This window comes from Chlorocebus sabaeus, chromosome 12 (genome assembly GCF_047675955.1).
Source record: "Chlorocebus sabaeus isolate Y175 chromosome 12, mChlSab1.0.hap1, whole genome shotgun sequence".
In the NCBI taxonomy this organism is placed as follows: domain Eukaryota; kingdom Metazoa; phylum Chordata; class Mammalia; order Primates; family Cercopithecidae; genus Chlorocebus; species Chlorocebus sabaeus.
The window spans coordinates 83,098,057-83,351,593 of NC_132915.1; the positions used below are offsets into that span (position 1 = coordinate 83,098,057).

At 43.7% G+C, this 253,537-nt stretch overlaps 9 protein-coding genes across 28 annotated transcripts; 4 read left to right on the top strand and 5 right to left on the bottom strand.

Moving 5' to 3' along the window:
• Positions 1–25,002: 25,002 nt before the first annotated feature.
• Positions 25,003–38,412, top strand: SLC31A2 (solute carrier family 31 member 2). 4 transcript variants are annotated; one of them, XM_007968382.3, is made up of 5 exons: positions 25,010–25,116; positions 32,073–32,139; positions 35,811–36,000; positions 37,035–37,206; positions 37,620–37,922. In XM_007968382.3, the coding sequence occupies exons 1-4, from the start codon at positions 25,111–25,113 to the stop codon at positions 37,201–37,203; spliced, it is 432 nt and encodes a 143-aa protein (XP_007966573.1). In that variant the 5' UTR covers positions 25,010–25,110; the 3' UTR covers positions 37,204–37,206; positions 37,620–37,922. The 4 variants fall into 4 exon arrangements, with proteins under 4 accessions (XP_007966572.1, XP_007966573.1, XP_007966575.1 ...); XM_007968381.3 differs by having other exon boundaries at positions 25,003–25,116; positions 37,035–38,412; XM_007968384.3 differs by lacking the exon at positions 32,073–32,139 and having other exon boundaries at positions 25,027–25,116; positions 37,035–38,412.
• Positions 38,413–41,171: 2,759 nt separating this feature from the next.
• On the bottom strand, positions 41,172–95,701 carry FKBP15 (FKBP prolyl isomerase family member 15). 2 transcript variants are annotated; one of them, XM_007968378.3, is made up of 28 exons: positions 95,543–95,701; positions 85,293–85,408; positions 82,352–82,436; positions 81,663–81,732; positions 78,133–78,207; positions 77,704–77,802; positions 74,683–74,832; positions 73,746–73,814; positions 71,833–71,979; positions 69,245–69,387; positions 68,709–68,766; positions 65,711–65,818; positions 63,749–63,851; positions 63,153–63,259; positions 61,614–61,728; positions 60,059–60,168; positions 59,656–59,763; positions 59,113–59,207; positions 58,143–58,245; positions 53,969–54,140; positions 51,884–52,020; positions 50,113–50,268; positions 49,136–49,288; positions 47,262–47,387; positions 46,224–46,331; positions 44,929–45,650; positions 44,116–44,212; positions 41,172–41,806 (listed from the first exon to the last, which is right to left on the bottom strand). In XM_007968378.3, the coding sequence occupies exons 1-28, from the start codon at positions 95,593–95,595 to the stop codon at positions 41,729–41,731; spliced, it is 3,663 nt and encodes a 1,220-aa protein (XP_007966569.3). In that variant the 5' UTR covers positions 95,596–95,701; the 3' UTR covers positions 41,172–41,728. The 2 variants fall into 2 exon arrangements, with proteins under 2 accessions (XP_007966569.3, XP_037839700.2); XM_037983772.2 differs by lacking the exons at positions 78,133–78,207; positions 81,663–81,732; positions 82,352–82,436; positions 85,293–85,408; positions 95,543–95,701 and adding an exon at positions 78,022–78,093.
• Positions 95,702–95,895: 194 nt separating this feature from the next.
• On the top strand, positions 95,896–136,229 carry SLC31A1 (solute carrier family 31 member 1). The gene is made up of 5 exons (XM_007968369.3): positions 95,896–96,030; positions 129,127–129,290; positions 130,092–130,164; positions 131,675–131,843; positions 133,278–136,229. The coding sequence occupies exons 2-5, from the start codon at positions 129,162–129,164 to the stop codon at positions 133,477–133,479; spliced, it is 573 nt and encodes a 190-aa protein (XP_007966560.1). The 5' UTR covers positions 95,896–96,030; positions 129,127–129,161; the 3' UTR covers positions 133,480–136,229.
• A 3,484-nt stretch (positions 136,230–139,713) lies between these two features.
• On the bottom strand, positions 139,714–146,594 carry CDC26 (cell division cycle 26). 11 transcript variants are annotated; one of them, XM_007968377.3, is made up of 4 exons: positions 146,351–146,594; positions 144,314–144,425; positions 143,426–143,547; positions 139,714–140,146 (listed from the first exon to the last, which is right to left on the bottom strand). In XM_007968377.3, the coding sequence occupies exons 3-4, from the start codon at positions 143,504–143,506 to the stop codon at positions 139,970–139,972; spliced, it is 258 nt and encodes an 85-aa protein (XP_007966568.1). In that variant the 5' UTR covers positions 143,507–143,547; positions 144,314–144,425; positions 146,351–146,594; the 3' UTR covers positions 139,714–139,969. The 11 variants fall into 11 exon arrangements, with proteins under 11 accessions (XP_007966568.1, XP_007966567.1, XP_037839747.1 ...); XM_007968376.3 differs by having other exon boundaries at positions 146,355–146,574; XM_037983819.2 differs by having other exon boundaries at positions 144,314–144,397; positions 146,355–146,555.
• A 21-nt stretch (positions 146,595–146,615) lies between these two features.
• Positions 146,616–164,614, top strand: PRPF4 (pre-mRNA splicing tri-snRNP complex factor PRPF4). Its single transcript, XM_037983777.2, has 14 exons — positions 146,616–146,741; positions 147,512–147,689; positions 150,200–150,386; positions 154,138–154,225; positions 154,618–154,697; positions 154,870–154,963; positions 155,681–155,775; positions 157,898–157,956; positions 158,401–158,524; positions 159,869–159,958; positions 162,167–162,289; positions 162,401–162,508; positions 162,599–162,717; positions 163,233–164,614. The coding sequence occupies exons 1-14, from the start codon at positions 146,715–146,717 to the stop codon at positions 163,424–163,426; spliced, it is 1,566 nt and encodes a 521-aa protein (XP_037839705.1). The 5' UTR covers positions 146,616–146,714; the 3' UTR covers positions 163,427–164,614.
• A 2,550-nt stretch (positions 164,615–167,164) lies between these two features.
• RNF183 (ring finger protein 183) lies at positions 167,165–176,915 on the bottom strand. 3 transcript variants are annotated; one of them, XM_073021859.1, is made up of 2 exons: positions 174,852–176,915; positions 167,165–170,022 (listed from the first exon to the last, which is right to left on the bottom strand). In XM_073021859.1, the coding sequence occupies exons 1-2, from the start codon at positions 174,965–174,967 to the stop codon at positions 169,407–169,409; spliced, it is 732 nt and encodes a 243-aa protein (XP_072877960.1). In that variant the 5' UTR covers positions 174,968–176,915; the 3' UTR covers positions 167,165–169,406. The 3 variants fall into 3 exon arrangements, 2 of the variants coding, with proteins under 2 accessions (XP_072877960.1, XP_072877961.1); XM_073021860.1 differs by lacking the exon at positions 174,852–176,915 and adding an exon at positions 170,745–171,297; XR_012094863.1 differs by lacking the exon at positions 167,165–170,022 and adding an exon at positions 172,276–174,018 and having other exon boundaries at positions 174,852–174,950.
• A 5,565-nt stretch (positions 176,916–182,480) lies between these two features.
• On the bottom strand, positions 182,481–209,053 carry WDR31 (WD repeat domain 31). Of its 4 annotated transcripts, XM_037983837.2 has the most exons (12): positions 208,965–209,045; positions 206,674–206,873; positions 204,731–204,884; positions 200,651–200,794; positions 199,753–199,885; positions 197,660–197,734; positions 191,799–191,943; positions 191,599–191,699; positions 190,302–190,369; positions 189,148–189,289; positions 187,317–187,479; positions 182,481–185,757 (listed from the first exon to the last, which is right to left on the bottom strand). In XM_037983837.2, the coding sequence occupies exons 4-12, from the start codon at positions 200,764–200,766 to the stop codon at positions 185,597–185,599; spliced, it is 1,104 nt and encodes a 367-aa protein (XP_037839765.1). In that variant the 5' UTR covers positions 200,767–200,794; positions 204,731–204,884; positions 206,674–206,873; positions 208,965–209,045; the 3' UTR covers positions 182,481–185,596. The 4 variants fall into 4 exon arrangements, with proteins under 4 accessions (XP_037839765.1, XP_007966556.1, XP_007966553.1 ...); XM_007968365.3 differs by lacking the exon at positions 206,674–206,873 and having other exon boundaries at positions 199,753–199,882; positions 208,965–209,053; XM_007968362.3 differs by lacking the exon at positions 206,674–206,873 and having other exon boundaries at positions 208,965–209,053.
• Positions 209,054–218,905: 9,852 nt separating this feature from the next.
• Positions 218,906–241,765, top strand: BSPRY (B-box and SPRY domain containing). Its single transcript, XM_007968358.3, has 6 exons — positions 218,906–219,154; positions 223,959–224,057; positions 231,049–231,279; positions 232,915–232,940; positions 238,776–238,900; positions 240,131–241,765. Exons 1-6 carry the CDS (start codon positions 218,948–218,950, stop codon positions 240,655–240,657), a joined length of 1,215 nt encoding a protein of 404 aa, XP_007966549.2. The 5' UTR covers positions 218,906–218,947; the 3' UTR covers positions 240,658–241,765.
• A 2,203-nt stretch (positions 241,766–243,968) lies between these two features.
• HDHD3 (haloacid dehalogenase like hydrolase domain containing 3) lies at positions 243,969–247,914 on the bottom strand. Its single transcript, XM_007968357.3, has 2 exons — positions 247,828–247,914; positions 243,969–245,076 (listed from the first exon to the last, which is right to left on the bottom strand). The coding sequence occupies exon 2, from the start codon at positions 244,899–244,901 to the stop codon at positions 244,146–244,148; it is 756 nt and encodes a 251-aa protein (XP_007966548.1). The 5' UTR covers positions 244,902–245,076; positions 247,828–247,914; the 3' UTR covers positions 243,969–244,145.
• Positions 247,915–253,537: the final 5,623 nt, after the last annotated feature.

Genomic DNA, 253,537 nt, shown 5'->3' on the forward strand with positions numbered 1-253,537 from the left:
AATCGCTTGAACCCGGGAGGCGAATGTTGCAGTGAACCTAGATAGCACCATTGCACTCCAGCCTGGGCAACAAGAGCAAAACTCAAAAAAAGGAAGGAAGGAAGGAAGGAAGGAAGGAAGGAAGGAAGGAAGGAAGGAAGGAAGGAAGGAAGGAAGGGCGGGAATGGTGGCTCATGCCTGTAATCCCAACACGTTGGGAGGCCGAGGCAGGTGGATCACAAGGTCAGGAGATCGAGACCATCCTGGCTAACACGGTGAAACCCTGTCTCTACTAAAAAAAAAATACAAAAAATTAGCTGGGCATGGTGGCGGGTGCCTGTAGTCCCAGCTACTCAGGAGGCTGAGGCAGGAGAATGGCGTGAACCCGGGAGGCAGAGCTTGCAGTGAGCCTAGATCATGCCACTGCACTCCAGCCTGGGCAACAGAGTGAGACTCCGTCTAAGAAAGAGAGAAAGAGAGAGAGAGGGAGGGAAGGAAGGAAGGAAGGAAGGAAGGAAGGAAGGAAGGAAGGAAGGAAGGAAGGAAGGATATAAATAAATATTTATATAATCCTGGAGTGGAGAGGCATTTCTATATGGGACATCTAAGCTAGAAGGTGAATAAGTAAGAAAGATGAATAGCAGCCGGGTTCAGTGGCTCACACTTGTAATCCCAGCACTTTGGGAGGCTGAGGCGTGTAGATCACCTGAGCCCAAGAGTTCGAGACCAGCCTGAGCAACATGGCAAAACCCCGTTTCTACAAAAAATTAGCTGGGCCTGGTAGCACACACCTGTAATTCCAGCTACTTGGGAGACTAAGGCACAAGAATCGTTTGAGCCTGGGAGGCGGAGGTTGCAGTGAGCCGAGATTAAGCCACTGCATTCCAGCCTGGGTAACAGGAAAGGTGAAGGGCTGTCCAAGACTCCAGAGTGAACAGGGCTCCGGGCCACAGTTGGCCCTTAGGTTGTCTTTCTGTAGCCTAAAAATAGGTGCTTCCTCAGGACAGACGGCTTGTGTGGGTGGCACACCTGAGCACCACTTTACACAGGGGCTAAGGATCTGACATAAGTGAGATCAGCTGCCCTACAAACAAGAGAGCCTGTTCTTTGTCAACTGATGCTTGTCGTGCCTTGAAGAGCAGTATCCAACCCCAAAGATCAACCAGACTCTCTCCAAAGCTTGACCTTCCTGTCTTACAGAGATACTCAGGGACTAATTCTGCCCTTTATTGTTTTTTGTCTCTAAGGATTTTCTTTTCTAATCTTAAAAATGGGAAATTCAATAACCTAAATCTGTTACGTTGTTCAGTAGCTTTCACGTTTTCATTTTAATTTGTCATTCTGACGGTGGTGTGAACAATGTAGAAAATCATACTAGGAGTCAGTAATCTTTGTTTTCCACATTTGCCAAAATCATCCCTTGGGTTGTGTTTTTTTAAGACTAAAAGAAAAGGGTTCAGTATCAGGAATTAGAGAACTGTTCTTGCAGACCTGCCTATAAAGGATTTGATCATGGAAGCCTGTCTGTATTATTGATTCAGTAGCTCCTCCAAATATATCTATTCACAACATTTATTAAGTCCTTCATGTGTGTCAGATGCCACATTAGTAACTGGGGACACATGGCCTGTCCTTAGGGAGGTCTACAGTTTAGCACAGGAAGGTGTAGAAACAAGTGCCATAAAGGATTATAGATGCTGTGGTGGTGTGAAGTGTGTGTGTTTAAGGTGTGGGGCAGAGGAGAAAGTGGCCAATTCTAATGAGGATAAGGAATTTCTAGAAGTTCTTCATAGAGGATATGATGCTTAAACTTTGCCTGGCAGAGGCATTGGGGAAAGAGCAGACATTGAAGCCAATATTCTTTTTCCAACCTTGAAGCCCAGAATCTTCTAGCTGTGTAACACTGGGCTGGGGAACCTTTAAGCCTGCTTCCAGATCTGTAACATTAGAATAATAATAGTAATCTCATACTGTAGGGGTGAAGCTTACATTGGTTAGCTCTGAAAGCACATCATCAGCATGAGGAAACTGCCATTAATGGAAGCAATCACTTTCTGGTTCTTATAAAAGAGCCCGTTGTAAAGGGGCAAATGAGGAAGATTCACACTAGCTGCCTCAGACAGGGATCTCCACATGGAAACATTAAAGAGCAGACAGTTTCTGGTGGAGTGGGTGAGTAGGGGAAAGGATATTCAAATCCAAACTGCCTGTGCTTAAAGGAACTCTAGTTCAAAGTGTCTGAAAAGCCAGTGTCCTTGGAGCTGTCCTTGGTTCTGATCTCACCAAGGCTTAACTCTTGTTATCTTGGGAAAGCCCGCTTGGCTCTCTGCCATGTCACTTTGCAGGGATCTGAACTGTTGCCTCCAGCCAGCAACCTGATGGATTTTTCCATGTTCTCCAGCCGCCTGAGAGGAGTGCCGGGCTCCCCTTCTGAACTTCTGCCGTGGAAACACATCACTCCCACAAATGCATAGGAAATGTTTAGCTCTTGCTAGAGCAGTGGTTCTCAACCAGGGCCAATTTTGTCCCCCAGGGAACATTTGGCAATGTCTGGAGATACTTTTAGTTGTCACAGTTCAGAGGTAGGGGGCATTTGCTGGTGGCTCCTAGAAGTTAGAGGCCAGGGATGCTGCTGAACATTCTGCAATACACAGGATAGTTCCCCACAACAAAGAATTATCTGGCCAATCGGGCCCAAAAACATCAGTAGTACCAAAACAGAAACCATGTTTTAGAGTTGAGGCAGTTGGTGTGGTAATTAGAACTTTGCTGGACATAGGTCTGGCTCACTGATCTGGATTTACCATTATAACTTTGGCTAAGTCATAAGTCACTAAACTGTTCTAAGCCTTTTCTCTCTTTCTTTCTTTCTTTTTTCTTTCTTTCTTTCTTTCTGTCTGTCTTTCTTTCTTTCTCTCTTTCTCTCTTTCTCTCTTTCTTTCTTTCTTTCTTTCTTTCTTTCTTTCTTTCTTTCTTTCTTTCTTTCTTTCTTTCCTCTTTCTTTCTTTTTTGAGACAGAGTCTCACTCTGTCACCCAGGCTGGAGTGCAGTGGTGCAATCTCAGCTCACTGCAGCCTCTGCCTCCTGGGTTCAAGCAATTCTCCTGCCTCAGCATCCTGAGTAGCTGGGACTGCTAAGCCTTATTTTCTATGTGTGAATGTTTAGGCTCCTGAACTAGATGACCTCAATGCCCCCTATCTGTTCTAACTCAACATATCTTCAGTCCATAAATATTTGGTGAGTAACACGCTCCTAGCAATTAACATTCTCTGAGACTATTAATATAAAATATAATGGAATGTATAAAATAAAGGAACAGAATGGGTAAAAGTTGTAAGAGCTGATATGATAAAAGGTTACTACTCGGCCAAGCATGGTGGCTCACACCTGTAATCCCAGCACTTTGGGAGGCCGAGGTAGGCAGATCACCTGAGGCTAGGAGTTCAAGACCAGCCTGACCAAATGGAGAAATCCCGTCTCTACTAAAAATACAAAATTAGCGCCATTGCATTCCAGCCTAGGCAACAAGAGTGAAACTTCATCTCAAAAAAAAAGGTTCCCACTCAAATATATACCAAATTTATATATAATATGCATGTTAGACAAAACACAGATTGTAGATCTTCAAGTGGTGAGAAGAATGACACTTTCACCAGCAGTTAAAGAAATATAAAATAAAATATGCCACTTTTCCTAATCTTCTGAAAGAAGCATTGGGACTGTGAGGAAACAAATGCACTTAGATATTCTTGTCTCTGAACTAACTCGTAATCTGGCACCATAAAACAGTAGCAACAAATGTAGTTCTTCAGCTCAATCAAATTATTCCATTATAAAAAGTATACCTGAAGTTCATCTTTACATCTATAAAATTCATGGGAACCTAATATTTTTAAGTAAAGACATACTAGATTACCCCCCAACACACACACACACACACACACACACACGCACGCACACTTTATCCAGTAAACAGTGGGTAACAGACACACACGCACACATTTTAGCCACTAAACAGTGGATAAAGTCACTAGATTTAAAGAGTTAATTTTCAGAATTAGGAATAATCCTTTGTATTATGTCTTCCTCTTAAATATCTTAAATACCAGCTTTAGAGTTCATGGGAGCCAGGCAGGCACACAGGTTCCAAAAGGAAAGGAGCCATCCTGGATTGTGGGTCCACCCTTCAGAAGAGGAAGGTGAGAAGTTCCTGGTGCAACTTTCCAAGTGGAGATCCCTGTCTGAGGCAGCCAGTGTGGATCTTCCTCATTTTCCCCTCACAAGAGGCTCTTTTACAAGAAGAACCAGATAGAGGTTGCTTCCAGGAATGGCAGTTTCAGGTTGGTGATGCACTTTAAATATAGAGATCCCTACCACGCTGGTTCCAAGTGACTTGACAAGGACAGGCCAACCTAGCTGTGCCAAGGACAGAGAACACATCTCAGGAACCTCTCTTAAAGCCATCTTTTCATGACCTTCCATTGCATCTCCCCTGAGTGTGAGGAAACAGACATCTTTATTCTGCTTATGGGTCAGGAATGAAGAAGTAGCTGCCACCACCACCACCATCACACACAGGAAAAGGTACAACGAAAGGAGTGAATCTAGGAAGTATTCCTCTGCTCCCTAAAGTCTCACTTGAGCCTACAGCATTTTCAGAGGACTCTTCAAAAGAGAATTCAAAGACAGTCAGATGTAAGCAGTGACTGAAATAAAGGCAATGAGATGAGAGGTGGAAAGGAGATCAAATGTAAAAGAGAGCAGAAACTTGAGTGGACGGTGGCACAGAGCAAGACCAAAGGGCAGCAGCTGTCCCCACCCTGGGCACAAGAGGTTGGTTGCATGTGCATATGGTACTGGATCAATACTGCATATTGCAAACACTGCAGGTATGGGCATGTGTGCACATGGTCAATTACATTTGCATGTATACGTATACATTAAGATGTCTTTATGAACACAAACGTGTATGTGTATTAAATGCCTGTGTATATATGAACATGTGGACAAAAGTATGCATATGTCCATACCTGAAGTGTCACATACTGAATGTTATATGGAGAGCATTTTGGTAATTTTAGGCCTCCTAGCATCCAGGGGACAACGTGCTCCTCAAAGCAAACCCACTGGTATGTGAGGGGACCCTGTTCATATCTTTGGTCATAAGCCAACTGGCTGTTGGTTGGAAGACCCCTAAGAAATCCTCAAGAGAGTTGTTCCCTGATTGATGTGGAGAGGGAGATGGCTGCCTGGGGTGGAGGCCATCACTGCCTCTATTAATCCAGGGACCAGCAGCATCAGTACCCAGCAGACTAGGCAGGGCACTCCGCACACACAATGACCAGGCCCCTAGGTTGTACCAGAGTGTTACAAGCTACAGTGGTGGTCTTTCCCTTTTGTAAGACCTCCATGACTTTGCTCTAGTAGTTTTCCTTCCTGGAATGTCTGCTCAATGTTTGGGGCCTAGCTCCAGTGACAATGTTGCATTCAGGAAGCCTTCTCCACCTCCTCTTCTCCCAAGTTTAAATGTATCACTACCTTCCCAATGCACTGTTTCTATCTTGGCGCACTGTAATGTAGTCATGTGAATACCTGCCTCTCATGAGTATGAGAAGCATGATTTGTCTATCTTTGCATTTGCACCATCTGGTCTAGTACCAAGCATTTAATATGTCTCAGTGTACTGTTGATCTGAAATGGCTCCTCAGCTTTGGGCATTCATGCCCCTGTATTTGAGGTATGAGTACACACATCCTTCCTCTGATTAAGGCAAGTAACATTTAATCCCTTCTGGGGTCTCATAGTGTAGTGAAAAATACAGAAATTTAAAACATCATTTTAATAAGCTGGTGACAGGGTACAGATGCGGAAGTTGCACGTTTGGGCCTCAGCATGACAGTGCGGGTGCAGTTGCTCATTATGCAGTCCTTACCTGGTGCCTGGGGCAGGGAAAGTGGCCTGACAACTGGGAAGGGACAGAGAAGCCCTGCCAGCCAGCAAGGTCAGGTGGCTTCCCCATGAGCTGCTGAAACCTGCCCAGGGCTTGGGGCTTCATTCCTTTGCCAGGATGAAACACCTGGATAGGGACACAACCGTTCTCATGGAACCAGGCAGGTCGTTCATGTTCCCCGCCCAGCTCCAGCATCCAGCCCAGTGCCTGAGGGAGGAAATGCCCTTCCTAGCCAAACCTGGTTTCAGCTTCCAACCATGATGGGAATTGTGTTCTCTGGCTTGAGAAATACGTAATGGAGACAGACAGCGTGGAGGTTATGACCCCATCTGCCGCAGCCTGGCCAGAGGAGACAATACGAGGATGATCCACCTTCGGAGGATGCCCTTGTCTTTACCAGCAACCGTGTGACCTTGGACCAGCCATTTCTCCTCTAGACTTTCTTCTCAAGGCTGTGAATCCACAAAGACAGGGACTGTAAATGCCTCATTCACCACTGAATTCTAATCACGTAGTACTGTGCTTGGCACATAGGTACGCTCCATAGAGATTTTTAAAGTATGTGAATGTATCTCATCTGCTCTAGAATACTGTTTTAGAAATAAAGGACTCTTTTACTCATAAAACGAAGTGGCTTCAGCTAAAATCATGATCTTATTTTGTCTTTTTTTCTCCACTGGGGATATTCTTGCACCTCAGAGGTTACTCACACATTCCTCAAATGACACGGAAAGTAGAGGGGTGGCGTGGAAGTTGAGATCAAGGGTCATTCTTCCAACTGTTGGGCTTACTCAAGTAGTTTAGGGAAGACACTTCAGAGGGGTGGTTTGGTGGGAGGGGAAATTCTGTGGTCTGGGAGCCAGGAAGCTTGTTCTGTTTCCAGGTGGCAAAAGTAGCTATGTGAGCTGAGACAGGCCCAGGCACAGGACACAGGCTCCGTGGCCCTTCTCACCCCTCCCTTCCCAGGTGCCCATCCAGAGCACGCATGTGAGGACATCTCTGTCTCAGGGACACAAGCAGCCCCTCTCCATGTGCATGGGAGATAATTGCTTAATATTAATGAAAAATTGCCACTGCCATACTGGGCACTTCAGGCCGCAGTTCAGTGTCTCTTTTAACTCAGGAGTGTTCCAGACACCTTAGCAGCAAGACCCTGTGCAGGCCAGTCCCTCCTTAGTATCTCTTCTGTAAGAGAAGAGTTGGTTCAGCTTCACAATCAGGACAAGGAGGGCCAGCTGCAGCCCAGGGCGGGAGGACGAGCCCAGGTCTCAGAATTGGAGTTGAAAGATTGTTAACACATGTCAGAAGATCTGGAAATTGGTCATTAGAAATTGTGCAACCTAGAAAATCTGTTTAGCCTCTGTGCACTATCACCTTTGGGATGCTCAGTGAGACAATGCAGATGAAAAGTAGATTCCTAAACTGGGCACAGGAGTGCATGCTGTAATCCCAGCTATTCAGGAGGCTGAAGCAGGAGGATCGCTGGAGCCCAGGAGTTCGAGACCAAGCTGGGCAACACAGCAAGACCCTGTTTCAAAAAAAAAAAAAAGCATGTTCAACCGGACAACTGTTTCAACCAGACAACTGTTGAAATTTAAATATTTTCAACAGTTGAAATTCAACTGAAATTCAAACAGTTGAATTTCAACTGTTGAAATTTAAATATTTATACCCTATCTTTCACAAAGCCCATTTTTCTGAGAAGAAAAAGGAAACTGGTAGAACTTCATTATTCCTTGAAGAATTGTCAAGATGGTATTTCTACAACCCTCTGAGATCATTTCTCTCCTTTGCTCAGAAATATTTAACGCAGGAATTGCTGCCATTTTCTTTTTTGTAAATCTGATTAAAATTATGGATGCTTTCAAGAGAGAGAAGAGCCCCTGCACTGACACACATAAATTTTTGCATATAACTTCTGTGGCTGTTTTACACCTGGAAGTCTACGAATCCGGGTTGCAACAATCCAGAAAAGGAATGCATGAACTCTGAAGCATCTCAGAAGCTAAGATTATGATCCTTGATTACACTGCCTAAGCCAGTCTAGAAAGTGCCAGTAGCCTTCCCTGTCTCTCAACTTCTGGTTCATCTCCAGGGAATGTTCAGTTCAGACCTACCAAAGTTGACAGTCCAGGCAAAAGTCTGCCTTTGAATAGCTCTTCCTTCACCCTCGCTGCTCCTGAGACACTCTCAGCTGCCCTCAACGCATGGCACTGGTGTGGGAATAGGTACAATTGTGAAGCAGTCAGAGGCAGGTGGAGAGGCCTTCTGGTGTTGAATCAGGGCTGGCGTCCAGCTCTGCTCTGCCACCAGTGCTCCTGTGTCCTTGGCAGGTCAGGTCCCTTGATCCCAGGCCAGCACTCCTCCCTCCCTGTGCTGTACCACTGCCATGGGCTCATCTGCAGAGCCACGCCTGGAAAGTCATGCTCGAGGAAACAGGCTGCCTCCTAGGAGAGATCTAAGCTTGAATAAAGGCTTCCACCACATCCAAGAACCTCAGAGAAGGGCAACAGTGCAGGTATGGAGCTCACACTGTGCTTTCTTTCATAGAGCATGACAGATGTTCTGTATTGTCCCTAAAAAGGGATACAAATGGAAAATGACCCCCCTCAGCCTTCCAAAAGTTTGAAGCCAAGGTATTGTCCCCACTGTGGTGTCCTGTTGGAGATTTAGATCTCACATTGGGTCAGTGTCTGAAGGGTAAGAAGCTTCAACTGGACACAGTGGCCCACACCTGTAATACCAACACTTTGGGAGGCCAAGGTAAGAGGACTGCTTGAGCCCAGGAGTTGGAAGTTACAGTGAGCTATGATTGTATCGCCATACTCCAGCTTGAGTGACAGAGGGAGACTTTGTCTCAATAAATAAATAAATAAATAAATAAATAAATAAATAAGAAGAAGAAGCTTGGAAGTATTACTGATAGACCAGAATACCTGAAGTCAGTGAGCCAGAGCTGTAGCCCCAGCTCTTCCTTTGCCCTCTAAGTGTCCTCCGGGAAGGCACTCTCTTTTTGGCATCAGTTTTCTCTAGTATCAAATAGAAAGTATTTAACGCAATGATCCCCAAGGCTTTCTCATATTAAAATGTCTCATAATCTCTGTTATTTATTCACTCCTTACCAAGCAAATGGGGGAACCTCTAAGGCAGTGCCTGATTTCTGCTTATCACAGGTACCCTTCATTTTTTATGGGCTCAGGTCCCTTGGGGAGAAAACAGAGACATACACTTAACATCTCAGCACAATTCCTTCCCTACTGGGCACTGTCACAATGGCATTTTGGGAAAGAGCAGCCAGGTGGTGATGGTTCTCCCATTTTATAGATGAGGAAAGGGTTTCAGAGAGGCTGTATGACTCACTCAAAGTCAGATATGGACTCACGGGATGTCAGTGCTAGAAAAGATGTCAGAGATTAAAAGAAGATAATCCTCGCTGTCATTTTATTGATAAGGAAACTGAGGCCCAGGTAGAGACAATGGTGGAAGCCTCAGGTTCTAAGACTCCTAGTCCCGAGTTCTTCCCATAAAACTGCTTCCATTTCATCATCTGTAAGCTGAGGCTAATCATAGCGCCCAACTCATAGTGTAGTTGTGAGCCCTTAGCACTTAGAGATAAACTCTCAATCAATAACAGCCATTATAGGATGCTGCCTGCACTACCTTCTATATCCATTTAAGGTTTATCCATGACATCTTTGGCTAGAACTACCCCAAATAGACTTTTCATAAAATATTCAACTTTTTGTCACCTGCAGTGGGGAACTGAGAATAGGTTGGGTAAACAAAGATGAGTGAGGGCTGAGAGAGTTGAGGGCCTATCGTTTGGGAGGTGGGAAGGTATCTGTGCTATTTGGAAAGATTCTTGTACAGATGTAGAAGAATCCAGAGCCCAACAGTCCCCCATTGCAGAGATGAACACAATGGAGAGGGACATCCGGGTCCAGCATGCAGCTCACAAAGAGTTATTGTCACTGTGTCTGACCTTGTTCAACATCCCTGAAACAAGGGCAGCTGAGTTCTCATGACAATCAGTGCCAGTCATCAGAGCACAAAACAAGCTCTGTATGAGTTCCTGCCTCTCTTCACATGATGCTATCTCATTTTGCATGGCACTTTACAGTTTATCCAGAGTGAGACTTAGGCAGACTTTATCTTACCTCATCCCTACAGAATCCCTGTGCAGGGGACAGAGAATATCTGTCATCATCTCACAAGATTTCGTCTCCATTTTACAAGCTAGAAACTGAATGCAGAGATGGTTGAACAACTTTATATAAGGTCACACAGCTAGGATACAACTTAGCCAAGACCCAAACTATTACTTTTGATTCCTTATAGTCCTGTCCAAGTTTTCCAAAGGACTATACTGACCAAGTGATTTTAGTGTCTTCCATTGCTCGACTCAAATAATAAATACTCTGAGAAGTTTTATACAGTTCTGTGTAAAGGTCATAGTCTTTGTTCTGTTTTTCTGTGCCTACTGTGAGCTATCGTGAAACTACAACAGAGCCCTGAATATACTGCCTCATGTGCTGGAATGGAGCCCTTCAATATAATTAAAGGATCACAAGCATTTGTGCTCCAGGAAATCTCCAGGCCCTATGGTGATGACTTGCCATTTTAAGTAACCACATTTTTAAATAAAGCAGTATTTCTAAGAATTACAAAGGACCTCTGAGTGTCAGAGAAAATAGCCTGACACAGCAATTCCACTCCTAGGTATTTACTGAATAAAAATGAAAGCATATATCCACAGAATCACTTGTACGTGAGAGTTTATTGTTGCTGGAAACAACCCAAATATACACTGACAGCAAAAATGTATCCACACAGCAGAACCCTACTCAGCAATAAAAAAGACTGAACCTCATAGCTCAGTCTAATCTCAGAGACACTGGGTTTATCAAAAGGAGCCAAACACAAATGAGTACATACTGTTTGATTCTATCTAGATGACCTTCCATAACAGACAAAACTAAAAACTATAGTGATAAAAATCAGAACAATGGTTGTAGAGGGGAGGAGGGGTTGTGTGAATAATTGACTAGAAAGAGGCACAAGGTAATTTTCTAAGGTGATGGAAAAGTTTATATCTTGTTTGGGATGATAGTTTTATAGATGTATACATTTGTCAATGCTCACCAAAGTGTATGTTATAACTTGTTTAGTATTATTAAATATTTAATAATTATTTATTTATTTAGTATTGTTATTTAGTATTAAATAATAATATTTAATACTAAACTTGTTTAGTATTATTAAAAATTATACCTCATTTTTAAAAGTCCAAATTGAGGAAAGAGCAAGAGTTACTTTAGGAAAATGTTTTCCTTATAACTCTATTCACTCACACACTTTGTTCTGCATATGATTCCAAAGGTTAGTGATATATATTAGAGAGAGATATATATGTATGTATGTATTTAGTTTACATCTCCATTTTATAATGTACAAGACATTTTACAGTATACAATATACAATATTTATACACAATTGTGTATAAATAAACTCATATATTTAGTTTACATCTCCATTTTACAAGCTAGAAACTGAGATGCAGAGATGGTTGAACAACTATTCAAGACAAGACAGTTTTGTTTTGTCTGTTCTGGAAGGTCATCTAGATAGAATCATACAGTATGTACTCAATGTCTTTGAGATTAGACTGAGCTATGAGGTTTGGTCTTTTTTATTGCTGAGTAGGGTTCCACTGTGTAGATACAGTTTTCCTGTCAACGTGTATTTGGGTTGTTTCCAGCAACAATGAACTCTCATGTACAAGTGATTCTGTGAACACATGCTTTCATTTTATAGAAATATATACCTAACTAATACATATCACTAACCTGTGGAACCATATGCAGAACAACTAATATTATATATCTCTAACAAATATTATGTATATATAACGTGGTCACTTTGAGGAAGACTTTCAGAATGATCCTTGGCTTTTTGATATGTAGTCAACCTAACATGTTTTTTCTTTTTCCTTTTTTTCATTTTAGAGACTGGGTCTTTCTCTGTCACACAGGCTTCAGTGCAGTGATACAATCATAGCTCACTCCAACCTCTGTCTCCTGGGCTAAAGTGATCCTCCCACCTCAGCCTCCTGAAGAACTAGAGCTACAGCATGCACCAGCATGCCCAGCTAATATTTTAGTTTTTTGTACAGATGGGAGTATCTCCCTATGTTGCCCAGGCTGGTCTTAAGCTCTGGCCTCAAGTGATCCTCCCACCTTGGCCTGCCAAAGCACTGGGATTACAGGTGTGAGCCATCACACCCATCCTGGAATAGCCCATAATGACATATAGGAAGTCAGGATCACTAAGGTAAGAATGAGGAAAAAACGCCATAAGGATGTTCAGAAAAAATATCCACAAGACAGTGCAGTGTCCTACTGAGGGTGAGGGAAACTGAACCCTGAAATGGGATTCACAGGTGAGGGGTTGGGGGGCAGGCAAATGCAGGGAACAGTTTCTTCCACTTAACAACATCTAATCCTCTTTTTAGCACCTCGATATGCCTCCTAAGAAAGGTCCTGTGGCTCATCCCTAAGAAAGAGCCTCCAGAATCAGAGTGTTTGGGCTCTGCCCTTCACCAACTGTGTGCCCTACAGCAAACTACTTGGCCTCTCTAAAAAGACAGGGATCATGATGGCACCTATATCATTGGTTATTGTGCTGATTATTAAAAAATAATCCACGTGAAGTAGGTAGCATAGAATTAGATACACAGCAATTGTGCAATAACAGTTAGATAACAATTATTGTTGTCCCTAATATACATGGAAAGCTCAAGCAGGCCCTGGAAATTCAGAAGAAAACTCCATATTCTAGTAGCAGAGACAGACAAGTTGACAGCTTATTACAAGTATCATGTGCTAATGATGTGGACAAATGAGATTTAGCGATTCTGTGCTATAGGTTATGTTTATTCCTACGGGGGTCCCCCAGAGGTGGAAAATGACTTTCCTATCTTCAGCACAGTCTGGAGTCAGGTCTCCTGAGTCTCAGCCCAGGGGGACATCCGCTACACTTTATCCCTTTGAAGGAAAAGGCTCTTTTGAATTCTCTAGAGTTCTGTTTATCACTCTCTGGAAACAGCTATCTGTCAGTTACTGGAGAAACAGGTTAGGTGACCTCTTTACATGGTCCTTATGCTCAACCTATTTATACAGAAGCAACTCTAGGCTGCTTTCTGGAAGCTGACAGCTCTACCTTCCCCTCTGCAAAGTAGGCAGGGGCCTTACAGATGGAGATAGTCTGTAAAGGAGCTGTCTCCAGGCATGAAGAAATGGGAACAGACTATTCAAGAGCTGACATGAGAGTGTAAACCCAGACAGACTGGCTCCAGGTCTAGACAGACACATCCAGGCTCTGGCTGCAAGCAGTGCTGGTCCTGGAGTTGCCAAATAAGGGAATAGGGATGTGGATTTCCATTAACCAAGCATCTTTCACACCCCAGATTTGCCTCCTAGGGGCTTTCTCATGGCCAGCAGTGAGCATCCACCCATTTCTCCTTCCCCTCCCCCTTTTTTCTTTTTTTTCTTTCTTTTTTTGTAGAGATGAGATCTCACCATGTTGCCCAGGCTGGTCTCGAACTCCTGTACTCAAGCAATTCTCCTGTCTCAGCCTCCCAAAGTGCTGGGATTACAGATGTGAGCCACTGCACCTGGCCTTTTCTTCTTCTTCTTCTTTTTTTTTTTTTTTTTTTTTTTTTTTGAGAGAGTCTCAGTGTATCACCCAGGCTGGAGTGCAGCAGTATAATCTCGGCTCACTGCAACCTTTGCCTCCTGGGGTGAAGCAATTCTCTGCCTCAGCCTCCCGAGTAGCTGGGATTACAGGCGCCCACCACCATGCCCGGCCTTTTTTTGTATTTTTAGTAGAGACGGAGTTTCACCATCTTGGCTAGGCTGGTCATGAACTCCCAACCTAGTGATCCACCCGCCTCAGCCTGCCAACGTGCTGGGATTACAGGCCTGAGCCACTGCACCCGGCCTGGCCTTTTCTTCTTTCTTTGAAGTGCCACACTCTCAGACCCTCACGTTCACTCACACATCATTCCAGCACTTACCCACATTCTCAGCTCATACATCCACTCATATAAACAGAGGCTTAGTACTCACTCTGACTCCCAGGCACGGAATCATAAATCAACCAAACACACATGCACACACTCCCACACAGTTACACGCACACTCATTCTCACATACTGTAACATCTGCACACACACTCTGCACACACATTCACATCCCATGCACGCACAGGTGACACCTCATCCGCAATGCTTTGCTGACCCCTCTCCACCAATCACTTACGATATCTCCAAAGGAGCCATTTAGGCATGTTTGGGAGAGATGCCTGGACCACTGAGTTTTCCCCAAAAAAGTCTCCCTGACCTGTCAACTTCCAGGTGGTTGGTTCTCTGTTCTGCAAAACCCGACCCCAAACAGTGCAAGGTGTTTGCTGAGTGAACGAAGTATCAACTGCTTGGTCATCCTATTCTTCAGATTTGCCTCTGAGTCACTGTGGTAGTAGTGTGACATCTATGTGTCAACAACGTACTGCCAAATTTACACACCTTCTTTGTTTGGCTAAATTAAATATTTCTCAATACTAATTGCTTTAAAAAGAAGAGCTTCTATATGGGGAGTCTCAACCAAAAAGAAAAAGATCAAATGGCACTAATTATCCAGCCCCTCCACCCCGATCCCTAATTGGTGGCTGCAGAGTTGAGATCCGGGAATGTTGCCTCTTAGAATGCAGGTTGCTCAAAACAGACATGATACAAATAGGTTCCTCCCGGGCCACTGATTAGCTACTGGAGTCCCATCCTCCCCATCCAGAGAGAACAGAAGGGACAGGGCTGTGTCTCAAAGTTATTGTCCTGGTGACTACACATAATACTAGCCACCAGCCTCAGACTGTGACCAGAGCTAAGATTCATCCAAGTGCCTCCCTGACGCCTCCCCACCACCAGAAAAACACCTTTTGTTATCAGAGCAGAACCGGCTTCTCCCTACCTGTCTCCCCCAAGGCAATGTGTCAGAACCAGGCAGTTTGCATCTGCTAGGCATTCTTCCTCCTCAGACTCAGGCACAGTGGGTGGGGAGTCTACCTACAGTGGCCTCAGCTATTGGTTGAACTATATATGAAAATGTCTTTTTTTTTTTTCAGGTTAAAAACGGTCAAATGTCAGCCATTTCATCTGGTCAAATGAATACTTTATCCTATTCCGAGAGATAAGTAAGAACATTTTCCCAGTTGGTTCCTTCCTCCAGCACCAAATGATCATTTGATTCGTGATACCTCGGGAGACATAAGATACATAGGAGATCAACAAGGGCGTATCAACAGGATGCTCCTGTTTGAACTGTTTTAGCGTTCCTAGGGGTGAAAATCCATTTATTTCTTTAAGAGGAGGAAAAGCTGCTGTAGAGAAACTTTACCATACACAAGCTGAAACCTGCTTTGCCCAATCTCCCTAAGATTAGGAAATGGCATACAGTCTGGATCAGGTAGAGATTTTTGGGGGTACATTCAGAACTCTGAATGCAGCAGGAAGCCTACACAGGGACAGAGAGAGGGGATCCATTCCTATCTTCTTTTCATGAGACTGAAAGGAAGTACAGGGCCAAGCTTCTGGATAAGCACTCACTTTTTTAAAACATTGTGTTTATAGATCCCTGTTCACTGCAGCAGCATTGTTTACAATAGCCAAAAGGTGAAAGCAACCCAAGTGTCCATCAGTGGATGAATGAATGAACCAAATGTGATATATACTTACAATGAAACATTATTCAGCCTTAAAAAGGAAGAAAATTCTGATACACACCACAATATGGATAAACTTTAAGGACAGTATGTTAAGTGAAATAAGTCAGTCACAGAAGGACAAATACTATGCGATTCCACTTAAGAGGTATTGAGAGACATTCAAATCATATACAAAGTAGAATGGTGGTTGTCAGGGGGCAGGAGGGGAAGGGAATAGGGAGTTGTTTAATGTGCATAGAATTTCAGCTTTGCAAGATGAAAAGCATCTTGGATATGGGTTACACAATATATAATTAATGAATATAATTAACAATACTGAACTGTACACTTAAAATGGTTAAGAGAGCAAATTTTATGTTGTGTGTGTGTGTTTGTTGTTGTTGTTGTTTTTGTTTTGTCTTGTTTTTGAGCTGGAGTCTTGCTCTGTTGCTCAGACTGGAGGGCAGTGGTGTGATCTCAGCTCACTGCAGCCTCTGCCTCCCAGGTTCAAGCGATTCTTCTGCCTCAACCTCCCAAGTAGCTGGAATTACAGGTGCCCATTACCACGCCCAGCTAATTTCTGTATTTTTAGTAGAGATGGGGTTTCACTATGTTGACCAGGCTGGTCTCAAACTCCTGACCTCAAGCGATCTGCCTGCCTCAGCTTCTCAAAGTGCTGGGATTACAGGCGTGAGCCAACATGTCCGGCCTATGTTATGTGTATTTTGCTACAAGTTTGCTTAAAAAGTATTTGTAAATCTGCTGTCATCAGCTGGATGGGACATGGACAGCTGTTTTTCAAACGTGTTTACCCTGCAAATGTGAGGCAGTCTGAGCATTGGCCTTCCGAGCTCAGTGCAGCATTGCTGGAGACACCAGACCCCTCAGTCTTCCTGAAGGAGGCAGGCATCCAGGGCCTGGGAGTCCCGGGCAGCTGGAGTGGACAACCTTGCAGCAGCTATGAAAGGAATCGGTCAAGACAACTGAGGCAAAGAGCCTACACCTGTGAATTCTCAGGGGTGTGGCCCCCTTCAGCCCTGGCATCAACAGTGAAGGGATCCACACAGCATTTACCTTCCTTGCGAAACTAAAACAAACCATTGTTTTCTTTCTCAGCTGTCCAGAGGCCTGCTGTTTGCTCTGGTTTGGCTCAAAGCCCTTTCAGACAGTCAGGAAAGTTATAAATGTGGATGCCCCCTACGATAGGCTAAACAATGGCCGTAAAAATTATCCAGGTCCTGACGCCCAGAACCTGTGAATGTTATCTGGCAAAAGAGACTTCGCACACGTGATTAAATTAAGGATGTTGAAATGGGGAGATAATCCTGGATTATCTGGTGGGTCCTAAATGTAATCATAAGGATCCTTAAAAGAGGGAGGCAGCCAGGCATGGTGGCTCATATCTGTAATCCCAGCACTTTGGGAGGCCGAGGTGGGAGGATCATGAGGTCAGGAGTTCAAGACCAGCCTGGCTAACATGGTGAAACCCCATCTCTACTAAAATTACAAAATTTAGCCAAATGTGGTGGTGGGCACCCATAATCCAAGCTACTTGGGTGGTTGGGGCAGCAGAATCACTTGAACCAGGAGGCAGAGGTTGCAGTGAGCTGAGATGGTACCACTGCAACTCCAGCTTGGGCGATAGCACAAGACTGTCTGAAAAAAAAAAAAAAAAAGTTGGGGGAGTGGGAGGTAGAAGGAGACTGGACACAGAAGAGAGAAGACAATATGAAATTTGAAGATGCCACACTGCTGCTGGCTTTGAAGATGAAGGAAGGCCTCCCACCAGTCAAGAAATGCAGCTCTAGAAGCTGGAAAGGAGAAGCACAGGAAGATAAGTTCTCCCACAGAGCTTCTGGAGGGAGTGCAACCCTGACGATACCTTGATTTCATCCCAGTGAAACTGATTTCATCCCTCTGATCTCCAGAATGGAAAGAGAATAAACACGTGTTGTTTTAAACCACTACACTTGTGGTCATCGGTCATAGCAGCCATAAGAAACTAATAGACCCCTACTTCCCACTCAGGTGGGCTGGCTGGTCCATGTTCTCTCACCCCAACAGGCTTCAGAACCACCAGAGGAGGATGGATGGGGAGTCCAGACTCCCAGGCACAGAGGCAGTTGGATGTTCCCTGCCTTCTTCAGAGCTCTCTCCTGGAACTTGGATGCAGTGTGGGAAGTTCCCCAGCAGGGAAAAGGAGCACCAGCCTAGTCCTGGCTCCCTGGGAATGAGGAATCATGGAACAGGAACCCTGGGGAGTACCCTCCGAGTTCTCAGCCACCCAGGATGAGCAGAGTCATGTTCAGGAGCAAAGAAAAACATCAGGATCCCAGTGGTGGCAGAGCCAGGTAGAAAGGTCTCATGCAGTGAGGAACGCGGGCTCTGATCATTCATAGGAAGAGCAAAATGGCCCAGAACCAACACTCCCAGCCTTTGAAAGGGGCAAAGTGTCCAGGTTTGAAGACCACATACGACTCCTCCATGCACATGTCCTGACCCCGCCCTGTGAATCCTCACTGGGACAGGCCGGGGAAGGGCCTGGGATGCCCATACCACAACTCTGTCACAGCTGCCCGTTTGTAAGCACCCACTGTGTGCCCCATGCTAAAATGACTGCCCCCATGGGCTGTTCTGAATAACTTTATTGCTTTTCTTCTCTGATATTTGTGGATCGTTTCCTCACTTATTTCAGTTTTTGTTTTCTTCTCTTGACTGTCTCTGTGAGCTCCCTCAAATACTGTGTGGAGGCAGGATACATTAATAAATCAACAAATGGTCAATCTATTTATTTATTTATCTGTTTTTTGAGACAGAGTCTTACTCTGTTGCCCAGGCTGGAGTGCAATGGCGAGACCTCAGCTCATTGCAACCTCCACCTCCTGGGTTGAAGTGATTCTCCTGCCTTAGCCTCCCAAGTAGCTGGGATTACAGGCATGTGCTAATTTTTGTATTTTTAGTAGTGACGGAGTTTCACCACGTTGGCCAGGCTGGTCTCGAACTACTGACCTCAAGTGATCTACCTGCCTCGGCCTCCCAAAGTGTTGGAATTACAGGCGTGAGCCACCGAGCTCAGCCTAAATGGTCCATTTATTTAAAAACCCTTCAGAAGAAGAAAATGTTAACATTCCTCACCCCTGGCCTCATCTCCACTGAATGAACTCAAGGGATGACAAAGAAATAAACTGGATTATATGTGTTCTGGTTTTCTACTACTGCTTAACAGATTACCTCTCAATTTAGTTTCAAGTAGCCATCTTATTTTGGTCAAGATATCATGGGATAGGAATTTGGGAAGGACTTGGCAGGACAGTTCTTGCTTGGAGTCTCTCATGAAATTTCACTGAGACATTAGCCAAGGCTGCACTCAACTAAATGCTCGGCTGGGCTGGATGTCGAAGATGGCATCACTCACAGGGCTGGCAGTTAATGCTGGCTGGTGGCTGGGAGATCAGTCAGGCTCTCAGCTGGAACACCTACCTGTAGCTTCATATGGCTTGGGCTTCCTCACAACATGGTGGCCTCAGAGAATTGAAAGTTTTTATACTTGGCAGCTCAGAACTCTGAAAGTGAGAGACCTAACGTACAAGGTAAAAACTGCATTGCCTTTCAGAAAATAACTTTATCAAGATATGATTTACATACTATAAAATTCTCCCTTTTAAAGTATATCATTTTAGTATAGTCACAGAGTTGTGCAAATATCACCACTATCTACTTTCAGAATATATTTCTTTATCACTCAAAAGAGAACCACGTATCCATTACTAGTCACTCCCCATTTCTCTATTCCTCCAGCCCCTGGAAACCAATGGTTTCTTTTTTTCTGTCTCTATAGATTTGCCTATTCTGGATATTTCGTATACATGCAATCATGTAACATGTGGCCTTTTGTTACTGACTTCTTTCACTTAACATATGCTTTCCCCAAACCAGCCACAGTGCTCATGAGAAACAAAATCATCACATCTCAGAGGCTGGTTCTGTTTCTGCCATTTCCCTGCTCTGAAGCAGCGAAGCACAGACCAGCTGCCTACCCGGCTTCATTCATTCAGGTAACAAATATTCATGGATAGTCGCCTACATGACATGTAGTATTTTAGGGACGGAGGATGCCTTCCTGAACAAAAACACAGAAATCCCTGTTCTTGTTGAGCTTCCACTTGAGTAGAGAGAAAGGAATGATGAATTAACATATTAAATCGTATGCTACAGGGTGATAAGTACAATAAGGTTCATCAATGTTGTAGCGTGTATCAGTACTTCATTCCTTTATTCCTTCTTTCATTTCTTCAGGCACCTGAATGGTGCACAATTTTTGAAAATTGTGGTGAAATACATAAAATGTATCATCTTAACAATTTTTAGGTGTCTGGTTTAGTAGTGTTAAGCACACACTGTTCTGCAACACATCTCTGGAACGCTTTTTTTTTTTTTTTTAAACTAAGGTTGGCCCAGAGAGAACAGAAACCACAGAAATGGGAGAAATGTCAAAGAATTTGTAGTTTTCAAACTCTCACACAAATGAAGCATGGGCTCTCAAGACCCTGTTTGGGATTATCCTAAAAAGTATCTCAGGTACATTTGGGGAAAATGTCTGGACCTTTCTGAGGCCAGCGGCCACCCCTTTTCTCACCATAGTCGAGGTCTCATCTTGCATCCTAGTCTGAGGCTGGTCTAGACATCCAAGTATGAGGCTGCCGCAGCAGCTCACAGCCTTCTGAACTGGGAGCAACATGGGAGGCCTGGAGCTGCCACTGACTCATGGTAGACCCTGGGCAATTCCACTCTCTTTCCAGTGTGGTCACCTGTGCCTTCCTGGCCCCAACAATGCTGCAAGGATCCAGGGAGACAATAAGAGCCTTTGCAAACAGAAGGGGGAATTGTCAATGTGGACTCAGCTCCACGCTGATACAAGAGAATTGGGCCCATCTAAATGCCCTAGGTGAGCAGTGAAAGCTATTTATGGCCCAGAAAGTGACAAGGGAGAGGGCTGAAGTGCAAAATGCCTGCCAAGATCTTGTCTCCCACCTGCCCCTCTTCTGTTTAAGTTTTCCTTAGACCTCACAACTCAAGACTGGGGCTTGCTGCAGAAACCCTCCTTTCTTTTTTTAAACCCCTTCTAAATGGATTGTTTGTTTATTTACATGGTGAGTTGTCTCTCTCCCTGGGTCTGAGCTCAAGAGGCAGCGCTGTGCTATCTTTGTCCTGGGCTGCAAGGCCTCAGGGTGCCTTTGTTGCTCTTTCCCCATGGACACAGTCCACTCTGTCTGCACAGCCCCAGCTGGCTCCTGGGGTGTCCTCCTCTAGTGACCCTACTCAAAGCTGGTGCAGGCCCATTGCTCTAGGACCCTCAGTTATCTCTCCCTTCTTTAGGTTCAGGCATTTGAGGTAGGGGTTGTGGGAGAGGCTGCTCTTCCTCCTGCTTCTCCATAAATTATTTTCTCTTTTCTCCCACAAACCAACCCCAAACAGCCACAATGCTCGTGGGAAACAAAACCATCACATTTCAGAGGCTGTTTCTGTTTCTGCTGGTTCCCCCCTCTAAAGCAGTGAAGCACAGAATGGCTGCCTACCTGGTTTCATTCAATCGTCCAACAAATATCCATCAATGGTCTCCTACATGACATGCAGTATTTTAGAGACTGAGGATGCCTTCCTGAACCAAAACACAGAAATCCCTGTTCTAGTTGAGCCTCCATGTGAGTGGAGGGAAAGGAATGATGAATGAATGTATTACATCATATGCTACAGGGTGATAAGTGCGATAGGAGGAAGATAAAGCAGAGAAACCGGAACAAGGCATACAAGGGAAATTGTGGTTTTAAATAGGGTGGGGGCTAGGTGCTCCTGACTCATGCCTGTAATCCCAGCACTTTGGGAGGCTGAGGTGGAAGGAGTTTGAGACCAGCCTGGGTAATACAGCAAGGCCTTGTCTATAAAAAAAATTGTTGGCCGGACGTGGTGGCTCAGGCCTGTAATCCCAGCACTTTGGGAGGCTGAGGCAGGCGATCACGAGGTCAGGAGATCAAAACCATCCTGGCTAGCATGGTGAAACCCTGTCTCTACTGAAAAAAAAAAAAATACAAAAAATTAGCCAGGCATAGTGGCAGGCATCTGTAGTCCCAGCTACTCGGGAGGCTGAGGCAGGAGAATGGCGTGAACCCGGGAGGTGGAGCTTAAAGTGAGCTGAGATCGCGCCACTGCACTCCAGCCTGGGCGACAGAGCGAGACTCCGTCTCAAAAAAAAAAAAAATTGTTAAAAATTAGCTGGGCATGCTGTAGTACCAGCTACTCCGGAGGCTAAGGCAGGAGGATCACTTGAGGCCAGGAGTCCAGACTGCAGTGAGCTATCATTGCAACAATGCACTTCAGCCTGAGTGACAGAGCAAGATCCTGTCTCTAAAATAAATAAATAAATCAGGTGGTCAGAGTGGCCTAAGAAAGTGACATTTGGGAAAGAAAAAAGACAAAAATGTAGTGAGAAAACATACATATTAAAAACCCATTGGTAGTTCCTTCTTATCCCGGAATAAATTTCTGACTTTAAACACGGCCTCCGGGTTGTTGGTGGCCTGGCTCCTGCTTCCTCCAGCCTTACCAGCACAAGATCCGGTAAACACTCGCCCACATGACACGCACACCCACTGTCTCCACACAGGCCAACCTTGAATGTGCACGCTCCCCCTGTGTCACACATATGAGATCCACAATACTGCTCATGGCATAAATATAAAATAATAGAGGTATTGTTGGAGAGAAGATGGAAGGCTAGCTGATGGAGTTACAGGGAAAATATGCAAAGGTCCTGGCCATAATGTGTTCAACTCCACCCTCAGGCTCACTTGTAACTGCAGATCAGCATGTGGAGGGCAGTTGCAGGTCATCCATTCCACCCCTCACTTTACGGATGGGGACATCGGGGTCCCAGAGATGGGTCGTGGCATCCTTGGGGATCACGCAGCCTTACCTGCACATAAAGACCCAACATTCTGCAGGAATTACATGTTGTGCATGTGGTCTTTTCGTGAGCCTCAAGTTCCTCTATTGAACCTCAGAAGGAGAAATGACCGGTTGGATTTCCGCTCTACCAACTGACTACAAAGGAGCCCAGGCTAAAGGGCCTCTCGATAATCTCTGTGACGCCCAAGGCAACGCCATCTTTCCTGATGGAGGATTCTGTCTCGGGGGTCTAGGTGTGCGCTGGAAAGACAACGACAGACTCTTGCTCCGTGAAAGGAAGGGAGTCATGGCCTGTCAAAACACAGAGTCCGGAAAGAATCTCTTGCCACGGACCCAGGCTTGGGTGGCTGTGTTGTGATCTTACGATCTAGGATTCCATGATTTGCAACAAGCTCTCTGCCTGGAGGACAGGGAAGCGGTGTCTCTGGTGGTACAGAAAGAAATGGGGCATTTTAGGACTTCCGGGCTAAGTGTTGTAACCAAAACATCCATGAGGAAGTTATAAGTAAGTGTAAAGGTCATCAGATTGTGACAAAGTCAACAAAAACAGTCAAATGAATAAAGCTGTGTTGCAGATTCTTCAATGCAGGTGTGGGGAGTGGGGTGCACCGGAGCCCACTTATGTGAAGGTCAGATCATCTTACTCCTGTTTCCCATGTAAGGCCCAGAAAGGTAAAAAGCTACACCCAAAGCTCTCCCCAGCTCTTGGAACCCAGATGCTTCAGAGATACCCTTAGCCCTTCTTCCCAGTGCTTCCCCATGTTCCAGTAAACGACAACAGCAGCAGCTCTCCCTCCCCAGCCCCATCGCAGTGTCATGGCCCATGTTCTCTCCCTGAAGCTGTTCTAATCCCTGTCTGCTCCCAGCCCCCATTCGCTTTCAGACTGAGGATCTTAAAAGCTGTGTGGATCATGAGGTCAGGAGACCATCCTGGCTAACACGGAGAAATCCCGTCTCTACTAAAAAAATACAAAAAAATTAGCCGGGCGTGGTGGTGGTCGCCTGTAGTCCCAGCTATTTGGGAGGCTGAGGCAGGAGAATGGCGTGAACCCAGGAGGTGGAGCTTACAGTGAGCCGAGATTACTGCAGCCTGGGCAACAGAGCGAGACTCTGTCTCAAAAAAAAAAAAAGCTGTCTGGGCCTAGTGAGGTGACTCACGCCTGTAATCTCAGCTCTCTGGGAGGCCAAGACAGGCAGATCATGAGGTCGGGTGTTCAAGACCAGCCTGATCAATATGGTGAAACCCTGTCTCTACTAAAAATACAAAAATTAGCCAGGCATGGTGGCACGCACCTGTAGTCCCAGCTACTCAGGAGGCTGAGGCAGGAGAATCGCTTGAACCCGGGGGGTGGAGGTTGCAGTAAGCCAAGATTGCACCACTGCACTCCAGCCTGGGTGACAGAGGGAGACTCTGTCAAAAAAAAAAAAAAAAAAATGCTGTGTGACCCTGAGAATTCTACCATTTACTGAACAAGCTCCCACTGCCAGGTTACATGCTGAGAATTTAACATGTATGTTTTCATTTAATCCCTATGACACAGATTTTATTATTATTTTCATTTTATTTACCAGAAAACTGAGGTTCAGAAATGTAAGCTATTTGCCTATGGTCTCAAAGTCAATAGTTGATGGATATGGATGTGAACTGAGGTCATCTCCAGGCTCAAGGTCTCTGCTAACACTGTCCTTAGCAAGGTTTCTCTGAAGAGCCTCTTTACTCATAGGCTGATCGGCAAAGGTTTCCTAAATATGGTTAAGAATCCATAACCATTAAAAATCCCTCACCCTACAAGAAACCCCAACAAAAAACTGGAGCAGTGAAACTAACAAGCAATACACAGAAATGGAAGTACCGATAAGAAAAATAGTTTACCACCCTAGTAATCAAAGGAAAACAAAATTACATGTGTGTATTCCTTTTGGTTTATCAGATTGGAAAACATTTTTTAAAAAAAGAAAAAAGTAATTATCTTGTAATGACTGCATTAAAAATCTAGGGCATAATTGACTTAATTTACTCCAAATTTGTTGCTACTGTGTTCACAGCACGGACTTTTCCATTTTCAACTCAACGTACGTTACGCTTGGGGTAGTTTATTACAATGAACAATAAGCATTCTCATAATCGCCAAGATAAGCTAAGTGCAAAACAGGAAGGGCGGAGACAGAAGGCAGCAGGTGGCCCCACTCGCTCGCGACTCCGGGAACGCCAAGCCTCTGCCCTTAGGAACGTGGGGCGCGGCACGTGGGTCCCGGCCAGGGGTCGCGCCTGAGGCCGCCGACGTGGGGCGCGCGTGGGGACCACAACTCCCAGGCGCCCGCGCGCCGCCTCGCGCGGACAATGTGATCCGTGCGGCGCGGGTCGCGATCACGGCGGTGGCTGCGGCAGCGGCTGAACTGACTCGGAGCGAGGAGACCCGAGCGAGCAGACGCGGCCCTAACGCCGGCCCCGCGCGCTCACCATGGCGGTAAGTTCCGGGCGCTAGAGAGAGGAGGGGACGCGGGTGGGCGGCTGGGGCGGGGTCTCCTGGAGCTGCCCTCTGGGCACCCCGAATCCTCGCTGTCGCTGGCCCAGGGCTGGTGAGGGGTGTGTTGGCAGCATTGCCAACAGCCGGAACAGGGTTAGGGGGACGCGGCAGGTACAGGTTGCCGTGGCTTTGTGGTTTTCCTCTCTATTTGTCCCTCCTGCTGGGAGGCAGTCCGGCTAGGCGAGCAGTTACCGAGGGCCCGCGGTGGCGCGGCTTGAGAGTGGGGTCGCGGTGGCTGAAGACAGCTGGGTCCGGGGTCCCCAGTCCCGGACCTCTGGCCGGCGCCCCGGGGTGGAGGGCAGCGCCTTGGGAGATTCCAGGTAGGCTTCCACGAAAGGGAAAGCCCTGGCGCATTTCAGCCCGCAGCCCGGCGCGCACACCGAGCGCACATCCCTGGCCCTGCTCTTAAGTTTGTAGCCTGATTCTTTGGGGGAATAAAACAGACCCAGCTCCTTTCCAGCTTCCCTACACTTTCAGTCAGAAAACAGCATTTCGGACAAGCTGTGTTTCTTGGTAGGGTTCACCGGGGCTGGAGAGAACGACAGCTTGCAAGACTCGTTCGTCTTTGAAGAAGTCATATCATTTTCTTCATCCCATGAAGAATGTCATAGAATTTAAGATACAGGAAGCCCAGCCTGGGCAACATAGCTAGACCCCGTCTCTACAAAAATTAGCCACAAGTGGTGGCAGGCGCCTGTAAGCCTAGCTACTCGGGAGGCTGAGGCAGGAGGATGAGGATAATTGCTTGAGTCCCGAAGTTCCAGGCTATAGTGAGCCATGACCTTCAGCCTGGGCAACAGAACAAGACGTTCCCAAACAAACAAACAAACAACACACAAACAAAAAACAAAAAAGATATAGGAAGTCTATATAGGCCGTTTAGTCAAATGATCAACTGTCCTTTAAAAAGGGAAATAGATGGAAAGCACTTGCAAAAGTTCCCCAGCCAGTCAGCCTAGCACTGGGACCTTCATCTCCTTCCCAACCCTTGTTTACCAAAAAGGAAGCTTTTCTCAAAGTGTAAGTAACCTCAAATGAAAAAATAAAGAAGAAAACAAGTTCCAGGGATTGCTCCCTCCTTCACCACAGCCCCACCCTGAAAAAAGCACAAATCAGTTAAACTGTCAGAGGCCAAGATTCATCCCAAGGAGGAAAACAAGATTGGGGCCCTGCCCCCTGCCTATCTGACCACAAAGTCCTTTAATTGAAAACTAGCCCAGATCGCTTCTCTCAAGTCAGGGTGTGCTGATTTCCATCTTTTCCTCTAGCAAAAAGGCAAAAGTAGAAAGGGTTGAATGACAGGTGAGCCTTTGTCCCTCCGGGGCTTCGGACTCTGTGGGTACTTCCAGTTCTGAACCTACCATACAGTTTATCTTCGCAGCTGTCTCCTGCTTCTCTGACTTCAGAACCGTCCTAGCCAACTGCTCTCTGGCCAGGGCAGGTGTCTCTCAGACAGCTTAGTCCCTAGCACCCCCAGGGAGCCTCCACTGTGCCTCTCTTTCTGACCTACAACCTGTTGTAATTACTTGCTCACTTAAAGGTCCCCCATCATAGACAGGTAGCTCCCTAAGGGCCAAAGACTTGTCCCATTCATCTCTGTATCGCAAGGGTCTGCACAGCCCTAGCACAACAAAAAGAAATCTTTCAAATTACTCTTACTGTTCCGTGGGGGTTCAGGTCTATGGCAAAACATGTCTGGGCTGTTTTGGGCTCCTAAGATAACTGGCCCAGGCCCAAGGATGATAGAAGGAAACCAGTTGTGGCAACTCCCTGACTGATTAATTAGCCACTAGGGACATTCCATTCATGCCATCTGCTTTACCAAATGGACTCAGAGAAGGGGTGATCCACGGGCGTCACCCCTACCTCCACCTGGCAGAGATGGTGCTAGAGGCTTCTGCTGAGGATGAGGCCATCTCCAGTGTAAATGGAGTTTCACAGTATTGTTCGTACCTGTTTGGTTTTATATATCAATCTTGTGTAAACATTTTGCTATGTCAACAAATGTTTTTTGAAAGCCTAACAGGAGAGATCTCCGAGCAGTAGGACTCAAAATGATTTTTTACTTTCTTTTCGGTACTGTGTCAGCTTTTTACATTGAGCTAGTGCCATTGGGTGGGTGGGTGGGGGCGGATGTAAAAGCTATTCTTATTTTTAAACTCTTCAACATTTTTTAAACTCTTCAACATGATTTTTATCATGTTGTGATGTGACCGCCTAGATTTCCATTTTGAGGCTCTCATATAATTTACTTGACCAGTCCCTGTTGGTTGACAGGAGACCATCACGGTTCCTGTGATTTCTCAAAGTGCGACCCCCACAAACACCTGTCCCAGAAACACCCAGAGTACTTGTTGTACACTAAGGTTTGAGAACCAGTATAGGCTTTCCAGAAAGATCTCTGGCTCTGGGCACCTGATTGCTGAGTGACCGTGGGGAGATAAGTGGGCCTTTCTGTGCCTTCCTTGTTAATTTAAAGAGGTTAATAATAGTAGGCACCTGCAGAGATGTCACAGGGAGTGAGGCATAAAAAATGGAAGGTGAACACGGTGCAGGCACATGCAGGCCCTCAGGAGACACGGAGCTGTGTGGCTGTTCTCTCCAATCAGATGCTTTCACATTTCTTTCTCTGTCCTGCAGCTCCACCATCTCCAGTGAGCCCAGTCCCTGGGTAGGCGCAGGCAGGGGTTGGTGACACAAGTCAGACCCCTTTTGGCACTGAAAGGCATGTTAGCTGTGTGTAGGGAGTAGAACAGCCAGGTTAGTCCCAGGTCTCTACCAAACCCAAAGCTGCAGTGTCCAAATCTGAGAGGAGATGCATAGATGTGGTGCCCCATCCAACCTGGAAACAGAGGCTCACTGTTTGTTTTGTTTTGTTTTGTTTTGTTTTTTTGTTTTTTGTTTTTTTTGAGACAGAGTCTTGTTCTATTACCCAGGCTGCAGTGCAGTGGCATGATCTTGGCTCACTGCAACCTCCACCTCCTGGGCTCAAGTGATCCTCCCACCTCAGCACCTCCCAAGTAGCTGGGACTACAGGCACATGCCACCATGCCCAACTAATTTTTGTATTTTTTGTAGAGACCGGGTTTTGCCATGTTGCCCAGGCTAGCACTTTTTTCTTTTACAAGGTTTCAGGAAAAGAGTAGATAGAGCTCAAGATGGGAGCCTGTGAAAGTGAGGCCAAACCAAAGGAAAGGGTTCCTAGAGTCCTATCCTCATCTTACAGACGAGGAGACTGGGGTCCACAGGGGGCTTTCTGTGTGTCTGCAGCTCAAGGCCATGCAACTGGTTCCTGGCAGAGCTGGGAGGCAGATCCAAGCAGTGCAACTTTAGAAACCATGTCCCTAACCACTAGCCTTGCTGCCTCTGTTCAAACTGCAACCAAGTGAACTGAGCCTCAGAATCTCCTCAAGGGGGCTGGTTAATATCTATGTCTTCCCTGCCTCCTGTGGCTCTCCCCCTGGACTCTGATTAGGGGCCTGAGGAGGCCCAGGAATCTGCACTTTTAATAAGGCCCTGGACTCTAAGCAGCTGCTGCTATCCCTCTACACTAAGCCACTTGCCAGTGTGTGTGGAGCTCATGACTGGCCTGTGGTTTCCCAGTGATTCACCCGGGACTGACTCTGCCTCTGCGGATATGGCTATAACAGCATCGTCATCCACACCTATGATCCACTCCAGTGTCCTCCCTCCCACCCTATCCTCTTTGCCTTTTCATCCTGTTGTACCACTGTTGTCCCTGGGCTCTGGTCTTACTCTCCCATCTCCAGACTGGTCCTTGTTTGTTTCCTTTATTTAAGGTGTACTCTTCACCTTTCTCGGGAAATACGGGCCAGCTACTGGCTGAACATCCTTGGGGGGCTAAGCATGACTATCGTAATCGCACAGAGGCTTTTTCTCATACATTCCTTCCCCTCCCCAATTTCTTCCCATATTTCGTTCCAAAGTGGCCATATCAGCTTCTTCTGCTGTTTGCATATCTTCCTGAAATGTTAAAACAACCGAAAGACAGCACAGCCCTCCTTTCTGTCTAGTATTGCACAAGAAAGTGGGCTGCGATGTAGCATCTGTTTTCCTCTTGCCAAATGAGGGCCTGGTAAGAAGACCCAGGATCCAGTCCTGATGCTGCCACCAACTCACAGTGTGACCCTGGGCATGTCACAACTGCCCCTTGGACTTCTGGTGCTGCCCTGAGAAGCTGCATTGAGAGCAGTTAGGAGCACAGAATCTGAAGCCAGCCCACCCAGGCAAAATTCTAGCTAGCAACTTGGCAAGCTACCTAACACCTCTCTGCCTCAGTATTCTCATCTATGAAATGGAGCTAAGAATAATCATCCCCTCCCCTTGAAATTAAGTGAGTTAAGACATACAACTTTTTAAAATTATACTTTAAGTTCTAGGGTACATGTGCACAACGTGCAGGTTTGTTACATATGTATACATGTGCCATGTTGGTGTGCTGCCTCCATTAACTCATCATTTACATTAGGTATATCTCCGAATGCTATCCCTCCCCCTTCCCTCCTCCCCACAATAGGCCCCGGTGTGTGATGTTCCCCTTTCTGTGTCCAAGTGATGTCATTGTTCAATTCCCACCTATGAAGACATATAACATTTTTAGAAGAGTGCCTGGCACAGAATAATTAGTAAGTGTCATTTCCTTCCCAAGTATGAAAAAAGACGGTTGCTCTAGATGAGTACTTCCTAGAGGATAGTCTATGAGATTCTCTCCCAGAGGACACTCAGCAAGAAAAAAGGGAGGAGAGAGTTACAGGCTTTCAGAGGTACAGGCCTCTGGCAGTACAGAAAGCTGTTAAACCTTTTGTCCAATTCCAGTCTCTCCCAAACTCCCTTGACCACAGAATCCATTTTCCCCAGTATCCTGTGCTTCTCCCATGGAACATTTCTGAGAAACACCCCTCCAGCTTTGACATGTATGGGGAAAAAAAGGCACTGGGGTTATTGAGCCCTTACTGTGTGTCACTTTGTGTGGATGGCTTTGCAGAGTTTTCCCCCAGCTCCCCTCGGAGGGAACTGAGACCAGAGAGAGGCTGTGGCTAACAAATCTGTTTTGTTCCAAATCCTAGACTCAGTCTACTATTATTTACTATCTCCTTTGGTCCTAAATATTGAGAGGGGGAGGATTGGAGACGACTAGAACATGCAAGGCCCGTGGTTTAGGGCTGTCATCTGCAAGCAGAAGTTTGTGGCTCTGGTTTCCGGGAGGCTACGGGACACCCACATGGCACAGCTTCCTGACAAAATGGCAGCTAATCAAATCTGCCTACCCTTCCACCTCCCACTGACATTTGCCTCTACCGGAACTCCTTTTCTGTAAGAACTGACGGCCTCCACAGCCTTCACAAGAACCCAGTCTCAGTGGGTTCATATCTTCCTCCCTTGAACACAAACTAAGAGTAATCACGCTTCTAAGGAAGTCGGGCAAATCCCTTTCTCTCTTTGTATTCATTTCCCTCATCTGGAAATGAGAGGCGATGGAGAGGGACTGAAGTTGGGCCAAATCAGCATTTTTCAAACTGAGTTTCAGCAGAGCTTAGATTTCTCTCCCCTCTTCATCCTGAGCCCTATGTTTTATATCACAGAATTACAAGAAAGATTTAAATTGGCTAGTGTTCCCTGGCAAAAAAAAGTTGAAAGCCATGGGACTAAAAACTCTGAGGATACTTATATCTAGTGCTGACATTCAAGGATTCTAATATTTGGCCATTGTCTTAGAAGGCAAAGGCTTCCACGAGCTGATTACAACTCAGCCAGGATCTCCTTAGCTGGGTAACACTGACTGGGTTTGCTGAACTGCTTGTGCTGGCTGAGAAGGGCTTACCTGGGGACCAGAGGCTGCCTTCCCTTCTCTGAGAGGGTGAACTAACTGATAGATCTGTTGGGTCCTCATCTTTCCAAACAGTCATTAAGCCTGGTGTGGGCATCTAAATTTACCATCCAGCTCCCACCATACCCTCTTCTCTTGGAGACTGGGAGGAAGCACCGTGTCCTGGAATGTCCAGGGCTCTGGAATCCAGCTAGACTCAGGTTTGAATCCCAGCTCTGCCAACTTACTAGCTTTGGGACCACCAGCAAATTACTTCTCTAAGGCTAGTTTCCCTAGCTTTCCTTCCTATAAAATGGGCCTAACTGTCCCTGTCACACAGAGGACTTTGTGACAATGAAATGAGATGATGTAGAAAAAGCCCTTGATGCCACCCTGAACACAGCGTGGAGCAAGCACCCTTTGAAAAGGCATCTGACAGGCACTGCATGGTCACTGCTTTTACCTGCAGTCTTTCCTGTAAGGCTGTGAACTCACTAGGGTCAGATACATTAATCTGCCTCCAAAATGCCGGGCACACGAACTGGGCTCAGCAAATGTATAGTGAATGAGTGGACAGATGTGGAGTACAGTGAAGACAGCTGCCTCTGGGCCCCTTGACGATAAACACTGTGGGATCTGTCTAGACGCCGCAGGACAAAGAGGACTCTAGGTTCCCATCACACAGGAGCCTGTCCCGGAGCTGCAGCAGAATGGCTAGAGCCCCAGCGGGTAAGAAGAGGCAGTTGCACTTGGAAGGCATGGAGGGGACATCCCCACACAGTCTGAGGACACTGTCACCTCCCGAGCCAGTTGGTCCAGTGAGGATGGGCACTCCCACACCTCTATTCTCATATGGAGCAGGGCCAGCTCAATTATAGCTCTGCTGCTGACCCTCCTGGGCAAGTCTCAGCTCTTTATGGCCTCAGTTGGCCCTGATGACTTCTGATGGCCCTTTCGACACTTCCAAAGACTCCATTTTTCTGGACTCCCAGAGGAGGCGCTGGAGAGCATTAAGGACCATGACTTCCACTGCCCCACGCCCCATGATGCCGATTCCCTTCTCTTTCAGATGCATTTCATCTTCTCAGATACAGTGGTGCTTCTGTTTGATTTCTGGAGTGTCCACAGTCCTGCTGGTAAGAATTGGGGAGCTCAAACTTGTAGCGTGGAAAGCCTTGTAGCACTAGGCAAGGGAGAATCCGGGTTCTCTTGATTCTTGGTGGGCATTTAAGTGAGGCTGATTCCTCTGGCATAAATACTGAGCAGGGTTTGCAACCACTCCCTTTCAGATCGCAAAGGGCTCCATTATCTTACTGATCCTCACAAAGGCCGAGAGAGGCAGGGAGGCAGCTTTTCTCTCTGTTACAGGGGAAGAAACTAAAGCCCAGAGACAGGAAGAGAGACTCATGCAGGGTCACACAGTAAGTATGCATCAGAGCCACAATTAGATCAAGGCTTCCGGGTGCCACTTGGCACCTTCCTTATCCAGCGTTCATTGTTCTGCACCAGTTCAGAAGTCCACAGCAGCTGCTGGAGATGAGACACTAGTTTGAAAGGGAAGAATATTCCTTTGATTTGAAAAGGCAGAGTTTGTCACTAATTCATGAAAAAGTTATTTTTCAAGTTAAATAACTGCATCTTAAAAATAGACTGGAAACAGCCCAAATGCCCATTATTGCGGGTGCAGATTAAATGAAGTATGGTCATCCCTACAATGGGCTACTATTTCTTGTTATCTATTGCTAAATAAACAGTGGCTTAAAACAACTCATTTTATCATTCTCTCTCAAGGTGCTATGAGTTGACTGGACCCAGCTGAGTGGTCCTCACTGAAGGTCTCTCATGCAGTATAGTCAGACAGTGGCTGGAAGTAGGGTCATTTGGAAGAGTTCCTCACTCTCATGCCAAGTGGCTGATACTGGTTGTTAGCTAGGACCTCAGCTGGAGTTGTTGGCTGAACACCTACATGTGGCATCTCCTATGGCTTGGGCTTCCTCGTGGCAGAGTGGCTAGATTCCAAGATCGAGTGTCGCAAGAGAACAAGGTAGAAGTATGTGGTATTTTCAAGACCTAGCCTTGGAAATCAGATAGCATTACTTCTGCCTTCTTTGGCTGAAGCAGTCACGAAGGTCTTCCTAGGCTAAAGGAGAGGGAACAAACATGGACCCCACTGCTTGATGGCATGAATGTTGACATCATAAGAAGGGGATGTGGGGTTGGATATATTGGAGTGGCTGTCTTTGGAAAATATAATCTATCACAGATATGATGAAGCCACTGGGGAAAAGGTAAATCTATGTGAACTGAGGTAAAACTGGATGATAAAGTCAAATGCAAAGGAGTATGTGTAGATAGGATGCTGTCATTTGGACAAACAGAGGCTGATATATACATTGAGTAACAGAGGTTGCTCTGAGGAGGAGAATTGGGGTGAAGGGAGATTGGGCTGGGAAGAAAACTGATTTTTCTTTTTTTTTTAAATGGAGTCTCTGTCGCCCAGGCTGGCATGCAGTGGTCCGATCTTGGCTCACTGCAACCTCTACCTCCCAGGTTCAAGCAATTCTCTTGCCTCAGCCTCCCGAGTAGCTGGGACTACAGGCATGCACCACAATGCCCAGCTAATATTTTTGTATTTTCAGGAGGGACGGGGTTTCACCATGTTGGCCAGGCTGGTCTCAAACTCCTGACCTCAAGTGATCCACCCGCCTTGACCTCCCAAAGTGCTGGGATTACAGATATGAGCTACCACACCTGGCCTGAATTTTCACTGTACTCTTTTTTGCACTGTTTGAAGTTTCACCATGTACATGAAATTACCTATAATTTTATATTTTAAAAACCTGCATCTATCAGATGATTTCCTCCTGGGAGCCTTTGGGAAAAAAACCCAACTGTTTTTCCTTTTCTTACACTCAACACACTTCTGTGACCAGATGTGTAGGCTTTCCCTCAGTAACCAATTTTCTGATACCAGCTGGGTGTCCTACAACTCAGTTCAAATCTGACACTAACCAGAGTTAGTGCAGATCCCACAGGTTAAGGGCACAGTCCCACAAGGCTGCCCCCTGCTTCAGGCACCAATCGCAAGTCCCAGTTCTGGCCAACTGACTATACATCGGGGTTCCCATAACGCCTTCGTTGGGGTCAATTATTTGCTAGAATGGTTCACAACACTCAAGGAAACACTTAAAAAGAGTACAAATGGGCCAGATGCGGTGGCTTACGCCTGTAATCCCAGCACTTTGGGAGGCCAAGGCGAGTGGATCACCTGAGGTTAGGAGTTCAAGACCAGCCTGACCAACATGGTGAAATCCCGTCTCTACTAAAAATACAAAAAAATTAGCCAGGCGTGGTGGGGGGTGCCTGTAATCCCAGCTACTTGGGAGGCTGAGGCAAGAGAATTGTTTGAACCCAGGAGGCAGAGGTTGCAGTGAGCCAAGATTGCGCCACTGCCCTCCAGCCTGGGCAACACAGCGAGACTCCATCTCGAAAAAAATAAAAAGTACAGTGAATAGCTAGGAGGAAAAGATGCATGGAGCAAGGCATGTAGGAAGGGGTTCAGAGCCTCCAGGCCCTCCCTGGGCTTGCCACCTTCCAGGTACCCCCGTGTGTTCAGCAGCTGGAAGCTTTTCAAATCCTGTCCTTTTAAAGAAATTATTCATATGTAATAGTTGTACATGTTTTGGGGTACATGGGATATTTTGATACCTATATACAATATGCAATGATCAAATCAGGGTAACTGGGGTGTTTATCACCTCAAACATTTATCTTTGTGTTGGAAACATTACAATTCTATTTTGAGATATACAATAAATTATGGTTAACTATAATTTCCCTACTGTACTGTTGAATACAACAACTTATTCCTTCTAACTGCATTCTTTTGGGTTTCTATGGAGACTTCATATAGAGGCATGATCGACGACCTCAGTGGCCACTGGTGATCAATTCAACCTTCAGTCCCTCTCTCCTTCCAGAGGTAGGAAGTGGGCTGAAAGTGCCAACCTCCAAGCACAAGGTTGGCTCCCCTGGCAACCAGCCCCCATGCAGAGCCCATCCAGGAGCCTCAGCCATCAGTCATCTCATTAGCATATAAAAAGACACCACTTCAGAGTTTCCAAGGGCTCTAGAAGTCGTATGCCAGGAAACCAGGGCAGAAACAGGATATATATCTCTTATTATGTTGCAGAGTCCAGTAAAGTACGTTAGCTGGACCGCTTATTATCCCTCTTAGTGAAACAAAAGTAGTAATTAAGTTATATTTTACACAGCAGCTCTAATAAGCACTTGATATTTTCTGTAAAATAATTTATTGGGTTTTTCCCCTATTATAAAAGTAATATATATAAAAGAAACCTTAGAAAGTTAGGCAAGAATATAAAAAACCATCCGTATCCTACTTTGCTGAGATAACTATTACTCTTGTGCTGTTTATCTTTCCTTCCAGACGTTTTTTGCGTACTTACATATAAACAGGACCTTGCAGTACTCATCCCTTAACAAGAAGTCACAACAGATTTGTGCAGCCTGCCAGGGGAGTGGCTGGGGAGATGGTACATGGCTTCTTCAGTCTCAGCCCCTGGCTTTTTCAGGCGGCTTCTCTTCCTTTCCTCAAAGCCACACTCCAGTAGGCCAATCCTGCTAAGAAAGGTCTGGTGAAGACAGTGAAGAAGTTCAGAGCTCAGCAAGGGTGGGGAAGAAGATGCGAGAGGTGGATGGAGTGGATTCCATGAACAGGTGGAGGTGCTGGAAGGGAAACAGTGCTGGCCAGGCCAGGTATCCACAACTCTGCCTCCTTTGACAGGCATGGCCCTTTCGGTGTTGGTGCTCCTGCTCCTGGCTGTACTGTATGAAGGCATCAAGGTTGGCAAAGCCAAGCTGCTCCACCAGGTGCTGGTGAACCTGCCCACCTCTATCAGCCAGCAGACCATCGCAGAGACAGACGGAGACTCTGCAGGCTCAGATTCATCCCCTGTTGGCAGAACCTACCACAGGTACAGGCAGTGGGTATGGGAAAGGGGCAGAGGTCTCACATTCACCCTGAGAGACAGGCTGGCCTGGACAGCATTAGCCCCACTTCACAGAGGGTACAGCGAGGCCCAGGGAAGGACCAGGACTCAACAAGTGGTTATAAATAGCCAAGTCAACTAGAGCTTATGTCTCCTGATGCCCAGGCCAAAGCACTCTCTGTGAACAGCCACTTGAAAGGCTCAGAAGGCTTTCTTTAGGGAACTGTGATCTTCAGATGCAGGCCCCTATCTAGCAACTGGGGTGGCCACCCACCCTCCCCCAAAGCTCACCAGTTCCATGGGTCACTAGGCTCTCATATCCAGGAGGGGATCTGCAGCTGTCCTGAAGCAATGTATCCCACTTGGTGGGAGGAGGAAGACAAGCTCTCCTCTCCTCCCTTCCCACTCAAATCAGGCAACCATTTAGGGTCCCTGTTCTGCCCTCTGCCCAGCCCCAGCCTCACCTGTGCTTAATAAGCCTGCCCACTCCATCACTAGTCACCCTACATGGGTGTCTCAGATCTTCACAACTGTACTGCAAGGGAGGTATTCTCATTCCTGTTTTACTGATAAGGAATCTTGAGTTCAGAGAGGTTAAGACATCTGTCTAGGCCACTTTTAGTAAGTAGCAGGACTAGGAACTGATATGTCACCTAAGTCCATGCTTTTTCTTTCCATTGTCATACTGCCTCCCAAAGTAGATTCAGGGGGAAAATATGCCTTACTGATGATTTTCTCTTATTCCTTATCAGAAAGACAGATTATAGATACCTTCATTTTCCCCTTGTCTAGGATGCCAGGAAGCTCAGCACCAAATGTAGTGAAGATATGTCTCTTTAAAAAGAAATCTCTTGAGTTGTTTCGGGGGGGGGCAGAAAGAAATCTCTCCTGGGTTAAGCATATAAGTTATAAATAATCAGGTCACATAACTCAACAGCTTTCTACTCCCTGATATCAACTCCCAGCTTCCTCATTACCAGCTCATTACCAGGATTAACTTGCTTCTCCTTTTTATCTAGGTGGTATTTGTGTCACTTTGGCCAGTCTCTAATCCATGTCATCCAGGTGGTCATCGGCTACTTCATCATGCTGGCTGTAATGTCCTACAACACCTGGATTTTCCTTGGTGTGGTCCTGGGCTCTGCTGTGGGCTACTACCTAGCTTACCCACTTCTCAGCACAGCTTAGCTGGTGAGGAATGTGCAGGCACTGAGGCTGGAGGGACACAGGGACCCATCTTCCAGACACTATACTTCCAACTGCCCTTTCTTCTGATGGCTATTCCTCCACCTTATTCCCAGCCCCTGGAAACTCTGAGCTGAAGCCAGCACTTGCTCCCTGGAGTTTGGAGGCCATTGTATCAACCTTCCTTCTCAGCCAGCCTGCGTAGGGCCCAGGCCTGGTCTTGTGTCTTAAGATGGCTGCTGTGACCAAAGGGAGAATGGAGAGAACGGGGTGGCAGGGTTACTGAGCCCATGACAATGCATTTCTGTGACTCAAACCAGGAATTTCCAAAGATTTCAAGCCAGGGAGAAGGGTTCTTGGTGATGCAGGGCATGGAACCTGGACACCCTCAGCTCTCCTGCTTTGTGCCTTATCTACAGGAGCATCACCCATTGGACTTCCTGACCTCTTCTGTCTTTGAGGGACAGAGACCAAGCAAGATCTTTTTTCTCACCTTTCTGCCTTTGGAACACATGAAGATCATCTCTTCTATGGATCATGTTGACAAACTTTTTTTATTTTTCCCATTGAACTCCTAGTTGGCAATTTTGCACATTCATACAAAAAAAAATTTAATGAAATGATTTCATTTTATTCATGATGGATGGCAGCAACTGCTGAGACCTACTTCCCTTTCTTGGGAGGAGAATAAGTGACAGCTGATTAAAGACAGAGACACAGGACTGCTCTCAGGCTCCTGGTTTATTCTCTGATAGACTGAGCTCCTTCCACCAGAAGGCACTGCCTGCAGGAAGATCATCTGATGGCCGTGCGTGTCTGGGAAGCTCTTCATGGCCTTAATGCCCTTCTTTATCCTCATCTTTCCTCTATGCAAAACAAAAAACTGCATCTAATAATGTTCAATACTTAATGTTCTCTATTTATTACTTACTGCTTACTCGTAATGATCTGGTGGGGAAACATGATTCATTCACTTAAAATATTGATTAAGCCATGGCAGGTACTGACTGAAGATGCAATCCAACCAAAGCCATTACATTTTTTAAGTTAGATGGGACTCTCTGGATAGTTGAACCTCTTCACTTTATAAAAAAGGAAAGAGAAAAATCACTGCTGTATACTAAATACCTCACAGACTAGATGAAAAGATGGTTGTAAGCTTTGGGAATTAAAAACAAATACATTTTAGTAAATATATATTTTTAAATAGTCTATGACTGTTCTGTTCTCCTCATTCTAGCAGAAAGCACCTGAACCCTTATAACAACTGCAGAGGGTGAGTGGGGCTAATAGAGCTGGTAGTGATCTTTATAAGCCTGTCTGAGAACAGAGTCCATCCACCTGCTACAAAGACAACGCTGCTCAGGGAAACCCAGCCCTGAAATGCCGCACCCAGGTAGACACCCCAGAATGCCAACTGAGGCAAGTCATTCTTCATTCATATAACAAGTATTAATTGAGTACATGCTATAAGAAAAGTAACTGTCACACAGACTATAAACACCTGTGTTGGCACAATTATTTAGCATCTTCTCTACCTGTGGGCAGAAGCAAATATAATAGCCACTAGTTAATATACAGTAAGAAATAACTGCCCTAGAAAGTAGTGTGTCACACCTTTAGGATTGATCAGGGCATTCCCCCATGTTTGCAGGGAATTGGAAAGCTGCCTGGTGTCTCAATAAGTTTAAGATTTTGTAGAGCAGGTGTGTTCTCACTGATGGAGTGTCAACAGTCCATCTCGTAAGTCCTGACCAGCTAATGCCTGCCCGCGCCGTAGTACTGCAGAGATGGGCATCTCCATGGATAATTGGCAAACTCTTCAGTTTGACAGTCTCTTTAAATGTGGTTAGACACTTGCAGTTTTTATAGAATAGAGGACTTGATTTTCTTTTTTTTTCTTTTTAAGAATCTATGCTTTAGAGGCCGGGTGTGGTGGCTTACACCTGTAATCTCAACACTTTGGGAGGGCGAGGCAGGAGGATCACTTGAGGCCAGGAGTTCAAGACCAGCCTGGCCAACATGGTGAAACCCTATCTGTATTAGAAACACAAAAGTTAGCTAGGCGTGGTGGCAGGCACCTGCAAACCCAGCTAACTCAGGAGGCTGAGGCAGGAGAATCACTTGAACCTGGGAGGTGGAGGTTGCAGTGAACCGAGATCATGCCACTGCACTCCAGCCTGGGTGACAGAGCGAGACTCCATCTCAAAAAAAAAAAAAAAAAAAAATATATATATATATATATATATATATATATATATATATATGTATGTGCTTTAGAAACAGTGATTATATGCGTAGACCTAGTAGGCAGTCCATTGCTTCACTCTTCAGAGCCCAGTCACAAAAGGTGATGTTTTTCCTAAATTCCTAATTAAAAATTTTTTTAAATTTAACAAATATCTGGCCGGGTGCGGTGGCTCACGCCTGTAATCCCAGCACTTTGGAAGGCAGAGGTGGGCAGATCACGAGGTCAGGAGATCAAGACCAACCTGGCTAACACGGTGAAACCCCGTCTCTACTAAAAATACAAAAAATTAGCCGGGCATGGTGGTGGGCGCCTGTAGTCCCAGCTACTCGGGAGGCTGAGGCAGGAGAATGGCGTGAACCCGGGGGGGGGGGGCGGAGCTTGCAGTGAGCCGAGATGGCGCCACTGCACTCCAGTCTGGGTGACAGAGTAAGACTCTGACTCAAAAACAAACAAATATCTATATAGTGCTTATTCTTTGTTAGGCAGTCTTCTAAGCACTTTGCAAAAATTAACTCATTTAATCTTCATGACAAGGCAGAAACTATTTCTGTCCTCATCTTAGAAATGAGAAGCTCAGGCACAGAGAAGTTAAGTCAAGTCACTAGTTAATAAGTGGCAGAGCCGGGATTCAGAGCCAGGCAGCCTGACTCCAAGTCCATTTCTTCATCAAGTCAGATGAGGGGCCAAGGCTGAAAGGGTAAGTAACTTGGCTAACACCACACAGCACCCAGTGGAACAGGGATGTGAACGCAGATCATGCTCTTTCTATTTTGCCATTAATGGTGGAAATTCTGTTTCAGAAGATCTGAGGTGGAGCCCAGAAGCCTGTGTTTCTAAAAGCATCCCCGCCCCTTCCCCCAACCAGTGACAGTCAGGCAGGGAACGCTGCTGTGCTGGCCAAGAGCCCAGGCTCTGGAATCAGATGGCCAGGATTTGAATTCTTGTGCTGAGGCTTCCTAGCTATGTAACTTTGGGCAAATTACTTTACCTCTCTAAGTCTCAGTTTTCTCTATAAAATGGTGATAACACTGTCTTCTGCAGTGGTTGCTGGAGATAAGCCAGTCTGTATAAAGTGCCAAACAGCACTGCTTTTTGTTAAGCAACAAAGAAATAATTAGTTCTCACTGCCCCCAGGCCCGCACCTGGGAGACATCCAAAGCCTGCAAGGATGATGCCAGGCCAGATGAGGTGGAATTTTGAGTCCTATCTTGTAAACATTTAAAATCAAGAAACATTTTTATTAAAATTATTCTATTTTTTAAAAGACTGATTGCATGATCTTTGGAAGATCCTGGAATCAAGAAAATGACCACAAATATTTTCTCACTACTCTTCTCTGCATTAGTCCTGGTCCCATGAGTTCTAAGGGAATGGAAGCTGCTCTCAAAGTGAAGAATCCCTCAGGTGCCATGAACAACGGAAAGAAGGGACCCTCCCACCTTCTCTGCATGGCTTCCTAGCATGCAGGACTAAGCCTGCAGGAGCAAGAGAACCATCATGCCCCAGGGATGGGCGAGGACTACAGTGGTGACTTTCTTTGAAAGCCTAAAAGTTCCAGGGTTAGGTAACAAAGGGAGTAAATACGCCACAACGTTCTGTGCAGTGACGCAGATCTGTAAGACTCCTACCCTTAGATCTGTAAGACTCCTACCCTTAGATTCCTATAAAGGAGCACAGACAGCCGTTGGAACCAAACTCAATTTCTCTCCAAGGGCTTGAGTCAAGTTTCATTATAGACATTTATTTTAGTTTTATTTTCAAATAGTCATTGACCTCTTATATCAGATTTAAGGCAGAGAAGAAGATAAATGTCCCAGGACCATAGGCCAGGCTGTTAACTGCACCGGGATTTAGATGGTGTAATCTCCCTTGGTTCTACCAGGAAGACCTCAACCCAGGTGACTTGACTTGTTGCCGGGGCACAGTTGAGCACTGGATTCAGGTAGAGGAGGGCTCCCAGGTCAGTCTGAGAGTTAATGAAGAGATTTAAAAGTCTGGCAGAGGACAAGACTCTTACAGGTGACTGGCTGGAGGGGAATCTACCAGTCCTTCTTCCAACTTGCTGCTGAAAACCCAGTGTTTTTGAAGATGGTTATGATCCTCTTCACCAGGTCTGGCGGGGGTGGGGCTCAGACGGTGGCCGAGCCACCCAAACTATTGTTCCCAGAATGCTCACCTTGGCCTCACCCTGTGGCTCGCCTAGACCCAGGGCTGGCTGTGCGAAATCATGCTTAGGGAAGGGCTGCAGAGAAACCTTTGCACCAGTTTCCTGGGTCTTCATCCCAGCCAGTCAATGTCATCGTCATCATCATCATCTCCAAAAAGGGGTGTTGGGGGTGGGCGTCCCTTCATGCTCTGATAAAACAGGAAAGAGCAGTCAGTCCTCACTTGTCCCTGCACCACTCAACTTTCCACCTGTGAGTGGAAGCAATCCAACTTCTGTTCCCAGCTCTGGGTCAGAAAGGAGGTTGTACTGTCAGGGCCAACTCTGAGGCCAGCAAACCTAGGCTTTCAGATAAAGCTGAGACAAGCAGGCAGAGAAGGGAGGCAATCTTTTCAACAGAGACAAAAGACGAACTTTGTTTGGCTGATCTTGTCATTTATTTATGAAGCACATGTATTGACTTGACAGGTTTTCCTCTCATGCAGTAACTTACATATTTTGTGTGAAGAAAGAAGGGTCAAAGAGGAAACACTGGAGCAGGAGAAACAAACAGAAGCAAAGCAGCCCTGAGAGAGCGAGAGGAAGTGGGAAGTAGGGAGGTTGGGAAGAAGACAACCACATATGAAAAAACACTGTTGTTGTGGCCTAAGGTGGCCTGACTGGCTCTGGGTGTGATCTCATCATTTGAAAAAGAGTTGAATGTGGAGGCTTGGCCAACTGGAGAATCCTAAGAGGTGAAGAACATGGAGCCACAGCCCCCACACCTCTAGCCTGACTGGCACTACCCTCGCTCCTCCCAGCTAAGGTAGTGGGGTTGAAAGGGACTGATGGGCCATAAGAGACCCACTCTTTTCACAACTTGAGCTCCTGACCTTTCTCCTCTGGATTGGCAAGGGAACAGGACCTACCTGGCTAGAAGGGATTGATGCTAGAGACAGGCACAAACCGAATAGTCTCTACTAAGGCATTCTCTGCTCTGGTGAGCTACTGCCAACCAGGATCCATCTTCACAGGGCCAGGCAAAAGGGAAGGCAGTGTGATGTGTACACAAGTCTCTGGGCAATTCCCATGTCACTACCAATTAACCAGACCTCGTACTTCTCTCCGGACATCAATGAAGTGATCTCTAACTCTGACAGTATAGGATTTTCAAGTGTGGCTCACAGCTTCTGTTTTGTCCTGACTAAAGTTCTGGCTCTACATTTACTAGCTATATAAGCTTAGTTAAATTATTTAATCTTCCTGAGCCTCAGCCCTCTGATCTATAAAATGGGATAAAAGTACCTAACTCATTGGATTGGTAGAAGATTAAATGAGAACATTTGTGAAGTCGTTTTCAGAGTACCCAAGAAATACATGTTAACTTGACAGTATTGGTACTAATACCAATAATATACTCACTAATCAAAAGCTTCCAACTATATTTAGGGCAGTCACTTAGAATATACTCAGTTGGGTTTTCCCCCCTTTTTTCCTTTTGTTTTAGGGCAGAATTGTTATTCTGGATTCTCAAATGAAAATTTAACTCTTGGGAAGAAAGGCTAATGGAAGGAACTGGTACATTCCCCAAAGGAACACAGGCAAGAGGGAAGGGCTATGGTACATACAAGCTGGAGTCCAGATCTATCACAGCTCTCTGCTCAAGGTTTTGGCAAAAGGTAAAATCCACTCTGGCTGATACATGAGGGGACAAAATTTGCCCCATTCACTCTCATATTTCTGTCCTTTGGATGGACTGAGCCTGAAGCCCACCTGTGTTCTCCATATGCATTTCAGAGCCATCAGAATGGCCTAGGGACAGCCAGAACAGTTGTAACCGAGCACAGTAGGGAACTGCAGATGCGAGAAGCGGGGTTCTAATTCAGTCCCTATCAGTGCCCTCCTCTCCTGGCCTTCACTCTTGTTCTCTGTTCAATGAAGCTATGCTATTAATACTGAACCCATTTTGTGCCCAGGGATATTGTGACGACAAAACAAAGCAGGAGGAAAGCGGGCTAAGTGGAAAATGCTCAGGAACAGGCAGTCTTTACAGGAGCCTGGGGGTTAGTCCTAGCTTTGCCATTAACTCACTCTGTGGCTTTGGGTAAATCATCCTTTTGAGCCTCAGGCTCTTTATGAATAAGGATGCCAGGCAAGATGATCTTCAAAGTCCTTTCCAATTCTAAAATATAAATAATATCCCAGCAGATTTGGGGAAACCTAAGGCTTCAGCATTCCAATATGGGACTAAGCAGCTCAGCTTTCTTGCTCTCAGGGAACGAATTCCTGCATGGACAGAGACTATGATTCTTTCTCAAAAGTAAAGTGGTATGTGACTGTCCCCTAATCTGCTTACAGAGCTGCGCCCTCCCAGCCCAGCCCCAAGCCTGCTCCCACAGGGCCCTGCACACAGAGCCCAGGGAGTGGGCCACCAACAGGCTCCATTTCTCTTCCCAGAGCCAGTGGGGAAGAGCCCCCAGGTGGCTGTGTGAGGACTTGACAGTGCCTGGGATTTCCTTACCACCTCGTCTTCATCTTCCTCCTCAGGCTGTGCTTTGGGCCTCAGAGCTTTCAGAGCTGCCCCTTTACACAGTTCATCCTCTTCATCCCCAGAGAGACTGAAGGAGAATCAAGTCGTAGAAAATGTTACTGTTCCTGCTCCAGGCCACACTGCCCACCACCTACAAGGGTCACCGGCCCTTGGGTAAGGATTCAACAGTGTTGGTGACTGCCCAGGAATTCCTCCCACCTCTGCTGCCACCATCTCTTCCCACACCCTACAGTGGCCCCCTTCAGAACCTACAGTCAGAGTCATCTTTTCAATGTGACCTTCTCAGAATCCTTCCCTAGCCACCCTATCTAAAGTGGAACAACTCCTTTAGAACAGTGCCCTGTTTCTTTTTTAAAAGGACTTACTATACTTTTATAATATATAAGTATGTATTTGTTTGTTTTCTCCACTTGACTGTCACTCCTTAAACTCAAGAACCAAACCTGCCTTGCCTACCACCCTACCGCAGCGCCCGCCGCCCTACCGCAGCGCCCGCCGCCCTACCGCAGCGCCCGCCACCCTACCGCAGCGCCCGCCACACTATCGCAGCGCCCGCCACACTACCGCAGCGCCCGCCACACTATCGCAGTGCCAGCCACATTATCATAGTGCCTACCACAGAGCCTTCTACGTGGTAGGTGTTGCTGAATTAATACATCAACTAATGAATGAAGACATCAGTAAATTAGTCTCTGAGGGATGAGTTGCCAGCCCTGGAAAAAACAGAGACACTCCTCACCACAAATAGCCACCCTGTCCCTGAAGCAGTGCTGAGGAACATACCTGGAATGCTGGGAATGATGGCTGGGTCTGAGGGCTGCTCCTGCAACTGTGGAACCTGCCTCTGTGCTCAACAGCTCCTCGTGGGGACCGGTGGAGCTAGTGACATCATCTTTCTTGAGCTGTGGAGGCTGAGGCTCTCCTGGGCTTTCAGGCCCTAAGGCCAGTGGGTCCCCCTTCTCGGGGTCTGAAGTCAGGGACAGTCTTGTGGAGCTTTCTTGTAGTGGGCCATCTGGTGCTACTTCTCTGACACAGACCTTTCCTGGTGGGTTGTTGGGCTTAGCTGCCATTGGGCTGGGAGCAAGTGACTCCTCACACTCAGAGTCCATGGTTCCAGGGCCTGGGGGCTCAGGTGGAATTGAAGTCGGGGGCCCCAGAACTCTGTGGGATGGGATGCAAGACAGTTCAGGTGGAAGGGAACCATCTTTTATTTCTGAGAGTGCCTCTGCTTCTGAGTCCCCTTTCCTTCTGTGTACATCATCCTCAGAAGTGGTGAGGGCCTGAGGAGGCAACGGGACAGCTTCCTCGACCACTTGCTCTGAAGGCACCACGGGGGATTCTGGCCTCTCCCTATTCAGGGGTGCTTGAGGCTGCCCAGAACTGGCTGAAGCTGACTGCTCCTGGGAAGGTCTCCGTGGCTGCTCTTCTGCTTTTTCTTCTTCTTCTTCACTGCTGCTCTCTTCCTTCTCTTGCTCCTGTTGGTTTAACAGCTGAAGAGTCACCATCTGTTCAAAAGCCAAGGAGGAGATGATCACTGAAAGGAACACAGTAGCCACTACTAATTCTTATTAACACTACTGGTCATCTAGTTTAAATGACTTTGCTTCTTTTCTGTTAAAAGAGGCTGACTGTATCTGTCAAGTCACTCCAGGAATCCTAATTACTGAGGAACAGTCCTGAATAATTTTCTTTTTTTTTTCTTTGGAGACAGGGTCTTGCTCTGTTATCCAGGCTGAAGTGCAGTCGGGGGTAATCATGACTCACTATAGTCTTGAACTTCTGGGCTCAAGTGATCCTCCAGCCTCAGCCTCCCAAGTAGCTGGGACTACAGGCACACACCACCATACCTGGCTAATTTTTTAATTTTAGTAGAGACAAAGTCTCATTATGTTGCCCAACCTGGTCTCAAGTTCCTGGCCTCAAGCAGTCCTCCCACCTTTGCCTCCCAAAGTGCTGGGATTACAAGCATGAGCCACTGTGCCTTCCTTGAACAATTATTTTATTCATGATCCCTTAGCAAGTACTTAAGCAACAAAACGCCCATTCCGATGAAATAATCGACAGCTGGCTGGCTGTACCTTGATCGTATTCATGATGGTTCCCAGAATGGTCCTGCCATTGTAAGATTCCTCCAGCTCAAACTCTCTCCGTAAGGACTGGAACACCTGGTTCATGATCTTCTTGACCTGTGTGAACATCAAAACACATGCTGCCAAAATCAAGTCACTAAAGGATGCATTAAATCCCAGAGAGGTGTTTGGAAGGCCAAAATGAAGCCATCTTAGATCTCTACACGGATACCGCTGGTCATAAGCAGAGACACTGAAGGCTGTCACTGTGGAGAGGATGATATTAAATAATAAGCAGCATTCTGACAGAAGGGCTAGTCATGAGAGTTACCTATCAAGCGCAGGCAGGCTGTGGTCTGTGTGCCCAGGACTGCTTAAAGACCATTGCTTAATGTCCCCCTCCCACTGTGAGCACCACTAGGAGCTGCCATAGGCTCTAAGGGTCAGAGGCCAGTGGATGCTGGGCACACTCCCCAAGTCCCATTCTCTCCTGTGGTTAGAGGCCCTTCCTATACCTGTCAAAACCTCAGAAAGATAGGGTTCTTTTGGGTTTGCCACTTAATATATAAGTATGTATTTGTTTTCCCCACTAGACTGTAAGCTCCTTAAACTCAAGAAACCAAATCTGGGCCATGCACGGTAGCTCACGCCTGTAATCCCAGCACTCTGGGAGGCTGAGGCAGGCGAATCACAAGGTCAAGAGATTGAGACCATCCTGGCCAACATGGTGAAACCCTGTCTCTACTAAAAATATAAAAATTAGCTGGGTGTGGTGGCGCATGCCTGTAGTCCCAGCTACTCAGGAGGCTGCGGCAGGAGAATCGCTTGAACCTGGGAGGCAGAGGTTGCAGTGAGCCAAGATCGCGCCACTGCACTCTAGCCTGGTGAAAAAGCGAGACTCCATCTCAAACACAAGCAAACACCAAATCTGGTTCATTTTAAAGTCATCAGACAAATAAAACATCACTAAAGTTAGAAAAAGAGCTACTAACACAACATACTAGCCATGTTCTTTCTGAATGCTTCTCCTTTGAAATATCAGCTCACCTTCTCCGAAGGGTCAGATGCAGCAGCTTCAACCCCAGACATCTGGGACTTGTTCTTCTCCAGTTCCTTGACGTGCTGTTCATTTTGCTTGGTGAGAGCTGTGATTTGGGCCTGGAGGGCTAAACACTGCAAAACAAACAGACTGTGGCTGTGGCCTCAGGAACCTGGATTACCAGGTGAAGGTCAGAAAACCCAAGGGGAGGAGAACCACCCTAAACATCAAGTCTCCTTCTCTTTTTTTTTTTTTTTTGCATATAATAAAAAGACAATTTTATTTCAGATTCTTTTCTTATCATTATACTTTAAGTTCTAGAGTACATGTGCACAACGTGCAGCTTTGATACATAGGTATACATGTGCAATATTGGTTTGCTGCACCCATCAACTCATCATTTATATTAGGTCTATCTCCTAATGCTATCCCTCCCCCAGTCCCCCACCCTCCGACAGGCCCTGGTGTGTGATGTTTCCCGCCCTGTGTCCAAGTATTCTCATTGATCAATTCCCACCTATGAGTGAGAACATGCAGTATTTGGTTTTCTGTCCTTTTGATAGTTTGCTGGGAATGATGGTTTCCAGCTTCATCCATGTCCCTGCAAAGGACATGAACTCATCCTTTTTTATGGCTGCATAGTATTCCATGTGCCACATATTCTTAATCCGGTCTATCATTGATGGACATCTGGGTTGGTTCTAAGTCTTTGCTATTGTGAATAGTGCTGCAATAAACATATGTGTGCATGTGTCTTTATAGTAGCATGACTTATAATCCTTTGGGTATATAACCAGTAATGAGATGGCTGGGTCAAATGGTAATTCTAGTTCTAGATCCTTGAGGAATCACCACACTGTCTTCCATAATGGTTGAACTAATTTACGCTCCCACCAACAGTGTAAAAGCATTCCTATTTCTCCACATCCTCTCCAGCATCTCTAAACATCAAGTCTTAAGCTCACCTAGGTCTGTTGGTGTCCACTCCCTCAGCCCCCACCCAAGACCCTCTGCCTCAGAGAATTCTATCTCCTCATCACTCAATTTCAACTCAAAACTTCACTTTCTCTTTCCCAAGAAGGTCGCTTGCCTTGTTCTTAATCAGGTCAAAAATATAATGAAAAAAGAGCAGGAGGGTAGGTAATAACTCTAGTCATTTAGACATAAACATTCAGCATTAACAGGCAACCCATTTGTCTGCAAGATTGCCTCCAAGATCTCTGAGCCAAAAGTTTTCAATTGGACACTTTAGGGAAAGAAACTGACCTCGAATATGGACTTTCATACCATGACCCTAAGCCATGTCCCATCTCTTTCTTTTTCAGGCCTGATGATCCCACCACACCCCAGCCTCTAACTTATCTCAGTGCCTTTGCCCAAGATGTTCTGCCTCCTTTGGTGCCTTACCAAAGCTATTTGTCCTTCTTGGCTCTGCTCAAATGTCACCTCCTTTGGGAAACCTTCCCAGCTCTCCCGGGTACTTCCTCTTCTGGGCCCCACAGCACTTAACGCCTATCTTTGTTTCTTTGTCTTCCTTTCTTGACTGTGAGATACGTGAGGGACAGGTTCCTTGTATGCACTTTCTTTAACACAGTGGATGGAATACAACTGACTCTCAATAAATATTTATTTAATAAATGAAGGATCCAATAATAATGGAAAACATGTTCCAGAACACTGGTGCTGTTCTCTCTTTTTCCAGGTCACTGACCTATCACCCCAAATAAGTACGTAAAAGATAACTGACAAGCTAAACAAGTGTGGTTTTGTCTTCTAGCTATTAATAACTTTTAGGCTTTGAAGGATCAACAGGACTCAAACAGCCTGCTTGCCTCAAATTAACTGGGCTGCCTAAACTGTTTGGCTCAAGAAAAATATGTACCTTTTCCTGAAGTTGTACCAGCTTCTGCTGATAGGCGTCTCTCTGTGCGCACACCTCCTGGTACTGCTGCAGGTGCTCATCCTTGGCGGAGGCCAACAAGTGTTCACATTTTGCTTCCCACTGGGTCTGTAGCTCAGCCTGTACTAAAGACAGCTGCCAAGAGAAAGTAATGACCATACCATCCTTGGGGGCAGGGGAGTGAGATTCCATTGCACCTAGGGAAGCCCATGTTTCAAAAAGCAAAAGAATAAGCTAACAGCCCAGATTTAACTGGGAAACTGTTTAAAAGACTCTCATTACTTTTAAAGTAAATGCACTTCTTAAGATGTCATTGGTTGTCAGGACTCCAAAAGGTACTCCAAGCAGACAAAAGTGTGCCTATTTAGATAGGTTCCTGGAGGGCAGGGTCATGTGATCATTGCTTTTCAGGGTCTGAACCCTAAATTTTATAGGTTCAGCAACTTTTTTTCACCAAAATTCCCAGAGGTGGTCAAACCGAGGGCACCAATGAACTCTAATTAAACAAACATATGCATATAAATTTTAAACTTATAATGAGAAAGGTTGCTGTTGCACAGACTAGAGATCCAGCTGTGTCCTGCCACTATCCCTGGTTCCCTTCCTGATGACCTAAATAAATCCCTTCCTTTCAAGGATGATAATGTGCCTGAAGGATGGTGTCTGATGGTTGATGGCTTTGGCCTTATCATGTTTGGAGTTTTTTTGTAAGGAAAGTATTTTTCATTTTTACTTATGTAATTAAACATTAACTAAGCTTTAAAAAAAGAAAGAAGATTCTCCATTCAATTCCTGGCTCTCTGGCATATATCTGGATTACTTTATCTACCTTTCTCCAAAGTGAGAGTATTAGCTATGAGAAATGTCATCCTAAAAGGGTAAGGAAGAAACTAGAAGCTTTTCTCTCTGAGTCCTTCACACCTTCCCTCTATTTCCAAAGTGCTTCAGTTTCCCATTACCTGTTCTGCAGCTGCTTGGTCAGTGGACACTCGAGTCTTTTTCAAGAGCTGTCGAAGTTTGTCCAATTCTTCCTGGTATGACTTGCGAATTTCATCTATCTCCTCCTCGGCCTGAGAACGCTCTTGAGCTGACTTCTTTTTCCTTTCTGAGAGGTTCTTAGGAACAGGAGAACCATCATCAGCTCTAGCTTGTTAACGGAGAATCAAAAGGGATGATGGCGGTGGCAGTTAATTACCTTGTGGGAGCCTTCCTCCATTTCTGGAAACTTCATTTTTTAGTTTAATTTTCCCCTAAATATTTAACATTCTTAGCTACTGGGTGAGGAAAATGGTGACAGGAGAAGGAAGACAAGAAGAACTTTACCCCTCTATTAAGAGCTAGGGAACATCCTAACTTTAATGAGGGTACAGGAAATCAGACATTCTCATACCCTGATAGTAAGAAAATGAATGGATATACTCTCTTTGGATAGTAATCCTCTGAAAAGCCTTTAAAAACATACATATCCAGAAATTCCACAAATTGTAATTAAGGATTCAATAAGTCACAGTCATAAAGAGTGTGTTACAAGGATGGTCACTATAGTAGTATCTAAAGTAATGACAAACTGAAAACAGCCAAGAGGTTAGAAGGAATTGGTTAAAAATAAATAAATAAAATAGAAAAAAATCCTAGAAAAAAAAACGTAATTGCAGACCAAGATTTACCCTCTTAAAAGGCACTAGGCCAAAACAGTTTTACTAATGCGATTACTGAAGCCTCAGGAGCAGCTTATTCTTTTCATATTTCAACTATTCCAGAACATACAAAAAGATAGAAATGTCCTCACTTTGTTCACTTAGTCTTTCCTGATATTAGCATTTTAACCAACAAAATATACTACAAATAAAGTGAAAAGACAGCAAACTAGAAGAATATTTACAACATCTATGACTGGCAAAGGATTGATACCCTTAAAAGGGTTCACAAATCAAACTAATAATAGGATAAAGGACACTAAAAAGAGATACCTAAGAAATATAAATAGGTATTAAATATATGAAAGCTTTACTACTAATAAAAATACACATTAAAACAAGATAACATATTTCACCTGTCAGACTAATGAAGATTAGAAAAAGTGATATATGTAGAATGGGGAAGAATGTGACAGATGGGCTCACTCACATAGTGCTGAAAGTGTAAGCACTATTCTTTGAGGATAATCTGGTAATATTTATAAAAATTCAAATACGTAGCCTTCCCTTTGATCCCATGATTCTTACTCATGCAATCCATCTTATACGAATGCTGAAACAAATTTGCAAGAGCAGTTATATGAGAATGTCCATAGAAGCAATGTTTAAAATAATGAAAAAATAGAAACATAAATATCCATCCGAATAATGAAACAAATTATGGTACAGCCTCACAGTTGGCTACTATGCAGCAGTTAAATATGAGAAAGATCTTATGTAGTACAAGGCCATGATATTTTCCTAAAAAGCATGAAATGTGATGTAAAAAAATTTGTCAGTATACATACATGTATGTGTGTGTGAGTGTGAATGTATGTTTTCTACATACAGAAAACAATCTGGAAGGATCATATACTTTATAATTGTCACCTCTAATGTATAAGATTAGAGAGGGGAAAATTTTTTTTTAATTTTACACTTTTCTATATTATTTGTATTTGTTACAATAAGCACATACTATTGTAATTTGTAAAAGGAAAATTAAAATGTTTATTAAACAGCTAATTCTGGCCAACTGGGTTGTAGAGCTTACCTTTTCCAAGGACTCCTTCTCAGCTCTAAGGTCAGTCAGTTCCTCCTCCAGGGATGTCACCTTGAGTTCCAGTTGTTTCCGGCTCTGCTTTTCACTTTTGAATTTGGACTGTGCTTGCTCAGAGGTTTCTTGGAGCTCTGGGATAGAGGAGCAGAGAGACTTGGCTACAGAACCAGTGCTGTAGTGGGCTATGTGTTATCCCAGCAGTTCTTTTTTTAAATTATTTTTTGGAGACAGAGTCTTGCTCCATCACTCAGACTAGAGTGCAGTGGTATGATGGCTCACTATAGCCTCCATCTCCTGGGCTCAAGCAATCCTCCTACCTCAGCCTCCCAGAGTGCTAGGATTACAGGCGTGAACCCCTGTGCCTGGCCCCAGTGGCTCTTTCAAAGTTGCATGCTTTGATTTCCCAGTCCTACCACACAAGCAGCCTCTGTTCACTTCTTTCAACATCACCTCACTGACCAGCAATAAGATATGTCAAGCTGTCAGCTGACTCCTCCATCAACCCATATTTATCCCATAGAAAGTCATCTCTGTGTGTACATGTCACCTTCTCCACATACAAAATGGGAAAGAAATGTCCCCAGCAGTCAGAAATGACCTTTGAAACAGATCACTCCCACAATTCCATTTTGGCCACCATCTTAACACACTGGACCGATCACTGTTTAGTATTAGTCTGGGTTCTTTCTCACTGCTTGAGTAAGATAGTCTCAACTTTCTTGGTAGCTGGGGCACTCTACCAAGAGTTTGCTTTCAAAACATCCCTTCTCAAATAAAGCTCTTTGCAATAAATAAAATTTGTTTGGGAAACTTTTGAGACTCTTATGGCTCTTGAGGTAATTGTCATAAGGCACCACAAAAGCAGAAAGGAGACATCTGAACAACATTCAAATCTAAGACTGTCTAACATGTTTGCCTCATGTGGGCCCAGTCATGCTCTAAAAGGCAAGAGATGGCCTGGGAGCAGTGGCCCATGCCTGTTAATTCCAACACTTTGGAGGAACAGGGCGGAAGGATGGCTTGAGGTCAAGAGTTCACAACCAGCCTGGTCAATATAGTGAGACTCCTGTCTCTACAAAATATAAAAAATTTAAGAAAAAAATAAAAGGGAAGGGATGTATCTTCAAGGTAGCACCTTACCCATTGACATCATTGTTTTTTAGTTCTCTATTAGGCAAATGAACGTTGCTTCCACCCAACTCTGCTGTGGCTCCAGCTACCCTCTGCCCATTAGTCCCATCTCTGCCTTCCATATTTGTTTCTATACACCACGGTAGATTAATTAACCTGCTGGTCTTCACCAATCTTCTATCCAATCACCATGTCTTGCCAGGCACTGAACACTAATATGGAGGAGAGGACTTCACAAAGATAAGCAAAACACCACGCTTATCAAACTATGATAAGGGTTATAATAATGCACTAAGAGATAAAGGATTTTTTTTTAAAGGATCAAATGTTCTAGAGAAAACTAGGAAAGCTTCTGAAAGAGGCAGACTTTGAAGAGGACTGAAGGTGAATATTGGTAACGGTAGGCATGTCAAGTCCAGAGAATAGCATGGATAAAAAGCAAGACAAGAACTACAGGATGAGCTGAAGAGCAGCCAGCAGGCTTGCTGGTATGGTCAGGGCCAGATGAACTGAACAATATAATGGGAGACAAGCCAAGCAGGAGGGGCTTTGAGTATCAGGCTGAAGAGCTGCAATCCATCCTCTAGGAAAGAAGAAACCACACCAGGAAGCATCTCTTTTTTAAACTTCCACTGAATCATGAGTTAGAACAACACATTAACTCTTCCAGGTATTTGAAGCCAATCATAGGTACCAAAGATTTTGAAGCCAACACCTCCCCAAACAAAAGGGAACTGTGGCACTGATGAATTCCACATGAATAGTCAGTTCTTTTATTGTTCCTTCTGTAAAATAATCATGTAGATTTTATACTAGTCTCCTTTAATTTTTGGTGCAGTCCTTCAAAAACTTCATAAGCATTGTGCCAAAAAGATTGAGAGGAAGAAAACAGTTTAATTCCTTGAGTTTAAATGGCAACAATCCCAGCATCCCCAACCTAGCACATACCTGAGAGCTTTGCCTGCACTTTGGTGAGCTGGCCCCTGAGAAGATCCGTCTCCTTCAGGCTTTCTGTCAGTTGCATCTGCAGCTCTGTTTCCTTTTTTTGGTGAGCAGTCATTTTCAGCTGTAGATGAGAGACTTGTGCAGTGGCCGCTGCTAACTCCTCTGTCACCTTGGCCTGAATAATAACAAAGTATGATGTCACTTTAAACATAGGTGTTCTTCATGCAAGTAATGAACCAACCTCACATAACTCTATGTAGACTGAACTAGTAAACAGGGAGTTACGGCTGCCTTCAACTTGTATTAAACCAAATTCAAATTATGGGGGTGGACCATCTCTCCTATACGATTATATTACTACTATTATTACAACTCCTATACTATTATACCTATACAAGTTTACTTAAAAACTTTTTTTTTTTTAGAGATGGGGTCTCGTTCAGTCATCCAGGCTAGAGTGCAATGACATGATCATAGCTCACTGTAGCCTCAAACTCCTGGGCTCAAGCAATCCTCCCCCCTCAGCCTCTGGAGTAGCTGGGACTACAGGTGCAAGCTACTATGCCTGGCTCTATTACACCTTACATACATTTTTACAGTTGTCTATTTCCTTATTATCATTTGTCTCTTCTTATTGTGTTCACTGTACCCACTTGTTTTAAATATATTTATTCCTTGCCTTATTCCAAAGTCTTTATCAGTTTTATAGATTACATTTAAAATCTGATATTTTGACTCTCCTAAAAAACGAAAATAAAGGCCGGGCATGGTGGCTCGCGCCTATAATCCCAGCACTTTGGGAGGCCAAGACGGGCAGATCACAAGGTCAGGAGTTCAACACCAGCCTGGCAACGTGGTGAAACCCGGTCTCTACTAAAAATACAAAAATTAGCCAGGCGTGGTGGTGGGCGCCTGTAATCCCAGCTACTCCAGAGGCTGAGGCAGCAGAATCACGTGAACCCAGGAGGCAGAGGTTGCAGTGAGCTGAGATCACACTCCTGCCTGGGCAACAAAGCAAGACTCTGTCTCAGAAGAAAAATAAATAAATAAATAAGTAAAACAAGAACATAAAATTGTATATAAAATAAAAATAACATGCCGCTGCTCTGCCTATTGGGTAACCATTCTTTTATTCCTTTACTTAATAAACTTGCTTTCACTTTAAAAAATAAATAAAAATAAATAGGCTATAAATGAGTATCTGAGAGTATATGTAACCTTTAGACTAAGCTTTAAGATATTTATTTTTGCTATTCAGTAGCCTTAGGTTTTCACCTCCTAAACACAGATGACAATGAAATCTAGAACTTCTAGATATAGGAGTGGCCTTCATCTACTCACTGTCCTGCTTCAAATGGCCTAATGAAAACAAAACTAACTCAGAGCTCAGAGAGCTTTGCATCTATTCATAGCTCAGAGAGTTCACTAATAACAAAACATGCACCTCTCTCACAAGCACTTGCAGCAGCTAAAACACTGGAAGGGACAAATTCCAAAGGCACGCCAATGAAATGGAGGGTCACTCTCTTGCTAAAGGTTAAGCAGAGTGGAAAATCACCCAAAAGCTCTTTTTATCTCAGGTCTTTAGCTAGAAAGGCCTATCAGAAGCATAAAAATTAATACTATCCCCCAAATGCACATGTACACAGAAAATAAGGGAATGGATATCATTATTTTTGAGTGGAAGGATTTATATTTTATGTTTGCTTATCTGTATTTGTAAATTTTCCAGACTGAACAGATGCAACTTTTATGATCAGAAAAAAGTGTGTGTGTGTGTGTGTGTGTGCGCGCGCGCGCACATAGGTGTATTTATGATTTCTTTTTAAGGTTAGGGTATAATCAAGTGAGAAGGGAAAACACAAAAAAATCTACACAGTGGATGGGATGGCTCCCTGGTTCCTACTGTGGATCAAATTCTACTGCTGACATGGAGAGTGAGAAAAAGAAAGCAATGACAGGAAGAACCAAGAGTTCAGAAAAACAGTGAATAAAACTTGCAAGGTAAAAGCAGGAAAACAGTACTCAAGAGAGATAGTAATTTGACACAGGAAAAGAAATATAGCTGAATGGAAATGGGGTCCTATGCAGGTCTTTTACTCTTTCATTTCTGAGTCTTGGTTTGTCCCTCTAAAATAAAAAGGTTAAACTAAAAAGGCGACCTCTAAGAGCTCTTCCAGTTTTAGCCATTATTCCACAATTTTTTGTGGTACTATATCACAATGAAAAATAATTTCATTCACCAAATATTCATTGAGCCCTTAACCATACCTTTCTGAGCTGTGTCTGAAGGCAGAAAATTGCCTCCAGGGATGAAAGGACCTTGCCTATCTCCCTTTAAAAGGAGAGATCACAGGAAAACTGTTAAGTGAGAAGTGGATCAAAAGAAAAAGAGGGGAGAGTCAGAGCTCAAAAAGTTTCACTGAAATAAAGATGATCAATTAAAACATATAGTACTTGGCATCCCAGTCACATTTATCACGAGATTCCCTCAAAAATTTGTGTGAAGCATGGTATCTATAACACAGTGGGTGGTGGCAGATACTAGCTGTGATTACTATTGTTGTTATTACTTCTACTGTTTTGCTATTATAAACAAAGCATCTACTGGGCTCAGACATGGTATCAGACATCTCTGGGGTTTATCAACACGAAAACATTTGGGTAGATCACTGAGCTAATTCAGGGGCTGGCAAACTATGACCTATGAGCCAAACTGACCTATTACTTTTGTAAATACAGTTTTATTGGAACACATACACACACAAAACAGTGCTTCTCAACATGAGAATCACAAGCTGAACTTCTTAAAAATGCTGCCCCTCCAGAGATTATGACAAAAGAAATCACTGATAAGAGCAGTAATTCCTGCACCTGGAATCTATAGGATCTTTTTAAAAGTTCAGATTCAGACCCCAGCTAGATATACTAAATTAGAATCTCTGGAGGTTCGGGATTTAAGAATATCTGAGGCATTTAAGATTTAAGAAAGTCTGAGGCAGCCAGTGTTTGCGGTCCACTGATCTGGAATAAGTTACAGTAATCATTTTAGCCCTGAATATTAACAGTGAGGCCAAATAATATATTTAGATGCCCCGTATAGGCCTAAAGAAAAAACAAACAAGCAAACAAAAGGAGTAAAGGAAAGGAAGAGAAGAAATAAAAGTAAAGGAAGGAGAAATAGTAAAAAGTGCATTTAGTGGGTGGGGAGCGGTTAAGTGACTTCAGCACTACCTAATGATAACAATGTCACAGGCTGCTGATCTTCACCTAGGCATTACGAGTCAGTCACATAAATAAGAAATGGTATAAAGTAATGGGAACAGAACAGGGTCAGGATTGGACAGGGCTGTGCAGGATAAGGCACTGCTTATCTGAGAAAAAGAGGTCACACATTACTTGCCTGGATTCTATGGCTAAGAGAAGACAAAGATTAGCATAAGACATAGTAAGGAATCCTCATTACCAGAATATGAGAAAGTGAGTAAACTCCACAAGTTACAAGTGTGTTCAATCTAAGTTTTCATCAAGGAAAACACTAATATAAAATATAAACGATTTCTAAACCTCTGAGAAGAAAGACAGCAGATGAAAAAGTCAGGATCTCCTAGCTGATGAGTGGTAGCCCAAACAAGAAGGAATCCATTCAGGATAAAGAACGTCACTGGAGCAACGGGGGAAGCGAGTTTCAGAATCAGCAGATCCCAATCCAAGACCCACTAGTCTTCCTTACTGCTACTGCAGGAACAGGTCAAAATTCCTAGTTTTGAAAGGATTGAAGTCAAATAGTAGTACTTTAAAATGCTTTGGCAAACACAGATGAAGGAGCAAACAATCTGGAATTCCACTAAAAAGAACCTAAACATCTGTTACCTGGCATAATGGAAATTTTCTGTTGATTTTGTCAACAGAAGAAATTTAGTTTCTAATAAGCTGTGTAATTCTTACCTAATCAAATTACTAAGACCAGTGATTATTTTTGAGTCACCTTACTGCGAAGTATATTATAAAACAGAAATGTAGATGATGGATACATGAAAACCTGCTGGGAGATTTCTAGTTCTTTTTGCAGTGATGGCAAAAATTCTGTTGGAAAGTCGACTAGTGAGTACGTACACGGGACATTCCTTAGCTCCACCCATCCTGACCTGGACTTTTCTCTGCCCAGTTGCTTTACCTTCTCTTGTTCAGCATGCAATACTCTTGCCTGTGTGTTTTCTGTGGCTGTCTGAAGTGAGTTGTTCCTCTTCTCCATCATCAGGTTACTCTGCTCAACATACCTGTGAAAGAAATAGGGAAAAAGAAAACACTTATCAAGCACTGAGCACAACCCAATGCCCATTCTGTCCTCATAACATTGCTGCTCTATACCTTCATCAAAAGCTATCTGAAAGCATTTTCTTTTCCTTAGATCTGAAGTACTGAGATCTAAAGAAATCAGGTTGGAAGCAGGAATCTGGGCCAGCAGTGAACTACCCTGAATAATGGAGAGGACAAGAATGTGAGGTGATAATGGGAATAAGGAGGAAGAGACAGGAGTAAAGAGGCTATAAGAAAGAGGGAAGAAGAGAAAGCCACTCCCCCTCTCTGTCATGTGGGAGACAAGAGACAGTGGAGAAGAGAAATATGGGAGAATGATTTTTTTTAAGTGAAATGCTGTGTTGTGATGTGTTCCATTCACCCTCCCCACACATCCCTCCAAATCTTCAGAAGTATCTACAAAAAATACAAAATCCTTAGGTTTTATATGGGAATCAGTGAGGTTTTGTCTGAGTTCTGGTGGATAAAACCGAGTTAACCCACACAGAAGAGAGAAGAGTTGACACCAGAGTTCTGTAAGTAATAAATAGTACCAGTTTTAAAGATAAAGAAACTAGGGCCAGCAGGAATCAATAACATGCCCAGAGCCACAAAATGAATGAGGGTCAGAGCAGGAATCAAACACAGGTCTGCCCTACATCACAGCCTACTGAGCTCCTTCTACTGCAATGCCTCTCAGAAAACAGGCAATAATTCACATGACAGACAGGAAACAGAAATGGCAGAAATACATATGTACTGCCCCAAACAAATACGTGTACTTAAGCTGGGCATATACACAATAAACCCTTTTGTCCATCCTAGCCAGGCCCCGTACCTGTCATTACCTCTGATTTCGTTCAATTAGTTCACTAATCTTGTCATTCTGTTCCTCTATCCGATTGCTCTTTTCAAGGATTTCTTGCTTCAATCTTTCATTTTCCTAAATTCAAAATATATGATGTACAATTTAAGTGTCTTAAGAGAAAAGTGCCAGATAGAAGAGAATCAACTTGAACTGACAGGTGACATTGTTAACATACTTTGAGACAAAACACCAGAACTTATGTCTACATGTATGTTAAAACAACACATCAGATTATACCTGATGGATACAAATCACTAGATCCAATGGATTAAGTGAATAAATGGCTAAAAAAAAAAGGAGTGAAATTCTGAAGTATGGTCAAAAAAGCGATGTTTCCTTCAGAATATATAGTGATAAGTCACTTGGATGGAATTAAGCCATAATGGATTTTCTAGAATTGTCTAACCCAGTGTAGCATTTATCACAGGCTATTTCTGGGGTGGAGGTGTTAAAGGGTAGTATCTCTGGGAAGACAGCAGGGTAAGACCTTCAGCCTGAGTGGTCTGTTCTTAACCACCCTCACCTGAATGATTCGCTGTATGTTGCTCATAATCATGCTTGTTTCCATTGTAACTGACATGCTAGGAATAAGCATGGAATTGCCAGTACTATGTTTCTGTAACTCTTCAACCTACAAAAGGGATACCAGAAAGACCTTGTGAGAAATTATAAAATGAAGAAATACAATTTACCCAAGATTTGACCCCGTTGTTAAGGGGGTTAATGAGTTCCTGAGACAATCTCTAACTGTAAGTTAGAGTTTTCTGCAAGTAACTGGATCCCAACATAATTATAACTGTCCTTGTAAGTGATATAACCTCTAACTACTACCAATACAGGAAACCAAAGAAGAGTTTACCTATAGCTCTGGCTGCTCCCTGTTTACATCCCCACTTTCAACATGGCCCCAACCCTGCCTCAGTCACCTTAGTCATGAGATGATCCATTTTATCAGCCACTTTGCTGACTGCCATTCGAATTTCAGTGTTATGTTGCCGGGCTTCAGTCATGAGAAATGAAGCCATATCACCTGATCCTAAACAGATATAAGCCAAAAAGAAACTTATGAAACTGGAGCAGAGGAAACTGTATGAAGAAAAGCCAGTAGCTCTTCCAGTAGAGGAAAGAAAGAAATTAATACTTCCACACACTAGGAAAGGCTATAAGTGACTTCACCCTGTCAGGAGATATACGAGAGAGAGTAGAGGCAAAAGGGCTTCAAAGTAAACAATAACTAAGCTGTGTTCATGCAAAATGCATCAAGGGCTACATCTGGTCCAAAGGCACAAATATGCCCACTTTGCACTGCCATAGCACTGGCAGCTCAGATTGCTTTCCCGTTCATCCAACTGCATGCCAGGCATTGTACCAGGTACAAGGAATACAGCAGTAAACAAAACACAGCTTCCGCCCTTGGTGAGCTCTTAGTCTGGTTGGGAGACTGACATGTAAAAAAATCATTACAAGAGAGTGTATTAAGTGCAAAACAATGAACCATATACTAGGTATAAAAGTAGCACAAAGAAAAGCACAATTAACTCTTTGCTGACATGCATACATAGTTGTGTTTGTGGGAAGAGAGGAAAGAGGGACAGAGAATAGTCAGGCAAGGCTTCACAGAGGGAGATGACAGTTTTGATGGATGAAAAAGCATATCCCAGATGGAGAAGGACAGAGCTTCCAGATAAAGGCTACATCCAGGAAATCCTGACCAGTCCAGAACTACAAATTATGTTGCAGGACATACTGGCTTTTTCCTACCACTGTCCTAATACCAAAGCTGATTACTAAACAGAAGACAAACAGCAGAACAAGGCAGGATTCCATCATAGCAGTTTACACTTTATCTTGGTTTGGATTTTTTACATTAGATATTCATACTTGTACATGCATACAAAAATACCTGAGAAGTTACCCAAGTAACTGTTAACAAGTTTTCCAAGGCCAGGGGGTTTATGGATGGGAAGGACAGTAACTTTTCACTTTACACCGTTTTGTACTGCTTGACTTTTTTATAAAAGTCTCTTATTTTCATAATTTAAAAATTTTAACAGAGTAGCTTTCATTAGAGATACTAAACACCTATAGTATTCAACTTTCTCCCAATTTCCTCCAATGTTTTGCTCTTTTACTATTTTCTCTAAACTCTAGCTATTCTAACAGAGGAATTAAAAGGGCCAGGGGAGAATATCCAAGGAACAAAATACAGAATGCGGACGCAACGAAACACTGGGGAATGATGGAAATGTTCTAAAATAGGATTGTAGTGATGAATGACAACTCTGCAAATTTACTAAAAAACTTTTGAATTGTATATTTAAAATGAATGAATGTATGAAATACATATTATATCTCAACAAAGCTGTTAAAAAAGAGAAGAAACAATGAGTAGAGAGCTGTTGGAGTAAAAATGAAAGAGGAGCAAGAAGAGGGAAAGCACAGCAAGAGCGAAGATGAGAAACTGAGGGATTCACTTCCTACCTTGGAAATGGGGAGGCTGAGAAAGCGGTGCTGGGTACAAAGGCCGAACCGGCTGCAGCTGGGAGGTGACAGCAGATGCCTGGGGATAAGCGTAGCCTTGCATACCTGCATAGGGCTGAGAAACTGACGAGTTACCGCTACTTGATAAAACGTTCATGTCTTTCTTTTTTGTTCACATTTTTCTTTGGTGGAATAAAGTGGATGAACTGGGAGGAGACTCAAACTTACTGAAGCTAGAGATGGGTGAGATCTGGGTTTGGTAGTGAGTACGGACTACAGCAGGAGAGTTATCTATGTAACCCAGGGGAAACCAGTCACTAAAATCCTACCCAGAAACTAAAGAAAGCGTATCTTGGGTCACTACCCAGTCATCTGGTGAGATCATTTAACTAAGTAGGGATTCATTCCCCACTATCAAGTCTATTGTCTAAGAAGTTTTTAGATTAATAAACTCTGCTTAGCTTCCATTGAGTTCAAGGAAGAAGTGCTCACTGAGATTCCAAACCAAATCTGCCAATTTCCAAGGATGCCTCTCCGCTGCAAGATTCCGAAGCTAATCTGCAAGACCACGAGCTCTCACGTTCCTCTGAACCTCGGTCACCTCAATTGTAAGAGGAAGATAATAATATCACTTCATAGGGCTGTTGTATGTACTAAATGAAGTGAGATAGGTAATGTTCTGAAAAGCTGGTAAGTTACAGGCCTGACAGTAAGCACTCAATAAACAGCAGCTTTTATTTTAATGAGGATGGTTACTCTTCCTTGAAATAAGGAAGTCTAGCTCATTTCCAGGGATAGATATAACTACCCATTCACTTAAAAAAAATTCTTAGTCTACAGGATAGTAATTGTCCATGGAGGAGAGGAGGGATGGGGAGAAAGAGGGCAACAGTGGGACTTTTTCCAGTTTCGAGACTCCCCATCTTAATGAGGCATAGCCTAGCTACCATTACTCCCACACCTCCACTAAGCATCACCAAGGAGCGAGCCGCTGTAATCAGTGACAATATGTCTTATCCACTAAGTGTGTTGAGGCAGAAGAAAGGGTCTGCCCCTGGCAAACAGGCTGCTGCCATTGTCTTCTGTGGATAACAGGAAAAAAGCCTTCTTTAAGAAAAGTTTACTAGATAGCAAAGTCCAGTTACATTTTCCATGCGGTTCCACTTTTAAATCATATCATTCTGCTGAATTTACTGCAGAATGTTAGCCTGCCAACTTTTGGTAGAAAATACGGAAGAACGTGAATATACGCCCTTCAACTAGATATGTGTGGAAAGAAAAGGAAACAAACATTGATTGGACCTTTACTACGTTGTACTAGGGGCTCTACTTGTTCTTGCATTTAATCTTTATGACACTGGAACGTAGGTAATCCTTTGCCTGGTTTAGAGATGAGAAAGTGGTAACCAAGGAAGGGAAAAAAATTACGAACTATGACTTTGGGGAACTGCTACTGTATGAAATGTACACGAAAAAGAAAAGACTGACTAGAACCATGGCAAATTATAGGATATAATTAATACGGTTACAAAACGTTACCTGAAAGGATTGGGCATTTCCAGATACAGCTGAGTGGGAGTCGAGAGATGCAACTTGCATTAAGGCAGCAGAAGGTGCCTGGAGCCCAGAAACAGATGCCTGAGGTGCTAAGATGAAAGGAGACGTTTCCACTGTTATCCACCCTTGCTTCTTGGTGTGAGTCTGGACTAGCACCTTACATACCATCATGCTTTAGACTCAACTATTTTCCTTGCCTAGTCTCCCTACACTCAGCTCTACTGCAATCTCAGGAATGAGCCAGTGGAAGGAAACTGGGTGCTCTCATGTGCTTCTGACTCAGCCCTAGGATCCCATCCGACAGGAAGTACAGAACACACCCAGGGAGATGTCTCAATAGCTGAGTGCAGATATCCAAAACTGACAGTGCAACACAGCAGAAGTCACAACCAGCAGCCAGGTCCCTCTCTGGGTGTGAAAATGTCTTACCCAGGGACAAACTGACAAGTGTCACACTCTTTCATTTACACTTTAGTCCTCAGTACTGAAACAATGCAGCCTAACAGTTTAAGGAACAGTGATGATAATTTTTGTGCTGACCCAGTTCAAGGCCACAGAGCCTCAGAGAGGTTCCTTACCCTGTGAGGTCATCTGTGGTAACACTGGATGGGCTGGCTGAAGAGAGGGCTGGACGGACGGAGTCACCACGGGCTGCCCACCTCCTCGCAGAGCGTTCACATCCTGAAACAGGAATGACTGTTTGAGTTACTCTGTATGGGGTCCCTCATTGAAGACTGAGGCTGACTGTCTGCCCTAAACCTGCTTCCAACACAGGATTTCTGGGCAAAGAAGAGGAAGGAAAGGTAAGCAGAAGGCCATGAGTTGAGGGTGTGGGTTGTGGAGAAAAAGCACTCTGCTATGCAATAAAGTAAGAGTCCTTCTCCCTGTAAATCATATTGAATAAGTAAATATAGTTCATTTCCACAAATATTCTAAGAAGTTGATGTTCTATTGTCTGAAGCAGCTAAACTAACCACTCTTCAGAATATATCATTTTCCAAACCAGTACCTACCTTAAGACAAATATAATCTATTCCTACAAAAAAAGTGGTCTTTTGCAAGAAATAATCCAGCCTCTTCCCTTCTGACAAATCATCTCCATAGGCCTCAAGGTACTCAATGAAAATCGGATAGCGCAGGATTCACTGCACCTGATTAACATGCTATATTTAGATAATATAGTTTTAGGATGTTTTTTCCAACAATCTTTCGTTTCATAAAATCAAAGCTATAACTCTAAACAAAGTTATTCTACATCTTCCTGCTTCATATAAGAAACAGAAAATCTTGAGGCACAATATTGACTGTAATCTGCTATGCTATAGTTCAAGGACCAAAGTTTTAGACATTCTTTTACTTTAGAACTTCCCCTTGTCCCCTTATATTCTCTTCTAGAAAAACATCCCAGTTTTAGATTTCTGCAGCTCTTAACAAACCTAAATGTCTAACAACAGAGTGAAAGGAATATAATAAAACGATATAATAGAACACTGGGTTTCCTTTAAACCACTTTATTTACTTAAATCATTTATGTTAACGTAAATGTTTATGATATAACATTAAGTTTAAAAATCAGGTTACAAAGCAATATATAAAGATGAATGCCCTTTTTGTTCAATATGTTTCTTTTCTATAATTTTAAAGTATTCTAAAATGAATAAAAACATACAAAATTTTTAATAAAAATATTCTTATTTAAATTGCATTTCCAGACCACAAAAAAATTAATCCTATAACAGTAGGCCTCAGAAATCCTATCTTCAAGATGTTAAATCTACGTGGAGCTTTTCCAAGAATAAAACAAAAATGTAAAATATAAAGTATATTCCAGAAAAAATTTTTTCAAGACCATCACCCTTTCCTTGTTTTCTATCAAAGTAAAAGAATACTAAAAATCAATTTGGAACAACAAATTCCAAATGGATTAAATTTAGATCTAAGTATAAAATATTGATAAATATCTTTAAAAATATATGTGATATTTATAATCTGAAAGTGGGGAGGCTTTCTAAGCATGTTAAAAGCAAATAACAAGGGAAGAAAGTTGACAGATTTGAATTCAATAAAATTCTTGAACTTCTAAATAGAAAACAAACACAAAAATACCATATACAAAGTCAAAAGACATACTAGTTGGAACTTTAGTGATATGCAACATCAGTGAGAAGACCAACCTTTCCCAAAATAATCTAAACATTCGCTCAACACATATGAATAGAGCATCTGCTATGAACTGGGCATCATGCTGTCCAGAGAGTGATCTCTTGTAACAACAGAGATTCTAGTAAAGAAGGCTAAATTAACCACTGAAAACTGCCCGGTTCTTGTAAAAGATCTACAAAATTGCTTCCATCTCTCAGGGGAAGTAATAATCACAGTAGAAACACATGTACCAATACCAATCCGTATCATTTTGCATATTAGCCCTCTAAATAATGATTCTGACTTAGAGGCAGAAAACACAATCACTCCAACCAAATAAAAAGAAAGATGATGGCGATATCTCTACTATTCATTCTAATACAGCCAGGGGGACATACTTCGATTTCTGAATCATTGGAATCCAGCTGTGGTGGAAGGATGGGCAGCATGGGCTGGCCCATTTTAGCCATCCGAGAGATCAACTTGGCTTTGACTGCATCGGGATTCTACGAAGAGAGGAAAGTCACAAAAATCACTGTGATCAAGGCTTATCACCTTCAGGCAGCTCTATCCCTTTGGCTTTTGTATCAAATCCTTCAACAAATCCCCCTACCATATCTATTTAAAAACATAGCCTCTAGAAAATGAGAATCAAAGATTTCTTGCATAGAAGCATACATGGATCACAATTAATAGCAGTAAAAATAATTCCCTGTATCTTTGGAATGGACAAAGTAGTTTCACACGTATTGCCTCATTTCGATCAAGTCTCCCCAGCAGGCAAAATTAGTCTCATTTTACAGATGAAAAACTAACATAGAGATGTTAAGAGAAGAAGGCATTTTAGATGACAGTACCCTCACTCAAAAGCCTGAAGCAATTCAGTAGATAGATATTCAGAAGAGATCTGTGAAGAAAAGGAAACAGGAGCTCTTTGTTTTAACTTCAGGTTAATTTAACTATGACTTAGCATTAACTACACACTAGACCCTGTGCTAGAAGCTTCCATTAACTGGTCCAAAATTTCAGAATGGCAAGTAAGTACACCTGAAGGTGCACAACATGAGCTATTGGGTGTAGAAGGAAATGATCATAACCTCCATTTTTATTAAGATTACTTTTTTTTTTTTTGAGTTGGGGTCTCTATCACCCAGGTTGGAGTGCAGTGGCATGATCTCAGCTCACTGCAACTTCCATTTCCCAGATTTAAGAGGTCCTCCCACCCCGGCCTCCCAAGTAGCTGGGACCACAGGCACTAATTTTTTGTATTTTTGGTCGAGAAAGGGCTTCGCCATGTTGCCCAGGCTGCATTTTTAATATTTTTAAGCTACCAATGTAAGACATTGAGTTTGCTTACAGGGACTGATGGTACTTTATGTACATAATTTGTCAATAAACATATACTGGGAGTGTGTGTTTATTTTTTCTTAACTGATGATGTATCCAAAAAAAGTTGGATACATCAGGAAAGGACTAGTTATATAAACCATATGCACACAATGGAATATTGTGATCTACAGATTAAAATGAGGATGCTCTCTATACACCAACATGAAAAGATTTTGCATTTTTTATATAATATAGTTATATGGAAAAGGCAAGGTGCATAACATACCGAGTATGCTACTTTGTGTGTTTGAAAGGAGGGAGGAATAAAATATACATTCCTATTTGTGTGCACCTGCATAAAGAAACACTGAAATATATAAGAAACTAATAAAAGCAGTTACCTAAGGGGTGTGAGATGGAATAGGGTAGATAAGGACAGGAATAGAAGTGAGTCCTCACAATGTAGATCTTGTTATATTGTTTTGATAACTGTGCCATATAAATGTAATTACCTATTCAAAACAAAGATAAAAACTTAAATGGAAAAGAAAAAGAAAAAGAAAGGTGGTTAATTTCATGTTATGTAAATTTTGCCTCCATTAAAAAAACAAACTTGTTTAAAAAAAAAAAAGAAAAAAATAGTTGGAGGCCATTAGTCTGCTAGAAGTTACTATAGCTTAGAAATAGGTAACAAGAGTTGTTATGACTACAGAGTACAATGGAACCAATATTGGACCATTTTGGTGACTGTTCAAAGATCTGAGATAATAATTATTCTTCAATTTTCCTCTGATTCTTTGATTTAACCTTCTGGGTTTAGGAGATCACTTTGAAACAATTATTTGCTTAATAATTCTGTTGGATTGAATATAAACAAGTAAACTAGGGTTGGAGAGATGCTAGCACCAATTTCACTCCATACACCTATTCTGTTTCCCAGTGCAGTAGGTGAAGGCCACAGGGCTTTAGAATTTGAAGTGCCTCAGCCACTGTCTGGTCCACAGGCAGCAAACTCAGAAGCCTTCACAGACCAGGCAGGCCAGCAGCAAACTACTATATGCATCCTTCTTAAACGCATTCAAATCCAGATTTTACTAAAACAGCATGCTGGCACTTTCATCTTACAACTGGGGCAACACAGAGGCTCACTGTCCTGCTCAAAGTCAATCAGCTGGTGAATTAGTACAGAGCTCCTCTGTGAGAATGAAAGTATAAAGATATGTAATGTTAGCAACATTTATGATAATAACAAGAGCTAATGTTTACTGAGTGCTTACAATATGCCAGACACAATACTAAAAACTTCATAGGCATTATTTTATTTAAAAGTCATAAAAATCTATTTGAGATAGGCAACATCTCCATTTTACAGATGAGGATTTAAACATGAAGCTTAGAGAAGCTAAATTGTTCAAGGTCACAGAAAGCAAGTAGAAGAGAGTACCTAAGATTAACCACTAACACAATCCTCGGAATAAATAATATTTCTAAAATTGAAGAGCACCTTAACTGAGAGAGGCTCCTCCCCCAGTTGAACATCAGTCTCCTGATAATAATCATGGTGACCACTTATTAAAGACACACTGAACGAAGGCTCTGAGCTCAGCACTTTACAAATTATCTCTAATCCTCACAAAAACTGTAAAAAGGGGCTATGAGAATGAATTCTTTTTAACTAATGAAGAAGCTGAGGATCACAGAAGTTAGACAATTTTCTCAATGCTTATAAGAATCAAGATTTGAATCTCTATGCAGAAGATGAGGCTAACTTACACTGACTCCCAAGTAAGGGGAAATGAACAAAGTAACCATTGATTTAGCCTAGAAACATTTTAGCCTCTTAACTTTTTTTTTCTCTAACCTACCATATCCTAAGCACATAAAACCTCAGCACACTAGGGGTGAGGGAGAAAAACTCTTTTTTTTTTTAAGGAGAGACAAGGTCTCACTATGTTGCCTAGGCTGGTCTTGAACTCCTGCGCTGAAGTGATCCTCCTGCCTCAGCTTCGCAAAGTGTTAGGATTACAGGTGATAACCACCATGCCTGGCCAAGACTCTTATACTTACTGTATTTATTGCAAGTTGTTCACTGAGGGAGTTAGATTTGGTACGAAGAGCCGGCTCCCTGAAAGCAACCAGACCATATTCCAAGATTGAAAACAAAATCCAGAATCACAAGTCCAAACTATATTGGATAAGCAAATTATTTTTTTAAATGTGTGCCAATTTAATGACTGTAAAACAGAATTTTAACTCTTCTTTAGTTTGCATAATCTTTGAATGCTAGTAAAGTTGAACAACTTTCCATCCAAATGTTTATTATTTACATTTTTTCCATGAGTATATAATTTTGTATTTATGCCCTCTGCTTAGTTTTCTTCCAGAATTTTGTAAGTATTCTTCTGAGTTAGTGCTTTTGAGGCCTATGAATATTAAACTTTTGTCAGAAAAATCTGATGCAAGTATTTTCCCTATTTCCCTGATCCCATTTTTTCCAGTTATTTAAAATTATTTTAGTTTTTAACTATATCTCTATTTCTGAACCCCTCTAAGAATCATTTTTATGAGCCATAAAAGAGCTTGATACAATTGGAGTATCTTACCCTGATTTGAAAGGTATTGATGTGGGTGGTGACACAACAGGATCAGCAGAGAGGTTATCAGCACCAGGGATGGGAGACGGGGCTGCAGAATCCCGGGAACTAACACTGTGCCCATCAGAGCCAGAATCTCTGGCAAACTTCACCTAGAGAAAGAGTCATCGCAGGTGGAATAGGCGACAAATACCCTTCCCCTTTCACCCTCCTTTCATTTTACTTATTTTTCATTACACAAGCCATTACCTGTTCACTGCAGGCAAATCAGAAAATGTAGCTCAGCCAAAAAGACAAAGGTAGTAATCACCTGCAATCCAACTACCATTATATTATCTGTCTCTTTATACAGCTTTTACAAAAATGGGCCATGCTGTTTTGTAACCTGTTTTGCTCACTCACTGACATATTAACCTATTTCCATATCATTAAATATTAATTTGTAATATTATTTTTAACTACTGAAGAGTATATTTAACTTCAAGGGTCAGCCCTTCACTGCTATGATCTATAGCAAAAAGTCTCCAAAGGATTTTAGGAACTAAAGTCATAAATACATATTCTATTACAAAGTATATTTCACCAATTCCTCACTGTTAGACATTCAGCTTATTTCTATCAAACAATGCTTCCATGAATAGCTTTGTATCTGTATTTTTGTACATAATCTTAAATATTTCCAAACTATAAATTAGTTAAATTTTAGTTAAATATTTCCAAACTATAAATTAGTTAAAATTGTTGGATAAAAGGGATGCTCATTTTGAAAGCTTTTAACCCATTTATGCCAAGTGTTCCATTATTGGAACGTTAAGCTTGTGGGAGTAATTTATATCCTACTGCTCAAGGTCATCACCAAGGTCTGATTTTTCCCAAAAATTTTGCAACCTCCAGCATAAATGGGTTAATAGATACTATTAAATTTCCCTTCAGAAAGAGTGAACTAGTTTATACACCACAGTAGTGTATAAATCTTTCTGAACACTCTTGCCACGGGGTATCATTCTCTACCAGCCTTGTGAATTTGATATGCAGGTCAATTTGTCATTGTTTGATTATTGGTAAAACAGAAAATTTTTTGTTTCATGTGCCAGTCATGATAAACTCAAATTGGTTTGTTACCTATCACCAGCCATGATTTTTCAAACTCAAAGGAAAATTGACAGAGAATATAAAAGTTGTAAAAAAGAAAAAAGGCAGCAGGTCACATGTCATTGAAAGAGGGCTAGAGCAGCCCAGCAGGATGAAAGTGTCCAGTTAGGAACGGTTAGGAAAGCATCACTGAGAAGGGAAGCACATCCTCTCTCTGTGGCAGGTGTAACAGCCATAAAGAAGATGACCATAATATTCCCTATTTGTATTGTATTTTAGAGTTTACAGTAACAAACCCTATCACATTTGAATCTAACAAACAGTATAAAGCAAACAGGATCATTTGGGGGCAGGGAACAGGAAGTATTAAGTTGACTAAGCACAATTTATTGCATAGAAACTATATATATTCATGTTAAGTTTTTTACATGGTACAAAAGGTACAGTGACAAAAAGTAAAACTTTCTGAACTCCATTTCCACTCTACAGAAAAAAAAAATCACTTTTAATGATTTCTTTTAAAGCTTCCAGGAATTTTCTATGAATATATGAGCATATATGTGTGTATTATGTGTGTGTGTATACACATATATGTACATATGACTATGGATATGGATATGTATATGTGTATACACACACACACACGCACACACATACACACGCACATGAGACCATACTATCCACAATGTTCTGCAACTTGCTTCCTTAACAATAGATTTTTCATATTCTTTAAGAGCTACATAAAAGTCTATGAAAAAAAACATAATTTAACCAGTATCTTAATGATGGACATTTACGTTGTTGCCAGTTTTTGGCTACTACAATGTGGCAGAGGTAGTCAGTAAAACATACACACATGCAATCTTTGCATACTTATGTAAAGATATCAAGTTTGTAGCCATAGAATCACTAAGTAAAAAGTATATACATTGGGCAGGAGTCACTATTTTATAGACAAAATAAAAAGCTTAGTGTGAAGATGTGACTTTTTTTTTTTTTGAGACAGAGTCTCGCTCTGTCACCCAGGCTGGAGTGCAATGGCACGATCTCATCTCACTGCAATCTCCACCTCCCAGGTTCAAGCAATTCTCCTGCCTCAGCCTCCCAAGTAGCTGGGACTACAGGCGCCTGCCACCAAGCCCAGCTAATTTTTTGTATTTTTAGTAGAGATGGGGTTTCACCACGTTAGCCAGGATGGTCTCCATCTCCTGACCTCATGATCCGCCCACCTCGGCCTCCGAAAGTGCTGGGATTACAGGCATGAGATGTGACTTTCTTAAAGTCACAACCACTTCTAGACTCTGAATAGAGAGCCAGGAAGGACATAATACTTTGATCCTTAGATTTCAAAGCTGTTGCTCTTTCTGACTACTCCATTTCTACTTTTTCAAAGAAATCTACGTCTTCAGAACCTAGTTTTCAAATATCTTCATTTATTTATTCATTTAACTAGCAAAAAGACATGCAGAAGACTCATCAAACAAAACAAAGACAGTTTCACTCACCCGCCTAACCTCCACCTCGAACACCAGGATCGAGTCCGTTGCTTGAGTCCAGCCTATTACCCCTTCTGAGCCAACAGCACAGGCTGGAGGGACAATAAGCAACCGCTTTCCTCCTTTTTTCATGCCCAGCATTCCATCTTCCCAGCCCTTTAAAAATCAGATAGGAAAAGTTCATCAAACAAGAAGCTCCTCAGAAGACAAAGTGAAGTACAGGAGCAACAGGTTTCACTTATCCACACTTTTCAGGTTTACTCAGTGCCTCCAGAGGTCGGGTCTGACTACTGCCCCGTGTTGGTATAAGAATATCTAGAAGACACCCTCTAAACCTACTTGTAAAAGCAGGCATATCTGGGGTTGCATGAAATATATTTAGCTCAGATGATGAGAGAAAATGGGAGGAATAAAAGAAGAGTAGTTAAGAGTAAGAAAAGCTATCATTAAAAAAGCATGTTTTCAGCCGGGCACGGTGGCTCACAGCTGTAATCCCACCACTTTGAGAGGCCGGGATGGGTGGATCACCTGAGGTCAGGGGTTCGAGACCTGCCTGGCCAACATGGTGAAACCTCGTCTCTGCCAAAAATATAAAAAATTAGCCAGACATGGTGGTGCACACCTGTAGTCCCAGCTACTCAGGAGGCTGAGGCAGGAGAATCGCTTGAACCCAGGAGACAGAGGTTGCAGAGAGCTGAGATCATGCCACTGAACTCCAGCCTAGGTGATAAAGCAAGACTCCATTTCCCCCCATCAAAAAAGATTGTTTTCTAGGAAGTGTGGAAAGTGCTTTACATGCATGATCTTGTTTAAGCCCCTCCAAAAACTTCATAAGGTTGTCAGGATTGTCCCCATTTTACTTCAATAACTGAAGCTTGTGGAGGTTAAGTATGTAGCCCAAGATCACACAGTTAGTAAGTTGTTAAGCTAAGATTCAACATTAGATCTGTCTAGGTTCAGGGATCATGACTTAACTGCTATGATCTATGGGAAAAAGTCTCCATAGGATTCTGGGAAAAGCGGTCCTGAAAATGAACCTTTTTACCACACAGATGAATGAGTACAGCACAATGCATCATCACTACTATGTCCTGACACCATAATATACCACATGTGTAAAACCTTCTTTATTTTATAAAACACGTGCACAGTTAGTAAAGAAAAAATTCACAACTTGAACCCAAGTTCTCGAATTCGAATCCCAGTGTTCCTCCTGCTATTGTCACAGTTGCCTCCCACAGTGATTGGAAAGTGCTGATTCAAAGCAACCCAGACAGATGAGATTCAACCCTTTATGACAAGTTTCTAGAATAAACTGTCTCACCTTTTCCCCTACTAGGCTATAGGAAGGATGAAATAATATGCTCAGAGTCACAGAATAGAAAAGGTCAGGACTACAGAAAACGATTGTAACCATCTTCAATATAATGTCTTATAGATAAAAATATCCCAAATGCAATGTAACACATTTTCCCCTCGTATTCTTCATCCAGGCATTTCCAGATGTCAAAAAGATACCCTGATTAGAAATCCCACAGGCCGGGCGCGGTGGTTCACGCCTGTAATCCCAGCACTTTGGGAGGCCGAGGCGGGTGGATCACCTGAGGTCAGGAGTTCGAGACCAGCCTGACCAACATGCAGACACTCCATCTCCACTAAAAATACAAAATTAGCTGGGCGTGGTGGCGCATGCCTGTAATCCCAGCTACTCAGGAAGCCGAGGCAGGAGAATCGCTTGAACCCGGGAGGTGGAGGTTGCAAGGAGCTGAGATCACACCATCGCACTCCAGCCTGAACAACAAGAGTGAAACTCTGTCTCAAAAAAAAAAAAAAAAGAAAAGAAAAGAAATTCCACATAATTTAATCTAAGTTAAACCCACTGCAACTGATAAAACCATAAAAAAACACAGTGCAGCCTTTACCTTGATGACTTTTCCTGATCCTAATTTCAAGCGAAGCAACTTATCTTTGTTAGCAGTGGAGTCGAAAACCTGCAATTTGATTGAAGGAAATGAGGCCAGTCAATTTCAAAAATAATAATAACCATTATGGCATTCAACTAACTCCATACCAGCACAGTACTTCTGGAACAGGGACTGTCAAATACACTCAAGATAGTTTCTAAAGGACCTGAAATGTTGGATGACATCATAGCTAAAGGGTGTTATCATAATGAGTATCTCTAAAACAGTGATTTTCCAGGTTTAGAAAAAAAACACATTCCTACAACTATGCATTTAAGCATTTTTCATCCACAATATACTTTCAAATAAATCATCTCATTTTGATGCTGACACTAACCCTGCCGAGTAAGCAGAGCAAGATCACTAACCTCCATTCGCAAATGGAAAAAAATAAGAGTATAAATGACTTGATCAAGGTCAAATTAGTATATAACTGGATCTTGAATCCAGATTTTTCTAAACTCATAAAGGTCTTTCTCTCATATAATATATTGCTTTTAAGGACTTAACAATATTAAAACACAATAAGCTCAATGTATTTACAGTATCTACTATAAGAAAAACTGTAAGGAGGGTCTAAAAAGAAGTTTTAAGACTTAATCCCATAAGAATATATTCAAGTATAACACTGGTATAGGAGCATACACATGAACAACTAGCAAAACTAATAGTACTTGGGAAACTGGTTCCCACTTTCCCTAAGTTGAAGTGACAGAGTGGCACTGAGGATTTTTTACACATTCACATTTCATAATGTGCTCCCAAAGCAATTGCAGTGTCTAAAGTGGGGCTCCTATTTGACAACAGCAGCAGTTCACAGTAATAGTATCTTCCCTGGGAATAGCCCTCATGCTATGTAAGTTTACAAAAGAACTTGCAAGGTGCATTTTCTTACCTGGCCCAGCACATGATTCTGAAAGAGCCAGCCGGTATAGGCCACTTCCAGAGAATCTCCAACTTCTACAGCAGGGCCTTCTGCCACAGTGAGGTCCTGGGAGAGCACTGCATCCAGGTAAGAGGTACTGTTGCACTTAGCAATGCACACCTGCAAGACAAAATCGAAGCAGCATAAATGTAGTTTAAGCTCAGTAAGTACTTATTCCTTTATTGCTACTGCTCTTTCTCAAATAGCTTCATCCACTAACAAAACAGATTACATGTTTAGAAGTAAACCAAATGAAAGTTAGTTATCTTGCCAGGAATCAAAAGTGCCTAGGAGTATGGCTTTGTAGTCAGAATGTCTGAGTACAGATCCAGGTACTGCCACTTACTAACTTTGTGACCCTGGCCAAATAATCTCTATGTACCCAAGATGGAGATAATGCTTCACACATCTCATAGGATGGTTATGAAAATTAAATGAGCTAATATAAGTAGAGTACTTGACAAGGTATCTGGCAAATAACAGTAAGTACTTAATAAGCATTAGCTATTGATTACGATACTGATTTACTGTTTCAGTTTTTGGGAACCTAGGAAAGAAAGGGGAACTTCGAAAAAATGTCAAAAAGCACTTCTAAAGACTGCAGTAGAAAGGGCATTTACAAAATCATGTTGCAATCCCAGAATCCACATCGATGCCACCTACAGATTTGGCCATATTATCTTAGCATAAATCTTAGACAAAGGAGTCAGAGGCATCTTTGTGAATAATTATTCTATTTATGAATAATTATCCTTGGGCTTGTGTTTTAATATTATTAAGCCCTCAAAAGCAATATACTATGAAAGATCTTTAGACTATGAGTTTAGAAAAATGTGGATTCAAGACCCAATTTTATCAATGTTTTAATATAGTATCCATTAGAAACTTGCTGCTCATTTTCTTTTAAAGAGTTCCAGAGGCCAGGCGCGGTGGCTCACGCCTGTAATCCCAGCACTTTGGGAGGCCGAGGCGGGCGGATCACAAGCTCAAGAGATTGAGACCATCCTGGCCAACATGGTGAAATCCCATCTCTACTAAAAATACAAAATTTAGCCAGGAGTGGAGGTGTGCGCCTGTAGCCCCAGCTACTCGGGAGGCTGGGGCAGGAGAATCACTTGAACCGAGGAGGCAGAGGTTGTAGTGAGCTGAGATCACACCACCGCACTCCAGCCTGGCAACAGAGCAAGACTCCATCTCAAAAAAAAAAAAAAAAAAAAAAAAAAAAAAAATTCATTATTGCAATCAAATAAAAACAATGAGGCATCATTATTTTTACCAAGTGACGAAGACCAAAAGAAAAAAAGGATCATTCTAAATGCTGGCAAAGGTACAATGAGAAAATTGCTATAAATGTGAAATAGTACAATCTTTCTGAAAAAGCAGTGTGCCAAAGTGTATTAAGAACCTAAAAATAGGCTGGGTGCGGTGGCTCAAGCCTGTAATCCCAGCACTTTGGGAGGCCGAGACGGGTGGATCACGAGGTCAGGAGATCGAGACCATCCTGGCTAACACGGTGAAACCCCATCTCTACTAAAAAAATACAAAAACTAGCCGGGCGAGGTGGCGGGCGCCTGTAGTCCCAGCTACTCGGGAGGCTGAGGCAGGAGAATGGCATAAACCCAGGGGGCGGAGCTTGCAGTGAGCTGAGATCCGGCCACTGCACTCCAGCCTGGGCGACAGAGCGAGACTCCATCTCAAAATAAAAAAAAAATAAAAATAAAAACTAAAAATATCTGGACCTTTTGACTGAACCGAATCACTCACTTACTGAAACAAAGCTTATGGAAATATGTAGGGAGGAAAAAAGGACAGACTTCTATAAAAAATGCTCACCTCGGTTTCATTTATTGCAGAGATAGAAAACAATCTAAGTGCATAACATAAGGTAATGATTACATCAACTAAGAAACAAATGTTATGGGCTGAATGTTTGTGTCCCCTCCGAATACTTACACTGAAATCCTAATTCCCAGTGTGACAGTATTAGGAGGTGGGGCCTTTGGGGGGTAAGTAAGCCAGGAGGGTGGAGCCCTCATGAATGGGATTAGGGACCTTATTAAAGAGATACCAGAGAACCATCTCACCCTCTTTCTACTATGTAAGGATACAAGAAGAAGATAGTCTGCAACCCAGAAGAGGGTGTCACTAGAACCCAACTATGCTGGCACCCTGATCTCAGACTTTCAGCCTCAAGAACCATGAGAAATAAATTTCTGTTGCTTAATCATTCTATGGTAATTTGTTAACGGTAGCTTGAACTGACAACATGCATACTATGCAGCCTTCAAAAATGTTTCCAAATAGTTTTTCATGAGATAGGAAAAGATGAATTATACATTTTTAAATACAATAAGCAAGATAAAGAACTATTAAAGGATTATATCTACTTATGTATATCACGCATAGAAAAAAGGAAATAGTGGTTACTTTGAGTAGTAAGATTATGAGTGATTTTTTTTTTTAATGCTTTTCTAAATTTTCTACAATGAGTATGTAGTAACCTACTCTCTCTCTCTCTCTCTCTCTCTTTTCTTGTACAGATGGGGTTTCACTATGCTGCCCAGGCTGGTCTTGAACTTCTGGGCTCAAGCGATCCACCTGCCTTGGCCTCCCAAAATGCTGGGATTACAGGTGTGGCGTGAACCACCACACCCAGCCTAAAACATTCTTTGAAAACACTACTTTTTAAAGATAGTTTTATTTATTCCTTAAGATAATTTATGTAGTAGAAAAGTTTTTAATATAGTAAGATTACATTTAGCCTTTCTCTTTTAAAAAAGAGAAAGGCTAAATTGTCAAGCAGTTTCAGTAAGTATTCCTATTATTTTCCTGAAATCATACAATAGGCTGAAGTGGCAAATTTAGTGGGTTTTTTAATGCTAGTCACTAACAAAACACAGCAGATTATGGGGTTTCTATATGTTTCCCTAAAATTAAGGGAAATCCAAACAAGTATTCTGGCTTCTCACAGGGAGAATAAGATATTATCACCTGTTTATTGAACTCCACAGCAGCTTTTTCCGACTCAAACATGATGGACCAGTTCTGTCTTTGGTCATCATAAAAGGTGCTATAGTTATTGGGGCGAACCTGGAGAAAGGAGAAATGTATATAATGCATCCACAAGCAGTATTATACCAGATAAACATGACTGCCTAAGCTCACAGAGTAGGGTCATGACTCAGGTGGACCCAAAGAGAAGTATCAGAGATTTTTCTTCTTCCCTCTCACCCTCCACCATTCACCCTTTAGTCCACATTCCCAGAAGGAGCCAAGAGACCTTTCTGAAAGGTTCTGTTAGATACTTACAAGGACACCCAGGGATGAACAAGTGGATCTAATTTCTACTAGGTACAATCAGACCAATCTCTCCTGTAAACCTATCCCGAAGGAGCTAATGATTACATGATGAAGTCTTACCATTAGCTCAAAGTTCACATGAATCCTAGCAACCGTAACTGGCTGTTGCTGACTGATATAAAGAAGAATCCTATACTGTAGACAAGCAACGACAGAAAAAAAAGAGAACAGAAGTTAAAAGGCAACATAAAATCAGCAATATGTATCGGGGTTGTGCTTCATACAGCTATTAAACTCAAAATCTTTTCATCCTTTAAGGCCTCAACTGTAAATTTTATCTTCTCACTATCCACATTAATCTCTCATTTTGGCCTTGCTGTGTAACTGTAATTGGCAATGTCTTCGTTTTGTTAGTGTTTGGGGTGACTAAGAGAGAGTGGCTGATTGTGTAAAAGAAAATACAAATTGTTTTTAAATTGATGAAAAACATAAAATACATGTACATTATACATATATATGCCCATGTGACCATTAACTGATTTTTAAAATAGCAGAGCATTTCCCACACCACAGGAAGCTCCTTCATGCCCTTCTTAGTCAGTAATCCCCACCCTGAGGTAACCAATATTCTGACTTCTATCACTGATTAATTTTGTCTTTTCTTTTTTTTTTTCTTTTTGAGACAGTGTCTCTCTGTCGCCCAGGCTGGAGTACAGTGGAACAGTCTCTGTTCACTGCAACCTCCACCTCCCGGGTTCAAGCAATTCTCCTGCCTCAGCCTCCTGAGTAGCTGAGGCTACAGGTGCATACCACCATGCCCTGCTCATTTTGTATTTTTAGTAGAGACTGGGTTTCACCATGCTGGCCAGGCTGGTCTTGAACTCCTGACCTCAGGTGATCCACCTGTCTCAGCCTCCCAAAGTGCTGGGATTACACGTGTGAGCCACCGCACCCAATTTTGCTATTCTTAAATTTGTATAAATGGGATTATACAGAGTATACTCTTTTGCCTTGCTTCTTTCACTCACCGTATCTGTGAGAGTAAGCCTTGATACTTCACGTTGCAGTACTTTGTTCTCTTCTATTGTCATGTAGTATTATATTATGTGAATATACCATAAACTCTTCATTCATTCTCCTGTTTATGAACATTTGAGTTGTTTCCAGCTAGAGGCTATTATGAATGACACTTCTATGAACATCCTCCATGTCAAATTTTTTTTTTTTTTTTTGAGATGGAGTTTCACTCTTGTTGCCCAGGTTGGAGTGCAGTGGCATGATCTCGGCTCACCACAACCTCCACCTCCCGGGTTCAAGCAATTCTCCTGCCCCAGCCTCCCAAGTAGCTGGGATTACAGGCATGTGCCACCACACCTGGTTAATTTTTTTGTATTTTTAGTAGAGACAGGGTTTCTCCATGTTGGTCAGGCTGGTCTCGAACTCCCGACCTCAGGTGATCCACCTGCCTCAGCCTCCCAAAGTGCTGGGATTATAGGTGTGAGCCACTGCGCCCAGTCTCTCCATGTCTTTTGAAAGACAGACATTCATTTCCCTCAACTGAAAGAATGTCCTTTAATGTTCCTTGTAGTGCAAATCTACTACAATGAATTCTCTCACTTTTGTTTGGCTGAAAATTTATTTTGCCTTCATTTTCGAAGGACATTTTTGTTGCTACAGAATGCTGTAATAGGCAGGGTTTTGTTTTCCTTATAGCACTTTAAAGATGTAATTCTACTGTCTTTGGATTCCAATTATATAGACGTCAGACCATGTCCCACATCAATCTTTGCCCTAGTCTCTTTCTATTATTTCTTCTCTCTGTGCTTCAGTCTGAATATTTTCTATGGAACTGCCTTCGAAGTCACTAATTCTGTCTTCTGCTGTATTCTTACTCTGCTAAACCTATCCAATATGTTCTTAATTTCAGAAACTGTATTTTTCAAATCTAGAATGCCACGTGATTATTCTTATAGATTCTAATTTTTTAAAGTCTCCACCTTTTCATTCCGTTTGTACTTTTCCTCTATTTTCTTTAAGATATTATTCCTAGTTGTTTTAAGTGCTTTGTATGTTAACTTCAATGTCTAGATTATTTGTGAGTCTGCTCCTAGTTTATTTGTTCCCTTGATTATCAGTTACATTTTCCCACCTCTTCACATGTCAAGTAATTTTTGACTGTAGGCCTAACTTGTATATAAAACAACATAAGGGATAAAATCATAAAACTCTTGGAAGAAAACATAGAGGTAAATCTTCGTGACCTTGGTTTTGGTAATGGATTCTCTGATAAAACACTAAAAGTACATGTAACAAAAGAAAAAAATTAATAATATGGAGTTCACCAAAATTAAAAACTTTTGTACATCAAAGGACATTATCAAGAAAGTGAAAAGATAATCTATAAAATATCTGCAAATAAGGGTTTCATACTCAGAATATATTAAAAGACTACTACAACTCCACAACAAAAAAAAAATCCAATTTTTAAAATGGGCAAAGGGCTTGAATAGACATCTCTCCAAAGAAAATACATGAATGGTCAATAAGCAAATGAAAAGATACTCAACATTAGACATTGGGTAAAATGCACATTAAAACCACAATAAAGTACCATTCCACACCTACTAGAATGGCAAGAATTTAAAAATAATAATAATAACAAAATGCTGGCAAGGATGTGAACAAACTGAAACCCTCATACATTGCTTGTAGGAATGTAAAATGGTGCGGCTGCTGTGGAAAACAGTTTGGCAGTTTCTCAAAAAGCAATACATAAAATTACCATATGAGTCAGCAATTTCCACTCTTAGTATACAGCCAAAACAGGAACTTGACCATATACTTTTATGTCAGTCTTCCTGGTACATACTTTGTCTATTCCCAACAGACAAAAGGTATAAACAACCCAGCGTCCATCAACTGATGAATGAATAAACAAAATGTGGTATATACCTATAATGAAATATTATTCAGCCATGAAAAGGAATGAAATACTGACACATGCTAAAACATGGGTGAACCTTCAGGACATTATGCGAAATGAAATACATCAGTCACCAAAGACAAATACTGTTATGATTCCACTTATATGAGGTACCCAGAAAGGGCAAATTCATAAAAACAAGAAGTAGATTTGACCTTATGGGGAGTTGGGAAAAGGAAGAAGTAGAGTTGTTGCTTAATGGTTACAGTTTCTGTTTGGGAAATGTATAGTAGTGTTGGTTGCTCAACCAATATTATGAATGCAATTAATAGCACTGGATTATGCACCTAAAACAGTTAAATGGCAAATTTTATCTTATATATGCATATCTATGTGTATATATATATATATGTGTTCGTGTATGTGTCTGTGTACACACACACCCCACAATTAAACAACAAACAAATAAAAAATGCCCAAATTTGTAAGGTAGGATCATATCACAAAGGTCAAATTTAACAATTTTGAATGGTTGGATTTGTTTGAATGCACAATAGTAACCAAAATGTGATCATTTACTATATACCTGATATTATAAATTAACATTCAATACAAACAATCATCTTTATCTTCTGATAAACAAAACATTGGGCAAGTCAGATAAAAGCCAACTCATTGGTATTATTTGGGACATCTGAATATACATGAGATGTGGGAGCACTCTCACCTCTCTGGCTGTGTGGTTCCCCAGAACTGCAGCACCAAATTTGCCCTGCTTTACATATTGACCATTTGTGCTATAGAAGGAAGAGAAACAACAAGTATTAACACTTCCCTAAACTCTGCAGAACCAGCTTTCTTTTCTGCCACAGAGAAGTGGGAACAATAGTCATTCAGCCTCTAGACAGGCACACAGGTGAGCAGTTAGTTTTTTTTTTTTTTTGAGACAGAGTCTCGCTCTGTCGCCAGGCTGGAGTCCAGTGGCACGATCTCGGCTCACTGCAACCTCCACCTCCCAGGTTCAAGTGATTCTTCTGCCTCGGCCTCCCAAAGTGCTGGGATTATAGGCGAGCACCACCACACCCGGCCCAGCAGTTTATAATTTAAAGCTCGTATGCTACTTCCTTACTCTTTAAATATAAATATCTATCATTCTTGCTATCTCAGTGGAGAGGTTTTCTTTGAGTATTTGACAGTTGTTGAGGGTACAAGCACTTCCTAAAGAGAGTAGTCAAGATAATGGCTTTTCAAGTTTTACGGCAGAAATCTCCAATTCAGATGTTAAAAGTACTACTGAGATTTTGTCCGTGGAAGGGCTGAATAACCATTTTGCAACAAACAGTTTTTCGAGAAAAAGTAGCTTAACTGCACACCCTGCCAACAAACTTCAGAGAGCGTTCCTTCTCAGCGACTTACTATCGATATGCATGGACTGCTGTCGCAACCAGTATTGCTGGAGTGCTCATGGTGGCTGGTGCTGTTTTTGGTGTTGTCTGATTTCCTGAAGATGAACAAGAAAACAAAGTTGTCATTCACTTCTAAGTTTAAACTAATTTTTTTTTTTTTTTTTTTTTTTTTGAGATAGAGTGTCACTCTGTTGCCCAGGCAGGGGTGCAGTGGCGCGATCTCGGTTCACTGGAACCTCCACCTCCCAGGTTCAAGCAATTATCCTGCCTCAGCCTCATGAGTGGCTGGGATTCCAGGTGCGCACCACCACACCCAGCTAATCTTTGTATTTTTAGTAGAGATGAGGTTTCACCATGTTGGTCAGGCTGGTTTTGAACTCCTGACCTTGTGATCCATCTGCCTCAGCCTCCCAAAGTGCTAGGATTACAGGCATGAGCCACCACACCCAGCCTAAAACTAATTTTTAACCATTGAACTAGCTTCAAAATTGATCTTATTATAAAGATCACAGTTAGTGTTGTAATGCTTTTATTATTATTATCCTTAACTGATCCACAAAGCAGCCCTATGATCTAGTCTGGGGGTGAAGAAACTGAGCTTCTAATCACCCAAGTGCCTCACAATTATACTATTATAGTGCCTAGGTCTGAAACCCAGGTACTTGGGAGGCTGAGGCACGAGAATCGCTTGAAACACCGGAGGCAGAAGTTGCAATGAGCCAAGATCACGCCACTGCACTCCAGCCCGGGTGACAGAGCAAGACTGCATCTCAAAAAAAAAAAAAAAAAAAATTTTCCTTGAACAGAGAAGGTCTTCTGTATTGCTACTTTATTTGTAAATGCCTAAAGAAAACTCTATAGGCAATCTTGCCTCTATAGCTCCCACTAAAAGCATAACAAACTCATAGTTGCTGTCTTCTGATTTACACAATCAAGTTAGGCAGGTGCAGTGGCCAGGAGTTCAAGGCCATAGTGCACTGGGATGGCACCTGTGAATAGCTACTACATTCCAGCCTGGGCAGCAAAGCAAGACTCTGTTTCCAAAATTAAGTAAAATAAAAAATAAAAATAAAAAATCAAGTGTTTTCATTGGGTGGTGACTAAGGTTGTTTCTTTTTTTCCCATTAACTCAACCACTTCAACTCTGAAACACACTGCTGATGAAGAGTTGCACCATGGGAAATATAAAAGCACAGCCTACTAGAAATCTGGCCAGGTTATGACTTGGAAAACAAGAGAAGCACCTACAGCAAAACTGCCTAAAGTAATAGGTAATATTTAAAGCAGGGGTCAGCAAACATTTTCTGTAAAGGGCCTATAGGTTGTGGTATAATATGAAATATGTTTGTTCTTTGTCCTTGGTTCCTGACACAGTGCTCCCAAATCTCTTGTAATTTCCTGAGTGATAAGAGTGGTAGGAACATCTTTTGTATAATCCAATTTTAGCCAGCATGGTAAGGAAGGAAGGCCCCTTTGCTTTAACCTACACAACAAAAGTAACTTTGAAGTGACCAGTTGTTTTTTGTTCTCTTTCTGCTTTCTTCAGCCCTCTTCTGCCTATAAAGCCAACCTCCTCTGCTCAGCTCATCACAACATTCCATTTTATAGAATGAAGTGTTGCCCAATTCTAGAATCTCAAATAAAAGTCCACCAAGATCTTAAAACTACATGTGTTATAACTGTATCATTTGACAATGCTAATGAGTGGGGCCCTACAGGGGTGGAGCCTCAGGATGGAGCCTACAGCTAACCTGCCCAGATAAAGGAAGTGAAAAGTAGGTCTTCCTTCTTGCCAAAATCTGGACAGTGTCTACTTAAGAGTGCCTTGGGCAGAGTTTGGGAGAGCGGTGTTCACATGGGGCAGAAAGTCTTGCTTTCGAATCTCTCCATCAGTTCCCAAGAAAGCACACACCATCCAGCTACTAGAAATTAGGATCCCAGATCTTAGAGAAGCACCCACCACTGGGGGTGAGCTTAGCCAGACTGGTCAAGGATACACAACCTGGCATGTCCCTTTTGGAAGGTTGCTAACCCTTCCATCTAACCTGTTAAGACACAATCCTAGTGCCAGTTGTGATGGCTAATACTGAGTGTCAACTTGATTGAAGTACACAAAGTATTGATCCTGGGTGTGTCTGTGACGGTGTTGCCAAAGGAGATTAACATCTGAATCAGTGGACTGGGAGAGGCAGACTCACCCTCAATCTGGTTGGGCACCATCTAATTAACTGCCAGCATGGCTAGAATAAGTCAGGCAGAAGAAGGTGGAAGGGGCTGACTTGCTGAGTCTTCCGACTTTCATCTTTCTCCTGTGCTGGATGCTTTCTGCCCTTGAACATCAGGTTCTTTGGCTTTTGGACTCTTGGACTTACACTAGTAGTTGGCCAGAGGCTCTCAGGCCTGCAGCCACAGACTGAAGGCTGTACTGTCGGTTTCCCTACTTTTGGGGTTTTGGGACTCGGACTTATCCATTACTGGCTTCCTTGTTCTTCAACCTGCAGATGGCCTATCATGGGGCTTTACCTTGTGATCGTGTGAGTCAATTCTCAATTAAACTCCCTTTCATACATACATATTTCCTATTAGTTCTGTCCCTCCAGAGAACCCTAATACACTCTTGCTTTTGTTTTGTTTTTTGTTTTTGTTTTTTTGAGACGGAGTCTCGCTCTGTTGCCCAGGCTGGAGTACAGTGGCACGATCTCAGATCACTACAACCTCTGCCTCCTGGGTTCTAGAAATCCTCCTGCCTCAGCCCCCCTAGTAGCTGGGATTACAGGCACGCACCACTATGACTGGCTAATTTTTGTATTTTTTGTAGAGACGAGGTTTCGCCATGTTGACCAGGCTGGTCTTGAACTCCTGACCTCAAGTGATCCACCCACCTCGGCCTCCCAAAGTGCTGGGATTACAGGTGTGAGCCACCTTGCCCAAGCAATACACTCTTAACTTACCTGTTGCTGCAGTTCCCTGGCCTTTCTTAGGCTGTTTTGGGGCTGTGTACTGGAAAAATTCATTTCCATGGCCAGCTGCTGCCTGATCCAGACCAAAAAGGGAGGCCAATCTGGCACTGTCAATAGAAAATGAAAAATGAAATTTCACTGATATATCCCAAACCTGGAATTACTATAAAAGCTGCTCATCTCCAACCTTGAACAAATACTTCCTTGACGACATCCCACCATTCAATACTAGAAGCACTTCCAGCTAGGAAAGCTGATTAAAAAAAAGAACGAGAGAAAGAAAGGAAAGAAAGAAAGGAAAGAAAGAAAGGAAAGAAAGAAAGAAAAGAAAAGAAAAGAAAAGAAAAGAAAGAAAGAAAGAAAGAAAGAAAGAAAGAAAGAAAGAAAGAAAGAAAGAAAGAAAGAAAGAAAGAAAAATACTGGACACAGCAAAGTGTCTTTGAAATCAAGATTGTATATGTGATTTGAACACCATCAGTTGACCCTGCTCATCCCCAGGATCTTGGTCATTTCTTTTTTCTGGACCTCAGTTTTTCCACCTGTAAATTGAAGTGATTAGTTCAGATGCTCTCTATGATATCTTCAAACTGTAAATTCTTGCTTTTAGCAAATCACAGTTTCTAGTCACCCTTACTGATTACTCCCCCTCCTGCTTTTGCCAGTTTATTCAATTGAAACGAAGCTATGATACAAACTTACCCATCAAACATGGTCCCTGACATCCTTTCATCTAACAGAACTATTCTCTCATCATCCCACACAAGGAATCTTATGCTCCCACCATTCCACTGAAATTCATCTTGCTAAGATCACTAACAACTTTTTGTTTGTTTTTGTTTTTGTGTTTAGATGGAGTTTCACCCTGTTGCCTAGGCTGGAGTGCAGTGGTATGATCTCGGCTCACTGCAACCTCCGCTTCCCAGGTTCAAGCGATTCTCCTGCCTCAGCCTCCCAAGTAGCTGGGACTACAGGCATGTGCCACCACACCCGGCTAATTTTTGTACTTTTAGTAGAGATAGGGTTTCACCATGTTGGGCAGGCTGGTCTCGAACTCCTGACCTCAAGTGATCCACCCACCTTGGACTCCCAAAGTGCTAGGATTATAGGCACGAGCCACCAGGCCCGTCCGATCATCACAACTTCTTTGTTACTAAACCCAGTTTACCAGACCTTATCTTATTTGACCTCATACCACCTTTTTATACTGTTAATTAATTTGTTCTTGAAATTCTTCTCTTGACTTCTGCAGGGGTTGTGGAAGGAACAGGTCCAAATAAGATATCAATAAATACTAATGCAATCCTTGGCTTGTTTTGCCCCATTTCTCTGGCTTCTCTTTAACTCCTTGGGCTCTTCTTCTTCATTTGCCCAACCTTTAAATGTCCATGTCTCCAGGGCTTCATGCTTTCTCTGTCTTGGTAGGGTTTCATACTGTCTCTCTCTACTTATTTACCTTGGTATCAAATGCTATCCAAATGCTGATGATGCTCAGATCTGTATTCCCAGCCCAGAACTTGCTCCCAAGTGCAAAACAACATAGATATCCCACAGGCAATACAAATGTAACATGTCCAAACCAGAACTCACATCCTCCAATGCCCACTGCCCCAGCAAAACTTGTTCTTCCTTTTGTGCTCCAAGACCACTGCCAGTTTCAAGGATTCCAGAGAAGGACTCAATGGTCTCAGCATATAGTGGTACTCATGACTAAAATCTATTACAAAAGGATATACAGCAAAATCAGCAAAAGTAAAAAGTGCATGGGTTGGCTGGGCACAGTGGCTCATGCCTATAATCCCAGCACTTTGGGAGGCTGAGACAGGAGGATCACTTGAGGTCAGGAGTTTGAGACCAGCCTGACCAACATGGTGAAACCCCATCTTTACTAAAAATACAAAAATTAGCTGGGCATGGAGGTGCACACCTGTAATCCCAGCTACTCAGGAGGCTGATGCAGGAGAATCGCTTGAACCCGGGAGGTAGAGGTTGCAGTGAGCTGAGATTGCGCCACTGCGCTCCAGGCTAGGCAACAGAGCAAGACTCCGTCTCCAAAAAAAAAAAAAGAAAAAAAAAATTATCCAGTCTTGGGGGTAAACATTTGGAGTCCTAGCTACTTGAGAGGCTGAGGCAGGAGGCTCAATTGAGCCCAGGAGTTTGAGACTACACTGAGCTATGATCATGCCACTGCATCACAGCCTAGGTAACACAGCAAGACTCTGTCTTCCCTAAACCAAAAGAAAAGGATTACTAGATCATCATAAATGCCATGAGAATGAGACCAGTGGCGTTATAAGAAGAAGAAGAAAGATCTGAGCTAGTATATCCAGCATGCTTGCCATGTGATGCCCCATGCCATCTCAGGACCCTGCAGAGAGTTCCTACCAACAAGACCTTCACCACATACAGCCCCTCTGACCCTGAACTTCACAGCCTCCATAATTGTAAAAAAGAAATTCCTTTTCTTTATCGCACTTTAGGTATTTTGTTACAAGCAACAGAAAACAGACTAACATATCAGCCAAGAGCCAACCTTCTAAGCAGGGCTTTTTAGGAATAATAGTCTCAGGCTCGCTGTGTTAACTCTTTAAAACAATTTTTTTTTTAGAGACAGGGTCTCAATCTGTCACTAGGCTAGAGTGCAGCAGGGTGTCCATGGCTCACGGCAGCTTTTGCGTCCAGGGCTCAACCAATCCTCCGACCTCAGCCTTCCAAATAGCTGAGACTACAAGCATGCACCACCACACTCTGTGGATTCTCCCACCTCAGCCTCCCAAGTAGCTGGGACTACAGGCATGCACCAAGAAACCTGGCTAATTCTTGTATTTTTTGTACAGATAGGGTTTCACCATGTTGCCCAGGCTGCTCTTGAACTCCTGGGCTCAAGTGATCCACCCACCTTAGCCTCCCAAAGTTCTGGGATTACAGGTGTGAGCCATTGTGCTCAGCCATGAAACATATTTCTTAAATGGTAAGACCTGATCTGAATGGATGTTGTGTTAGCAGGCATGAAAACAACATTAATCTTATACATCTCCATCAGAACTTGTGAGTGACCAGGTACACTGTCAATGGGCAGTAATAATTTGAAAGAAGGCTTTTTTTTTTTTTTTCCTGAACAGTGAGTCTCAACAGTGCATTTAAAATATTCAGTAAAGTATGGTACAAACAGATGTGCTGTCATCCAGGCTTTGTTCCATTTACAGAGCACAGGCAGAGTAAATTCAGCATAATACCTAAGGGCCCTAGGATTTTTGGAATGGTAAATGAGCAATCGCTTCAACTTAAAGTCACCAGCTGCATTATCCCCTAATAAGAGTAAGCCTGTCCTTTGAAGTTTTGAAGCCAAGCACTGACTTCTCCTCTCTAGCCATGAAAGTCCTAGATCTTCTTCCAATAGAAAGCTGTTTTGTCTACACTGAAAATCTGTTGTTTGGTGTAGCCACCATCACCAGTTCTCTTTGCTAGAACTTCTAGATAACTTGCTGCAGCTGGAAATTACTTGCTGCTTCATTTAGCACTTTCATGCTATGAAGATGGCTTCTTTCCCTCAACCTTATGAACCTCTGCTCACTTCCAACTTTTCTTCTGCAGCATCCTCACCTCTCTCAGCCTTCACAGAATTGAAAAGAGTTATGGCCTTGCTCTGAATTAGGCTTTGGTTTAAGAAAATTTGTGACTGATTTGATGTTCTATCAGATCCCTCAAACTTTCTCCATGTCAGCAATAAGGCTGTTTTGCTTTCTCATCATTTGTGTGTTCACTGGAGCAAGCACTTTTAATTTCCTTTAGGAATGTTTCCTTTGCATTCACAATACGGCTAACTGGCACAAGAGGCCTAGTTTTTGACTTGTCTTTGTTTTTACACTCCTTCCTCACAAAGCTTGATCATTTCTACCTTTTTTAAAGAGAGAGGTGTGCAACTTTTCCTTTCACTTAAACACGTAAGGTGGTTGTAGGGTTATTCATTGGCCTAATGCCAATATTGCTGGGTCATGGAGTATAGGTAGGCCCAAGAAGAGGAAAAAAAGATAGAGAACTGCCAGTCAGTGGAGCAGTCAGAACATACACAACATTTATCAATTAAGTTCACTATTTTATGTGGGCGTGGTTTGTGACAACAACAATTACAATAACACCACAGATCACACCATAACAGATATAATGCCATTGAAAAAGTTTGCAATATTCGGAGGATATATGTGTGTGTGCGTGTATGTGTGTGTGTGTATATATATATATAATTATTATTATTTTTTTCTTTGAGATGCAGTCTCACTCTGTCGCCCAGGCTGGAGTGCAGTGGCACAATCTCGGCTCACTACAACCTCCGCCTCCTAGGTTCAAGAGATTCTCATGTCTCAGCGTCCCAAATTGCTAGGATTACAGGAGCGCACCACCATGCCCTGCTAATTTCTGTATTTTTTAGTAGAGACATGGTTTTGCTATGTTGGCCAGGCTGGTTGCAAACTCCTGGCCTCAAGTGATCCACCCACCTCAGCCTCCCAAAGTGCTGGGATTATAGGTGTGAGCCACTGCAACTGACCAAGAGAATATTTTTGAATATTAAGAGAATTACCAAAATGTGACACGGAGACACGAAGGGAGCAATTTTGCTGTTGGCAAAATTATGCCAACAAACTCGCTCAACACAGGGTTGTCCACGACCTTTATTTTGTAGGAAAAAAAAAAAAAAAAAAATCTGCAAGGCACAATAAAGCAAATCGAAAAAAAAAAAAAAAAAAGAGGTATGCCCAGGGTCTGGTATGTAATAGGTTCAATAAATGAATTCAAAGCTTAGTCTGACTCTTAGTGCCTCTTCTCCAAAGGCATCCTTAGTTTAGGTGAAGTAAACATGGAAACTTCCCAACAAGTTATTTTGGCTTTTCAGGTTTTTTCAAAACTAGTTTTATGTATAGAGAAATACACTAGCATTTTACAAAATAAATTTGATATGACTTGAAACTATTACCTTCTTTTCTCAAAGTAGTCTAGTGTAAGTTTGTTTCCTGGAAATAGGCCAGAAATGCCTACCGTAAAGGACTAAGAGGTTTAAACGAGATTGTAAATGCAGTGCTCGTGTGAGAGCAGCACTGGCCTAAAAAGACATCAAGGAATGCTTATGGAATTTAGAAGAGAGCAAGATTTTTCCTTTCAGGCAGGAAAATTTGGGCAAATTGCCTAAAGGAATAAGATTCTGGAAGAGCTGCGTTTCACTGTCTTTAACATAGTGAAAAATGTACAAAGCTTAGCACCTAGTTAAGATAACATATAAGAAAAGAATGTCCTTGTTAGCTACAGTAAGCCATTGGTATTGGGCTTGCTGTTTTAATTTTGCAGGTATCGCCTTTTTAAAAGGAAAGACAAGAATGTCATAAGTGAACTATGTTTCCATAGATGTTCTAAAGACCAGCCAACTGAAGACTACAAAGTCAATCCAAAAGCCAGGTCAACCTAATTAGTTTTCAGATTAATTCCAATTTCTTTTCTTCTTTTTTTTTTTTTTTTGAGATGGAATTTTGCTCTTGGCGTCCAGGCTAGAGTGCAATGGCAGGATCTCAGCTTACTGCAACCTCCACCACCAGGATTCAAGCGATTCTCCTGCCTCAGTCTCCTGATCACCGAGATTACGGGCACCCGCCACCATGCCTGGCTAATTTTTGTATTTTTAGTAGATATGGGGTTTCACCATGTTGGCCAGGCTGGTCTTGAACTCATGACCTCAGGTGATCCGCCCGCCTCAGCCTCCCAAAGTGCTGGGATTACAGGCGCAAGCCACCACGCCCAGCCCTTTTTTTTTTTTTTTTTTTTAATGAGACGGAGAGTAGCTTTGTCGCCCAGGCTGAGTGCACTAGCACAACCTTGGCTCACTGCAACCTCTGCCTCCCAGATTCAACCGATTCTCCTGCCTCAGCCTCCTGAGTAGCTGGGATTACAGGCACCCATCACCACACCCAGTTAACTTTTGTATTTTTGTAGAGATGGGGTTTCACTGTGTTGGCCAGGCTGGTCTCAATCTCCTGACCTCATGATCCGCCCACCTTGTCCTCCCAAAGTGCTGGGATTACAAGTTTGAACCACCACGCTTAGCCCCATTTTCTATTAATATTTTTAATGGACTCCACATCAACTTAGGAGATAAGTTACTTGTAAATTTTTAGCAAAGGCATGGTGGCTCACTCTCAGAGGCTGAGACAGGAGGACCGCTTGAGGCCAGGAGTTCAAGACCAGCCTTAGCAACATAGCAAGACCCCATATTTACAAAAAATTAAAAATTAGCCAGGCGTGGTGGCATGCGCCTGTAGTCCCAGCTACATGGGAGACTGAAGCAAGTGGATTGCTTGAGCCCAGGAGTTCGAAGCTGCAGTGAGCCATGACTGTACCACTGCACTCCAGCCTGGGCAACAGAGCAAAATCCTGTCTCAAAAAATAAATAAATCAACAAAAATGAATAAATTTTTAGATTTTGCCACTACTAAAGAACTCTCAAATGTACACACTCTCCCTTATGTTGGCAAGAATGAGTTTGCAAACTCTGGACTTCAGTCAATGTTTATAATTCATAGGAAAAGTCATTACAACATTAACTACATTAAAAAAAAAATGTTAGACAATGCATTTAGTCGCCAAGGACCTCACCTCACCTCAGTTTTATATTACTTTTCTTTCTCATCAAAAACAAAAACACATGCATTTATATTGTATCAATATATTTTAATAAATGGATTATTTTTGTTGGTAAAGTATTAATACTTTTTAAATAAACTGACATCAAACATCTATTGCAATAATAACAACAATAGCACATAGGCAGGTCTGGTGGAATCTGCCTACCTGATTTCAGATCCAGGCTCTATTACTTTCTAGCTGCATGATGTTGGGCAACTTACCTCTCTGAGCCTTTCTCATTTGTAAAATGGATATAATAGTTAATAGTACCTCATAGAGAAGAGTAAATACACTAATGTATATATACATTTCTCACTTGTAAACTGGGCATAGTAGGTAAAATTACTTCATAGAGTAGAAGGAAGGAATAAATACAATAATGTCTATGTATTCCTTAGAACAGTGTGTAGCATTGAGTAAGCACAGAGTATGTATTTATATACTTGTGAACACATCCTATTATCTCAAAATGTGGTTCAACTCAGATACCCCTGCAAGGGTGGAAGCATGCTTGATTGACATACAAGTTGACCTGCAACCATAAACTGATATTAGCATTAACATTAAAACTATAGAACTGGGAAAGGTCTCCAAGTTTATCTAGGTCAAACCTCATTATTGAATAGGTTGGGGTATGGAGAGACAAGGATGGAAGATAATCTGTCCAAAATCACATTCCTAACTGGGGATAGAATCAACATTAGAATCTAGGCTTTTTCCTATCTTTTACAGAACTTAAAATGCTTTCTGGGCCGGGCGCAGTGGCTCAAGCCTGTAATCCCAGCACTTTGGGAGGCCGAGACGGGCGGATCACGAGGTCAGGAGATCGAGACCATCCTGGCTAACACGGTGAAACCCTGTCTCTACTCAAAAGAATACAAAAAACTAGCCGGGCGAGGTGGCGGGTGCCTGTAGTCCCAGCTACTCGGGAGGCTGAGGCAGGAGAATGGTGTGAACCTGGGAGGCGGAGCTTGCAGTGAGCCCAGATCGTGCCACTGCACTCCAGCCTGGGCGACAGAGCGAGACTCCGTCTCAAAAAAAAATAAAAATAAAAATAAAAAAAATTTAAAAAAAATAAAATGCTTTCTGATGATCAGCTAATTTATCTTTTTACCCCTTTAGATCAGTGATTTACCATTACTATGCTAATCAGATCTGCCTACACATACCTTTATAATCTAAAACAAATATATACCTAACTGGCCCCTTAAAAAATGCTTTGTAATTATTATTCCTGGGTTGATTTTATTCTACTACTAAAATAAAAGTTTCTTAGGGACAGAAACTGTGCCTTATTCCTATCTGGATTAGCTGAAGCCAAGTACTATTACTTCATTACTATTACTTCCCACAACAGTGAGGAATGGGCTAAAACAAACTAACAAACAAAAGCAAGCCTCTTGATTACTACTTCTACATTAATAGCAAACTCTAAGAGGCCTAAAAGTTCAGAAGGCAGATTATCAGATACTTCCACTTCTATGAGGCTTGGATATCCTTAATGGAACCAAGCAAGTCAGGTGTTTAAATCAAGAGACTTGGAACTTAAGCAAGTATACTTATAGTAATATATGGCTATAAAAGAGGAAGTGAAAAGCAGCTGCAGTATTCACTGTCATATGTTCTACTTCCTTAGAGAAAACTAAAAAAGGAATAGCTAAATCAGAGAATGTTGGTGAAACTTTCTGTATTCTCAGTGTTAAATTTGATTTGGTTTTCCTGATAACCGTGGGGAACAAAAATAAACTGCAACTTTGCTTAGCATGTCTTTTATCATCAAATTAGCTGTTGTCTATGTCTAGGAGTACAGTCACATGCCTAGAATTCAAGTGTCCCAGATCCTTGAGAAGACTGCTCAGGAAAAAAGAATAGTTGAGCCACCAAGAATTTATCTCTGGCCAGGAATCTGGAAAAGAACACATGACTGTCATTACTTATCCCATCATTTTCAGTCAGCTTGGACTGATTGTTGCAAGAAAATTGGGAGCCCTAACATTACAGACTTCTCCCAAATACTTTCACATAGTGAAGGATGTGAATTTAAAGTATAACTTTCGAAATTTTCAAGTGGTCTAATATACGGCTATACACAAAACAGGTTTGTTGGAAGGAACATTAATTCAAAAGGCTGGCTACAAACAGAGTCAACAGCAGCAAGGAGTTTGGACTGTATGGAGATTTGTTAATGTTTTGGGTGGAACAGGGAAAAAAGGAACCAAAGCACAGCTTAACTCTAAAATAACTGAGAAACAGAAAGAACTCAAAGTGGAACTAAGTGAATGCAGGCCATCTAAAGAGGGGGGTACGAAGGGAAAAGAGTGGTGAGAGTAAAAAGACTTAAGGATAGGTAATATAGAGCTAGCCAGTGTAAATCAAAAGTTCCTATTTAAAGACAAAAGAAGGCCAGTGTCATTTTATGGTCACTCATCTATTAACTCATTTGTTTATGTATTGTCTATGACTACTCTCACCCTACAAGGCAGAACTGAGTATTTGTGGTTGCAACAGAAACCACATGGCCCAATAGATCTCTAAGCAACTTAAGGGGAGGCACAGCAGTTTAATGATTTTTGTAACCTCTTAGTATTTAGCAGATTAAGGAGCATATGTGGTGTATTTGTCATTTTTCCAGTACATTCTTCAGCATGCACAAAATTTGTTAAGCATATATTCAAAGATAAGCTCTGCAATGATCAGAGCTTGGTAGCTCACAAGTTTGGAGGAAGTCAAGCTGTCCACTGGCACAACACAATGGAAAAGACTAAACTGACCACTGAAAGAGACAAAACCCTGCCTCTCTTTAAAGATTTCTATCCCAGGCTGGTATATATTAATATAACGCTTGAAGAAACTGGAGAATGACGGAAGTCTGTTACGTTGGTTTTAAGCTTTAAACTTTACAAAGTGCAGTTTCGCAGCTATTATTCATTCAACAGCCATTTCCTGAGCACTCACTATGTGCTATGTACCATGCTGAGTGCTAGACGGAAATGAACAACATAAGCAGTCCTGTCCTGTGAGGACTCATAATCTAATAGGTTCGGGGTACAAGAATAGAGGCAAACACACCTAACTGTAGGAACAAGGAAGAGAAAGCAATTCATTCTGCCTGAGGCTGCAGGAAAAGGAAAAGCATCCAAAACGTGACATCCGAGCTGGACCTTGAAGAATGCTAGAGCTGACCCACCAGGGCCCGGTTCTAAAGTGTCATCACCTTCTCCACGGAGAAGGGAAAGTCTCTTATCAGCCCCAGCTGACTCCTACAAAAATTCTGAGGCAGTAAGTTTCATCAGCAATCATTCCCATTTCACAGGAGAAATTGTGACCCAGAATGCAAAAGGCAAACCCCAGGGTTATCTTCGCGCCAAGAGAGATGCCGGGTCCCGAACCTCAGATTGGCAGAGTCAGCACAGTTGGAAGCTCTGCCCAGATTCTGAGAGGTGTAGAGCACCGGAATGTGTCAAGAGTCTCCCCCCGGAAGTTGGGAAAAGGCCTGAGAACAGATCGACCCCCCTCCAACAATCCGCCGGTATTTCTCAGCCACGCCCTCCAGCGCATACTTCTCAGTCACTCACCCGCCGCTGGGCGATAGGAAATCGGTGTCGTCCTCGTCCCCCGCACCGAACATTGCGTTGGCTTTCACCAGGCTGCAATGAGGAAGCTGGGTATTTCCAGAGTCCCAGGGCTTGTCACCGCCGACGTCGTAAAATGCCGCGGCGGCGTGCTGCTTTCCGGCAGCGTGAACTCCCTCACGGTCTCTGGGCCGAAAGTAGTCTAGGCTCTGGAGAAGGTGGGGCAAAGGCAAATGAGAGGCTCGCGTGGGCACGCGCGCCGCGTGACGTCAGGCCTCTCCAGCCCGCAGGGGGTCGGAGCTTCACATTCTCGTGCAGGGATTGGTCGGTAATGCTAGGGGGCGGGAGGGGGCGGGAAATCCTCGGCCTAGGTGGCGGTCGTGGACACGTCGAGCCGGGTAGAGGTGGACGGGCCGTTCGAGGAGTCGTAAGGGGGTGACGGGTTAAGATTGAGAGAGAGAGGCGCCAGTGGCTGGACTCGACCTGGGAAGGTAAGGCTTCTCCCGGCCCCTCTCTAGCACCCCTGTGCATGGGTACCATCCTTTCCCCAGCGGGACAAGGACCCTTCTGGCCGCTCTCCTCAGCTCCGCGGAAGAAGAAAGAGCGCGGGACTGGAGGGTTAAAGACTTGGGCTTCGGCCCGGTCCCTGCAGTGGCATAGCCAGAGTGACCTTGGGCCGGGGTGCTCGGTGCCTCAGTTTCCCCGTGTATGCAACCGGCCATTTGTCCAGTGCTTCCATGTGCCGGCTGGTGCAGAAGATTTTAGAGCTCAGAGGTCATCGATTTCGATCCCGGCCTCCTCGTAATCTCAGAATTTACAGATAGGGAGACGAAGGAACTAAGCACCCGGGTGACTAGTCCGAGGTCACAAAGAGTAAAGGGCAGACTGAGACTGGATTCCTCGTCCTTTGATTCAGGACATAGTGAGCTAGTGCGTGAACAAGAACCTTACCAGCCCTTAAGCACTGTGTGCCCTTACAGAATGGCTATTGAAAGACTGTAGCATACACCTCGAGGAAAATTCCCTTTCTAGAGTCCACCTGTATTCTACGCAGGTGAGGTGCAGAAGAGCTAGGATATTCTGGCGGTGGGTGATGGAAAGGAGGATACTTTGGAGGCAGACACATCCCCAGCCCGACCTTGACGTGGGTTTCCCTGGGTCTTCCTGCGACAGTCCTCAATCAACATCAATTGTGAAGGACTCCTCTGACTCCAGTTTCCACCCTATCTGTATCTTACCTAAGTATTTTTTTGGTTAACCTGGTTTCATTCTCGAAACAATCCTGGGGTAGTCCTGGCTTAGACAAGGTGTGGCTCAGGAGATAGTGTCCCAGTGTAGCGTCCACAGACTCACTGGAGTTCTTGGGCTTCCCCTCACAGTCGGGTTGGTACTACAGGTGTCCCTTACCTGAATGTTTCAATCTGTCAGTATGAAATTGAAGCGAAGTTCTCCCTCCCAGAGAACTTTGCACCTCCTGGCAAAGATGTTAAAGCAGCGAAGCCTCACAGTTCGAATGATGCAACTGGAATCTAAGCACTAGAACCGGAAATGGAACTAGAATCTAAGGACTAGCATTAGAACTGTTGCAGTAGGTCTGTTTAGTGTGTGAACTTGGCCACCTCTTAGAGGTGTTGGGGGAATAACTGGATTAAGTACCATGGCACTTTTTAATCACTCTCCCCAATACTGGTCACTGTGATTGCAGCCCTGAAACATCTAAATGTTTAACAGAAAGAGCTTGCTAGCCCCTGGCCTACATTATCTATGCTATTTTTAACATAGAGTGAATACTTAAAGTCACTTGCAAAGCAGTCTCACTGCAGAATCTTTCTAGTTGTTTATGAAATGGCCTTCCAGCCTTTTCTTTAAAAAAAAAAAAATGGCCAAGGGAATATTTGAACTCTGATCTTGTATTCTTGGGTGGAGGTGTTTTTATCCTGGATGTTTAAGTAGCTTTTTAGGTACTCAGGAATCCTAAAATCAATAGCCTTGTTGGTGATTGGAACATCACGAACGTGCATACCCAGATTATCACTGTAGAAACACAACTGCTGATTCTTATTAGCAGTATGAGGAGGAGGAAGATGATGGTGAGTCTTCCTAGGCTTTGAAATGCAGGACTGGGTGCACCTAAAAAAAAGAAAAGAAAGCCACTATCTTCCTAAATTCGTGTATCTTCAGATTGGTAATATTGGACTAGGAATCAGGAAATCTGAATTCCTGTCCCAGCCCTTCTAACTCAACTCTGAGTTTGGTCCAGGCTCCCTAAACACTGTAAAACAAGTGGATTAGACCTGGACTTCTACTGAGTAATTCTTGGGGATACAAAAGCAAGTAAGGTACAACCTTGATCTCAAGTTTAAAGTAAGCATTTTTGTTTATTTGTTTTGCTTAAGTATACAACTTTTAGAATATTCATGAAATGTATTGTCAACCCCCTGAAGATTGGCCAGGAAGCAGCAATTTTTTTCCTCCACCCTCCACCCTCCTTCCTCCCTCAGGGAAGCAGCAATTTTAATAATTCTTTTCAAATTATCAGCAATTTTGCAACAGAGATGACAGTCTTTATATACGAGTATGCCCATACTAATCTGTACTGATGCATGCATTTGAAAATTAGTAGTTTAAAGTTATAACCAAGTTATATCAGGTATAATGACAGGAATATGAATTAAATGCAGGTTCTAGGGCATCTATAACATTCACTCAGTTACTGAAAGCAGACTTTTAGGGCCATTAGTTGGCTAACTGAAGAAGTACGTTAAAGCAGGGAATCACACAGATAATAGTTACATACATAACATTTTAACAAAGACATAAACATTCTTTTGCCATTCTTTTAACATAAGGCCTCAGCCTTTTCTTGGAATGTAGGACCCTGTTGCCTGTTTTTATAAGTAAAGCTTTATTAGAACGCAGCCTTGCTCATTTGTTTATGTATTGTCTATGACTACTCTCAGCCTACAAGGCAGAATTGAGTATTAGTGGTTGAGACAGAAACCACATGGCCTTCAACACCTAAAATGTTTACTTTTGGCCCTTTACAGAAAGAGCTTGCTAGCCCCTGGCCTACCTTTATCTATGGTATTTTTAACATAGAATAAATACTTAAAGTCACTTGCAAAGCAGTCTCACTGCAGAATCTTTCTAGGTGTTTATGAAATGCCCTTCCAGCCTTTTCTGTTGTCTCCCACACCTAACAGCAAGTTTATGTGTTATCTGTATGCTCACTTTTTTTTTTTTTTTTTTTGAGATGGAGTTTTGCTCTTGTTGCCCAGGCTGGAGTGCAATGGCACGATCTCGGCTCACCACAACCTCCACCTCCCGGGTTCAAGCGATTCTTCTGCCTCAGCCTCCTGAGTAGCTGGGATTACAGGCATGTGCCACCATGCCCAGCTAATTTTGTATTTTTAGTAGAGATGGGGTTTCTCCATGTTGGTCAGGCTGGTCTGGAACTCCCGATCTCAGGTGATCCACCCGCCTTGGCCTCCCAAAGTGCTGGGATTACAGGCGTGAGCCACCACACCTGGCCTTGTATGCTCACTTTTATCTAGTCTTTCCAAAGCATTCAATGTGGATTTTATAGAAATAACTACTAGAGAGGCTATGTCTTATAGTAGTTAAGTACTTGAGCTCTGGAGCCAAATTGCTTCGCCACTTACTAGTTATATAGGCCATAGGCAAGTTCCTCAGTTTCTGCCTTTGTAAAATAGGCATAATGGTAGTATCCATTTGTAGGTTTCTTGTGAAGATTATAGGAGTTAATTCATGTAAAGCATTTAGAACAGTGTCTGGCAAGTAGTAGGTACTCAGTGTTAATTGCTGCTGTCATTTTTCTCTTCTCATTTATACTTCATTGCTTTACATAGTATTTACATATTTTCAATAATACGCACAACTGGCATAAATTGGTTTCTGAATAAACACACTGTCACCATTGATAAGCACACTTCACAGAGGGGGAACCAGAAGTGTTGTTCCCATCACATTGGAGAATAGCCTAGTGGTGTGGTGTCAGTTAAATTGGATAAGAGAGTTCTTTGGGATAGTTTGCTAGGAGTATAAGGCAACAGTTCCCAAAAGAAAGTAATGGATTAAAATTGAAAAGGAATCCAGGACCATATTTGTCAAATACCTTGAAGGTCAAGGTAACAAGTTTGTACTTAGCTTGGTAGGAAGTGGAATTTGTTTTGTTCTAAATGGCATGATTGATGTAAAAAAGTTTAGATGGCTCAGGAGTGTATGAAGTAAAAAGTTAAATTTCCCCAGCTCCATTCCATGTCAGTAGCCACTTCATTTTTTAATGGCCCCTAGAACATGGGGTTGTTCTGAAGGCATGGTAAACACTACTTGGGGTACTGGTATTAATCTGTTAAAATTTTCAATTCAGCTTTCCTTTGGATTATAGTCTCAATTTTGAATTGAGAAAACTAAAGTTTCCATACTGAATGTGAATAAAATGAAATGACTGTTTTGAAAGTAGATATCATACTCATAAGAGTCTTTGATTCCTAAGTCTTTCTCTACCTCTTGTTTCCAACTTGGAAGTCTTGGTAGAGAAGGACTTAGGAATCAGAGGCTCATCTCTACTGTTAATTCATTTTTGCACTTCTCCCACCAGAAGTGCTACAAGAGAGAAACATGATATAATTATCACTAGAAAAGCAAAGCGTTCGACTGGGCATGGTGGCTCCTGCCTGTAATCTCAGTACAGGTGGATCGCTTGAGATCAGGAGTTCGAGACCAGCCTGGCCAACATGATGAAACCCCGTCTCTACTGAAAATACAAAAATTAGTCGGGCATGGTGGCGGCCACCTGTAGTCCCAGCTACTCAGGAGACTGAGGCACGAGAATCGCTTGAGCTCTGGAGAGGCGTAGGGTGCAGTGAGCCGAGGTCATGCCACTGCACTCCAACCTGGGCAACAGAGCGAGACTCCATCTGAAAAGAAAAAAAAAAAAAAGAAAAGCAAAGTATTTACAGAGACAAGTTGGTTTCAACTAGCAGTTGTCAGATAAGTTAGTAACAAGGTGTCACCCAAATAACTGCATTTTAAAGTTGACAGGGCAGGCCTGACTGGGGAAAAGGGAGGGAAGGGGTAGGGGGTTGCTGATGCCTGTCCTCCCGCATGCAGCTCTTAAAACAAAGCCATTTTAAAAACTTAAAAGTTTTTTGTAGTTTTGTGACTTAAGTATGACAAGTCATCAGAAGTCTGATACTTAATATATTACAATGAACAGTTTATGCCAAAAGAAATCTTATAGTAGGGCCTGGGAAGGAAATGCTTTTGAAGTTCCATTGCTTTGAGTAATATCATTTTATAATTTAGGTAACATCCCCAAGCAGAGGAGGGGCCCATCCTTAGGAATGCAAAGCCCTGCAGAGAAGGAAAGGGTTGAGAAGGGTCCACCCTACTTCTTTTCCTTTACACAATGGCCCTAGGCTTTTGTATACAACATGCTTTTGTAGGCTAAGGACATTATGAAATACAGCATGGTAAGATGGAAGCCTGAATCTCAAAAGTAAATATGAGAAGTGATTCGGAGGGAACATATAAAGAGAGCAAAATTAGAGTAACAGGTGACATATTTCCCTAGATAGAAGAGTTATCGTAGAACTATGATGAGTGTTTATATAATTTTGAAGCAGTTTAGAGCATCTAGAATGTAGTCATTTAATTTATGAAACGAAAGACAGAGAAATGCTGTAACTCGTACACCCGCATCCTCTCTCCTACCTTTTCTGATGGTTTTTTATGAGCTCTCACACAACCCATATGCATAATCTATACCTTAGTACATTTTACATGATTTTGAAATTATTTACATGTGTCCCTCTTTCACCAGAATGGGTTTCTTAAGGTTAGAGTTTCATCGTGGTACCTTCATTCAATAGGTGTGCAATAAATAGCGAAAGAATAGTCTGAGTTCCTCGGAGTTGCACAGCAAATGAGACCTAAGAACCAGATCTAGAACCTCTTTCAATTCCTAGCCCAGTACTTTTACTGCCACACCATACAGCCTCTATCTGAGATATTGAACAACTTTTTCGTTTTCATTTTCTTTTTTATTTTATTTTATTTTTTCTTGAAACAGGGTCTTGCTCTGTTGCCCAGGCTGGAGTGCAGTAGCACGATCTCAGCTCACTGCAACCTCTGTCTCTCAGGCTCAAGCAATCTTCCCATCTCAGCCTTCTGAGTAGCTGGGACTACAGGCATGCACTACCACGCCCAGCTAATTTTTTGTATTTTTGATAGAGTTGGGGCTTTGCCATGTTGCCCAGGCTGGTCTCAAACTCCTGAGCTTAAGCAGTCTGCCCGCCTTGGCCTCCTAGAGTGCTGGGATTACAGGCGTGAGCCACCATGCCCAGCCTCATTTTCATTCTCGTATTGCATTTTCATTAAATCAAGTTCCTGTTATCTTGTGTAACATATTTAATTGCATTTTCCTACTGAGTAAAATAAAGGGAACAGTTCAAATGTTTTCTAGTTTGTGTCTTACGCCATATTAATTCCCAATATTATTCATAGGCAAACCAACAACATTATTATCCAGACAGTTTAAATACTATATAATATAATTAAAGCAAAGTTTAGACAAGGAGGACCATTGTCTACCTTTCATTATAACAATAATGCAGTTAAAGCAATGCTTTGCCAATGTGTATTTGTCTGACTAGCTAGTTTTGTTTAAATCAAACTGTGAAACGCTGTATAGTTCAAAAGACATGAAAGTGAGCCTTATGTGTGACTTAGCTTCTTTTGGAGATTAATTTTGTCATCTAATGAGCAAGCAAGCTATTATAGTTCATATTTACTGTACCTTAAAATTGGAAAGTATTTAGCATATTTTATTTGACCCTTACAATACTATGAGATTGGCAGCGTAGGTATTTTAATATCTGTTTTGCAAATTTTGGTGATTTGCCTAATGTCATATGGCTAGTATATGGCAAATGTGGGTCCAGAGCTCAGAGCCTTTGATGCCTAGTGCTGCATGCTTTCTCCACTCTAAGATACTACCTAGAAAACACTGAAATCCTCACATAAATCATACTAAAGCACAGTTAGCAGACTGGAAGTGCGTCAGGACTACAAAAGGATCCTGTAAGAGGAGCATGAAAGGGTGCCTCTTGTGATTACATTATTCCAGGATGTGGCTTACCCAACAACAAAAAGTATCACAGAAATGGAGTAAAGTAGCTGGGAGATCCACTCCCCATTGGACTTAGGCCCTGCTATCATTACATAACTAGAAGACCTTTTCAGTTTGTTTGTTTGACATATCAAATTTGAGTTGTCCTATTAGAACCTGGCAAATAAAAGCTTTTCTAAAGGCCTTTGGAAGAATGTAGTTGTACACTTGATCTTCTTTGTACAGAAGGGTGGGAGCGGGCAAGAGAAATAGGAGCTTCTATGTTACGTGCCAGGAGAACAGGATATGTAAAGCTCAGAAACCCCTCCTGCTTAGCTGCTTCCCAGCAAGTCATCGGAGAAATGGGACTGGAGAAAGTGGTTAGTCTAGTGTTATGGAGCCTTCTAGTAGAAGCAGATGTTATGGATTCACCTAACTAAAGAGTATTAGTGTCATTATTTAATAACGTGGGCCTCAGTTTCCACATCTGTAAAATAGAGGAGTTGGATTTGATGATTTTTTTTTTTTTTTTTGAGTTGGAATTTTGCTCTTGTTGCCCAGGCTGAAGTGCAATAGTGTAATCTTGGCTCATTGCAACTTCTGCCTCCCGGGTTCAAGCAATTCTCCTGCCTCAACCTCCCTAGTAGCTGGGATTACAGGTATGCGTGACCACACCCGGCTAATTTTATATTTTTAGTAGAGACAGGGTTTCTCTATGTTGGTCAGGCTGGTCTTGAACTCCTGACCTCAGGTGATCTGCTTGCCTCGGCCTCCCAAAGTGCTGGGATTATAGGCGTGATCCACTGCGCCCGGCCAATAATTTAATTTTTTAAATAGGAAATATATTCACATGGTTTGTAATTCAAAAAGTACACAAGGATATTCAGTGAAAAGTATTTGATTTACTCCTACCCACCTCTGACCAGTTCCCCTTAGGGACCACGGTCCTATTTTGCCTCCCAGGCTCAACCAACAACTTTGTTGTTTCCCCCCAACTCCCCCGCAGATAGTATAGGTATATAAAAATAACATGTACATACTCTGTTCCCTTTTTAAGTTTTTTACAAATTACAGCGTACTGTATACTCTGGTTTTATTTCATTTCATAATATATCTTGGAGATCATTCTATATCAATATATAAGAGCGTTCTCATTCTTATTCTGCAAAGTATTCCATTGTATGAAAATAGGATAACTCATTTAATCAGTGACCTATCAGTGAACATTTAGGTTGTATTTTCAATATTTTGCTATTACAGACAATCCTGTTATAAGTAACTTTATACACATACATTTCGCATATGTGCCAGTTTATCTGTAGAATGAATATTTAGAAGTGGGATTACTGTGTTAAAGAGTGTGGGCATCAGACTGATGACTGTTCTAGTTTTGATCTTCTATGAGACTAACTGAAAAATGATTAGTGGAAAAGAAAAAGTATCATTTTCTTGGTAATATCTTAATTTTTTATCTCTTACTATTCAGAACTAAGTTTTAAGTAAGAACCAAGAATAGGTAACCTCACCAAAATTATGTTGAATTGCAGACTTCGCTAAAGTCACCTGCATCATGGTCTTGTATATTTTTCTAGTGCTTTTCAGTATGATACTATTGAAGCTAATTTGCAAGGTGAATATTATAAACTCAGAACAAGTTAGACTGTCTCCCAACTATCTTTACTAGTATTTACCAAGCAGAAGATTCAGAAGATTTGCCCTTTATTACAATTTATGTAGGGAATGAAAATGGAAAGATAAAACAAAGAGAGACTAACTAATATCTGTTTTTTACTGTCTTCCCAAATTTTTGGATGGTTATGAGGTGTGTGATAACTTTACAAAATGTATGATACCATAACAATTACTAATCTTTTGGGGATTTGTTTGTTCATTTGTTTGAGAGACAGAGTCTTGTTCTGTCACCCAGGCTGGAGTGCAGTGGCGCGATCTCAGCTCACTGCAGCCTTAACCTCCCAGGCTCAGGCAATCCTCCTGCCTTAGCCTACCAAAGTAGTACAAAAGTAGATCCTATGGCCTCAGCCTGTAGCTGAGACTACAGGCCTGCATCTCCACACCTGGCTACTTTTCTTGATTTTTTGTCGAGACAAGGTCTCACTATGTTGCCCAGGCTGGTCTTGAACTCCTGGACTCAAGAAATCCTTCCACCTCAGCCTCCCAAAGTTCTGGGATTATAGGCATGAGCCACTATACCCTGCCTGTTTTGTTTTTAATTAATAGATAATAATTGTACATATTTATGGGGTACAGTGTGATATTTTAATATGTATATAAATTACGTAATGATCAAACGATGGTATTTAGTATCACCTCAAAAATTTGGTATTTAGTATCACCTCAAAAATTTATCATTTCTTTATGGTAAAAACATTCAGAATTCCCTTTTCTAGATATTTTGAAATATCCACAATAACATTGTTTACTATAGTCACTAGTCTTTTGGGGAAGCTAGGGACCATAAAGCAGGTCAGAATTGTATCAGCCCCTCATACTTTCTTGACTATAACCTACTAACTTTTCTTTTCTCCCCATCTCACCTCCCTCATTCTCTTTCTAGGTACAATAAGCCATTTGTGAAATTTTCTCTGTTCATTAGCAAGTTTAAGCCAGAGCCTCCATCCTTTTCATCTCTGAATTCCCTGTAGCCTCTGGGACAGAGGCTACTTCATAATACTTGTTGAGTTGAATTGAGGTAGATGTCAAAGTGATCTGACCTCTACTTTGCTCCTCTCTCAAGTGCCATATCCTTCGCTTTCCCTGCTCAGCCTTGACACACCTGTCAAGCCATCCCTTTACATGCTTAATGTGGTTCAGGAAAGGACAAGAGACCAAGTAAATTATTTATTTTGAAGAGCAGTCTATGTCTGCCTATGTTTAAGTAAATACGCACACACACCTATCTTTCTGGCTCCCACTGCCGTTCTTTGTGTTGTACTTAAAAATTGGGGGCTGGATACGGTGGTTTACACCTGTAATCTGAGCATTTTGGGAGACTGAGGCAGAAGAATCACTTGAGGGCTGGGGTTCAAGACCAGCTTGGGCAACATAGGGAGACCCCCCTCTCTACAAAAAGTTTTAAAATTAGCTGGGCATAATGGTACGTACCTATGGTCCCAGCTACTCTGGAGGCTGAGGTGGGAGGATCTCTTGAGCCCAGGAGGTGTAGGCTGCAGTGAGCTGTAATCATGCTACTGCACTCCAGCTGGGGCAACAGAATATGACCTTGTCTCAAAAAAAAAAAAAAAAAATGGGGAAATTATTTATTTAGTTACATATTAGTGGTAGCTGTGGAGTTAGGCACACTTGGTAGGAACAGCATTGGAATTATATAATTCAAAATACACATGTATCTTTTTATTCACATGAATTTTATGTGTATGAAATCATCAAAGTGAATAGTCGATGAATATGAACTCTAGCTTATTGGACATTTAGAAGATAGAGTTTGATTAGTGTTGATTTTTTTGATTTTAGATTTTAAAAACTTGTCTGTGGGCCATATATTAAGTACTCATAGTATCTCTGTGGAAGAGTTGTGATAAACTCTGGGATAGGAGATAGTCAGGCCCACGTGTGGACTATAACTCCTGTAAAGTTATAGATAACAGAATTGTATCGTCTAGCATGCAGCACTTAGGCAGTCCTACCTTTCCAAATGTTTTCTTCAATGCCATATTCCCAGGGAAAATTGCTGCTGGGTAGTTGAAACTAGGTGCCTCACTGGACTTCTTCCTGTCTATTATTTGGGCAACTTGTAAAAGCTTACAAACTTTCTAGAAAGTAGCCCTGAAAACAGTTCCTTCGTTATGTTTTTAGCAATACCACAGAATACACGGCTCTATGTTATAGCTTAGAATTGCTACTACTCTTAAAAAATTAGAATGTAGAAAAGATAGACAAAAACCTAGTATAATGTATCATTATTTCCATTTCAAGATGGCGTTTTGACCTCATTTCTTTTCCTTCCCAAAAGCCTAGTAAAATTAACATAGAAATATGAAGAAGCATTATTTATAGTCAGAAAACAGGGAGGCAGAAGCCAGAAACTTTAAAACATTTGAAAGAAAATGTGATACAGATGGGAATCAAATTGAAAAAAATGACTGACCACCTGATTCAACATAGGTAAAAGCCACCTCTGTCGGTAAATTTAAATGGGTAGGATTCATTTGCACACCCCTGCAAACTCCCAAATCAGGAACAGCAGAGATAGCCAGGTGCAGTGGTTTATACCAGTAATCCCAGCACTTGGGAGGCCAAGGTGGGTAGATCACCTGAGGTCAAGAGTTCAAGACCAGCCTGGCCAACATGGTGAAACCCCATCTCTACTAAAAATTAAAAAAAAAAAAAAGAACTAGCTGGGAATGGTGGCGGGCACCTGTAATCCCAGCTACTTGGGAGGCTGAGGCAGGACAGTCACTTGAACCTGGGAGGCGGAGGTTGCAGTGAGCCGAAATCGCACCACTGCACTCCAGCCTAGGTGACAAGAGTAAAACTCCATCTCGGGAAAAAAAAAAAAAAAACAGCAGAGATTAGGAAGAAGGGTTAGCTATGGGGTAGTTGGTGGACAAATCAAGGATTTGGGGAATTGTACTTATACCAAATATACAGAGAACAGTAGATTCAGAAGTAAAAATTATGAGTATTTATCAAGAACTTCCTGTGTTTAGAGACTGTGCTTAAGTGTTTAAGTGTATACTGTCAAGAGGTAGTTGCTATAAACATCCTTAGTTTAGAGGAAACTGACTTACCCTCTTAACCACTGTGCTTTTGCCTCAGTGAACTCCTGCTAATAATTCTTTAAAACAATCCTATGAAATAGGCTACTTTTATTTTCCCAATTTTAGAGTTGAGGCACAAAAATGTTAAGTAATTTGCCAAAGGGCCCACAACTAGTAGGTACAGTTTTACTGGTTAGAGAATGGGAAGATCTCCTTGCATATTTAAATAGCTGCCATAATAAAGAAAGGGGAAATATCTTTTCTACCCACAGCTTCCTCCTTGTGTTTTTTTTGTTTTTGGTGGGCTATTCAGGATCTCAGATCAAATTCCAATCTCAGAAAGACAGTTGACAGACTCTGGAGAGGTCAGCTGGGAACAAATGTAAAAGTCTCAGCCAAACGGTGTACTTCCCGTTTGAGGTCTGTCTTTCTGGTAGTTCAATCCCTGTATTTCACAACTAGTCTACAAAAATAAAACTACAAAAATATGTAATTTCCCCTTCATCTGGGATTTAGAGATTTTACTTACCCAGTGCTTTAGAAAACCTCTCTCAGATTCCAAAGATGAGTGATTTGGTATTAAATTCAGTGTTAGCCCCCAAGGTTCTTTGATTATTAGGTGGTGGTCTGTGTAAATTTTATGTGAGACTGGGCTAACTCTGTGACCTTTTTGGAATTTCAAAATAAACAAATGCATTATTTTAGTTCCTGGTTGAATCTTAGCTTTCGTTTTTTAGTTACTGACACATAATAATTGCACATATTTATGGGCACAATAAATAATTGCATAATGTATAATGATCAAATCAGGGTATTTAGGATATCCATCACCTTCAATATGTATCATTTCTTTGTATTGGGAACATTTCAGATATTCTAATTATTTCACAATATACAATGTATTGTTGTTGACTGTAGTCACCCTTCTGTGCTATTATCAAACACTAGAACTTATTCCTTCTATCTAAGCAACTGTTTGTACTGTTAACTCATCTGTCTTTATCCCACCCTCACCCCACCTTGAGTACACACACATACACCCTTCCCAGCCTCTGGTGACTATTCTACTGTCTACCTCCATGGGATCAACTTTTTTGGCTCCCACATATGACTAAAAACATGCAATATTTGTCTGTTTGTTTAGCTTTTTTTTTTTTTTTTTTTTTTTTGAGACTGAGTCTTGCTCTGTTGCCCAGGCTGTAGTACAGTGGTATGATCTTGGGTCACTGCAACCTCCACCTCCCGGGATCCTGAGTAGCTGGGATTACAGGCACCCACCACTAAGCCCAGCTAATTTTTGTATTTTTAGTAGAGATGGGGTTTCACCATGTTGGCCAGGCTGGTCTCAAACTCCTGACCTCAAGTGATCCACCCACCTTGGCCTCCTCCCAAAGTGCTGGGATTACAGGCGTGAGCCACCACACCTGGCCATCTTTTTTTTTTTTTTTTTTTTTAAGCTCTCACTTGTTGAACATCTAGTTCTTAGATTCTGTGTACTATGTATCTATGTTGTACATCTCTATAATTCAGAACTGTGGTTCTTAGGCTTTAGCGTGCATAAGAATTGTCCATGGAACTTGATAAGCACCTAAATTTTGAGGCCCTACTCCCTGAGAGGTGATTCAGTGGTGTGGCATAGGGTCCATAATTTTTATTTTTACCCAAACTTCCCCGATGATTCTGATCCAGATGGTCCTTGGACCACACTTTGAGAAGCACTTGAGTTAGGAGGAAAGTAATTAACATTTATTATTTACTATATATGTTATTAACATGCCAATCTCTTCAATATGTATTTTTACATTTGATATTCATATTGTTGTGAGATTTTATCCCAGTTTTACGTGTACTTATTATCCTCACAAAGTTTTTGTAACTTATTAGGGGTTTTAAGGATGGCAGTGCCCCTTAGGATAAAAAATAAAGCATGATAAATAGACTACATTAACAGTAAAAAACTTCTGTTCATCAAAAGACACAATAAAAGAAATGAAAAGGGAAGCCACAGACTGGGAGAAGATATTTGCAATGTATGTGATGATAGAAGACTCATTCAGAATATGTAAAGAACCTTCACTAATCAATAAGAAAAAGACCTCACAGAAAAATATGCCACAAACTTGAACAAATACTTAACAAAAGAAAGGATATCCAAAAGCCAATACATGTATGAAAAAGTTTCCATGTCAATAGTCATTAGGAAGATGCAAATTAAAGTTCAATTTATACCCACCAGAATGGCTAAAATTAAGTAGACTGACTATAATAAGTGCTGAGAAGAATGTGACCAGTCTTGGAGAGGGGAAGTATTTGCAAATGTTCACAGCGGCGTTATTAAAAACCCTGAAAACAGTTTAGATGCCAGAGCCGAAATGGAAAGGTAAGTTGCATATTCATTCAAAGGAAACTGTAGAGCAATGAAAAATAACAAACTGCTGCTACACACAATATGGATGAACCTCACAAAACTTATGTCGAGCAAAGGACCCAGACACAGTAGTATATTCTATCTGCTTCCATTGATATAAATTTCAAAATCACAGAAGACTGTGTATGATTTTAGAAGTCAGGAGAGAAGTTCCCTCCGGAGAGGAGGAGGAAGCATGACTGGGAGAGGCAGGAGGGGAGCTCCTGGAGTACTGGCAATAGTTACTGTTCTGGGTAACAATTACATAAAATGTACTTATTTTATGGGGGAAAAAAGATGGCAATGTCCTGCAACAGTGAGCAGCCTGACTCCGAGAACAGTGTGGGCTCTTGCCCTTGCTGTTTCTGCTTTGGCAAGGTGCCTCTCAGAGGAGATGATTGTTTAAGATTGGTTCTGGAAAGTAATATGAACAGTATGTTCTGGAATGTGTTTAATCAGTGTTAAAGCCACTGAAATGTTAGAATGGCTAAAGTATGTCTATCATTATTCAGAGTGCATTTCATTGTTTTGTTTTGTTTTGTTTTGAGACAGTCTTGCTGTGTCGCCCAGGGTGGTGTGCAGTGGCATGATCTTGGCTCACTGCAACCTCTGCCTCCCAAGTTCAAGCAATTCTCAAGCCTCAGCTTCCTGAGTCGCTGGAATTACAGGTGCACGCCACCAAACCTGGCTAGTTTTTGTATTTTTAGTAGAGACAGGGTTTTGCCATGTTGGCCAGGCTGGTCTCAAACTCCTGGCCTCAAGTGATCTGCCCGTCTTGGCCTCCCAAAGTGCTGGGATTACAGATGTGAGCCACTGCGCCCAGCCCTATTATTCAGAGTGCGTTTCGAAAAGTGAAGTATGCATTTGTTTCTCACTGAAACTGTTCTTATACGCACCTAAACTTTTTAGACCAAAATAGGCTCTAAAGATGAATTAGTGTGTTCCTTGACTCAGGAAGCTGTGACCAGAAAGGCTAAGTTACCTAGTGTAATGGAAAACCAGGGCTAGAACAAAAATTTCTAGTCTTATATTTTTCAAATTGTAATCATTATAAAGATTAAGGTGGGCTCCAGCCCACCAATTCCCCTTGCCTGGGAATTATCCAGAACACTGTTGAGTCAGTGTTTGAGAGTGACAACCCTGTGACAACATTCAGCATATGAAAGTTCACACAAAGCCATGATAATCAGAGATTATCTGACATTTTAAAGGAGTAGAATAAATGGTGACATGTTTATGAATTATTCTCAAAAGTTCTGTTTCTGACCCTGAAAATACAAGTTGTAGAAAGGCATTTGGGGCTTTTGTGCATTACTCACAGAATGCCAAAATGTGGCCTAGAGCTTGGGGCTGTATGGAAGTCCATTTTCACCCCACTTAGAGCCACTTAGAGGTAGAGCAGCCAAGAATACTGCAGGTGACAGTTGTAGCACATACTGTATGCCAGCAGCATGGTATGAACCATTGCAGGACACAGCTGCCCTGGAGCGGGGGTAACGATAAGATTTAGCTGCTCCTGGACAACTTAATGGGCAAGGATTTCATAGACTTGTCAGAGCACTAGGATAGCTTGACATTGGTTTACCCTGAATGTAGAGAATATCCAGTTGTGCCTCAATAGGAATAGGTCTACATTTTTTTTTCCAAGCCTCTCTCAAAACTACAGCTGTTTCCTTGCCTCCATTTTTCTGAGTTGCTCTTAGAATGCAAAAAAAAAAAAAAAAAAAAGCTAACTTGGTGTTAAGAGACTAGGAACAGGAGATAGTTGGATAGACAGACCATGCTACAAGTAATAAAAAGAACACTGGGCTTGAGGTCAGAATCAGGCTTCTAATGACGACCACTAGACTAACTGCCCTGTGACCTTGGCTAGTCCTTTAACCTTTATACCTCAGTTTTCCATCTGAAAAATGAATAACTATTCTTGTTTAATCTAGGCCTATTCTTTTAAGTGGAGTTAAGTTTGGAAACATACTACAATGTTGTGACTCAGCAATTCTCAGAAAAAGTGTGCATGAGAACATGCCACAAAAGTAAATGAAGTTACTGTTGGACCCAGACTTAGAATCGATCAATCAACAAGTACTTATTGAATAGCCACCTAAAAGGTATATTAGACTGCATATAGCCTTTACCTAAACCTTATAGTGAATTCTGTAAACAAGATATGAATGCGTTAACCTCATTGTTGAGCTCTCACAGAGCATAATGATAATATTACCACAGAGTAATAATAAGGCTTTTACACATATGGCCTTTTCTCTCCTCTTTTTCCCCATTCATTATCTTATTTGAATCGTATAGTAACCCTGAAGGAGGATAAAATAGATGTTATCTCCATGTTTCCATGAGTTTCAGATGAGACATTGAAATTCAGAGTATGAAAATGCTTCTCAAGGGGATAGGACAAATTGAGAAATGTCTGGAGACATTTTTGGTTGTCAAAACTGGGGCAATGCTACTGGCATTGAGTCGGTAGAGGTCAGAGATACTGTTAAACACCCAGCGATACACAAGACAGCTCAGACAACAAAGAATTATCCAGTCCAAAATGTTGTTAATGCTGAGGTTGAAACCCTGAGATAGGTGTTTCCCCAAAAGAACTGAAAGTGATACAGTTGGAACCAGAATCCACATCTTTGACTCACTCTAGTGTGTTTTCACTATCTCTAAAGCAGGGCATTAAAATCTAGAGTTCACAGGCCGGGCATGGTGGCTCACACCTGTAATCCCAGCACTTTGGGAGGCCAAGGCAGGTGGATTACCTGAGGTCAGGAGCTCAAGACCAGCCTGGCCAACATGATGAAACCCTGTCTGTACTAAAAATACAAAAATTATCCAAGTATGGTGGCAGACGCCTGTAATCCCACCTACTTGGAAGGCTGAGGCACAAGAATCCCTTGAACCCAGGAGGCAGAGGTTGCAGAGATCGTGACGCTGCACTCAAGCCTGGGCAACAGAGTGTCACTCTGTCTCAAAGTTCTTTTTAAATTAAAAAATAAATAAAATCTGGAGTTCACAAGTCTTACATTAATCACTAATGTTTTGAAGAGGTATGAGTGACAAGTGGAGTTTGTTTAGATCACTGTTGAAGATGTATAGTATAGATTGTGTAGTCTGTTAAGCACTTACTGTGTGTCTCACAGTCTGCTGCCCCTGTCCCTCCCAGAGGCTAGTTCACCTTCATCATATTTATTATTATTTATTGAGCAAGTACCAAATTTGAGTCATTTTACCAATATGCTGTTGAAATCTGGACACGATCCCTGTAGCAATCTCTATGTGTAGTACCTGTTGCCAAACTAAAGACCCATGGGACTTTTATAGGAAATGTCACCAGGAGACTCAGCTAGCAATTAGTAGAGCCAGGATTTGAATACCTTCTGACTCCAGACTTTTTTTTTTTAACTCCTACCCCCAGATTCTTAACAATAGTCTGTAAGATCAAATCTCACTTGCAAAGGGTGGCATGTGACTTTTAGAAGCTCTTAAAATGCAGGAATTTAAAAATTTTAAATTCCTTACTAGTTCTTGTAGAATATTCTTAAGTTGTGCCCCTCAAATCATTTTATGCCCAGAAATTAGATGGTTCTTCTCGCCTTTCTAAAGTTTTAACAGATGACATTCTGGATCCTGGCAAATTAAACAGCTGTAGCCATAAGGATTTAATCTATAAAGATTTTTTTTCCTTCTGTAAATCTGCCTCAAAGAACTTAAACAGGAAATATGAGTCCCTGCATATTACCTTTAAATAGCTTCCAATTGCCCTGGAAATAAAACTTAGAATCCTTAAAATGACCTTTAAGATTTTTTTTGAGACACAGTCTCGCTCTGTCACCCAGTCTGGGGTGCAGTGGTGTGATCTTGGCCCCACTGCAACCTCTGCTTCCTGGGTTCAAGTGATTCTTCTGCCTCAGCCTCCCAAATCACTGGGACTACAGGCATGCGCCACCACACCCAACTAACTTTTGTATTTTTAGTAGAGATGGGGTTTCACCACGTTGGCCAGGCTGGTCTTGAACTCCTGACCTCAAGTGATTCACCCTCCTTGGCCTCCCAAAGTGCTGGGATTACAGGTGTGAGCCACCGCACCCAGACATTCTTAATTGAGTATTCCTTATGCTTCCCTCTTCAACCTCATTAGCCTGTCCTCCACTCACTCAGTATGTTCTGTTCATGTTGACCTTGATCCCTTATTTCTTCTCTTGACTCAGGAAGGCTCTTCTCTTTCCTTCTACTAAACTCCAATAATTACTTTATCAGTCTGTTTAAAGTCAGCTCCTTTAAGAAAGCGCCTCTCTTTCTCTTCCCACCTGTCCTCCATCTAAATTAGTTCTTTCACCGTTATTCTCTGCCACAGTTCATTGTTGTACTTCCTTCATACCACTTACACAAATGGTAATTATACCTTCCTATATACATTTATTTGCTTACATTTTTACTGAGAGAGACTTCTTCCTCTTGAGTAGCCCCACAAAGGCAATTACCTTGTCTTTTTGCATCAGACTCCTTATAGGTAGATATTGAAACCTACATGGATTTTGTAAGAATTAATAAATACTTTTTGAAGGAATGAGTATTTGGTGAGTATTCTTCCAGATGCTGTAAGGAAGTAGAAATTAGAAAGTTTCTTGCCCTCAAGAAGCTTGCTGTGTACATATGGCATTTTTTATCTTGTATTTTAAAAACTGTAAGTCAAAATTTCTGTAAGAGAAGATTGCTAGGGAAATTCAAAAAAGAGAGATTTCTTCAGAATTAAAGAAAAACCTCCTGGAATGAGCTAGGTTATAAATCAAAAGGATCAAGGGCCATGTTTTAGCTTTATCCTTAATTCTGGCACATTTTAGTGCATGATAAATGTTGGATAAATAATGGCAGGATTAGTACATATATAGAAAATGAGGGGGAAAAAATAAAAGGAATTCCAGGGAATTACAAAAGCCTGAAAACGCATACAAATGTCAAAGTGCTGGCCGGGCGCGGTGGCTCAAGCCTGTAATCCCAGCACTTTGGGAGGCCGAGACGGGTGGATCACAAGGTCAGGAGATCGAGACCATCCTGGCTAACATGGTGAAACCCCGTCTCTATTAAAAAATACAAAAAACTAGCCAGGCGAGGTGGCAGGCACCTGTAGTCCCAGCTACTCGGGAGGCTGAGGCAAGAGAATGGCATGAACCCAGGAGGCAGAGCTTGCAGTGAGCTGAGATCCGGCCACTGCACTCCAGCCTGGGCGACAGAGCGAGACTCCGTCTCAACATGGCACAAGTATACATATGTAACAAACCTGCACGTTATGCACATGTACCCTACAACTTAAAGTATAATAATAATAAATAAATTTAAAAAAAAAAAATTTGATACCTCATTAAAAAAACAAAAAACAAAAAACAAAAAAACCCAAATGTCAAAGTGCTGAATTTTATTGAGGGGCTGGCCACGGTGGCTCACACCTGTAAATCCTACCACTTTGGGAGCCCGAGGCGGGCGGATCACTTGAGGTCAGGAGTTTGAGACCAGCCTGGCCAACACGGTGAAACCCCATCTCTACTAAAAATACAAAAATTAGCTGGGCGTGGTGGTGCTTGCCTGTAATTCCAGCTACACTGGAGGCTGAGGCAGGAGAATTGCTTGAACCTAGGGAAGTGAGCCGAGATTGCGCCACTGTACTCCAGTCTGGGCGATAGAGCAAGACTCTGTCTCAAAAAAAAAAAAAAAAAATTATTGAGGAAAAGTGAGTAGGTCAGTTTCAGTGGAACATATGAATGTGAAGGAGAGTAGATTGAGATTAGTCTGGAAAGATAAGTCTGCAACAGATTTAAATGCCACATAGTGAGCTTAAAAATCAGTGTACTGATATCAAAAGTGGGGGTGAAGATACCTAGGTTTCTTTTTGCAGGCCAGAAATTAGTTCTTCAGAGTGCAGCCTTAGAAGCAAATTACAGCTTGAGAAGTACATGCAAATAGTATCTGCAGTACAAATACTGGTTTAGCTTGGAGTACCGGTTCATCAGCATCATCACTGTCAAATAGCAAGATTCAGATTCCTATGGGGCATCTTCTGTATTTGGCTTGGCTAGGAAGAGAATTTTGCTTCCTTATTATTTCTGGAAGGGAGCAACACACTTGCCTGACAAGTTCCCATAGGTGTTTGAACAGTTATTATAGAATTTGAGTGTTACTGAGGAGCACCATGCAATGACTGCTAAGGTCCTTCCAATTCTTAGTGGGATTCTGTGACCCACAAATTAAGAGACGGGACACTCAGGTTTCAGTTTCAGGTGATCCACATATAGGTGAAGAAATGGCTCATCCATCTCTTTCCAGATCGAATTGTTTAGAGCCAGACTTCTCTTCTTAGCTGACTCAAGAAAGAGTAGCATCCAAGAGGGGCTCATTAAGCATCTGCAGTTGATAAAGATGAGAAGGAATTTTAGAATACTTTCATTCAACTGTTTCTCCTACCATTTCTCAATACCATTCTATCAGTATGATGATGTGGGCATTGATTGAAAATATCATAAAAACATTTTAGAGTATTTTGAGACCTAGTTCCAGTTCGAATTATTAGGAAAGGCACAATATACTATGGATCTTCAGAGCTCTTAAAACTAGATGATCACAAGGTCAGGACATCGAGACCATCCTGGCTAACACAGTGAAACCCCATCTCTACTAAAAATACAAACCATTAGCCGGGCGTGGTGGTGGGTGTCTGTAGTGCCAGCTATTCGGGAGGTGGAGGCAGGAGAATGGCATGAACCCAGGAGACGAAGCTTGCAGTGAGTGGAGATTGCGCCACTGCACTCCAGCCTGGGCAACAGAGCAAGACTCCGTCTCAAAAAAAAAACAAAAACAGAAACAAAACTAGACCTTGGAGGATGGCATGAATTTGTTGCACTAGAGATTGTAAGGATGGGCACTTCAGACTTAAGAAACAATGCAGGCAAAGATTCCAGACAGAAAAGTGTGGGATGTTTCCTAGGAGCACTAGAAACTTTTGGCCATTGGACTTGTTTGGCTGGAATATAAAGTACATATAGGCAGAAACGGTAGGATTTGGTTTTTTTGGTTTTTTTGAGACAAAGTCTCACTCTTGCCCAGGCTGGAGTACAGTGGCATGATCATGGCACACTGCAGCCTTGACCTCCCAGGCTTAAAGCAATCCTCCCACTTCAGGGCCTCCCTCAGTAGCTGGCATTACAAGTGCATGACACCACACCTGGCTAATTTTTTGCTTTTTTGTAGAGATGGGGTCTCACTGTATTTCCCAGGCTGGTCTCAAACTCCTGGACTCAAGTGATCCTCCCACCTCGGCCTCCCAAAGCACTAGGATTGCAGGCATGAGCCACCATGCCCGGCCTAAAATCATTTTTAAGTTGATCTTATCTTACAGTTTGTTCCATTTCCCCGATGTCATTTTATATGGAACTTGTCAAGGCTTCATGCTTTAGAGATTTAATTCACATAAAAAGTTTTGGTTTAGCATTTCAGACCACTTAAAAGTCAATAGCAGCCAGTATAATCTCTTCCCTTCTTCTACTTTTAGAAACAGGGATGAGTTTTGTTTACAATCTCTGTCATATTTGTCACAAAACACATATTTTCCAAAAGTATCTATGAAGGTAAATTTGGCCAGAAAATGTAAATGTTCGGATCTCCCAAGAGCTTTGTATTTTATACTCTAGGCTTCTCAGCCTCCCAAGGGCTTTGTGTTTTTATACTCTAGGCTTTGTTTTTTTTTTTTTTTAAGTTTTAACTCTAGGTGAAACTTTATGGATTATATAATTCAGTATTCTTATAGTTAAGGAAAGTGAAGCTCTAAAATATAAAATAACCTACCCAATGTAGTGTATGTCACCTGTGTCCTCTCTCACATTTAAACCAGTTCTTACCTTTATATTTTGTTGTTTATATAGTAATTACATGGTCCATTCATGTTTACTCAGAAGACATAGGTGACCTAGGGATTGGACAATGGGCATTTTAAAAATTGAGTTTGACTTTAGCATGTTTTCTCTTGCAAATAATAGCCTTCAATGACTGTATAATTAATCACGTAATCACTTTCTCCAGGATCTGTCTTGCCTCAACAGGTTTCTCATCTCCTTTGCTGAGTTTGAACAGCTTAATAAGCTGGAGTGATATAGAAAGATGAAATTTGTGATAGAAGGGGATGACCTTCAACTGATATCTGGAGATAAAGTGTTTCTTTGTCTTATTCCTTCTTTTTAAGAGATGTGGGGGGAGTGGGGGTTGTCTCACTATGCTGCCCAGGCTAGATTCAAACTCCCAGGCTCCAGTGATCCTCTGAGTAGCTGGGACTGCAGACACGCACCACTGCCTCCAGCTTATTCCTGTCTTGTTCTGATTATAATTAAGTCACAGGTTTTTTGTTTTTGTTTTTTATCATTCCATAAGTACAGTCAAAGTAAGATTCCCAGGGCAGCTCCTGAGTTATCATCCTTTTTTGCTAAAATAGATATTTTTAGCCAAGAGCTTATGAGTAAAGAAGCTATTCCTACTGGCCAAGTGCAGTGGCTCACGCCTGTAATCCCAGTACTTTGGGAGGCCGAGGCAGGCGGATCACCTGAGGTCAGGAGTCCGAGACCAGCCTGGCCAACATGGTGAAACCTCATCTCTAATAAAAATACAAAAAATTAGCCAGGCGTGGTGGCAGGCACCTGTAATCCCAGCTACTCGGGAGGCTGAGGCAGGAGAATCGCTTGAACCCAGGAGGCGGAGCTTGCAATGAGCCGAGATCACACCAGTTACTCCAGCTTAGGTGACAAAAGCAAAACTCCGTCTCAAAAAAAAAAAAAAAGCTATTCCTACTACTTCACAGCTTGTTTTATTATTTTAAAAAGTTGTCAATCCATGCAGCATTTCTTGTTTGCCTAGATCGTTGGCCACTCATAAATGAAGGCACTTAAAGTTTTAAGTGTAATTATCTGAAGTAGTTTCCTCCTTTATGTCTCTGACAGTTGGTTATTTTTGATGCAGCTTATTAGTCTGATGTATGAGTAATTCATCCACATAAATTCTGCTATTACTTGAGTATGGCATAGTTTGGCTTTTCTACATGAAAAGTGCTTCAGGGAAGGTATATGGTGAAGGAAGAGAAAATATCTCCATCTGTCAGGGTCAGAAAAAAACAACATGAGAGAGAGAATAATATAAGGATTATTGAAATCTGCAGATAATCATTAAATTAATTCTTGGCCAATTCTATTAATATCCTTCTCAGCCCCAACATTGCTATGAAGAAAAGCAAGTGAGAATTTATTATAGATGATCCATTGGAGTTATTATCAACAAAGGCAAAAGGCAAAACAGTAGCTAGGTTTTATTGGAGAGGTTTTAAAAAGATAAAATGTAAGATATGTGTGTGGGTGTGTGAGGTAAAGGTAATTATAATGGTGGGTTTGGGATAATTGCTTTCCTAAGTACAGACTATCCTTGTAAGACTACAGTTGTAGCAAGTGCCGTATGAACTACTGTCACTTGACAGACTTAATCTGGGGAGAACAATATGTGTTTGAATGTATATAATTTTAAGGTATTATACATTTCTTTTTTTTCTTGTTGACCTGACCTGTTTTCTTACTACCTCCACTGATCGTTTTAATTACCATATTTAATACATTGGTATGGCACAACTTTAGGGGTCTTTAAGTTTTTGCCAGTTCTGGCCGAGACCCATAGTTTAATCAAGCCTACCTTTTATAAGAGGAATTGATCAAATTAAGTATACCTACGATCACTGCACCTCAAGAAAGACATAGGCAAGGGAAAGGCAGCTAGAATATCAAAAGGATTATATGGTTATCGTCATCCAATTATGGTCACATTTCTGTTGGTTAATTTGGGTTTGGTTTTGTTTGTTGTTGTTGTTTTGTTTGTTTTTTGTTTTTCTTTTTTTTTTTAGTAGAGACGGGTTTCACCCGTCTGTTGGCCAGGCTGGTCTCAAACTCCTGACCTCAAGTGATCTACCCACCTCAGCCTCCCAAAGTGCTGGGATTACAGGTGTGAGCCATCGCACCCGACCTCTGTCAGTTAGTTTGGAATAGGAATATGAAGCCAGGACCCAGGGAATGAGTAGGAAACATTACAGCCTTCAAAGCGAAGAGTCTTCTCCCTAAAAATTTATCAGATTGTATTTTCCCTCCCACTTACTGGGAGCTAGTATGTTTTTTCCAAGCAACTCCAGTATATTGACCTAGAATGCCACTAAGTTCTTTTTTTTTTTCTTTTTTTTTAAGACAAGGTATCATTCCTGTTGCCCAGGCTGGAGTGCATGGCGCAATCATGGCTCACTGCAGCCATGACCTCCCAGGATCAGGTCGATTCTCCCACCTGAGCCTCTTGAGTAGTTGGAACTACAGGCACACATCACCACACCTGTATTTTCAGTAGAGATGGGGTTTCTTCATGTTGCCCGGGCGGGTCTGAAACTCCTGAGCTGAAGCGATCTGTCTGCCCCGGCCTCCCAAAGTGTTGAGATTACAGATGTGAGCCACTGTACCCAGCTCAAAGTTCTGTTTATTGCTGTATTATATCAAGGTCTCCCCTTTGTTGTTCTACATCTCCTTTGCCACCACTCCTCCACAAAAGGTGTGTGGGATTTACTGAGCCATCAGGATAATTTTTTTTTTTTTTTTTTTTGAGACAGGGCCTCACCCTGTCGCCCACACTAGAGTGCAGTGGCGCAATCACCACTCACTGCAGCCGTGACTTCCCAGGCACAAGTGAACTCCCACACCCTCTCAAGCTGGGACCACAGGTGCACACCAGCATGCCCAGCTAATTTTTGTATTTTTAGTACAGACGAGGTTTCACCATGTTGCCCAGCCTGGTATCAAACTCCTGGGTTCAAGCGATCTACCTGCCTCAGCTTCCCAAAGTGCTGGGATTACATGTGTAAGCTACCATGCCCAGCCATTAAGATTTTTTTTTTTTTTTTTGAGATGGAATCTCGCCCTGTCACCCAGACTAGAGTGCAGTGGCATGATCTCAGCTCACTGCAACCTCCGCCTCCCGGGTTCAAGTGATTTTCCTGCCTCAGCCTCCTGAGTAGCTGGGACTACAGGCACGTGCCACCATGCCCGGCTAATTTTTTGTATTTTTAGTAGAAACAAGGTTTCACCATGTTAGCCAGGATGGTCTCGATCTCCTGACCTCATGATCTGCCCGCCTTGGCCTCCCAAAGTGCTGGGATTACAGGCGTGAGCCACCACACCCGGATGATAATTTTTATTTTTATTTTATTTTATTTTATTTATTGAGAAAGAATCTTGCTCTATCGCCCAGTCTGGAGGGCAGTGGCACAATCTCAGCTCACTGCAACCTCCACCTCCTGTGTTCAAGTGATTATCATGCCTCAGCCTCCTGAGTAGCTGGAACTAGAGACACACCACCATACCCAGCTAATTTTTAGTGGAGATGGTGTTTTGCCATGTTGGCCAGGCTGGTCTTAAACTCCTGGCCTCAAGTGATTTACCCGCCTCGGCCTCCCAAAGTGCTGAGATTAAAGGCATGAGCCACCGTACCTAACCAAGATAATTTTAAAATTCACCTATAGGAGCAATCAAAACAAAGCCAGAGTCATTTCTCAGAGTGTCTGCTAACCCCATACAGGTCATCAAAAGGCAGGATTCACCCAGTTAAACTGTTGCTTGATCATGTGGACGTAGTCCATAAGCATGCATCCCTGTTTATGGTCGTGTACTGTCTTTGACCTTGAATTTTCTGTATAAGTGCTTGCCAAAAACTTACAGTTACCAATTATAAGTAATGAATATAGAAAGCAGAAGATAAACTAGATAGATTTCTCTTTGTTTAATGTTTTTACAAATCTAAAAAGGAATATGACCCTAATCATTTTAAGAATAAAGACTTTCTTCCTTATCATGGAAACCAAGAAAGACAGGCAGTCTCCAAAAGAATTGTCCGGGGCTCCAGATTATATCTGTCTGAGCTAGAGAAAAGAGCCCATGTGGCAGATGTATGACTACTTCTGTGTAGTCTTTTTGTGCAATCTAATCTCCATAGTCCCTATGGATTATTATATCTTATTCTTATTGTGCAATAGAAATAAGGCCAATACTCAATGCTAAGACTCAGAATAGGCATCAGAATTTAGCCATCTTGCTAATTTCCGAACTCCTGACCATAAATTTGTATGTATTTTTGTTAAAGATACTAGATTTTACAGACTGTGTCTGTCTTGGAGGTGACAGGGCAGGTATAGGGAAAACTTTTTTGATAATCTTTGGAGGTTGACTATGAAAGACCCTTGACTATAAGGAGGTTTTGAAAGCTATTTGGAAAAATATCATACCATACTTATTAAATGGGGGAGAGAGGAAAGCAATAGAAGTGCTGAGCTCTTCAAGAGTCAATATAGCATGTGCTGTTTCCTATATTTAATAGCATTCAGAGCAACAGAAACAAGTTGGCACATAGCCAACTTCAGGTACCTAACTGAAGATAAATGTTCCCTAGAAACTGAATAGTTTAAAGCCTTCCTGAGAAAGAAGCTCCTTTTCTTAACTATTTTATGGGAACTAAATCCCACATAACCTCTTGCTTAATTTTTTAAAATAGTCAATTCCTAGACCATTTCTCATCTTCTTTAATAATCCAAGAAGATGGCCAGGCCATCTTTTATTTTATATTACTTGAACTCAGGAGGTGGAGGTTGCAGTGAGCTGAGATTGTGTCACTGCAGTCCAGCCTGGGTGACAGAGACTCCATCTCAAAAAAAAAAAAAAAAAAAGATCCAAGAAGATTTCTGTGCTAGAAGGAAGAGCTCTTATGAACTGTTCACATGAGTGTTCATAGCCACTGCATGGTCTCAGGAATCAGGACAGGCAGAAAGAGACTTGAAAGTAGTATTTTTTTTTTTTTTTTTTTTGAGACAGAGTTTTGCTCGTCGCCCAGGCTACAGAGCAATGGCGCAGTCTCAGTTCACTACAACACAGCCTCCCAGGTTCAAGTGATTCTCCTGCCTCAGCCTCCCAAGTAGCTGGGATTACAGGCACCCGCCACCATGCCCGGCTAATTTTTGTATTTTTAGTAGAGATGGGGTTTCACCATGTTGGCCAGGCTGGTCTCAAACTCCTGACCTCAAGTGATCCTCCTACCTCGGCCTCCCAAAGTGCTGGGATTATAGGCGTGAGCCACTGTGCCCAGTCTTGAAAGTAGTCTTGACTTGCATACTTTGTAGGAGAGAAGCTAACAGACAAGTCAAGGGTTGTCTTAATAAAGTCAAGTGGGGAGAGAAACCCAGCTAATATTTTGATTAATGCCTTCTCCCACGAAGTTCACTCATTGGATTTTCCCTACGCAAGGTCTTTTATCCCCTAGTATTCCACATAATGATAATAACTGCCATTTATCGGGCACTTTGGTAGATGCTTTATGTATGTTATCTCATATAATCCTCCCAAGAATCCTCCAACTTGTATAGGCTGGAGACCAGCTCCAGAACGGCTAAGTAACTTTCCCAGGACATACAATCAGATCACCTTCCTTTTCTTTTAAAATTTACCTTCACCTTCCAAATTCTTTTTCTAGATGTGTTCAGTTATGTAGTTAAATCCTGTCATTCCATTATTTTAATGCAAAGGTGACTCTCCAGTATTGAACTATTTTGAATTATGTTAAAGAAAACTAGTGTACCTCAATTGGCCAAAAAAAAAAAAAAAAAGTAAATGAAAGGGCAGTACAGTAATTCTAATCTTTCCTTGTTTTGGGGGTGGTGGTTGTTGTTGTTGTTGTTTGAGATGGAGTTTCGCTCTTATTGCCCAGGCTGGAGTGCAATGGCAGGATCTTCGCTCACTGCAACCTCCACCTCCTGTATTCAAGCAATTATCCTGTCTCAGCCTCCCAGGTAGCTGGGATTACAGGCATGCACCACCACGCCCAGCTAATTTTGTATTTTTAGTAGAGATGGGGTTTCACTATGTTGGTCAGGCTGGTCTCGAACTCCTGACCTCAGGTGATCCACCCTCCTCGGCCTCCCAAAGTGCTGAGATTACAGGCATGAGCCACCACACCTGGTCACAGTAATTCTAATCTTTCTACCCTAGTTATAAGCTCAACTTGGTAAATAAAATATTGTAGGTGGATTTTATCATAGATTAAAGGTTAGGAATCCTAAGGGTTTTTTTATTGTTTGTTTTTCAGTTCTGTCCCTGAGTTGTATATTCACGTTTTTTGTTAGTATTTTTAACAGTGGTGAGAGCTGGTAGGCATTTGGGTCATTAGGGATCCACCCTAATGAGTAAATTAATGTCCACTCTCAGGAGTGAGTGAGTTATTGCTTTCACAGGAATGGATTCGTTCCTGCAAGATTGGGTTGCTGTAAAGTGAGTCCATATCTCTTTGCACATGCCCACTTGCCTTTCTGCTTCTCTGCTAGAAGCCCCACAGATGCTGGCACCATGCTCTTGGACTGTCCAGTCCCGAGAATCACGAGGCAAATAAACCTCTTTTCTTTGTAAATTACCCAGCCTGAGGTATTGTGTTATAGCCATACAAAACAGATTTAGACAGTATTGTTCTTTACAAATAATTTGTAAATTTGGCCTGGCATGGTGGTTCATGCCTGTTATCCCAGCACTTTAGGAGGCCAAGGTGGGCAGATCATTTGAGGTCAGGAGTTCAACACCAGCCTTTCTAAAATGGTGAAACCCATCTCCACTAAAAATAAAAAATTAGCTGGGCATGGTGGCACATGCTTGTAATCCCAGCTACTAGGGAAGCTGAGGCTGGAGAATTGCTTGAACCTGAGAGGTGGAGGTTGCAGTGAGCCAAGATCACACCACTGCACTCCAGCCTGGGCGACAGAGACTCCATCTGAAAAAAAAAAAAAAAAAAAAAAAAAAATAGAGCAAAGATTCCTGTGACCCTGGATTTTAACTTATTTTTACATCAGTACCCATTTTTATTTTGGAAGAAGCTGAGCTTGAGTCATCTTAGATTAAAGCTACCAAAGGAAATAGGCTAAAAAGAACCAATGGTAGTTTACCTCCTATAAGTTGAATTTCTATTCTAGAGAGAATGGGTTAGATGTGTTTGATTGCTTTAGAAGATAAGTTATCCAAATACATACAGCACATCACTGAAAATTTAAGTGGGAAGAGAAAAAAATATAATCACTTTTATTTATTATGCTTTAATAATTAATTTGTAAGTTTTTCCTTTTTTGATGTCATTTAGCTTTGCATATTCCCATGGGATCTTTTCCTAAAATAAAGCTTTTAGTGAGCTTAAGGACTTATCAGGATTGGTTTGTGTTTGAGCCTACAGTGTATGTTTATATATTAATCTCCAACGGCTTTGTACCTTCCTATTCATACACCATTGGGTAAGCCTTGCATAGGATTCCATTACATTACATCCATGGTCTACTGACAATGAGAGCAAGTAGATTCTGCTCTTGTTCTATCTCCTAGTATATTTGGATGTGAAATATATCCTGCACAGATGACACTTCAAAACAGGTGCATACTTTGAAAGGTTTTCTAGAAATTTGTATATACCTTGTCCTGAGTCACTGATATGTCTGAAGAGATTTGGTAATGTGTCATCATTGAGTAGATTTCTCTAATTGATAATGAGGGGCCTGAATAATTAAGAATCTGTGGGTCTTCAAAATTAGTTCATGGTAATAATTAATGTTATGAAAGTTCATCAAGGAAATCATCAGGGTTACAACTTTTAGGTAGTTTGTGGTACTATAGTCTTTTTTGTTGTTGTTGTTGTTGTTTTGAGATGGAGTCTCAGTCTGTTGCCCGGGCTGGAGTGCAATGGCACAGTCTCGGCTCACTGCAACCTCTGCCTCCCAGATTCAAGTGATTCTCCTGCCTCAGCCTCCCAAGTAGCTGGGATTACAGGTGCCTGCCACTAGATCTGGCTAAGTTTTGTATTTTCAGTAGAGACGGGGTTTTTAGTCAGGCTGGTCTTGAACTCCTGACCTCAGGTGATCCGCTCACCTCGGCCTCCCAAAGTGCTGGGATTACAGGGGTGAGCCACTGCGCCTGGCCTAGTCTTGCTTTTTTAACAGTCCTTTACATATTATCCTATATCCCAAAATGAAAATTATGACTGTTCAGTTTCCCTTTGTAGCTTTTAGCCTTAAAGCTCCTTGAGGAAAGACTCCATGTTCATTTCTTTATTTCCTTTGGCCTTAAGAAGGCACTCTTGCAAATATTCATTGCCTCTTCCTGACCAGGATTCATATTGATAATATGGAATGAAATAATCCTTTATGGTTTTCTTATGCTATAATCATTTTTCAGACTCTTATTGGAAGAGAACAGTATTTGTGTCTTCTGCCTCTATCTTTTTATAAGGATGTGTTAATAGTCTTCCTGGCTAGCGAAAGTCTTTTCATTCTTACTGCATTTGTTTGGTTCAATATCATAATTTATGATCACTCAGATGCCAGTGATCTCTCCATCCTACCGTGATTACCTCTTTATCTGAAAACAGCTGCCCACCTGCCATTTGTCCCATCATTGACACTTTGAGCATGGTCTTTATTTTATTGTGCATTGTATTTTTTCGTGTTTACTCTAAAAATGTTGTAGACAAAGACCCTGTTATGTATGTTTTTATACCTCCAATCTAATCTCTTTATGGTAATGATATCAATAATACCAGATTGTTGAGCTCTGTAATTTTTTTTTTTTTTTAATGGAGTCTTGCTTTGCTGCCCAGGCTGGAGTGCAGTGGCATGATCTCTCTCACTGCAACCTCTGCCTCCCGGGTTTAAGCAGTTCTCTGCCTCAGCCTCCTGAGAAGCTGGGATTACAGGCACATGCCACCATGCCTGGCTAATTTTTTGTATTTTTAGTAGAGACAGGGTTTCACTGTCAAGCTCTATAATTATAAAATAATTTAGCGTCTGGCATGAAAGGGGATCTTTGATTATGCCTACCTGGTGCTTTGCCTTATCCTTCACTAGAAATAAGAACCTATTTCTTAAGCCAGCTGTCATAGAACCATGGGGTAGGAGTTAACAAGGAGAAAATAGATAAATAGATGGCTCCCTGAATCGATATAAATTTCCTACCCACAGTCTTTTTTTTTTTTTTTTTTTTGAGACAGTCTCCTTCTGTCACCTAGGCTGGAGTGCAGTGGTGCAACCTTGACTCACTGAAACCTCCACCTCCCAAGTTCAAGTGATTCTCATGCCTCAGCCACTCGAGTAACTGGGATTACAAGTGCACGCCACCACACCCGGCTAATGTGTTTGTTGCTTTTTTTTTTTTTTTTTTTTTTTTTTTTTTTAAAGTAGAGATGGGGTTTCATCATGTTGGCCAGGCTGGTCTCGAACTCCTGGCCTCAAGTCATCTGCCCGCCTCAGCCTTCCAAAGTGCTGGGATAACAGGCATGAGCCACCGCACCTGGCCAATTTCTTCTTTACCTCTCAGTAATTGTGTCTTATTTCTCAGCTTACTTCCTTCACAACATGAAATTGTGTTTATTGTTTCTCTCCCTATTAGGAACCTTGTTTGTCATATTCACTGTTGAATTATTAGCACTTAGGTCAGAGTTTGGTATGTAACAGGAGCTTGATAAATATTTATTGAGTGCATGAATAATGAAAAGCATGCTTGGTTTCATGAACACAAGTACCTACTTGGAATTTTTAAAACCACTTTTTCTTCCACAGACTGGAGTTGAGGGACACATAAAGAGAATCCGTCAACACCTTCCCTTCCACACACCCCAGCTTCCCACTCTCCCACTCCAACTCTAGCTATAGGAGTTATTGCTTCTGGGCCAGGCACAGTAGCTCAAGCCTATAATCCCAGCACTTTGGGAGGCCAAGGCAGGCAAATCACTTGAGCTTAAGAGTTCGAGACCAGCCTGGCCAACATGATGAAACCCCATCTCTACTGAAAATTTAAAAATCAGCCAGGTGTGGTGGCACACACCTATAATCCCAACTACTCAGGCCGCTGAGGCACGAGAATCGCTTGAATCCAGGAGGTGAAGGTTGCACTTTACTCTAGCCTGGGCAACAATGCAAAACTCTGTCTCAAAAATAAAAAAAGTAAATTTAAAGAAAAGGGAATTATTGCTCCTTGGTTTATGTCTTAGATGACTTTTGCAGCAATACAGTGATGCGGTAGTAAAGAAACAAGGCTGAATTTGCAGTTGTCTGGACTTAATTTAATATAGAGTATCCAATTTATACCTTGTTTTTCATGTTCTTCACTCTAATGTCCTGGTAGGATTGAAATTATATCTAAAGTCTGAGCACACTGCTTGCCTAGGGCCACAGTAGACCTTTCTTCAAATTTAAATTAGCTGAAGGCTGGTTGTCCTGTATGTGAAAATGTAATCAAAATATCCAGATTAGGCACAGGCCATCCAAATTAGGTGAATTATCTGAAGTCCTTGCTTTTCATCTGCTGACATTTATGATTAGAAAGCCTTAAAGCAGTTAAATTTCATTAACGGCGTTCATTTGTATCTTATTACAGATTGTCTGTTTCCTGCAATCCAAAGAAGCTGCTTTTCTTCTCCTTATCTAATATTTAAGTTTGAACATATATTAAGCAATACCTATTAAAGGAACTATACTGGCTGGGCACAGTGGCTTACATGGGTAATCCCAACACTTTGGGAGGCCAAGGCAAGAGGATTGCTTGAGCTCAAGAGTTTGAGACCTGCCTGGGCAACATGAGACCTCAACTGTACCATAAAACAAAAAATTAGCTAGGCATGGTGGTGGTGGTGGACTAAGCTAAGGCCTGTGATTCTACCTACTCAGGAGGCTGAGGTTGAGGCTGCAGTGAGTTGCACTCCAGCCTGGGTGACAGAGCAAGACCCTGTCTCAAAAAAAAAAAAAAAAAAACAAAGGAACAATTCTGCAGAATAAGGAAGGATTAGGCATCTATAGCCCTACATGTAAACCCTTTCTGCTACAGTCTCCAAAAGTGATATCTATTAGCATGAGTTCCTTCTCTCTCCATCTGTAGATTATGAAAAATAATTCTGAGTAAAGATGCTAGGAGAGCATTCATTTATTAGACAAATTCCATATAGACAAAGTATTTACCAAGAAACAAGCCCAGGAGCAGGGAACCTCCAGGTTGCCTGGTGAACCAGCCTAGGTCAGAAATGGAGCAGGTCAAAACTCCTGTATTGATCAGTAGTGGGATCATGCCTGTGAATAGCCATTGCATTCCAGCCTGGGCAACATGGCAAGATTCCATCTCTAAAAATTAAAAAAAAAGAAACAACATTCTTATATCCTTAAATTATTATATATAATTCTTTCTCTTAAAAGAATCTTCTGCTGACTCTCAACTTTTCCTGGAAAAAATGGATCATTCCCACCATATGGGGATGAGCTATATGGACTCCAACAGTACCATGCAACCTTCTCACCATCACCCAGCCACTTCAGCCTCACACTCCCATGATGGAGGAGACAGCCACATGATGATGATGGTGAGTGCCATAGGAGGGGCAATGCAGGCCCTTTCCCACCCACTTGGGTAATAGAAATAATGGAATTTTAGTGTTGGAAGCTTATTATCTTTAAAGGTCAGTTTACCAGTGAGGATAACTAAAGCAGACCCAAGCAAGTAATTTGCCCAAGATTACATGGCAGGCTACTTACAGAGTCACACCAGAACCAAGATTTTAGGCTTCTTTCTTTGGTAGTCCCTTCTAAAATCGACTCTTTTCTGAATTAAGTTCTGGTCTTTATGCCTTGTGTGGAAAAGAGAGAAAGACAAAAGTTGGCCAGGCGCAGTGGCTCATGCCTGTAATCCCAACACTTTGGGAGGTCGAGGCAGGTGGATCACGAGGTCAGGAGATCGAGACCATCCTGGCTAACACAGTTAAACCCTGTCTCTACTAGAAATACAAAAAATTAGCCAGGCATGGTGGCATGTGCCTGTATTCCCAGCTACTCGGGAGGCTGAGGCAGGAGAATCGCTTGAACCTGGGAGGTGGAGGTTTTAGTGAGCTGAGATCTCACAACTGCATTCCAGCCTGGGCGACAGAGAGAGAATCTGTCTCAAAAAAAAAAAAGAAAGAAAGATAAATGTTGATGGTGGGGGCCCAGTAGAGTACTCATGCTCGGTGCCTGTGGTAGTAACACTAAAATGAGGGCTTCCCACTCATGTGAGTGTCTCTTCTTACTATCCAGATCTTCTACTTTTAAATGTTCTAAGCTTCTTTGCCCCAAATTCTCACTTAGAATTTTCATTCATCTCTAACTGACTTGTTTTGGTTTTCTGGCAGCCTATGACCTTCTACTTTGGCTTTAAGAATGTGGAACTACTGTTTTCCGGTTTGGTGATCAATACAGCTGGAGGTAAGTAAGCCATCAGGTAGTGCTGGAAGGTGATAGTCACATGAGAGAGAGTGACAAATAATTTGGAAGTCCAGCACCTGTTTCTGTCCTAACTACTGAGTCAACATGGTAATGATGCATAACCATCTTGGTTCCTATTTTCTACCTAGAAGGCAGGAAACAGTACTTTTTTGGTCCTCTGGTAAACCTCTGTTAACTAACCTGTATGTTTTGGAGCTCTAAAAAATAATTTAGATACCAGATAGAAGTCTTTTGCAATCCATTTTCTTTCATTCTTTTCCAGAGTGGTTTTTTTTTTTTTTTTTTTTTTTTGAGATGGAGTTTCATTCTTGTCACCCAGGCTGGAGTGCAATGGCAGCTATCTTGGCTCACTGCAATCTCCGCCTCCCAAGTTCAAGCGATTTTCCTGCCTCAGCCTCCCAAGTAGCTAGAGTTACAGGCACCCACCACCATGCCCAGCTAATTTTTCTATTTTTAGTAGAAACGGGGTTTTGCCGTGTTTGCCAGGCTGGTCTCAAACTCCTGACCTCAGGTGATCCACCCACCTCGGCCTCCCAAAGTGCTGGGATTACAGGCATGAACCACCATGCCTGGCCTCAGAGTGTTTACTTATTTAATAAGTTATTAGTCCTGGACATAAGACTAAGTCAAGTTAAATACCACAAAATAGCTCTAAGTTTAAAACTATTGCTCTAATATAATACTTCAATTTTACGATAAAGTAAGTGCCACAAAGAGTGAAATGACTTGCCCTCAATCATAGAGTTAATATGTCAGAGCTAGGACAAGGACCCAGACCTTCCAGAGCTACCTAGACCAGTGTTCTTTTAGTTTACCAAACTATGGCCCACATCCTTCCTGATTCTTGGCATGGCCCATCTTAGTCACTCCTAGTTTTGAGGTAGATGATTACCCATCTCTTTGTGTCTATTATGTTGTATGGTATACTTTAAATTTAACTTGCGCAAACTCAGTAGTCAGTTGGACTGCCTTAGGTACCAGATGTCTCTTTGGAGCCATAAAATCAATTTGTTTTGGGAAGAAGGAGAGCATTTCGTTCAGGTAATGTGTTAAATTAGCAGTTTGAATACATTTATGTCATTACCAACACTTCACAGTGTGAAAGACTTAGAATTGAAATGCCTATTCAGGAAATGTAGTCAGCCACTTATAAAACTAAATTGTTTTATTCCCTGTTTACATATTCTACATTGTGTGTTTCAGTATAACAAACCTAATTTAATTGACATCAAGCAGTCTGACCAAAAGGTTATTGTTGTTCTGATTTTTTTTTCTTATCTTAATCAGAAAGTAAACATGTTCTTGGCAGAGGCAATAGTTTTCAGTTACACCATCTTAGCTGTTCTATCTGGGCAAGAGAAGAGGGAATAATATGTCTTCAAAAACTGAGAGTAGCATTTTTTCTGTGTGTCTTTCTAGCTGGACAGCACATTGGCTAATGATTTTGCACATGTTTGACAGTACCACCATATTTTCCTTCCATACTTAGAAATGGCTGGAGCTTTTGTGGCAGTGTTTTTACTAGCAATGTTCTATGAAGGACTCAAGATAGCCCGAGAGAGCCTGCTGCGTAAGTCACAAGTCAGCATTCGCTACAATTCCATGCCTGTCCCAGGACCAAATGGAACCATCCTTATGGAGACACATAAAACTGTTGGGTAAGAACTGAACAGATCCAGATGAAGTCCTAAAGAGCTTGATCAGTTAAGCAGCAAAACGCAGCTATGTGATCAGCAGCAGCCCTATTCTTGAGTTAGGAGTTCTGTATGACCCTGATCAAAACTATCCTTAGAGGTTTGGGTTTGTGGGTCATGAGCAGGCCAAAGGAGGAATGAGAGGAAGTCTTCTGCAAATATGAATGTTTGTTCTGAGTTGTAGGTATTGGCCACTTCAGAAGAAGGGAAGTGAAGAATCCATATTTTAAAATATTTACCAAAATAATAATGAACAAGTTAAGAAATTCAGGTCAAGATATAAAAGAATGGCAGATTGCAGTTGATTCTATAAAATTACACGTAGTCAGCTCTGTCCTCTTTTTGTTTACAATATAAGACTGTATTAATTTCTGTGTTCTGTCTAAGAAAGTATTTGGGTGATTATTGGTTTTTCCCATGGATTTGCAAATGTTTTTTGAGATTGTTTTAATAAAAATGTAAGTCTTAAAACCAAATTGGACCTTAAGAAATCCTATAGACCGACATCCTGCTTTCAAACAAGCAGTGTTATTTATTTCCATTGTACTGATGAGCTTACTGAGGCCCAGAAGGATTGTGACCTACCTAAGGTGGCACAGGGGATGAATAGCCAGGTCTCCTTATCCCTAATTAAGTAATTTCTTCTATACTACCCAACCCTCAATTCGATTTTTTTTTTTTTTTTTTTTTTTTTTTCTGGAGACAGGGTCTCCCTCTATTGCCCAGGCTGAAGTGCAGTGGCACGATCTTCACTCACTGCAACCTCTGTCTTCCAGACTCAGTGGCACGAACTTGCTCACTGCAACCTCCACCTCCTGGGTTCGAGTGATTCTCCAGCCTCAGCCTCCCAAGTAGCTGGAACTACAGGCATGAGCCACAACACCCAGCTAATTTTTTTTATTTTTTGTAGAGATAAGGTTTTGCCATGTTGCCCAGGCTGGTCTGAAACACCTGAGCTCAAGCAATCAGCCCACCTCAGCCTCCCAAAGTGCTGGGATTAAAGGCATTAGCCACCACCGCTAGCCTCTGTTTCCATGTTTGTAGAATGTAAACTTTACAAAGGTGGGAAGCCTAAAAACATTCGGGCAGATGAGCGTGAGAGGGTTTACGCTTCCCTTTCAGGATTTAAGGTGGAGATAAGTCTAGATTACTGCTCGTCCTTTTCTCCTTCTCCGGAAAAGGGTTCCTCCTCCAGCCATATCTGACCAATGTTTATAAGCCTGACAGCCCTGTGCTGTTTCATTTCCATGGACTAATCAAAGAACATTCAAGTACCCGTGAGTTGCCAGAGTGGCTGTTCAGTTCCAGCTGAGCTCATGGCAAGAACTCTTCCCTCTTTCTCCTGATCTGCAGAACTCCTAGGAGTCCCTGATTGTTGTGTCCCTGTTTACTCTCCAGGCAGCAGATGCTGAGCTTTCCTCACCTCCTGCAAACAGTGCTGCACATCATCCAGGTGGTCATAAGCTACTTCCTCATGCTTATCTTCATGACCTACAACGGGTACCTCTGCATTGCAGTAGCAGCAGGGGCCGGTACAGGATACTTCCTCTTCAGCTGGAAGAAGGCAGTGGTAGTGGACATCACAGAGCATTGCCATTGATGTCAAACTCTGGCGTGGCCTTATCGATTGCAGTGGGAAGCTGTTCAAGACTTGAAGACGTGATTTCCTGCTCCAATCATCCCTTCTTGCTCCTCTTTGTGCACGTACACACACACACACACACACACACAGACACACACACACACACCCTGCTCAACAGAGGTTTAGTTTACAGTCTCTGAGCTCAAGTAGTAACCTCCCAAATTGTTTTTTCTAATAAGCTGAGTTTCCCATTTCTTTTAAGGAGAAGCCACCCATGAAATGTCTTTTCCTTCTCCATCATCTTGGAGCCATGTTATATGTTCTTGTCTAATCCATGTAGCTTTTTGTTCAATGACTTGATCATCTGCTTCCTTTTTGAATTTTTAACAGATAGTAAGTAAATTTGGTAGTTTTTTCCCTGGGTCAGCGATGGAAAGGGGTTAACTTCAGCCAGGATTGATGGCAGCTGAGGGAAATTCTTGCCCAACTAAACCCAGAACTCAAACTTAACATTAGAAAATAAGGTCCAGAGCCGGACACAGTGGCCCACGCCTGTAATCCCAGTATGTTAGGGGGCCAAGGCAGGCTAGATCACCTGAGGACAGGAGTTTGAGACTAGCCTGGCCAACATGGTGAAACCCCGTCTCTACTAAAAATACAAAAATGAGCTGGGTGTGGTGGTGGGCGCCTGTAATCCCAGCTACTCAGAAGGCTGAGGCAGGAGAATCACTTGAACTTAGGAGGTGGAGGTTGCAGTGAGCCAAGATGGCACCATTGCATTCCAGCCTGGGCAACAAGAGTGAAACTCCATCTCAAAGAAAAAGAAAAGAAGGTCCAGTTTTTGGATTCAATGAGTGGGAAATACATTGTGCCTTTGTCCAGATGTGATGCATTATACCAAAATTTTAGTAGTGTGCAGAGGGGTGGTTTCAGACTAAATACAGGCTTAGAGCTTGCAGAGTGTGTATTCTTGGATGGCTGACTCATCAACCTGCATTCCCACTTAACACTTTGATTAGCATGAACTTGCCAATCAAAAAATGACAATCAGTTTTAGAAAATAGAAATAGATATTTTTAAATAAAACCATTCGCAGTTTACTTTGGCTTGATACCTTGGTTTGTCCCAGCTGAAGTGAAGCAAAAGAGTTTGAATTATTTTTCCCATTACTGTTTTCGCATGTCTGCCTCTAAAACAGTGATTTTCAAGCTTTAGCGTGCATCAGAATCACCTGTAGGGCTTGTTAAAACACTAATTGCTGGACCTCAACCCAAAAGCCCCCAGAGTGGCACTTCTGAGTTCCTGCTCATGTTACAAGGGACCACACTTTGAGAATCTCTGCTTTAAGCTAAGGAAATATTGCCTGGTGGGCTGGCTGCCTGATACTGGGCATGGAAATTTGAATTGCTGATTGGTAGATGGTGTGTCTGGACTTAACTCATGTAGTAAATACTGCTGATCAATACCTAATCATTCCACATTTATTGAGCTCCACCTGTGTGTGTGTATACCCAAGCATACATGTGTGAAGGGCTATGGCCAAAGTATTTTTACAAGCCTGTATGAAGTCACTAGTCCTTATTTTTAAAGGTCTGTGGTTTCTTGGAAGTAATTTGATTGTTGAGAGAGACCTTTGATCTGCAGTGTAAATCTACCAGTCATGGGCCAGAAGGGCAAAAGCCCAGCTTTCTCTTTGGAAAGACTCAGGGTGTGGTTTGCTGATGGCCAGATTTTCCTCAGGCTCCAACAACTGTGCTCATACCAAGCAGATCCTCATCCTCCATATAACCATCTTTGTTATTCGTGGGGGTTTAATTACATTACAAGTGGCCAAAACCCATGTTCTCAGTGAAGAAGCACATTGGATTTTTATTCTGTTCAGTTGTAGTCTACGCTGCAGTCTTATTCCCGGTTCAAACTACCTCTTTAAATTGATTTGTCTTGTGCTGGTCTGTTAAATCCTGCCTTTCTTGGTGCTAGATCCAGTTGTGCCTCAGGGCAGAGGAAACAAAACACAGCTATCATGTTGGCCTGTGTCGTGGTTTTGTAGTTTGTACTTTCTCCGTGGGTGCCAGTTAAATATTGGAGAGCAAAGAATGTGTACTTGTATGGCTTTGAACCAAGAGAAGGTTATAAGCCTACTGGATTGAAGTTAAAATCCAAGAACCAACATTTAGAGCTTTGCGCTTTTCTCTCATTCCATCACCTTGTAATGATGATACTTAACATGAGCAGGGTGAATGACAGGTACTGACAAAGTCCAACAAAAAGGTGTAATACAGCCTGTTGTCTCAAGCCAAGGAATCTTAAAACCATGATAAATAAATAGGAATCAATAGTTAGTAGTGACACTGGTGCTCTCTAGAAATCTCAGCATGAACTGCTATAGAATACCCTCCCCAGCAACAGAACCTTATCAGTAAGGCCAGCTAGACCCAATAGCTCATGCCTGTAATCCCAACACTTTGGGAGGCCAAGGTGGGAGGATGGCTTGTGTCCCGAAGTTCAAGACAGGCCTGGACAACATAGTGAGATCCCATCTCTATAAAAAATCAAAAATTAGCCAGGCATGGTGGTGCACACCTGTAGTCCTGACTACTTGGGAGACTGAGGCAGGAGGATTGCTTTTGCCCTGGAGGTCAAGGCTGCAGTGAGCCATGATTGTGCCACTGTACTCAGCCCGGGTGACAAAGCAAGACCCTGTCTCAGAAAAAAAAAAAAAAGAAAGAAAATTCAAGGCCAGTTAAGACAAAATGCTATGACTGAAATTCACAGAAATATCAGTTTAGATTAGGTCTTCAGGTATTCAGGATAGAGATACAGGTATTAAAACCTGAATTTCAGAGATTCTTAGACTGGGTGCCAAAGGATGAAGCTAGTGAAGGAGAAAAAGCTTAAATTCCATCTTGAGCTCTTGGATTGTGATAATACAATGATCTCATTAACTTTTCATTTCTGTATACCTGTTCCTTTGGAATTTAATGCTTGACGACTTTGTTCATTTTGAATCCAAACTTCTCTTTTCTTTCTTCCCCATTCACATCTATTAGAAGACTGCATCACCATTTCTTCGGCCCCCTTACTCTGCTGTCCTTTCCCTTTTCTTTCAGTTTTTTTAATCTCATGTCTAGTGTATTACATCTGCATAGCCCTCCTGATGCAGTAGACAGTGCTATGCTATGGATATAAATATCAACCAGAAATTGGCATTTATAAACCTGTTAGAGACTTTAACCATGCTTCAAGAGGCAGTTGCCCCACTGGAATTTCTATAAGGATGGTACCCTTCCCAGAGTTACAGAATCTTAGGTGCTGTCTCTAGTCTGTGATGGAAGAACTCCCAGCATCCCCATTGCCCACAAATGGAATCCTCACTGTATCCACTAGGAAATTAGAAATTAAGGTTTCTTCACTACTTCTATGGTAGGGTTGTCTGAAATTCCCTTTCAGGCTGTGGGTACTGGTCTTAGGTTCTAGTCAGAAGGGGTTCCTTATAAGGAGCACGAGGAGGGGAGTACGCTTTGATATCATTTAATTTTGATCCTCCCCTCTCCAGCTGTTCCTTCAAAAGATGCATCAAAAGATACAAACTCGGCCGGGCACAGTGGCTCACACACTTTGGGAGGCCGAGGGGGGCGCGGATCACCTAAGGTCAGGAGTTTGAGACCAGCCTGGCCGACGTGGTGAAACCCCATCTCTACTAAAAATACAAAAATTAGCCGGGCGTGGTGGCTCATGCCTGTAATCCCAGCTACTCTGGAGGCTGAGGCAGGAGAATCACTTGAACCTGGGAGGGAGAGGTTGCAGTGAGCCAAGATGGCGCCATTGCACTCCAACCTGGGCAACAAGAGCAAAACTCCGTCTCAAAAAAAAAAGATACAAAGTCTGCATTTGATATAATGCCTTAATTACTGGGTCTACAATTAATGTTGACTGTTTTAGATTGTAAGCTCCTGGAGAGCAGTATTGCTGTAGTAGGAATGTTTTAACAGTGTCATATGAAAAAGAACAAAATACATATTTTGATTTTGTGATTCTATGCAAGTCTTTCTGCCCAGAGTGATAACGCAATAAGCTAGTCTCTTCATAGTCTGCATAAATTCTGGCCATTACCATCAATTTTTAAGATGTCAGTATTTTAGGTGGTATGATCCTTTCAGGTTTTCATCTCACTTTCCTCCTACTCTACTTAAAATGACATGCCTGGTACATGCTAGAAGATCCATGTGACCTTCTGCACAGGAGACAGGGTCTTCATAAAGCCAGAAGTATTTCAGTATCCTGAGGATTCCTGAATTTAAAAGCCAACTTTTGTCACATCATAATCCCTTCCGTGTTTCTGCTGTCAGGCAAGAGGCTCTGAGCTGGGCCTATAGGAAGTTTACCGCTAAACCTTGAGACGCACAGTGACCCTGCCAGTCCCTTCGGTAATGCCAAAATGCTGACGTTACTTGCTCTTCCCACTGGCTGCCAGTGGGTATCTTGTCATCAGCACCATTCCTAGTCTTTTAGTGTAGTATCATGAACATGGACTTAGAGGAGTCAATGGGTTTGGATTCTGGCTCCACCACTTACTAGCAGTATGACCTTAGGAAGTTAGTCTAATGATCCCTAAGCCTTAGTTTTCTTAGAGATGGAGTCTCACTTCGTCACCTAGGCTGAAGTGCAATGGTGCAGTCTCGCCCCACTGCCACCTCCATCTCCCGGATTCAAGTGATTCTCCTGCCTCAGCCTACCAAGTAGCTGGGGCTACAGGCACACACCATCATGTTTGGCTAATTTTTGTATTTTTAGTAGAGACGAGTTTTCACCATGCTGGCCAGGCTGGTCTTGAACTCCTGAGCTCAAGTGATCCGCCCGCCTCGACCTCCCAAAGTGCTGGGATTGGGAAAGGTGTGAGCCACTGTGCCCGACCATAACACCTGTTGAATCAGGCACCCAGCACAAAATACGCATTCAAGCCTTAGTGTATTTTTTTTATCTACGATTATTGTTAATCTAGCTTTCAGGAAAATGAAAAGTACACTTTTCTTGATAAGGTTAGTAGGTTAGTTTTTTGTTGTTGTTGTTCTTTTGTTTTTTTCATTTTTGTTTTTATGACGGAGTTTTGCTCGTTGCCCAGACTGGAGTGCAATGGTGCAATCTCGGCTCACTGCAACCTCTGCCTCCCGGGTTCAAGCAATTCTCCCACCTCAGCCTCCCGAGTAGCTGGGATTGCAGGCATGCACCACCATGCCTGGCTAATCTTGTATTTTTAGTAGAGATGGGGTTTCGCCATGTTGGTCACGCTGGTCTCAAACTCCAGACCTCAGGTGATCCACCCACCTCAGCCTCCCAAAGTGCTGGGATTACAGGCATGAGCCACTGCGCCCGGCCCTTTTTTTTTTTTTTTTTTTAATTTTATAGTCAGGGTTTCCCTGTGTTGCCCAGGCTGGTCTCTAACTCCTAGGCTCAAGCAATCCTGCCTCAGCCTCCCGAAGTGCTGGGATTACAGGCATGAGCCACCACACCTGGCCCTCTCCCACTCGTATTACTCAGACTTAAACTACCCCAAAAAGGCTAACGTCCTGCTAAGAGTCTCTGTAGAACTGATGATTCAAGAGGCTCTTATGATCACAGCTGGCGATTCCCTGGGTTGAATTAGTAAAAACAGGCCAAGCATAGTAATCCTAGCACTTTGGGAGGACTGTTGAATGCCAGCAGCTCAAGCCCACCTTGGGCAACATAGATCCCTGCCTCTACGTAAAACAATAAAAATTTAAAAAAAAAAAAATTTAACTCCAAAACATTAGGGCAAGATTCAAAATTATCCTCTGAGCTGTCTCGCTGGTTCTTTCTGGGAAGAATGCTTAGGCAAGTTGAGAAAGGAAGGAAAGTTGGAATAATGGCAAAACTGTTTAGAAGCATTCCTCTTATTTCCCTCCATTGTCTGTCCTCCGAACATTGTACCCAAACTAGTTACAAAGCCATTCTATAAAGAGATCTGGTACCTACAATTTTTTCAGATTTACACAATATCACTAGAATTTAATTTCTACAAGGGCAGGGATCTTTGTTGAGTGGCACATGGTAGGCACTCAATAAATACTTGTTGAATAGATGGGTTAAATCAAAGTGGCAGGGATCAACTAGAGTGTCCTGTGCTTAGGGTCTTTTAATAAAGATGGCAAGAATGATGTTAATCTTGTAGCAATTATCTTTTAAAGCCTGAGGGTTAACAGTGCTGTTATACTTCATTAAGGATGCCTCACATTTTTCCAAAAATATATTTATTTTTAAAAACAAAAACTCAGATCAGTTTTATAGAGTCAGATCTTCCAGAGACAAACCACAGTTTGGATTCCAGCTTAGAGTGCAAGTGAAGCATCAGTAATCTCATGCAGAAGGATTTGTCTCTGCAGGAGGTACATTCTGCTTGACTGCAAGCACTCAATTCTCTAAATCTTGTTTGTACTTCTGCCATCATTTTATTCCATTCCAGCGCTCTGGCATGCAAGATAATCCATCTCTAAAATTCAAGACTTCCAAATTGAGATGAACGATTATTGGGCTTGGGTTGGGGTTTATAACCAATCCGATCATTGATCATTTGTTCCCGGCTCTTGGGGTCACTGCTGAGCCCAATGGCTCCTTCTCCATCACTGCCTCCTACAACTTCCACATCTTCCTTCTGTTTCTTACGGGTCTGAAAGTATAAACGTTTTAGGATTAAGGAAACATTCTTTCAATTAGCAAACGTTTATTTAGAGCACCTACCATGTACTAGGCATGGGGTAAAGGATAGAGTTAGGGTGTAAAGAACAATAAACTGAAATCCTAGGTTTGGAATACTTAGGGGCACAATGAGGATACGGTGTTAAAAGTTGTAACCTCTGATCGCTTGAGGTCAGGAATTCGAGACCAGCCTGGCAAACATGGCGAAACCCCATCTCTACTAAAAATAAACAATGTGGCCGGGCACAGTGAGTCACACCTGTGATCCCAGCCGTTTGGGAGGCCGAGGTGGGCGGATCACAAGGTCAAGAGATCAAGACCATCCTGGCCAACACAGTGAAACTCCATCTCTACTAAAAATACAAAAATTAGCTGGGCATGGTGGCACATGCCTGTAATCCCACCTACTCAGGAGGCTGAGGCAGGAGAACCACTCGAACTAGGAAGTCGGAGGTTGCAGTGAGCCGAGATGTACTCCAGCCTGGTGACAGAGTGAGACTCTGTCTCAAAAAAAAAAAAGATGTAACCCCTGCCCTCCAGGATGTCACAGTCTAATAGGTAAACAGGCAAACAGACGATTATAGGGTGATCCGGACTACGACCTATGACAGAGGGAAGTCAACACTGCCAAAGAGACAAGAGGTAAGGAGTTGGGGTGTGGTGGTACAAAAGGAAGCTACAACTGGAAAGATGTAAGAGCAGACAAGGGGGAGCAAAGGGTATTTCAACAAATTTATTATTCTAGAGAATAGACAGAAAAACAAATTGACTGGTAAAGAAATAATCACCAAAAATCTGTAGCCTAACTGATCCCATGAGATTAAAAGTAACACGAGAAGGTTTTATGCTATCTTATCAAAAGGTCTGGGTTTTGTGGCTTCATTTTGTTTTCAGATAAAAGGTTTGGTTCTTAAGTCACATGTGACTGCAGAATCCACAAAGTATGTCTCAGTTTGATCATTTTCAAAAAGAAACACTTATCCCGTAACTGCCACTACCTGACTGTGAGAACAGATGATAACTTTCTCTAAGAGAGTGAAATGATGTTTTATCCAAAATTCCTTAATAATAATAGAATGGCTCAGCTATTCAAATCACTGGAATTACCACCATTCTTCACCACTTGCTGCTGGACTGTGGGCATTTAAATGCCAAGCATCGGGCTGACTGCAGTGGCTCATGCCTGTAAATCCCAGTGCTTTGGGAGGACTGCTTGAGCCCAGGAGTTTGACACTAGCCTGGGCAACATAGTGAGACTCCATCTGTCCCCACAAATTTTTTTTTTTTCTTCAGACCAAGTCTCGGTCTGTCACCAGGCTGGAGTGCAGTGGCGCCATCTCGGCTCACTGCAACCTCCACCTCCCAGGTTCAAGCGATTCTCCTGCCCTCGGCTTCCCAAGTAGTTGGGACTACAGGCGCATGCCACCACACCCAGCTAATGTTTGTATTTTTAGTAGAGATGGGGTTTCAACATGTTAGCTAGGATGGTCTCTTGACCTCGTGATCCGCCTGCCTCGGCCTCCCAAAGTGCTAGGATTACAGGCGTGAGCCACCACACCCGGCCCACAAAAAATTTAAAAATTAGCCAGGCATAGTGGCACATGCCTGTATTCCCAGTTATTCAGGGGGCCTGACGTGGTAGGATCACTGGAGCCTGGCAGGTAGAGGCTGCAGTGAGTGGTGATCATGCCACTGTACTCCAGCCAGGGCGACAGAGCAAGACCCTGTCTCAAAAATAAAAATAAAAAATAAAATAAATGCCAACACTCACAAAGTATTACAGTGAATAAAATAAGGTATTGCCTTTTATGTGGCAAATGACCTTCCTGATTACTAGTAAGTGATGTTAGAAAGTTCTACCTAAATATCTTTGTGAAAACAAGTTCTAAAAGGCAAACAACTCTATCATTCTGAGAATATCCAAGTAGAATGAAATCACTTAAAAGGCTTCCCACTTTGAGCAACTGCTGTTTCAGAAGCTAGAGTCACAGTAGTATAATCAAACTCATGTTGGTAATAAATGAAACAGGCCAGTTTTCTACTGGTTTCACTTTAGGGCATGACTGTCCCTGCTTCCTAAGTTACTCTAAAACAGGGCAAAACCCACTAGATAACTGCCTTTGGTGAAAAGACTAACTCAATAGTGAGCTGACTCTGTAGAGTCAAAGTTTGGCATGCTAGCATTTTATGAGATTTGTGACAACTGAAGTTTAAGCCATAGTTTAAAGCTCATCCTTAATAATATATGAGTTTTTTAAAAGCAGAAATTATGATGCTTCGAGAACACTAAAGTCTCTTAGGATGAAACGGGGGAAAGAAATCTAAGTTATTAGTCTTAATATGAAGGATATACAATCCATAATAAAGCTGTTGGTAAATACATGCAAAATGTACTGTCCTCTGCCATATAGTACAAGATATCTGCTAGGACAGCAAATGAAAATAGACTTGTATTGAGCCCTCCTTTGGGCCTGGTATTGCAGGGAACAGATGCAGACAGAAATATACTAATCCCTGACTTCAAGGAGCTTATGGCCCAGTGAGGGAAAACAAAAACAAACAGACAATTACAACAGAGACTAACAGTGCTTATGAGAGAGGTTAGCACAGGAGGATGAGGTTGAGCCTAACCCAGCTGGGGGCTGGAAGAAGTAAGAGTTAGCCTGGCAAAGAAAAATAAAGGACTTTTCTGGCAAAGGGAACACTTGTGTATAGGCATTGAGATTAAAGATAACCCAGCAGTGAAAGTGGAGAGATAAGCAAGGACCAGCTCACAAAGGACCTCATATGCCATGCTAGGGAATTTGGAATTTATTCTGTAGACCACTGAAGAATTTAAGTCTTATTAATGGACATCTAATACCATGTAGCAAGGGCACACTTAAAAATACATATGGGGCTCCTACCATGAGCTAGATGGTAGGAAATGGTGATGCAAACAGACATGATTTCTGCAATCAATCACTGGCTGGGTGCAGTGGGTCACATATCTAATCCCAGCACTTTGGGAGGCTGAGGCGGATGGATCACTTGAGGTCAGGAGTTGGAGACCAGCCTGGCCCCAACATGGCAAAATCCTGTCTCTACTAAAAACACAAAAATGACCCGGGCATGCTGGCATGTACCTATAGTCCCAGTTACTTGGGAGGCTGAGGCAGAAGTTGCAGTAAGCCAAGATCATGCCACTATACTCCAGCCTATGTGACACAGCGAGACTCCATCTCAAAAAAACACAAAGTTGTATTCATACCTCCAGGTCCTTTCGAATGCTCTCAAACTCTTCAATGTCATCAAGCTTTAGCTCTAGGCGTGTTGGTTTTCGTCTCAGCATACTGAAGTCAACACTAAGGGCCAAACCCAGTGAACTATTAGCTGATAAAAATGAAAGAGAGGAGGAAAAACTGAAGGTAATAAAGTCTCAGATACAAAACATAAAATCAGTTTGCAAGCATGTGTACTGAAGTGAATGGAAGTATTAAAACTTTATTTGAATTCACACAGACTTCTAAAGTCTTTTTAAGAGATAGGATCTTGCTCTTTGCCCAGGCTGGAGCACAGTAGCATGACCTTAGCTCACTACAGCCTCAACTTCCTGGGCTCAAGCAATCTTACTGTCTCAGCCTCTAGAGTAGCTGGGACTACAGGTGTACACCACCATATCTGGCTAATTTTTGTGTTTTTTGTAGAAATGGGATCTCTCTCTGATGCCCAGGCTGGTCTCAAACTCTTGGGCTCAAGTGTTCCTCCCTCCTCATTTTCCCAAAGTGCTGGCATTATAGGCAAGAGCTACTATACCCAGCCAACTTCTAAAGTCTTTAGGTATATGATTATTACATTTTTATTACATTATGGAGATCTACAGCTCTGTAAAATCAAAAACTCTTTCAGTAAGAATTTAAAATAGCAAACTGCCTATAAGAAAGAAATTCTAGGCAACCATCACTTTAATCTCATGTTCCAGTCACATTCAAAGAAATACTCTAGCTAAAAGAATAAACTATCACACCTTAGTATTGTTAGAGGGGAAAGTGGACAAACCAGTGAATTTAATCTACTCTACGTGAGAATTGTCAGAGATTTGTGATCACTCCTGAATGCTAAAATCAGTTTGCTAAATCTCATGAAAACTCCAACTCACCAATTCACAGGATTATCCTCAGCGTCCAAACAGATCCTATATGTGTGTACGTGATTCATTAAACAAACACTTCTTGTGCTCCAGCTACAGAATTAAAAGGTACAGTCATAATCTGTGGGGAAAATAAAGAAAACTGTGATGTCATGTAATGAGAACCCTAATGAGGATACTGACACTGGCATCACACAGGCACCTAATCCAGTCTGGGCTGAGTGTGGGGTGGACAAGGATGTCAGGCAAGCCTTCCTGGAGAAAATGATATCTTAGTTGACTTCTGAAGGGCAAGCAGAGAGAAGAATGCACAAGGAGGCTCAAGACCAGCTTTGGCAACATAGCAAGACCCTGTCTCTACAAAAAAGTAAAAAAATTAGCTAGGCTAGTAGTGTGTACCTGTAGTCCTAGCTACTCAGGAGGCTGAGATGGAAGGATCACTTGAGCCCAGGAGTTTGAGGTGGCCACAGTGAGCCATGATCTCACCATAAGACCCCAACTCAAAAAAAAAAAAAAAAGAAGAAGAAAAGAAGTTCAAAAGAGCATTCATTCCACAGCCTGAAATCCCGAGGTAATACTGTGTTAACAAAAACCATTTTGTTTTGTTTTGTTTTTGAGAAAACACAACTCCCCCAACTGAGTTTAATATCTGTTGATGGCATCATTTGTATATTCTTCACAGCATCCCCTAGAGTGTATCTATAAAAACAGTCAGTAAATGTTTGTTGAATAAAAGGTGAGATCATTCTTGAGCACTGTGCTGTTTTTCCATTCCCATTCTTTACATTCTTAACACAAAAACCCTGTGAAGTTGACAAAATGATTCCTATTTCACACATAAAGAAGTCATCGAAGCAAGCTATTCAGTTTGGTTAATAATTTTAGCCTCCTATAAAAATTATACAGGTCAACATGATAAGGATTAAGTGAGAATGATGGAAGTGAAAACTCCTTGAAAGTATATAGAGATACAAATTATTACATGTATCGAGGATGAAACTAGGGACTGTGAAGTATACAAAGGAAGAAATATTTCCTTCTCCCATGAAGCTTAGGATATTATAGGTGATATTATCAACACAAAACACTGGCACATTACATTTCAAATTGCTTTGTACTAAATCAGGCATTACCTTCTACCAGATTCCAATGCAGACAAATGGTAGAGAAAGCCAAAGTTCCAAAGAGAGAGAGAGAGGGATAGGGATACCTAAAAGGAAAAAAAAGGTCTACTATACATTTTACTTTTTCTGTAAACTGCGAAAAACTGGCTACTACGGCGTAGTATAGAGTAGCAGTTAAAAGTGCTGGCTGTAGAGGTTAAAGGGCACAGGTTCTAATCCCACTGCACCACTGATCTTGAACAATTAGTTTCATTTCTAACTAGGCCTTAGTTTCCTCATCTGTATCCTACTTTGCTGTTGTAGGAAGTGAATAACGTAATGCAGAGTAAGCTCTTGGAACATTACTTGGCATTTAATAAATGTTCAATAAATAACACCTATTATTTCTAGCGGGTTGGATGAGGATCTGGCCAGCTACGGAAACGTCAATATTTTGAGGATCTCCCACCGTCCACGTGGGGATAAAAACCTTATGCTGTTCGTCTCTAATGCCCCAGCATCCAGCAGGGCAGAGAGACGTACAGTTCCCTGACACCCTCCTAACCATCATCTTAACCTCAATCTGATACAAAGACCAGGCTGAAGACAAATGAACAAAATCAGGCCGAAGCTCCTCCGCCGGGTCTTTATTTGACTTTGGCACCAGCGGGCTCTTCTAGCTTAATCTCTCGCTGCAGCCCAAATCCACCGCCGAGCCATCAAGCTCATAGGTGGCCCCTGGGAAGACTTCCGGACCATGGAAGAGAACAGTCCTCGTCCCCTAGCTCCAGGCCTGTACCTCGGATCCCAGGGTTTCTATGGTAACACGGTCCTCGGCTCCCAGAAGACGTAAACGCCCCCGTAGGCCCGGGGAGGCACAGCGGGCCCCGGAAGCCCTCGACTCGCTCCAGAGTTCAGCCCCGAGCCGCGCGAGTCCACTTACCTACCTCTTTTCAAGTCGGCTCAGCCCCTTCCCGGAACCTCGGCTCCCCCCACGAAACTACTGCTACGCCAACTGGACTACACTTCCCAGACGGCTTGGAGCCTCTCTCTCAGCAGAACCTCGTCTTCCGCGAGCTTTTCTTGGAGGTTCTAGGAGGGATGCCCCTCAATGCCACGACGCCATTTCCTACTACGACTTCCATCATGCTCCGCGCCGCTCCGGGCGCAGGGACGGCTCTTGGCCCATGTCCTGTTTGTGACACACTTCCGGTCAGTGACGCACTTCCGCTCTGCTGGGCGCGCGGTGGAAGGTCTGAAACGGAGAGCTTGGATTTCGCTGGGGCCTCGCTGCTCCAGAGCCCAGCATGGCTTCCTCGCGAACCTCCTCCACGGTACAGAGCCCGGGATCTCAACTCACTCTGGCAGGGAGCGCGAAGGGGGAAGAGGATCTCTGCGGGAAGGGGCCGTTAGGGAGCGAGAGAAGGCGGTGGAGGGCTGAGGAGGAAGGCTGCGGGACTCAGTGGTGTTCTACACAGCGGACCACCGTTTTCCTGACCCCTAAGCGCTTTCGTGGACTGTAGCTTATTTGCACCTCTCCCACTACAGCCCTAAAGGGCAAACATCTCTTCCGACTCATCCAGTAACGGTGCTCTGAAATAGGGAAGTGTCTTGGCCAAGGTTTATGCGTTTGGCAGATCTCAAAATTTTAATGAGACGTACTAACTTCTACTACCTCACGTCTAGAAACGTTTGAAATGTATACACTCGTAATGTTGTAACTTGTTATCCTTTAGCACCGCGTTGGTTATTTCATCTATCCTTAGTATTTCCCCAGTGATGAGCAGTAATCTTGGATACATCGTAAAACACGAGAGTCCACGTTTCCAGCAGAATAAAGTAAACAGATTCCAGAGCAAACCTTTCATATGAAAATACTCGAGAGAACCTCACTAGTTTTATCAATCCCGTCAACTAAAGTGAGGGACTGAAACACCCTCCCCTTCACCTCAAATCGATGAAGAACATCTTAAGTAGTGTCCAATTTGTCCTTTCAATTATGAAGGAAATAGGACTGTGAAACTCAGGGCGAGTTTCATCCTCGGGAAATCCGGTAAATTGCCAAGATTAAACCTAAATTTAATCCAGATTTTTTATTTGGCAGGCAACCAAAACTAAAGCACCCGATGACTTAGTTGCTCCGGTTGTGAAGAAACCACACATCTATTATGGAAGTTTGGAAGAGAAGGAGAGGGAGCGTCTGGCCAAAGGAGAGTCTGGGATTTTGGGGAAAGAAGGACTTAAAGCAGGGATCGAAGCTGGAAATATTAACATAACCTCTGGTAAGATGCAAATTGTGAACCCATCTTTACCTCTTTGTGTAATGAATACTTTCCTAAACTTGAATATCATCAGTTTTATAATGTCAAAAAATTTAAGTTCTTTTGTTTTAGGCGGAGTCTCGCTCTGTCACCAGGCTGGAGTGCAGTGGCGCGATCTCGGCTCACTGCAACCCCCGCCTCCCTGGTTCAGGCAGTTCTCCTTCTTCAGCCTCCGGAGTAGCCGAGATAACAGGCGCACACCAACAAGCCCGACTAATTTTTGTATTTTTAGTAGAGACGGGGTTTCATCATGTTGGTCAAACTCCTGACCTTGTGATCCCTCCCCCTCATCCCCCCGAAGTGCTGGGATTACAAGCGTGAGCCACTGCGCCTGGCAGAATTTCAATTCTTAAACTTGCATTTATAAGGCTGTATTTTGCCTACCCCCTTATAATCATGCAGAGAGCCTTTTACTTACAATGTGTTACATAGTTTTTCTTCTACGAGTGAACAGTCTTATCAAAAATTCAGTGTACATTTGGATTCAGATTGATTCCATTTGTCTTCTGGAGATCTAACATAGTTCTGGCATTGGTTTGCAGCTAGAGTGGTTCGTGATATTCTCCCTTTTGAAGTTTTCCAATTATTTTTACCCAAAGGGAAATATCTTTTTTTTTTTTTTTTGACACAGGGTCTCACCCTCTTGCCCAGGCTGGAATGCAGTGGCATAACCGTGGCTCACTGCAACCTCTGCCTTTTGTGTTCCAGTGATTCTCCTGCCTCAGCTTCATGATTAGCTGAGATTACAGGTGGCCGCTACCACACCCAGCTAATTGTTGTATTTTTAGTAGAGACAGGGTTTCACCATGTTGCCCAGGCTGGTCTCCAACTCCTGACCTCAAATGATCTGCCCACTTCGGCCTCCCAAAGTGCTGGGATTACGGGCGTGAGCCACTGCACCTGGCTGAGATATCTTGTTTTATTATAAAAGTAATAGTGGCCAAGCCTGGTGGCTGAAACCTGTAATCCCAGCACTTTGGGAGGCTGCGAAGTGGGAGTCCGGCTTGAGCCCAGGAATTCGAGACCAGCCTGGGCAAATAGTGATACCCCATCTCTACAAAAAAGTAGAAAATTAGCCGGGCATGGTGACACGTGCCTGTATTCCCAGCTAATTGGGGTTCTGAGGTGGGAGTTCAAGGCTGCAGTGAGTCATGATTGTACCACTGCACTCCAGCCTGGACAACAGAGAGAGACCCTGTCTCAAAAAAAAAGGTAATAGTTATTTTTCTTTTAAAAGATCAAACAATGTATGAATGTGTGAAGTAGAAAATCCAGTATTTTTTTATTAATTGATTGTATATCTTAGAATTTTAATACAGCTATAAAAATACGTAATTTTTCCCATAAATGAAAACATGATATGTAAATTGTTGTATAACCCCCATTTTTCATTTTATATACCATTGAGGATACCTTTCCATGTCAGTAATGAGAGGTCCACTCTATTTTTAAAATAAAATGCATATTTGTCATAAGAAATTCAGACAATACCAGAGGGCATAAAATGAAGATTCCTCTGGCTGGGTGTGGTGGCTCACGCCTGTAATTCCAGCACTTTGGAAGACCGAGGTGGGTGGATCACGACGTCAGGAGATGAAAACCATCCTGGCTAACATGGTGAAACCCCGTCTCTACTAAAAATACAAAAAAATTAGCCAGGTGTGGTGGCGGGCTCCTGTAGTCCCAGCTATTCGGGAGGCTGAGGCAGGAGAATGGTGTGAACCCAGGAGGCGGAGCTTGCAGTGAGCTGAGATGGCACCACTGCACTCCAGCCTGGGCGACAGAGCAAGACTCCATCTCAAAAAACTGAAGACTCCTCTGCAGTAGGGACATCTGTCAGGTTTGTCATTGATCCTCCCACACATTTTCTAAACACATGTGCTGTAGCCTAGTGACTTTTTAAACTTTTTATACTGTTTTTAAACATAATGTCACCACTGTACCTCTCATTTTTTATCACACTTGTATTTTGGTGTAGGTTTCAAAACTATTGCTAGATTTTCCAGAAATCCTTATAGTTGTGGAACTCTCATTTTCATGGTAATTATTTGCAGTTTACTAAATTATTTGTTAAGTATCCCTATACTGGGACTCCTTTAGAGAATAAATAGCTTTGGCCACTGTTACAATAATGTCTATTACACCTTCTGGATAGACAAGCTAGTTAACTCATTTGCAAAAGATGTTCGGTACTCTTACTTTCTGGTCTCAGCCAAAGTTATGTAGAGGTATAAAGTTAATAAATGAAACCAGAGGTGGCTTGAACCATTTTCCTGCCTTTTGAAGTTGTGTCATTTAGGTTTATGTGTTTGGCATAATCTAATAAGCTGAAAAACAGTAAACTATAAAATGTGTAATATATTAGACATTACCTTTCTCTCAGGGCATACACTGACTGCAGTTACTAGAAATTATTTATTTCTCTCCATTTGAAGAAGATCTGCTGATGTTGCCTGTTTTCTTTTTGACAGGAGAAGTGTTTGAAATTGAAGAGCATATCAGTGAGCGACAGGCAGAAGTATTGGCTGAGTTTGAGAGAAGGAAGCGAGCCCGGCAGATCAATGTTTCCACAGATGACTCAGAGGTCAAGGCTTGCCTTAGAGCCTTGGGGGAACCCATCACACTTTTTGGAGAGGGTCCTGCTGAAAGAAGAGAAAGGTCACCTTTCTAAACATTTACTTTTTTTCTTTATTATAATCACAGGGTTCTACTCCAAATTTTGGTTGATGTTTTAGTTGAACTTGAATAGAATGTCTCAAATCATGTTATCATGTTACCAATATCTTACTGTGTTTATATGAGTTAGCCTATCATCTATCTTAGGCCAATTTTTATTCTACTATTAATTTTTTTTTCTTTTTTCTTTTTTCTTTTTTTTTTTTTTTTTTTTGAGGTAGAGTCTTGCTCTGTCACCCAGGCTGGAGTGCAGTGTCATGATCTTGGCACACTGCAGCCTCCACCTCCCAGGTTCAAGCAATTTTCCTGCCTCAGCCTCCCAAGTGACTGGGATTACAGGCACCCGCCACCATGCCCAGCTAATTTTTGTATTTTTAGTAGAGACAGGGTTTCACCATGCTGGCCAGGCTGGTCTTGAACTCCTAACCTCAAATGATTCACCCACCTTAGCCTTCCAAAGTGCTAGGATTACAAGCGTGAGCCTCCACGCCTGGCCAGTTTTTCTTTATAGACTGGGAAGAGGGTGCTAACATGCTCCCTTGCCTCCCCTCCCCAGTACAAGTTTTGAATTGGATAAACATTTGTTTTGGGGCTTTCAAAATTTAGCCATCAAATGCATTCCATGTCAGTAACCTAAAACAATGATAAATGTTTTTTGGATTTTATCGAAGAGGGGTACGGTCCTCGGGTAATGCCCTCTTATGATTTACAGGTTGCAAAGTCTTTTAGTTGTGGTCTAGTCATACACAGTTATGAGGAGCCCTTCTGATCTCTATCCACTGTCTCATCTCCCCTTCATCATCCAGCTTGTTGGAAGAGTTTTTTCCATTACTCTCTTGAGGTCCTTACCCTTATTTACTCTTCAGCCTGCTGCAAACTGACTGACCCCTGCCACATTAAAATTGCTCCTTATTAAGGTCACCAACCCACCTTTACTAGGAATAGCCCTAGTATACTGCCAGCCACTCTCTCCTTGGAATACTCCCTTTCCTTCACTCTCCTAAGACCAAATCCTCTTGATTTTCCTATCTCTCACTAGCTAGTTCTTCTCACTTACCTTCTAAACCTCTTTTTCTCCGCCTACCCTTTACAGGCTGCCTTCTCTATTTGCCCTTGATGATCAGATCTACTCCCTTGGCATCATTCACTGTGTGTGTTCTATTGATTCCCAGATCTCGTTGTAGCTGAGGCATCCCACAGGTACTTCAGACTTGAGGTGTCTGAATTGAAATATTTCCCCAGCCCTCTCCTATACTCATACAGTTCTTAGTTGAAAATCTACCTAGCCGCCGGGCGCGGTGGCTCAAGCCTGTAATCCCAGCACTTTGGGAGGCCGAGACGGGCGGATCACGAGGTCAGAAGATCGAGACCATCCTGGCTAACACGGTGAAACCCCGTCTCTACTAAAAACTACAAAAAAACTAGCCGGGCGAGGTGGCGGGCGCCTGTAGTCCCAGCTACTCGGGAGGCTGAGGCAGGAGAATGGCGTGAACCCGGGAGGCGGAGCTTGCAGTGAGCTGAGATCCGGCCACTGCACTCCAGCCCCAGCGACAGAGCGAGACTCTGTCTCAAAAAAAAAAAAAAAAAAAAAGAAAATCTACCTAGCCTCCTTTATAATTCATCAGCAAAATCTAATCTATTCTACTTGTGAGCTACAACTCCAATCTATCATTGCTCTATCTTTACTGCTTTCAAATCTGCACTGTTGTGATAACCCCAAACATGTTGTGTTGATTGCTTGCTTAAAATCCTAGATTGTCTTCTCATACTTGGAGTAAAAAACTCTTTTCATGGTCTGTAAGGTCTTCAGCCTTACCCATACCACCCTTCCCCAATATACTAGAATAGCCACATTGGTCCTTCTGGAATATGCTAGTTCTTTGTATGTTTTTCCACATAATTGGTCTATTTTTATTCCTCTCGCTTGGCTTTTAGAACCTTTTTTTCTTCCTTTTTTTTTTTCTTTTTTTTTTTTTCTTTGAGACAGAGTCTCGCTGTGTCACCTAGGCTGGAGTGCAATGGTGCAATCTCGGCTCACTGCAACCTCCACCTCCCAAGTACAAGCCATTCTCTTGCTTCAGCCTCCCAAGTAGCTGGGACTACAGGCATGTGGCACCATGTCTGGTTAAGTTTTGTATTTTTAGTAGAGATGGGATTTCACCATGTTGGCCAGGCTGGTTTCAAACTCCTGACCTCAAGTGATCCGCCTGCCTTGGCCTCCCAAAGTGCTGGGATTTCAGGCTTGAGCCTTTCTTCTTCATTGTTTATGAATCTGGATCCCGGTCAAACTTTATTCTTTTGTTTCAGCATAAATGCCACCTATTCAAAGAAGCCTTTCATCACACCTAACCCCTCCATTCTCTGTCATAGTATATTATTTTATTAGCCTTTTCAAAGGGTATACTTTTTTTATTACTGTTTAGTTTGTTTTTTCCACCAGCAAAGTCTTATTCATTATTATGTTCCTTAAATGAATCCCTTGAGTCACTACTGCTACTATCTGAATTTCAGTCCACCGTTGTGACTCAGAGGGTCACTACAGCAGTACTGTCTGATTTCCCTGCCATTCTTCTTCCCTTTTAATCCATTCTTCGTACTGTTTCAGTGACCTTTCTCACCTGTAAGCCCTCCTGAGTGTGCATTAGCAATTCTTTGTGACCTGGCCCCTCCTCGCGTTTGCAGCCCTGTTCTTCACTAGTCCTCTTCTATGTTCCACGCTCCAGCCATACTGAATTATTTATGACTGCAAGCTCAACATGTTTTTCTTACCTCCAGGCCTTACTTGTTTAACCCTCTGCCTGACATTTTCTCATTGTTAACCCCCTTGACCTGATTCATTGAGGACTCAATTTAGATACTACCTTTTTCTAATGAAGCCTTCCCTGATCCTCTAAGCCTAGTTAGATCCCCCTTACAAAGTCCCCTCTAGCACTGTGTGCTTACTGCTGTCGTGATAGGTAATATAATATAGTTCACCAGTACTCTCTGTCATTTCCCCAGGACTAAGCTACTTGAAATCAAGAACGGATTCTTAGTCATCACTGTGTAGTTAGCACCTGAGTCCGTATCCAGTACATTGTGTTACTGAGTGAAAGTTGGCAGTCTTCACAAACCAAGTGGTAGCAGTGTAGGAGCTCATTGACTCTAAACTGCATAGAGTAATTGCTTATAGTTGAATTTTGGGAATTTCCAAATACAGAAGACTGAGTGGGAGAAACCACAGTGGGAGTTTAGCCATCCCCACTTGACTCTTTGAAGGTTGCTGGAGGGCTGGGCATAGTGGCTTATGCCTATAATCCCAGCACTTTGGGAGACTGAGGCAGGAGGATCACTTGAGCCCAGAAGTTCAAGGCTTGCCTGAGCAACATAGCAAGACCTTGTCTCTGCAGAAAAATTTAAAAATTAGCCAGTTGTAGCATTATACCTGTAGTCCCAGCCACTCAGGAGGCTGGGGTGGAAGGATCGCTTGAGCCCAGGAGTTTGAGGCTGCAGTGACCCACGACTGTGCCACTGCACTCCACCCTGGGCAACAACAAGACCTCATCTCTTGAGAAGAAAAAAAAAAAAAAGGTTGCTAGGTGGTTTGAACGGTGAGAGAATAGTAGAGGCTTGCTCCCATCTTAGAGGAGCTTTAAAAACAGTGTTTAAAACTGTGTTAAAGTGTACCTTAAAAACAGTGTTATCTCAACCATGTTTAAATTCTGATCTTTTTTTTTTTTTTTTTTTCAAACAGGTTAAGAAATATCCTCTCAGTCGTCGGTACTGATGCCTTGAAAAAGACCAAAAAGGATGATGAGAAATCTAAGAAGTCCAAAGAAGAGGTAGAACATGTCTTTAACTTCACAGTGTAAACATGAAGGAAATGAGGAGATAGGTCTCTCGTTTTCTGCTTTCAATGGTTTGCTTTGCTAAGATGATGGGGGGAAGTGTCTTTGAAGGCTCTACCATTCAAGAATAGTTGCTGGCAGTAGTTTTGGTTCCTTTGTAAGTATGAATGGAGCTAAGTGAGTTTTCCAGTCAGGAAAGAATCATAGCATTCCTGGTATAACCATCTATTTACATATCATAGAAAAAAATATATAGTAGAAAGCCATATGCCTGATTTCATACTATTACTGAACGAATTCACCTTCCTTCTGGGCAGTTAAAATGGAGAAACGACAGGAGTAGAATGCTTCAGACTTGACCTTTCTGCTCTTAATTTGCCTTTCAGTATCAGCAAACCTGGTACCATGAAGGACCAAATAGCTTGAAGGTGGCAAGACTATGGATTGCTAATTATTCATTGCCCAGGTAAAGAGAGCCTCCAGTAGAAGAAAGAAGCATATTTTGTGTGTATGTTTCCTCTCAGGAACTGAGTGCTTGATAATGACTGTGGTTGTTAAATGAAATTGAGGGGTAGAGATACATGTGGGCCCTTGTTTACAACCCTGTTGCTCCTGGTGATGGTGTTTCTGTGTCACAGGGCAATGAAACGCTTGGAAGAGGCCCGACTCCATAAGGAGATTCCTGAGACAACGAGGACCTCCCAGATGCAAGAGCTGCACAAGTCTCTCCGGGTAAGATGCTCCCAGCGATTGTCCCACGTCTTAAAGGTTCTTCATATTTGTGTGATTTTTCTACTTTGGCCCACCTCTGGGAAGGTAGAGGTGACTAGAGCGATCCCTCCCTGCTTGAGCTGAGCTGCTGTGACATGGAAGGAGCAATCAGTTAACGTGACAGGAGCTTACTGTGCTTTGTACTCAGCAGAGGCCTATGGTTCTCTTCGTTATTTCTCCCTGTTAATACGTCAGAGTTTCTCTGGGGTTTCTGTTTATATTTATCTGACTCAGAAGTTGTGATACTAAGACTATAGAAAACAGCTGGGCACAGTGGCTCGTGCCTGTAATCCCAGCACTTTGGGAGGCAGAGGTGGGTGGGTCACTTGCGCTCAGGAGTTTGAGACCAGCCTAGTCAACATGATGAAACCCTGTCTTTACTAAAAGTACAAAAATTTGCCAGGTATGGTGGCATGCGCCTGTAATCCCAGGTACTCGGGAGGCTGAGACGGGAGGATCGCTTGAACCTGGGAGGCAGAGGTTGCAGTGAGCCAAGATCACACCACTACACTCCACTCTGGGCGACAGAGCAACACTGTCTCAAAACCACAGAAGAATCTTGGGATGGGTTAAAACTGAAAAGTTGCTTTGTTGTTCTTTTTTTGGTGGAAAAGCCAAGGAACTCAGATTAACCTATTAATGATCACCGTGTGTGTGTGTGTGTTTTTTCTTTTTAAGTCTTTGAATAATTTTTGCAGTCAGATTGGGGATGATCGGCCTATCTCCTACTGTCACTTTAGTCCCAATTCCAAGATGCTGGCCACAGCTTGTTGGTAAGTTCCATTTTACAGTGACATTTTTTCCTAAATGGGGAACAGGCTCAGGAAAATATTAGCATTTGTCTTAGACGTCTATTTGTACGTCCTCTTTCTCTGCTTCTCATGATCACACCAAACTACAGATGTCAGTCAGTGCTCTACCTGTTGTATAATATGATGCAGACTTGGTTTAGCTGTTCTCAGTCTTCACCAGTGACCCCAGAGATTCATTACACTCTAGCACTCTGTCACATTCTTGACACTAGTATTTTGGAGCAGGTCGTGTAGTGAGTTTACAGACCAACTAGTATCCATAACTCAGTCTGGGTTTTCTTTTTCAGTTATGTGATCTCCCTAAGATACTTAATCCCTGTCAGCTTCAGTGTCCTTGTCTGTAAAGTGGGATGAGGTAGTGTTTGTAAAGCATTTTGCCTTGACAGTGCCTGGTATGTAGTAAGGACTCATTAAATGTTAATTATTGGTTTATCTTTGTTTTATTTTCTTATCACCACATACGCAGAAAACTCAGGATGTGGTAACTTTGTTGTTTTGTTTGAGTTTGGTTGTTTGGTTTGGTTTGGTTTGGTTTTTTTTTTTTGAGATGGAGTCTCGCTTTGTCGCCGAGGCTGGAGTGCAGTGGCACAATGTCCACTCACTGCAAGCTCCACCTCCTGGGTTCACACCATTCTCCTGCCTCAGCTTCCTGAGTAGCTGAGACTACAGGTGCCCGCCACCAAGCCTGGCCAATTTTTTTTTTTTTTGTATTTTTTTTATTTTTAGTAGAGACGGGGTTTCACCATGTTAGCCAGGATGGTCTCCATCTCCTGACCTTGTGATCCACCCGCCTCGGCCTCCCAAATGGTTGTGTTTTTTTGTGAGACATGGCTAACTAAACAGAAAGGAAACTTAGATTTAATACACAGGAGCTACTTGACTAGGCCGACCTTGAGACTGGTTCAGGAGAAAGCCAAGGGACTGCACAAATCAGTCCACCTCTCCAAGCGTCATTACCTTCACTATAAAGTATAACTGATCATTCCTGCTGTACCTACTTCACAGGTCTGTTAGAAAGATCATCTGAGATAATAGATATAAAAGTAATTTGTTGAAAATTTTCCAAAAATTAGGCTGGCCTGAATAAAGTTTAAGGCCAGCCAGGCAGGGTGGCTCACGCCTGTAATCCCAGCACTTCGGAAGGCCGAGGCGGGAGGATCACTTGAGCCCAGGAGTTTGAGACCAGCCTGGGCAGCATAGTGAGACCCTGTCTCTACACATTTTTTTTTTTCTTTTGAGACGGAGTCTCATACTGTCGCCCAGGCTAGAGTGCAGTGGCACGATCTCAGCTCACTTCATGCTCCGCTTCCTGGGTTCATGCCATTCTCCTGCCTGAGCCTCCCAAGCAGCTGGGACTACAGGCGCCCACCACCATGCCCGGCTCATTTTTTGTGTTTTTAGTAAAGACAGCGTTTCACTGTGTTAGCCAAGAGGGGTTCAATCTCCTGACCTTGTGATCTGCCTGCCTCGGCCTCCCAAAGTGCTGGGATTACAGGCGTGAGCCACCGTACCTGGCCCATAAAATTTTTAAAAATTTATTTAATTTTTTAAAGGTTAGCCAGGTGTGGTGGCATGCGCCTGTTAGTCCCAGCTACTCAGGAGGCTGAGTGATAGAATTGCTTGAGCCTGGGAGGTTGAGGCTGCAGTGAACTGTGATCACGCTACTGCACTCCAGCCTAGGTGACAGAGTGACACCCTTTCTCAAAAAAAAATTTAAATACTTTGTAATCAGCAAAATACTGCTCATATTTAAGGATAGTATCACTATTAATATTAGTATTATTGGATAGCTTAATTTGCCCCACCTTCCCTCACAAGTGGATCCAAAAGTTAAGGAAAATGGCTACTGGTGTAGTGTTAATTATAGTCCAGTAAAAGCCTCTAGTTGCGTGCGGGCTGGAGGTAGCGGGCTGGAGGTAGCTTTTTCTTCTATAACCCTTCCAACTATAAGGCTTTTATGTTTCTGTCAGCCATTGTAGAGTTTGTTGGGGTTGAGAAGAGATTGTCCTTTAGTAATATTACCAAGGTACCTTTTCCTTCCCAGACCAACCCTGGCTGAGATGCTTTCCTTTGTATTTGATAGGAGTGGGCTTTGCAAGCTCTGGTCTGTTCCTGATTGCAACCTCCTTCACACTCTTCGAGGTAAGTTAGAGTCTTATCTAAATCTCAGTCTTTTTCCCAGTGTGAACTCAGTTAAGCCGTAAACTCTGCTTGACACTCAGACCCCATACACACAGCATTAATTCTTGATTTGATTTGACTTGGTTTTCTCTGGCTGCAAGACTGGACTATCACAACCTCATACACATCCACTTTTCTGTCATGTCCAGTCACACTCTGGCATTTTGTAATCTCTGAACCAAAAACCACAATGGGTTTTTTTTGGTTTTGCTTTTTTAAAAAATATAATTTAAATAGTAGCTTAAAATAGTTCATGTTTTAATAGTTGAATAGTCACTTTAATACTCTGTATGTCCACATGTTCCCTAGTATATACTTACCTGTGATGTTCATCATAGTCTGTATTTGTACACAGGTAATAAAGTGGCAGGAACCTTTTAACTTGGATCTCTTACACTCCTTTAGGGCATAACACAAATGTAGGAGCAATTGTATTCCATCCCAAATCTACTGTCTCCTTGGACCAAAAAGATGTCAACCTGGCTTCTTGTGCGGCTGATGGCTCTGTGAAGCTTTGGAGTCTCGACAGGTGAATATCACTGTTCTGTGGCCCACACTGCCATCTCTAAAGAAGATGTTTGATTGGTTGGTCCCCAGGACCTCAGGTTAAAAATCTGGCATTTAGGCCATGCACAGTGGCTCACACCTTAAGGCTGAGGCAGGAGAATTGCTTAAACCTGGGAGGTGAAGGTTGCGGTGAGCTGAGATCGCACCACTGCACTCCAGCCTGGGCGACAGAGCAAGACTCCGTCTTGAAAGAAAAAAGAATCTGGCATTTAACCCCCAAGATGGTTTAAGAGTCAAGGTAACTTAGTGTGAAAATGAAGTAAGTAGAAGATTTCATTCATAGGGCTTTTCTTACTAAAGGAGTTACGTCAGTTTTTTCTTACCTGTTGACTTTGGATCTTGATTTTTGCCTGTAGCCTAGTGACCGCTATTTCCTGGCTCCATTTATTCCAGAAAGATCCAGGCTACCTCCTACATGATTAACAATGAACTAAAGATAATATTCTTGGCAATTCATTTGTTCTTAGCAAACAGCCACAGGGGAGAGGAAAGTGAGGTTCTGTCTAGCAGTATTACCAGGGAGATGTCTCCTCCCAATAGTGTCATCCTTTACCTAGAATGTATTTTCCAACTACAACAGGTTTTTAAAATGTGTTTATATGATTGTTTTCAAAAAAAAAAAAAAAAACAACTTTGGAAGCACCCCGTTGGCCAAAAGACATCTGAATTTAATTGCTTAGTTTTCTTTCTTTGGGAAAACACATGAAGGTTTTTACTTGAGAATTTTTATAAGCGCTAATTAATGTCTTCACTCCTCACCAGGCAGGGTCTAACTTATGAGCACAGTGAGTTTTAATTGGCTTTGGTAATACTTAGCAATATTTATTCCCTTCAGGCTTTGGCTTGTTCTGTGTATGCACATTGACAAAGTTCCCTTTTTAATTACCCTCCTTAGAGTTCATGTTTATTTCCTTTTGCTGATGTTTCAGATCTTTTGGTGGTTGCTGGGTAGTAGAATTTAATAGCCACCAAAAGGAGACTAAGCCTCATCTCTAGTTAGGAGTTCCTTTTTCATTTGGATCTTAGAACAGGCCTAAATTTGAAAAAGGTTTATCTGTAATCCTGTACTAAAACTGTGTGATTTCTGTGTCCTTATGTCTCTTCCAAAGCATGTTTTCTTTCTAGAATTCAGGTACTCCTTTGGTGCAGAATGACTATTTTGCTTATTGGGCCAAAGTATTTTACAAGTGTAGTTACAATTTAGCCTCTCATGTTGTACAGAATGGGTATAGCTGCACAAAAGGTAATCAGTTTTGGGAATATTTATATGTCTATAAAATTGTTTATATGTTTGGTTCCTTTCCAGTGATGAACCAGTGGCAGATATTGAAGGCCATACAGTGCGTGTGGCCCGGGTAATGTGGCATCCTTCAGGACGTTTCCTGGGCACCACCTGGTGAGCCATCCTGTTACTGTTTTGTCCATATAGGCCTGTGGCATCTTCTTAACCCTTTGTGGCTATCTGCCAGTAAATTTTTAGAGCAGAGATCTTTAGGTAGGATTTTCTTGGGCTGCAGAGAATTGGAATCAGAGGAGAATGTTTAATATAGTGAGGGCTAAGTATATTTGCCTTTTTTTTTTTTGAGGTGGAGTCTCACTCTGTCACCCAGGCTAGAGTGCAGTGGCGCGATCTCAGCTCACTGCAACCTCTGCCTTCTGGGTTCAAGCAATTCTCCTGCCTCGACCTCCCTAGTAGCTGGGACTACAGGCGCGTGCCACCACGCCCAGCTAATTTTTTATTTTTGGTAGAGACAGGGTTTCACCATGTTGGCCAGGCTGGTCTTGAATTCCTGACGTCAAGTGATCTTCCCGCCTCGGCCTCCCAAAGTGCTGGGATTATAGGCATGAGGCACTGCACCCAGTCATATTTGCCTTTAAATTACAATTGATCTGAAATTTCAGAGTTACAAATTACCAGAAAACAAGGATTTTCACTTTTGTCCAATGCTACAGGTATGTAAGTCTCCCTTCCTGGTTCTGTAAGTTCAGGGAGGCTAGAATCTGCTAGAGAACGTTTTCATTAAGCTGTAATTTACATACAATGGAATGGATTTATTTTAAGTGTACAAAGCTATCATTCTTTACAAATGCGTACCATTCCTGTGACCCACACCCCTGTCAATATAGAGAACAGTCCCATCACCCCAGAAAGGTCCCTCATGCCCTTTTCCAGCCAACTCCCCTTCTAAAGCAACTGCTGATCTGACTTCTATCACTATAAATTAATTATGTCTATTCATACTGTGTGAATTCATTTGTGGCAGGCTTCTTTCTCTCAGCATAACATTGTTAAGAGTCATTCATGTTGTTGCATGTATCAGTAATTCCTTTTTATTGCTGGGGGTTGTTCATTTTTATGACTGTGCCATAGTTTATCCATTCTCCTATTGATGGACACTTGGGCTGTTTCCAGGTTTGGGCCAGTCGGAATGAAGCTGCTATAAATATTCTTGTACCAGGCTTTTTGTGGACATGAGTACAAATTGCTGGGTCATAGGGTAGAGGTATTAGACGTATATTTAACTTTTTCTAAACTCCCCACCAGTTTTCCAAAAATGGTTACACCATTTTACATTCCCGGAGTTCTGGTTACTTTACATCCCTGTTAGCATTTGGTGTTGTCAGACTTACCATTTTGCCCAATCTAGCAGGTGTGTAGTGATCTCCCATGATTTTCATTCTTGTTACCCTGATCACTGTTGCTCTTGAGTGCCCTGTCATATGCTTTGCCTGTTTTTTTTAATTGAGTTTGTCTCTTTTGTCTTTATTTCCATGTGCATAGTCAGTTACACCACTGTGTACTGAAGAGACTTTCCTTTCTCTGTTGGAAATGTTTCAGTGCCCTTGTTGAAAATCATCTGACCATGTATGTGTGGTTATTTCTGTACTTCCTATTCTCTTCTGTTGATCTATTTGTCTATGAGTGATTTTTGTATTCCCAACATCCATTTTAGGGCCTAGTAAATGTATAAATGCTTGATAAATGAAAGAGCATAACAGTGGAAGAAGGAAGAAGGCAACACAGTCTTTGCTGGGCCATTCTTGGGGAAGCCTGTTATTAAAATAGCTGCTAGGTTGGGCACGGTGGCTCACACCTGTAATCCCAGCACTTTGGGAGAACAAGGTAGGTGGATCACCTGAGCTCAGGAGTTCGAGACCAGCCTGGCCAACATAGTGAAACCCCATCTGTATGAAAAATACAAAAATTAGCTGGGCATGGTGGCGCACACCTGTAGTCCCAGCTACGCAGAAGGCTGAGGCAGGAGAATGACTTGAACCCAGGAAGTGGAGCTTGCAGTGAGCCGAGATTGCGCCACTGTACTCCAGGCTGGGCAACAGAGTAAGACTCTGTCTCAAAAAAAATAAATAAATAAATCGGCACTAGAGGTTTATAGCGAGTCCATGGTTTTCAGTCAGCACCTAAGGCAGATAAGCTTAGTTGTTGAGTCATTGTTTCTGTCAGAAAGGAGCTTCCTGTTAATATGGTTATATGAATAGTTTCAGAAGCATTAATAACTTAAGCTATAATGACTTACAATACTTTATATGTTGTAGAAACCGGATAAATACCAGCTGGTTGATTGTTAGTGTGATTTGGTTTTAGCTATGACCGTTCATGGCGATTATGGGATTTGGAGGCTCAAGAGGAGATCCTGCATCAGGAAGGCCACAGCATGGGTGTGTATGACATTGCCTTCCATCAAGATGGCTCTTTGGCTGGCACTGGGTAAGGCTTCTCCCATGTAGCCAGGGGCAGCTCAGTACTCTCACCCCTTATGTATGCGTGCTTCCACAGAGAACTGGATTCAAAGTGTTCATTTATAAATTATTTTCTCAGGGGACTGGATGCATTTGGTCGAGTTTGGGACCTACGCACAGGACGTTGTATCATGTTCTTAGAAGGCCACCTGAAAGAAATCTATGGAATAAATTTCTCCCCCAATGGGTAAAATAAACACACTGAATGAGGGGTGAAAAAGGGTTCTGGGTCAGAAAGTACTCTATTTCTAACTTCAGTACTGCATCCGATCCACAGCTATCATATTGCAACCGGCAGTGGTGACAACACCTGCAAAGTGTGGGACCTTCGACAGCGGCGTTGCGTCTACACCATCCCTGCTCATCAGAACTTAGTGACTGGTGTCAAGTTTGAGCGTAAGCTTTCCTCCTATTTTAGATCTAAATGACGCAGACAAACAGTATTGTGTTCCCGTGCAATACAGGCCAGACTTTAGCTTAAACTGAGAAGTAGAACAGGAGAGAATTTGACCTACTGGTAAAGGAGCAAATTATAATTTCCTTCCCCCTGCCATACCCTTAGATCTGTGGGAAAGCATGCTTCTCGTTGCTGGAAGTAAAGACTTTCATGAGTGCTTTGCTTCATTCTTTTCCCCATGGATGCTCTGAGCACTGAATTCTAAATATTATTCTGAACAGATTTACAGTCAGGGAATGAGCCAGAAGACCTTACTGTTATTTGTTCCCTTAAGTCTGCCTTGGGTTATCCCCTTTACCTGGAGGCCTGGTAGGAAGACAGAATCAATGTTGACTTTTTCTGAATGTAGAAATAAGTTTTTTAAAAATAGTATGTTTTTGCAGACTTTTGTGCTTTTGTTGTCTTCTCTTTTCAATACCTGAATTCCTCAAGCAATTCCCCTTCTCTTCTGTAGCTATCCATGGGAACTTCTTGCTGACTGGTGCCTATGATAACACAGCCAAGATCTGGACGCACCCAGGCTGGTCCCCGCTGAAGACTCTGGCCGGCCATGAAGGCAAAGTGATGGGCCTAGATATTTCTTCTGATGGGCAGCTCATAGCCACTTGCTCATATGACAGGACCTTCAAGCTCTGGATGGCTGAATAGATGACAGTGGAGAAAGGACTCGAACCTCAAGCTCTTTCTATGGAGCTGTTTTCCTCAAAAGAGAAGAATTGAAGTGTTTAGTTCTATCATGTTTTCTGCCAATTACCACGCGTAGACCCTCACTAGAATTGGATTTCCATGTCAGCCCCCACTCCAGGCAGGCGGCCCAATCCCTAGGTAATGGTGAACCCCTCTCATGGTTGAAAATTTATTACTTTTTTATGCCCTGCCATGAACTGTGTAGACATTGTTTTTATGAATCTTTTGTTTGACCAGGCATGGTGGTTCATGCCTGTAATCCTAGCACTTTGGGAGGCTGAGTTGGGCAGATCACTTGAGCTCAGAAGTCCAAGACTAACCTGGGCAACATGGCAAATGCTGTCTCTACAAAAAAAATACTAAAATTAGCCTGTTGCGGTGACTTGTGCCTGTGGTTCCCGCTACTTGGGAGGCTGAGGTAGGAGGGATTGCTTAAGCCTGGTAGGTGGAGGTTGTAGTGAGCTGAGATTGTGCCATTGCACTCTAGCCTGTGTGACAGAGCAAGACCCTCTCAAAAAAAAAAAATCTTTTGTTCAAATGCCGTGTAGCCATCCTCACAGCACCCAGGATTCTGACTGACTGCATTTTTAATTATTGAAACTTGGCTTTCCATAACATGGTACATGCTTCAGGACTACATGTGACCCGGAGAGCAAGGTGGCTGAACTATAGTTGGGAAGCCCTCAGGTAAAGAGGCGCGTCTCACCACTTAGTGGCTAAACAATATGGAACAGCGAACACCTGGAGAATGGGATGTGAAGCAGTAGACCGCAGCCACGCTGATGGTTATGCAGTGAAGAAGACTTCACCTCTTCCTGTTGAGTTTGCTTGGAATGCTGGCTGCATCAGGAAACTGAACTGAACATTTGCTTTGTCAGAAAATATCTTTTATTTTACTTTGAAGTTTGGCAACCTTCATGTTACCCTAAAGCAAAACCATTGTGTCAGGAGTCAAACAAATGTTTAGAAAGCAAACATGATGTCTCTATTGTACAACCTCCTTTCTGTTGGCTATTTAAAGGATGTACTTCATGTATTAAAGGGTACTTTATGTTGAAGTAACTGGGGGAAAAAAACCCTAATGGGTATTCCTAAACCTAAACCTTTTCTTTATTCCACATTTGCTACGGTAAAATCCTGTTACAAAAACTACGCTCTAGAGAATTATTTTCTATAGTTTAGCATTTCTGAATCCTAGCCATTGGTCCATAGAAGTCTCCTTTTTTTTGGTTTGGGATATAATGGATGATCTCAAATATAGATTGCTCTGATTTATGTCTCCTTAGCACCTTGTTAACAATTTTTTTTAAATAGAAGGCTGTTTACACTGTGGGCCAGACTACCAGTAAGCCAGGTCTGGACTCATTACAATTCTTACTTGCCTGTCATGCTCCTCTTTTCACCTCAACTGTACAACCTCTGAACTTTCAAATTACACAGTAAATTAACAAAAAAAAGGGGGGGGATTTGGAAGAAGAAAGGGTTGTCAGAGTTATTAAAGGCCTTCTTGGCCGGACACGTTGGCTCACACATGGAACTGCTTGAACCTGGGAGGCGGAGATTGCAGTGAGCCAAGATCACGTCATTGTACTCCAGCCTGGGCAACAGAGCAAGACTCCATCTCAAAAAAAAAAAACTTTTCATTTGCTGCTGCGGAGAGGCTGGCGATGGCTTTGGTCAGCTCTGTTCTGTGGACTCTGAATGTGTGATATATCGCCAAACAGCTGGATTGTTTTGTTTCAGTTTGAGACAGGGTCTCGCTCTGTTGCCCAGGCTGGAGTGCAGTAATGAGAACACAGCTCACTGCAGCCTTGACTTCCTGTGCCCAAGTGATTCTCCTGCCTCATCCCCTCATCCTCCTGTGTAACTGGGATCACCGGAGGATGCCACCATGCCTGGCTGATTTTTTTGATTTTTTGTAGAGACACGATTTCACTTTGTTGCCCAGGCCAGTCTCAAATTTCTGGGCTCATGCAATCCTTCTGCCTTGGCCTCCCAAAATGCTGGGATTACAGGCATGAGCCACTGTGCCGGACCTAAACATACTGTTTTTAAACTGATTTCAATTATAACCAAGTAGCTGGATTTCCTATGTAGTTATCAAGTAGTTGCATTTCTTATGTAGTTGTTCAGCTTCCAAATTGTCAGGACTACCCTCTGTTGCTCACTTCACTATTGTTCAAGTATTAATGAATTCTATTTCATAGACTGCGATGAAGAGAAATATTTTTCTTACCTTGGTAGTATGTGTGAAATAATGAACGCTGGTGAATTAGCATGCAATTGGATATAATGTGCTAACAAAGATTTTTCATTTCTCAGGTTTGAATTTTACTATTAGTTCCCTTCTACTTGTGTTTGTTTTTTGGTTGTTCCAAGAGGTAGCAGTTGGGTGAAAACATTTCATCTAAGCCTTCGACAGAACAGATACCTCGTGGGCTATTTCTTCACAGGAATTAAAACATCATTGTAAGAAAGTGGCTAAGCACAGAGCCAGGCGTGGCATTTGTGAAAATGGCAAGATAAACAGCCACAGAAGTGTTCACAGAACACTTAGTCCCTACCTAGATGGTGTACCAGGCACATTCAGATACCTCATTTAATCACCATCTTTTGAGTTTATTATTCCCTTTTTACGGACAAAACTGAGGCTCCAAGAAACATTCGCTCAAGTTTACCCAACTAGGAAGTGATGGAGCCTGAATCTGAACTGTCATCTGACCATTGGTGACCTTGTGAAGGTTTCACAGGTTCCCCACACTGACCAGACAAAAGGACCGGTGCAGCCAGCATGGCCTGTTTCCTGTACGAAGTCTGAGCTTTTTAAGGACTCTCCACTTTGTATAATGCCCCCCACCCTTTTTTTTTTTTTTAAAGACGGGATCTCCGCTGGGTGCAACGGCTCATACCTGTAATCCCAGCACTTTGGTCAGGAGTTTGAGACCAGCCTGACCAACATGGTGAAACCCCATCTCTGCAAAAAATACCAAAAATTAGTCAGGCGTGGTGGCGGGCACCTGTAATCCCAGCTACTCAGGAGGCTGGGACAGGAGAATCGCTTGAACCCAGGAGACAGAGGTTGCACTTAGCTGGGATCGTGCCATTGCACTATAGCCTGGGCGACAAGAGCAAAACTCCACCTCAAAAAAAAAAAAAAAAAAAAGAGATACGATCTCTAACTCCTATGTTCAAACGATCATCCTGCCTAAGCCTCCTGAGTAGCTGAGATACAGGCATGGGCCACTGTGCCCACCTTGTATACTGCTCTTTTGACAAGTCACTTCCATCTCTGAGCTCATGCCCAATGGAGTTAAAGTAACTCCCCCACATCCCGAACGGATGAGGAGCCTATTGTTATCAACAAGATAGCTATTTGCATTTGTAGTTAGATGATCTTTCATCCTGTGGAACTGTGGCAACATAAGTATTGCAGCAGGTGTTAGTATCCCAGACCTCTGAGCCCTAAATGTCAGCAGCGCAGTTCACCCCCTCCACTGAGTACAAAAGATGCTCCCGTGCATTTCCAGATACATTCGAAGAGGATGGGGCTGCCCCAAGGCTGGAGCTACTGAATGTGAAAACAGGAGACACCATAATGTTCAGGCAGCCCTCCATCTGTACCGGCGGGTTCCACATCAAGGATTTAACCAACCATACGTTGAAAATACACTACTGAATATATACAGACCTTTTTTTCTTGTTATCCCCTAAACAATACAGTATAGCAACTTCACATAGCATTTGCATTGTATTAGGTATTATAAATAATTAACAGATGAATTAAAGTATACAGGAGGATGTGTCTAGGTTATGTGCAAACACGTACACCATTTTATATCAAGGACTTGAGCATCCTCGTATTCAGGAATCTTCAGGATGTCCTGGGACCATTTCCCCCTGAATATCAAGGGATGACTGTATATCCTCACCTATCAGAAAAACCCTCAAACTTACATCTTATTTGGATGGTGTATCAACCACTCCAAGGATCTAAGTTCTTTTTTGACTGAAAAGACTTTCCCACCTACTAGCTGGGTGACCTTGAACAAGGCAGCTAAACTCATGGAGCCTCAGTTTCATCTGTAGAGTGGGGATTAAGCTTGCTGAGATTAGTAGGCCCTAGTGCAGAGGCCCGTGTTCCTTCCTGGGCTTTCCTCAGCTCCTCCTGTCCTGAGCTGCCCTTGCCTGTCCTCTTAGCTCAGGGGATATGGTGAGATCATTGCCTAACTTACCTGCCACAAGTTTAAGGAGCAAAGCTGTGTAAAGAAATGAAGTAAATGGGGAAAGGTGGAGTCCCAGCTTTAGTGTAATTATCTTTGATGGCACAAATGGAGAGACAGTTGCTAGTCCCCTAGAGGAGTATGTAGGCAGTTTTCCAACTTTGTAATGGAGAATATTTCTTTATACTGGAGCTTAAAACCGTTTGGTTTTTCTAAACGTGAAATATATGTCTTGGATATTTTGATGTATTTTGTACATTAAAACCCATGGGGGGGAATCTAACATTATTTGCAGCAAATCAACCAACTCAAATTCTGGCCTCTGAAAGCTTATTCCACATATCAAAAAAACCACAAAACCTCAAAATGTTATCCTTACGTATTTGTGATGGTATCTTTTTTGTACGATGATATCTTTTTTTCCCCCCTGAGACAGAGTCACTCTGTCACCCAGGCTGGAGTGCAATGGTGCAATCTTGACTCACTGCAACCTCCGTCTCCTGGGTTCAAGCAATTCTCCTGCCTCAGCCTCCCCAGTAGCTGGGATTACAGGCATACGTCACCACGCCCAGCTCATCTTTGCTGGGGATTACAGGCGTGAGCCACTGTACCCAGGCTGTGATGGTATCTTAACCACTCTAAAATTGTGTCAGAGCCTTAAGCCACCAGGCAAGGTTGAAACTGGGGAAACAGAAATCAGGGTTTTAGACACTGCAACGTTGCAACTTACCAAGCAACAGCCTGAGCCCCCAAATTCTGTCTGATTGGTTCCTGGATTCTATCATGAAATCCAGGATGGGAGCTAAGCCTTTGCCTCTGTCCAGAGTTTCCATCTTCTTGAAGCCAGGGTTATTGAGCTTGGGGGAGGAGAATCAGAACTCTACCCTGTGTCCATTCTAATCAGGGCCTCTGTATCTGCCTGGAAGAAGAAAGACCTATTCTTCCAAATCCCAGACTTCCCCTAGTGCACTGATCTAACATCTTTCACCGTTAGATTTCACCTAACACTCCATGAACTACATGGTGGCAAGAGGTGGTCTCAAAGAAGTAGCAGCTGAATGAGCACACCCCTTCCTGCTAGTAAGGGCCATCTGCCACCCCTGGATAATCCTTCTCTTCCCTTAGTTCCGGCACTCAGCACTAGCCCAGTAAATGGTCATAGAATGAATAAGTGAATGAATTAATGAATGCAGAACAGTTTTACTGCAACCGGCGGCAAGACACCCAAAGAGAAAGCTGAAAAGAAACAAACACACATTTACCCACAGAATTCAAGCTCACTTCCTAATTTTTTTTTTTTTAGCAACCCATAGTAAAAAGAGCAATGCAAAAAAAAAAAAAAAAAAAATGCACTGATTTTGAAGCAGCTCCAGTGAGAAATGCAACTTGCTATGTGAGCTAGTCAGGTTCCTGGATACCATTGTATGGCCCTTTGGCAGAACTTGCTGTGGAGCTCTGTGGTCAGAACTGCTTGTCTGCCCTTCCATGACGCCACACTCACACCCAGAGGTTGCTCCACATCTCCCAGTCCTTCAAGCTGTTCGTTTTTTTTGCTTGTTTGTTTGTTTTTAATTGTTCCCAGAAGCAAACACGTGGTCTAAACAATCCCTGGATTGTAAAATAAACAACGCTACAAAGGAAGACAACACCAAATGAGGCTTTGCAGTCACCATGCCCAGCAGCAACCGAAAAAGGTTTGGTTTCTTGTCTGGGAACAGCACTCACCCCACCCCCCAAAGGAACTGCTTGGTCCAAAAGATGGAGAAGATGAGCAACAGAGTGACACTGAGGATGACGGTCATCAGGTAGGTAAAGATGCGGAACTGAGGGTTGCGGAAACACTCCCTCGGAGAGTAGTGGCTGGGGATGGGGATGGGCGTAGGCACGGTGGCAGAGGCCGTGTCTGGGGGCGGCCCAGTCTGGCCCCCAGGCTGGGGGCCGAGGTCCAGCGTGTAGACTCGAGGCTGGCGCAGGAAGTAGCGGCTCTTGGGCTGGTCCTTGAGGCACAGCTGACGGCCTTCCAGGATGACGTGGTGCGGCTCCAGGCGGAGCAGGGTGAGCATGGCAGTGTCCGTGGGCAAGTCAGTGACGGGCTGCCCCAAGGCCAGCACCGTGGGCTGGCGACAGAGAGGGCACAGCAGGCGGCGCTGGGCTGGAGTCACCAGGCTGAGGTGGGCCAGGCATTCCACACAGAAGGAGTGGCAGCAATCCAGCATTTTGGGAGTATGGAACGTGTTGTTGAAGGGATTCCAGCAGATGGGACACTCGGCCTCAAGCTCCCGGCCCTCCTGCTCAGCCATCCTCAGCCACACACAGGGAGGCCTCGCAGGAGACGTCCTGGCAGAATGGGGAAAGGAGCAAAGGAACAGCCATGAAGCCCCATCCCTGTGCTTGGCCTGGGGCAAAGTGTTCTGTGGGTGTTGAAAGGTGTCATCACCATGTTTTACTCAGGTTCAAAAACGTTTTGTTCTTGATCACCAGTTCCTAAGCCATCGAGTGGAGTCGAGTGCTCCTGCAGCGCCTCCCCTCTGTCAAGGTGAAGGCCTGGGCCACCCCTACCAAGAGCGCCCAAGTGAACTGGCATTGGAGGAGATGGCGCCCCGGGCTTTGGAGCTGGACACAAATGCTCCTTATGGTCGGTGTCTGTGGCCGTGGCTGCCCTGAACCCAGGGAGCTGGGGGTAAGCCGCAGTCTGTGGATTTTGCTAGAGGACAAATGTTTCCTTCCCTGCTACCTCAAATCCCTGACTAGCGCAGAGATGGGTTTTGTGAATTCCCTGGTCTGTCCCTCCTATGGGGACAAATGCCAGCCCTCTTTCCCTCCTCCCCTTGAGCTAGAGGGCCAACCCTCCAGATCCTACTCACCCAGTCCTTGGCCTGGCAAGGGGACCCCTGGAAAGGCTTTTCTCCCTACCTGGAAGGCTTGCAGAAGCTCCCCTGCCCCATTTCCCAGATCAGCCCTCCCAGAGCCTCTTCCCCTTCCAAAGCCTCTTCCCGGTCCTCTGCCTACCCTGGCTCCTCCTCCCTCCCTTTGTCCTGGGAAACCTTCAGGGCACGCACCTGGGCTTCTGTGGGTTCCAGGGCGGTCAGGCAGACTACACTGGAGGGCCTGAGGCTCCAGTCGCTCCCTCCCCTGAATTGGCAAAGCTTTGGGAGACTGCCTTCTTGCCACCAACCCAGGGGCCTGTCTCCATGGCAGCAGGCACGCAGCACCTGGGGCTGCCAGGTGGCCCAGTCTGCAGCCTCTTGAGCACACCTGCTTGGAGCCAAGGCCAGAGAGCTTCCTGGGGGGCGGGGTGGGGAGAGAGATGAGGACCTGAGTTCCCCCCAGGGCATGGCAACTAATTGAACCTGGAAGCCAAACACCTGTGAGACTGTGGGCAGTCCCTTCAAGACCCGGAGTCCCTGGTCTGGAAAGGTAGGGTGGCAATTTCCTCTTTCTAGATGTGGAGAGGGTAAGGGAGTCTTCTGGGCTTCCTTTCTCTGGGGTCCTCATTTCTCTTCGAACGTGGCTGGAACCTCCTCCTTGCACAAAGGGGCTGCCTGCTCAGCACTTGGGTTGCTGTGAAAGTCACCTACTTGGAAGCTTAAAAGCTCCGACTATCAGATTCAGTCCAGTCACCCACTGATCTTTTAATGTGCCTAAGTAACTACAAGCAGCGTGTGCAAACCTTGCTGCCTTCTGCTTTGTTCTTAGCACACAGCGGGTCAGCCTTCTGAGATCTTAGAGTTGGTCGTCCCACCAACCTTAGGGAGTTAAAGCGGGGAGTTGGAGGGAGGCGCACTCCAGCCCTGCTTCTCCATTTCAACCAGAAATACTTGGCTTTTCTCTGTTTTTCGTATAGGTCATTTGAATAATCTGAAGAGTTGAGCTACTGGGGAAAAGAAAAAGTTTAAAAACCAATTCTCCATCTGAACTACTCATGTTGCAGATGAGAGACAAGAAGTGACTCACCCAAAGTCACCCAGCTAGTTAATGGTGACATGGGACCCATGTCTTCAGACTCATGGTTTTCGAAAAGACGGAAGGCTACATCCACGCCGTCCACTTACTCAGTGTGTGTTACTAGCTAGATCATAAGTGTTTGCATGTGATCAGGAATCCCTCACAGCCAGAAGACTCATGGTAGAAATCCAGGAACTGTGCAAGAGGCGATCTGGGGGGAAGGGAGTCTCCCTAAAGCCCTGATATGATATCATCTATCCCGACTGAGTCGATGTCTGAAGCAAAACCTGCTCTTTATACTCTTTGACCCGTGGCTTCCTGGTTTTCTTCTAGACCTCTGGCACTGCTCCAAACAGGGAAGGAGGAAATGAAGATATGTGGAGGGAGATGGAGCCCTAAGCGAAACCAGGGTAGTTTACCAGGGCTCTGCACCAGCGCTTTCTTCTGTGGCCCATTCATCCACTCGGTCATTATTGAGGGCTTACTCTAGCCCAGGTGCTGTGCAAGGTATTATTGGGTATTATGGTGAACAAAATAGACATTGTCTTTGACCTCATGACATTTAGAGTGTAGTGAGGCAAAGAGATATTTAATGATTAGTGGGCAATAAATAAATACACAGTTTTAATGGTTGTTAATAAAAGGAAAATGGGCTTCGGGTGCTTGGTCGCTGCTCCCGATGAGACCACCAGAGAATGTTTCTGCAAAGAGGTGACAGAAGAGCTGAGACCAAAGTATATAAGAATCCAGCGACGCAGAGTGGAGGAAGAGCGTTGCAGGCCCGGGGAACAGCATGTGTGGCTCTGAGGCGAGAAAAATTCTTCCAATTTGAGAAAGTGAAAGGGGCCCAGGGTGATCAAGGTGTGGTGGCTGGAGCCAGGGTAGGCAAGGTGGGGAGGGACAGGACGCAGGACCTGTGAGCGAAGCTCATCTGGATTTTATGACGGGGTGAGCGGTAGGGTAAGGTGCCTGATCCTATTTCCATTTTTAAAACACCATTCTAGCTGCAGGGCAGAGGGCAGACTGAGGGGACAAGACCGGGAAGGGAGCACCTGTTCGGGCTGTAGCAGCGTGGCTCAGGCATTCGATGGTGGTGCAGGTTAGGCAGTGGCAGACAAGATAAAAGGGGATGGGATAAGTGATATCTTTGGGGACAGAATCAACACCACTTCCCAAGAAGCAGTGGAGCTCTAGGGATCCAGTTGTAGTTTATGTCAAGGTTCATGATGCCAGATCCATGGCTATTTAGGGCTGCGATTCCAGTTGAATTGCTTGACCTCTCTGTGCCTCTGTTTCCCCTTGTGAAAAGGAAGCCAAAACTAGTAAAGCTTTTAGTTAGAGCCCAGCACCCAGTAAAGACTACAAAGCGACATAGCACCTAACAACGGGAATATGTTCTGAGAAACCCATCGTTGTGTGAACAGCACACAGTGTATTTACACACACCTAGATGGTAGAGCCTGCTACATGCCTAGGCTGTGTGGTCTAGCCTGCTACACCTAGGCTACAAACCCACACAACTTATTAGGTTCTGAATACTATAGGTATTGTAACACAATGATAATTATGTGTGTATTTCAACATAAACTTAGACAAGGCACGGTAAATATATGGTATTATAATCTTATGTGGCCACCATCACATATGTAATCCACTATTGACCAAAGCATTGTTATGGATATATGAGGCAACTGAAATTATTAATGCAAATGGATTTGAGAGAAAGGAAGGGTTAAGGTTGACTTCAAAGCCACAACAAAGTTCTCTGCATCAAGCTTTGAGGAGCTCCTGAATCCCAGAGTGTGTTAGAAGCAGACCTTTTATATTTATCAGAAGCCTCAAACTGTATGTAACCCTGACTCATCATTTCCCCCACTGGGAATTGATTCCACGGAAATCATCAAGGACTTCTGCAAAGCTGTGAGTACAGAGCTGCCCATCTGGGCGCTGGTTTAACAGTGACGTGTGGAGAACTACGTCATCATCCAGTAATAGGACATTGATTAAGTAGATTCTGCTCCATCCATAGGAAGAGATATTATGCAGCCTTTAATATGATGTGGTAAAACTATTAATATGGATATATGCCTAGGATATAATGTCATTAAGCAAAAAAGAACCAGCAACAAAACCATATTGCAATATAATCCAATTTTCAAAAATGTGTGCGCAATGGAAAAAAATGTCTGGAAAGATAAATAACCAAATATTAGCAGTGGTTATCTCTGGGGGCAAGATTATAAGTTTTTTTTGTTTTTTTTTAAATTCTCTTACCTGAAAATTCTAACTTCACTCCAGTAAGCTTGTATTACTACACGTCAAGATCTCCTGTTTCCCCCCAGATCAGACCTACATTCTCTGAAATTCCATGGCCAGAGCTGTAAAAGGCTGTCCAAGAGGAGGAAGGATCATTATTGCCTGGATCCTTATCTGTGCTTTATCTGTGCTGCTGTCCCAGGGATCCACTGTTGTTTCAGGATCAGCTGGGGAGAGACTCTGGCCACGTATCACCCCCACCCCAAGCCAGGACATCTCAGCTACAGTAAATCCTAAACACTGTCACAAAGTCATCTCCTTGGTCTGTGAACAAGTCATCACCAAATAGCAGTTGTCTCCAGCATCACTCCATTGTTTTCACCCAGGAATTGGCATTTCATGGCACTTCACAGTTTATAGAGGTTCCTGGCCTTTGCTAAGATCTAAGTGTGGTGATCCATCTAGATAGGTTACTTGCCTTTTAGGATATTTTGTTGTTTGCAGAAGGCCATTTCATACTCTAAAACCACCCTGTGAGAGAGGCTGAATGGGGAGTACAAAGTGTGCCGGCTTTGTAACCTGATTTGGAACCATTTGTCTTGGACAAATGGCTTAACCTCTCTGAACTTCATTTTCCTCCATTAAAAAGGGTAACCATCCCACTCCTACAGGGTTGCTCTGGGGAAGGACTAGTCTATAAGGTGCCCAGTAGAATACAGAAGACACTCAACTCTGGTTAGCATGATTATTGTTAGACCCATTTTCTAGATGGGGAAGCCAAGGCTCAGAAAGTTGAGGTGACTTGCGGAAGGCTTCCCAGCTAAAGAGTGGCTGAGTTTGAAAGATGAACCCAGTAGCCTGCCCTCCCAGGCCAGATTTCACCTGCCGCGTGCTTCACGGCTGCTGCCTCTCCGGACTCTGGGGCCCTGTGACCCATCCCTCCGCGACCCTCTCTGTCTCCTTACCTGCTCCCTCGGAGCGCCTCCTCTGCCTCCCTTCCCTGCAGCCCTGCACGCAAGTACTTTGTTTTCTGACTTCCCAGGCCCGATTTCCAGGCAGCGTGGGTGGGTCTCATTTGCATAGGTCTTAGCAGCGCTTGGCCAGCTCTCACTGTTTCAGGTTTTCTTCTTCCTTCTGATGACTTTGGACTTCCTGTACACCCGGGAAGCTTTGGCTGCTTTGTCTTTCTCCTGTGAGTGACTCTGGCTTTTTTCTCTGAGGGGGTCAAGCGCAGTCATCCTTGCAGGCCTCTGTTCTGGGTTCGGTTGATCTCCTGCCATCCCCTCGGATTCCACTGTCCTCTGTGCGCTGACCCGCCTGGACTCCTGGCTTCTGCCCAGATAGATCCTTCCCTATGCTGAGCCCCTGCAACCAAAATACAAACAGCTCTTGCAAAATACTAACAAACGCCGCCACTAATATAGCAGAAAAATAGTCGGGAGACAGTTGAGCATCTGCCTGAAGAGCCAGGGTTCTCAAGCAAGGCACACTTCTAGGTCAGAGTTCAGTCCTCACTGAGAATCCAAACTCCATTTAACTAGCGATGGAGACTTGAGCAAATTAGTTAACATCTGCCAGCCTCAGTTTCCTCACCTGAAAATGGCCATAGTACCCTACCTACGTGATCTGTAGATGAAACGAGGTAATATGTGTCGAGATCGCATAATTGCACAGTGCCTGGCACACAGTAACTCAGTAAATGTTAACCAGAACTATTATTGTTATACGACCGGTCTGTTCACATGGCCCATCTTTTGTTCCTGCTCAAGTTCTTTTTGTACCTATTCTTTTTGTACCTATGGTCCTCTTTTCTCTTCTCTTCTCTTCTCTCTCTTTCTTCTTTCTTTTCTTTCTTTTTCTCTCTTTCTTTCTTGATGTATTCTTACTCTGTCGCCCAGGCTGGAGTGCCGTGGGGCGATACTGGCTCACTGTAACCCCGATCTCCCTGGTTCCAGCAATTCTCCTCCCTCAGCTTCCCGAGTAGCTGGGACTATGGGTGCGCGCCACCATGCCCGGGTAATTTTTACGTTCTTAGTAGAGACAGGGTTTCGCCGTGTTGGCCAGGCTGGTCTTGAACTCCTGACCTCAGGTGATCCACCCTCCTCGACCTCCCAAAGTGTTGAGATTACAGGTGTGAGCCACCACGCCTGGCCCCTTATTTCTTTACTGACATTTTCAGCAGTACTTGAGAAATAAGTAAATAAATGTATCTGCTTGGTGATGTAATCAAACGCCCTAGTCCCCTCATTTTGTGTTTTTTTTTTTTACAGTAATTTTTATGTATTTATGTATTTTGAGACAGTCTCACTCTGTCGTCCAGGCTGGGGTGCAGGGCATGATCTCAGCTCACTGCAGCCTCAACCTCCTGGGATCAAGCAATCCTGCCACCTCTGTCTCCTGAGTACCTGGGACTACAGGTGCATGCACCGTGGCTGGCTCATTTTTGTATTTCTTGTAGAGATGGGGTTTCTCCATGTTACCTAGGCTGGTCTCAAACTCCTGGCCTCCAGCAATCCACCTGCCAAAAGTGCTAGGATTACACCTGAGCCACCGCTCCCACATTTGATTTTTACATAGGTAATATATTTACATGGTTGACCATGTGAAAGGTGATTTCACAGTGAAAACTTTCTCTTCGCAGCCACCTAGTTTCCCTGGAAATCAAAGTATTATACTATCAGTTTGTTGTGTATCTTTCCAAAGATGTTTTATGCATACACAAACAGCATGTCCATGGCAAAACATCTATGTATTCCTTTACCTCCTTTTTACACAAATGTGCGTATTATGTACCCTATTCTGCATTTTTCTTTTTTCATTTGATGATGTATTTGAGATACCATGCTGTATTAGTACATGAAGACCTTCTTCGGTTTTGGCCCGGCGCGGTGACTCACACCTATAATCCCAGCACTTTGGGAGGCCAAGGTGGGTAGATCACTTGAGGTCAGCAGTTCAAGACCAGCCTGGCCAACATGGTGAAACCCCATTTCTACTAAAAATACAAAAATTAGCCGGCATCGTGGTGCATACCTGTAGTCCCAGCTACTCAGGAGGCTGAGGCAGGAGAATCGCTTGAACCTGGGAGGCTGAGGTTGCAGTGAGCTGAGATTGTACCACTGCACTCCAGCCTGGGCGACAGAGCAAGACTCTGTCTCAAATAATAATAATAATAATAATAATAATAATAATAATAAGACCTTCTTCAGTTTTTTAATGGTTGTATCAGATTTCAATGAATGGCTGTACCATAAATCACTTCACCAATCCCCTATTGATCTAATCCCCTGATTATAAATATATAAATATTGAATGAAAGAATAATGCAAAAATGCTGATTTTAAGTTAGCCTAGAATTGTGTGAAAATAAAACTGTGGACTTTGGGAAGTTTTAGATCTCTAAACAAAATGTCTGAGTAATTCTCCTCTTTCGGAGCTGGAGATGACAGGTATTTGATTACTGATGGCCTCGAAGTTCCTCTCAGCTTTGGAATTCCCTGCTTTTCGGTGTCACTACTGGTTAACTGAGGTTAGTGGGGTTTCGAGACACTGATTTAGTCCAAAGAACCTGGTTTGTATTTGAGAGTTTGGAAGTCATGCTTTCTGACTTGGCAACATAAGAAAACATAAAGTTCATCTACTTTGACCTGATCATGTAATTCCCCAGAAGTATCAAAAAGATAATTTTGGTTGAGTGAGGACATTCATTGTAGTTTTATTTTAATCCCAAATGATTGAAAACACTCCAAAACCTCATCAATTAAGTGAAAAACTACATAATCATTTAAAATGAAGATATAGAAAGATTTTCATTGACTTGTAAAAATGGTCACAGTACACTGTAAATGGAGGGGGAAAGCAGTTTTAAAATGGTGCATGTTGGCAGGGCACGGTGGGTGGCTCACGCTTGTAATCCCAGCATTCTGGGAGGCCAAGGCGGGCGGATAACAAGGTCAGGAGTTTGAGACCAGCCTGGCCAATATGGTGAAACTCCGTCTCTGCTAAAAAAAAAACTAAAAAAAAAATTAGCCAGGCGTGGTGGCGGGTGCCTGTAATCCCAGCTACTTGGGAGGCTAAGGAGGCAGGAGAATCACTTGAACCTGGGAGGCAGAGGTTGCAGTAAGCTGAGATCACGCCACTGCACTCCAGCCCAGGCAACAGAGAGAGACTCCAGCTCAAAAAAAAAAAAAAGGTGCATGTTGGCTGGGCACACGCCTGTAATCCCAGCACTTTGGGAGGCCGAGGTTGGAGGATTGCTTGAGCCCAGGAGTTCAAGACCAGTGATCCCATTGCTACAAAAAATAAAAAAATAAAAAATTAGCTGGGTGTGGTGGTACATGCCTGTTGTCTCAGATACTCAGGAGGCTGAAGTAGGAGAATCACTTGAGCCCGGAAAGTCAAGGCTGCAGTGATCCCAGATTTCACGACTACACTCTAGCCTGGGCAACAGAGCAAAGACCCTGTGAAAGAAAAAAAAGTGAAAAAGAAACAAAAGAAAAGAAGAAAAGAGAGGGAGAAGGAAGGAAAGAAGGAAGGAAGGGAGGGAGGGAGGAAGGAAGGATGGAAGAGAGGGAGGGAGGGGAAGGAAAAGAAAAGGAAAGAAAGAGAGAGTATGTAGCATAAACCAGATTTTGTAAAGCATAATTTATGTATAAAGACTGAAAGGCCGTGAGGCAAAATGTCACAATATTTATCTCTGGGTGATGGCCACTCATGTTTTCATGTTTTCACTTTCTTCTTATATTTTCTAAGTTCTCAAATATGTATTACTTTTGTAGTAAGAAAGTTCACTTAAAGAGTAAGTTAAGTCTGAGTTTTCTGCAACCAGGGTATCCAGAACTTAAAAAGATAAGCAGGTAGGGCAGGTAAGAAGTCAGTCATGACATTGTAAGCATTGAAATAAAAATAAAATAAGTCATGGCCAGGCGTGGCCTGTAATTCCAGCACTTTGGGAGGCTGAGGCAGTCAAATCACTTGAGGTCAGGAGTTCGAGACCAGCCTGGCCAACATGGTGAAACCCCATCTCTACTAAAAATACAAAAATTAGCCAGGTGTGGTGGTGGGTGCCTGTAATCCCAGCTACTCGGGAGGCTGAGGCAGGAGAATCACTTGAACCCAGGAGGCGGAGGTTGCAGTGAGCCAAGATCGCACCATTGCACTCCAGCCTGGGCGACAAGAGTGAAACTCTGTCTCAAAAAAAGAAAATAAAATTTAAAAAGTCGTGGCCTTTTTCCAGGTCCCTAATTGTCTAGTGAGTCAGTGTATTATCATCATGTCTGTGGGTGGTCAGGCTAAGGAGTGCTTTTCCAACACTGGAAAAGTTTTCCAGGGAGATACCTGGGGGAGAGAGTGAGGCATCTCAGGAACTTGAGAGTAAAACTAATTTATAAAGTTCATGCTTGTAGGGGCAAGGTCAGCCATCCGGAAAAGCACCTCACCTAAGCAGTACCTTAGACCTGAGTGAGTGAACAGTCATGAGACTCGGTGGAGCCCAGCCAAGGTCTGGAGCAGAGGCGTGGGGTGGTTTTAACCCGTCTGGGAAGGAAGAGGTGGCAGGAGGCAGAAGGATGGAGAAAAGGTGAAGACTGCAGCAGGTTTAGGATCCGGGATGATCAGTGTTTAGCAGGTCCCAGTCACGGGCGGAGGACAACTCTCCCTAGGGGGCCACCCTGTCATGATCACTCAGAGCCTTGCCTGAGGCTTATCTAGCATTTAGGACAGTTCCGGCAGCATAGGCTTCAATTAGAGATCGTTAGATATGCAAAATCTGGCCGGACTTGGTGGCTCACGTCTATAATCATGGCTCTTTGGGAGACTGAGGCAGGCGGATCCCTTGGGGTCAGGAGTTCGAGACCAGCCTGGACAACATGGCGAAACTCCGTCTCTACTAAAAATACAAAAATTAGCTGGGCGTGGTAACGGGTGCCTGTTATCCCAGCTACTCGGGAGGCTGAGGCAGGAGAATAGCTTGAACCTGGGAGGTGGAGGTTGCAGTGAGCCAAAATTGTACCATTGCACTCCAGCCTGGGCAACAGGGCGAGACTACGTCTCAAAAAAAAAAAAAAAAAAAAAAAAAGAAATGCAAAATCTCAGACCCACTCCAGACCTACAGAGGCAGAATTTGCATTTTTACGAGATCCCTGGGAGATTCAGAGAGACATTAAAAGTGAAGAGTACTGATTTAGGAGAAATACCTCCAACATATACTTCTTGACGCCTTCTGATTATATTCAGCTTCAGATTCATAAAGGCTCCCAAGAACCTGACCCCTAGGCAGGGCAATGTGAATCCCAACCTGGGGATGGGCACCCCCGGCCTCTACTGTGTGCAGCATCTGAATTTGCTTTCCAAGTTACAATCCCTTATTCAAAACCTTTGGTTCCAAGTGTATTTCAGAATTCAGAATTGTTCATATTTTAGGAAGGTAAGACGATGCATTTGCCAACTCTCCCAGTTCTCCCAGTGGGATCTGGGGCAGTATCCTATATTCAAACATTAATATCCTCCAGTTTATTATGAATATTGACACCAAAAAGAATAAACTTCACAAGATCAGGTAAATTTTGGCACCAAATTTAATGAAAAATCTTGGTTTTCAGGCTGGGCATGGTAGGTTCACACCTGTAATCCCAGAACTTTGGGAGGCTGAGGCAGGTGGATAACAGGGTCGGGAGTGCGAGACCAGCCTGGCTAACAGGGTGAAACCCTGCCTCTACTAAAAATACAAAAATTAGCCAGGTGTGGTGGCACATGCCTGTAATCCCAGCTACTCGGGGGGCTGAGGCAGGAGAATTGCTTGAATCTGGGAGGTGGAGGTTGTAGTGAGCCGAGATCATGCTACTGCACTCCAGCCTGGGCAACAGGGTGAGGCTCTGTTGCAAAAAAAAAAAAAAAAAAAAGAGCAAATAAATAAACTCACCTAAAACTTTAGACACAGAGATAATTGCCCACACATTTGGATTATAACTTTTCTCTCTTTTTATATTTTAAATATATATTTTATATATTTTTAAATAATATATAATTATTTTATATAATTTCATATAAAATGTCACACTGTACGTAGTTTTCCAGCCTCTGTTTTTCACTTTTCATCTTTTTATATAATCAAAGAGTCTTCTACAGCCTTTTCTTCAAAATCAAGGTAGTTTTATTTTGGTTGTAAAAGTGATAATAGGAAAAAACAAACATATATTTGCTTTTATGTGCATAAAGTCTCTAACAGGATACACTAGTTGCTGGTCACACTGTTTACCTCTGGAGGGAGCCAGATGGAAGGCAGACAGGGACGACAGAAGGAATTTTTATTGTGTAATCTTTTGGACTCTTGATTATTACTTTGTGAATGTATTCTCTATTTCAAAACTAAAATTTGAAAAAATTGATACATCTTCACTGCAAAAGAAATCAAGAAATATAGAAAGGAACAAAGAAGAAAATAAATTCATTTTTAAACTCAATACCCAGGTACAACACTGTTAATATTTTTGCCATATTTCTTCCAAGCCTTTATCTATGAATGTACAGACATGTGTATGGAGGTATTTTTACCAAAACAGGATGATGTGTACGATGGTTTTTGTTTCCTGTGTTTTTCATGTAGGGTGAATCACAGACAGCTTCCATGCAGCCTCATTTTAAACATCTGCATTGTTATTGCATGAAATTAGCCAGTTACCAAAAAATTAATCCAGGGGAACTGAGTCCAGCATCTGAACACGCAGTGCCAGGTAACAACAACCCCCTGATCCAAAGCTGGGATTTTCTTTTATTTTCTTTTTCTTTTTCTTTTTTTTTTTTTGAGACAGAGTCTCGCTCTGTGGCCCAAGATGGAGTGCAGTGGTGCGATCTCAGCTCACTGCAACCTCTGTTTCCCAGGTTCAAGCAATTCTCCTGCCTCAGCCTCCTGAGTAGCTGGGATTACAGGTGTGCACTACCACACCCAGTTAATTTTTGTATTTTTAGCAGAGATGGGGTTTCACCATGTTGGTCTGGCTGGTCTCAAACTCCTGGCCTCAAGTGATCTGCCCGCTTCGGCCTCCCAAAGCACTGGAATTCCAGGTGTGGGTCATCGCACCAGCCACAGTCTACATTTCTAATGATAAAGCTGCTCTTTAATAATTATGTTTTCAGAAGGCCTTTTGGAAATAGTTTTTTCCTCACTGTTGGATTATAAAAACACCAAGTGACCTGAGTTCTACACTTTTTTGTGCCAAAATGAAGAATATTAATAATAAGCATCCATTTGCCCTTAAGTATATATATTTAAATCATAAATATGTAAGTAAATGTACACATTTATTTAAATTTTAAATATGCAATTGGCCAGGTTCCAAGGGCTTATCCACCTTCCTGGAAAAAAAGTCAACTGTCTTTGGAAAATTCCTTGACATGATTTTAGAGGGGCAGCCTCTAAAATGAAGTGTTCAATGAATGTTCGAGGAATGAATGAATTTTAGCAGCCTATATCTTAGGTGCTGAGAGTATCTGATTAGGGCGTATCGGACTGAAAAAAGTCCTCTACAAACACTAGCATTTACTAATCTATTTTCTACTTAAAATGTGTAATTTGACATCAAGCACACAGAGAGTTTATGGAAACAATTTTATTGGTAACAGAACCCTACTAACTCATCAGAGCCCTACTGTTTTCTCACGTGTACTTTCCTTCTTCTGGCAGCCTGTCCCCCTTCCCTGGAACCCCCTCCCAACTCATTCCCGTGGACTTTCTGACTTGCTGCCTCTCTCCCTTCTGGGAAAAAGTGTCAGCTGATGCACTAATAATCCAGCACATGCTAAGACTGTCCCTGAGACAGCTGTCTACTACCCCTAGGCCCTTGGGCAGGGGATCTCCTTGGAGCCAGAAAGTTAATAACTGGTCTTTAAGATACAAACAATGTCATGGTCTATGACTTTGTGACATGATACAAAGGAAAGTGCTTTGAGTCAGGCAGACCCAGATTCATATCTCAGCTCTTCTTAATATGTATGTAACTTTGGACAAAGTACTGCATGTCTCTAGCCCTCAGCTTCCTCATCTGTGAAACGGAAATAACAATACAGGGAATACTGGGAATAACAAATGAGAATAAATGTATTCAGCCCTCTAGCTTCCTCTCCCACTACCTCTTTGTCTTTCCAGAGTTGAAAGACCCATAACAAGGAATCAAAGGAGAGCAAAACAAGACCAAAGGGTTAGAGGATAAGATCTAAGAATGGATGAAGGGATGGTAAATGTTTATTTTTATTTATTTATTTTATTTTGAGATGGAGTCTCTCTCTGTCGCTCAGGCTGCAGTGCTGTGGCATGATCTCAGCTCACTGAAACCTCCGCCTCCCAGGTTCACGCGATTCTCCTGCCGCAGCCTCCTGAGTAACTGGAACTACAGGTGCACACCACCACACCCAGCTAATTTTTGTATTTTTAGTAGACAGGGGGTTTCACCATGTTGGCCAGGATGGTCTCGAACTCCTGACCTTGTGATCTGCCTGCCTCAGCCTCCCAAGGTGCTGGAATTACAGGCATGAGCCAACTCATCTGGCAGAACGGTAAATGTTTAATATGGAAAGGGAATATTTAGTCTGGACAGAGAGGATAATAAATAATTATGGTTACCATTTGTCAGCACCTTTCCTGGCATTTATTTATTTAGACGGAGTTTCACTCTTGTTGCCCAAGCTGGAGTGCAATGGTGCAATCTCGGCTCACCGCAACCTCCACCTCCTGGGTTCAAGCGATTCTCCTGCCTCAGGCTTCCGGGTAGCTGGGATTATAGGCGGGCACCACCAGGCCCAGCTAATTTTTGTATTTTTAGTAGAGACGGGGTTTTTCCATGTTGGTCAGGCTGGTCTCAAACTCCTGACCTCAGGTGATCCTCCTGCCTCGGCCTCCCAAAGTGCTAGGAGCCACAGCACCTGGCCTTTCCTAGCATTTAAAATAGCTATGTCCAGTCTTCAGAACAGCCCTGTGGTGAGGTATGATCATGAGCCCCATGTTATAAAGCGAAGAGGAAACAGATTTTATAACTTGCCCAAGATCATCCAGCTAAATGGAGAAGTGGAGATTCAAAGTCTGGTCTGACTGTTTGTACTAGCTTAAGAACAGACTCTCAGCTGGATGCAGTGGCTCATACCTGTAATCTCAACACTTGAGGAGGCTGAGGCAGATGGATCACTTGAGCCCAGGAGACTACACAAACACACAAAAAATTAGCCAGGTGTGGTGGTGCATGCCTGCAGTCCAGCTACTCAGGAGGCTAAGGAGGGAGGATTGATTGAGCCCGGTGATCGAGAATGCAGTTAGCCATGATCACACCAAGAGAGGGAACAAGGAAGGTGGCTGTCAGCCACTGGTATCAGAGACAAGCAGAGGCCAGAGAAGACAAAAGCAAAATCTTTCTTTGGCTGGGACTTGTCAGAAAGGGAATCTCCAGGCCTCATGTGCCTTATGTGTGGGCATCTCTGAAGGCAGAAAGGACTCCATTTTCCCTGGATGAAAATGGGCCTGTGAGCACAAGGCTGAGGTCTGACTCCTGGGGGCCACACAGGCAGGCCTGAGCACCTTGCCCCTCCTCATTGAAGGGGGCTTAATGTCTGGGGCACAGTTGACTCCATCCCTCTTTTTCCTGTATGTTTTTTTTTTTCAAGACAAGGTCTCTCACTCTGTCACACAGGCTGAAGTGCAGTGGCACAATCTCAGCTCACTGCAAACTCTGCCTGCCAGCTTCAAGTGATTCTCCCATCTCACCCTCCTGTGTAGCTGGGACTACAGGCACGCGCATACAGGCTTGTCTCCAACTCCTGACCTCAAGTGATCCGCCTGCCTCGTTTTTCCTGTATGTTCTAATGTTATTTCAGGGATCCCCTTTGCCTCACTCTGGCCATTCCAAAACATATATATGTTTCATTTATATAAATCCAAATAAAAATATTAAAATTGCAAGTGAGATATTTTTGGCCTTAATCTTTGAATTTCAATGTTTTCTTATCTGTAGAGCAGATGTGCTAACTCCTATAATTCTGGGCAATGCCCATGTGATTCTTGGCCGCTTCAAGCCATTTCAGGTCTGATTTTCACACAAGTTCAGCAGCATTGGGCTAGAAGGGCACCGCCCTCCCACTCTGCTGCCACTTTGAATAGAAGTCCAAGCTTTTGCTTGCTTGCCCTGACTTTGATTCTTCACATTACTGAGGAGCAGTGACTGAAGCTTAATCTCATTGTCTACAGTCTGTCTCCTCTATGGAACTGCACTGTTCTTTCCCATCTCAATTATTTCTGATGTAACCAAAACACTCTCTCTCCCCATTGCCTTTTTTCTTTTGTGAAGACTTGGAAAGGGTCAGTTTCAGAGGCTTGAGCCCTGTGTTCTGACTTTCACAGACAGAGGCCTGCCACTCTTACATTTACAGGTCATCATTCTGAGCAATAAACTTTTTTTGAAGAGTAGTCCTACAAGCTCACTAAAAAGTTGCATTTGTATTTAACTTAAATAGAGAACCTTATGTGTAGTCCATGTTTCTGGACTCTATGCCTGATTTTGAATCACTGGACTTAAATTATTTGACTTACAACACTGATACCTCTTCTAAGTGAACCTAAACAAAGAATACCAGCCCTACATCCCACTCCCCACAAGATAACTGGGAAAGACACAAAGCCACGCTGAGAAAGGGCCATGGTTTGATATTGTCCAGTGAGTATCTCTTGGTCTCAGAATGCTGCCACTTCCTGCAGTTCCAGCCCTCGGCTGTGGTCCATTCTGAGTAAGTGAATTCCTCTGTTAAAACTTGCACACAATAAGGAGATGGCGTCACCAACAGCCAGAGAAGTCAAGGGTCCTGATCCATCCAGAGACAAGGTGAAAAGGCAGGCTGGGGGGAAAAGGGGAACCCGCAGATTAGGCCAAGAGTGTAGCATCATGAAACGTGATGTCTTCATGAGAAATGCAAGGAAATAAAGCATTTGCTGTACATATCTAACCAGTATGAGAGGCCCCACTTCTTCAGAGGAAAGCATATCAGGGAGGTCAGAACTTGGGCCAACCCCACGACATCAATGGTAGAGAATGGCACATGGGCCAAACAGGATGCATACCATCACCAAGAAGTATCAGGGTCTCACCAGCTAAAGACATGTTACAAAGGTGCCCTCAGTCACCTGTCCAGAGAATAAAGCAGGGCCCAGACAGGGAAAAACATACAAGGATACTGATCTTTAGCTGCTGGCTTCCTGGGGTCTTGATGCCTTGGAGATGAAGGATACTGGGGGAGCCTGAAAGGCATTCTTTAGGGGTTTCAGCTGACCCATCTCCCTCCATCTGCCTCTTAGAGGCCACTCTTCTAAAATCTACAGGCTCATACCTGGTGGGCAGGAAATCTGTGCCACTTGGTCAGGTCAACACTTTCAGACCTCGTTCTCCCTGGTAAGGTTTATGATCATTAAGTCTAAAACATCTGCTCTTTTTCCTCAAGCAACTGTTACACCTGGGTGGCTGGAGAAGCCACTCCAGGTGACGGTACAGCAGGCTGTCCTTACTATGGAAGTTTGGCTTGTGGCCACAGCTATTTGCAGAGTGCCCACAAGACAGGGTCCCGCCTCTATTCTCTGAGGGAACTACCCTGTCTCCCCTGAGAGGAGCTGAGTTCTAGAAGACTGCTGTAGGAGAGATTTGGTTTAAAGTTCTTTAAGTCAATGCTATTTCTGTCTGTGGCAGAACCCTGTGTCCAGGACAGAACAGATGGAGGCAGTGGCGTGCTGGTAAACCAGCTTTCTGGAGGAAAAAACACTACCACCACCGATTCATAGCATTTGTCAATTTTCATGGTGTAAATACCTCCACCATGATCAGATTTCAGGCCACCAAAGGTTTAAAAACCAGTTCACAAAAATCCTGAATATTTAACAATCGGCCAGCAGGGGCTGGCTCCAGCAGATCCAGGAATCTGGGGACCTGGGTTGCATAAGACATCCTTTTTCTCTGATGCTTTGAAATGTTATGAGCTTACTGTGTTCTTAAACTTCAGCTACAGCATCAAAACAGGGCAGAGACTTTCTGAAACTATCCTGACTCCCCCTTAACCTCACCAAAAGCTGAGGGTTTCATTTTAGTCCTCGAAAGAAGAATTCAAAAGTGGCAATTCTTGTTCTCTTTTCCAGGTATTTTAAGTGTCACAAATTAGAATCTGATAAAGAACTTCAGGTAGAAAGAATGTAAGAGCCAAATCTATGTGAGTTCTCAGGAATGAGTCTATACAACATGGTACCAGGGGATACATGGGGATAGCGTCTTGACATCACCTCTTAACCACAGGACTGGACAGTGGCAGAAGATGGGGGGCTTTGTAATGCTGAGCAATGGGAAGAGGGAGTTTTAAAGAAGGTTTTAGGACTTCATGTGTCTTTCGAGGAGAACTGACAGCAGGCTCCTTACCTCCAGTATCTTGGTTCCAAATCTTCACCTTGCAATCATGTGATGAGGTAGCAATTAAAGGCATCAAGGCCAATGCTCTTGGTAGAAAGACGCAGGATGCAACAGTCTGGAAATGCCCCTTATACTCACATATTCTGTTTCGAGTCTGTCTTAGGTCCCACAACTGCAAAGTAATGACATGGACCAGCTCATACTTACTCGTCTAGCTTCGTCCACGAATATCCATCACCCCCGCTCCCATGATGTACCTATTCCCTCCACTTACCTGCTCACGTATCTTCATCCATCCACAGACCCAACAACCCCCATCTAGTGATTATTGTAAGCCTCAACTATGTCTCAAACAACCCTGGTTAAGACTGTGTCATAAGTTTTTGCCTTTTTAATGGTTAGGGAAGTAAAAGCTCCTAGTCCTACAGCATGATGGTGTTCCATCATGGGGAACCCGAAACAACAGTATGGGGTTGTTTGCTTTCATGGCAACTTAAGAGCTGCCTTATTTCAACCTCTTGGCATCTGTGGGTCCTGTGGGGACCCCATGGTTAGAAGTACCTCATAGGTATAAGTACATATAGGTGTAGACATTCTGATTTAATGCCTAGATGCTGAACCTTGATGTGTGAAGACTAGTGTCTACAAGAGGGAAGTGCCAGTCAGTGCTGCCAGTCCCACTCTCATAGATACAGATCAGATCACAGCTGGAGAATAATGTTCAGGGAGGAGAGCAAATTGAATTATGTCCAAAAAGATAATGAAGTTATTGGACAGCATGTTATCCAGGGAATAGCTATAGGAGCTGGAAATGTTTCACTTAGAAAAGAGATGCTACATTCAAAAGCTGCAACACCCCAATCTACCATTTACTAGGGATGTGGTCTTGTGCAAGAAATGTCAACTTGCCATGCCTCTATTTCCTTGTCTGTGAAATGGGAATTATAATAGTACCTAACTCATGGGGTTGTTTTTAAGGATTAAATGAGATATTACATGTAATGTGCTCAGCCCAGTGCCCAGCACACAAGAAATGTTCGATAAAATAGGAGGCATAATTGTTCTATTTGAATACTAGATAACCCTTTTAATTGATATTCTACAATTACAAATCTAAGGTGCTTTGGAGGAGCCTAGGCAATCTATTCCAAAATTAACTGCAAGGAAAGTATATGACTAAGGGATGGAGTAGGCCCTGGACCAACACTAGAGCTCCAAATTTCCTAAAAAGCTTGAGCTTCTTTTACTGTGGCCATGCCTATAATGGGAATAAATCTCGTTCTTCAAACAGTCGCTCCCCTCTCCAAGCTCTGCTGCGAGTAGAGACATCAGCAGACTAGTTCTGTGTTTAGCTCTTCCCCATCTTGACTCTCATCCCATTCCTCTTTCTTACTACCAATTCAGAGAGCTCTAAGTTGATGAATGTTTCTTTTCTTTCATTTCTCTATTTTTTTGAGATGGGGTCTCCCTTGTTGCCCAGGCTGGCCTCAAACTCCTGGGCTCCGTTGATCCTCCCACCTCAGCCTCTGAATAGCTTGGACTACAGGCACACGCCACCATGCCCAGCTAACTTTTTATTTTTATATAGAGACAGGGTCTTGCTCTGTTGCCCAAGCTAGTCTCAAACTCCTGGGCTCAAGTAATCCTCCTGCCTCGGCCTCCCCTATGAATGTTTCTTAAATGAAGCAACTGGAATTCAAAGAATCACTCACAGTATGATTTGGAAAGAGGCCTGAGCCATTAGCAGAGCTCGCCTGTGTAGAACAGCTACAGGCATGAGGCCAGAGTAAGTGATCTGTTCATCAGCAGCCAGATACCTGGACCTCACACAGTCTCCTACCGTGGCTTCACAGCCTTCTCCTCCAAAGCCATTGCTGCAGGAGACACACTTGTGTCCATCCACACTGACTTCACAGTAGGTCTGAATGTACTGCTTTGCAGGAAACATATGAGCTACCTGCAGCCCCCGACTGTCCCATAATCTGAAAGAGATTAGGGCAGGAAATTAGCTTGTAGTAAATGTGGCTGAAATATACCCGTATTGTCCCACTACCATAAAAGTCTTGGCTCTTTGCTGTGTAGGCCAGCCAGATTGGAATGGCATGATTTACCTAAAAACAGCAGCATGAACCAGATCAATCTCTGAGACTCTAAAGCTGGCAGGAAGTAACCAAATTGAATGACATCTGAGTTCTTTCTATTTTGAGATCAGTTAATAGAAATTGAGACCAAGCATCTTAATTGTACAAGTTAATTTGTTAATTTGGTCCTTTGAGGCACTGCTTTCCATGGACAAAAGGATATTTCTGTGCCTGTGACTTAAATTTTTAAAAAGATACTTATTATGATATGGAAGATCAGTCATCATTCAGAATCAGTTACAGAAGATTTACATACAGGCCATGGCCAACCTTGGCTATGGGGTCCACTGGGGAGTATTTTGTTTTGCTCCTTATTTTATTTTTACCTCTTTACCCCATTCCTATCATCTTCTAAGGAGAATCTCTTCTGAGATCCAAAGTTTCTAGTTATGCTCTCCAGTCTAAGAACTATTGACTTTACTGACTCCCCTGATGCTGATTTCGACCCTGCTTCCCCAAGGAGGGCTTCAGCTGAAGGCTGGGTGACTGAGAACACCAGGAGCCATGCAGGAGTAGCAAGGAGAGCCAGGCAGCCCGACAGGGTGGGACAAGCAAATGACTGATTCTGGGGTTAATCTAAACACATTCACATAGCAGGAGCTGGCTGAATCAGATGCTTTGAAATCATCTAGAACAGGGGCTTTTACCAGGCCTGATCTCATGGTATACAGTCCCTACCTTAATGATCCATGGGGCCAGAGCAGAGAGGCCCCACCACCAGTGAAGGACAGAGGAACAGAAGGCTCTGGGAAGGGCAGAGCAATGTGGAGAAGCAGAGTGGGAATGGAGCCATGTACACATGGGAGCCACAAACCTCACAAGAAACACTTTCGCTGCTGCTCAGTAAGCCCACCTGAGGGTTTTATCTTCAGAGGTCTGTAGTATGTATGGTTCTCTGGGGACCCAGCACAGGTGAGTGACCTAGAAAAAGCAAAATGTTCAGAACTTCTCACACCAAGTCATTCCTCTGCTGTAATTCCTGTCAAATGTGCTAACTAGCATCACTGTGCCTCTTCTCAAGGATTCTGAACTAGCAAATTCATTTACAGGCATCTTACATTTTGCAGATACCTATCAGTCATGCTCTACCTGCATCTCCCAGGTTATCAGCAGCAAGGGAACAGCTGGGCCAGTTGTGAACACCAAAATACATGCAGGCACCCTTAGAGTACCTGAAACCCCAGCTGTGTGGCAGATAAACAGCCCCTGTTGTAAGGCAGGTTCACTGAAACTCTAGCCCAACACCTCATGGGGATCAGGAAGAGCATTCATGTTTCTCTTTATCCCTGCAGGCTCCTGCTTGGACAGGCATAAAACAGTTTCCAAAATAACCCAAAATAACAGGATTTTCTTTTCTTCCAGTAAACTCCACCAATATAGAGGGCATGGGGCAAGCACATCTGACCATTGGCAGTCATCTTCAAAATTAGAAAAGATGACTGGGACTGAAATTTGATGACCACTAAAAGAACATCTACTATAGGTCAGGTACAATGACAGGTATTTCACATCTAGTATTTCAATTCACCCTCTGAAGAACCTTAGCAGGTGACAGAATTCTCCCCGTTTTATAAATGAAGACATAGACACTCTAAGAACTTAAGTAACTTCCTTGAGATAACATAGCTGGTATGTAATAGATCCATGATTTGAACCTGGGTATGACTGACTCCAAAGGCTCTGCAGTTTATACCAGTCTGCTACTAGAAAACAACTGGTCCTTCAAAAGCAATGCAAATTCTACATAAAGCAAAAGGTAATGTTTATTTCTCCACATGATGTTACATTGTATGAACATACAATAAGCATAAGCTGTGAGCTCCTGGAGGACAGGAACTCTGTCCTTGGTCACTAACCCTGTTCCTAGCACAGTGTCTGGCCCACAGAAGAAAAGTAATAGTGAAATAAATAATGAAGACAATTTTTAATTCCCATATGAGTGAGTAAAATCATTGTCTGGAGCAGAAGACTCAAGGGACCATCTAATCTAATAACCCCGAGAGGCCAGGGTCTCACAGCAGGTTAGGGGACAGCAATTGGGACCCAGGCTCTAATTTCTGCTCATGGGCCTCCTGATTTCTCTCCTGAGCCTTTCCTTCACGCCATGCTCCTTTCTGCTGCCCTGTTCTGTACCAAGTTCGAGTTCATACCACGTTTCTGGAGACAGATGCTCTTTCCACACTCTGTCCTGTCACCACATCCCACAGAAGCAGGGTGTTGTCCCGAGAGCCAGTGCACAGCTGTGATGAGTCTTTGGAAACAATGGTGAGAAGACAGCCTGTGAGAGGGGACCTGAACAGGGTTTTTCAGAAAGTATCAAGGTGTTGGGAAGAGGTTCACTTTGTTTTACCTGGACTCACAGCCAATCCGGTGACCACCATGGCATGGCCACACAATTGCTGCCTTGGTTGTGAGGAACCGTGCAAGTCCCACATCATGACCATCCTGTCACGAGAGGCACTGAAGAACTGGTTGGAATTGGGAATACAGGTTACCTGCTCAGGGGAAAAACAGTAACACTGGAATAGCTCTGGTGTGCTAGTTGGACTGGACTTTAAATTGGGGGAAAAAGATGAGTCTGCATAACTCCCTCCCCACACACTTCTTTTTTTTTTTTGAGATGGAGTCTCACTGTCACCCAGGTTGGAGTGCAGTGGCGCAATCTTGGCTCACTGAAGCCTCCACCTCCCGGGTTCAAGTGATTCTCCTGCCTCAGCCTCCCGGGTGGCTGGGATTACAGGCGACAGCCACCACACCCAGCTAATTTTTATATTTTTAGTAGAGACAGGGTTTCACCACGTTGGCCAGGCTGGTCTCCAATTCCTGATCTCAGGTGAGTCGCCCACCTCAGCCTCCCAAAGTGCCGGGATTACAGGCGTGAGCCACCACGCCTGGCCCCCACACACACTTCTCAAGAGTAATACCTAAGCTTGAAATCTATGAATGCAAAGCATGGGCCAGTTTGAATTTCCACCTTTTTCAGTGTTGTGCTACCTTTTCCTTTATGTAGCAGATTTCCTCCTGTCCTTCAGGGTAAGGTTAAAAATCTCACCTCCTCAGATCACGTCACCTTGGTGAGGATGTTTCCCCTCTTGGGCTTCCTATAGAACTTCCTCCTGTGGGATTCCTTTTACACCTGATCATCACTGCACCCCAAAAATGCATATTGTACTGTTATGACAGGTGATTCTGTTGTACTTATGATGAAGTTGAAGTGAATCTCTGTTCCATTTTATGCTTTTTACCTTGAATACAACTTTGCTTGATATCATCATCCCAACTCCTGCTCTGTTTGTTTACATTTGCCTGATATATCTTTGCTGACCTGTTCTTCCTGTTCTGATCTCTTCCATCGTGTTCTTTTTTGTGTGGTTTTTTTTTTTTTTTTTGTAACTGTGGTAAATATACATAAAACTCACAATTTTAACCATTTTTAAATGTACAACTCAGTGGCAACAAGTACATTCGTTGTTGTATAACCATCACCACTATCATCTCTAGAACTTTTCCATCATCCCAAACTGAAACTCTACCACCTTTAAACAATTACTGTCCATTTTCCTCTCCCCGCAGCTGCTGGCACCCACAATTATTCTACTTCTGTCTCTATGGACTTGACTATTCTAGGTACCTCATATAAGTGGAATCATACCATATTTGTCCTTTTGTGTCTGGCTCTTACTTAGCATAATGTTTTCAGGGTTCAGCCATGTTGTAACATGTATCAGAAATTCATTCCTTTTTTTCTGAGACAGGGTCTTGCTCTGTCACCCAGGCTGGAGTGCAGTGACCTGGTCTCAGTTCACTGCAACCTTCCCTTCCTGAGTTCAAACAATCCACTTGCCTCAGCCTCCTGAATAGCTGGGACTATAAGTGTGTGCCACCACACCCGACTAATTTTTGTATTTTCTGTAGAGATGGGGTTTTGCCATGTTGCTCAGGCTGGCCTCGAACTCCCAGGCTCGAGTGATCTATCTGCCTGGGCCTCCCACAATGCTGGGTTTACAAGCATAAGCCACTGTGCCTGGCCTATTTCATTCCTTTTTAAGGGTGAAAAATAGCCCACTGTATGTATATTACCACATTTTGTTTATCCATGAATCTGTCAAAGGACATTTGGGTTGTTTCCAGCTTTTGGCTATTCTAAACAATGTTGCTATATATATGTGTGTGTGTGCGCGCACGCCTGTACAAATATCTGTTCTATGTTTACTGTTTTACTTTAAAGTTTAAAGGTGCTTTGCATTAGATATGTCTTATTTATTTATTTATTTATTTATTTATTTATTTATTTATTGAGACACAGTCTCACTCTGTCGCCCAGGCTGGAGTGCAATGGTATGATCTCTGCTCACTGCAACCTCTGCCTCCCAGGTTCAAGTGATTCTCCTGTCTCAGCCTCCCGCATAGGTGGGATTACAGGTGTGTGCCACCATGCCTGGCTAATTTTTTTTTTTTTTAATTTTTAGTGGAGATGGGGTTTTGCCATGTTGGCCAGGCTGGTCTTGAACTCCTGACCTCAAGTGATCCACCTGCCTCGGCCTCCTAAAGTGCTGGGATTACAAACGTGAGCCATTGTGCCCAGCCTAGATATGTCTCTTTTAAACAATGTATAGGTGGCTTTAGTTTTTAACTCAGTAAGAGTACTGCCTTTCAATAAGTGAATTTATCCCAATTACATTTACTGCTATCATATATGTGTTTGATCTTGTTTCTTCCATTTTTCTGCTGGTTTTGAAAAACATTTTGTCATATTTTCATTGTCTTCTTTTTCTATAAAATTGCATATTTATTTTTAGATTTATTTTTCCCTTTCTTTATATTTTTAATTTAAATAATATGTAACCTGAGTTCTTCTCATGATACCTCTATATGTGTATTAATATCTTTAAACTCATATTCTCAATGTATTAATTTCAGAAAGAAAAGAATCTCCTATAAGGAAAAAAATTTTTTCTTTAATTAGCACAATTATATTACTTCTGGCTCATTCCCACTTTTGTAGGTACTCTCTTGGATTTTTATCCAGTCTATTATCATATTATTAATATTTTGCATTTTATTCATATAAATTTTTAAAGAATTAAAACAATTACATTTCTTCTCATAGCCCTAGTTTTGACAATTCTTTAGACATAATTCTGTGTTTAATTGGATTGAAGACTCATACAGTGAATTCAGTTTGGAACTTCTTTAATATTAGTTGGCTTTATTATTCATCATTCATTCGCATTCTTTTTTTTTTTCTTTCCCTTTTGTTGCCCAAGCTGGAGTGCAATGGCGCGATCTCGGCTCACCACAACCTCTGCCTCCTGGGTTCAAGCGATTCTCCTGCCTCAGTCTCTTGAGTAGCTGGGATTACAGGCATGCGCCACCACACCCAGCTAATTTTGTATTTTTAGTAGAGATGGGGTTTCTCCATGTTGGTCAGGCTGGTCTTGAACTCCCGACCTCGGGTGATCTGCCCGCCTTGGCCTCCCAAAGTGCTGGGATTACAGGCGTTAGCCACCACGCCTGGCCCATTCACATTCTTTAATAATATACCTTCAACTATATTATTCAGGAATGCTTTGCATATGGCAAGATTTTATGAATTTAAGAATGTCTTTCCATGCCCTTACATATGAACAACACTCTCCACACATAAATAATCTTTTTCTTTCTTCCTTTCCTTTCTCTCTCTCTTTCTTTCTTTCTCTCTCTTTCTCTTTCTTTCCTTTTTTTTTCTTTCTCTCTTCTCGCTTTCTCTTTCTCTCTCTCTCTCTCTTCCCTCCCTCCCTCTTTCTTTCTTTCTGACTGGGTCTCGCTATGTCACCCAGGCTGGGCTGCAATGGCGCAACTATAGCCCACTGCAGCCTCCATCTCCCTGGCTTAAACGATCCTCTTGCCTTAGCCTCCCAAGTAGCTTAGACTATAGGCATGCACCACTATGACCACTGAATGTATTTGTATTTTTATTTGTAGTAGAGACAGGTCTTGCTATGTTGCCCAAGCTGGTCTTGAACTCCTGAGCTCAAGCAACGCTCCCACCTCAGCTTCCCAAAGTGTTGGGATTATAGGAATGAGCTACCCTGCCTGGCCAATTTTTACTTTTTAATAATATTTTTCCTCAAATCTTTTCTCTCCCAGATAATTCTTCTATTGTCTCACTTTTTTTTTTTTTTTTTTTTTTTTTTTTTTTTTTTTGAGACAAATCTTGCTCTGTCACCAAGGCTGGAGTGCAGTGAAATAATCACAGCTCACTATGACTTCAACTTCATGGACTCAAATGATCCTCCCACATTAGCTTCCTGAGTAGCTGGGACTATAGGCGCGCACCACTACATCCAACTAATTTTTTAATTTTTTGTGGAGATGGGGTCTCATTATGCTGCCTAGGCTGGTCTGAAATTCTTGGGCTCAAGCAATCCTCCTGCCTTGCCTTGCCAAAGTGCCAGAATTACAGGCAGGAGCCACTGCACCTGGCTTGTCTTATTTTTTCAACTTATTGTTTCATAGAGTATATGTTCTCTTAATTTATAGAGTAAAAAGCATTAATCAAATTTTATCTTTGCTTCTTGAGTAGTTATTCCTTCAAAGTGTATTTTCATCTGACATTAGCTTGTTATATGTGTATTTAAAAAAATCTAGGCATATAGACCTTACTTTGGATCCTTTCTGCTTATTAATCTTTTCATCTTTGAATGAGGGCAAGTCCAATCTTTGGCAGTAAATTCAACAAGGCTTGATACATGCTCAAGTATTACATGCACACACACACACACACGCATGTGCACACACACACAAGTGCACGCACATACACACACTCACACACAGTCAATTCTCTCTCACTTTCTTTCCTTTCAGTCCAAGGTCTACTATAACTTGATTTGTCATGCTGAATATTGATGGTTGATTATGTCTTGATTTGTCATCCTGAATACTGATGGCTGATTATGTCTTGTCTAAATAGCTGAGACTACAGGTGTGCACCAACATGCCTAGCTAGTTTTTTTTATTTTTTGTCAAGATGGGGTCTTGCTATGTCCCAGGCTGGTTTTAAACTCCCGGCCTCGGGCAAATCACTTGAGGCCAGGGGTTGGAGACCAGCCTGGCCAACCAAGCAAAACCCCATCTCTACTAAAAATATAAAAATTAGCCGGGTGTGGTGGCACACGTCTGTAGTCCCAGTTACTTGGGCAGCCAAGGCAGAAGAGTAGCTTGAACCCGCGAGATGGAGGTTGCAGTGAGCTGTGATCACACAACAGAGAGAGTGAGACTCTATCTGAAAAAACAAAACAAAACATTCCTAGCCTCAAATGATCCTCCTGCCTCAGCCTCCCAAAGCACTGGGATTACAGGGATGAGCCACCATGCCTGGCCAGTCCTTCGGCATTTTAGGGTGACTAGAAGAAAGAGAAGCAAGCTGGCAGCAGCCTCGATTTTGTTACTTTGTCTTGTTTTACTGGTAAACAATCTATATCCTTAGTCCTCATCTTTCTAAATAAAGGGCTGTTGGGAGGACCATTCAGGACCAGCTCTTTTAGTGAAATCTGCACTCTGTCAAATATCTGGAGATAAGTGAATAGAGCATGGTGTTCCCTATCAGTCTAGTTCAGAACACAACGTATCTGGCGAGCAACTATCATATTCTGTGCTATGGGATTGTGGCTGATGCCTAGTTTCATTATAAAAGAAGTGTGTATCTTAATTTTTGGTTCATTTAGGTGGACTTCAGAGCAGGGAATTATATATAAACTGGCATTCTCTATCATTTTTGCTGGAAGCTCACTCTGGTCTGTAATGCTATCTAACAAATTAATTTTTATTTCATTGTTATTGAATGTTCATTAAATGTCCCCAACTAGACTAAAAGGTTGCTGAGCACAGGGATTTTGTCATTTTCCTAGCTATGGTAAGCACAGGGTAAGCCTTCAGTACTGTACCTGCTGAGTCAGGATAGGTCAGAGAGAGTTGTTATCAGCTGTGTTCTGTTTACTACCTGTGCTATTAAGGGCTTAATGACAAAAGAAAAACTGTATTCGATATGCCTGTAACAACAACTAAGTGAATGGTTTGCTCTGTTTCTCCTGAAGTAGGACTTCACAGCATCAAACAAAGCCTTTGCATTTTTCCTTAAGATCAAAGATTCAGTCACCCTTAATATCTAGAACTATTAGCTATCCTTTATTCAGTTCCAGATTGCCTTCATAATAATCATTTGACAATTACCTTGGTGATCTCATGTTCATGTCCTTTGAACCTTTTCACCACATTTCCAGTTTTCCAGTTATAGGCCACAACTGTCTGAAGAGAGTGAAGATTTTAGTTTCATTACTCAATTCTTGTTAAAGTGACACTGGCCTCTACTGCATTCCCACCTTACTTTCTCCCTCCTCACTCACTCCCTCTCTGTTCAGGGACTTGCTCAAATCATTAGGGGCTCCCTGTTGTGGCCATCCCTCCTCATGTGCCCCTCCTTTGAGTTTCTTTTCTTTCCTCCTGGTGGTTCTCTCTCTCTCCCTCTCACACTAGACCACTGCTCTAAACTTACTGATGGGTTTGGGCTAACATTCCCCAAGAAGAACTGATTCCACTGGAGGTTCTGGCTGTAGATGGTGAAGGAGAATTCCACATAGGGTTAGATTTGTTTTCCCTACTGCACTGTATATTTTTGTTGTGGTGCTTTTTAAAAAAATTTACCATTTCAAGCTGGGCACAGTGGCTCATGCCTATAATCCAGCACTTTGGGAGGCTGAGGTGGGCAGATCACCTGAGGTCGGGAGTCAGAGACCAGACTGACCAACATGGAGAAACCCCATCTCTACTAAAAATACAAAATAAGACAGGCATGGTGGCACATGCCCATAATCCCAGCTACTCAGGAGGCTGAGGCAGCAGAATCGCTTGAACCCAGGAGGTGGAGACTGCAGTGAGCCACCCTGCCCGGCCTAGATTTTAAGACAAAATACTGCCAATTAAATTAGGATACTTAGATGCATCCTGATTTAAGAAGTGTTACAATGTGAAAACAGGTCCAGGCATGGTGGCTCATGCCTGTAATCCCAGCACTTCGGGAGGCCAAGGCGGGCGGATCACCTGAGGTCAGGAGTTCGAGACCAGCCTGACCAATATGGAGAAACCTCATCTCTACTAAAAAAAAATACAAAATTAGGCAGGTGTGGTGGCACATGCCTGTAATCCCAGCTACTCAGGAAGCTGAAGCTCAAGAATCGCTTGAACCCAGGAGGCGGAGGTTGAGGTGAGCCAAGATCGAGCCATTGCACTCCAGCCTGGACAACAAGGGCAAAACTCCCTCTCTAATAATAATAATAATAAAATAAAATAAAATGTGAAAACATGCATCTTAGAACCAGTGGAATACAGTATGCAAATGGAATTTGAAGATTCTAAAAGGCTATTGAAAATGAGAGACATTATTATTATTATTTTTTGAGACAGAGTCTTGCTCTGTCACCCAGGCTGGAGTACGGTGGCCCAATCTCGGCTTACTGCAACCTCCACCTCCCAGGTTCAAGCAATTCTTGAGCCTCAGCCTCCCAAGTAGCTAGGATTACAGGCATGCGCCACCATGCCCCTCCCCCCACAATTTTTGTATTTTTAGTAGAGACGGTGTTTCGCCATGTTGTCCAGGCTGGTCTTCAGCTCCTATCCTCAAGTGATCCACCTGCCATGGCCTCCCAAAGTGCTGGGATTATAGGTGTGAGCCGCCACACCCGGCCCATTATTAGTATTATTCACTACAAAAAGAATTAGCAGTTGTGCTACCAGTATCCCAGCTGTGAGTGCTATGATAGATCCAAATATGAAGGAGAGAAATGCGAGAATGGGAGGAAAGAGGACAAAAACACAGGAGGAATCATAATGCATATCAGTGTAAAGAGCATAAAAGAGGAGATTAGAAAGTTCCTTTTGCTGACAATTAACTCCTGTGTCTCCATGTAGGTGTAACATGGCATTGGTGGGAAGTATGATCTCTGCCATTTATAGAAAGCATGTGGGTGGTCAGGCATAGTGTTAAGGATCTCACCTACGTTCTCTGATTTAATCTTTATAACCACCTGTGAGGTAGCATTATTATTCCCACTTAACAGATAAGACTGAAGCTCAAAAAACTTTAAAGACTTGTCCAAACGAATGGGTAGTGGCCAAGCAGGGATTTAAACCCAGTCTTCCTAACTCTAAAGCTCATATTTTTACACTCATCAACCCTGCTCCAGAAATGCAAACCCTAGACTTCCTTTCAAAATATCTTCCTTTCCTTGCAATAAAGTTCATTTCCCAGGAAACACTGCAAACCCCACCTTATCTTTCCCTCCAGAGACACAAACATCTGAGTTCAAAGCAGCAACGACAGAGACGGTATCCATGTGAGCTGGGCTATACTCTTGAAAAGCTTTAGTCTGAATTCTCTCTTCTATAATTTCATCAGGCCTGCTAAAAAGAGTATAGAAAATGAGAGACCCAATGGCATGGGAATGGATAGGGGTGTGGTGGGGTAGGGAGAAGAATGTGGGTTAAGAAGGCAATTCAGGCCAGACTAAGGAGGAATATTTAAAAAGGAGAAGAGAAGGGAGACCCACTGACATTGTCAGCAATGGTATTATTTATTCTGAAAATGTGCAGAATGACTGAAGGATTGGAATCTGATAAAGGGGGATCTTGAAGCCAAGAAGCCAGGAGTCTTTCTTTGCTCACACTAGCAATTAATCCTAAAGATTTAGGCCCCTCTGTGTATGGGTGCAGCCACTAGCTAATAAACTGACTGTTTCTTTCTTTTGAGACAGGGTCTCACTCTGTTGCCCAGGCTGGAGTGCAGTGGCACACATGGCTCACTGCAGCCTTGACTTCCTGGGCTCAAGCAATCTTCCCACCTCAGCTTCCCAAGTAGCTGGGACTATAGGCTCATGCCATCATGCCCAGCTAATTTTTGTATTTTTTGTAGAGATAGGGTTTTGCCATGTTGCCAAGGCTGGTCTCGAACTACTGACCTCAAGCAATCTGTCCACCTCGGGCTCCCAAAGTGCTGGGATTATAGGCGTGAGACAGCACACCCAGCCCTGACTGTTTCTTATCCAAAAGAAAACACACTAAACTATTCAGGGAAGGCCATCAACATTCACCCTGGGTCTTCTCTTTCTTTAGTGGAGAGTTTTAATGGGGCATGATAAAACCTGGGCTCCCAGGGGAGGATTGCTGTACCTGTATTTGTAAGTGCTGTGTTTGAGTTTGCTTTGCAGTTTCCCCATCACGGCACAAAACCTACACCAAACCTTCTGTGGAAGAGCTTGTTTCAGTTGGTACCTGAGTAGCAGCATTCCTTGTGGCTGCTGGAAGTTGCGTTCCCTGTTTAATAAAAAGAATACATACTGTTAATTTTGTTAGGCACAATAATGGTAGTATGATGTTGAAAATAAATCCTTTTTCAGACTAATTAATTGTATGCTTTTGCTTTCCCTCCTAACCCTGCTTCACCCTTACGGCCCTGAGGTTGCAGATACACAAAACAAAACTGATTTTAAAAAAGACTAAGAAGTCCTGTAATAACTAAAAAACAGAAGTGCCATATGGTCCAGCAATTCTTCTCCTGGGTTTACAGCCAAAAACACAGAAACAGATGTTCAAACAAAAATTTGTGCACAAATGTTCACAGCAGCACTGTTCACAGTGGCCGAAAAGTGAAAACAACTCAAATATTCATCAACCAATGAATGGATAAACATCATGTGGTCAATCCATACAATGAAATATTACTTGGCCATTAAAAGGAATGAAGTACTCATACATATTACAACATGGGTGAATCTTGAGAACATCATGCTAAGCAAAAGAAGCCAGACACAAAAGGCTACATAGTTCATATTCCATATATATGAAATATCCATAGTTGGCAAACCTAGAGACAAAAAGCAGATTAGTGGTTGCCAAGAGCTGGGATGAGGAAGAGATTAGGGAGTGACTACTTAATGGATACAGATAGAATGTAATATAGAATATCTTAATAGACTAGATATAGTTTGGATATGTGCCCCCTCCAAATCTCATGTTGAAATTTGATCCCCAATGTTGGAGGTAGGGCTTAGTTGGAGGTGTTTTGGTCATGTGGCCAGATCCCTCATGAATACTTGGTGACATCTCCCTGGTAATTAGTGAGTTCTCACTCTATTAGTTCCCACAAGAACTAACTGTTTTTAAAAAAGCCTGGTACCTTCCTCCTCACCTGGTTCCTTCCTCTCTTGCCATGGGATGCCGGCTCTCCTTTGCCTTCTGCCACAGTGGAAGCTTCCTGAGCCCTCACCAGAAACAGAAGCCCGTGTCATGCTTTTTATACAGCCTGCAGAACTGTGAGCCAAATAAACTGCTTTTCTTTATAAACTACTTAGGCTCAGTTATTTTTTTATAGCAACACAAATAAACTAAGAGGCACAGTTTTCCTTTGGAGTGATGAGAATGTTCTAAAACTAGATAGTGATGATGGTTGCACAACATTGTCTCTATATACTAAATGTTACTAATCATAAATTTTATGTTACATGCACTCTGCCACAATAAAATAAATACTAAGAAGATGTAATCAAAAATAAAAAATAATTCACATTACTGAAGCTTCTTGAAAAAGAAAAGCCTCAGTTATTCTAAAAGGTTATAACCTTCCTTGGTTGCTGGATTTTTTTTTTTCTTAATAATTTCACTACGGCACCTCTCAGTGTGCCAGAATCATGAAATAGATGTTCTGAGATGCTAGAAATAATGACACTAAATGAGACAATATAGGTAACGACCTAGACTAGCATTTCTTAAAGTGTGATCCATGGATCATGGGGGATTCCTGAGAGCCTTTTAGGGAGTTTGGGAGGACTTCCCTTTTCCAACTACATCTCTCAGTGAGGCCCTTCTCTCCCTCCCTCTCTCCCTTCCTCTCCTCTTTCTTCCTTCTCCTCCTTCTCCTTCTTCCTTCTTCTTTTTTCCTTCTCCCTTCTCCTCCTTTTCCTTCTTCCTTCTTCCTTTTTCCTTCTTCCTTCTCCTTTCTTTTTTATTTTGAGACAGGGTCTCACTCTATCACCCAGGCTGGAGTGCAGTGGTGTGATCTCACTGTACCCTCCACCTCCCAGGCTTAGGTGATCCTACCACCTCAGCCTCCCGGGGAGCTGGGACTACAGGCTTACACCATCACGCCCAGCTACTTTTTTTGTGTTTTTTGTAGAGATGGGGTTTTGCCAACTCCTGGGCTCAAGCAATCCATGTTCCCTGGCCTCCCAAAGTGCAGGCCTTCTTTTCTTTTTATACCTCAACATAAACAATAGATTACAATAGACTGAATATAGAAGCAGATATCCGAGTCAAATTGTCTCCTGTTTAAGGGAAACATTAGAAATTTGCAAAACCATAAAGCAATACCATTTTTTCTTAACTAAATATTTTGGTTTTGGAAAGTATATTTATTTTTCATAAAATGATGTTTTATGTTAATATACAATAGGTTTATTACTAATTGAAAATTAATAAGTAAGTATCTTTTAAATTTCTGTTTTTTTAATTAATTCATTTACTTATTTATTTTATTTATTTTTTTGAGACGGAGTTTCACTCTTGTCACCCAGGCTGGAGTGCAATGGTGTGATCTCCGCCCATTGCAACCTCTGCCTCCTGGGTTCAAGCAATTCTCCTGTTTCAGCCTCCCAAGTAGCTGGGACTACAGGCATGCGCCACTACATCAGGCTTTTTTTTTTTTTTTCTGTATTTTTAGTAGAGATGGGGTTTCACCATTTTTTGGCAAGGCTAGTCTCAAACTCCTGACCTCAGGTGATCCACCCACCTTGGCTTCCCAAAGTGCTGGGATTACAGGTGTGAGCCACCGTGCCTGGCCTCATTTATTTATTTTTAAATTTAACAAACCCTGCATGTGGCATTCAATCTCAGTTTTAATGTCAAACAATAGTAGCAGAGCAGGATTCAAATCCAATCTATAACCTACACAAGCAAACCTCTTTGGGGGTTCTTAATTTTAAGAATGAAAAGAAGTTCTGAGACCAAAAAGTTTGAGAGCCAGTGACCCAGAATTTAAATAAGGTTAATATTGGATTACATATTAGAATAAAAAGAATAATGAAACATTTTCCAGATTTACTTGTATCATCCCCCTCAACTAACAAGGCTAGAACTGAAAAGAAAGAGAATGTATTATGCATTCAAACGTGCTCCTCCACCCATTCAGGAAACACCTCCTAAGCACCTTATTTATGTAGGTCCTATACCAGTTGCTGGTGAAACTGAAAAAAAGAGAAACCTGAAGATGTGACCAGCATGAACATTTGCTGGGACCGAAGGAACCTAAGGACCAGTCTCAACTACTTCAGGTCACGTGTCCCCTGCAACTAGCTGTGATATCAAAGAGCTGAGGGAAGTATGGGGGGCAGTGGGAGCACCCAGTCCCCCTTTCTTCTGAGGTTCTGCTTAAAAGTTCTAGGAAATGAGTTTCTTATGGGCATGACCAACCTAATTCTAGGAAGAACTGTCTACAGGAGAGAACAGCAGCTAAAATGCACCAACTTAATATTCGCATTCATACCATTAGCATTAAAAAAAAAAAAAAAATAGAGCTTTCCAGAAGAATTTCAGCCTACGTTTTGAGAAGTAGATAGAATTACCTCCTGACAAGACTAGGTAACCAATACAGAAAAGCATAATGCAATGGAAACAATATGAGTGGCATCAAGAGACCCAGGATCTACCCCAGCCCTGCCTCATCCCATTATGTGTCCTTGAGCAGCTCCATTCCCCACTCTGGTCTCAGTCTCCCCAGCTAAAAAATTATGACACTAGATGAAATGATTTTTAGTAGACTATGAGTATAATGAGAGAAGGTATTTCATTATTCATCTTTGTACCCCAAGTGGCTTGCACAGTACTGTATAAGAAAAGTACTTGTGAAGTGGCAAATCTAAAGTCCCTTCCACTTCAGATAGTCCAGGATTTTCTGTAAGAGACCACAAGATGTGCTGAGAGGCAAAATTCAGGATAGTTTTCAAAAAGCTTGGGATGTGGTATTGTTTATAGATAGAGAGTGCAGGGCTTCTTATCTGCCAGCCTAACCTATTTTTCAACATTGTCATCAAACTAATGACAGATGTCATCCACAGATCTAGGTCACTGGAAATTGCAGGTGCTATAAATGGATTGGCTCTGCTCAAAACTGATTGGTATAGTCAGAGAGCCATACTTCCCAAGAAAAGCATATTCATGGGACATTCTAAGGAAAAGATAACTTTTAGAATTACTTACCCCCAAACCAATAGGATCTTCTTGGTGAGCTGCCCCTATACAATAATTTGTAATGTGTATCCTTTGGAAAATAATTCAGGTAGGCACTTCTTAATCTCTGTAATTAGTGGGAAGCCACTGAAGTTAATCTCTTCTCTGTCTAAGCATGTTTGCACTGAAAAGAGATTTACAAGATAAATAAAGACCTTGTTTATTAAAGAGATGGTTAGGTGTAGTTTTTCCTCACAAAGAAAGAAATATTTTACAAAATTTCAAGATTATCTCTCTCACATTTCCACAGTTCAGGAAAGTATACTATAATGTTAATTATATATCTATTTTTAAAATATGCAAAATATATTTAAATATATCATTAAACATTTTGATTTTGCTCCTAACATAGTACTTCTGTTCATCAAAAATCTTGAGTTGACTGCTTACTTCAGAGTTTACTGCTTTTGTGAAAAAGGCAATTTCTCCTGTTTTAAATAATTATCCTAGAATTTGAGATGGAAGAGCTTTTCAAAATCACCATATATAAACCATTTATTTATTTCAAGATCTGCAGAATAAGGGTAGAAATATTATTTGCTCAAAATTATAACTACAACCATTTATTTAAAGATCTGCAGAATAAGGATAGAAATATTATTTGCTCAAAATTATAACTAAGTAAATCTCTTGACTTCTAGTCCAGAATTTCCATTATAAATGTCTACAAAGAATAAACAGTTTTACTGCATTTTAATAACTTAATTTTAAGAATTCAAATAAATTCTAAATATTGATTGACAGTACAGCTGATTCTGAGAATTAAGGGCAGCACAGGATAGTCAGAACAACATTTGATTAAATGCATTAGTATCTGCATTAAACAGGACTAGTTGTGAATTATAGCTCAATGTGGCCTTGGGCAAGTTGTTGAACCTCTCTAAGTCTCACTTTCCTATTGTAAAATAGGATAATAACTCCATCATTGACTTCTGTGAATATTAAAAATAGCACTTAAAATGTACCAGGAATTGCTCTAGGTTTTATATTTATTAACTCATTATATCTATTCCACAAGCCTCTGAGATACTGTTACTACAGGCTGAGCATCTAATCCAAAAATCCAAAATTCAAAATGCTCCACAATCTAAAACTCTTTGAGCACTGACATGACATAAGAAGGAAATAGTCATTGAAGCATTTTGGATTTCTTTCTTTTTTTGTTTGTTTGTTTGTTTTGTTTTTTTTTGAGACGGAGTCTCACTCTGTCGCCCACGCTGGAGTGCAGTGGCCAGATCTCGGCTCACTGCAAGCTCCGCCTCCCGGGTTCAAGCCATTCTCCTGCCTCAGCCTCCCAAGTAGCTGGGACTAGAGGCGCCTGCCACCTCGCCCGGCTAGTTTTTTTTGTATTTTTTTAGTAGAGACGGAGTTTCACCGTGTTAGCCGGGATGGTCTCAATCTCCTGACCTCGTGATCCGCCTGTCTTGGCCTCCCAAAGTGCTGGGATTACAGGCCTGAGCCACCACGCCCGGCCTTTTTTTTTTTTTTTTTTTTTTTTTTAAGACAGAATCTTACTCTATTGCCCAGGCTGGAGTGCAGTGGCGCAACCTCAGCTCACGGCAACCTCCACCTCCCAGGTTCAAGCAATTCTCCTGCCTCAGCCTCCTGAGTAGCTGCGATTACAGGTGTGTGCCACCATGCCCGGCTAAGTTTTGTGTTTTTTGTAGAGACGGGGTTTCACCATGTTGGCTAGGCTGGTCTCGAACTCCTGACCTCAAGTGATCCGCCCACCTAGGCTTCCCAAAGTGCTGGGATTACAGGCGTGAGCCACTGTGCCTGGCCACATTGGAGCATTTTGGATTTCAGGTTTTCCATTAGGGGCGCTCAACCCTTAAGTATATAATGCAAATATTCTAAAATCTGAAATTTGAAACACTTCTAGTCCCAAACATTTCAGATAAGTGATACTCAACCTGTATGGCCATTTTGCAGATGAGAAAAGTGAGGCACAGAGATATCAAATAGCTTGGTCAAGTTTATGCTGCAAATAAGTGGCAGAGCTGAAACTTGAATCCAGGCAGTCCAACTCCAGAGGCCCTGTTCTTGACCAGCATATTATACTGCATCTCTACAAAAGCTAGTGCATATAAAGCTTTCGGTTCATTCTGGCAAGCTGTTAACAATAAATTATGGTTACTAGCATGACTGCAAGATTAACAGTGATCATACTGGAAGCAGCATTTTCACCCTTATTAATACTGTTCATAATGCACAAATATTAATGCACAAATATACACAGAGAACATATACAAATGGATATATAAATCTAGAGGATATTAAAGCTGAAGTAAATTATGGCCTCTGATCAGAGTGACAGGACCCAATAAAGCTAAGAATTCATTATGTTACATAGCAAGGCAATTAAAAAGTCTCAAGAACAAAGTATATGAATTTGGGTTATATCTACGTTGTTGTAACTTATTATGAGTAGACTAAGAAATAAAAATACTGCTAAGTTATCTTCCACTATTTTTATTATGAACATGTAATATACTTGAGAGGAGGTATAATTTCTGGTTCATTTTTGTATCTATGATTTGACCTTAGCCTAGGAGAATGAACGCAAGGCAAATAAATACTTGTTGAATTAATTAATGGAATACTAAGATGAAGAGTCAGCTTGGAGTTTGGCTGTTGTTGCCCAGGCTGGAGTGCAATGGTGCGATCTCGGCTCACCGCACCTTCCACCTCCCAGGGTCAAGCGATTCTCCAGTCTCAGCTTCCCGAGTAGCTGGGATTACAGGCACCTGTCACTATGCCCAGCTAATTTTGTATTTTTAGTAGAGACAGGGTTTCTTCATGTTAGTCAGACCGGTCTCGAACTCCTGACCTCAGGTAATCTGCCTGCCTTGGCCTCCCAAAATGCTGGGATCACAGGCGTGAGCCACTGCGACCAGCCCAGTGGTACACCTTTTAAGGATCCAACAACATAAGGGCCCTTTTAACTTGCCCAACAACGTATCCTTTAGAGAGCAGTCACCCTGTTTCATCCCAGACTCCAGACCCAGAAAGGCTGGAGAGGACATGGGAAAATCTATAGACTCAATTATGGCTCTGGATGTCCCCATTGGTTCCAGTTGGAACCAGGCCTCAGTCTGAATCCCAGCACTTATTTCGATTCTAATCTGCTTTCCAAAGGCCTTGAGATATCCAGTAGTCACTCTAAACCACCCTAAACATAAAGGAGAGAATTCTCTTTTAACTCTCCAGTGCAATATTCCTTGATATACACCAGTACGTATCCAACTGCTCTATTTCATGAAGAAACTGAGACTCAGAAGGCTGTGACTTGCTGAAGGTCACAGGGGCAGAGCTGGGCGGACTGCACCTTATTTCCCTGGTCCCCTGTTCATGCAAACCCTGATATCTTATCTCCCTCCGTCTCCGGAAATCTCCCTCTGCACACTTCTATCTTACACTCTGGGAGACCAAGGCATCTTTAGCCGCCAAAACAATGCTCAAAGAAAGAAAAGTATGAATAGAAACACCTGGAAGCTGGTCTGGTTCGACCTTCTAATGGTACAGATAGCGGAAACCGAGGCCCAGGGAATAAGAGGGTCTTGCCTAGAGTCACATAGGGAGCCAGTTCTAGGCCACCACTCTCAAGGTTGCCTCAAATTTTGGGGATGACTTGTGGACTTGTGTGCAGTTTTTCCTTTCTGTTGCTTCAGATCGCAAGTGCTCCTCTCTCTGCCCATTATACAACTAAAGTTTATTATTTTTTATTTATTTATTTTTTTAGAGACAGAGTCTCGAGTCTCGCTCTGTCGCCCAGGCTGGAGTGCAGTGGAGCGATCTCGGCTCACTGCAACCTCCCTCCCGGGTTCTGGCAGTTCTCCTGCCTCAGCTTCCCAAGTAGCTGGGACTACAGGCGCAGGCCAGCACGCCTGGCTAATTTTTTGTGATTTAGTAGAGACAGGGTTTCCCCGTGTTGCCCAGGCTGGTCTCGAACTCCTGAGCTCAGGCAATCCACCCACCTCCCACAGTGCTAGGATTCCAGGCGTGAGTCACCGCGCCCGGCCTAAAGCTTATTTTTGATGTGTATGTGGTAAGAGGGGAGAGGAGTCCCCCAAGATGGGAACCTAGCGCCACCCAGCACAAGGTCGGCCCTCATAACCGCTCTCCGCTTCGGCCAAAGGGCGAGGGTTGCCCGCTCCCAGTCTGCCGCTACGCCCCTTTCTCCCACCTCAGGCTGAGTACCCACCGGCGGGCTCGGGGGCTGGAGCTGGGGCCGGCGGGAACGTGGAGCTGGCGGGTGTGAGCAGCCTCCGAGCCCTCCCCCGCCTCCGCCCCTAGCAGCAGGCGCACGTTGCTAGGGTGGGAGTGTTGAAGAAAAGCCTCCGGGCACCCTCGCCGGCAGCCGAACCGCAGTTCCGCTAGCGTAAAGCTGGGACAGAACTCAGCGCCCGGTGCTACTTTCTTCGTGTAACAATGCACTGATGAGGTCCAGAGAAGAGGACGCTTGTGCCCAGGACCACGTTGCCAGAAGAATCTAGACAATCCAAAGAAAGCGGGTACCTTTGTAATAGCTATTGAGAAAGCACTTAATAAAGGTCGCCTTTTAAATTAGTAGTCGCTCAGATATACATGTTGCCGTGTTTCTTTGGAGTTTCCCTGATTTCGACTAGAAATTCCTCCTTTGGACACTCTCCCAGCCCCCCACTCCTCTATCCCTTTCATTATTTTTTTCATCGAGCCGTTACAGCCTAGTACCATAGCAAGAAGAGACCCCTCAGTACCTTCTTGAGATCCGAATGGGAAGACAGTTGTAGAAACTAACAGTTTTTACAGCTGCAGTCTCTTTGCTTCCAGACTGGAGTCTCTTCATCTCCCTATTCCTGGTGCACAGTATGGGGCTTGGTATATAGTAGGGGCTTGTTGAATGTTTGTTGAATTAATGAATGAATGGCAGGTATCCTAGCCAACATTTATTTATTTACTTATTTATTTATTATACGGAGTCTTGCTCTGTCGTCCAGGCTGAAGTGCAGTCATGTGATCTGGGCTCACTGCAACTTCTGCCTCCCAGGTTCAAGCGAGTCTCCTGCCTCAGCCTCCCAAGTAGCTGGGACTACAGGTGCAGGCCTCCATGCCCGGCTAATTATTCTATTTTCAGTAGAGATGGGGTTTCATCATGTTGGCCAGGCTGGTCTTGAACTCCTGACCTCAGGTGATCCACCCACCACAGCCTCCCAAAGTGCTGGGATTACAGGCATGAGCCTCTGCGCCTGGCCCCAACATTTATTTTGAACCCTAGTAGGTGCCTTTGCAGTGTTGATCAGGCAAAACAGCCTTCGATGAAGATTTGTGGAGTTTCTGAAAATTGGGTGCCTTTGAGGATGTGGGAGTGGTGAAAGAAGTTTGCCTCCACATACTGGCTATTGGGTCTGTTTTCCAATCCAGGGAAGGGATCCCCTCCATGGCATCCCTGATGGGGTATCTGTAGCCCTAGTTGATGCTTGCTCTGTGATGATGCACTCATTACTTTCTAAGCTAGTGACCTATTGTTGGGAGATTTCCTTCTGGCAGGAGAACGTATCTACCCCTATGCCACTTGAAACTCTGGTCTTCGTTCAGAGCCGATGGCTCTCCTTACAGAATTAATCCCTTTTCCCCACAACAGCTGGGCAAGCCACAACCAGGATAGACTTACTGCTTTGTCCTGGGACTCTGGGCTAGGCTCAGTGCAGCTACAGAGTTGAGTTACTAGATCTCTGCCCCCAAGATGTTCCTGCTCTGGGAATGTTCTTCCCTCTGAGAGAGAAGCTTTAGGTTTAAGGCATGAAAGACTCCCAAACTGGTACCTGTAGTCAGGCCTCTCCCTGAGCCGCACCTGTATATCCACCTGCCACCCGCTCATCTGCAACTGGCTGTTTAAAAGACACCTCATTCTTGACATGACTCATACTGGAAACATCATCATCTTCCCCCCAAACCTGTTCCTCCTCTTTTCCCTCTAAGTGCTGGGCACTACCATTCACCAGTCACCCAAGTCAAGGATCTAGGAGTCATTTGTAACTTTACCCTCGCTTCCTTGTTCAAGAACAACCCTCGAGACTTCTAAATTCTGCCTCACAAACATTATAAAAATAAAAATCTGTTCACTTCTCTCTACCTACCACCGGGATTCAGGCCAACATCAGGGTACGATAGATTAAAAACGACCACAACTTCTTTGTAGCTCTTCCCGTTAAGGCTGGCTTTGTAACTTGTTTTGACCAATAGAATGGAGCATGAGTGACATTGTGGGACTTCTTGAGTTTAAGCTACAAAAGGCCTTGCAGTTTCTGCTCCTATCCTCTTGGAACACTGCCAGCATGGGAAGAGGACCAGGCTAGTCTGTTTGAGAGACATGGCCCATCCAGTAGCTAGCACCAAATGCCAGCCATGTAAGTGACTTGCCCAGGCTGGAGTGCAGTAGTGCAATCTCGGCTCACTGCAACTTCCGCCTCCTTAGTTCAAGCGATTCTCCTACCTCAGCCTCCTAAGTAGCTGGGACTACAGGCGTGCACCACCACACCCGGCTAATTCTTGTATTTTTAGTAGGGACGGGGTTTCACCATGTTGGTCAGGTTGGTCTCAAACTCCTGATCTCATGATCCGCCCGCCTCAGCCTCCCAAAGTGCTGGGATTATAGGTGTGAGCCACTGCGGCTGACTCAGTGTTATAATCTTATGGGACCACCAGGTACATGCAGTCCATCATTGATCAAAATGTTATTATGCAGCATATGACTTTATCCTCAGCTTAGAGGCCATTTCCCTCTCTACGCCCCAAGTCTTCCCTAACCCCTTCTCCCCTTCTCCAGACTGGGTTAACTATTCTTCTTCTGTGCTTCCAAAGCTCCCACACTTTCCACCACGTAGTATAACTTTTCATTTACTTCTCTCTCTCACTCAACTGCAAGTAACAGAGGCAGTGACTGAGTCTCATTTACACTTGTATGGTTGGTGTCTAACCCAGGGTCTGGCACCGCATTACAGTAGAACTTTCTGCAGTTATGGCAATGTTCTATACTTGTATTGTCTAATACACTAATCACTAGCCCTACTAACTATTGAGCACTTGAAATGTAGCTAGTTCAACTGAAGAACTGAATTTTAAATGTTATTTATTTTAATTAAATTTAAATAGCCACATGGGGCTAGTGGCTATGGTATTGAACAGTGTAGGGCTGGCACATGGTAGATGGCCACTGAATATTTTTGAACAAAGATTAAAAGAGAAAGACAGTCATGACAGACAGTTAGGACATGATAGAATGCTATAGGTATAAGCAACATAATTTCAGTCGACCTCTCCTGGCTCCTCACTTCACATCCCCTCAACTTTACACTACCAGTGCCTTTGTCTTAGTCCATTTTGTGCTGCTATAACAGAATACTACAGACTGGACTGGGTAATTTATTATGAACAGAAATGGATTTGGCTCATGGTTCTGGAGACTGGGAAGTCCAAGATCGAGAGGCTGCATCTGGTGAGAGCCTTCTTGCTGCATTATGACATGGTGGAAGATATCACATGGTGATGTGCAGGAGCTAGAGAGGGAAGGGGACTGACTTATCCTTCTATCAGGAACCCACTCCCACAATAACATCATTAATCCATGCATGAGGTCAGAGCCCTCATGATCTAATCACCTCTTAAAGGTCCTACCTCTCAACACTATTACAATGGGAATTCAGTTTCCAACACGTGAACTTTGGGGGACACGTTCAAACCACAGCAGCCTGTGGCTCTGCCTTGTTTAAATATAATCCTAGTTTTTGGCTCTTTATGGCCTGAGTTGGTTGTTCTCTCCTGGACTTGCCCAGATTGATAACATCCCTCCTGTGAAGTGGGCTGGTCTGAGGAGCCCTCTAGAGAAGAGAGCTGTTCTCATCTAGTTCAGTCTGGCCTGAGCAGAGAGGACTCTGTCATTGGAAGACTTGGACTTCACCATAGAGGACCCATGTGATCTGAATTTGTCTGCATGGCAGGCTGCCAAATCCCTCTTAAAAGTGATGGTCCAAGCTGGCTGTACTGTGAAAATACCCCAGGAAGAAAAGAAGCCACAGTGTTAGTAGTCTTATTGCTATTCCTGGAAACCATGCAAACTCCAGTCAGATGACTTCCAGTACTGGCACCAGAGATATTGGATCAGTGTCTGAGAAGGAAGGAGGAACGGACACAGGCCCAGGCAGAAGGGGGCTGGGCTGGGCCAGGCCAGGGCCCCACCAGGCAGGCAGAAAAGGCTGGGCCTGACACCGAGGAGAAGGCCTGAGGGAAAGTAAAGGCTAGGGAAGAATAGTCCTTTCCAAAAGACTTTCCAAAATGTTCATTACAATAAAAAAGTTTAGGCCAGGCCTGGTGGCTCACACCTGTAATCTCAACAATTTGGGAGGCTGAGGTGGGAGAATCACTTGAGGTCAGGAATTTGAGACTGGTCTAGCAACATAGCAAGACTCAGGTCTCTACAGAAGTTTTTTTTATGGTTTTGTTTTTTTGTTTTTTTTTTTTTCTGAGATAGAGTCTCACTCTATCCCCCAGGCTGGAGTGCAGTGGCGCTATCTCGGCTCACTGCAAGCTCCGCCTCCCAGGTTCATGTCATTCTCCTGCCTCAGCCTCCCGAGTAGCTAGGACTTCAGGTGCCCGCCACCACTCCCAGCTAGTTTCATTCTTTCTTTCTTTCTTTTTTTTTTTTTTTTTTTTTTTTTGTATTTTTAGTAGAGACAGAGTTTCACTGTGTTAGCCAGGATGGTCTCGATCTCCTGACCTCCTGATCTGCCTGCCTCGTCTTTCCAAAGTGCTGGGATTACAGGTGTGAGCCACTGTGCCTGGCCCAGACGTTATTTTTTTTTTTTTAAGTTTTTTAGAAAAGATCCAAACCAAATGTTATAAATGAGCAAGTGAAAGGGCAGGTTAGAGAGCAGGTTGTACACATAATCCCAATCTTATAAAATAAATACGTTCCAGCTTGTATCATAAAGTGGGAGCTAAGGAATGCTTTAACCTATGTGTGAGGACCTGTAAGTTTATTTGTAGCAGGTTTTCACACATTGTAAATCGTGTGAGGTTCTTTGAAGATTGGGGAGCAGAGTTGATGGTACAGAAAAACGTCTTGCACTTGCTAGTCCTCTGCCTGGAAAGCTCCTTCCCAGATGTTTTCATGCCTTGCTTTTTCCAGTGTCACTTACCTGAAAGGCCTTCTACACCATCCTTTCTACAACAGCACCTCCATCATGCATTTTTTCCTGTAATACTTGGATTTTTTCATAGCCCTTATCATTACTGACATTATATTACATATCCATTTGTTGCATTTTATTTGTTCATGAAAGTAGACTTTGTTCTTCTTGACCATTGTATCCCCAGTGTCGAAGGCCAGGGGCTCAATAAATCTGTTGAATGACTAAAATGTAACAAAGGTGTCCATTCTTCTCTCCCTGGCTCAGAGTGCCTGAAGTTCAAGTACAGCCCTGCCCATGCCCATGAAGCCTCCAGAGGTCCCCTGAGAGCTCTAAGCAGCTTTCAAACTTTTTTAACTTCATAAAGAAATACATTCATTCTCCACGGTGCATATATATGTATATGTAGGCCAAAGACAAAATTACAACAAATGTAGTTAAGTGACCTTATTGGCTTTTATTAGCACTTCTAGAATCAGGCAACACCTCGTTCTATAAAACAGAATATTCCAATGAGCTGAACAGAGGAGATGGGCTTTATAGGTAGAAAAGAGCTGGGAAAAAAAAAAAAAAAAAAAAAAACCAGAAATAAGGGAAGAAGAAAAAAAGAGGATTGCTCATTTCAAAGTTAATTTCCTTTCAGGGTTAAAACAGGGAGGACTTCCTTATCATTCCAGCTAATTCTGTACTGTTTGGGGATTTTAATATGCTCTCTCTTTCTCTTTTCTCTCCCAATTTCTTGGAAGTTCAGATAAACAACTTAGTTTTGGTTTGGTGAAGTAGAAATTTAGCATGAGTAACTCCATTTTGTTTTGGTCTGGTCTGGTGGGGCCTAGTGTGAAAGCCCAGTACAAAACAATGGCCTTCCATTCATTTTGTTTAACTATATACAGGTAATTGAAAGAACAACAAAAACCTCACTAAGAGCATGTTTTCTGTTTTCTTCTTCATTCTTTTCTTTTTTCTTTTTTCCTTTTTTGGAGACAGAGTCTCACTCTGTCACCCACCGCCCAGGCTGGAGTGCAATGGCGCAATCTCGGCTCACTGCAACCTCTGCCTCCTGGGTTCAAGCGATTCTTCTGCCTCAGCCTCCCGAGTAGCTAGGACTACAGGCAAGTGCCGTCACGCCTGGCTAGTTTTTATATTTTTGGTAGAGACGGAGTTTCGCCATGTTGGCCAGGCTGGTCTCCAACTCCTGACCTCAGGTGATCCACCCTCCTCGGCCTCCCAAAATGCTGAGATTACATGCGTGAGCCATTGTGCCCAGCCTTTTCTTTCTTTTTACAAAAGATGCTGATATCCACCCCTTGAATTTATTGATATGCCACCTAATAAAGCATTGCCACTGCCTTAGGGCAGTGTTTCTAGAAACAGTCAAGGGGCTCCTTTGCATCCTAGTCAAGGAGTGACTGCCACAAATGCAGCTTCTTGGCTTCATCCCAGACTTAATGGATGAAAATCTTACTGGAAAGTCTGTGTGTTTTACAACTCCTCCTCTTTCCCCTCCTGACCATCCGCTGTCCTCCAACAATTCTGAAGCCTGATAAAGCTTAAGAGCCACAACCAGGGAGTTTATGAGTATCCCAGATGTGTCCTGCAGGGCTTGATGAACAGATAGGGAAAGGGCGATTCTCCAGTTCCAGTCCAACTTGGCTCACAAGTGGTGAAACAGAGGAACCTGACTTGATAAAAGTAAATCCACGCCTACCTTAGCCCTTTGCATTTGCTGAGACATCTGCCTGAAAGCAACTCTGGTGATTTAGGGGCTGTTTTCCAGATCCTGGACCTGGTAGGGCCAATGACTGCTCTAGGACCACACCCAGTGAAAGCCCCCTGCCCCAACTTTCCCTAAGGATTTTAACCCTTGTTAAAGGGCCCCCTGCCCTCCACAATCTCTTTTCTTTTCTTTTCTTTTCTTTTTTTTTTGAAACAGAGTCTTGCTCTGTTGCCCTGGCTGGAGTGCAGTGGTACGATCTCAGTTCACTGCAACCTCCGCCTCCCAGGTTCAAGCGATTCTCATGCCTCAGCCTCCCCAGTAGGTAGGATTACAGGCACGCGCCACCATGCCTAGCGAATTTTTGTGTTTTTAGTAGAGATGGGGTTTCACCATGTTGGCCAGACTGGTCTCAAATTCCTCAAGTGATCTGCCTACCTCGGCCTTCCAAAGTGCATGAGCCACTGCTCCCGGCCACTTAACCTCTTTTCTTTTTAGCCTTCACACAGTCGGACGTGATGGCTCACGCCTGTAATCCCAGCACTTTGGGAATCCGAGGCGGGTGGATCATGAGGTCAGAAGATCGAGACCATCCTGGCTAACATGGTGAAACCCCGTCTCTACTAAAAATACAAAAAAGTTAGTCGGATGTGGTGGCGGGCACCTGTAGTCCCAGATACTTGGGAGGCTGAGGCAGGAGAATGGTGTGAACCCAGGAGGCAGAGCTTGCAGTGAGCCGCACAAAAAGCACCTCCTGTTTTCTTTGCTTCACCATAGGGTTTAATAATTCCCCATCCCCAGTCCTTAGAAGGAACAAATGGTAACCACAATCTCTAATTACCGTGGCCTATTTCCCTCCCCACCCCCAGAGGAGGGTAGATGCTGTTATGAGGCCATCACCCTCCCACTGGGATGCACTGGAAACTTCTTTTGATGCCAGGAACGCAGCACCCCTGTCGCCAAAGAACCTCACACAATTTACATTCCGAAACCCGATACAACTATATTTACAGATCCTCACGCATATAATAAAAACTTTTATTATCCCCTAGTGTATATCAGACACCCAAACTGAACACTTTGCAGACAAGATCTCATTTCATTCTTGAAGGAGCCCTCTAAGGTAGAGAGTATTATTATCACCTCTATTGTAGAGATAAGAAAACAGACACAGAAGATGTAAGTAACCTGACCAAGATCTCATAGCTGTAAGCTGTGTAGCCAGGATGAAACCAATTAGTGTATTTCACTCTGTGTCCTCTCTAGTCATATGGTGTAATATTGTCTATCTGGGGTGACAATGTGTCCCCAGTGGATGATGACACCACTGTGTGCTGCTCTGGGTAGCTCTGGAGCTGTTACCTGCCCTTACCCCTCAGGGGCTAAAGCAGTAGTGGCTGAGAAGAAAAGGGTTCTATCTCCTTTGTGTAGCCATTGCTTAGAGAAGCTTCAGAGTAGAGGTGCTAGAGCCCCTGTGAGCTATGCGATGTAATGTTTCTCTTTCAGTTTAGCTCCCGCCTGTGTTCAGTTCTGATGCACTCAGAGTACTCTCTGACACCTAAAGGCCTGGGCTCTTCCCCTTTTGAGAGAGTGCCCAGCTTTCTGCCAAGACCCCTAAGAAATAATTTGGGGTTGGTGGCCAGGTGCGGTGGCTCACACCTGTAATCCCAGCACTTTGGGAGGCTGAAGGGGGAGGACGGCTTGAGCCCAGGAGTTTGAAATCAGCCTGGGCAACATGGCAAAACCCTGTCTCTACAAAAAATACAAAACTTAGCTGGGCGTGGTGGCACGTGCCTGTAGTTCCAGCTACTCAGGAGACTGAGGTGGGAGGACCACTTGAGCTGGGGAGGTCGAGGTTGCAGTGAGCTATGACTGCCCCACTGCACTCCAGCCGGGGTGACACAGTGAGACCCTATCTCAAAAAAAGAGGAAGAAAAAAGAATTTAGAGTTGGAGAGCAGCGTTCTCCTTGTATGTGCAGACAGAAGAGACTGGATCCCCAGCAGAGGGCTCAACGTAGGCTCAGACTAATATATAAGATCCTAGGGGGGAAAGCCCTAAACAGCTGAGGTACATGTTAGCAGTTTTTCTTTCTGGGGTGGGGGTGGGTGGATTTTTCTTCCACATGCTTATTTTCATATTTTGTTTGCTTCAAAATAAAAACGCGTTACTTTTTTTTCAATGCTAGTTTAAAAAGAAAACTCAGGCCGGGCGCGGTGGCTCAAGCCTGTAATCCCAGCACTTTGGGAGGCCGAGACGGGCGGATCACGAGGTCAGGAGATCGAGACCATCCTGGCTAACACGGTGAAACTCCGTCTCTACTAAAAAAATACAAAAAAAACTAGCCGGGCGAGGTGGCGGGCGTCTGTAGTTCCAGCTACTCAGGAGGCTGAGGCAGGAGAATGGCTTGAACCCGGGAGGCGGAGCTTGCAGTGAGCTGAGATCCGGCCACTGTGCTCCAGCCTGGGCCACAGAGCGAGACTCCGTCTCAAAAATAAATAAATACATAAATAAATAAAAAATAAAAAGAAAACTCAAATATTCAAATTCAAAAAATTTGGATGTAAAATACTTCGAGAAAATCAGCTTAATACAGATGTTTCTCACTGGGCCTCAATGTTCCATTTAAAAAATTATTAATTATAGTAACCTTAAGTCACACTGCGTAGGTTCCAATCTCATGGCTACCAATTAGTAACTGTGACCCTTGGCAAGCCACTTACATAAAAATGGGATCCTAATAGTGCTTTCCTCGCATTATTAGTAGACACTTAGCGATGGCAGCTGCTGTGTTGCAGATATTGTTTTACGTATTTAGCGCATTTACTCCTCAGTCGTCTGAGAGACAGGTACTCTCATCCCATTTTACAGCTGGGGTTCCCACCCAGTGAACAGCCAAACAGGATCTGAGCTCAGGCAGTTTGTCAGCACAGCTTTGCTTGAAGCTAGGCAGCTAAAGCTGCCTCTCAAAAAGGGCAGTGGTCGGGATTACGTAACAGAACGCTTGCAAAGTTCTCAGCGAAAGCCTGGCACTTAATAAGTGCTCAATAAAGTTTCCTACGGTCACACTAATATTTGGAGTTTTATGTTTGTTGTAGAACAAATACGCATACAATGGCGATTTCATTCAACGAAGAATTTAAAGAGACCTGCTGTGCTGCCCTGGGCGGGATGGGAACGCGGGTGGGGTGGGAGGAGGCGCAGCGGCGGGGCGCGCTGGCGCACCGGGAGGGCCGGGGGCGGGGTCAACCAGGCCCCGCCCACAGCCACCTGCGACAGGTGGAGCGCACGGCGCGGGAGCACGGCCATGTCCGCCGAGGGCGCGGAGCCGGGGCCCGGGTCCGGTCCCGGGCCGGGGCCTGAGCCGGGGCCACTCTGCCCCGAACACGGCCAGGCTCTGAGCTGGTTCTGCCGCTCCGAGCGACGGCCCGTGTGCGCCGCCTGCGCGGGGCTGGGCGGTCGCTGCCGGGGGCACCGCATCCGCCGGGCGGAGGAGCGCGCCGAGGAGCTGCGGGTGAGCGGGTGTGGGTGCCGGAAGGCGAGGGCTCTGGAGGGACTGGGCGCGCCTGGCGGGACCCGGCAGGGACTGGGGAACCTGGGGCTTGGCGGACACGACAGCCGGCCCCGGAGCCCAGGCTCCTCGGTGGCTTTGGCTGTAGGACTAGGCGGTTAAGGGTGTGGCCTCTGAAGTCAGGCTGGCGTGAGTTCGAATCCACTCCCTGTGAGTCACGTAACTGAGCCTCAGTGTCTTCATCTGTAGTTTGGGGACAACAACAATAGTACTAGCGCGTATTTATTAGAGTTGTGAGGTATAAATAAGATAGTGGGTAAAATGCTTAGCGATAAGGGGATCCAGGCTCCCCAGGCCCCTTCCATTGCTCTGTTGTGGGAGCTGGAGCTGGCATAGGACAATGAAAGTCTCAGCTGCTCCAGTTCTCAGCGCAAGGTGTGCCCCAGCTCCTGCCCCTGTGGAAACTGACACTGATAAAATCCAGCGCGTCCTTATCCCTTAACCCCTGGACTCAAAGCCCTCCTCCTCCTTTCTCCTCTTTCCCCTGCTCCTGCCGCCTTCTGGCGTCTGGTGCGGTGATCTTTTTCCCTTTCAGGATTGGCCTTGACTGTACTTCAAGCTGGTTTAAGGGTTTCAGCTGGATAAACGGAGGGAGTAGGGAGAATATCAGGAGACTCCCCTTCACCCAGGCTTTCTCCCCACCTCCACTTCCCCCTCGGCTCCAGGATGACCACCTCCTTGTCATTGCCATTCTCCTGAGCTGCTGAGACTGGAAGAGTCAGAGTCACCTTGGGGCTTCTCCGTGGTCCCTGGGGATTTCCTTGCAATTTGATTAAACAGCTTGTTTCTCCCAACCCCACTCTGGAGTTCAGCCCTGCTGTGAAGCCTGAGGGCTCTCGCTGGGGACTTCACCTACTCAGAGTGACCTGTAATAAACACATATAGGGTGCTGGGCTTGGGAGGGGTTCAGTTTTTCAGCAACACCCAAAAGTTCCTGGTTGGTCCTACCTGTTACCTCTATTAACAGTAATGATGACGAAGATAAACCTGGATAATGTGGTGTAATCAACTTGCATAACAGACAAAAACTGCAAACTCCAAGTACTTAAATGTCTGTCATCTCATTCTGTCTTGACCACACCTTTGAAGGGGTCCTACCTACATTTTACAGATGAGGCGCCTGAGGCCCAGAACAAGGCAGTAACTCCTCCAAGCTTCCTAATGTTTAGGGGTGGGACCCAGGGAGTCACTGACTAGGCAAGAGGAAACTGCTGCTTTGCTTTGGCGGTTGGAGGGAGGAAGTGATGCTAATGGGGGTGAGAATGTCATGGAAACCTTAAAAGTAGCTATCAGGACTGGATTTGAGTGGTGGAAAGAGTGAAGCCTGGGGCAGGTGGCAGGCCTGGTGCTAGTTTCGGTTGTACTCTACCCCAGGGAGCCTTCTTTGAACCCCTCTGAGGCCCTATGCATATTTATCTCCTTTGCCTGAAGGGAGGTGGGTCTTACCCTCTCTTCCTCTGTATTAGAGTAGATTTCTGTATTTTGCACATTCCTTCCTCTATCCATCCAGTCAGCAAATAAATCTCACCCTAGGGCAAGATTGTTACCAAAACCAGCACCAGTTCTACTGCTCTCCTACCTCTGGATTCCTGCCCTGTGGTTTTTCAGAAGCCTTCTCAGTGCTCTCAATCCATGGTGCATGGTGATCACAGCTTCCTCCTAGTCAACTCAGTTCTGTAACTTTGTATTTGGACCTGTGAAATGTAAGACTAATTTCTACTTCTGAGTGGAAAGATTTACAAGGGCTTCCTGGAAGAGGTAGCTAAGTTGACTTTTGGCAGATGGAACTGAGGCAGAACTATTAGGGGAAACAGTGGAGGGACTGTTGCTTAGACAGGCTCTGGGTATCACCTGGAGAAAAGGAGAGCAAAAGCAGGGCCCTGGCCCGTACCTTCTCGGGGAAGTCACAAGTCACTTCTCTTTGGGCTTCAGCTTTCCCATTTCTTTTTCTTTCCCTTTTTTTTTTTTTTTTTTTTTTGAGACAGTCTCACTCTGTCGCCCAGGCGTGAGTGTGGAGTGCAATGGCGCTCTTTCAGCTCACTGCTACCTCTGCTTCCTAGATTCAAGAGATTCTTCCCACCTCAGCCTCCTGAGTAGCTGGGACTACAGGCGCATGCCACTACGCCCAGCTAATTTTTGTATTTTTTGGTTGAGATGGGGTTTTACCATGTTGGCCAGGCTGGTCTCGAACTCCTGATCCCAGGTGATCTGCCCACCTCAGCCTCCCGCAGTGTTGGGATTACAGGTGTGAGCCACCATGCCTGGCCAGCTTTTCCATTTCTAAAACTCCCCTGAGCTCATGGATGATGCTGATAGCTTTGAGAGCCTTGAACTGCTGAACCTCTTGTGGTCAAGGCAGTGGGTGTTCATTCATTCATTCAACAAACATTTATTCAGGGCCTTCTATGTTCAGAAACTCTCTGCAGTATTAGGACATAGAGAAGTCAGACTTATGGTGCTTCTGTTTCAGTGGTGGGGGAGACAGATACCCCAAAAGGTAAACAAACACATAATGTATGTTCAGAGAGTTATAAGTGCAAGGGAGAAAAATAAAGCAAAGTAAGAGATTGGGTGAGGAAGGAGATGGTCAGTGAAGACCTATCTGAAAAGGTGACATCTGAATGGAGTTGGGGAGTGAGACACACGCGCGCGCGCACACACACACACACAGACTGGTGGAAACGGTACAACAGGTGCAAAGGCACTGAGGTCAGGACAAGTTTGGTACATTTAAGGAACAGAAAGAAGGCCAGTGGCCAGGCGCAGTGGCTCATGCCTGTAATCCCAGCACTTTAGGAGGCCGAGGCAGGCAGATCACGAGGTCAGGAGATCGAGACCATGCTGGCCAACATGGTGAAAGCCCATCTCTACTAAAAATACAAAAAATTAGCCCGACATGGTGGCAGGTGCCTGTAGTACCAGCTACTCAGGAGGCTAAGCAAGAGAATGGCGTGAACTCGGGAGGCGGAGCTTGCAGTGAGCCGAGATCGTGCCACTGCACTCTAGACTGGGCGACAGAGCAAGACTCCGTCTAAGAAAAAAAAAAAAAAAAAAGAAGGAAAACCAGCGTGGAGAGAGGTAGAAGATGATGTTGGAGAAATAAGCTGAGTCACATCAGGTAGGGCTAGGTTGGCTAAGCTAAGAAGCCTGATGTCATTGTGAGTGTACTGAAAGCCATTGGAGGGTTTTGCATAGGGGCATGACCTGGTCTGATTTCCTTACAAAAGGTGGCTCTGGCTAGCTGGGGGGTTGGGGGTGCAGGGTACCCAGTTAGGAGGTTCTAACAGTGGTTCCTGTGAGAGATCATGGCAATCTGGATAGAATAACTGGAGTAGAGGTGACCAGAGGAGAGAGAGAGACTTTGGAGATGGGGTTGATAGGACTCACTAATGGAATTGATATGGGGTTGGAGACAAACTCCTGGGTTTTAGGTCTGGATAACAGGTGAATGATTGATGGTGCTGCTTAATGCATGGGGATAACTTGCAGGAGAGCAGTTCTGGACAGAACAGAAGATATGGACAGTTAGGGACCTGTCTGTATGACAGAGGACCAAGAGTGTGTGCACCAGAAAGTGATTATAATGGGCTGAGCGTGGTGACTTATGCCTGTAACATCCCAGCACTTTGGGGGGCTGAGGTGGGAAGATTGCTTGAGCCCAGGAGTTGGAGACCAACCTAGGCAACATGGCAAAAGTCCATCTCTACAAAAAATGCAAAAATTAGCCAGGTGTGGTGGCACGTGCCTGTAGTTCTAGCTACTCAGGAAGGACATGGGAGGATCACTTGAGCCTAGAAGGTCAAGGCTACAGTGAGCCTTGATCATGCCACTGCATTCAGTCTGGGCGACAAGCAAGATTCTATCTCAAAATAAATACATAAATAAATTTAACAAGAAACAAACGGCCAGGTGCGGTGGCTCACGCCTGTAATCCCAGCACTTTGGGAGGCCAAGGCGGGCAGATCACCTGAGGTCTGGAGTTCGAGACCAGCCTGGCCAACATGGCGAAACCCTATCTCTACTAAAAATACAAAAATTAGCTGGGCGTGGTGACACACACCTGTAATCCCAGCTACTTGGGAGGCTGAGGCAGGAGAATCACTTGAACCTGGGAGGTGGAAGTTGCAGTGAGCCGAGGTGGGCCACTGCACTCCAGCTTGGGCAACCAAGTGAGACTCTGTCTCAAAAAATAAATACATACATACATACATACATACATACGTACATAAAATTAAATAAAAATAAACACAAGACAAAATGGACTTTAAGGCAAACGTACTACTAAAGATAGTCACTTAGAGAATGTGCAGTTCACCAGCAACATATAATGATTCTAATCTTAAATGTTTCTAAATAATATAGCCTGAGAATGTTCATAAAGGAAAAATTTGTTTTAAAGTTATTATAATGATAGGCTGGGGTTCTGGGATAAAGACGGAAGTCAGGTCACAAAAGGGGATGATGGACAGTGAAAGGTGGTCTCACTAATGTGTTGGTGGCCTCAACTGAGCTGTTGCTGGAATAGGGATCCTAGAATTAGGGAGTGAGAAGGATAGGGCATGGTGGGGAGAGTGTGGATCCTTGAAGTGGAGATTTAGGAGGTGGTGCAGTTTATGATAATCATGAGATCTGGGCTATGACCATGGCAGTGGGTGGCTGAGATGTGGTAACAGGAGAAAATCACTGGGATAAAATGAATGGCTCAGGTACATGGACCAAGATGCCATGAGCGTTGTTTGTGTTGCAGAACAAGATTGTGGACCAGTGTGAGAGGCTGCAGTTACAAAGTGCTGCCATCACCAAGTATGTGGCGGACGTCCTGCCAGGGAAGAACCAAAGAGCAGTGGTAATTCCTCTTCTTTCCTCTCTACTCAGCCCCCTTAGACTTACGGACTTGGGCAAGTCTAGGGTCCCTTACCAACCTCACAGACTCATTGTGCTACTAGCAAAGCTTCCAATCCCTCAGAGACTCAATTTTACCATCTGGGCAGGGTGGACTTGTTCCTGTACCATACTTGGTGCAAAGACTCTGCTAGCAAATGACTTTCTTGGGTATCTTGGCAGAGGGGATCAAGAAAGGTCGTATCCACCTACCATCTAGTCATTTTCTGCCTAGCTCCAGAATTATAAAATAACCTAGTACTTTTGCATTGAATATTCTCTGTGACAATCTTATGAAGTAGGTAGCAATAACATTCCCATTTACAGATAGGAAAATGGGTCCTTATAGAGGTTAAAGAGGTTAACTGACCTGCCCAAGGCCGCTTCCTGGTAGTGGGTTCCGTGACCTGGATCTTCTGTCTCCCAGGCTAGTTTTCCTTCTGCTACATCCCACTGATGATCCTTTTTTTTTTTTTCTTTCTGAGACAGGGCTTTACTCTGTCACCCAGGCTGGAGTGCAGTAGCACAATCTTGGCCCACTGTAACCTTTGCCTCCCTGGTTTCAAGCAATTCTCCTGCCTCAGCCTCCCAAAGCTCTGGGATTACAGGTGCCTGCCACCATGCCTGGCTAATATTTTTAATTTTTATTAGAAACGGGGTTTACCATATTGACCAGGCTGGTCTCAAACTCCTGGACTCAAGCCATCCTCCCTCTTTGGCCTTCCAAGTGCAACGATTACAGGTGTGAGCCGCCGTGCCTGGCCTCTACTGCAGATTTTTTGTTCAGTGGACTCATGACCACTGCTGTGTCATTACTCTTAAGTATGCGTATCAGGGGAAGAGTCTTTGAATTTCTTTCTGCACATCCCCTCCCTCCTTTCCCTATAGTACATGGAGCAGACTTGGTACCACATTAGTCAGGGTTCTTTTAATTGCATGAAACAGAACCCAGTTGAACAAGCATAAGAAAATGGGGCGTTTCCTGACAGGACGCTAGGGGTCCTTTTAGGACCTAAAAGGGGCTAGACTAGGAACCAGAAAGCTGCTAGGAATCCAGGCAGCTATTTGGTGCCCATCTATGCTTCACTTTGCATGATGGTCTCCATCTCCCTCCTCTGCCCTCTTCCCCTCTTCTTCCTTATTCTTTTTATTTTATTGTCTTAATGCACTGGTTATGACCTTAGTACTGTGTTAAATAGATAAATAGAAGCTAGTGTGGCAGATCCTGGCTTTTTTTTTTTTTTTTTTTTTTTTTTTGAGACAGAGTTTTGCTCTTGTCGCTCAGGCTGGAGTGCAATGGCGTGACCTCGGCTCACTGAAACCTCTGTCTCCTAGGTTCAAGCGATTCTCCTGCTTCAGCCTCCCATGTAGCTGGGGTTACAAGCACCCGCCACCACACCCAGCTAATTTTTTGTATTTTTAGTACAGATGGAGTTTCACCATGTTGGCCAGGCTGGTCTTGAACTCCTGACCTCAGGTGATCTGCCCGCCTCGGCCTCCCAAAGTGCTGGGATTACAGGCGTGAGCCACTGTGCCTGGCCTGACAAATCCTGACTTTAAGAGGAAAGCTACCAACATGTCACCAGTTATTTATTTAACAAATCTTTATTGAGCACCTACCATGTGCCAGATACTGGGTTAGGCATTCCCCAGTGAACAAAACAGAAATTCCTATTTTCATGAAGCCTACATTCTTGTCACAGAAGAGGGACAGTAACAAATAAAATATATGTTATGTCCAAAGGTGATATGTGCTTTGGAGAAATATAAAACAGAAAGGGGAATAAGACGGATTGCAATTACATGTGCTGTGACCAGGAATGACTTCATTAAGAGGGTTGAGGCTGGGCGCAGTGGCTCACGCCTGTAATCCCAGCACTTTGGGAGGCTGAGGTGGGTGGATCACGAGGTCAGGAGTTTGAGACCATCCTGGCTAACAGGTGAAACCCTGTCTCTACTAAAAATAGAAAAAATTAGCAGAACGTGGTGGCGGGCGCCTGTAGTCCCAGCTACTCGGGAGGCTGAGGCAGGAGAATGTTGTGAACCCTGGAGGCGGAGCTTGCAGTGAGCCGAAATTGCACCACTACACTCCAGCCTGGGTGACAGAGCGAGACTCTGTCTCAAAATAATAATAATAATAATAATAATAATAATGCAAAAAGTTAGCCAGCTGTAGTGGCAGGCACCTGTAGTCCCAGTTACTCGGTAGGCTGAGGTGGTAGAATTGCTTGAACCTGGGAGGCAAAGGTTGCAGTGAGCAGAGATCGCACCACTGTACTCCAGCCTGGAGGACAGAGTGAGACATCATCTCAAAAAAAAAAAAAAAAAAAAGAAGAAGAAGAAGAAGAAGGATGACATTTGCACAGAAACCTAGAAGAAGAAGAAGAAGGATGACATTTGCACAGAAACCTAGGAGATAAGGGAATGGACCACACATCTGGGGAATGAGTGTTCTGAAAAGAAGGAATGGCAAATGCACAGGCCCTGAGGCAGGAGTGTACCTGATATGCTGTAGGAGCAGCAAGGAGGCCTGTGAGGTTGGAGCGGAGGAACGCAGTGCGAAGGCAGTAGAAGATGAGGCCAGAGAAGCAATGAGCTGGATTGTATCCTCAATGGCCACATAGGGATTTTGCCTTTTATTTGGATATGATGGGAAGCTGTTGGAAAATTTTGGGCAGAGCATGATAGTATAATTTAAGATTTAAAATAAACACTTTGGCCGGGCTTGGTGGCTCACTTCTGTAATCCCAGCACTTCGGGAGGCCGAGGTGGGCAGATCACGAGGTGAGGAGTTCAAGACCAGCCTGACCAACATAGCGAAGCCCCATCTCTGTAAAAATACAAAAAATTAGCTGGGTGTGGTGGTGGGTGCGTGTATTCTCAGCTACTCGGGAGGCTGAGGTAGGAGAATCACTTGAACCCAGGAGGTGGAGGTTGCAGTGAGCCGAGATTGCGCACTGCACTCCAGCCTGGGCAACAGTGCGAGACTCCATCTCAGAAAAAAAGAAACACTTCGGCTGCTATGTTTAGAAGTGATTATAGGCAGCAAGGGTTAAAGCAGGGAGACCAGTTAGGAAGCCATTGTAATAATCCAGGTGGGAAACAAGTGTGGTCTGGACCCAAGCAATGGTGGCAAAGCTACTGAGAAGTGGCTGGATTCTGCATATATTTTGAAGAGGCAACAGGATTTGCTGATGGACTAGATGTAGGCTATGAAAGAAAGAGAAGATGTGTCAGGATAATGCTTAAGTTATTTTATTTGAGCAACTGGCAGGATGGAGCAGCCATGAACTGGGGTGGGGAAGGACTGCATGTGGAGTGATGGTTGGCGGAGGCGGGGAGGGGAGAGGGGGAGACCAGGCGTGTTAAGTTGTTGTGGGCATGAGATACCTATTTGACATCCAAGTGAAGATGCTGAGTGGGTAGCTGCATATATGAGTTGGGAGAGGGCTGGGTTGGAGATAAAAATTTGGGATTTATTAGTGTATAAATAGTATTGAAAGCCGTGGAAGAGGATGACATCACTAAGTGAATGAGTGTAGACACGAAAGAGCAGGGATCCAAAGACTGAGTTCTAGGGCACTTCACCTCCTATTGAGAAGACAGGAGGAACCAGCAAAGGGGACCAAGAAATCAGCTAATGAAATAGAAGTAAATTAAGAGAACAGAGTGTCCCAGCATGGGTTCCAAGGACGTGGGAGAGATCACTGCTCTCAAATGGTGTGTGTTTATTTAACTATCTTATCACAGGTAGAGATTCACGTGATTACTGCCACAATTAAAATACAGAACAGTTCCATCACAAGGACTCCTTGTGCTACCCTTTTATAGCCAATGTACCCTTTTCTCTACCCTTGTATTATTGTTAATACAACATTTCTGAATTTGGATTGCTAATCTCAGTAAAGCATTTTTTATTTTTGTTTTAGAATTTTTGCATGTATGCTCAGGAGTGAGATTAGTCTATGAATTTCATTTCTTGTACAGTCCTTATCAGATTTGGTATCAAGGTTATGTAAGCCTTATTCAATGGATTGGGAAACAGAACTCTTTTTTCTTAAGGGTTTACTTAAGATAAAGTTGTTCTTAGTTTTGATCAAAGTTGCCACAGGTTTGACTATTAGTCTTTAGAACCAGCTTCTAGTATTTTTGATCTGCTCTTTTGTATCTCTGTCTTAATTTCATTATTTATTTCTTTTTTTTTTTAGACAAAGTCTCACTCTGTTGCCCAGGCTGAAATGCAGTGGCGCAGTCATAGCTCACCGCAGCCTTGAACTCCTGGGCTCAAGTGATCCTGCTGCCTTGGCCTCCCAAAGTGCTTGGATTACCGCATGACCCGGTACTGTGCCTGGCCTGTAGAGTTCTAGATGTATGTCTATTAAGCATATTCATTGGGCTGAGCATGGTGGCTCATGCCTATAATGCCAGCACTTTGGGAGGCCAAGGCAGGAGGATCACTTGAACTCAGGAGTTCGAGACTATTTTGGGCAACATAGGAAGACCCTGTCCCTACAAAAAATTAAAAAATTAGCCAGACATGATGGCATGAGCCTATAGTCCCAACTACTTGGGAGGGTGAGGTGAGAGGATCACTTGAGCCTAGGAGTTTGAGGCTGCAGTGAGCTATGATTACGCCACTGCATTCTAGCCTGGGTGACAGAGCGAGACCCTGTCTCAAAAAATAAAACACTTATTAGTTGGTTCAAATCTGCTCTCTACTTAATACTTTTTTTTTTTTTTTTTTTGAGACAGAGTCTCACCCTGTCACCCAGGCTGGAGTGCAGTGGTGTGATCTCAGCTCGCTGCAGCCTCCACCTGCCAGGTTCAAGCAATTCTGCCTCAGCCTCCTGAGTAACTGGGATTACAGACTCCCACCACTGGCCCAGGTAATTTTTTGTATTTTAGTAGAGGCAGGGTTTCACCATGTTGGCCAGGCTAGTCTCAAACTCCTGACCTCGGGTAATCCACCTGCCTCAGCCTCCCAAAGTGCTGGGATTGCAGGTATGAGCCACTGTGTCCAGCCACAACTACACTTTTAAAAGGATGCTTGGGCTATTTTTCCAGCATTTCTCTACCTTATTCTGAGAGGGTTTTTGGTTTGTCTACTCTCTGTCATGTGTTTGGAAAGGGAAGTTTTTTCTTTGCTTTACTCTCCTTTTCTGGGAATGGCTCAAGAAACTTGTTGAGATTGACTAGAGTCTTTTAGGCAGGAATCAGAATCTGATTCATCTTGGGTGAGGATCTGTTTTGATCCAGGATCAAACAGTACAACCATGGTTTCAGGGGCTCACCCTGTGGGTAAGGCATTAAGGTGGAATAAACAGGAGAATAATAGTGGGCTGGATATAGTTGCTCATGACTGTAATCCCAGCACTTTGGAAGACTGAGGCAGGAGGATCGCTTGAGCCCAGGAGATCAAAGCTGCAGTGAGCTATGATAGTGCCACTGCATTTCAGCCTGGGCATCAGAGCAAGACTCTATCTCTTAAAGAAAAAAAAAAAAAAAGATGAAGAAGAGCAATAGTGAATGAATGTTATTGAACACATAATGTGGCAGACTTTGTTCTACTTTATATATATTAAGACATTTAACCCTCACCATAGCCTTATGAGGTAGGTACTATTATTATTCTCATTTTACAGATTAGAAAATAGAGGCATAGGGAAGATAAGGAAGATGTTTCAAGTTCCACAGCTAATGAGCGGAGCAGTTAAGATTTAAATCTAGACACTATCTCTAAAGCTTAATTTCCTGACCACTATGTTATGTTGCCTCAAGAGCACACTATAAACTTGGAGTCTTACCTTCTGGGTTCACTTGCCATTCACTTAGCTACTGTCTCCTCCCTGTAAGGCAAACTGTGGGTCTCAGAGTTTTCTGTGAAATAGGAATGACTGCCCCGTGCACTGTACAGAGCAGGTCTTCAGGGACAGGGCATAGGGAAGCTGCTGGCCATCCCTGACTTTCTCACATGAAGGAGGCAGTTCTGTTCCCACTTGTCTGGCAAGAGTACAAGTGCAGCTGCTTATGTGACAGGTGCCTTTGGGGAGGATTGGTTGCCAGGTGGCATCTGGTGTAAGGGAAAGGGATTGGACTGAGAGTCAAGAGAACTGGGTTCCAGTCTCAGCTTTGCTACTGAATTGCCATGTGAGCACTACCAAGAGATCTTTTCCTAAGTCAGAAAAAATTTCCTGGGTGGGCACAGTGGCTCATGCCTATAATCCCAGCACTTTGTGGGGCTGAGTTGGGCGTATTGATTGAGCCTAGGAGTTTGAGACCAGTTTGGGCAACACAGTGAAACTCCATCTCTATTTAAAAAAAATTTTTTTAAAAAGAAAACATTTCCCATTCAGTCAATATTTGAGTACCTACTGCATGCCAGGCACTGTGCTAAGAATTACAAGAAGACACCTGTTAACTTAATTGTCTGAGAATTGATTTCAGGCCTCTTCTGTGGCAGATAAAAATGCTACCACATAGCCAGTTGAAATGGACAGCTTTAGGAAGCCATCAGTTTTTTCCCTCAAAATGGTGAAATATCAACTCTACCACTGCTGGTATGGATCCTGCTGATGCGGATGACTTTTTAGGCCCTCTGCTCTGCAATTCTGTGATTCTCTGACCTTGATCCTTTGACCTTGTATTCCCAACTGTGATTAAGCAGAGTATTCTAGTCGGGCTCTAAGTCCTGCCCAGGTCTTCCATTATGTGATCATGGCTCCCTGAGATATGGCCTATGTGTCTGTATCTCAGATTTCTTTATCCTAAACCATATTTGGGAAGTCTTAGGGCAGAGATGTCAAAGTAAAAGGCTTACATGCTATTATTTTCATTACTAAGCCTGTGGCAGACATTGCTAATCAATCTCAACACTCCTTTCCACTGAGCCTAAACCCTTTTATTCCTGACCGGGGCTTTGCACAGACCACCCAGCTCCTCATTTTATCCCTCATCAGAGCATGGCCAGTGCAGCGAGGGAACTGGTTATCCAGCGGTTGAGTCTGGTGAGGAGTCTTTGCGAGAGCGAGGAGCAGCGGTTACTGGAACAGGTGCATGGCGAAGAGGAGCGGGCCCACCAGAGCATCCTGACACAGCGGGTGCACTGGGCCGAGGCACTGCAGAAGCTTGACACCATCCGCACCAGCCTGGTGGGCATGCTTACCCACCTGGATGACCTGCAGCTGATTGTAAGTCAGGCAAGGGTGAGGGCATGACCAGTTGGCCAGGCTCCCCGAAAGTCTGAAAATATGGAGAATGTTTGTCAGTGTGAGGAGGGTGGAGATGAGAATTTGGAGCAGGGATGAGTGACAAAGATTCTTTGCTTGGCCAAACTTTAGTCAGGCTTCTGAGCCTTCTCCCAGACCCATCTGTGCACTTCATTATAAAATCTAGTTTTTACAAAAGAACCCTGCTAAGTCGGTGTAGCCGGAAACCCCCATCTTTGATATCTGATCATCGTTGATATCTGATGAGGTTCCTCATCCACCACCATCCCCCAGGTGATGTCTGATCACTGTGCTCTGTCTGCAGCAAGAATCCCGTTAGGTAGGCTTAGCCATAATCCCCCTTACCCCCAATGTTTCCTCTTAGTAACTTTCCATCCACTAACCCCTGACCCTGCTCCTTAGCTATAAATTCCTACCTGCCCACGCTGTGTTCAGAGTTGAACCCAGTCTCTCTCCCATTGCAAGACCCCATTGCAATGAAGTCTTGAATAAAGTCTGCCTGACTGTGCTCTAACAGGTATCATTGAATAATTTCTTCTCTAACATGAGGCAAGGGAATAAAACTATGTTTCTTTGGCACTGATAATAGTTTTCTTTTGATAGTGAGTCAATGTGTACTGAGTGCCTATTATATGTGAAGCGCTGTGCTATGGGGCAGAGTAACCAGATGCAGCTGTCAGCTGCTCCCAGCCTTACAAAGGAGACAAATACACTAACTGACAATTAGGATATGGAAGGATATGTGCTGCAGTAGAGGAACTCACCCATGCTAGGGACTGACAATCCAGGCTAGGGGAAAGAGGGGTCAGAGAAAAGTCGCTTTCCGGATGAAGCGACATAGAAGCTGATGCCTGAAAGATAAGACTAGCTGTGTCAAAGGAAGTGAGGAGGTGGAAAGAGTTCAGGAGCATGTAGAGAGAACACTGTGCTCCAGGGAGCTGACGAGGTCTTCGATATGAAAACACAGAGCTCATCCTTAATCCTACCACCCAGAAATCACCATGATTCATATTTGGTACATAGCCTTTCAAAGTATTTTATATAGATAGGCAGCTGCCTGCAGTTTTGAGGGGAGAAGGTGGCATCTGAGTCACAAGCAGAGGAAGGAGAATGTGGAACACCTGAGCTGTCCCACTGCCTCTGCAAGTAGGGCAGTTTCCATGACTGCCTGAAACTGTGCATTCATTTAGTCACAGCGTCCATGGACAGAGCTTGCTCTTTCACAGACACTGGGACAGTCACAATAGAAGACTCAGAAAGAGTCGCAGCCATCCAGAAGCTGGCAGTCTTCATGGGGGATGCTGTTGGGTAAACAGGCGATGGTCCTGAGTGGAGTTGAGGGGAATCCAGGATGCCCTGGGACATGGGGCAGAGGGATTCATTGTGAGCATGTGTTATGGGTGTGTGTGTGTGTGTGTGTGTGTGTGTGTGTGTGTGTGTGTAGAACAGCCTAGAAAACTTCATGCTGGTCTTAAAGAGTAGAAGTTTTTATTCTAGAGTCCACATGGAGCCCTTTCTGGTGGTTAAATCTGTCCTAGCATTGACTCCCTGCTGGGTATCTGGTGCCAAACTTGACTTTGTTTTCTTTTCTCACAGCAGAAGGAGCAAGAGATTTTCGAGAGGTGAGTATAGACCCTGTGATTTGACTGGGTAGTCTTGGAGACCCTTAGGCCTCTTCACACCCCACTGCCTTCAGGCCCTGCTGCTCTTGGGAGAATGCACAGGGTATGCAGCTGAGTGGCTTTCTTGGAGCCCGGCTCTGTGGACAGGGAATCTGTCTGCCCTTGGCTTAGAGAACTGCTTTAAAACACATGGAAAGGCAGTGGAATACTTAGTAATCCAAGGCTTGCCACTGCTTTCTTAAACTTCCTCTGTAAAAAGGTAGTCACCCTGTTGGAGGGTTTTACCACCTCCATCTGCAGATGAAAATGTTGAGACTAAAAGGGGAAGGGACCTCCCTAAGCCTGGAACCAGGGGGTTGGACCCGTCTAACACCTGCCGTGGTACTGTCACCTCTGCCTCATTCTTCCTTTCCCTGATGGAGGAATCTTTGAAACTTAAGTCTGCATTACCACTCAAATTTTGCATTTTAGCTCTTCAATAATAAAAGAATTTCACCAGGTCCTGCCTGAGTTCTAAAAGAGCTGAGTGCCTGAGGAAGTGGTCAAGAGAACATAATTTGCCAGGCAGAGTAATTCATAAACCTTCTGTTTGAAATTTCAGAGCTATGCTTAGGGAACACAGTCCGTTCTTCTTATTTACTTATTTTTCTATATTTCAACGGGTATAAATTATTTATTTTCATATATAAGTTTCAATAGCAATACATGTGCATGAGAGAAAAAAATTCCACCAATATAAAGCCATTTAAAATGAAAAACGAATCTTTCTGGGCATGGTGTCTTACACCTGTAATTCCAGCACTTTGGGAGGCTGAGGCAGGAGGATAGCTTGAAGCTAGGAGTTTGAGACCAGCCTGGGCAATACAGTAAGACCTGATCTCTACAAAAAAATTAAAAATTAGCCATGCATCATGCTGAGAACCTATAGTCCCAGCTTCTCAGAAGGCTGAGACAGGATGATCACTTGAACCTGGGTGGTTGAGGCTACAGTGAGCTGTGCTCACACCACTGCACTTAGTCTGGGCAACAGTGTAAGACCCTGTCTCAAAGAAAAAGAAAAAATGAGTCTCCATCACCCTTTCCCAGTCCCAGTCTCTGACAGCGATGGGTTTGAATAGATGTGCATTTGTGGACTTATATATAGTCATAGGAGGGTATGGGGGTTTTTTGGTTGTTGTCTTAAAAAAGTTTTTAGGCCTGGTGGCTCATGCCTATAATCCCCTCACTTTGGGAGGCCGAGGAAGGTGGATCACTTGAGGTCAGGAGTTCAAAACCAGCTGGGCCAAGATGGTGAAATCCTGTCTCTACTAAAAACACAAAAATTAGGTGTGGTGGTGTGCGCCTGTAGTCCCAGCTACTCAGGAGGCTGAGGCAGGAGAATCACTTGAACCCAGGAGGCGGAGGTTGCAGTGAGCTGAGATGCGCCACTGCACTCCAGCCTGGGTGACAGAGTGAGACTCCACCTCAAAAAAAAAAAAAAAGAAAGCTGGGCATGATGACTCACGCCTGTAATCCCATCACTTAGGGAGGCCTAGACAGGCAGATCACTTGAGGTCAGGAGTTCACAACCAGCCTGGCCAATATGGCGAGATCCCTTCTGTATTAAAAATACAAAAATTAGCTGGGTGCAGTGGCACACGCATGTCATCCCAGTTACTGGGGAAGCTGAGGCAGGAGGATCACTTGAGTCCAGGAGGTGGAGGTTATAGTGAGCTGAGAGCCTGTCACTGCACTCCAGCCTGGGTGATGGGACTGAAACCCTATCTCAAAAAAAAAAAAAAAAATTAAAACACAGATAGGATCATGTTATACCTGTTGTTGTGAAACTTGTTAGACTATCTGGGACATCTTTCCAAGTCAGTACATTTAGATTCACATCACTTTTTTGAAAGTTTGTGAAGTATTGCACAGTGTAGATGGATCATATTTATTTTACTGTCTCCTAATGCATGCTTGGCTTGTTCCCGCTTCTCCCCTTGTACAATGTTTTCACACTTCTGCCCATCTTCTCTATCTCCTTTATCTTCATCATCTTCCTTTAATACAGTGTATCCTTAATATCAAGCTGATCTGAGGTTTTTAAATTGATTTTTAATTATTTATTCAAATGATTTCAAACTTAGAAAAAAGTTGCAAAAGTAGTATAATGAGCTTCACCTAGAAAATATCAATTGTTGACATTTTGCCACATTCATTGTTGCTCATTCTGTCTTCCTACTTATCTATCTAGTATATATGTTAGAAACTTATTTTTTTATGGTCTATTTGAGTGTGAATTCCAGAAAACATGAACTTTTCTTTCAAAATACTTCAGCATGTTTCTCCTAGAAACAAAGACATTCCCTTACATAACCCTGGTGTAAACTGAGGAAATTTAACATTGATATAATACTATAATCTAATACACAGTCCATATCCGACTGTTTCCAATTGTGCCAATGTTCTTAACAGTGTTTTATTTTGTTTTCCTAATTCAGCTGGTCTTTTTATGTCTAGAATAATTCCTTAGCTTTTTTTTTTTTTTTTTTTTAACATTTTTAAAGAGTCAAGGTCAAGGCCAGTTTATAGGATCTCCCTCAGTTGGGTTTATCTGATGTTACCTTATGATTAGATTCAAGTTATACATTTTTAGCAGGAATACCTCATAAGTGATGTGTCTTCAGTTCATCATATCTGGGGGCACATGATGTCCCTTTGTCCGTTATCAAGGATGTCCATTTTGAGCACTTGGATAAGGTGATGTTTACTAGGTTTCCTCATTATAAAGTTACACTTTTCCTTTTATAATTACTAAGCAGTCTGTGAGGAGACACTTTCTACATATATATCCTGTGTCCCTTCAGACTTTCTCCCAATAGTTTAGCAACCATTGGTCACTCCTGCCTGAATTTTTCCTTTATTTATTTGCTTGTTTGTTCTCTTATTCAATATTAATGCAGACTCATGGATTCTTATTTTATTCAATACATTATAATCTGTCACTGTAATTACTAATTTTGACATTCAGACTGTCCCAGATTTGGCCAGTAGAAGCCCCTTCAAACTGGACCCTGTGTCCTTTTGAAAAGTTCCCATCATTCTTTGAGCACTTTCTTGCTCTCTGGCACAAGAAGCACAAGAAGAAAACCCCAGCTCAACTTGTACTTTTCCTGCCCCTGAATCAGCTGCTTCTCCAGGGGACCTGGTTGTTTTTAGTGGAGAATGATATTTAGAAACCAAGATCTGATCATTAAGGGTACTCAGTGACCTTGCTTCCAGGCCTCACTCAGTGTATAGCAGATAGAACTAGGAAGTGAGAGAGAGAGAGAGAGAGAGTGAGTGTGCATGTGTGTGTGTGTGTAGCTGTTTGATGCATAAGTTTGTATCACAGCCTCATTTTTTTTTTTTTTTTGAGACTGAGTCTCGCTCTGTTGCTCAGTGGCATAATCTTGCCTCACTGCAACCTCCACCTCCTGGGTCCAAGTGATTCTCCTGCCTCAGCTGGCCAAGTAGCTGGGATGACAAGCATGTGTCACCACACCCAGCTAATTTTTGTAATTTTAGCGGAGACAAGGTTTCACCATATTAGCCAGGCTGGTCTCAAACTCCTGACCTCAAGTGATCCTCCCGCCTCAGTCTCCCAAAGTGCTGGGATTACAGGCATAAGCCACCATGCCCAGCCCATATCACAACTTCTAATTCCAATGTAACACCTTAAGGTTTTTCCTTTGCCCTCTCCCTTTCTACATTTGTACCTTTTATTATTTTACAGTGAGGACTGCAGCCCCCAACAACAATATTTGCTCAATCCTACAATACATACAAAGTTGTCTGGGCATTGCAGAGCCCATATTACTATTGACAGGCCTATCCATAGAGTTCCAGATTTGTCTGTGTGTTCTTTATGCCCCCAGGCTGAGGGAATATACTCTCAAAGTACTGTGTTCAAAAGCTGTCAAGCCCCATCTAGCTGGAAACTCACTTATCTGGGAAGTGCCTTGTTGGCTCTGGTGTTTCCACGCTTGAGGCTGGGCTCAACTCTGACCAGACACTGCAGCAGATCCTGCTGCACCGTCTGGGTGTTCTGATCCTGGCCGGGGCATGCTGTGTTCAGGCCCTGTTTCATTTCCACCCCTTTGGGGCCATGAGTTTTGTCTTTGGTACCATAGCGCATCTAGCCCAGGTGGTTTGCTGTAGACTTTACTATGTTCAGCTTCAGATTTGCCCTGGGATGACAGCTTAGCACCGCTGACATCAGCTCCTCTTTCTTACCCACCTGTTGGCTGGAGCTCCTGCATTCTGACAAGATGGCAATAGACCCTCTGTTGTCCTGACCACAAAGAGCCTTTGTTACTAAGCTTGCTCCCAGCATTTCTAAGGCTCTATTCACCTCATGCCTCCCAAGACAGAACAGTCAGTGACAGTCTTGCAAAGAGCCATCAAAGCACATGCCCCACCCCTGTTTCCTCACTCCATTTATAGGCAAAGCCATGAGATATGGGGAGAGAGTGTGTGTATTCAGAACCACTGCCTGATCTCAAAGCCATCTTCAGGATTGGAGGCAGTAGGAAAGGTCTTTCTCAGCACCTGGGTCAAAAGGCTGCAGAGCTCCATGGTAAACTCCTACTTTGCCCTGTATTCCTTTGAGATTTTACTCCAGGTCAAGGAAAAAATTATGTTGAATGCTGTCTGGGCTTCATCCCAGTTTTGTTCTATTTTTGCATGCAGGAAGGACTTGAATCCAGCTCCCCTTTTTAGCTCTGAATCCATTCTGTCCTGTCAAATCAGATAACCACTGTCTCCCAGGTTATAGGAAAGGAAGTGTGATTCTATAGAGAAAACAGCAAGCCCAGGGCCTCACTGCTGATACGTGGCAGTTTTCAACTCCTAGGCATCATATTGTCCCAAATTACCTCTCTCTCCAGCAAAACCCAGGCCCCATTATGAGCTGAGGAGAGAGTTATTAAGAGCACAGTGCCATGATTCATTTGTGGCTGGGGTGATAACTGATGGCCCTTTCCTCTGTGGACCCCTCAGGTGTTTGCATTTTTAAAGTAGAGGAGTGGCTGTACCTTCTGACAAAACCCAGGCAAACAAGACTGCCCCAACAGATCTGAGAGGGAGGTGAGATATTTTCCAGGCAAAGGCAAGATGTTGGAGTAGAAAGATTATCGTGCAGGGGTTCCAGAGGCCCAGGTCTTAGCCCCAGCTCTGCCATTAACTTACTGAGGGACTCTGGCAAGTTGCTTCCTCTGCAGAGCACACCACCTTCAATTTCTAATACTAGCACCAAGAATACATCTCCCTGTAAACTGTCCACCAGCTTTGCTAAAATTAAGGTTTCTGGGGGGGAACAGGGGAAATGGCCACCTTCCCTTTGGGCCCAAGCCCCTGTTTGGGGCCTGGATGCCACTCTTTTTTTTTTTTTTTTTTTGAGACAGGGTATCACTCTGTCACCAAGGCTGGAGTGCAGTGGCATGATCTCGGCTCACTGCAGCCTCGAACTCCTGGGCTCAAGCAATTCTCCCACCTCAGCCTCCCAAGTAGCTGGGACTACGGGACTACAGGTGCATGCCTCACCATGCCCAGCTAATTTTTAAATTTTTTGTAGAGATGGAGTCTTATTATGTTGCCCATGCTGGTCTCAAACTCCTGGGCTCAAGCAATCCTCTCCCACCTCAGGCCTCCCAAAGTGCTAGGGTCACAGGGGTGAGCCACTGCACCTGGCCCTAGCTGCCAATCTTGGTGTCACCTGGATAGGAGGATTTTACTTCTGTTCTTCTCTTCACCCCATATTGATGCAGATATATTTCCAGAACCATCCTGAATCTCTGTCTCTGTTTTTCCCCACATAAGGACCGAAGAAGCAGAGGGCATTTTGGATCCCCAGGAGTCGGAAATGTTGAACTTTAATGAGAAGTGCACTCGGAGCCCACTACTGGCCCGACTCTGGGCAACGGCGGTTCTTGGGTCCCTCTCAGGTTAGCAGCAGTAGAGTCCAGGATCATTAGGACAACTGGGCTTCTGTCTGTCTGTCTGGGGTTCACTCCTGGTTCACAATGGGGACCCGTGCTTCTGAAATGGTAGCTTAAACAAGTCATCCTGGATGCAGGCTGGTCAGTAGGGTCAAGGTTCCAGACAGGCCTGGGGCAGCTGGGCCAAGTCCTGCCCATTTCTAGACTAATATGTTCTGTGGTTGGGTCAAAGATAAATCTCATTCCTATAAGTCATATCTTCCTTATATCCTGACCTACTAGGGCAGCTCAGTATTATTTATTGGAAACCTGGGGTTTCTCTTTAAGAAGATATAATTGATGGCCAACTGAAAGAACATCTGGACCAAGAATCAAGCTGCCTGATTTGCCTCACTTACTCACTTTACACACACTGACTCAGACCAACTGTGGGCCTCACCCTGTGCCGCATGCTGGGGCCACAGAGGTAAACTGACATGGTCTTCTGCCTCCAGGAATTCCCACTTAGCACAGGGGTTCTCCAGAGCAGGCCTCTTCCAAGTTAGATGGAAGCTTCCATTCTCCCAATGATAGTCTTTGCACAATTCGTGGAATAGTTAGGTTAATAGACTGATTTTTTTTTTTCAGTTTTAATCCTCCCTCCTCATATTATCCTTACAATTTTGGTACAAGCTGTAGCTTGTCTACTCTAGATTCTGGTATCAAATGATGCCTGATTTACCAGCAGTTTAGATATTTGCTAGAAATTGCTTATCTCATGCTTCCTAGCTCCCAGAGGCTGTGTTTCTAGGACAAGTCCAATCTGGAGGTCACAGATATGACCAAGTAGAAAGGAGTATAATCAGTGCTAGATATAGGAACAAAATGCTTTGTCTTCATTTTGCCCCTGCCACCAACTCAGTGTGTAAACTTGGGCAACTCCCTTTTTCCTCTCTGGGCCTTATTTCTATCAGAGTTTACAGATGAGGGTCTTGACTGATAGTAACTATTGTTATAAAGGCTACAGTTTACAGAGCACTACATGTTGGGCACTTTACATGTATGATTCTGTTTAATTCTTGTGATCACCCAGTGAGAAGTCCTATTTTGACCCCCATTTTATAGATGAGGCTCAGAGAAAGTAAATGGCTTATATGAGGTCACCATGCTAATGAGTGGTGAGGAACTTTTGCTACCTGGCAGGACCAGGTTAGGGCAGGGTGGGCCCTCGGCAACTCTGAGAATTCTTTCTGGCAGGCACAGAGGACATACGGATCGATGAGAGGACAGTCAGCCCCTTCCTGCAATTGTCAGATGATCGAAAGACCCTGACCTTCAGCACCAAGAAGTCAAAGACCTGTGCAGATGGCCCAGAGCGCTTCGACCACTGGCCCAATGCCCTGGCTGCCACCTCCTTCCAGAATGGGCTCCATGCCTGGATGGTGAATGTCCAGAACAGTTGTGCCTATAAGGTGGGCGTGGCCTCAGGTCACCTGCCCCGCAAGGGTTCTGGCAGTGACTGCCGTCTGGGCCACAATGCCTTCTCCTGGGTCTTCTCTCGCTATGATCAGGAGTTTCGTTTCTCACACAATGGGCAGCATGAGCCCCTGGGGCTGCTGCGGGGCCCAGCCCAGCTGGGTGTACTGCTGGACTTGCAGGCTCGGGAGCTGCTCTTCTATGAGCCAGCCTCCGGCACAGTGCTGTATACCCATCATGGGTCCTTCCCGGGGCCCCTCTTCCCAGTCTTTGCTGTGGCCGATCAGACCATTTCCATCGTCCGCTGACCTCTGGCCACAGGAAGCCAGGTCCACCTCCCACCACCCTTTCAGGCCATGTTTCTACTCAGTGTCCTTTTCCCAAATGATGTGTGTGGTGTTTCTAAGGGAAACAAGGCCCACAACCAGTGGGCAGCTTTAGGAGGGATGGGGATCTCTTTCAGATCTAGGCACAAACTGTAAATCACAGGTGTCCAGACTTTTGGCTTCCCTGGGCCACATTCCAAGAATTTTCTTGGGCCACATAAAATACACTAACAATAGCTAATGAGCTAAAAAAACAAAAAAAAACTCTGTTTATACACTTTCGTGATATCTGCCACCACAGATAAGCAAAAAAGTCCTTGCATTCAAAGGGCTGGAGATTGCTGCTCTGAATGCTGGCTATCTGTGGGGAACCCACTATTCCCTGGGCCTTAGTCTCCCAAATCCACCATGCATCTGCCCCTCTGAGGGTGTCTTCACTTTGTCTCTGGCATCCAGCATGGTGCCTGGTGCATAGTGAGTATGCAATAAATATTTGGCAGGTGAGTGGATGGATAGATGGATAGGTGAATGTAGGTGGACAGGTGACTTGGGTGGATGTGGTGGTCTCTGGAAAAGCACTGCCATTCAGCCTCCTACTCCAGCTTTGTACATGCAGAAGTGCTTCTCTTCACAGGCAGAGGAGCCTGTGGCTAAAGTTTCCGCATCCCATTAATTCAGTGCTTCTTTTTCATGACATGGCACATAGAGAAAATATTTTTTCTAGCACAAGAGCAACCTGAAAGGCTGCTCCTGGCCAGCGGACTCTGTCCTAGAGGACCGTGTCCTCCCCCATGTCCTGCCTAGGCCCTCAGAGGACCAGGGGATCGTGTCTCCAGGTAACCTGACTGCTGCCCCATCATCAGCATCTGTCTCACACCTGCTGACTGAGCTCCAGCCTGTGCCCACCGGTAATAGCAGAGACAGCCTTTTCCCTTAGAGAAGCTGCTAAGTTTCCCTACCTGATGGCCCCCTCTAACATAAACTGCACACCTGGGGTGATGGCTTAAAGCCAGAAAGAGCTGAGGGAGCAAGAGGGCCAACCTCAGGGCACATGGGCATTATTAAAGGTCTTGAAAGCATTAAAGATTTATTCCATGTTCTTTGTTGCTAATTGGGTGTATACCGTACGCTGGCCTGTCTTCATACCCTTATTGCATTCTCGGAAATAAGTGGGCGGCAGCTCAGTGTAGCACAGAGAGCCTGGAGATGTTACCAAGACCCAAGGCAAGTCCCTTTATGCTTGTCTCCATGAGAAGTTCACTCTAGAACAGTGGTCTTCAAACTTTTATCCAGGAACTCTCTTCTAAAGTAATCTTACCTACAACTTTAGGCTCCTGGGTCCAAAGAAGATGAAAGGCAGAGCCCTCCCCACTTTCTTTGGGAGCCACAGAGCAGTTTGAAAACCAGTGTTTATTAATTAATTTTTGTTTTGAGACAGAGTCTCAAAGGGAGGCCAAGGCAGGTGGATCACCTGAGGGCAGGAGTTCGAGACCAGCCTGGCCAACATGGTGAAACCCCATCTCTACTAAAAATACAAAAAATTAGCTGGGCATAATGGTGCACACCTGTGATCTCAGTTACTCGGGAGGCTGAGGCAGGAGAATCGCTTGAACCTGGCAGGCGGAGATTGCAGTGAGCCGAGATTGCAACACTGCCCTCCAGCCTGGGCAACAGAGTGAGACTCCATCTCCAAAAAAAAAAAAAAAAAAAGAAAGAAAAGGAAATTACTGCTGCCTGGCCTTGGTGCCAGTCCCAAGGAAGACAGACCAAAAGGGGTTTGGTCAAGTCCCAAAGAGATCTTCCCTGCCTTTGCCTGGGCACAGCCCCTGCTCAAAAATCTGGGTCAAAGCCAAGGCTTTTCTTGACACCTGAAGGTCCCCATGCCATGTTTCTCCCAACCCACCAACCCGGCTTCTCACGGCAGCCTTCATTCCACAGTTCATGGGTCTGCTGCAGGAACGTCCTCCACATCCCCCTGCTCATCTAAAGCCACCCCCGTGCCACTCCTCAATTCAGCATCCACTCTAGAACGCTCCCGGGCTGCTGGCACCAGAACACACTGCCAGGAGTGTGCCTATGTTTTTAATGTGTGGCATTCCCTGGCACTGGGCAAGGCACAGAGATGTCCAGCAAATACCAAGTAGAAAGGTGTGGGAAGGTGGGGAGGCAGGAAGAGAAATTTTTGTTGTTTTTGTTTTCAGAGACAGGGTTTCACTCTGTTGCCCAGGCTGGAGTGCAGTGGCATGTAGCTCACTGTAACAGAACTCCTGGGCTCAAGTGATCCTCTCGCCTCAGCCTTGTGAGTGGCTGGGATTAAAGGTGTGTGCCAGCACACTGGGCTAATTCTTAAATTTTTTGTAGAGATGGGGTTTCACCGTGTCGCCCAGACTAGTCTCGAACTCCTGAGCTCAAGTGATCCTCCTGCCTCAACCTCCTAAAGTGAGAAAAGGAATTGAAAAACCCAACCTACTTCAACCTCCAATTGTTCCCCCGTCCCCACAAACCTACTCCCTACACTCCAGTCCTTGCTCCCCATACTTTCCTACCTCCACACTGGTCTCTGCGACATAGGTGCCCTTCGAGATTGACATTCTTTAGGACACCTCCCCTGTTCTCCCAGAATCTCCACTGTACCATGTTTCACATGACAAGCATCCCCATCTACTTACAACCTAGTGGTCAAGCCAATGGGCTTTGGATTCAGATGTGCCTAAATTGCAATCCTGGCTTCTTTGCATGCTGGCTGTGACCTCGGGCAGGCTGCTTAACCTCTGAATTTCAGTTTCCTCATTTGTAAAGTTGTGGTGGGGGTCAAACCACCTAGGCCCAACGAAGTAGCTTTGAGGGTTATATGTGCATATAAGTAACTTAGCACATTACCTAACACGGGGCAGGCATATGTCAACAGGATTTCTTCTCATGACTGTCATGGGTTCCTTGCTTAAATTCTCTTCATACTATGTGGTACTAATGGACAGTGTCCCTACAGGACGGCTTAGCATCCTGCTTTTCAAACTAAGCGCTGACCCCAGGCTTCGAGAGGGAGGGTGTTTCAGAAGCTGAAAGAGAGACCTTAGGACCTCTGCTTCAACTCCAGCAGTTTTTCAGTTTGTTGTTAGTTTTGCATAATGGGGTTTCAGACCTCCCATGACAAAAGGCCCCTGCTGCTAAAACCAAGTTTGAAAGTGCCTGGTTTTGAAGCTAGTTGGGCCTTCTGTGAATCCTGTTGGATGTGAAGAGGCCTCCTAGTGGAAAAGGGTGCGAATGAGAATGAGGGAAGGCAGAGGCTAGGAGCTGGTTAGTGGGGCAAGGCTGAGAGCTCAGCACTCACTGCTTTATTATCAGAATAGGTGACAAAGGCCGTAGGCAGAGGGGGAAAGTCCAGAGCTGTGGAGAAAGAGGCTCCCTGTCTCCAGGGTTTGTTTAGGGTTTTGTCCATGGCCTAGGGCCCAGCCACTTCCCTCACAGCCTCAAAGCCCTGGGGTTGAACCCTCTAGGCAGTCAAGGGCAGGCAGGAGATGGGCCAGAGAGGGGAGGATGTGTTCTTTAGGTACAGAGTCCCTGACTACAGGGTCCAGTGCCTGTGGGTCAACCACCAGGAAGCTGTGCATGCCTACGGCCCGAGGCCCCTGGTAATCGCAGAGGTAATTATCCCCAACATGGGCTGTCACTACCGGTTCCATATGAGCAAGCCGCAAGGCCTCCTGGAAAATGTGGGGGTCTGGCTTGGGCCAGCCAGCAGCCTCAGAGGTCAGCACAAAGTCAAAGTGTTCACGCAGGCCAAGGCCCCCCAGGATGCCCTCTAGCCGTCGGTCAAAGTTGGAGATCACTGCCAACCTCAGACCTCGTGTGCGGCACTCCCTCAGGGTGTCCTCAGCCCCATCCAACACCTGCCAGGTGCAGGGGCGGCTGAAGTCCTCATACAGCTGTTCAGCGATGGGGGCTACAGCCTGAGCATCCTGGACACCTGCCAGGTGGAAGGTCTGCAGGACCACGTCCAGCCACCACTGGCGGGAGGTGAGGCCATGGCTCAGGCCGTAGTTGGGGAACCTGTGGCTCTGCACCCTGTACGCCTGTCTGAAGCCTTGTTCCAGGGCTGAGGGCTCCACCTCCAGCCCATGGGCCCGGGCCTTGGTGGCATACTCCTCCCCTAAGGGGTGGCGGAGCTTGAGCAGCGTGTCCTTCACATCCCATGTCAGCAGTCGTATCTGCAGCCGGTGTGCCATGGAGGAGGCCAAGTCCACCCCAGTTCTGCCTCAGGTCCTACAGTGGGTCCCAGGGGACGCTGAGCTGGATAAGACCACCTCTGCACAACCTAACAATCACCTCTTTCCAGGCCTTGTGGGTCAGATTTGCTGGCTAACATGAAGCACTTGGGAAATGTCTTCACAGCACAAGATCCTAGAATGAAAAACAGCAGGTAAGGTGAAAGCTCAGGCCCTGACATCAGACAGACTGGGTTCAAATTCTGGTGCTGCCAATGGTGTGACCCTAGGAAAGTCACTCTGAATCCACAACACATTTCTGAGCACCTTTTTGAGCTAGCTGCTAGCATATGGGACAGATTTCCAGCCCTTATGGCATTTACAGGCACTGAAGAACAGGGATACGGATATTAGGCAAAGAACTACACAAATACTTAAATACAATGAAGTCAATAGATACCATAAGGATATAAATCCAGGGAATGCATCTAGTCTGTATAATTAGGGAATGTCATAAGCAAGTGAAGTTTCTTTTTATTTATTTTTAATTTTTTTTTTGAGACACGGTCTCTCTCTCTGTCTCCCAGGCTGGAGTGCACGGCTCATTGCAGCCTTGATCTCCCAGGCTCAGTCACTCCTCCTGCTTCAGCCTCCCTCATAGCTGGGAGCCACCATTCCCGGCTAACTTTTGAATTTTTTGTAGAGATGGGGCAGTGGGGTGGGGTGGGGCGGTGGGGGTCTCACTATGTTGCCCAGGCTGCTCTCCAACCCCTGGACTCAAGTGATCCCCCAGCCTTGGCCACCCAAAGTACTGGGATTACAGGTGTGAGCCACCATTCCTGACCCTGCAAGTCAAGTTTCAATGGAGATCAGAAGAATGAATGTGCAAGCAGCAGAGGTAGGTGAGTGCTCCCATCAGTGGAAATAGCAAGTGCAAAGGCCCTGAGGCAGGGCAAAGAGTCTGGTGCTTTGGGTTGACAGAGGCCAGCTCAGGCAGGACCTTGTAGGTCACGACACAATTATTATGACTGCTATTATTAGGGATGTCAAAGACAGAAGGGGCCTTGCAGAGCATCTGAACAATATCCTGGCTGCTGGGCAGAGTAGACTGAGCCTGAAAGGGGCAGGTACTTACCTAAGGTCACAGTGGGTCAGTGGCACAGCCAGGACCAGAACCCAAACTTCCAGACTCTCTGGCCAGTTCTTCCACTGTACCATGAAATATATTTGGATTTTTATTGGCCAGGCGCGGTGGCTCAAGCCTGTAATCCCAGCACTTTGGGAGGCTGAGACGGGCGGATCATGAGGTCAGGAGATCGAGACCATCCTGGCTAACACGGTGAAACCCTGTGTCTACTAAAAAATACAAAAAACTAGCCGGGCGATGTGGTGGGCGCCTGTAGTCCCAGCTACTCGGGAGACTGAGGCAGGGGAACGGCGTAAACCCAGGAGGCGGAGCTTGCAGTGAGCTGAGATCCGGCCATTGCACTCCAGCCTGGGCGACAGAGCGAGACTCCGTCTCAAAAAAAAAAAAAAAAAAAAAAGAAATATATTTGGATTTTTAAAATCCAGCACAGGAGAAAAGACAGGACAGAGCAGGCTGTCTGTCTCTAGCCCTCTCTGAACCCCAACTTTTCCATCTTTACTGGAGGTAATAACACTGGCCTAGGAGGAGAGCCGACGAGAGAACTGACTCAAAGCACAAGAAACAAATGACTCAGCCTGCTATCCAGAGGCTTGTACAGCTTCTTTCCCCAGACAGAGCTGATCCCAGACAAGGCCTGTTTGATCCCAGACAAACCCTTGAAACCTGAGGGGCCAGAGTTCAAAGTACAGCCAAGGTGATACTTAGGGAGGGGCATCGCTGGTGAATCTGGGGAAGCCTTGGAGGAAGTTTGTCCAGGAAGTGAATTAAGGAGACTCATCCAAAGACCCTCTCATTTTGCAGGCGTGTAGACAGAGATCCAGTGAGGGGCAGTAATTTACCCCCCAAATCACACAGGGAGTCATGCTGGCACAGCTAAGACTAGAGCAGAGGGTTCTGGCTCCTGACCCATGGCTTTTTCTTTTTTTTTTGAGATGGAGTTTCGCTCTTGTCGCCCAGGCTGGAGTGCAATGGGCGATCTCGGCTCACTGCAACCTCCACCTCCCAGGTTCAAGAGATTCTCCTGCCTGAGCCTCCCAAATAGCTGGTGTTACAGGCATGTGCCACCACACCCAGCTAATTTTTTTTTTTTTTTTAATTCTTAGTAGAGACGGGGTTTCTCCATGTTGGTCAGGCTGGTCTCAAACTCCTGACCCCAGGTGATCCGCCCATCTCAGCCTCCCAAAGTGCTGGGATTACAGGCGTGAGCCACCACACCCGGCCGGTTTTTTTTTTTTTTTTTTTTTTTTTTTTTTTTTTTTTTGGAGACAGAGTCTCACTCTGTCACCCAAGTTGGAGTGCAATGGCATGGTTTCTGCTCACCGCAACCTCCGCCTCCCAGATTCAAGCGATTCTCCTTTCTCAGTCTCCCGAGTAGCTGGGACTACAGGCGCCCGCCACCACACCTGGCTAATTTTTGTATTTTTAGTAGAGACAGGGTTTCACTATATTGGCTAGGCTGGTCTCGAACTCCTGACCTCGTGATCCTCCCGCCTCGGTCTCCCAGAGTGCTGGAATTACAGGAGTCAGCCACCGCGCCCGGCCTGGCTTTTTCGATTTCTAAAAGCGCGGGTTTGGGGCTCTGCGCTGCAGGCATGAACTGCTCGCCCTTCTTCCCCACCTCCACGGCTCTGGAAAGGCAAAGTCCAGGAGACCGAACCTCACGCAGAATCTCTACAGCTGCCGTTAGCAGCGTAGCTGGCGCAGGGGTCCTAGGGACCTTTGCCGCGGCCGACCCCTTGGGTCCCCTTCTCGCTATAGTGCATCCACGGCTTGGCGCCGGTTCCCCGGCCCAGGACCTACCTGAGTCGCAAGGAAGCCTCTTGAGAACGCATCCGCAAGTCCCGCGGGCTCGGGCGGAGGTGCGCAGGCGCCGGGAGGCGGGGCGGGGATCGTGCGGGCCGCCCCTCCCTCCCATCCCGACCCGCCTCTGTCTGTCCTCGCCCGTTTCCCCGCCCTTGTCCCCTCGCTTTCGCTCTCTTCCACCCGCCTCCCTCGTCGCCCTCGCCGTCCCCTCTCCCTCCTTCGTGTCACTGTGCGCCTCTCTGCGCCCGTCACCCGCCTTCACTGAGCGCTTGCGTTACTCTGCACCCGCTCCGCCCCTTATTCCCTCCCCGCTCCCTCTGGTTTCCCCAGCCCGCACACCCTTCCGCTCTCCAGCCCCCGTTACCAGCACCTTCTCTGCCCTGTCTGCGCACCCCCTGCCCGCCACACCGCCCCTCCCCACCGCGCTCTTCCCGCTCCCCATCCCCCACCCCGCTCCTTGCCTCCTTTGGATCGGGATACCCCCGAGAACTACCAGGTTGACTGGGAGGAGGGGAGCTGGGACCCAACCTGGCTTGCTTAGTGTTGTGTGAACCTGGGCAAGGCCCTGCCCCTCTCTGGTCTCAGGGTCCCCAGTTGGTATTGGAGGAAATTGCTTTCAGTTGGAAACTTGTTAAATCCAACTTGCTGAGGTTAAATCCAACTGCAGTAACCTGCTTTTTTATTCTTTCTTTTTCTATTTTTTTTTTTTTTTGAGACGGAGTCTCGCTCTGTCACCCAGGCTGGAGTGCAGTGGTGCGATCTCAACCCACTGCAACCTCACCTCCCAGGTTGGTGAGATTCTCCTGCCTCAGTCTCCCAAGTAACTGGGATTACAGGCGCATGCCGCCACACCCAACCCAACTAATTTTTGTATTTTTTTTGTAGAGATGGGGCTTCACCATGTTGGCCAGAGTGGTCTCAACTGATTTGCCCGCCTCAGTCTCCCAAAGTGCTGGGATTACAGGCCTGAGCCACTGCACCAGGCCTATTCTTTTTTTTTTTTTCCTTTTTTAAGACAGAGTTTCACTCTTGTTGCCCCAGGCTGGAGTGCAACTGAGCGATCTCAGCTCACTGCAACCTCCGCCTCCTGGGTTCAAGCAGTTCTCCTGCCTCAGCCTCCGGAGTAGCCGGGATTACAGGCCTGTGCCACCACGCCCGACTAATTTTTGTATTTTTAGTAGAGACAGGGTTTCGCCGTGTTGGCCAGGCTGGTCTTGAACTCCAGACCTTAGGTGATCCGCCCACCTCGGCCTCCCAAAGTGCTGGGATTACAGGCGCAAGCCATTGCACCTGGCCTCTTTTTGTTTTTAAGAACCCTGTGGTAAGAGCCTGGAATCCTAACCACTAGACCACCAGGGAGCTTTTTTATTCTTTTGAAGAGTAAAAAAAGACTTTTATTTTTGTTTGCAAAAGTAATGCATGTTGGCCGGGTGAGGTGGCTCACGTCTGTAATCCCAGCACTTTGGGAGGCTGAGGTGGGTGGATCACCTGAGGTCAGGAGTTTGAGACCAGCTGACCAGCATGGTGAAACCCCATCTCTAATAAAAATACAAAAATTAGCCAGGCATGGTGGCAGGCACTTGTAATCCCAGCTACTCGGGAAGCTGAGGCGGGAGAATCACTTGAATCTGGGAGGCAGAGGTTACAGTGAGCCAACATCACAGTACTGTACTCCAGCCTGGGTGACAGAGCAAGACTCTGTCTCAAAAAATAATAATAATGCAAAATACAAATGTGTACAAAGTAAAAAGCCAGCCCGCCACAACCCAACCTCATTCACTGAACACCTAGCATCTGTAGGCTCTGTGTCCCCTGTCCTTCTCTGAGGATTCAGTGGGAAACAAAGTAGTTCCTGCCTGCATGGGACATGGGAGGGGCAGACAACCATCGAGTAGATAAATAAGTGATTTCAGAAAGTGAGAAGTGGAAGCAGTAACACAGAATCATTTTATGAACAGTGACAGGGTATCTCTTTGGACGAGGTGGTCAAGGGAGGAACAAAGATCTGAATGGTGAGAAGGAGGTTGTCAGGTTAAGATCAAGGAACAAGTACTCCAGGTGAGGAACTGGCAAGGAGAAGGGTGTGGGGTTTCAGCCTGCTTATTGAACAAGGGCAGCAGCCTTGGGGCAGGGAGAGAAGGGCTTCGCCACCCCCATCTTACTTACTCCCCAGGGATTGCTGAGGTGACAGTTTTGGTTATGCTACAACACAGATTTCTAGGAGCACACAAACATACATCTAATTTTCTTTCTTTCCTCTTTCTCTTCCTCCCTCCCTCCCTCCTTCCTTTCTCCCTCCCTCCCTCCCTCCCTTCCTTCCTCCCTCCCTTCCTTCCTCCCTCCCTCCCTTCCTCCCTCCCTCCCTACCTTTCTTCCTTCCTCCCTCCCTCCCTCTCTTTCTCTCTTGCTTTTCTTGCTTTCCTCTCCCTCTCTCTCTGTCTCTTTCTCACTTTCTTCCATTTTTGAGACGGAGTTTCGCTCTTGTTGCCCTGACTGAAGTGCAATGGCGCCATCTCAGCTTGCTGCAACCTCCACCTCCCGGGTTCCAGTGATTCTCCTGCCTTAGCTTCCCAAGTAGCTGGGATTACAGGTGCCTGCCACCATGCCCAGATAATTTATGTATTTTAGTAGAGACGGGATTTCATCATGTTGGCCAGGCTGATCTTGAACTCCTGACCTCAGGTGATCCGCCTGCCTCGACCTCCCAAAGTGCTGGGATTACAGACACGAGCCACCGTGCCCAGCCCATTTCTTTTTTCTTTCTTTTTTTTTTTTTGAGACAGAGTCTCACTCTGTCACCCAGGCTGGAGTGCAGTGGTACAATCTAGGGTCACTGCAACCTCTGCCTTTCGGGTTCAAGCGATTCTCCTGCCTCAGCCTCCTGAGTAGCTGGGATTACAGGTGTGCGCCACTGTGCCCAGGTAATTTTTTGTATTTTTAGTAGAGACGAGGTTGCGCCATGTAGCCGGGCTGGTCTAGAACTCCTGACCTCAAGTGATCCACCCGCCTTGGCCTCCCAAAGTGCCAGGATTATAGGCATGAGCTACTGCGCCTGGCCTAATTGTCTTCCTTTCAACTCTTAAAAACAAAAAAAACAAAACTTTCTCCTGTGTTCCAAGTTGGTCTGTTCACAGGGTTCAGGCCTGGGAAGAAACACGAAATGCAGAGTCACAGACTTTGGCCCTGCAAGAGAGAGCCCGACTCACTTGGGGACTCACTTGCAAAACTGGTTTTGTGTTACAAGCATGAAGCACAAGTAGGGGGTGGGAAGGGCGACTGGGAGACCAGAGGTTCAGCTGCATTTCACAGAATCCAAGAATGTCTGATATTGTCCACTTTTCAAGGTCACTGGAAACCTAACCCCTTAGGTTCTGGTCCCAGCTCTGCCATCTGTCTGTGAGCTCTCCATTCAATTATTTTTCTCTCTGGGCCTCAGTCTCCCAATATTCAAAATGTGAATTTTCACAAAGTGAACATACCCATGCAACCAGCACCCAGACCAAGAAAAAGAACAATTTCCAAAAACCCCCCACAGCCTGTCCACTCCCAGTCACTTACCACCCAAAAGGTAACTCTCTTGACTTCAAATTGCATCGTTTTACTTGTTTTTGAACTGTATATAAACAGAATAATATAGCATGCACTCTTTTATGCCTTGCTTCTTTTGCTCAAAATTGTATTTGATACATTTATGTTGCTACGTGTAGTTGTGGTTAACTCATTCTCACACCTTTAATATTCCATTATATAAACAGACCACATTTTACTGTTGATGAACATTTCGGTTATCTCCAATTTTGTTTATTACACTTCTTTTTTCTTTTTTTTTGGAGATGGATTCTCACTCTGTCACCCAGGTTGGAGTGCAGCGGCACCATCTCGGCTCACTGCAACCTCCCACCTCCCGGTTTCAAGCAATTCTCCTGCCTCAGTCTCTCAAGTAGCTGGGATTACAGGTGCCTGCCACCACGCCTGGATAATCTGTGTATTTTAGTAGAGATGGTATTTCATCATGTTGGCCAGGCTGGTCTTGAACTCCGGAGCTCAAGTGATCCGCCCACCTCAGCCTCCCAAAGTGCTGGGATTACAGGCATGAGCCATCATGCCCAGCCTTATTACATATATTATAAAATGCTGCTATGAACACTGTTGAACATGTCTCTTGATGAACATAGGTGCTGTTGGGTAAATACCTAAGTGTGGAATCACAGGGTCATAAGGTATGCAAATGTTCAGCTTTAGTAGAGCCAGACAATTTTTGTTTGTTTGTTTGTTTGGAGACAGGATCTTCCTTTGTAGCCCAGGTTGGAGTGCAGGCCAAACATGGCTCACTGCAGCCTCCACCTCCTGGACTCAGGCAGTCCTCCTGCCTCAGCCTCCCAAGTAGCTGGGACCACAGACGTGTGTCACCATGCCCTGCTGATGTTATTTTTATTTTTATTTATTTTTTTGAGACGGAGTCTCACTCTGTCGCCCAGGCTGGAGTGCAGTGGCCGGATCTCAGCTCACTGCAAGCTCCGCCTCCCGGGTTTACGCCATTCTCCTCCCTCAGCCTCCCGAGTAGCTGGGACTACAGGCGCCTGCCACCATGCCCGGCTAATTTTTTGTATTTTTAGTAGAGACGGGGTTTCACTGTGTTAGCCAGGATGGTCTCGATCTCCTGACCTCGTGATCCGCCCATCTCGGCCTCCCAAAGTGCTGGGATTACAAGCTTGAGCCACCGCGCCTGGCCTTATTTTTGTTTTTTAGTAGAGACGTGGTCTCACTTTGTTGCCCAGGCTGGAGTGCAGTGGCATGATCTCAGCTAACTGCAACCTCCGCCTCCTGGGTTCAAGCAATTCTCCTGTCTCAACTTCTGGAGTAGCTGGGATTACAAGTGCGTACTACCCACCTGGCTATTTTTTGTGTGTGTGCGTTTTTAGTAGAGACGGGGTTTCACCATGTTGGCTAGGCTGGTCTCGAACTCCTGACCTCGTGATCCACCCACCTCGGCCTCCCAAAGTGCTGGGATTATAGGCATGAGCCACCACGCCCAGCCAGTATTAGGCATTTTTGTGGATATATTGTGGTATCTCATTGTGGTTTTAACTTGAATTTCTCCACTAATGAAGATAACACCTTTTCATATAGTTTTCAATTTTTATTTACATAGCCACACATGAATATATCCTTGTTACATATAATACATGAATAGAAATAATACATATAGAGCTCAAGTTCCTCTAAAACGAATCCCTTCACTAGTTTTGTTTTTAATTAAAAAAAAATGTTTTTGTAGCAATGGGGTCTTGCTTTGTTGCCCAGGCTGGTCTTGAACTCCTGGCCTCAAGCAATCCTGCCACTTCAGCTTCCTGAAGTGCTGGGATTACAGGTGTGAGCCACCATGCCCAGCCCCTTCCCGAGTTTTGAGCACTGGGCTTGGAGTTAAGAGACCTGAATTCTAGCCTTGGTCTGCCACTGATGAGCTTGCTGTCTGATTTTGGACAGTCACCTCTCTGGGTCTGTCTCCCCATCTATAAAATCAGAGTGTTTAGCCAGATAGTCTCTAAGGATCTTTTTTCTTTAATATTCTGACCACTGTTTCTGTGATCCCAAGAACCTCCATTAGGTAGAAACGGCCATTTGCCCCACTATCCATTCTCTCCATTTTCCTTAGTAACTCTGGAGTTTTAGTTGAGCATATGCCTGGCCCACTAGACTATTTCCA

What these genes read in the sequence shown, in the direction of transcription:
- SLC31A2 (XM_007968381.3), top strand. An exon ending in GAGTGTCCACAGTCCTGCTG is followed by an intron (nt 32,140 to 35,810) that starts GTAAGAATTGGG and finishes CTCCTTTGACAG; the next exon opens with GCATGGCCCTTTCGGTGTTG. An exon ending in GTTGGCAGAACCTACCACAG is followed by an intron (nt 36,001 to 37,034) that starts GTACAGGCAGTG and finishes CTTTTTATCTAG; the next exon opens with GTGGTATTTGTGTCACTTTG.
- PRPF4 (XM_037983777.2), top strand. Translation starts at nt 146,715, where the DNA reads ATGGCTTCCTCGCGAACCTCCTCCACG. An exon ending in AGCTGCACAAGTCTCTCCGG is followed by an intron (nt 154,964 to 155,680) that starts GTAAGATGCTCC and finishes TTTCTTTTTAAG; the next exon opens with TCTTTGAATAATTTTTGCAG. An exon ending in ATAAATTTCTCCCCCAATGG is followed by an intron (nt 162,509 to 162,598) that starts GTAAAATAAACA and finishes TCCGATCCACAG; the next exon opens with CTATCATATTGCAACCGGCA.
- CDC26 (XM_007968371.3), bottom strand. Translation starts at nt 144,372, where the DNA reads ATGAATCACGTACACACATATAGGATCTGTTTGGACGCTGAGGATAAT. An exon ending in GAGGATAATCCTGTGAATTG is followed by an intron (nt 143,520 to 144,313) that starts GTGAGTTGGAGT and finishes TTTGGCCCTTAG; the next exon opens with TGTTGACTTCAGTATGCTGA. An exon ending in GCATTCGAAAGGACCTGGAG is followed by an intron (nt 140,147 to 143,425) that starts GTATGAATACAA and finishes TTATACTTTCAG; the next exon opens with ACCCGTAAGAAACAGAAGGA.
- WDR31 (XM_007968362.3), bottom strand. Translation starts at nt 200,766, where the DNA reads ATGCTGCTACTCAGGTACCAACTGAAACAAGCTCTTCCACAGAAGGTT. An exon ending in CACAGCACTTACAAATACAG is followed by an intron (nt 199,886 to 200,650) that starts GTACAGCAATCC and finishes TACTCTTTTTAG; the next exon opens with CAGGCCTGATGAAATTATAG. An exon ending in GAGAAGGCTGTGAAGCCACG is followed by an intron (nt 187,480 to 189,147) that starts GTAGGAGACTGT and finishes ATTACTTTGCAG; the next exon opens with TTGTGGGACCTAAGACAGAC.
- FKBP15 (XM_007968378.3), bottom strand. Translation starts at nt 95,595, where the DNA reads ATGTTCGGTGCGGGGGACGAGGACGACACCGATTTCCTATCGCCCAGC. An exon ending in AGTGCAGGCAAAGCTCTCAG is followed by an intron (nt 52,021 to 53,968) that starts GTATGTGCTAGG and finishes CCTCTATCCCAG; the next exon opens with AGCTCCAAGAAACCTCTGAG. An exon ending in AGAAGGAGTCCTTGGAAAAG is followed by an intron (nt 50,269 to 51,883) that starts GTAAGCTCTACA and finishes CCTGTTCCTAAG; the next exon opens with AACCTCTCAGAAAGGAAAAA.
- BSPRY (XM_007968358.3), top strand. Translation starts at nt 218,948, where the DNA reads ATGTCCGCCGAGGGCGCGGAGCCGGGGCCCGGGTCCGGTCCCGGGCCG. An exon ending in GGAAGAACCAAAGAGCAGTG is followed by an intron (nt 224,058 to 231,048) that starts GTAATTCCTCTT and finishes ATCCCTCATCAG; the next exon opens with AGCATGGCCAGTGCAGCGAG. An exon ending in GGTTCTTGGGTCCCTCTCAG is followed by an intron (nt 238,901 to 240,130) that starts GTTAGCAGCAGT and finishes TCTTTCTGGCAG; the next exon opens with GCACAGAGGACATACGGATC.
- HDHD3 (XM_007968357.3), bottom strand. Translation starts at nt 244,901, where the DNA reads ATGGCACACCGGCTGCAGATACGACTGCTGACATGGGATGTGAAGGAC.
- RNF183 (XM_073021859.1), bottom strand. Translation starts at nt 174,967, where the DNA reads ATGCAAATGAGACCCACCCACGCTGCCTGGAAATCGGGCCTGGGAAGT. An exon ending in GAGGCGCTCCGAGGGAGCAG is followed by an intron (nt 170,023 to 174,851) that starts GTAAGGAGACAG and finishes CCATTCTGCCAG; the next exon opens with GACGTCTCCTGCGAGGCCTC.
- SLC31A1 (XM_007968369.3), top strand. Translation starts at nt 129,162, where the DNA reads ATGGATCATTCCCACCATATGGGGATGAGCTATATGGACTCCAACAGT. An exon ending in GGTGATCAATACAGCTGGAG is followed by an intron (nt 130,165 to 131,674) that starts GTAAGTAAGCCA and finishes TTCCATACTTAG; the next exon opens with AAATGGCTGGAGCTTTTGTG. An exon ending in GAGACACATAAAACTGTTGG is followed by an intron (nt 131,844 to 133,277) that starts GTAAGAACTGAA and finishes TTTACTCTCCAG; the next exon opens with GCAGCAGATGCTGAGCTTTC.